This window comes from Neopsephotus bourkii, unplaced genomic scaffold (genome assembly GCF_033783945.1).
Source record: "Neopsephotus bourkii isolate Nb327-2 ecotype Australia unplaced genomic scaffold, CSIRO-AGI_Nbou_v1 NB_962, whole genome shotgun sequence".
In the NCBI taxonomy this organism is placed as follows: domain Eukaryota; kingdom Metazoa; phylum Chordata; class Aves; order Psittaciformes; family Psittacidae; genus Neopsephotus; species Neopsephotus bourkii.
Window position 1 is genome coordinate 10,797,953 of NW_026901456.1, and position 288,358 is coordinate 11,086,310.

Below are 288,358 nucleotides of genomic sequence, written 5' to 3' on the forward strand. Positions count from 1 at the left end.
CATTGAAAATCATTTCAAGAGTGAGGTGTATCCCCATTAAACTTTGAGCTGAAGAACGTACAGAGCTATGCTAGATCGGTTTCTGGTACAGCCTGGCAAAATACTTAAGATGCTACCTCATCCCAAATGATCCCCTAAAACCCACTGGTATCTGTGTAATCTCCTACCACCAAATCAGTATTAAATGTGTAGGTGAGGTTACTGTATTCTCAGTCTGATTTAATCTCTTTTCCATCAGGAGCTGGCAAAGCTGAGAAATACTTTATGGCTAAATTCAGCATATTTTATGTGTTTGTGATACTTGTAGTTTCTTATTTTGAATATAAAATATAACTAAAGAGAATCCCTATAAATAATAAAGTTGTCATGCATTTAGTATGGAATCATAATACTTACATTAATCAAAATATTTGTAACATTTGTCTATAACTTTGTTACTGCAGAGTGGGCTTTGAGCTGGTACAGAAGACAAGAAAGGACAAAATTCAACTCCAGCAACCAGTGAATGAAGAGTTCAGGTATTACAAATTGAAGGTTCTGCAAAACCAGAGTGAAATGCAGAGTTAAAAGCCTCTGGCAGTTCTGGAACAGAAATTTAGTCTGCTGCTACCACTAGGAAGCAATAGAATCTGGGGGAAAATGGGAAGGGATCAAGAAGTGGGGTGAGAGACAAAAGCTCTGAATGGTGAATTTGCTATCCAAGACGTCAAATGAAGGCTGCATGCCCTGTGAATTTCGACAGTCCATCATAGATTTTTAGGTCCAGCAGCGGGTCTTCTAGTCAGTTACACAGGAGGCCAAGCTAGACAATCTGGATGGTTTAGGATGTGCAGATGGAGTTTCAGCACTGTCTGATGCTTGCTTTCTAACAGTACTTGTAGCAGTATTGAATGGTAAATTGGCAACTGAATAGCAGCATGCTGGCAGCACAGCAGTTGTAGCAAGAGATATATGTGTATCTTGGTGGTGCAAACATGCCCCTTGTCAGCAGTGGATTCTAGAGTTGGTGTTAATAGTAGAAGTAACACAAGTGTGTCTGCTTGCCATGGGGGTGGCCAGCAGTCAGGCAGCCTGCGTTAATGGTAGTTGTGGGGGCACTGAAATGAGGAGCTGAAGGTATCATCTGAAAAGAAATCTCTGTGGAAAGGATAAAGGGAGATACCATTCTGCATGCCTGGGCTAGTGTGAATTCATCACGCTCCGTGTTTGAATGGGAGCCAGGTATATCATGCAAGTAACTCCTGTTTGCTGTGCCTGACCTAAATCCAAGTGTTGCTTTGTCAGGCTTTGTCCGACACGTGTTCTGTATCCCTACTATGTAGGAACACTGCTGGAGACTGGGTGTTAGCATTGGAAACATGATGATTCAAACACACAAGTATGAAGGCTGTGTTGCAGCAACAGGGAGGAAGTGGGGACATGTAACCTTGCCTTGTATTTTATGGAGGTCAGAGATTTCAGTTCATGTTAAAAGAATTCTTATTTGGGAAGTTTCAAAGCATTAAATATAGACCATGTTCACATGCTAGATGGCAGTGAGGCTCCGCAAGCAACCCGCTTCCCTGCTAACAATGCTTGTGGGGATATACTGTGTTGGTTGGTTGGTTGTTCATTAAATAGTAGTTTTTCAGGATTGACATCTCTCAGAGCCCAGCCATGCAACTCCATTGCCTCCCCATTCCTTGGCAACATTACCCCTAGCAAGAATGCACATCTGGTACAAGTCCTTGAGCTGCCCTGATTTGTTCCTTATCTTCAGTCTCACTGGTTTTGAGGAAGATAGGAGCATTACACAAGGGGCCTTAGGGTGATAAGCATCTGCTATTTGAGCCTCTGCCTTAAAACTATCGCATTGCCATAAATGAATAAGTTCCCAGTAGCAAGAAGACAGGAATTACACTTGATAGGAAGACTGCCAGCTGCCAGCTCTTCTGTGATGTCTTCTGTGATGAGATCCTGGTAGGATATCTGTGTGAATACTGAACCCTACTCACCGCTGATACTGATGACAAGGCTGAACAGAGCAAATGCACTCCACCCCCAGATGATGCCAAGGTCCTTTTCTCAGTAGAACAGTGGGTGAGCTTGGTGTTTAGGGCAGAGAGGGTGATGGTATCATCAGTGAGAAATAAGAAGACAACATCTTTCTATTTCAAATATCCATGTTTAAAGCCTACACAAACAAACATACATAAAAAATAAGCAGTAATTAAATGGAAAAGAGAATCCACAGGCCAAAAAAGGGATGCCAAGAATCAGCATGGGGAGGGAAAAAAACAACTTTTGGTCTAATCAGGTGAAAAATGCATAAAGTTGCTAAGAAGCAGTGGTTTTGGTGCAGCAAGAAACTCTGTCACAAGTTATGAAGTAGTGGAAGTGAACTCAGTTAGCTTGGTGCATATTCCCCCTCATGCTCTTTGCACCAAGCATGGGGTACCATGTATGTACAGTTAGCCAAGCTCACACACCCAGAGTGCATGTGTCACCACAGTACAGTGGTTACGAATGCTGTCACTCAAAGAAGAACACGGAAATATGCAAAATTACCTTTTTGGAGGAAGGAGGAGGGGTGAAGGAGGAGGCGAGAAGGAGGTGACTGTATCTTGAGAACCCCAGCTAAAACTGACCTACTGTTTGGACTATCAGCATGACTGTCTATTCTCTCACTTACAGAAGATTTCAAGACAACATGACAGATGTGAATTTGTGAGAATGTGGAATAGTCTAAACCAAGAAACAGTCTTTGGCTTTAATTAGGCCACTACTCTTGTCCTGCTGGGGGGTCATCAGGGCTCTGAGTGCACCAATAGCTCTGAGGCACCCTGAGAAGCCCAGACTGGGACCCCCACCCTGTCACTGCTTGCCTAAGAGCATCATGCCTGGGGCTACCTGTGGCTACCTGGGGCTCCCAGCTAGTCTTGCCATGTGGAACACCCTGCTCCTGCTGCTCCCTGACATATACCTGAAAGAAAAAAACAAAACCATCTCAAAAGCAGAGACTGTATTTATGAATGAACATCAGACTTGCGAAGCTAAATTAAAATCAGTGCTATTGCAGGATGACAGGAAAATACATGCTTACAGTACCTGAATCAAAATCTCAGTGTATAAGGTTACAGGAAGAGAGGCTGTACAAAATCTTTAGATATTTAATCACTTGTGTGTTTCCCTATAGAAAGGAAATAGATTAGTTCTCCTATGGAGAATTCATTAGTATTCTATCATTGAAGAGTCAGTATTTTTAGCTTAGTGAGTTTAAGATGTATTGTGGTTTGGGCCTCAGAAGTTACCGGCTCTGAGTAACAGAAGAAAAAAATAGAGTGTGTTAGGAACTGTACAGTGACTTTCTGAGATCTTTTGTGAACCATCCTCCTTGCTTGCTGGTTAGCATTAAGTGCCTCAACTCCATTTCAGGAAGGTGGTGATTAAACTGGGTCAAATGGAAGTGATTAGATTGGATTATCCGTGTCATGGAAAAAAACACTGGAAGATCTAAGAGGGAGGAAATTGCCACTCACATCCCAGCAAGTTCTGCTGGAAGGTGTATGAATTTACTTTTCCCCCTGCTGAAGAGCTTTGGCACACCCAGGATCCCTCTAAATGCCTCAGACTCAGTTTAATATAATTGTTTTCGTCTTGGAGATTCCTTAGGACTGGTAAAGAAAGCAGTTGCCCTAGCATCACTTCCACTTGTGTGGCTCACCCCAGGTCTACTTGTGCTAGGTTTTGGAAGTGTCCTTGAAGTTGCTTTTACTTAGGGGTTTTTAATGAATAAAACTCTTCTCATTTCTGGTGCTAAAAATTCCTATGGAAATGTTCAGGTGGACAAGGAAGAATAACACCATGCCTGCTGGGAGGGCAACCTCTGGAAGGCCAGCAAGGGGACCCAAGATGGAGAAAACAAATCTTGGACTTGAGACTGGGCTGAGAATTGTGAATGCACAGGCTGCTGTGGGTATGCACCAGCACATCTGCAACACCTCCAGTGCTTTGGATTTGCCCAGCACAAATGCCCATTGGCCATGAGATGGGTCTGTGTGTAGCCTGTGTAGCAAGGCCACATGCAGCAGCATGAACCTCAGATTCGCTGTGTGCTACAAACAGGTTCCTGAGGGCCCAGGTCAAGTACAGTACCAGGTGTTGTACTTGCAATCAGCCCTATAGAAGCATCTAACCTACACAGGCAACCTGCACATGATTTGTGCAGCACTCCTGAGGTCTGGGGTAGACCTCAGAGTACACACATCCCCTGGCAAGCCTCTCACTCAGCACAGCCCCAATTTAAGGCCACCCTCCATAATGTGATCCTGCCACAGAGAAGTAAATATTTGGTGACTGCTGTAATTACTAGGACGTAAGCAGTATTTTATTGCGGGGTTTCCTGTTGGCCAGCAGCCGAGCTGCTGCTTCCTCCTGGTGACATCTCTGACTGCTCTCTGCAGGCCTGGCTCCACCACTCTATTTCACTGAGATTTTCAGCAGCCGCCATGTCACCGAGCCCTCAGTCATAACCCTTCACCCCTCGTGCCACCAGAGAAATGATGGCCCTGGGGGAATGGGGCTGAGAGACGTGCATGTGTACGAGCATGTGCATGTGCATCCGCTTGTGCACACAGCTGTGTTTATTTGATGTTGCATATAGGAGAAAAAGAGGATTATTTATGTTCTAACCATGATGTGTTCCCAAGCAAAATATTTTCTGCTCTGATTTATTACTCTCTTTAGGCCTGCTCTCAAGCATTGTTCTTATAGTTGGAGCCAGTCACATTTTTTCCATTTGGAAATGGAAATCTTAAATGGAATGGCATATTTAGTGGAAAAACCACAATAGTTTCACTTCTCTGTTTTCCCATTTTATGTTTGCTTTCTTTCTCCCATCTTTCTTTTTACCCTTTCTCCTAATTTATCGCTGGAAAAAAGAAAGAGAAACAGTATCTGGAGAAAAGGCAGAAGCAATTTTTTTCCCCTCATTTTTGGCTAAGGAATTAGAACAGTTCAAAAGGTTTTACTAAGAAAAAGTCCACATGAAAAGTACCTGTCATTTTCTGATTAGCACTGTTGTACTGCTGATCAAAAGTACCCAGCCAACAAACCAAATTAAAAATGCTTATGCGCTATACAGGGCCAGCACTTCTTTACTTTATAGTGCTTCACAAAGCTTATGCAAATGGCCTTAGAGCTTGGTTTTCTTTTTATCTCACAAATATCAAAAAAGAGAGGTCCCCCCTACCCTCAGCCTTCTTTTGCTAGATGACTTCTCAGAGAACCAACAAAATCAAATTACTTTTGTAGGCTGCTCTTAGAAGATACAGGAGAAAGCAGATCTTTAACAAATTAAGCTTTTCTCCCATGTGTTGTTTCTCACTTTTGATTCAAACAATCTCAGAAGAGTTCTTACACAGACTGAATAAAAATTCTTTTAAAATCCTGTTTAAAATCTCCACTTTAATTACCCTCAGTAGCTTAGGATTCATTTCTGGTTTGAGGCATGAAATCCCTTCAGCTCCATTGCCTACACAGCAAAAAGAGCAAGAACAAAGCAGAGATTATGAAAAAAAAACCCAACAAACAAACCCAAGAAAATAATGACATTTTCTTTTTTAAAAAAAGCTCATCCATCATTATGCCATGAAAAAAACAAAAAATACCAAAATCATACACTTTTTTCCTCCCTTGTGCATCTCATCTATCAAGCAATAATAAATCCTGTGCTATTGTATTTGGTTTCTAAGCTGGATGCACAGACCATAGTGGCTGTAACCTCCAGGGATGTTGTCACCAAACAAATGTTGCCATTAAAGTGTTAGTAGGAGGTCCATTAGGAAATGCAAAGAGAAGAACAATTTTTTTTGTGGGGTTTGGTAGGAAAAGCAACTAAATCTGAAGTACATCTGGGTGCTCTTAAATTAGAAATCTTTAGGAGGTCTCCCACACATCCGTGTAAGATTGCAAGTTTGAGCTGTGCATTGCTGCAGATACACTTCACCTCCTCCAGCTTCTCTATCTATTTCTTGCTAAGCTTCTCTGTGGCTGTAAGCCTCTCTTGGTTAACTCCCCAGTGGCTTTCTGGGCAACGTCTCACTGCTCTTCCATCTCTCCTTCCAGTTCTCTTAGTTCCTCAGTATGGTTTCAATCCCATGCCTCAGCTGCTCAAGAGGAATGAAAATCAGCTCAGGAGATTCCTCCCCTACTACATTAGCTGCCCCTATTATTTATCTCATTAAGAAAAAAAGCTGGTCCAGATGTGTAACTGAAACAACACATTCTTTTTCTTTGACATTTCCTTGCATTGCTCTTCCCTCTGGGTAATTTTACTGTTTTACAATACAGGTGGAAGGTAGTTTTCCAACATAGAGTGTTGCTTGTCCCCAAATCTGGTGGGTTTGCTGTGAAAATTTTCAGAAACCACGGTCATAGTCCAGTTTGAGACACAGTATTTGAGCACTCCCTTGCAAGGGCTAGTCCACAAAGGCTGTGTTCTGCAAAGGCATCTTAATGCATGTGTAATGCCTGTATCTTAAGCACACGAAACTCACATACACATAAGCAACTGGATTATCTGACCAGATAGATGGGCATTTTTTCCAGATCCAATGGTTAGTTGGGTATATCATTTGAGATAATGAAGAAAGAGAAATAGTTCCTCTCTTATTTGACAATGGACAAAGCAAATATCTTGCATAATGGGAATCTTGGGAACAGCTACCACAATGACTGTGCAGACTTAGAGGTTGCTGCACAAAGAGAATTATTATTACAATGTTTAGTGGGAGGAAAAGAACACCCATCAATTACTATTCTCCAATGCCTTCCCCACTAAGGCTAAAATTAATCTTGATTTGAAACTAAAATATAGCAGAACTCTTGTGCTCGTTGTTGTGGAACAGGAAAGCTCTTCAGAAATCAGGTGCTTCGGGCTAGAGGCCTCTAGAGGTCACCAGAGCCTAATTAAAAATCATTGCTAAAGCCATCTGTGAAATGTAAATTGCTTTGTTTTGATTGGGACTTTCCCCCTCTGCAGCTCTGGGTCTCCCCTCTCGCAAGGAATCCAGATTGTCATTAGGTGGCGATTAACATAAAATGCTTGCAAACCCACACTGTCCTGGAAAAGGCCGGGCCATACAGGAATCCTCTCCTTTTTGAGTAAGAAAGCAGTCTCCTGACTGATATCTTTTCCTCTGCACACATTTCCAATCTTACCTTCGTGCTTCTGTGATAAAACCTGTTCTGGCACAGATAGAGCCCCTTGTGTCCCACAGGCAAGAGCTTTGCCACACCTTTGTAAGCCCAGAGAATGCCACGAGCATACCAAAGTGAGAGGGATGTCAGTTCTTTCTCTTGTGCTGAATTCAAATGGGAGCACAGGCCAAGCGTGCACATTAGGTAACTGGCAAGGATTTTTCTATGTACATTTTTGCCTTGCAGATTATGATCTGCAAACACAGGAAAGGCTGTAAATCATAAGGTATCCTTTCGGGTCACCCAGTGCTATGTCTACAGGGAAGGTTTACAGAAGAGCTGCAATTTAATTATGATTAAGGGGTTGTCATGAGGCCAGAGACCTCATCTGCTTCATGCAAAAGCAGAAGGGAAAGCTCAAGTAATTTTCCTGGAGCTCTTTCCAGTGTTTAGGAATGAGACAGGCTGGGGTGGGGGGGTGTGGGGGGGTGGTGTGTGTGTTTGGAGGGAGAAAGCTGAATACATTTGAGGGAAAATATTTACTTCAAGAAAGCAAACAGAAGCTGGTCCTTTCAGGAGAAATTCCTCTGAAGAGAGCAAAGGTATTTATTTCAGGAGCAGTCACTGGAATGCAGGTCTGTGGTGTCTCAGCCAAGTGATTTTTGTCTCTTCTGGAAAGCCAAAAGAGCTGAATACAGATTAATAGCCTGTGGCTTGCCAGGATGCTGAGGGTGGAATGGGGAGTGGGGGGAGAGCTAACATGGGGGGATCCTCATAAAGAGCTCCTTTGCTTTTATATACAGGATACTGCAGGCCCAAGATGTTTCCTCAGAGTGCAGGGGGTTTTTCTGGGTGCCCAGCAGGAGCCAAGGCTCTGCCCCTTCCAACAGTCTATGTAGTAGCTCCTTCCCGTGAAACTTCCATAGTGGCAGCTGATGGCCTGCACAACTTGTGCCCTTCCCTGGGAGCAGCAGCCCAGGGTGATGGGATCACCCCGAGTGTGTTTGCTGGGCATTAGCAGCTATGTTATTTTTGCAGACTGGAACTGTGACACTGCAACCTGGCTGGAGTCCACACGTGGGCTCCTAATCCCACACAAAGACCTAGAAAGGTCAGCAGACCACAAACACAGGTATGTGCCCACCTGAAAGGTCAGGCATTACTGTCATTGTAGCACACCACTCCCAGAAAGGAAACCCTCATATGAATCTTACTTTTAAATCTTTATTTCCTTTCCTTTCAAAAGATGCCTTGTAGATCTAGGGCCATCCCTTCTTGGTTCCCTTCTCAAGGCCAGATCCTAGAGAAACCTTGCTCCTTCTTCTTTCCCCTCTCCAAACAGCAATCTCATCAAAATTTCTAGGTGGCTGCCATCTGTCACAAGCAAAACACCACCCTTTTTGCTATTTACAGTGCAATTAACCTTTACCAACTTAGCCTCAGACTGTCATGAGAGGATTAATTAAGGCAACACACCCTTAACTAATTCCCACCATGGAAGCAGCGTGCTGTATTTGCAGCAGCTTACCCACGACACTGACAAAACTCTTCCAGAATTGCATCGTGGCAGGAGAGGGAAAGGTGGTTGTATCCTGTCTGCATCATCCCAGCAATTTTGCTAGCCCTGGGGAGATGTGCAAGGAATGGCTTCAACAGACACAGTGCTGTGGAGGTACCTATGGTGATGTGAGACCTGGCCTTCCCCAGAAGTGTGTGTGGGTGCTTCCCCACTGCTGAGCATTACTGCTCTGGTAGCCAGGATGTGGGACCCCACCGCAGGCGAGTGGTGTAGTTCAAGCTGCCAAAGAATGAAGTTACTGCCAAAATATTGGGCTGTGATGTGCAGCAGCTGTGCTTTGGAAACATACCCTGTTTTGCCTAGCACCATCAGACTTCCATCCAGACTTCTGTGCACATGTCTAAGAGGCGTAATTCAATACACAGTTCAAGGCTTCCTGAGAGCCTCAGACCTCTGGCCTTGTATAGTGGAGCTGATCTGTGCAGGGCGTGCTTGGGTTATGTGGACATCCCTGTGCTTGCTGCCAGGCCCTGGAGAACCCCAGGCAGATCAGCCAGTTCTCCCAGGCCCAGGACAACCTGAATCCTGGTGGACAAAGAGGTCTTAGCCAGGGAAATCCAGCATGCTGGCCCTGCCTCTGTTGCTCTTCCCACATGGCTGTAGCTCCTGGCAGAGAGGCAGCACAGCCAGTAAAGGCGGTGTTGTCTTAAGCCAAAGCAGCTGCGGTCACCAGAGAGGATACCCTGAAGGCCGAAATCTCAGGACTCAAAGCTGCAGCAGAGAACAGCTGCTGCACAGCAGCACTGTTGGTAAGCAACAGGGTTACAATGCAATACCTATATTGGTGGGCAATGCTTTTGTTGTGCTATCAGTAGTCCCATGTGTCACTCCGTGCTGTCCAGCACAGGCTTGTCCTGCTGCACCTATGCCACTGCCACCTTCTCGTCATGCAGTGAAATCCCCCATGGATGGGTTCGGGGGAGATTGTGTCATCCCAGGGAATGGGGGCTTAGTGAAGAAGAAAACAGCCCTGTTTCACACCATGGCACTGCCTAAAAAGTTTAACAGAGTAAATGATCATTGGTAGTGCCCAACACTTGCATTTATTCAGCACCAAGATTCAAAGGGTGTGACCCATACCACCACTGTTCTGACAGACCCAGGACAGTACTTATTAATTGCAGTCAGATGTAAACTATTTCCTTACGTTTATTTGGTTTTGTATCCATGTGTGTACCTAAGGAACTCATGGATGGGTAGAGAGTCAAGACCTAGATGCATAGTACTGCCATCCTCCTCCGGCTTTACTCTGATGGAAAAACACTTAAGAACCAGCTTGGATGATACCAGCACTGGAACCCTGAGCATGCAGCATGCTCTGATCCAGAAGTACATAAAAACACAGTCTGAGGTAGTGATTACTACCTACAAGTAGGTAATCACATTCAGCATCACCGGGAGGAAAGGCTGAAACAGCATCTGTTGTGATGGTGAACTCTGAACTCTTCACACTGTTACGGTATGGACATTTCTAACAACATTCATAACATCCTAAAAGCTGTCAGGGAGGAGCAAGGGATTATTTGGGTTCCAGCCTTACCCTCCATGTTGCAGCCATACCTCAGCAGCAAGGAGGCTGGCCAAGCCCATGATAGACCTGAAAGGCTGCAGCTTCACAGATGGTGACAGCAGTATGCAAGACTGCACCATGCATTAAATAAGAATAAAATTAATACAAAGTATAGCTGATACAGGATAATAAATGGCTGTACTAAATCATCAGACAACCACTTCTTATGTCCTTGCTGAGAACATGAAAGAGGAGTGACCAATGTAATCTGCTGATTAATGGGCATTATTTGGAAATTCAGATATTCTTGATACATCTGATTCTTGTCAGTTGTAGTAGTAAAACACTCCTGCCCCAACTGAAGCCAGTAGGAACTATAAATCAAAGATATTCAGTGTTTCACTGTAAAGTGAAGTAAGTGGCAGTCTATTGTAAGATGAGCTTTACCATGTCAAGCAGAGCTCAGGCTGAGGAGCTGACACAGCAGCTGTTTGTTGGTGTGACAGTGACCTCCAGCAGACAGGCAGACTGGGCAAATGGCTGTACTAACCTCTTTACCTGTGGCAGCTGATTCTCCCAGCCCTTAGCATGAGGACTTTTTGCCTGTACTGAGGGCATGACTCCCATTTGTCTCAGGAAGAACAGCATGGGATGGATTATCTATCAAGAAATGATGGATGCTTAGGTTCTTCTCAGTTCAAGGCAAGGAGAACCGCTGCATATACGGCCTACACCGATGAGCATGGCCTACTCCCATGAGTCAATCCAGTGAACTGGGTCACCAGCAGTGACCCACATCTTCCATAAGAAGAGCCTCTGATGCCGAAACCCCAGCGGGCTGTTAAAGAACTTAAAGCACTTTTCGTTTCCCCTTCCGGGGCGCAGACGGGTTCATCAGGAACACTAACACGATTACCTCCGCTTTGCGCTACTCAATTACGCCCTAATTAATACAGATAAAAACCGGACAAAAGCAGCTTAGAGCAGCGCCCTCCCACTTTAGGCCCTGCCAAACCGTCGTTGCGTGGCAGCGGCGCGGCGTGACGTCACGGCAGCGCGACAGCCGCCAGTCCTCCCCGCGCCGGAAGGGGCTTGTCGCGGGGGTGACGTGGGCTCTTCCTTTTCTCCGAGTGAGGCCGGAGCGGAGGTAGGAGCGCCCTGGCTGTGTCCCCCATCCGCCGCCATCCGCCCCGGTGCTGCCTCGGTCTGCCCCTCGTCTACCCTCGGCCTCTCCCCGGGGTTGGGGACGGGCCATGGCGCAGCTTACCGGGTGCGCGGGCCGCGGCCGGGTCGGGCGCTGACGGCTGTGGGGACTATGGGGCCTCAGGGGGAGGGAATGGGGAAAGGGGAAAGGGTGTCCCCGCTCAGGACGTGGCTGACGGTGGGTGCCGGCGCGCTGCTCTCTGCCTGCAGGGCACCATGGGACGTGTGATTCGGGGCCAGAGGAAGGGCGCGGGCTCCGTCTTCCGTGCGCACGTGAAACACAGGAAAGGCCCGGCCAAGCTCCGCGCTGTCGACTTCGCCGAGAGGCACGGGTACATCAAGGGCATCGTCAAGGTAGGGGCGGGGGCCTTTCCACGGGTGCTCTGGGCCCCGTGCGAGGAAGGGTGGGAGGCTGCAGGGGCTCTTAGCGGCCTTGTCATCAGGGGCATGGGATCCTGAGGTGCGCATCGTTCTGCCTTGCTTTTTGCAAGGTAGCTGAAGGCCTGTTAGCTGTGCTAAAAGCCGTTTGGCGGCTCCTCGTTGGGGCTTCTCTTGGGTTGTTAAATAAGTCACGTTTCTTGAAATGCCAAGTTACTTTGTGTTTATGACAGCATTTAAATAAACTGGCAGCACATAGATAGCAGCGTGATCTGATAAGAATTTTGCTAACTCAGGAATATCTACTTTTATAGGGTCTTAAGAATTCCCTGTACCTCCTGAAACATGAGGGGGAAGAGTTTTCCACATAGTTTCATCTTTAAAAAATAAATCAGCGTTCATTAACACTAAGTAGTATCCATCACCTTAGTCCTGAGCAGTGGGGGCAAGGCAGGACTGTTGTTTGGGGTACAGTGCAGTGTTTCAGGTGTGCAGTAGGTATTTTTCATGCATCAGTGACTTAGACTGGTACCTAGCTGGGTGCTCTGAGCATCAAGCTGTCTCTTCAGCCTGTCAGAGCAGGGTCATCTTCAGGCTGGAGAAAAAACTTTCTTCATGCTCACTGTAATTGAGTTTTGTGATAAAAAGTAGGTAGGTACATCTGTAGGTATGTAATGCACGGGGGGGAGGTTGGGTTGCCCAACAGGGTTTAAAACAGCAGAAAAAACCCGCTAATGTTGGGCATCAGTCACATCTGAGCTTTCCTAGAAAACACAAATACTGTGAAAAGCTTGAATCACTTGGCTGTGGTCTAAAGATGTGCTCGTGTGTTGGAATGTTGGTATAATTAAGGATTAGAATTGTCATATTTTTCCAAGAGAAAAAGAAACAGTAAGCCTGTGGTACCTCACTTTGCATTTGCATCCAGTGTACTTAATACCAGAAAGTGAGAAGCCCGGCCATTCTAAGAAAACACTTGGAGAAATTGCTGCTGGTGTCCAACTTTGTCTCTCCCCAAAGGTGGTTGGGCAACTAGTGGGTGGGAAGTTCAGGTTAGATATAAGGAAGAAGCTCTTTCCTGTGAGGGTGGTGGGCCACTGGTACAGGTTGCCAGAGAAGTGGTAAATGGTCCATCCCTGGCAATGCTCAAGGCCAAGTTGGACAGAGCCTTGGGTGACATGGTCTAGTGTGAGGTGTCCCTGCCTATGGCAGGGGGTTGATACTAGATGATTTTGAGGTCCTTTCCAACCCGAATCATTCTAAGATTCTAACTAGTGAAAGTGGATTTATTCTAAGGGGAGATCTGCTATCTGCACAGTGTCAGGAATAAGCCGCTTCAGACTCAATTAGTTTCAGGCAGCACACTGAACCACAGTGTGGTAGAGATACTTGTTGTATTCTTACAAATGTCAATCTTTTAACTCATTTACATCAGGAGAAATCAGGATTCCCTCTGAGAATTACCTCAGTAGTAATCATCTCCAGTTTTCCCAGTTCTTTGATTTGTGCAGAACACATGACAAATGCTGTCCACTTTCCTAAAGCACTCCTGTGTTCCAACAGGACATCATCCATGATCCTGGCCGAGGCGCTCCACTGGCCAAGATTGCCTTCCGTGATCCGTACCGGTTTAAGAAGAGGACAGAGCTGTTCATTGCTGCGGAGGGTATCCACACCGGGCAGTTTGTGTACTGTGGCAAGAAAGGTCAGTTAAGGTTGAAGGTGTGTGCTCGGTGTTGCCTGAGCAGTTTCAGAGTGCTGAAAGGGATGCTGCCTGAACTGGGATGACCGAGTGTGGTTGTGAGCTATGATACTGCAGCAGCTTCCACTAGCTTTAGGCAGACCTGGATATTCTTCTTGGAGAATGCCATCTCTTCATGCAGCCTGTTTTGACTCTAACAAGCCTAATTGCAGTCTTTTTGGCAAGTTTTGGGGTTGTTTTACCCATATACCCTGTTACCTGCCTTTCTGCTGCACCGAGGGTGGGGCTTGGGTTTCAGATCAGACAACAGAAAGTGCTTCTGCCTGTCTCTGCTGGTGTGTGTGTGTGTGGTACCCTTCTGTGTACGTTGCCCACGTTAAATAGAATTGTAATTCAAGTAGAGGAGCCTGAATGAGGCTGTGGATGCTCTGATTGCTCTTTGCAGCTCAGCTGAACATTGGCAATGTCCTACCTGTTGGCACCATGCCAGAAGGGACCATCGTGTGCTGCCTCGAGGAGAAACCGGGTGACCGTGGGAAGCTGGCCCGTGCTTCTGGAAACTATGCCACTGTCATCTCTCATAACCCAGAAACAAAGAAAACGAGGGTGAAGCTGCCTTCTGGCTCCAAGAAAGTGATCTCTTCTGCAAACAGAGCTGTTGTTGGTAATGAGTGACAACTATGAACTTCTCTTGTACCTGAGTTTGCATACTGCTAAGCAAGCTTTCAAAAAGGGCCCCAGATTCTAATCCTGTCTTAAAAGTAGCATTACTTACAGGCTGCACCAGGATTAGGCACCAGTACAGTCTGTGCACAGATGCCTGGCTTGTATCTTTTGCCTGCATTGCTTTTGGTTAATGATAACTTAACTCTAGAGATGGTTTGAGCAAGTGAGAGGACATAAAATTAGATTCCCATTGTCCTCAAGCTGTAATGGAGCTGCTCAGCCTGTAAAATCTGCAGTCCTTGGGGAAGAACTCTTAGAAAGTGTTGCTAACGGTTTCCTGCTTTTGGTACACTGAGCTTTTGTGGTAGTACTAGGGAGTGTTGTCAGTAGAACAGTGTTCTGGAAGGTCTGGCAAGGAAGTAAAATACCATTGTCGAGAAGCAGAGGTTTTACCAGGTTTGTTGTACCCTTGACTGACAGCTGAGATTGAGGCTGTGCTCAGCCAGCAAATGACATGTGCCTGCCTCTCAACAGAAGACACCAAATTTATGGCCTGTTACTCTAGTAAAATTGGCTAAGTAAATCATGAAATAACTAGATATTAAACCTTAAAGTTCTTGAAAGGCCCCTGAACTCTTTCAGTTCACATTTTCTTTAATTGAAAAACTGTTGTTTCCATTACCCAAGAAATTGCAGCAATAAAACTGATAAGGTCTCAATCCTGTATGTATGGATGGGGAAACGGAGATTAAGGTTCGTGTCCCCTTGCAGAGCAGTAGGTGTATGGCTGGTGGCTTGAGTCCCATCTCCCTGATAGTGTTGGCTGAAAATAGAAGTTTGAATACACACCTGGGATTGTTTGGTATTTACTACTTTGGGTTTATGACAGCATTTAAATAGACTGGCAGCACATAGATAGTAGTATGATCTGAGATGTAGAAGCTCATTCTTAGAACTTGAATATTATTAGGAGTTAGTCTTGTTCTTAAACACTCTTTTGCACTCCTGTCTTGTGTATTTGTGTGTTACTATTCCTGCATGCATTTTTTTTTTCCCCCAGGGATTGTTGCTGGTGGAGGTCGTATTGACAAGCCTATCCTGAAGGCTGGCCGTGCCTATCACAAATACAAGGCCAAGAGGAATTGCTGGCCACGTGTCCGTGGTGTGGCCATGAATGTGAGTCCATTCTTAATTAATTTTCACTTTTCTTTTTATGCTTTAAAAGGGATGTGTTTCCTGTGTGAAGCAGCCTGCCACATACCTGAAAGAAGGCTTTTTTGCTCCCTTAAATCAATTTATTGCTTGTAAGCATCATTACTAGTTTCTGTTATTTATATTGACTACTTGCTTTCCTTTTCCACAGCCTGTAGAACATCCCTTTGGTGGTGGTAACCATCAGCACATTGGCAAGCCTTCAACCATCAGGAGAGATGCTCCTGCTGGGCGCAAAGTTGGTCTCATTGCTGCCCGCCGTACCGGAAGGCTGCGTGGAACAAAGACTGTGCAGGAAAAGGAGAACTAAAGATCCACTGTGGAGTTTACAGAATAAATTCATAAAACATAGCTTGTGTGAAATTCAAGTTACCTGTTACTGAAGTATGGCTCAAATAGAGATAATACTCAGTAGGGGAAGTGGTGAGGGAAGGTAAGGTTGGGTTTGGGTTTGGTTTTTTTCCCCACCTTGAAGAGTAGGAGTTCTTTCAGCCAGCACTTCAGTCTGTGAGCTGATGCTATAAGCTGGAATAACACTGTAAATGCTCTTGTGCCCATGTGTGATGTAAACACTGGTCCGGTTATGTGGTTACTTAGGCCTGACAAAGCATTACAGACTGATCAAGTAATCCTTTGGTTACCAGGCTTATTGGTATCAAGTTTATTGGCTGAAATGGTTGAAGGGTGCTCAGTTTTTCCAGATTCCTAGACTCGTAATAGTTTTCCATTTTTTACCTGCTATGTTTTGGAGGAAAGGCTTGTGAGAGTTGTAGAACTTGCAGGAGATACGTTTCAGCTACTGTTAACTCTCAAGTTTGGGACTCTGCTTGGAACCATCCAGCTTCAACAGAATCAAAGGTGCTTCCCTGTAAACAAACTCAACCTGCCTTTACTCATTGGTATTTGGAATGCGGAAACAGCTTCAAAATCCTCTCCTTTGCAGGCCATTCTGCAGAGTGCGGTCAGCTTTTCCTGACTGGATACTCCTAGGTATTGTGATAACTGGTAATGGCAGTGCTGCTTCACACTAGGGAGCTGTATTCTTGATGGCTCAGCTGAGACTGGTGCTGCAGAAGTCTGGGTGTCTGCACGGGGTGATAGCACACTTTGTTGACGGGGGTTCCCAGGGGTAAACCTCCCTGCCTGTTGCAGCTTTAGCAGAGTGCTGAGCCCTAGCCTGTTGTCTTCATGCAGCACCATTCTTGTTGCAGGCCAGCAGCAGAAGCACGTGGTCAGGTCCAAGGTTTAAAGGTATCATTTCTTCTGTTGTGATTGACTCCTTCAGAACTGGAAGTGCTACAAGAAAATGTGGATTCCTCTACTGGCTAGGTATTCCCAAACAGTAAAGCAATGATCCTTTGGAATATGTGACAATGTATATGCAACACAAAAGCTTATTTGCTCTTTTGAGCAGACTATTCCCTTGAGGTGTAGGGTAGCTCATGTTCACATACCGAATCAAAATAATGCCTTTGATCCCAAAATGCTGGTGCCAAACCTCCGCATACGAGTACAAACTTGTAGTGACAGGAATCCAGTGGAATGAAAAGAAGCTACCTTTATCCACCCATTATAATGTAGCTGGCCACACATGCCTAGGGAGAAAAGGGATTAAAAAAATCAGAGCCACGTACCTTGGAGAAAGAAGGCACCATATCACAGTTGGGGAAAACCTAAAATGCAATGGCAAGCTCCTGTTTACCCCCAGTGCCACCAAGGTAAGTGAAAGCGATCTCGTGTTTTTGCCATGACGTCAGAACCTCTTGCTTATATGCCTGTATTTTCCTGACATGGATCTAAATATAACACTCCCAAACTATTGGAAGAACAGTTCCAACAGTACTTGATGTTCAAATTATTACCTTGAGGAGAGCCAGGTTAAGACAGATTCAACAATGCGTTTTCTCCCATGAGAGGCTGTCGGTACAAAGAACTTCCAGGATAATTTGCATTAAATACACCTAAAGGACCTGCTGAAACCATGGTTTCTAGTGGCTATTGGGTTTGACTCCATACACTTCCTAGAAACGGGGAGATCCTTGTTAACAGCACTTGCTTCCTTTGTTGCTGATCCCAAGCTCTGGCTGTGTTCACAGCCAACAGCTGTGAGTAAGTGTGCAATCTAGAGGTATGTAGTAATTGTACGGGTGAAGAGGTACCATCTAACAGTGCTGAGTGCAGCTACAACCACAATGTAAATACAGAGGATGCAAGATCTGAAGTGTTTAAATTCATACAGTAGTGAGGATTTTGAAGGTTTGAGTCCATTCACCAAACAGAGGTACAATTGCTTGTGTTGCAAGTAACAATCACTAAAGTACAGTCTCATTATGAAATTTACTACAAATTGGAGACTTACCTTTCACACTTGCATCCCATAGGCCTGGATGCACACTAAGTTCTAACCTCCCCTTTGGAAAGACTACTTGAAAAGTGAAAGCCAAGATTGTGAAAAAGCTGGGGCATGTTCTAAATGTCACCCCATAACTGCTGAGCAGGGGGTTCATGCCAGCCAGCTAAGGGTGCCCATCTGGCCACACACGAAAGATTTAAGGGCATGAATAGGTAATAATGTGCCTGGGGCAACACACATTCCATTTTAGAGCAGGACAGGACTATGCAAACTGAGTTGCAGGAACAGACAAAGCCAGAGGTGGAATTGTACATGAGGCTGTGTTTGGAAAAATTTCAGGGAGCCCAGGAGTGCATGTGTACAATTGCAAGCATCAGGCTGTAGGAACCCTCATGCTGATGGGATCACACCACAAGCATGCTGATGGTGGCACAAAGGCCACCAACATCCATGGAAGTCGTCAGCCTCGATGGTATTGAAACAAGTGAAACAGCCAGGCTGCCGAACAAGCTGATGGCAAAATACAGAACAGCAATATCACAACTTAATGATGAAACTAAATGTGAAGGGAGAGAGAATTAAATGAATTATTGAAAAAACAGCTCTAAAAGAAACCAATCTAAAATGAAAAATTGCAATTAACTGAAATCTGTTTTCCAAACAAGGCCTAATTTAAGACAAGCAGGTGACCTCCAGCAGATTACACAACAGGAGAAGTAACTGTTACTGTGTTACCTCTGTGTTAGAGAATTAATAATACAATAAGAATAATAAACAACCAACACCAAACATAAAAATCCATCACTGAGCATCAAGGAGCCAGTTTCAGCCTGGGAGGATCTGTGAGAGCACTGAATGGAAAATGAAAGTGCGATTGAAGTTAATGTCAGTCACTGGACTCTGCACGGGCCGAATGGAGCATCAATCAGCCACCTGCAGCAGGCAGGAGATTCAGCTGAACAGGGTGGTGGCTCCTTCTGGATTTACACTGTAGAAAGTGGAAATTAAAAGACAGGGATACTGCAAAGATGCCAGTGCCTTCCTTTACCACCTTGTCTGGCAAGATCCTCAATGCAGGCTCAACTGCTTTCACACAACAAAGATGCAGCGCAAACATGGCAATACTGAGTGGGACAGTGTTCGGACACTTGATAAATGAAGAGCATTAAATACACCAATATCTCCTGTATTTAACTATGATCTGTGGCTGGTCCTGGGATTCACAGGTGAGAGATTTACTGTAGAGTAAAGTAGCCCCCCTAATTTCTCGCCTAGGCTGTACACAGATGGCTGCTGCACTGTGTGTTACACAGCTTGGGTACCACTGAAGCCACAAGGTGCCAGCAGAAGAAATGAGAACTGCCTCCTCCCTCTGCCTCTGCACAAGGCACCAGCTGGCAGGGAGGTCCCTCCAGCCCAGGCTCCAAACACCCCTTTGTGGTGAGACCACAGACAGGAAAGAGGCCTGCTGACCTGGTGGTGAAGTGGATGGACATCTGAGCTCCCAAACACTTCCAACTGTAAGTTAACAAAATAAACCTAAACCACGGCTCAATAGAAAGCACATGGCATCCTTGCATGGTCCTGTGCTTCTCCTACCCCCATAACTCATCATATGCTTTTATATTCACCCCTAGTAATTATATTTTAAATGTGTGCCATATTCAAGGACCTCTTGCTCCAACCAGCTGTTGTTATCAGCATGACAGAACACAGTTGATGTGCTTATATAGTTTATATCAAGGGTACTTACTTCATGGATGGGTCTCAATTCTCAGCCCTTACGCTGCAGAGGACATGAGCTACTATATATACAGTCCAACTTCAAACATTATAGCCAGGCTTAGTATTAAAATAGTAATAAAAATCATCATCATCTCTGTGAAGATTAGCATTGTTACAGGGACATCAGAAACCTTGGAAGTGAAGCAAACTGTTGTTTTACAGAAAGATGTTAAGTGTTCTTTAAGGAATTTCAGTGGTTGCTTCCAGTGTAAAGATTTGGTTGCTAAAAGAAAAAAGAAGGATAAAAGACAACCCAGTGAAGCACTGAAGTGTTCCTTTAGAAGGGCTTCGATTTCCCCCCTACTGAAAGACCAACCATCATTTTCTTTAAGAGTGTACTGAGATCCATCAGGTGCTACCTAAGCATCAACACATATCACAAATTCTTCCATCATAACAGAATGCCTCATAAACATCATTATCCCTTTCCCACCTCCTGCTCCTCCAATACCTCAGCAGCCTGGCTGACATGTGCCCAGACACACAGGGCAGAAGCCAGACTGCACCCAGAGGTGGGCAGGGCCAAGGCTCACCCCTCCGGTGCCCTCCTCACTGCCACCCCAGCAGGTCACCCACAACCTGAGTGCCCACCCTGCCACGCACCGGAGCAGGGAGGGAGGAAATACGAAGGGAGACGTGAGGAAACCACATGAGGCAGAACAAGGTTGAAGCACACCCATACAGAGAGTTTTTGCAGAGAGGGAAACAAGCCTCAGCAACAGAACCACAACACGGACTCTTGTGTTGAGGTTACCAGGTACGCGAGTACCAAACCCAAGAGAAATGCTTTGGGTCGTGAAGTAAAACCCACAGGAGCCTACATTCTAAAAGGCTTCAGATGACTGCTGAATCATGGTGTGTTTCACAGTCACCGTGGAAATTAAATTAAATTGAAAATTGGGTTTATTTTTTAGTTTTTCTTTTATGCTGGGGCATTAATGAATTCTCAGAGAGAAATGTGAGGACAGAACACATCCCTGTGAGGCACTTTTTACCTTTTTACTGTCTTGACCAAAAGCTTTCTTCTCCCAGTTTGAAACAAACCTCCCAGCCTGTAATCATCCAGTGGGATGCGTCCAAAATTTTTCTTGATTTCTTATTTTTGCTAACACATTCACATGCACATCCATCTGTTCAGATGGGTGACATCAACTGAACAGACCTATAATAAACTCAGGTGTTACCTGCTTCCTTGGGTGTCTTAAGTAGGTTGTTATTTGATGTTAATAGTATAAATTCCCAGTAATTTGCATTGTTTTGTATTTTCCATTATGTCTTCAAAACCATGCTAAGAGCAGACAGTAAACCAGAGGCTTCCAGTAGTTCTCCATTACACTCACTTTGAAGTCCTTTTATCTGCTGGCCCTTGCTCTGCTGGAGCAGAGCAACGGGATCATTGGCACCTGGAGTGTGAAAGGGCACCTCTCCCTGGAATAACCACTTGCTACCAAGGAGAGGCAAATGCAGTTTACAGGAGCCACTGGCCCTCAGCAGGCACAAAGGTGGAATGACCCCTGGGAATATTCCCAACAGCCAAGTCTTCTCCAGCAGCTACAGTGCAGTCGAACCAGTCCTTATGTGCTATCACAGATTCAAAGGCAACAGTGAACCTGACTCCTTTCCCGAATTGAGGACACCCCAGCTTTATTTCCCTGTCTTCATCACAGCGAGTCTCTTCCATCCGTAACTTCATTACATGGTATTTTAATAAATTCAACACAAGAGGCCTCCACTGGCCCATTCTTCAGTTAAGTCCACATTTTATTTACGGTTTGCTGTTGGTACTTCAATCAGATTTGTATATACACATAATCTAAAGCCTACATCAAAAGTCATGTTGACTGCTCTGAAGACCGAGAGAAGTGACACGACTGAAGTTTTCTTCCACAGCTACATGGTAAGTCTGCATTCCCACCGCAGGTTTTTGGTTCAGGCTGCAGAAGTGTTCAGAAGGACAATGCCAGGTGTCGCTCAGCCTCGGCCTGGGAGGGTTAACACAATTCTCTTTCAGCATTTCAGTCTTACACACAACCACAGTAGCAATTGGAAACATTTATTTCTGGACGAACACCTGGGCTGATCTGCAGAATAGTGTCTTTTCACACTGACATCTCTCATTTCTAAACCCTCACTGTATCAACACAGCTACAAGCCGATACACCTCCCTGCGCTTGCACTGCTTGAACGGTATTAGTTGCAGACAGATTTCATGCTACTTCACATGGGTGAGGAGGTAGCAAGAGAGACTGAGCAGAAGTGTTTGTGAGTCCACGTGGTGCCACCTGAAAAACACCAGTCCCTTCGCTTGGATGCAAACCATCAGCACCTACTCTGAGTCACGCTCCAGACCATTGCACATGTCCCCAGGGAGGGCAGGGAGCCCTGTGCCAGCCTAACCAGCTATTCCTGCACCCGCACTGGCCTGACCCAGAAGCTGTCACACTGCTAAAGCCGCTTCCTGGCGCATCAGCCTGCAGCAGCTCGGCAAAGAACGTCAAGAGGTAGAAAGTATTAACAGAACAAGCTCGCAACGCCTCTTGCTCAGCTCACTCCTGTCTTTGTTTGCCCAGAGGATGCAGCTTGGTACAGATCTTAGAGCAGGATAAAAACTGCTTTATATGCTCCTTAATCAACTTCCTGCCAGAAACCAATTCTTCACTGCAGGGGGGAGGCCTGAGGTTCAGGAGGACTCACACTCAGTGGTGTGTGCGAGGCCAGGCAAAGCATGTTCAGTACTTCCAGTTCCCCAGGGGCTTCACTCAGTGTGACCTCCCTCCCTTCAATGAGACATCTCCATTTCTGCCATTCACCTGTCCCGAGTCACACCTCAGGACAGGTAGGTGGAATTTGCGAGTATCATTAAATCCTGAAGACCTGTCTTTGTGTTTCTAAGCTTCTGAATTGGCTTCCAGAAGAGTAAGGACTCTAAAGCACCTACCAATTTAAATACAATCAAGTGTATTAAGAAGTGTGCAAGTTTTCAATCAGCCTTATTTCCAAAGTAGATTCCAGTGAGACCTATTGGGTTTATTCACCTGTAGGAAGTAACTGTCCAAGACAGAAAATGAAGCAAAAAACCCCAAACCTAAACCCCAGTAAGCTACAAGCTGTTTGAATTCAACACTGCCACCCACAGCATAAAGCTTTCATATCCTACATATGTTCTGAGAAGATTTAAGAGATGACAAAGCTCACCTTGTCAAGGCTGTGACTGCTGCTGCTGCCCTGTAAAAGGCTCTGCTGCATGGTGAACATGGCTCTTCTGTAGCAGCCAACAGCAGAACAGCAGGTGTAGGCAGAAAGGAAGGTAAAAGCCATCATGGCAAGTGAAGGGATTTGATTCCAAGAAATACAAAAGTATTATATAGAACATGATCCTGGCAATCCAGAGTGAGAAATTTGGTAAGAAAGAACCCTAAGAAATGATTGACAGGAGTTTAGGAGTGAAGGACAAGAACTGAGCAGAATGTCAATAAAAGCTACAAAAAATGCAATCAATGCCTTCAAAAAGCTGCATCCACAGAGGTATCAGTACCAGAAAAAAGAATATTAACTGCTTGCTTAATGGCTCAGGTGAAATCACACTTCGACAGCATTCATCCAGCCCTGGTCATTGTATGAAAACAGGAACAGCGTGTCACTACAGTGACAACGGAAATGTGGAACGGAAATGCTCCGGTAAGGACCAGAGGGGACATAACTGCAAATGCATCATGAAGCTGCAAACTACACAGCTTGGGGCAACATAAACCAAGTTACTGGAATAGCAGCTGTAGGTTAAGAATAAAAATTATTAGACATTTAAGATAGTATAGATACAGAAAAGAAGGGAATGGTCTTGTTTTCCTGCACTAGATGTTCCTCTATAGTTAGATTTTGGCCAAATTCATAGAACCTGTTTTCTTTTTCCTCCTATTTCCATTATTCAAGGTTAGTTCATTGTTAAAAACCAGGAGGCATTCACACATTATTTTGACCATTGAAGAATGATGCTGTTGTTTCAGAATTGTGCTAATGTAATTAAGGCTATATGAAATTCTTCCATGGAAACAACCTGTAGGCCAGTTTTAGTATTAAAAAGCAGCTTTAAGGAATCATAAAGCGAAAAAATACAGAGTTGGGTATTTAAAATCTGATGAAAAATTAGCCCTTACTCAGGAGTGGTTTTCTCCTTCAGAAATAAGCTCTCCTGGGCTTGTTTTGATTTCACTGTCTGCAAACAACTGTAAACAAAGCCAAGTAAGACAGCCATCTTTTGTGCTACTTGCTGACTTATCTGTTCTGATCACTGCGAACATCACCAACTTCAGCTGTTAGGGTGCTGAAATCAACAGGACTCGTACAAACACAACTGAAATCCACAGCTCCACCACAGCTTGCATTGGAAAAATCAGATTACGGGAGTTCCTCTGAATTTAAGCACTGGAATCTGTGTCGACAGTTCTGAGAACAACCTATGGTGAAGACATGGCAGGGGCAGGACTGAACACTTCTCTTGTATAAAAAGACAGAAGTATTTGCCACTTTAAAAAGTTAGTCCCAGAGAAATTCTTACATCTTATAAATAAAAGGACATTTATAGTATGAACCTTAAGAAGTTGCACACTGTAAAAGCGACAGTGCTCAGACTGAGTTAAAGCCCTTCTAGTGTAGCAGAGCTGCCTGGTCTATGAGGGAGGGCAAGTCTCAGTGTAAATGAATCTGTCAAGGTAACAATCCCCACAGAGCAGTGGAAGGAAGGTAAGAGAACACCCTGGAACAGTATAGAGGGGGGCATGGAGGGTGTGTTGCCTGTGCTGCTGCTGCCCCAGGATCTTTACTGCACTACTAGAGATCAACTCTAGCTGTGAGGCAGAAATGTACATGCACTGCGCTTTGAAGAGCTGTTTGCTGTCATGTTCCTCAGGAGACCACTTGCAAGAGGAACAGAAATCACGCAGAAGGATGTAGCTGTGTTTGTTTCACTTGCTTTCTGCCTGTTGTAGTACCACTGTCCAGCATGCAGCATTTTTACAAGACAGTTCCTACTTCTCTCAGAAAGCCTCTCATGTCCTGCTCTAGAGAGAAGTCAGGTTTACTTTATTCCCAAGATCCCATGGCTGTGACAAAAGCGGTATCACGAACATGATGGAGAGCACAGGAGGCAAGAAGACAAGGAGCAACAATTAATTGTCTTAATTATGCTGTGCTAGAGCATGGCCACGAACAGGGAATTCCCACACCTGTCTTCAGAAATGTAAGGTCAGCATCAGCATGTCACCCTCCCAAAAACTGAGGTTTGTGTCCTTCATCACAGAGGTAAACTTGCTTTCAGTGTGGGTTTGCAAACGTGGACTAACAAGGTTTAACAAAGAAATTTAAACACTTAATTGGTTACTCTGCAGATCTCCAAACATGCCACTTCTTCCTCTAATTTATTTAGTTAGCCTTTAACTTCCATTTGAAGCTGAAGTCATTGCATGGAAAGCCTCACTGCAATCAATGCCTAGCAACTGAAACAGCCCAACAAAAATGCTGAGCCACTTTGCCTCGACACAGTTCACCAGCCTATTCATTTCTGGCAAAATACACGGAGGTAGACAAAACTGATTGAAACAAAAATGAAGTTCATTGCTACAGCAGCCAATTTTTGCCCTTTTTAGCTCTGGCAGAATGGCTGCTATCATTCTCTCCTGGAACTTAGGAAATATAAAGTAAGTTTTGGAACCCTAAGTGCTTTTTCATGAGACAAGCTAAACCCCACAGGCTAGGCACAACAAAGTGGCTGAAAAGGCATAACAGCAATGACTGTAACATAACTTTCTCATATCATCTACAAGTCTCACTCTGGAGAAAAAAAAAAAGGAACGTCATTGTGGAATTTCATTTCTTCCTGGCTCAATTTCAGCAAGAAGCACATAGCTTTAAAAACACAGAACTTCAATTTTCAGGGCTGGTAAATCAGCAGGGAAAATAATCTGAAAAAATTTAAGTCAAGCAGAGTCCTTTCCTGCTTGTGCATCACCACAGAAGTAGGTTCTGCAGGGCAAATAAGCTCTGACTGAACCCTGTGCAATCCCGTTGTTGTCAGTGGGGTAACACAGGTGTAGGTGACCAACACTGTGATCAGAACTTAGGTCAAGTACTGATGCACAAACAGTAAATGAATTCCTTTCATATATGGCTGTACTGATATTTTTTTTAACACTAACAGCAGCAAGCATTAAAAGCTCACTTCAGTCACTAAACAACCTAAATCCAAACGCAGTAGAGAGAGGAAGTCTGCTTAGTAAGGCTATGGTCAAACTACACATTAACCACCATACACCACCACCTATGAATTCTCAGTTTGTACGTATTTGATGTTAACATTGTCAGGAACTTGAGTAATCACTTTACTATTTATTGGCTCCTTTGGTGGAAGACCACAGATCCCCTAGTAACTGTTCTAAATAGAAGAGAGAACTGAAATTAGTGATGAGGAAATCAAATCTTTAGGCACTTTGAGGACTAGTATTTTAAAGTGTGCCATCAACAATGAGGTACTGTGTAGCGCCTGAAAATGCTGCCAAAATGCTGTGACAGTAACGTACATATGAAACTTTTGACTTGTATGGTATTCATCAAGTACAATTCAAACTTGTTTTGCCCAGGGTGAAGAGAACGTTGCACCCCTCACTGTAGCCAGCCTTTTAGAAGCAGCAGCTGCAACAAAGAATACAAGGCTTATCCTTCTTCAAAGTCACAAAGGTGCACAATATTCTCCATTAGCTGCCTCAAAACCAACTGCCACTGCAGTCATTCTCAACTCGGGGACGCGGGGGGTGTATGACTGAAGAGTCCCAGCCTTGAAGCGTCACAGGTTTGATGTGTCTCTACAATCATTGCACTATTAAAAGCAAACACATTTGGCAAGGCTGAACTAGCACTTTGTATGTTTTACCTATTAGTAAAAAATACAGAATAATTGCTTCTGAGATAGCTTGTTTTAACAATTACTGGTCCAAATAAATATGAACTCTTTCAGCTAGAGCACTTAGGGTAGAACTTTTGAGTTAAAACCTCCAGCAAGCATTCCCAAATGTAAGTGGGAGTGCTTTATCCAGATTTACTAAGCCCAGGTAAAATGGAATTAATAAAAAACTATGACAAAAAATCTGAATTAACTTGAGCACAAGGGAAACACAGAAGCATAAAAGAGATCACTGAAACACAGCGTATTAAAAAACCTTCTGTATCCCTTCCTTGTTACACTAAATGTGTAAGAACTCACTTGCAAGTGAATTTCCCTTTGTCCATTTCAAAACTATAGACCTTTAATTTGATAAGCAACTTTGTTTCTATCAACTTTTTTGTAAAAAACACCATCAAGCTTGTGCTCATTAAATATATATATATGTATATATAAAAACATACAAAAAGTACAAGATAAATCACATTAAGAAACTTTTACAGTGTAATTGTCCTGATTATTTTATTCTTAAGGGCCAATTTTTTTGTGTGCACAGAATCTCAATGTGACTGTTGTTCCAGAATTCAGCATAGTGCCACTGCACAGAATTCACGTTTCTGTGCAGTCCATTAAAAAAAAAAAGCCAAAAACAAAACAAAAAAAACCAACACACACCACAGGACAAAACATTCTTCTTAAATCAAATTCTATTTGTGAATTCAGCAAAATAATTTCTATAAAATAAAACAGCAAAATATTTAAATAGTATAGGGTGGGCTGTATCTGTTTTGCAGGGGTATTTGGTTTTTAGACAGGTTCCAAAAAAATTACACACATTCAAGTTACCAATTTTCATTTAAATACAGTATTTACTGATGCGGTTCTTGAAGTCTTTAAACAAATGTTTATTCTGGAACAGAGATACCTCAGAATTGTATTTGACTAACCAGTAGTTTCTTTTATAATTAAACCCTGCTTCTAATGTTAAGATTTCCTGTATAATGGATAAAGAGCTAAGACAATTCTCGCTTTCAAGTAGAACTGTGAACGAGCAGAAAACCAGCAAGTTAACTTGGTGCAGTGGCACTCACAAGTACTGTGTGATTTCGTTGACTTCCACTTCACTGGGATGCAGTAGAAGGAAAGTGTTAGAAGTTTATCTAATAAGCTCTACCAAAGAAACAAAACAAGCACACCAAATACAGTCTATTATGCTCCAGGCATCCTGGCATAGCAAATTTTTGCATATTTGTTTTAAATCTTTTAAATTCCTATTACTGAAAACTAAGTGTTCTTTATCCCACCCAGAGACAGAACTGTCAAACATCAGATGTGAGGAACATATGTGAAACTGAAAACCACTTGTTTGTCACATTTTCCCTCCCCATTTTATAGTCTAGGTGTAAGAAGAGAAAGTTCTGAGCAATGCAGTTGTCACATTGGGACAACTGCTGTCACCCACTTTTCCCCCCCCCTCATTGGCTACACTAACTTGGTGTGAAGCCATGCTAAATGTTACAGCATAACTATAGCTTCAAAGTGATTAACCTAATACCAGAATGAAAAAGGCAATGAAAAAAGATCTAGAAACAATGTTACATCACCAATTTTCCACATCAACCAAATAATTAAAAGGTTACCAGCCATTACGTTGCTCATAGTAAAATCGACTCCAGTGGCAAAGAATTAACATGAAACTATTCTTGTGGTTGACATGGATAGGCTTTTTCGTAAAGGAGTTGATCCGACTGCCATGAGGCAGGCAACACTGGTTGCAGAGCGCAGCAGATATATCAAGATTTTTTTTTGTTGCTTTTTTTTTTTTTGGTTTTTTTTTTGTAGATCTGTGAGTCTCATCAAGACAAAAAAAAATGTTTCTTGCTCAAGAATTAACAGTCAAACATTAATATACTATATACACCTTTGCCATTTACACATTAGCATCAGGCCATTTATTACAAAACACTATACACTTTCCACTGCAGGCGGGTTATATATTGACAGCAATTTTCTGCAGATAAGACAGTGAATAGACTCTCCACTCCATGTTGATTAGGAATAGTTTTTCTAGTTTTAAATATTAGCCAGACACAGAGAAAGGTTGGACTGTAAGGCCTGGGTGCACAGTCTTGATGGAGCAAGTTAATTGATTATGTGCATTTCACTAATCTTTTGTCTGAGGCGGGGAAACTTCTTCACTGCCTTCATAATTTTCTTGTGCTCGTTGGCCAGTTCGCTGAGGGTTGTTCATATGATGTGCTGCCGGGCCTGTATACGGCTGTCCATGCACATGGTTATTCTGCAATAAAGCATAAACATTTTAAAGGGACATTAAACTTACGGGCTGTTCCTGACTAACTGTTGTGTTTTCTCCTTTACATTCAGACCATTGAAAAGTATCTTCAAGCCCACTGAACTTCTCGTGTAGTAGTAATCTGTATGAACACACACTACAGTTCCTCCATTCCCTTGAATGACACTTTTCACTTACCTTTTTAATTTACACTGAAGGAAAACAAACTTTCAACTTGTAAAGATAAAAGGATTTACTTGAAATAATATTATCTGCTTTAGAAATAGCAATCTCAGCTTTCAAATAACAAACAGTTACATGCAAAGCAAAGGCAGCAAAAAAGAAAAAAAAAAGGAGATTGAAAGAGGCTGCCTATATGCTGTGGACATTAAACTGTGCACATCTATCAAAAGTTTCAACCAGCTTGAATTCTTTTCCTAGGTCAATGGAAAAAGCATACCTGTACCTATTTTTGAGAGGAAAACTTTAATACTACAGAATTGAATGAAATCTAGACCAAGTTTTCTGCAGATGTTCTGCCTCAATTTAAAAAGTCATATGCACATCTGGCAAAAGAAAACAACTCATTTATCTACCCCTTTGCAGAGTTTAACTAACTGTGGAGAAACAAGGAATATGAGGATTGTGTGTGTTAGTGAGAAATGCCATCTCTTGCAAGAAGGTGAACACATCAAACGGGTAATGGTGAGGTTACGGTATATGTCTGGATTCAGGAGCTCAGGAAGGAGTGGGAAAATCTGTATGACTTACCAACTGCTCTGCTGAGAACATCAAGTAGGGGAAGCAAGATGGAGGGGAATATGGGTTTGGGCAGGAAAGGAAATTAAATTAGCAGATTTGGAATATATAAAACGAATTGGAACAAAAAAAAAAATCACAACTAAGTGGGGGATCTACTATTTTAGTCAATTTGGTAAGAAAACTGGTTATGATTTTTTTCAGATCTGGCTTTCCACTGAAAGATACTAACAAAGCAGCCATTTCACATAAAACCAGATTTAGATTTTATACATACTTAAGATTAAGAAAACAGTGTTCATAGCACAAATCATATGTTAACAGCCATGTGGATTTTTCTGAAAGCCTTCCAATTACCCAAACTGAAATTCAGACCTTGAGGCTTGATATTGTATTTAAAAACAAGAAAGCAACTCTCAAAATATTATCAATAGCAACAAATATGACAGAATCAAATTCAGTCCACACTAGACTGCGACAGCATCTGTCCTTCTGCTCTTTCTATGGACAATTAATCCATGATCTGATAACATTAAAATTTTTACCTGAAGCTCTAATGGTGAAACTGTTGCTGGCAAAATGGAGGTGTATCTATATCTTTATCCCTCCAAGTGTGATAGTGGACAGTAACACGCTTCTGGCTAAATGCCAGTAATTTAATTTACCATAAATGCTAAAAAAAGCTAACCTGAAACTCTGAAGAAATGGTTCAAATGAGCTTTTACCTGTTGATACTGGGAACCAGGTGAATGGGGATACAGTGGGGCATCTTCAGGTGGAGAAGATTCATGTTCATCTGGTGCATCAGGATCGTCTGGTTCCTAAAGTTTGAAAAACCATTTTATTTACTTAGATAAGATGTACTGTGGTTATTCTATCCACAACCAATTCTGCATCCAAATGATCCTTTCGCTCATGCCTGAAAAATGGAAAAATCTCCACCCCACTGTGTCATCCACAGCTTGCACTGTACTACATAAAAATTCTCACTAGCAACGTTATTATTGGAAAAACAGACCCCTTCATAATCTACTTTAAATGGCCACTTTCAATTTTATACTGCTAATTCTTTAAGTGGTAGATGCCTACAGAAACAGTAATTAAAGTAAATGAACATAATGAAATTATGTAAATGAACCACAAAACCAGAAATCCAGATTTATAAAATTTGGTACTTCTATAATGACCAGTGATTGTTGCTAAGGTTCATGATTTATAGAAGTACTTTATTCAGATTTATTATTTTTTTTTTTACAAGTCAAATGAATTCCTTACCTCCTCTGGACAGAGTTCACAAGCTTTTGCAAGAGTCATTCTAGCACTGTGTGATCTCTCTAGGAAGTAGCCATTTGATGTTTCGTTGCTTTGTATTGGTGGAGACCAATTATTATAGGTGTATTGGGGATTGCCAGTGTATGGTCTACGCTCAAGCTCATCTCCAAGCCATTCTACTGCCCACGTCCATTTTCTCTTCAAGTCCCCATTGCTCTGCAGATGGAAAATTAACAATTCAGAATGGTTTTCTCTATTCTTCATAATAGAAGGATTTTCCTCTTCCTATACATCAGCTATCAGAGAACAGACCACTAATGCACATTTTGCTGTTTAAAAGACTCCCTGAAATATCCCTTTTTTGCACAAAAAAAACCTTCAAATTTGGAATGAAATCTATGGATTTGCAGCTGCATCACAGAATCATGAGTCTGAATTTAACTGAATTGCTCTCAGTCCTGTATACTGAGCTTCTGATATAGGAAGGTTCAACTGAGTTGTACTCAGAAGTCATAATTTCATCAAGGTGATGAAAACTTAAAAACGGTGGGTTTCTTTTGCAGGGCTTAGTTCATTGATTGATTGTTGTTTTTAACATAGAACTGGAAAAAAAAGCAGCAAGGAACAGAACAAAAGGTATCACCTGAAGGATCTGGTAGGCTACAGGACAGTTGCTAAAGAGAGCTACCATGCACTTTATGCACTGGTAAGCTCTTTTCTGATAATGGTTCTTAGAGCGCTGAATGGTGTCAAACAGCCCATCCCTGTCATCCGGGATTCCTTTAAGTGCATTGTGAATCCTACAAAAAAGAAAACCAAAATAAACACCCATAAATTCAAGAGTTAAAGAGTTTTACTATTTAAATTAGTATCTACAATAATAAAACCTTTTTAATCTCAACTTTCAAAAGCCTTATTCTGTAGACATACAAAAGTTAGGTTTGAAACCAGATGAATATTTAATAGATTTAATATACTAGAGTTAAAATTCTCTTGAAATGTGATCACACAGAGAATGTTTATGTATGATATACACTTTTCTCACCAAGTTCACACTTTTTGCATGTCTTGGTATCACTGCTATGACTGATATGCTGCTGAGTAAGACCAGGCTATCATGGGACTCTCTTGAATGAGATGTTTCTAAGAATCAATCCAAGCACCTCACAGTAAATAGCAATGAGTTTAGCCTAAATGGCACACTCTTGTATGTGAAAAATCTTGGGTTTATGGGACTAAGACGTAAATTTCCAACGACTAAGGAAGGTCAAGATGAAAAACTGTAGGTTTATCATAAAAATTGAGGTTTTTGAATTATCTCAAAAATTGAGATAAGAGTGAAAAAATGCTTTATTAATTTAATATAGATTTTAAACAATCCTCTTGAAAGGATGAGCACAAGAACCACTGGGGAAACAAACTGTACAAAACATAATAATGATGCATTATAAGAAAGACAGGTACATACTAACCTGTGAGTTTGCCAAGAGTCCTCAATTAAAAGGATTTGTAGAAGCAGATCCAAATAAGGACGAAGCTCATATGTATATGAATATGCAACCTTAAAAAGTAAAAATGCAGAGAACATAAGAAAGCATTCCTTGAAGCATGCAGATTACATGGTGCAATACAAGAATACAATTAATCTGAAGTGAACTTCACCGTAATTTAAATGATGTTTCAAGATACGATGCATACTTTTTTATTTTTTACATTGATTGTGTCAGTCTTTCCAGGGGTTGTGGTTTTGTTGGGTTTTATTTTTCAATACAGGAAGTTTTGCAAAGGACAAAATGTTTTCTTATGAATTTTTAATACAACTAAAATGAAGCCCCAAGCATGTCCACGTTGAAGAAGCTACCTTAAAAAGTATCTTTAGAAAAGCAAAATTACAAAACAGTATTTTTCCCTGATATTGCTACTTTCAGATATTAGGTTCAAAGGTTATCCTAAAATGTAAAACACACGGCTAGCAAAGTATCAATGGAGCGATTTTTATTCTGATTCTTTCAACTGCCAAACAAAAGGACATAGAAAAATGTCATGTTTACATGGGGTGGCGGGGAGGAAGGGTGAACATAAAGATGAGCAACAGCAAAGTTTTATTTGGTGTGGGAAAGTGTAAGTACTTTATAGAGATTTAAAAAGGGAAAAACAAGACAGTCCAAAAAGGCTTTCCTGAGTCTGAAGCATGTTCTGCAGACTTGTAACAAAGAGCCTTATGAATGTACTCAAACACAAAGGAGATCTTACAAAATAATTCTGATTTTCCACACCACGTAAGAAGCTCTTTTAGGGATAATGATGGAAAAGATTTAGGAAATGACACTTTCACAATATATAAAGACCACCTCAGGCTAGTTACTTTCCATCTTTAACATAGCGTTCCTAACTCAGAACAGGTTGACTGCTTTCCTAAACTTGTAAAAATGACTTTGCATACTACTCCGAGTACTTAGTTATAGACCTAAGAGTGTAAATACTGACAAAGGATGCCATCTTCTGAAAAGTTTATCAACCACCTGTTAATTATTTAATGCAACATTTCTATATCTAAATACAGAATCATGTGCCATACACATTTATATTCCAATCTTTCTCCTATTTTTTTTATTTTTACCTGCCAGAGAAGCTCACTGAGGACAGTTGAAGAGAACTGGGGATTCTCCCAACAGCAGAAACGAAGCAACTTGATGGTCTCTTCAGAGTTGCTGCAATCTTCAATAATTTTCTTCACGTAACTAGTTCTCACAAACAAAATGTCTGTTACGTTCTGCTGAAGTGCCATTATAGGCTGAGATAAATTAGGATCACCATAAGGGTTGGCAAGTGGCGGATTACCTAGAAGAAACAGTTATTACAGATGAAAAGGGTACTGAAGCACTTTCAATGTAGACACAACAAAATATAAACTAGTGTAACTCAACAAAAAACATGAGATAGAGGAAGAAAAACCAACCAACCACACAACCCACAGTTGATTTGCTCTGAAAGATACTGAAAGAGCAAAAAATAACTTTACTCTGCCAACAGCAATTATAATTAGCTACAATAATGTTCATACAAACTAAATATTTCAGTACGACATTATGAGTACAGTGAACATATTTTCATAGGTAGAATACCTTTCAAGTTAAGTCTCAAATAGTGCACTAGGAACAAAACCAAATCAAAATTGCCAAATGGTTCTGAAATTTACTATAACACAGTAAAATTTTCAGTTTGTTAATCTTACTATAACACATTCTAGCCCCTACTGACTTCATAGCCTGACACATCAAACTGTAATGAGCTTGCCATTAAATAGCTTCTCTACAGATTCCTAATTAGGTTTTCTAGAATATGCTTAACACAACATGTATATGCTAGCTATAAAGTCAATGTAGGCCAATATTCTGTCACTCTTCCTCAAAAATAATTGCACTACTGGACATATTAATGTTTCATACTCTGGTCGATCAATTTCTAGTGGATTCTTTACCTGTTTTAAGTTAAAGTGCTGGCATACTGGCTTCTGTTTGTTGTCTGGAGTGCAAACAGGCACCAAATAATTTCTGAGAGCTATCCACAACAATGCAAGGTCTCTTTACTGATAAGCAGTACTAGCTATTTCAGAGCCTGCTCTAGTGTTTCTCCTGTACAGATTACTTTTGTACTGGTAACGTGAAAGTGATATATTATTTCATTGCCTATTCAGAATCAACAGATTTTTACGCAGTTCTTTAAAATAACCTTAAACAATTCTAAAATCATTACTATTTTATAATCAACAAAATACTACTTTGCTACTTGGCTGTCTTCCTGTATCTTTAAGGAATAAGCCAAGAAGCATAAGCCACAGAACAGATTTCTGTCTTGTGTATTAGTATAACAAATCAGTTTTGCTAATGACAAAGCGTTTGGTCGTTAAACAGGAGGAGTTGCTGAACATAAAAGGCAAATATTTTTCCAGCTAATCCATTTTACACACAATAGCTAAATATGCACAAAGGACATTTACTAATATATTCAATTAATCTAAGGAAACCTTAACATTCACTATACCATTGATTGAAGACTGCATCCGCGATGACACATTGCAACAACGGATCAGTTGCGACACAACAGTGTACAGCTTCCCTAGTTCAGCATACTGGTATTTAATTGGAGGACCTGGACCTTCGTCCAGAGCCACAAGCATGAAGGTTGCAGGAACACTTAGTTTCAGAAGTTGTGTCTTCTCTGCTACACCTTTACAGGGGTAGGGAGAGAAAAGAAAAACAAGATGTATCTTATTTGTTTACATGATAAATTACTTTTCAGTTGCAGGGTTTTATCATAACCATCATTTATGTTTTCTGAGGAAAAAAAATACATCAGTAAAGATGCACAAGAAAATTATGTTCAGTTGAAATATCACACTGAAGGAGAGTTGTAAATGACTACAATTTATTAACTGTGCTCATTAGCACTTTAGTAACTAACATTTATATTAATAGCAAAGTCTCAGAGGAGTCTTTTGGACAAAGAATTAATCTTATCTTTGCAAGGCCCCAGACAAGATGAACACCCCCACAGTACCTTTTGTTATTTTTCCATCACGTCCTAGATACTTCAATTACAAATTTAAGATGTTTCCTCCTGTGCCATACTATGCAGTAAGTGTAAGGGTGACATATCAATTTAAGACAAGACAAAAAAGCAAATGAGAAAGCCTCCAAAACCAGCCAAAAACCTAACCGAAATATCCAAACCATACAGCTAGTTTCATTGCATTTCATTGCAAGAACACCTTTCATGTACTACATTAAGTACTTACTTAAATTTGGTATGTCCCTTCTGATCTTGTATTCTGTTTCTCAGTTGGTTAAAAGTAATGATTTTTCATACATATCCCAAGTTTTTTCTTATTCTGAAATAAACTGGGCCTTACTTACCACATCTCTCTGGTAAGGAGGAATCTAAGCACTCATTACATAGTTCTGTGGTTACATCCTTTGTAGAACTGATCTCTCACTTGCTCTGATATGAACAATATATTATTTAATTTCTCAAACTGTCAGACAACTTAATCTTTTTCACAGAACATGAGGTGGTGCAGGAATGATGCATTTGTTGATTTTGCTGAATCAACACCCTACATCCATAGAGAAGCCTTCAGGTAATAGTAAGACAAGCACAAGTGCTTAATAATTCCATGCTTTATCTTTGCAGGTAGATAATGATCTGACCCACAAATATAATTTAGTTTAGGCTTTTCCATCTGGCTTCTGAGTGCTTTCCTAGTCAGAGGCTTCAACTGCACTGACTGACTATGAAAAGCTAGTGAAAGAGAAAGGTAAGTTAGAAGATCTCTCTTCTCTGTAATTAAATCCATTATATCCACTTTGGGGGTCATAACAGACCTCTGCCTGACAGAGAATGCTTTGGTAGATGAAGTATATGAAAGCAACATGTATTATAAGTGAAATCATGTTAATTTCATAGATTAATTTTACAGATAGGAAATTAAATTACTTTGAAATTGTCTACCCACACAAAACGGCTTCCAGGAGTGAATGGGAGAGTGTGTGTGTCACTGAATTCTATGTGGAAATGCAGAAATAACTCCCATCTGGGCTAATGCATATGCTTAATACTTTAGCCACAAAGTAATATAACAGAAATTCACATTTATAACTTGTCTGTATGAGCTGATAACCAGTAATGTCTGAGCTGCTCAGTATTATGGGCATTCTGTAAAATTTCCAAGGGAACTGGATCTTCTAGTTTCATAATACTTTACATAAAAGGATTAAAATACCTTGTATTAGGATATGAGGGAGAGTGTAATAAACTACCACTATGGAAGAATATCATGTCTTGTTTAGAACTTGCTTAAGAGGAAGATGCTTTGTCACTTAAGCTACTATGTGTGAAAGAGAAATGGGCCTCCAATAGAAGACACTAATATCTAGGGGAAGTAAGAATGTAGAACTCTGTGACATATCACTAGATATGAACCTGTGACTAAACTCATCAACCTGAGAGAGCAAAAGCAACCCTTTATTCATTTGACATTTATCCATACGATGTCTATGGTAAAAGCATTCTGCAAGCAATGATGTCTAAGAACATACACAGATTGATCTATTTCCTCAGCCTCCCAGAGAGTCTTTAAGGGGAAAACAGATACAGAATCGGTGTTCTGTATTCATAGCTGAGCTTCAAAAGTGAACTGAAGAAATTAATATTGAAAGGACACAGTAGGAATATATAAAGTAGGAATATATAGGAAAAAGGAATATAAAGTAGGACTAAAGATAGAGGATAGAGTATATATAGATAAAGTAGGAATATATAGATAAACACTGGAACAGGCTGCCCAGGGAGGTTGTGGAATCTCCTTCTCTGGAGACATTCAAAACCCGCCTGGACACGTTCCTGTGTAACCTTATCTAGGTGTTCCTGCTCCGGCAGGGGGATTGGACTAGATGATCTTTTGAGGTCCCTTCCAATCTCTAACATACTGTGATACTGTGATAAAGCACAACCATCCCTATCAACATTTTTCATAAAGAAAAACCATGCATCTCTCTCTTTTTTTATCTTCACTGACTTCTTCAGGCTCAAGCCAGTTGAGAGCCCCATATGCTTCTGGGGTCTCATGACCCCCGTGTGAATGAGCCCTGAACAAAGCATCATCTCTCTCGCTATTTTTTCACCACCACACCCTCCCAGAAGGACACTGCCTTATTACTCCAACCTTACAGTGTTCATCTTCCAAGCATGTTAGGAAGACTCAAGCTCCAGACTCCAAACTGGAGGAACACAGATGCTCTGGTGACCATTTATATGACAATCACACCAACGTGCCTGAGGCTGAAAAACTGGATTCTCCTGCTGTTACTTGTGTAACTGGATTATTAATAAACACCAGTCTATTACAGCATCATCAGCAAAGATGTAATTTCCTTACCTAGATTGGCATACATCACAAACAGATTGAAATACTGTTGCAAATGGCGCCCATGTTCAGATACTTCCCTTCTTAGAAGATTTAGTACCGCTCTCAGCAAATGATCACTTAAACTTAAGTTATCATAAGCCTAAAAGAAAAATAAAAAAGGTTTTCATATTCACAGTTGAACCTACCAAATCTTTATTTTGTTTATACTTTTTACTATGGCAGAAAACAGAACTGGTTAAAAGGTATGGGATTCATACAAGCTCCAAAATACTAGCAGCTGGTTAGTCTTCTACATGTCACACAGGCAGACATACAGAGATGACTGCCATCACTAAATACCATGCAAGTCCAAAAAGTTATGCAAACATAGAAGCTTTTAATTGAGCTTTCTCTCCAATTGCAGCTAGGCTTAAATACTCCAAAAAGCATATGCAGTTCCACTGTGAACTTCACAGAGTAAGACAGACAACCAAATCACCTTTACAAGTGTATCTCAAATACCTTGTGAAACAAACACTGTCAAAGCATATGTAGCTTTAACTTAATACAAATTCTTTTGCTGCATACAATAGCAAAAAACATTCTGAGAAGGGGAACAGTACAAATGAAAAGCGTCTTGCTGTGGACATCAAAAACATGACAAAGCAAATGCCCCAAAAGGTTGATATTTTAAATTTTAATACAGTCCAAATCTCCCCCACACCCATTGTTATGACAAGTACTACCTTAAGGTTTCTGGGGATTTTGGTGTTGGTAGTTTGTTTTTTTTTTGTTTTGGGTTTTTTTTTGTCAGCTTTAAGTGTATAAAATTAGTCAAAGTTTTCAACAATTTCAATGTTGCAGGATACAGGGGAAGAAAACTCAGGGAACTCCTGCATGCTTTCATGGGTTTTGTTCGGGGTTTTTTTTTGTTTGCGGGGTTTTGGTTAGTTGGTTGTTTTTTGTTTTGTTTTGTTCGGCTTTAGGGTGTTTCCATTGGTTTGAATTCTAAATGAAAAACAAGGGTTCATTCCCTTCACATTATTTGATTATAAGCCACTGCTTTTGCAGATTTCGCATGTGCAACCCAACTCAAAGTTCTCACTACTTACTTTCCACAGAGATTTACAAATGAGGTGCAAAATGGACTGTACAGATTTCCTGTCAACACTGATGTATCTACTCCAGAATTTACATTGAATGCTTGTAACAAAGAGGAATAGTTTTTAATTAGAGAATTAAGTACCTGACTGGAAGGTCCAGGAGAGGCAAAAGGTGAAGGACATGGCCCATCTTGCAATGAAAAATGTGCAATAAATACTATAAGTTTTGCAAATGCACCCCTCACTTCTGCACTAGGGCATTCCAGAAGATACTCAGAGAAGCGGTTTGAAACATTAAAAAGGACGTTGTGTGCAAACCAAAAGCGTACATTCTTGCTGTGACGAAGAAGGATGCATAACGCATCATACCTGAAATAGAAGATGATGCAACTGAGAGATTATGACCACATGTAGACATTGATGAATTTTGGCAGATGTATTCTTTTGCAGAATTTGAAGAAAATACATATTAAGGGTGATCCCCAAACATATTTTATCTCAAAAACACAATCAGACAAACTATAGTTCCTATAGTGATATCACAAACTAAAAACATCCTTCAATTAAAAACCTAACGTTTAACTGTAGCACTTTACTTCTGTCACCCATATCACATAAGACAGGATGATGATCCCCTAACAGTAAAATAACTGTTCCAGAGAGGGTCTTGTGTGACTGTCCTCTTTCCTGCAGTAATATTTGAACTTCTCTTGACATCTTAAAATAACAGGAGTATCTTAGCTACTCTGAAAGTTTCTATTAGAGAAAAGCTCAAGGTATATATTTGCCATGTATTACACAACTGCTTATTAGTAGTTGGTAAACTACTGGTCATCATGAAGATCATGTAAAGACTAGGAAGCTACTGGTCATCATGAAGATGTGGTGCTATAAATAAGATTGTATTGTTTGTTGTATTACAGATTTGAATTACAGGCCCTGTAGCAATGTATATAAAGCACTCTGCTAACAGTCTAGATGACTATTATATACATGTTTCAGAAACAGAATATAAATAACAAGCTACAAAAATGGGTTGAAAAGAGCTTTGTTTAAAACTTCCCAAACCATGAACAAACCACTCTGATCTAGTCAGAACATATAACCTATTAGTTCTGCACTAGTAATAGACTCTACTCCTTTATTCTTAAAAAACAGATAAAAGGTAGATTTAGGCTCTGAAAATGAATTTTGAAGCTGTTCAGCTCAGCAGCTTATTTTAAAACTCAGTTTCTCCCCTATATTTTCCGTTCCCATTTCCCCCACTTTTCATATGCACCCTGACCACGCATCTGGAGGAAGAGGGGAAAATGAGACAGACCACTAACACCTTTTATTGTCAAATGCATATAACTGGGATCTTTTAACAGGCATCCAACTTTCAAAACTAATTGCTATTAAAAGACAAAATACCAATCACTCGCAGGGCCACGGACTATTTTCTTCGTATGAAATCCTGTGGTAAAGAGAAATCTAGCAGCGAGCTGAATACTAATCATAGTTATTTCTTCTGCTTCAGGCAACAGATGATCTTGTCCTAAAGAAAAATCAAAATATTGACATGTAGACAAAGTAAAAGCAGTTTACTTTTACAATTTAGTTGATTCCAGATTGCTGTTTTGTCTTGACATTATCTTCCAACTTTAACCAGAAACTTGGATCAAAACAGCCTCTAACTTCTAGAATGTATCATTTGAAAATGTAAGCTTTAAGACAGGCACCTGGGAGGCTAACCAGTGTCTGGTTTTTAGAAATTCAGCATCTCACCTTAGAGAACTGTCTTCAGCAGAACAGCGCATAAACTGAAATATTTTAATATGACTTAGTGCATTAACTGAGTCACAACTGATAGTTTATCAAAGTATTTGCTTAATATTCTGGGATGTATCACTGACGAACAACTTGGCAACAGATGTTTAACTGCAGAAGTCTGGATAGACAGAGTATTCAAAGCAGATCACTCAAATTTTTCACTGGCAGATAAAATTGTTGACAACACAAATAAAAAGTTTCCTTCAAGAAATTAATCCATAATCACCACACTAACATACTCACCTGGAGGAGGATTTAAATAGACACTATTACAAGTAAGCAACTTCTTTATGAACTGGAAATATTCTAGGCTGTACTGCATGCGATTATGCATGAACTGCACGTTCTGCTTCCGTACGCTTCGTTCAATGGCTGATGGCATTTTAATCTGATGGGGTTTAATGGTGATAGAGAGTTCTGAAATATATTTTATTAGTTCATTATCTTTGTCTATTGTGTCCATACGTTCATAAAAAAGAATGTAAGCATTCCACCACCTCTTCTGGCGTCGGTAGGACATACGCTTCATCATGTGATCGAATACTTCTCCCATGTATTCTCCACCAAAACACTGATTTTTCATTTCTTCATCATCATCCATTTTACACTCTGTCACATCCCCATCATCAAATTTATACCACCGATTCTTCTCACCATCTCCACCATTCCTCTGGATAATGTAGGAGTAATAATGTCCACCACTGGCCTGGCCACTGTGTACAAGTACACCAACAAGCCTGTATTTTGTGCTCCCAGAGTGCTCATTTTCAGACTGCTCATTTTGTATTATCTGATTTTCAGGATTTACATCATCTCCTTCCAATTTAGCTACACCTGCCACCGTGTAAGGCTCCATGTCCAGCTCTCGTGGAAATTCAAAATAGTCATTGAACTTAATTGCACATTCCCTTTCCCAGTCATAATCAAATCTTTTCAACTGGATTGCAAGAACTGGAGGCAACTTCTTAATCAACAAGCGTTTCACTGTATCAACCTAGAAAAAGACATGAACAGTTATCAGCTCTTAAGTTTCCATTCACATATTCCTACCAACAACTGAATTCAGCAATTAAAGGATTTTTTTCTTCCCTGAACATGAACTAAGACTAAACTTAGTACAGCTGTAACATCACAGTTGTATGCAACTGTAATATGTAAGGAATCATTACCTTTTTGTTGCATTTTTCACAATGATATGCATTCGCTCCTTCCAATAAATCTCCTTTGACGTACTGTTCCAAAGAATCAAGAAGGTTTTGGTGATTTCTTATATCTACATTCAGAGTTGTGAAGGATTCCTCGCATTCGTACCTACCAATGAACAGACAAGTGTAAAAGAAACGTAGTAACATGCTCAACTTTTATGTTTTACAGTTCCTACACAGCATCTTACTGCAAAAGTTTTATTCAGCACTTGATGTTAACTTCTCGCAAAAGTAGTTAAGAAGTAAAAAAAGAACTTTTATTGCAGTCTTCCTACAATTACCTTACAGTATCTGCACACTGTATTTTTTGATCTGTGTTAATTATAGTTATTTTATGAACATCATAGAAATCACTTGTATGCCTCAAATTCACTGAAAAGATCATGGAAATGAAATCTTCTGGCACATCTTGTTTTTAACACAGTTTAAGTAGCACAACAGACTCTTGGCTAACTTAAGCTAGCAGAAAAGCACAGACAGCAAAGTAGAGTATTTTTTCCAATCACTCTGCACATTCTTGATTGACTGAATCTAATTTATTGTGTTACGACACAACCTTTAAACAATTTCCTAGCAATGAAACAGCAATGCTTGAGACACAACCAGTTAAAACATCTTGGAACCTTTTTTTGGTTGGTTGTTTTTTGTGTTTTGGTGGGTTTTGTTTTTTTGGGGGGGTTTGTGTTGGTTGTTTTTTTTGGAGGGGGGGGGTTTAGGATAAAGAAGTGATAAATAAACTTTAAAAGTTGCATCTATTCCAACATAACCCTGCAGGGCTTGTTTCTCAGATATGCAATCACACATATAAAGGGTTCTGTAACAGTGAATAAATTAATATTTAGAAACACTTCAACCAAAACAGCATTATTCATCTATGAAATAACTTACAAATTCACAAAGGTTTTGTCATATCCCAAATCCAATGGTTTAGTTTGTCGTCAGTTTTGTCCTCCCTAAACTATCAGGGTAAAATTTTTATTAAGAAATACACAAATCCAGCAGAATTCTGTAATGATAGCTAACACTTGCCTATCATGTAAGAATCACAGAGGATCTGAAAGTTGTCGTGAACAGTAAGAAGGCCAACTGTTAGTGATACAAAACTTAACACGATTATAAAAGAAGTCAACTGCTGAAAAAGAACAAGTCCACCATTAGGCCATCTTGAACCTTGCACATAATTTTAATCATCCACTTCAAGACGGACAGAAGAAAGTCTAGAAGTACAACTGTACAATGCCTAGTTCTATTCCTCCAGAAAGCATTTGTCACTGCTCACCATCATCAAGATGGTGCACCAAAGAATTTCAGTCTAATTTGATACATGTTTTTTTTTACATACCCCACATGAAGCTGAACTACAATATTCGCATTTTAAGTTACTTAAACATACAGCAAAAATCTTAAGATAAACTTTTTTTACACCATTATCCCTAGTTACAGCTTATATAGAGAGTATGAACAGGGTTTCACTCATTGGAATTAAAGATTCATACTTGGGTCAGCACTATCCACACACTGTGGAAGACAGAAGCCAGCAACAGCTGTTTCCTATGTCTTAATTATACATTGCATGCTCCCTAAGTTGTTTTCACTCTTAACAGGGAAAAGTTGTATCTTTGCCTCTGCTGATCAATACACAATGCTTCACATACACCTGTTAAGTAGAAGCAATAATCAAGTACTTCAAGGCACCTGAAGCCAAATCAATGTAGAAAAATCAACACTGTAGAAAAAACAATGTACCAAATTCTATTAGCTTAAAAAATCCCCAACAAAACAACAAACCAAACCAACACCAAAACCACACAAAGAACCTACTGACTATTCACTTTCATAAGGAATAAAAACACAGGTTGCTTTTCCTTTAAGAAGAATCTTAAACACTTACCTATGTGGGCATCCTTGACAAATCTTCTGATCAGCAAAGGACCCTCCTAGAACTTTACTTAACATTGCTGGATGGCCCAAAGCTTTTAAAGCTTCATCTAAACTGTCCACTAAGGAATTAAAAAATTCTAAAGCATCATGTTGTTCACGTAGATTTACAGGTTCACCCCAAAGTCTGAAAACAAAAGCACATTCTTGTCAAATATTTTTGGTTTTGTTCCCCAACGATTTATTAAAAAAAAAAAAATCCAAACACTATTCACGCTGTTCATCTCTCTTTCTTACTGACCAAGACTATTTGCTGGTTTGTGATGTAGGATACCACCTGTTACACTGTCCCTGACACTTACTGATAAGTAAAAGCAAACTTTCATGTAAAACATTATAGTTAATTCACTCTCAATATCAAGCTCAAGAACTACTAGAATTCCATCTTGCTGTAAGCTTTAGTTTTCCAAGAGACTTCTACAGAATGGTTAAAGGTAGGATAATAGATGCAAGGCTGAACAAGTTATGATAATTTACACTTAACATCACTGTAATTTCTTCTATTACAGTTAGTTTTGTGGCATTTCAGTCGTTCAGTGAACAGACATCAATACTAAATTTTCTATTTACCTAAATTGTTTCCAAAACCCTCTTGGTACATAGTATTGTAGCCTGGAAGCCGCTAAATGACCAAAAATTACTTGGAGATGCCTCAGAACTCCAATATTGTACTCTTTCCTATCTTCTGTTTTACTCAGTGCTGGTTTGTCTTCATACTGATGTGGATAACCAAACACATCATCTCTTGGGTCAACATTGCTCTGAAAAGCAGAAGAAAATTTGTGCAATTAATTTTGATACATAGCTGTCTTATAGCCAGTTGTATCCCTTGTTTAAATTAACAATCTAAAGTGCTTCATATTCTCATCTGAAGAAACAAGTGTCTTTGTATGCATTAACAGAGTACTGTTGGCAGAATTAGCGTATGATGTTTTCAAGTGAAAATCCATGAGGAGGAAGTCTGCCAACCCTGCTACCTGGATCTTCTAAACTGCCTCTCTGGCAGTGAGCCTATTCAAATAAGAAACATTACGCCACTGCCTCCACTGCCAGCAGTGGAAAGAAAAGTGATAAGCAACCTGAATTTGTTATAACCTTCTCCTAAAAAAGAATTCTATTTCAAAGATAAGCAAGTTCTGAATAATTAAATTTACCTCATTGTCCTGCTTTTCATCCCCAGACATGTCATCATCTACATCACTGCCTGTGCCTTCAATTGCAAGAATCCCATTCCTGATGGCTGGAATCATGTACAGCTGCTGAATGACAGAATTCATGTAACAAGTGGCACCAGCATTTTTTAGCCCTACAAATCCCTTTGGTGGTCGAGGCCCAACAGGTGGTAGATATTCCCATTCTGTGAGTGCTTCACAAGCTAGAAGAAAATAGCAGAATGTGATCAGAAAACAATTTTATTATAAAATAATCAGAATATCAATGCAATACAAAGGGCAGTTGCACAATATTAGCACTAGTCTGTATCACTCTGCAATTCAGTAAAGCACGTTTCATTGGAAAACTTAACTGCTAAAATAAACACAACTTCTATGATCAGTATTTCTATCTGTAATCCTACCACTAAACTATTTTACCAATTGCATAACTAAAAAGGTGGCCAGACAAAAATTCAGTCTATTTATGTATCAAGCAGAAGTCTTCTCTCAATACCAGCAAGTTTCTTAGCTGAAGAACTCAGCTGAATGAATCTAGAGTACATAGCCAATTTATAATGCCTTTCACAAATGTGTAATGTTTTTTAAATTGGAAAATTTCATGCATGCATCACTTTCCCTTGCCAGGATAGGAAGCAGTGTTAGATAATGCTATTTATATGACCTTGTGACAGATTTTTTTTTCCTCCCGCTGCTTCTCCCTCAGACCTCTCACATCTCTTCACAGTACATTTACAATCACAGGTTTACTACATTAACCTGTTGTTCTGTGGTTTTAACACAAAAATAATATGAGATCATGCATGTTTCCAAGCAAGCTATACTTGGTATATGACACACACAGCATGCACAGTTCATACATGTGTTCCCTCTTCTGTCTCATACCACAGAGAACTGGTGTTCTACTGTGCTTACCAAATAATTTGAGTGCAATGAAATGCTATAAAATCTTTCTAATTGTGAGGTGATAGGAAACACTTCCCAAGAGAAAAGGATGAAGAAAAAAGGACGAGGCAGGGGGATAAACCATAAAGCTGCCCTTTTCGTTTAGTTATTTGAGATAGGACTGAACAGGGAAATTGAAAAAACCTCAAATGACTCAGTGATACCACCAATCGGACAAGTAGCACTGCCATTCTGAGAGGCAGTGGCCAATTCCCACTATGTGAAACTATTTCTAGTTGCTTATAGTTTTTCTAAACTCTAAAAGTTTAAATATTTTTTAATCATAGAATGGCTTGGAAGGGACTTTCAAGATCACGCAGTTCCAACCCCCTGCCATGGGCAGGGACATCTTCCACCAGACCAGGTTGCTCAAAGTCCTGTCCAACCTGGCCTTGAACACTTCCAGGGATGGAGTAGTCACAAATCCTCTGGGCAACCTGTTCCAGCACCTCATCACCCTCACAGTAAAGAACATCGTTCCTATCTAAATCTACCCTCTTTCAGTTTAAAATCACTGGCCCCTATACTGTCAACTACAGAACTTGATAAAACGTCTCTTTCCATCTTCCTTATAAACTCCCCAAGTACCGAAAAGTTGCAATAAGATCTCCTCAGAGCCTTCTCTTTCCCAGTTGAACAACCCCAACACTCCAAGCCTTGGTTTTGCTCATTTTCTGTTGTTCCACTCACCTCTTCCCTGCCCCCCCATATTTCTTTCTCCTTTTCCTGTCAATATTACAGCCAAAATAGTTGTTTAATTATCCCATTTAGGGCTGCAGAAAATACGCTTTTCATTCATTTTTTTAAGAAGCAAGTCTTACATGCTTTTTAACGGTAAGAAAAATCTATGTTAAGTATGAGCCTTTTGTCACCCTTCTATTAGCCTGCTTCATTTGAATACCAGCTTTTGAAACACTTAACATTTGCAAGTTTCTGTACATACTGCAATTGCTATAATCTTTCGCCAGTGAGGAGAAAGTTCTTTGAGTGCAGAGCTGTGGTGAGACAAGGCCAAAACTGAGAGTGCAAACATCTGAGGAAGGACCACAACAAGCACAGAGTAAGTACAGAACTAAACAGGATAGCGGACCTGTGTCTGTGTCTGGACAACGATGACAAATTAAGTGAGCAACCAAGAGACTGGCACTAAAACTAAGCAAAGATACCTGATGAGTTTCTGGGATTGGTTAGGCAGAGCCTGAAATAATGAGACAAAAGTAGAAGATACAGACAAAATGAGGTTCCTGGGAGCTGGCACGGACAAAGGGGAGTAGCCAGGTCGGGGTGGGGGGGTGGGGTCTGACTGTGTAAGTGCCTGGGTCTGGAACTTGGATGCAACTGTGTAATGCAAGTCAGTACATTTACCACATAAAGAAGAACAGAGGAAGGCTACACTGACAAACTTTTCTAGATTTTTGACAGCTTGATGTTGCAACATTAAAGCAGCCACAAAACATACCACAAGCTAAAACATTTAGCATCTAGTTCAGTTGACAATATAAACAAAACCTAGGCATAATATATACATTAAAAAGTAGAAAACAGATAATTAAAAATATTACATACTAGTGATTGCTGTACCTATGTAATACATTTCAGTCAACGTGTCTACTATTTGTTTGAGATTTCGTACACATCCAACTGCTAGTGCAACTAGTAGCTCAAACCCAGCGTTAATAGTAGCTGGTGAACTACAGACTGGTATAGCCTGCTCAGCAGGCAATTCTCCATTTCTCATGTACTGTAGATAAACATTTGATGCTGGAAAGATGAAATCATCTATCAACTCCTGCAGGGAGAAAAAGACAAAAACAAAACAAGGAAAATAAATCACCTGTTACTTTATAAATTTGTATTAGTAACAGAGTAAGTATTATTACGTAAATGAATGTCTGAGAAACAGAGTAGTACTTAAAACACTCGAGTTAAAATTGAGACCAACACCATCATAAGCTTTTAAAGTTAGAACAGTATAACTCCATTTTAATGTGGTTCCCTGCAAACCCAACCCCCACTACAAGTTAAAAATACATGTTATTTTTCTTGATTGGTAAAATTTTTGTTTTGTCCAACCAGTATTATCTACAAAGCTCTTTATCAATTAGTGTTGGAAAAAACAACATTCCTGCTGTGTAATATCAGAGGTACAAAGAAGGCATGACTGATGAAAGAGACACTCAGACATCATGCATTTGCTCAAACCTGCCATAAACATTAACAGCACTAATTAGGAACATGTGAAGAAAAGACAATACGGGGTAATGAAAGAAACAGTCCTATACAGGACAATCCTGTATCTAGCTCACTATCCTTGTGTGATGCTTGCTCTTGGGTAACAGCTCACAAGGTCACAGCAACTCTGTATGCCATGGTTCCGAAGAATGAGAGTGCTAAGTGCTCTTATGAATGAAACATGTATTTTAAAAAAAATTTTAAACCCCGACTGGAAGCCCTTTTCAAATAATTAAACTGAGATCTTTTATGGTTACAGACCACAAGATGCAAGGATTGTTTTAACCTTTTTGTATTTAACACCCTCCCTAAATATAATCAAAAAACTCCATACATCAAAAAACTTGAACCTACTTTAATGAGATTAGCACCTCCTTTTTCACAACCAATATGGTATTTCTTTTCAGGTGTCTGGAATGCTAACAACTCTTTTGTTACTCCAAGGTGACCCTCTAAGATAGTTTCTTCGACACCTGTTTCCCCTGTTCTTTTTACTTCATCCTGTAATTCAAGCAAAAGTTAGCATAATATAAATACTATACACTTAACAAGCGTTAAAACTTATTTTGCATCAAAGTAGTAAAAAAATGATTATTAGAAATAAATTGATCCTGAAACTTACCCTAATCCTCTTAAGCCAGTCAATTTCATTATTGAGAAGAACTTCAGCATTGGGTACATTAATACTACTGTTGTACGCATAGTTAAGAAGATGTCTTAAGAGAGTGAAGTAGTCTCCAGAATGCTTAGCTCGCTCTCTTGCAGTACTCTATGTAAATGAAAAACAAATAACATGCAATTCAAACATGCTTCTACTTAAGAGTTAAACCCTAACAGAAGCCTAACTCTACTGAAGCCTTTACCTCTGAATACTTACCCCTAGGACAGTAAACAGCAGGGTAATGAAGAAAAGGAGAGGTCTCTGCCCCATGCAACACCTGGTAGCCATTAAAAAGAATTGTTCCTGTGCCATCTGACGAACAGTTCTGAAAAATCATTTAACAGAAACATTAAACTCAACCTTCTGATCCAAACAGGATAGTAAAAAAAATAAAAAAAATTGGGCTTATCTGCTCGATGCCATTCTCTAAAACTGCACCTAATGTAAGAAATGGGAATGCTTTAATTATTGTCCATTCATCATATTGTTCTGCCTTGCAGTGGAATTCTATATAATATGAATTACTATTACAAAACCTGTTCCACCAATCAAGTATTTAAAGGTTAAAAGACATTTATCAACAGCTAACCACTAAACCTTCACAACTGCCACCAAATACTGCATAACACAACAAGCAATATGCAACCCTAAATAATTATTTTCTGTGCTATTTTTTTTTTAATTTTCAAGCACCAGCTGCGCTTGAAAGACACACTAGAACTGCCCTAGTAAAACTGCTCTTACTTATCACTTTGGCAGCCTGCTGAGCATCTGTGAAGTGATCAAAATTTATCATTAGTAAGAAATGAGAAAAGATGACCCCCTGAAAATTCAAGAGGCTAGAATTAAAAGACATTTTCCATCTATAGACTTAATCTAAGCACTGGCATAATATAGGAACAGATAAGCTTGAGGCAAAAAAGTAAGGCAAACCCTTTTCCTTCCAGTTGCAAGACTGACTCTGCATTGTACCTTGTAAAAATTTAGAAACAACTCTGCTTGTGTAGGGAGAGAACACAAATTAATGCTGTGTTTTATGAAGTATCTCAACATAAGAAATTGAATTTTACAGTGTATTTCTGGTTGTGGCTGTCATTGTTTTCTACTCATGAGGTCACTATGGCAAGCACACAAAGAATCCTGTTTCCCTCAGAGTTCCTTCACCTGCAGTTAACTGTGCTTCTGAAGACATGCAAGCACCATCAAAGGTGCAAAGATGCAGGTAGCTAAGCACTCTGCCTCTGGTATACACCTAGGAAAGTGCACAAGAACAGGGAAGCATGCAGTGACAGTTCTCCAGAATGTTCTCTTGGCTTCTAATAATCAGTGGTTCAGGAAGACTAACCAAAGCAGTATTTCATAGCCCTCACTGGACAAATTAATGAACAACCCCTCGAGCTATTTCCAAACTAAAGGTTTACACTGCTTACATGTTATGTTCATGAAGTTCTCATACACAGAAACAATGTTCTCTTTCTTCTCTCTGCTACATCTGATTTTAAAAGTCTCTGTGGTATTCTCCTCCCACCATGGATCTCTTCACCAATACCAAGTGCCTCAAGCTATTTAGCTGTTCCTCAGATTGAAATAATTTCAGAGTTTTGATCTCCCTTGTCACCCTTGCCTGATCATTGCAAGTTCTACTATATTGCTTTGAGTTGCAGAAGACCATGGGATGTATGGGGTCTGTTTTGTTCTTAACAATAATTGACATTTTATCTGATCTGATTGCTGAGCTGATGTTTCCATAAAACTCACAGAAATTTCTTTTCAGATGTAACCCTTCAATTGCTTGGGACACATCACACAGACACTCCTAAGGTTCATGCATTTCAAGGCAGAATGAAATAGATGAAGGTGGTATTTTCCTAAAGCAGAGATGTGACCAATGAAACACAGACTTCACACTGTTGTGTCTCTAAGGAGCATCTGAACACAAGTATACTTTCATGAGGCTGTAACAATCTAAGTGCTCTTAAGGAGCCATGGGATGGATACAGCTGCCTTAATATAGGCATTTTGTGCCACGTTAAGACACCATGACAACAGCACAGAACTGGCAGATAGGACAGTTGCATGGTGAACTTACACTCATCCAGCAAAACAGCTGAAGGCCAAACGCCTCCATCAAAGCAGCAGGCAATCTGAATCGCATCCCACTGGTAGTCCCAGGATAGAGACTTCTGCCTAGTTAGCAGAAGCCAGCCTCTTCAATGGATATAGGTGCCACTGCTTTCCACAGGCAGTAAGAATTTTTATTTATGCAGGCCACATATGTATGACCACCGAACAGTTTGCAGCCATCAGCTGGAACACTTCTGGGTTTCAGGGTCATTTAGGACTAACTGTTCAGCTGCCTAAGTCATTCTTATATTCAGGGATTACCACTATAAAATCAATTACCTTGGACTGCAAGAACTGCTCTAGTATTCAGTATTAAGCATTTTGCATTCTGTTTCTCAATTTATAGGTAGCATGGTTATGCTATGAGGAAACAGCATTAGGCCCGTACAATCTCAAAGTCTGAAATAAACAAACAAAACCCACCAATCCATCCAAATCTTTTCCAGAAAGATCGTATTTGTGAGATCTGAACTTGATCATCTTGTCTTTTATGGTGCACCAAAAACATTTTCTCTTACACTGTTCTCCAATTGAGGATATGAGATTAGAGAAGAGTAGTTGAAAGGCTATTCAGAATTCTGCCCAGTATTTGCTAAACTTTCTCTATACTGCAAACACTGATTTGTTCCACATTAAGTCAGAAGAGCATTTTTTATTTATTACTTCACTGTCTTTATTTTCAAAGCAGTCTTCTGTTTCTACTCATATTTAATGACGTTCTATCATGTAATAATGAACAGCTACATTCAAAGTGAAATTATCAGATGTATCAGAAGTTTTACAAGCATATGAGAGAAGAGAGCTCAAAGGTTAGCTTCTACTGACAATATGAACCATTTTTCCATACAATAAATGCAGCTCATTTCCCGTTCTGGTAGAGGGGAAAAAAAGCAGAGATAAGGAGCTGAGCAGCAGTTCCCTTGGAGAAGACCTTAAAAATTTTATCCCCTCTGACAACACAAACAAACCACATCTATTAATGCTACTCTTATTATTAAAGGGCAAGAAGCTAACATATCCGGCGAATTAAACCACAGCTGTTCAGACTTGGGCTGACATGCCAACAAACATGTGGAAAGAGAAGCCCACACAGCTTGTTTCTTCCAGTATTTTAGGAAGTACAACAATTAACTATTCAGTAGGCATAATATCACCATACAGCTGGGGTTCAAATTCAGTCAACAAAGCTCAAACCTGCAACAGTAATCAGAACAGACTGGCAAAACCATGACAGATATTCCAATCTTTAAATCAAGACTGGGTTTTGCTAAGATGCCATTCTATCTCCATCACAAGCTGTGTTAAATGTAATCTGCAAAATGAAATTCAGACACTAAACTGTTTTAAGACTTATAGAAGTTCTGATTAGAGCCAACAGTCCACTTCCTTAAAGAAATAGGACCAGAACAGAAAAGTCCTCATGAAGAGCATCTGCAGTTTCAAAGACAGAGTGATAAGTGTTGATACCAAACACTAACTGAAATATAAATAAATGCTGGTGAACACTTGAGAAATGTCACCTTAACTCCAAATATAATGCACAAACTCAAATAACCACAGTGACATTTATTATAAAAATTATCACTCATTACTTGTATTTTCACAGTTAAGATTATGTTAAAAAGCCACAGATCTTATAAATCTTCAGACAGATACTAAAAATTAAAAAAAAAAATATAAAAATCAACGGATTGGGCACTGACACTTGCCCATGTCATTCGGCTGTACTGGTGCTCCAAATGTGACATGTGGCCAACATACACTTACTGTCAAAACAGTAACTTTGTATCAACTGTTGATGTTTTTAAAAATAAAATGTAGTGATTTCTTAGTCATCAGCCTTGAAAGTTACCAAAAATAGTGAACGACAGCTTGTTCCATTTAATGTGTAAAGTTACAACATACATTTGCCAGCATGTTTTGTTAAACTTGTCTAACTTCAATGATAATAACAAGCTTCAGTGAAGCCGAAAATTCAACATCCCATGACACAGGTTGCAAACTAGTAAAGCTTGTGAGATTCCAGTAACAACACCCCATGGTTTCACCAGAATGTGCAAATAGTCCATTATAAAGAGATATTCTGATGATACCAATGATTATTTTTTTTATGGTGAATATTCCTGAACGTAAGACTTACCAACCTATTTTACCTAGAAAAACAAAAACTGCGAAACACGTTTCTTAATATTGCTAGAATTTATTCAGCACTTCACTATATTTTCAGAAACACAAAGTAGCTTCAACAATTTTCAAACATAGTTGCTGCGGTGATTTTTGAAATAGGAAAGAACAGTATTTCTAATTGGTACATGGGTTACTCTGTCAATTACACACTTGACTCAAGTGTCAAAATACTTGAGAATAAAAGCAAGGCTTTTCCTCCATCTAAGCCAAAATTAATTTAATAGAAGTTCTGAAAAAAACTGAATGTGAATATTCCTGAACGTAAGACTTATGTACCTGTATTATCTAGAAAAGGAGAAACAAGAAAACATGGTGCTGAAATTCTGACCCTGTTCACCTGAGAGCATCACAATCTGACTCCATTTAAAATGTACTGAAAAGGCCACTGATTTCTGATCTCTGTCATTTCTCAATGAAAAGTTAACATATTCATACAGTAACAATAGAGACATCTGACAAAACTAGAATTAGATCTTTAGTAACAATTCAAAGCACCAGTAATGAAGTTTAATAGCAACATATCAAAACTTTCCACCTGAATAGCTTTGAAAAACACCCCCCACGCAATACTCCACAATTTCAGATGGGCTAAAATTCACAAGATGCACATTGCACAGATGCTGTATTGTGCAGATGCTGTCTGAGCATATGTGTAAGAAAAGCTTGGAGATAACAAGAGATCCACGAACTCTAAGAGGCAAGACTGCAGGGCAACTGACACACATAGCTCTTGGCAGCTCCTGATAGTTTTTCCTGTCTCTCCCCAATGTGACAGCAATATGTAAAACATGTGTCATGTGAGAACTCAAAAGTGTGCCACTCTAGTACAAGAAAAATCAGAGGATTAATCTTAAATTCCACCTCTCCTCAAACTGCTAGTACTTAGTACTGTGTTTTGCCTTTACTTAGCAGAAGTATAAGAAAGTTCTTCTATACCTAAGTCACTTAAATGTTCTAATGTAGCGAGTACTCACACAACTTGTGAAAAACAAAGTACCTACGATTTTATTCTAAAGTTGTTCTAAAGCCATCAGTAGTACATTATCAGGCATCCATCTGGCTTCATAATATCCTCCTTATGAGCACAAAGAAGATGGAGCTGATACAGCTGCTGCTTTAGGATAGGTATCCAAATTACAGATTTATATTGCTAAACGATAAATTAAGACAACTGCAGAGAAAAATCACTTAAATAAGAAGTCACTGCTCTGTGTTTAGGCTTTATATTAATTTTGAATTGTAAAATAATTGCTCCTCATCCAGCAAGAGGACAAGGAGAGTTGTGCATAAACTAAAACACAAGATGTTATGCCTCAACATGAGGAAGAACTTCTTTACATTGAGGGTGGCAGAGCACTGGAACAGGCTGCCCAGGAGGGATCATGGAGTCTGCCTCTCTGAAGACATTTAACCCCACCTGGACATGCTCCTGTGTAACCTGCTCCAGGTGGCCCTGCCTTGACAGGGGGGTTGGGCTAGATGATCTCCAGAGGTCCCTTCCAACCCTAATGACTCTGTGATTTTGTGATTAAAGAAAACAACCAAAACACCAAAACTTACTTGCTGTGACAGTGCAATAGCAGATCAATGATAAATGTCTGCCATGCCTTTTCTTTACTGAGTGCATCCAGTGCTGTTGGAATCAAAGCAAAACAGAGGGTCATCACCTCCAGTGCTTCACAGCAAACCTGTTCATCTTCTATGTCTGGTTCATTTCCTGCATTTGTCTGTGAATATAAAAAAGAGAACGCAAAGTGGGTATAGAAAAAAAATATCCAAAGAAACCCAACTGGCTCCAAGGTACACACTCTTAATACAAACACAAACCACAAATCTGTATACTAAGTGATTATCAGTGCCAAGTATTCTATGCACTCCACTCATGTGATTCAGAGCACTCTGTGGAATGACCTGAACTTCCAGTACCATGCTTCTCAGAGGAAGATTCCAAGCATGAACTTAAGGAGCCAGAAATTAAATAGGAAGCTTGTAGGCAAAAGTTACAACAGTTAATGACGTTAGGGGTTGGGGTTTTTTTGTTTGTACTTGAGTTAATTCTTAAATAAGATGTTTTTCTTTACTACTCAGAACCTGAAGTTTAAAGCTTTGGAAACAGTTACTACTTAAACACAGGAAGGCAACAATGCTGTAAAATTCTTCAGGAAGTTCAGTTTTACAAAGCTTTGACACTCACAACTTATTTAACAAAGGTTTCTTAATACTGCTGGAATTTATTCAGCACTTCACTGTTGTTCAGAAACACAAAGCATCTGAAACAAGTTTCAAACAGGTTCTACGGTGATTTTTGAAATAGGAAAGAACAATATTTTAAATAGGTACATAGGTTACTCTTTCAATTAAAAATCTGAATCTAGCAAGTTGATTTGGGTACATTTCTCGAAAATAATACTTGAAAATAAAAAGCAAGCCCTCTCCTCCATCTAAGCCAAAATTAATTAGCTTGAAGAAGCTCTGAAGAAACTGAATGTGAGTAGGTTTCAATCTTAACTCACCAGTAATCCTGGCTGCAGGTTAGCAACATTAGCTACAGACGTGTTTTATACATGGAAAGGTATCAAGAATAAGTAGGCAGAAAGAGGTGATTACAATGTAGAAGAGTTAACTAATTGTAAACAGCAGTAGAAGAGGATGAAGTATGTCTCAGTCTGGCAATAGACAGTGTTTTGTCTTTGTGCAACAGATAAAAATCAGGGACAGTCACTACCACTGCAGCAAGAGGACATCGTAATTCTGACATATCTCAAGTCAGGAAAGTAAAAGCAAAATGTTTTCAAAAAGTTCAGGACTGCACCTGCTTCTGTACTGAAGCTCTATTTAAAAAGAAAATAATTTTTGCATGGGTGCAGAGATCTAGTAGAAAGGAAAACTGCATTTTCTACTCAATGAAATACTTCCCTATACACAGGCACCAAGAGCTCATGAGTTTGTACCAGCAGCATAGTTGTAGTATTTCAGGTGGGTATGAGCCTTCTCTGAGATAACAGAAAATGGCAGTCTGACACCGCTGAAAGGCACACACAGCCTTTTTCAGTCACTGAGAGGACTCCCATACCAGAATTCTCAGGCAGGAGGCAAAAGAGACTCCATAAAAGTTATGCTCTCAGAATAATTTAGCTTGGCTTTAAAGTCTAATTGAATTCACCAGTTAAGTTCAGAAGCTTCTTAAAGCGCTCACAACACTGTTGCATAAGTCATACTTAATGAGACTACTCTGAAGTGCTTCATAACAAAAAAGAGTTTACCATAGTTGCCTTTGATGTTTTTAGGAATCTTGACATGACATTCCTGACTTCACAAAGATCAGTCTGCTTTTGTTCTTAAACTAACATTTAATGATAAATTTCTACACCATAGACTTAGCAAAATACTCCTATGACCTATGAGCTAAAAGTCTAAGATTTAGTGGTAAACTCAGGAAACTGAAAGCATTTTTCTTGAAACACTTTTTCCTCTAAGCCAGTGTTTGTCAGTCACTGGTTTATTCAATCTTTATAAAGTACCACAGGAGATATTTTCTCTCATCTACAACCAAACACAGTTCTCTCATACCAAAAGGGTGTATTTTCTTGCCTTATATGCCTTTTCTTCTACAATAGATACTTTCTATGTTATTTTAACATCGCGTTCTTTATCCCCCCCTTATTATTTCTGCAATTTCTTTCTCTTTTTATATTTTTCACTACCATTTTTATTTCCTTTTGCCTAGCATAAATCAAACGCAGCTGCCATTTATTACAAACGTCAAGTGTCAGTAACAATCATAATCATAAAAAATAATCATAATCATAAAAAAGTCATTTGAAGGATGACTGAACATGCACAGCTTAAATTTCAACTATTTTAAAACTTCAATTGTTTGAAAGTATTCTTATAGAACTTAACTGCAAAATTTTCAACCAGAAAAATACCTGAAGAGGACATTTAGGTGTATTTTCCTTTAGGTGTATTTTTTCTAGACCAATATTGCTGAAAACACTGGGGCTGTTCAGCCTGGAGAAGGCTGCATGGAGACCTGAGAGCAGCCTTCCAGTATCTGAAGGGGGCCTACAGGGATACTGGGGGAGGGACTCTTCATTAGGGACTGTAGTGATAGGACAAGGGGTAAGGGGTTAAAACTGAAAACAGGGGAAGTTCAGGTCAGATACAAGGAGGAAGTTCTTTACTGTTATGGTGGTGAGGCACTGGAATGGGTTACCCAAAGAAGCTGTGAATGCTCCATCCCTGGCAGTGTCAAGGGCCAAGCTGGACAGAGCCTTGGTTGACATGGCTTAGAGCGAGGTGTCCCTGCCCCTGGCAGGGGGTTGGAACTTGATGATCTTAAGGTCCTTTCCAACCTTAACTATTCTATGATTCTATGAATGTATAGATGTAGGAGCACATCTTCATATGCCTGGACTGTCATGCTAACTAAACCACATTTTGTATGCAAGTTAATCACCTCAATTAAAAAACAAAACCAACTCACAAAAACACAACCACCCCACTCCAACTTATCTCATGAGGTTGTCATTTCCACAGCAATCAAAACAGATACCATTATATCCCTGTATAAGCTAAATGAGAAGGTGTTGCAATTTGCTGAAGTAAATATTCTTCCTCTAACTGATCATTTAAGCACAACCCTATATATTTCTTTCCCTTTAGCTCTGGAGCATTACTTGATTTTATAAGACAAACGAGAAGATACTTAAAAAATTTATTTCTTAAATCAGTTTCAGAAGACAGATTACTATTTCCTATAACTGTTAAGCAACATTCATTAAACACGAGGTATGTCATAACATACACATAACCCCCAACTCCAAATGATCTGCATAAACCACATGTGAAACCATGAATATGTTTTACACATCTACATAATAAAAGAAAAAAAACCCATAAAGGATTAGCACTGAAGTTTCATTTTACCAGTGTTTCAGTGCTAATTTCAAATCAAATACTTTGTTTCTTGTTCCAGAATGCACACACATTTTACATCAGCTTTTGAGGAATATACCTTTTAAGTTTGAAGACCAGAAAACATTTGCATTGCAAGAAATGCTTATTCCTTATTTAGACACAGAATCTAACTGGGCTGAAAATATGTTAGCAGCTTACAGAACTGGTGCATTTTTGAACTGACATCAGACTCAAGTTACAATTAAATAGTTACTGAGAAAAGTAATTTCAAACAGAGAATTAAACTGTGGTATGACAAATGACATGTACTAGACTACAAGTACCAATTACTAGACTCCATCACCAAGACATCCACTTAAAAGCTCATCACACTAAATCTGACCTGGTTGATACCATCTCTTCTGTAAACAAAACACCAGTTAGAAAAGAAGTTGCTTGGGAGTTCTTACCTTTTCATAGATTTTACTAATTTCCTCATTTGAGCTGAAAACCAGTTGGACTGACCCACAACCTGATGCCCAAACAATTTTTTGTACTGCCCTAATAACACAGATATCAGGGATGTATTTTGAAGCCTGAAAAAAAGAGAAATAAACCAAAGCAACATTAAAATGCAGTCCCAAATAACATTACAATGGATTCGAAACTCTTACAAACATATTTTATAGAAAGTTTAAAATTTTAAAATTTAACATAGATTTTTTCTTTAAATAGAAAAAAGATGATGCATCTTGAAAAGCATTTGTACATCACATTATATTTTATTAATAGAAGTAGCATGTAAACTAACACGTGAACTTAAAATCTGCAGCAGTTTTCATAATTTCAGAAACTTACAGACACAGTGATACTGTCAAAGAAATTCAGATTTTGTTTGCTTTGACATGCCTGGTGAAAGCAGAAACTTATTTAAAAGGACAAAGGCACAATTAAACCCTTTTTTCATACTTTACTTCAAAGACATTTCTTCTGCATAAGGAATTTAGTTAAATCAGAGTTCAACTGTCTGATTTTACAGATACAATTCACTAACCTCATCAGATATTTGTTGTGCAAGACGTATTGCTACATTTCTTAGCATGCATTCTGAAGTTGGATTAGGAATGTTTTGTAGGGCATTTTGTAGCACCACTGCCTGGTCATGCGTAGCCTGATTTATCTGGAAGAAAGTATTTCTTATTTATACATAGAAAAAAGAAAACAAGAAGATATGAAAAGCTAATGTTACTTGGAAAGGTTTGGTAGAATTAAGAAGTATCTTGGAAGGACAGAAAATGTAAACATCAAGAAAAATAAGCCCCCTCATTTTCAAATAGATACCATCACATCTGAAGACACTGCATGCTATCCTGGACAATCACAGAACACAAGCAGTTGAGAGGCACTTGCTCAAAACTATGTAGGTTTGGGGGTTTCTCTACTGGTCAGATTATTTCAAGTTAACATTAATATAATGTTTAGATGCCTTCTTCCCTTCCTGATGATGCAGGAAAAAAAGGGTTTGCTAAAACAATGAGTCACCCTTTGGATTCGCTACTAGTGTCCAGGAAGAACACCGCTGTAATTTCCATCATAGTTAAGTACATTTTAAGCATTTGAGTTAAAGCCCCGTTGAAGAATTCTGTTTTGAATTATCCCTCCCATTCTTTATCACACTTTCACAACAGGAACAACAGCAAGACAACTTTTTTTTGGTACTGGTTTGAGCATGGAGTTTGTTCTTATGAAGTTCCTTTGTCTGACAGAGCTTCACAGTTTTAACAGGTCAAATCCAGTATGGTTGTTTCCTCCTAGACAAACTTACTTGAAAGGACTGTGTGCCATGGTCTTGCACAAAACAGTTTCTTCATTTTCTATTACCATTTCAACCAAAACCCCCGTCTCAAATGCTGCTGAAAAGGTACTCCATGAAGTTTTCTGTAACACCTGTCATATCCCTTTGCTTTGACGGGTTCATTAAAGACACTTGATTTAGGGAGCAAAATTACGGAACTCCCACTGACAACTGACAGAGCTTACAGAGCTAATTTAGCTATTGGAGGCAGGCTGTAAATAATCAAAAAATATATATGGGGGCAAACCAGGATCTGTGAACCAGAATACATTAACATTACTGCTTCAACTTCCTATGAAAGCAAAAAAAAATAAAAATCTAAAAGGTCCTAGTGACAGCAGCAGACTGGTAACAGGAAGACTGCAGACATGTAATAATAGTTATCTTGTTATCTTAAGTACAGATGGAAAGCTAAGACAAAGTTATGCTGTGGTACTTATGTTTTAGACAAGAAGGATGCAAAGTGTTTACAAATCTCACCTCCAACCCAATGTATAAGCTCACTGGTGATACAGCAATAAAAAGTATCAAGACCAAAGTCCTTCAAACAGGATGACGATGACAGCAAGAATAACAGGGTTTTTTCCAACAAAGCAGTTAATAAACTGGGTGTTTGAAACCTTAAACACTGAATGTCAGTAGTCATGGACAAATGCTGCTTCCTCCTAAGTGGGCAGCATTAATCTGTTTCAAACAGTACTTCAAGACTGTTGTTTTAAACAGTACTTCAAGAATCAACTGTTACCTGTGTTCCAAACCACCTTTTGAATAATCTTAAGAAAATAGGGCAGTAACATTTACTCATTTTAAATAGATGAAGGACAGGATAGCAAACATGTTTGCTTGAAGATGTTTTTTATTATATTCTAACATGAGACATAAAGAGGGATAATTCACCTTTTTGCAATCAGGACTTCTGACTTCCTTGAAGAAGAATGAATTAGGTATCTTCTAATAGATGCTGCTAACCAGAATAGATACTTATTTTTCAGACTTAATAGAAATGTACTTCTCTGATTCAGAGATGGATGTTAGTACAGATACTGGAAAAAAGTGCTTTGAAGTGGGGCCCTGTATGTATTCTTGAGCATAAGTTGACAGCTCAAGAAACTATACGGGACAAAATCTCACAAAAAAAAGAAAAAAACAACCCCCAAAATAAATAACTGGAACACCTGGAAGTAAATGTCCAAGAAGGAAAGCAGCATTTTTTTCTTTTTGGGTCTACACTGTACGCCTTCTTTAAGAGGGCAGAAATAAAATCTTGACCCCCAACATATTTGTCCAGATGCAAACAAGCTAGCCAGCCATATTAAACATCAAAAAACCTATTACTAGACATATGAGATCACAATTCAAAATTTCCCTTTCCAACTCTGAGAAATTTTAGGGTAGAACACTTTTCAACTATCAACACTCAACTTTGCAGTGTACCTGGCTGCTCTCCACAAGAACTTTCTACCAGCAATGGACAGAATTAAGAATCTAGCAAGCCAAGAACTTATTTTTGTGTACAAAAAGGGCTAGCAAGACTCAATGTCAGTTCTGTTGTTTTATGCTCTAAATAGAAAATAGAAGAAATTCAGAGGCACATCCAATGTAGACTCCACAGCTCAAAAAAAATAAAATATCAGAATTCACATTTATGGGATAGATGTACTTGCATAGTAAGTACATACATATGTACATATATAAAGCAAGTGGATCTCACACCTAGCTTTTCTACAGTCAGAAAGAAACAGAATTTGTTTAGTAAGTTGATTTCTCTTTTAGAATTACAAGACAACGTTATCTGGAAGTACCAAGAGTTCTTGATATGCAACCCAAAGTGTTTGTCAATAGAGAGTACACAAATGTTGCTGCAGACAATATAAAACCAAAGTAAGCTGCTATTTGCAGCAAGGAACATTTATATTACCGGTGAAATTGTACTTGTGCCTTCCACAACTGGCTGACAAGCTTCTGCCACAGCTCGAACATGGCCATATCCAATTGCTGTTAGCAATAATTTGGCTATTTTTAGAGCGTTAAGGTAGGCACCCCTTCGAGTTTCCATATCTGCATTTGGCAGGAAGTTATTTCTAGTCAGCATGCTCAATACAAGAGGCAAGCCACCACTTTTTAAGAAGTTGTATTGAAAGTCGCTGGCATCTTCTCCCAGAGGTGCACTGGCAGGCATTAACAAGGCATAAACTACCTGTAGAACAAAATACAGAGTTAACAGAAATGCACTAACTTGAATACAGATGACTGAACATGAGTCTATGTTGGAATATTACTTAGGCAATGCTTTGACAGCATTTGTCATACACCAATTTATTTCAGTAAATTGTTAGGTATCTTCAATTGTTAATTTCAAACCAGGATTTGATCTTAGGCTTCCATAATGTTACAAAAAGGATTTCCAAAGACAGAGTTGAAAACTTTTACATAACAGCAAGGCATCACAAACCTCTGTTAGATACAGCACTTGTGAGGCAGAAGGACCAAAGAATAGAGAATCAAGGGATGGACTAAGGCTGCTTTCCCCAAGCTTTGCATGATCTAAACAAATAGCTCTTAGTTTCTCAACGGTAGTGTTATCTGCAATAAAAACACAACTTATAAATATTTTGCAACAAACCTAGAACAAGACAGTAATAATATTTACAATTATTTACAATTGATTAAAATCTGAAAAAATTTAAGTGTAAAGTTGCACAAAGTGTAACTGATAGAAGATCCGACTATGAAGCGTTCTGCAATTTTTTCTGCCAGTACATATGTGATCCTATTAAAACAGTGTTACAGAAACATTTCTAAGATACAATGCTTCTCCCCATTTTCACTACACCAAACCCTACCAAAACCAAACTTTAAATACAAGAAATAACTATTTGGGAAATACATTTATAATCCCAATTAGGGTAACAGTCATGAATTGTATTATCAAAAAATTACCAAGAACTGGAACATACTACTCTCTCCTCATTTTTATACAACAGGTGAGAAATTATTACACAGGATTTTACAAGATAAAACAGGATAAAATTAGGTTTTACCTGGCGGCATGAGCTTCATAAGTACACGTGCTCCATCTCTAAGAGGTGGCATATTTAGGCTACTGCCCAGGTCTGCAACTTGCCAAAGAAAAGAGATGTATCGAGGATGCAGGGACATGATCTTAAAATAAGCAAATAAAAACCCCCATAAAATAACTGAAGACAAAGTACAGGGAAAAAATGCTTTTAACTGTTCATTTCAGAATATGCGTACCACTCCAGGCAAACAGCTTTCAACTTCTGGATTTGGACCATCACTGTAGTGATTGCCATGGTTGCCCGGAGAACCAGTTGAAGAGTCCGAAGAACTATCTGGACTTGAGGGCATATTAGAATTTATCTGTGTAAGCTTCGCTGTAATTAGCTGAAAAACACAATCATAGCTTTAATACTACTGAAAAATGAAGACTCTGTCCTAAATAAGCACTTGCTACAATGTTGATGGCATAATACAAGGAGGAGGAATGGAACTATTTCACGTAAGTAAGCGATCCCATGCATGGTATTTTTCAAACATTTACAAAAGGGAAGATGTAAACAATCAAGCTGCAGCACTTACCGTTTTATCTTTGAGATTCAACTGCCCAATTAATTTTCTATCATCTGCAGGGTCCACCAGCTCACCACCAATGAACAGTTCTACTTTTGTGTGTGCGCTATTGGCTTTAATACGATTGAGGATACAGCGTCGTACTTGGCCAATTGTGTCATTTGTATGAGACCAAATATCCAAATCTTCCACTTGTCGGCCTTGGTTTGGAAAACGAACCACTAGTGTGATATGTTTACCACGGAAAGCTCTGCAAACACACAAATCAGATAAAGTCATTTTCGTCTTCACAAAAGAGATTATTTTTCCTGCTGAATTCTGTGTTGTGGATATTTCAACATTAAATCTTTACACATGGTGATATACTCCAGTATGAGATTTTGTGCAAGCACCAGGAACTATGCAGACATAACACACAGAGAAACTCTGAAGAAGCCACACTCCACACAACTGCATTAAGAATATGGTCAACTTTACAGACAGATTAGGAACTTTAAGAGAATTCTGGAAAGTCTCTTACAGAGTTTTAGACCTTTTCTCTGGCTTGCAATTTCCTTATGAAAACACATAAATAAAGCCCAATCAGAGTGGCAACTATGTTTTGCTCTTTTAGCAAAACAACTCAGTTTAAAATACACCCAGATCAGAAGAAGCCATCAGGACACCAATTCTTAATGCCTTCTGTCAAAAGCTGTCAGAAGTTTTATATTAGAATTTTATTCTTTTTAAATCAGAGTCCTTTTAAAAAATTTAAAGAGGTCAAAAAAAGAAGAAATGCTTTCACACTTAGCAGTGATCATGCTCTGCACAATGGTAGAGAATTCATTAGGAAAAATGTGCCCAGAGAAGCCTAACAAACTACTCCCACGCAAAAGAAGAAGGAAAAAATTCCTCATAAAAAGCTCCTTGCTAACAAGACCTGTGAAAAAGTTAGACTAATCAAATAAACAGCCTATATAAAAGAGATGCTCCTGTAATCAACAAGAGAAGTTCATGAGGACTAATCAATTATATAAACAATAAAAATGCTGTAGGAGTGCTGCAAATTACTGACACATCATGAAGAAATAGCCATCTCTTCAATGTTCTTGACAAAAAGGGCATTTAAAATAAGGGGACAACAAACCCCCATCATGTCTAAGAATATGTCAGATGCATCATAAACCCATAGCAATCTCAGTGTATTCGTCATGTATCTTTGAGACTTGCTTCCCACAGAAATCAGCTACCATCACTGGAATATTTAAGCAGTTTTCTGTTCTGTTTTTCTCCCTCAGGAAATAAAGTATTTTGTTTGTGAAGACAACTACACAACACTGGATTTAAGTGTTTCCTTTTCCTTTGTACCAGAGACAGTTTCAAAGAAGGAGCAGGTAGGATTTAAACTGTTTTTACTCAAGGATGTATTTAAAAAGAGTGAAGATATACAGAAAATAAATACACCTCAAAGAGCTATTCTCATCTTTCTCTTTTTAAGATCAACTTACACAGAACATTTCACTTAGAAGTAATCCTAAATTTTAGCTTGCAAAGTAAGATTAGCATCTCTGTGAACAAATATGGAGGTTGAAGATACACGTTACCACCACCTTTTTTTGTGGTTGGCATGACAGGAGTATGAAAAATAAAGAAGCTTTGCCCGTGGTAACTTAGAGAATGGTATTTCTTTTAAATAATTATCAGGAGTGGGGGGGAAAGCAAACTTTAAAAAAAACAGCCCATCTAAAACTATGTAGCCACAAGGTACACAGGTGCTAGCTATAGAATAAAACATCAGAAACAACTTTATTGTCAGGTCTGCTGTCCCTCTCATATATGCCTGTATTTGCCTGATTTTCTGGATTTATTATTTTTTTAAACTACAGACCAGTTTCATATGTTAGTGAAGGAAACAAGATCCTGAAACTCTATATGTTTATTCCCTGAACAGATGCCCTTTAGAACACAGAAATCACAAAGAGATCAGTAATATTTTGGTTAACAGAAATCAAGATCACAGTAGTGCATTTTCACACATACCTTGACATAGGTAGAATAGTTCTCTCTTCATGGTAATCACTGTCACATTCATTTATATACTCTCTTAAAACAGTCAACACTCTCACCATTCGTATGGCTTCTTGTCTTGCACAATTGATACTGTCTTTATCTCCATCCAACACACATAATGTATCATAGGAGGCTTTTAGACGATCAAAACAGGACTGAATGAAGTCTTCATGAATCACTACCTAATTACATTGAAAAATGGTCCAATTACAAGAAATATTAAAAAACATCTTTTCAGCTGGATAAACCAATGGCAGATGGAAAGATAAAAAGCAACAACCAAACAAAGCCAGGTAAATCACTATTTTTATTCCACTTTAGAATAAACTGCTGTTGATAAATAGCTCTAACTTCGTGTGTGCTTCAAAAATCTTGCATGCCATCAGCAGCTGTAACTGTACAGAGAAAAACCTGCATTTACACAGAAAAAGTGAAAATCTGAACAGAAAACACTAGAATTTATTCTCTCTTACTTCCTCAGATGATGTTAAAGAACCTGTAGCTGACAATCTAGTGTACAGGTTAATTTAAGGAGTGAACACAGAACACTTACAGACCACTACATCCTCCCCTCCAAATCACATAACCCAGCTGCAGATACACTCTATGCATTCTTCTCCTGAATTAACTCAGAAGTGAATTTTGAGCTAGATTCAGTATAGTGGCAGCTGCAGCTAATCTTTTCCTTCTGTCTGATATCTAACATCTTGATCCTGACCTAGACTGACAGATGACCTGTACTTTCGCTGTAAAAAGTTTGCAGTGTCTCCAGGTAGTAGTCTGCAATAAAACATCATAGCTATGGCAGTAAACCATAGTCCAGTATGCAGTTTTCTTAGAGGCAACTCAGGAGCAGAGGAATTACCATCACACTGAAACAAAATACCTGTGTGCATGTTATATAAATCCAACACCTCCTGTATGTCAGATCTATCAATGTGCAGATGGACAGATCTATACATGCTTAGTAAGCACAGACCTATAGCAAGAAGAACAAAGCCCATCTGCCACTACACTTAAGTTATAGCTTGAATGGCTGTAAATGCACTACCTAGAACAGCTGTGCTGTATCTAGCAGACTGACAGCTCTGAAGCCTGTGTTTTTGAGGACAGTATGAAAATTGGGAGTTTAAAGACATATAAAAAGCTACCAATTGAAGACTGCTTGAAGGAGAATATCCCCCCTAAAATTTGTGAAATCCCAATAGTTCACCTCCTCTGACCTTTCAGTAACTCAGCATCACTCTTCCCTGTCCACTGGAACATATCTCCCAGAAAATATTAATGCAGGGAGGTAATGCCGTTTGCTAGAGCTCAGCTTGATCATTATATGAAAACTCTGTGACCCTTTGTAAGGGACATAACATAAAGATTAGGTGAACTTATGACAACATCCAACAGACAACATCCAACAGACCCACCATCATACTGCAAATTCAACAGAAGTCTTATTAAGTATACTTATGCATATGATACCAACTTTTTCTGAGTAGAAAGAGCACATATGACAGATTAATTAAATGTTAAAAGATTATCAGAATTCAGTCTGAAAGTATCAGAAAAAACTCTCAGTTCTGCATCTGACCAGAACCTGATGGCTAGACTCAGACACATACTCTCCAAAACATGAAAACTCTCCTGTTTTCAAAGCTTTCAAATATGCAAATATCACCAAACTGAATTTTGTCACTATTTTTCTATCTCATTATATCCCAGTTTTCTTGTTGCTTGCCTTTTTTTTTTTTTTTTACCTGATTAACTTGTAACCTTGGGCCAAGATTAGTATAGATCTCTTTAAGAAGATCTATTGCTCTGTTTGCGATGTCATCATTTCCCTGAATCACAACCTATCACAATTAAAAAAAACAAACAAAAAAGAAGTATTAGAACATCTTAAAAATTTCTGGTGTAAAATTTAAAACCAAAACAATTATGTAACTATCCTGACATAACAGTACCTCTATTTATTTTATGAGACAAAAGGGACCAAAATGCTAGGTTGCAAAATATAATCAATACAACCTACACAGAAGTTAACTATGCAAGAGTCAAAATTAAGAATTAACTAGTTTAAAGGAGTTCAGAGGTAGCAAAAAAAGTTGATGCTTTATAAACTGAATAAAAGTAGTGTTTATATATTAATATTCACATTACGTTTCCATTTTCACTGGTTTCAGAGAGTAAGACAACTATTTTTTCAGATGCTTGAACATTCTACATCACCAAAGACTTAAACCCAGAATTTTAAAGTATTTAAACGGCTGTGAGTGGGGAGCAGGTGAACAGGCAAATGAGTTCTGTTTCTAACCTGATAATCTAAATTTTATTTACTAGCCACCAGGTCTGAAAGCAGCCTTTACAGAAAAGCCCTGCAGGATAATGAGCAGAAGTTTCGCAAGTTCTGTCATGCTGCCAGTGGCAGGGCAGATCTAAGTAAGTTGATTCCCACAACTAAAACATGCTAGCATTATGCGTGCACTTTGTAAACAAACACTATGTGAAAACTTGCATGAAAGCTGTGATCTTCTTTGGTTTACCTGTTATCACCAGCATTAAAATACCTAACCCTTCAACAAGCCACAACCAAAATTAGTGAAGACCGCTGCTTTATATACAGCACGTTTTACAAAACACAGCCATGATAACCATACCACAGTGTGCTACTGTGGGTTCCAATGCAGCTCCTGAAAACTAGAAATATTCTGAAAAAAATTAAGTATCAAATTAGATATTGATGTTTTTCACTGATATATTTGGCAAGCTACAAAATGCTACAATCTTCCTACTGAAAACCTATGACGATGTTTAGGTGAAAAGTTGTGGATATTATGAGAAAGAATCAGACCAGTCATCACTTGGTCTAATCTAGAATCATTTCAGTTTACCATACTAGAATGAATGACATGAATTAGCTTATGAAGTACACAAAATAGAATTTATTTCTAACACGCATGAGAAGGAGAAAGGAAAACCTACAGATAATGCAAAGGGAACAATCCTTTCTTCTTGAAAAGTATAGGTAAATTTTCAATCTCATGCGCACACACAAATATACTTGATGTTTCAAATAACTTTCCATTAAACATCAGTCTGCAAACGTACCAGCTTGCATACTTGCTGGAAAGACACTGGAGTCAATATCCATGCATTTAGGAGCTTTTTTACCAAGCAACGTAGCTTTTTTTGATTTCAGTCACAGTAACATTTTATCAATAAAGTTATCAATATACTTATTAATTTAAAGTATTATTTAAATATTATAAACTTATTAATTAAATCACACATTCCCCAAAACACAAAAAGAGACTGAGAAAGACTTAGGAGTTAACCTTTCACATGTTTCCTCCAGTTAACTCACCCTCCAAAGGTAGTCTAATCCTATTAATTCCAGATCATCCATCATATAGGCTCGCCTTTTTGCTACTAGCTTTCCTTCTCGACAGTTCACAGCTTTGAAGAAACGTTCAAAACATTTCATTCCATTTTCTGTTAATAGGGAAGGATCCAGCTGAAGCACATTATTTTCAAAGAAGTCCTTATTAATGTCAGGGTCTAAGTCTGGTTCATCCCCCATTAGTTTGGAATACCATTTAAAACAGGCTTCACGATCACAAAGATAAACTGCATTTTCAGCTAAACACTTCCATATTTGCTTCGCCTGCGGGGCACAGAGCCACAGCTGACCATCCTTCAATAAAAATCTTGAGCAAAACAAAGAGACAATTAATAGCACTGTCTAACAGACATCTAGAGTTACAATTCAGTAAAAAGTACAGGCAAAAAGGTGAATATGCACATTATACACATATATATCACAAGTATGACCAAATAATAAAATGCTAAGAGAGACACAGCTTAAAGAAAACACCAACATAGTGCAGCTCTGTGATGAGCATAAGTCCTTTGTTTTCTTGCTTTACTCAAAGAGCAGCTGGTCAAAAGTCATTACAGTAATTTTTTTTTACTTCAACCTCTTTTTAACACTCAGTTTCTCACAACCTAACGTCAGTGTCTGACAAGAGTATATGTCAGTTTATGATCCTGAAATTAAATCTGACGTGGTAGAACACATGGACATATCCCCACATAAATACTTTTAATTTTCAGCTAAGTTACAGCAATATGTATGTAACTGTATCCACATGCTAACGGTGTTCAAGTCAGTAGGGTTCTGAACACTGACAGACAAAGCCTATACAAATCTTAATGCATAATCACTAGCATGGATTGCAGAGATCCTAGTAAATTTTATTTGAATATTCCAATACTAGCATAGAAGACCTTGGGAGAGGCGGCGGGGATGACAACAACAAACTAAACCAAAAACATTCGATGCATTTTTGCATCTGCGTTTTGGAAGAAGTTAACACAGGAACATAAAGCTAGGTAAAGATACAGAGTTTAGGGTTTTGCTTCTCTTTAAAGTTAACAGAAGTTAAACAAATGGTAAGTTAAAACTAACCGTAAGAAGTTAAGTCGCTCCTGTACTTCCTGTACGTGACTGTATCTGCTTCCTGGTCTTACAGTTTGAGGATCATATTCACCATGCTCTGCAAATATAAAAAGTTTTATTAGACAATACATTCAGAAAAAGACATGCTGATCTTAACAGACATGTTTGAAGACTTGTTAGTCTTATAATTAAAACCACTCAAAACCCAATAAATTTTCAGTAAGGTTTATGAAAATAGTTTTCAATAGCCTGCTACCAGTTGATATTTAATCCTAAACTAAAGGCAACCCTAAACGCGGGCAAAGACTAGGAAGGTCTATAATCAAATCAACAAACAATTATGGGCAAATACATGTGCTTATCATTAAGTACAATTGAAGTATTAAAGAACAATTAAGAACCCGCATTCTACCTATTCAGATCAATTCTCCCTGATTTCAAATAGTCAGTTTGAAGTCAGAAGTCAGTTAAAACAAAAGTGTACCAAGCATATAATTCATATTATCCAATGCTTTTTTTCCAGAGGATGCTTTAGTTTCATTACAGAGCATCTTTTCCAAATTTCAGTCTTCCCTCTTTAGGGTTTTTCCTCTCCAAATGAAATAAATCATGACTCCAGTTCTTTAACACCTTTTAAGTAGCTATGTATGCAATATCACATAGAGGACAAAAGTATATGCCAACTTTATTTACTGCAAGTTTCCAAGTACAAAAAACCCAAATGCCTTTAATATTGACAAGCTTTAAACAGAAGAAGCCGAGTAATTTGAATGCAAGGCTAAAAGTAAAACTTTTACCTGCATGTTATCAATTCTCAGCATAGTATTTTATTTAATAAACAGCTGCTTGTTTCATAGGAACTTTGTTTCGATGTTGTTTTGCTTGGTGTTCATTTTGCTTCCTGTTGTTGTTTTTTTTTAATTAGAGATACAAGCTAGATCTGTACTTGCACTACCTTGACCTGTACTAGTAATATTTCACCATGACACATTCATTATGCCAGTTGTGTTAAACTAATTAATGCTGTATTTCTTATTTGCAAATATATTATCTGTACCATGATGACATCCAGACTCAGTAAAAATTATCATCAGAACTGAAAAATCAGTATCTCCTTTGATATCAAGGAACAAGGAAAACAAAACAATCAAATCTAACAGCTGATCTATCATCATCAATGTTTCAAAATTAGGAGAAAAATAGTTGTCATAAATGCTGCTCTCTACATTAGTGCAAAAGCTACATTAGCTTAAAAATCAAGTAAAAGGAAAAACAGAACGCTAGTAGTTAATTGATGTCTACAACACTGAAATTAGGTTCACCAGAATTCCTTCCCAAATTTAAATAATGAACCTCATGAAGTAAGCATAAATGGGCAATTATAAAAAGAAGACAAGAAAGAAATTCTGAAGAAAGACTATAAAAGTAATAGCTAAAAAATTATTTAAATATTAGAAGCAGAAAAATCTGAAAAATATGCTGAGGGTCTAGAAGAAACAATTGCAGTACATATGCAATTACAGTGCTGCACAGAAATGAAAACTGTTCACTTCAAATGTTGGGTGCTTTTGTGTTTAAATTTGTTTTGGTGGGGGGAGGTGGTGGTGGTGTTCATTTCTTTTCACTATGGGAACTACCTGGGCTTTTTTTTTTTTCCCTTAGTAGAGATTAATTCAATAGTGGCACAAGTGTCAATAGTGGCAACAAGAGAAGAACTCAAGTATTAAAGGTCAGTCAGTTGTTCAAAGGAAGTGTGTATTTTAGAACTCTGAAAAATTCTGAACTACAAAAAAAAAAAACAGTTTCCCTAAATATTCTCCATCTCAGCTCTTTTCTACATTTGCCCGACTTATTTTCTACACTGTGCATCCCACAGCAAGTTCAAATGTGATCTCCTTAAAAATTCTTTCTACATACAGAAGCAGAAGAATGAAGAAATTATATGTCAGAAAAGGACACGTTGAAAATTCAAGTGTAACTAGTGATAAACACATATGGCCCAATTTCTACAAATAATTATACTTCATTAACACTTTAAATTTTATTTCTTCAGAAAAAGATAAGAACTGGCTAGCAATCTTTTAAGATTTCAAAAGGCTTTGATGAGTAACCAAGCAGATGAACCATGACCTCCTCCTTCAGGACTACACAATGCAGTAGGTAGTTGCCTCATCTCTCTGACAACTTTGCAGATTTGGAGGAAAGGGTAAGTTCAGTAGAAAAGAAAGTCACAGAAAAGTATGAATTATTACAGATTAGGCTTTTCTTCAACTGTAAAAGGGCAAACATATAAAAGGTATTGATAGAGAAGAATATGCATTAGCAAGTAACAGGAGCACAGGAACAGTCTTCTCTGTCACAGGGCACAACTATGGAAGCCTTCAAGGAAAACGAAAACATGGCAAAACTAAAATTAAAAATGTTAACTGTAAATAAGAATGATGCCAAGTCAATTCTTGGATTTGGGTTGGTGGTTTTTTTTGTATGTGGCATTTTTTTGACTTGTGCTGTTTGGACCTTCGCCTTGAATTTTCTCCTTCTGTCTCATTCACCTTCTCTAACTAAGCTTAATTCTACACATGTCCAGGTTCTTTCTTCTGGCCTCACAATCACTATCTTCCTTCTCCTTTCATTATTCCCTTCCCCACTTCTGGAATCTTTTCTCCAGGAAGGCATGGAAGGCAATCTTCACAGTGCTGTCTCTGTTCTGCTCTACTTAATATATAAAACTGAAAAAGAAACAGAAGTTGCGCAGAAACTGTATTCCAGTCTAACTACCTATCTGAAACATTAGGAGATATTTTCTGACTGCCTTTAATTATGTAATAAACTATCTAATTAAAAAAATCCACAGTATTGTTTATCTGTTTTTGTACTTTTATGCAAACAACTAGAAGTTGTGTAGCAACTCTGCCTCAAGAAAGCACAACATAACTGCTTTGTAATTAGATTCCATTAAACTCTACACACTTGTAATTCGTACTGCACTGAAGATGTTTATACTACTGCTTTTACTGAGCCCTAATAGTTGGGGAGGGGCTGGGAATGGGATGTGTCTTTTGGCACAAAAGAATCATGCAAAACATCAGCCTAATTCTTCTGCTAAAGTCATCAATAATTTGATAGGTACACAATATTATAAAAAATGACCTTTTGGCTTCAGAATTCAAAATTACTGAAATTAATGACTAATAGTTCATACATTAATAGTACATACAGGCTACTTTTGGATGAAGAAACACTGCATTAGAATACAGTTGCTGATTATGTTTCCTTCCTAACCCTAAGGCCAAAACCTGGATTTCGTATCTGGCCAAAGTCCAAAAGAAGAACCACAGATTCTAGCTCATCCATTTAGTTAAGATGCAAACTTTGTTACAAATGAAAGAGCATTTCTGCATCACTTCTGTAAAGTTAGAGAGCACTCCAACAGCTTACAGAACTTGTAAGAAATTGTACTTGTTTTATTCTACCTTTCTGAACAAGATTAAGCCTAAGACTGTATGGCTTCAGAACAGACCAAAGCACTGAGTATTATTTTAACATTAATTAGTGCAATGCTGTGATTAATTAAGGAATTTAAGGTAACCCCCCTCATGTATTCCTGAAGAGAGAAATATAGCTGCAGCATACAGATTTAGCTTAAATGTCATTCTCATTGACCTACACCTGGCTGAAGCTATCATCTTCAAACAGCACCACTATTCAAACAAGTCTTCAAGGATGTATTTTGGATACCTGTTATCAAATACTCCAAAATTAAATGAACTCCAAAATTAAAGATGTCTAGGCAACTTACACAAGCATTGCACGACATGCACATGTGCTTTACAATGTGCAAGCATCTTGTCCTCTGAACAATCTACACTGAATTCCTGCATAACCTACTGGGTCATTTTTGAGATGTAACTGGGAAGCCGGCAGGATATTAAAATGCCAGAGCAGTACTGTGGTGTGGGGGTGCGTGTGTGTGTGTGTGAATCTCCTCATCTCACTTCTGTTGACTTAATTCAGTGTATAAAGCACTGCAGTCTAGTGTAAGAAGTTTCCTGGATGACCATTCGTCTTCACTTCCCTACTCTCATCTCAGTAGCTAGAGAGCTAATCCAGAGTAAGAGTACAAACTCATCAGCAAAGGGTTGACTTTAGCCTGAAATACATAAATACTAACATGATGTGCTGCAGAAGTGTTGCTGATAATAAATGCAGTGAGAAAGCAACTGAACAGAAATGAGAGTTGCATGGCAAAAGGAAACGGTATCCCTGTGATTTAGAGTTCTTCTCCCTGACAAATTCCAAGCACTGGCTTCAAATTGAGTTGATTAAAAAACTTCTCGAATGAGCCTACAAAAGTTCAAAATTGAAGTGTGACAAAATCCAAGATGATTATTAGGACTTTCCACAAAAGTAGAGCAAGATGATGTTTACCAATCCACAGATAAACAAGAGCTGCCACTTCCCCATATTCTGCTGCTAAACACAAATAAACTTGACAAATGAAAGTTATTTCATTATCAGAATTTGCTTTTAACTCAGTTTTCAACTGGAGTTTACATGCAATCTATTTATGAGGCAATTCTTATTTTAAAAACTTACCTTTAGCATACTGCCTCATGCTTTCCATATAGGCAGAGAGATTTTCTGCAACCAATGTAACTAGGGCGTGATTGTGCTGAAGTTGATTGATTAAGTCATGTCGGTAAAACACGTGGGGACTTCGCTGGGTCTGACTGAAAGTAAAACACAAATATTATAAGATATGTGGAGAAGCCTTGCACCTAACAGTTCAGACATCAGTTTAAGAAACTCATCTTTGATTCAAGTTCCAAATTTTCCTAGATCTCTAACAGAAAGCATATTAAGTCTCCTACAATATTTTTTTTTATTCTGACACATCAACAGTTCTTACAAGTTATTAAAAGTAGTTAATTTATGAGGATTATACAGTTACAGTATGGATGGAAAATATCAAAGCAATTCGAGTAGTTCAGTAGGCCGGAGGGAGAATTATCTGCAACAAGACAGGAATAGAAATACTGGCCCACAAACTTGATAACAAACATAGAGAACATAAACTGTAGTATATCTACACTATGCTTAATCACAGTTTCTTCCTCATCACCTGATTTTGTTTTCAAAATTTAATACGGAAACACTAAATAAAACTAGGTCAATTTTCAAATCAAAAGCCTGTGGTCTTAAAACTATAGTGAAAGAATACTAGCTAATAATCACATCATTTTTCTCAGTATTTCAAAAAACTGCACAGCTCTGCATTAGGTTTTTTCCTTTTTAATAATATCTATACGAAAAGATGTTGTTACAAACATGAAAAAAAAACCAATACTGTTATGCAGAGCTTACAGCCTAAGAAAAACCACAGAAGTTGAATAAAATAATTATTCCAAATAATCAATCATAATTTTAGCCTATTAAGCAAGATCTGAAAAAATGCTGTTCTTAAACAATACTAGATATATTTAGATTACAGAAGTAAACTCCACAAGAAAATACAGTGCTTCGGTCCAAAACCCACATGCCATGAACGCTATCAGATTCTACTAATGACTTCTCCACAACAGTCTCAAAATGCTTCAACTTGTGTAGATCAGAGCACTGATCCCAGCTGCATAAACAATGCAAACTTGCACTGTTCTTCCACCTTTAACAAAGGAAAAAGAAGGGGGGGGGGGGCAGACGAGAGGATAGAGCAGCATTCCTCAGTTTGCCACTCAGATGATGCTGTAAGCCTGCCCTGAAGATTTCAGGACTGTTCTCCTTTCCTTCAACACTTCAGAAAGCAGACTCCACACTTGGCTGAATGGTTACAGGTAGGAGTTCTCACCCTTCTTAGGAAACATGGTGTCCGTACTATAGGACCTAGAGCACTCTACAGTATCTCTGCACATTTTGAGAACAGTAGGGAAGGCAAGAAATCCCAATTCCAGCACCAGCTGATAACTATCTTGCTACAGCTGATAACCACATTTCACTGGAGATGTTAACAGGAACTGATAAACCAAATCATTGGGCCAAAAAGCACTGTCAATTTGAGTTTAAAAGACAGAAGCCATCAACACCCTGCCAGTAATTTTATAATCTGCAACCAACAGAATTTGGCCTGCTAAGCGCAGAGGTGTTCAAAAGACTGAATTTCATAACATGCAGAGCTTTCCAAAACAGCTTAGAAGAGACACCTAAAGCACAAATTGTGTTTAAAAAGAAAAGACCCAGACATCTGTTGGGAAGAACACAAAATGGATAGAAACATGAAAGAAGAAAATATACAGGACTTCAGAAAGAATACCCTTCAGTTTTGCTTTCAGAAACTTTCTAATTACACTTTATTCCATCTCTGCCAACCGTCGTTGCTCAGCACAAACCAGCAACAAAACCAGCAAAAGACTGGATGTGTCTCTTTTAATGGCTAACTCTAGATAAGAGAGATGCATTTACAGAACATAACAATAAATAAGAACACTGACTATTCAGGAAAAACAAATGACAGAACAACTAAAGGAACCAACAGAAGCAAGACAGAATACTTTGCAAAATCAAGTTATTGCAGTGTGTATTTATACATACATAATATTATACACTTGTATCAGTCTTACAAAGCATAGCAAAAAGCTTTATTGGCAGAAAACTAACATCTTCTGTGCTGGACATTTTTTACTTCTTTCTCAACAATGCACACAAACAGTAGATTTGGACGTGGATTTATCTTGGTTAGCAACTACTTCTAAAAGTTGAATAACTGTAATTACTGGAGTTATCAGCTGTGAGTTGTTATACAGTATTTCTGAGCAAAATTTCAGATGTTATTTTGATCCTTTGCTAGGATGAAATCAAAGGCAAGAGGATTGTCTTTAAGCACAGAAAAAAGCCTGTCTGACAAGACTTTCTAGCATGCTTTCTAGAATTAAATCAAACTCCATACTCAACTAAAGAATTATTCCTTAAGGATCTGAGGTTAAGCTATATGATGATGTTGCCACTGGAACATACTGCTTTAGTAGTAACTGAGGAACATGAAAAATTTAAGTTAACAGCAAAACTCATCTTTTCATCATGTTTCTACTAAATGGATATCAAAAGCCACTGTATAAGAAAGTGTTTTGAGATGGATGACAAAGTACTTTGGAAATACTAAAAAAGACACTTCATAGTTAGAATGCATGCTTATTTACTAGGAAAAAACTGGCAAAGTGACAAAAGCAAAATTCCAAACTACTTCATTTACATGAATTTTAAAATAATTGTGTCTGCACATACAATTTGCTCAACACAGTACTGCACATGTAACTCAAGTTTTGAAGTCAGGAGTTCTACTACATAAACAAATGTTATATACCATGAAAGCAGACATTAAAGATCCAAACAGCAAGTGAGCAAACCCAGCAAATTCTACTAATTGGGCTAAAATGTGACATGAAGCTAGCACCACGGCTGCTTTCAAGAACTAATGAAACCCCTAAACACTTAGAGAAGGTACTCTCAATGCTCAGTTGATTCTTCTTGGCAAGTAATTTAGAAAACCAATCTTACACTGCTTGAGTAGATACAGGTCAAACTAAATGCTTGAAATTAGTATGAAGGAGGCTCTACCTCCATCAGCTGACAGAGAAAATTAAGATGATTAATTATCTGTACATTAAGGGTCATAAAGTTGACTATTCCCTACAAGTGTCCTCGCACCTACAGAGGAACTGTTTTTCTATGCAGTTATAATTGTGGTTAAGTTAAACTTCCTGAAATATGCTGCATTTCTTTGTGGCCAGGGAGTTAAGTTTTGCCAAAACATTTGTATAACCTGTCACTTTGCTCAACTGCATGAATAACCAGCAACAATTAAATCCTCTTCCTCCTCTCAAAAGAATCTCTACAGTGCCAATGGCAGAAGATAATTTATACTTATTTCTGCCAAGAATAAGCCACCTTAGTTGTTCTGAACTTTTAATTGCCAGTGACAATCAACTGAATCACCCCAAAAGAGTCATACACAGATTACCGTATTAATGTTGCACACAGAAAGCTCTGTGAAACGTTTTTGAGGCAGTTGTCAAAAAACATCTGGTTTGATCTACTTTCAATCCAAATTCTAGAAGGATGTTAGAGATTAAATTTTAAGTCAAATAAGTAAGCTAGATGGATGCGTTACAATTTCCAAGCTGCATCAAAGTTGTAAGAAAACGTCACTTTTTACTTCAAAATGTTGTTTTCACTTACTAGGTTTCCCAGTCAACTGGGAAACCTGACTACGTGACTAAAATAACTCCCTCACCAATATCTTGCTAATAAAGACTTCTCCACGGGAAGCGGTCTTTATAAGACTCTTGAGTAAAACCTTTAAATCACTGTTTACTTTCCTGACTACGTATTTTAAAATTCTGCATTAAAAAAGAGGTATTATCACACACTGCAACACAGACTTCCTTGAAATGTGAGCAATGGAAGAGATGATCTGACAAAGATATATTCAAGTCATCTTGTATTGTATATATACCATACTGGGAACGTACATTTCCATGATCAGAAGTAGTCAGGTTCCTCCCAAGATTAACTCAAGAGCAGAAAAATAATGAAGTGCCTTGAATGAGCTCTACTTCAGTAATTACTTAAAGCAAAGCCTTTTGTTAAGGCACTGTTCTAAGAAGCATTCAACTTAACAAGTACCATGAATAACCAGGTAGCTACAATCACCTAGAGCTTACAGCATGTAAATGGCTATGGAGTCCAATACACACAAGAGACCCATCTGCTAAAAAGCAAGTACTTTTGTGACCTTACTGGAAAAGCCTCAAACAATAATTAATGTGAACCTGTAAAGGATTAAAATATCATGAAACATTAAAAAGGTGTTACAAACTACATTAATAAAGAAACCTCCAAAAGCCAAGAATGCAGTATTATCACTGCTCCTTAAAACCGCTTTTTATCATTAAGAAGATAGCATTGAGTAAACTGAAGGCTTATTTTGCCCATCTTTTCCTGCCTTGATCCTTCCTGTAAGCAGCCTGTACTAGCAACATTGATCCGACTAGTTTAACTCCTTACAAGAAATACAACAAACCAGTTATGCAACACTGATAAGCAAACAATATTTTTATAGCATTTATAAAAATTCTAATGCAATATAATAACTGTCAGGGCACAGAATCTCATGTTTCTGTTGTGAGACGACATTTAAAATAATGAAAACAAGCACACGTATTTTAACAAATCCAAACAGACAATGGCTTTTTTTCCTCTTCCTTTTAAAAATAAACAAACAAAACAAACCGCCATAAACCCAGAAAAACATACCCAACACATTCCTAATCTCATTCATTCAGGAGAGAATCAGTTATTTTTCCCCCAGACAAAAAAAGAAGTCACCTTTGATTTCAAGTATATAAACTGGATGAGATATATAAATTTATCATCAAAGAATAGGGATGGGTGGGTATGTTTGTGTGTCTGTGTCTACATACATACATGCATGTAAGATATATTTGTACTTCATAAGTGTCCTGGGTTCAGCAGTAGCAGTCATTTTTCTCCTTAGTAGCTGGTGCAGTGCTGTGGTTTTGACTTTCAGCCTGGGAACAGCACTGATCACACCGATGTTTTTAGTGGCTGCTCAGTACTGTTTACTCTGACCAAGGACTTCCCGAGTCTCATGCTCTGACAGGGAGGAGGGGAAGCCGGGAGGAAACAGAGACAGGACACCTGACCCAAACTAACCAAAGAGGTATTCCATACCACAGCACGTCATGCCCACTATATATACTGAGGGCAGTTACGTGGGAGGGCTAGATCACTGCTCGGTCGGGCTGGGTATCAGTCGGCGGGTGGTGAGCGGTTGTATTCTCTCACCTTGTTATTTCCCTTATTATTGGTGGTAGCAGCAGTGATTTGTGTTATAACTTAGTTACCGGACTGTTCTTATCTCAACCTGTGGGAGTTGTATTCTTTCAATTCTCCTCCCCATCCCTCCGGGAGCGGTGGGAGGAAGGGGGAGAGAGAGAGCTGCGTGGCTGACTGGGCTTAAACCACGACAATAAGCCAATTCCATTCGTAGGCAGGGAAGTCCATAGATAACAGAAAAACAAACCTGGATTTTTTCACAAATTGGACTACTGTTCTAAAAATGAATAAAAGCATGTTTGAGGAAACAATTAAAACTTTAACTGTTCAGTTCTCTTACTGATCCTGGGTGTCTCAATTTTTAGTCTATCTACATTAAATTCAAGAACATCTTTAAACATAGGTTATGATTTTAATTAAACCTTCCCTGCCTCATGTAAAAAAGATTTGAAAATTTGCCTCATTCCAACACATTCAACTTTTAACAGACAAAATTTTATTTGCATTTCATTCTTACCTCAAGTTTTGTGGCGCTTCACCAAATAAACTACAAATTTCTCTAATTTGTTTCAGTGCAGGAATGACCCATTTGTCATTTGTGCGAAGCTCTTCTATAAAACGATCTATCCACTGGATCTTTTGTGTATCTCGATCCTTAAAGAACAAAAATTTGTAATCAGAATCAAGTATATTGCAGAAACTATCATTATTCCCTTGCTTGAGTTCTGAGACAGGACAGAAAGTACAAAGCCACACAAATACTAGATCAACTGAGTTCTGAAACATACAAGCATAAGAAACGTATCTGAGCAGCACTACATGTTGGCAGAAGCCATCAGTGTGTTACAAACTCTCTGCCTTCAAGCACTCAAGAAAATCTGTAATTAGACAGAATCATCAGTGTTTAAATAATCCACTCTTTCCCCTGTTTCATTTAATTCTACTCACTGGTTCTCAGAGTAAAGTGCTATCAAGTATATATTAAAAAAAAAAAAAAAAAAGAGAGAAACTGTTTCTTAACAACTAAGAAACAAAACCTGACAGTGGCTACCAAGACAGATAATGAACTATTCTGAACAATGAATTATTATTCTGGCAGACTTCTACAGAATTTTGGGTGGGGAAGGAGAGCATATCATAGTTTTCACTGTTCTTTGCTAGGTCCTTTCTAATATTATACAAGACATATAAGGATTTATTGAAAAAAAAACCAACCCCTACCCAAACAAATCAGATTGAGTTCAGAAAACAGACAGAAGGGAGACGCTGCTTTTCCCTTCTATTTACTTTGGTACGGGTTCTTTTCCAGTGCCTTCAATATGGTCATTACAGGATGTCACCAATTGCAAGAAGACAGGAAAACTGATGTATTTTTCTCCAATAAAAGTGCAAACTGTGTTATTTAAAATATATCCCGTAACATTTTAAAAGTACCAGAATGTTTGTAAAGTAATACAAATCTATAAGGAACACTTCTGCTACATTACCAAATCTGTTGAAATTTTTATGGGGGGTGTAACAAACAGTGACTGATTTCACAACAGAACATACCAGAATACTCACCTGTGAACAGCTGTAATCTAAGATTTTAATATGGGCGCTAAGAGCCTGGTCCATGATATCAACTGGTACGTCATCACTATGAGCCAAATTCCACAAAAGGTTCAGCACTTTGTGTGCCATCACACCATCCTTGTCATCCTCTGCAAGACGACGAATTAACTCAAGAAGCTTCTCACGCTGTTTCTTGCTTGCATTTGTCCAACTTGCCTGAGAAAATATTTTATTTGATATGAAAGTCAGTCTTGTTTTTTTTTTTTTTAATTCCACACATAACCTGCACCATTAACAAATGAAGCAAGAATAAAGTGATACAACTATGTAAAGAATGTTTAATTTGATTAAAAATGAGCAGTACATTAGATCAATACTTAAGTCAGACACAACTGAGTGGCTCTTTTAGTTTTTGTAACTGAAGTATATTCAACTTGGGCCTTGAAAAAAAAAAAAGGATCTTTAAATAAAGATCACAGATGTGCTTGTAAAAGTTAACATTACTCCTGCCAAGTTCGTCAACAGGCAAAAGTAAGAATGGCTTCAGCTGTTTCTTGGAAAAGCTATGTCAAAACACCTGTGCTTACACTTAGACAACTTCTTAAATAACTTACAATCACTAAATGAGTAAAACTTTAGTATCACTTGTGCCTCTGAAACTGACTGCAACAAATGTCCTCTGCAATAAGGTTAACCTTTTTCTAAGTTTTGAATTAACATTACTTCATAACCATCTCATAATTTCAGACACAAATCATGACAGTTTACACATAGAATTTCTGAGCATTTAGTTCAGTATCTGGATTACAGAACATTAGACATTCACCAAACTAGAGGACTCCCATTAATCAGAGCATGAATTGCATGTAAGCCAAAACACGACTATAATATATTCATCCAAAACCAGAAAACACAAGTCTACAAAGCCAGTTTGCAATTTCTAGTACAGCAGCTTATCTGCTAAAGGTGAAACAATAAGACAAGCTCAATCACACCACTACTGGCATCTATAAATGTCTGTATCCATTTCGTATCCATGTTAACTGAAGAAAAATTATTATAAAATAAAGAGGAACTTTGGGAAGAGGGTCACAAAAGTCCTTGATCTCCTCTATTTAAAGAGGAAAAGTAGCAATGCCTGATAAACTTGAAACCTACTCTAATGCCAGAAGGAAAACATTATTCACTGAATCACCAACACTTAGTAACTTGACACAAATGCAAAAAAGTATAGGACAAATTACCTATTTTATTCAAAAAATCAAATATCCCTAGGATTGCTAAGTGTCACTTTAATACTAGGGGCCTTCACAGACATGCATTATTACTCAAAAGTTGTTAAACCAGAAAACAAAGCTGGTGATTAAGCTAGCAATACTAACTACTCTTTGCTTTAAACAGGACATAAATAAGAAAATCTCTCAATGCATGCTCATTAAAGAATAGCACTATCTAGCACTTCTAATATTAAATATTACAGACAGTTGCTACACATTAAGAACACAAGGAAGCTACCCGTATCTAAAAGAAGTGGAAACTAGATGCTGGTAGAGTAACAAATTGTATCCAACTTCACAATCCATTTCCTGAATACAATCAAAATATCCACAGTTACCTTAAAACAATCAAACAGGTGATCAAGCTGTTCAGGAGAGAAATCCCAAGCTAATTTTGCAAGGAGATCATGTACATTTTTTACAATGGCTTCATGTTTTCCTGCCTGTCAAAAAGACAAAAAGAATCCACCAACATTTGTAATAATCCATATTGAGTTAAGCAACAAGACATCCCACATAATTTTTAGAAGAAGACTGTTCGAGGTGGCCAGCAAGAAAAGCTGATGCTGTGGGAACAGCATGGCAAACTGAGTATTTCACTGGGAAGTCACAATATTTAGATTCCTCTTGTATGCTTTATTTTTTTGTTCTTTAAACAAAATCAAGCTGTGATAAAAGACAATAAAGTCTAAAGGTTTATTTTAAATTGCAGATAAGTTTTAATCTAATGTTGCTGTGGTTCTGTGGTTTTGCTTGTTTTGTCTTTTTTAAGAAAAACCTCAAAATCTACCACCTCAATGAATTTCACTGGGGCGTCTTAAGCTGTAAAATGATTTTTAGTACTTCCACATAGTTTATCAGGTTGCAGTACTTCCTTCATGCAAGTCGATTAACAGGAAACTAAAGCTTTCTATTACAAACAACTTATTGGCAGACAACATTTTAAAGTCCAGTAGTTTATAAACTTATGAATTCTAACAGTCAAACAACTAATGGCAAGCTCCTGAGTCATATACTAGCCACAGTTTTAAGAGAGTCTGGTGCATATCACAATTTTGACATTTAAGGAAGAAGAGAGTAAAAAAATACCAGCGAGCTCAATTTTAACTATGAGTGAGAAGAAAATTTCCTTCCTACATGCCCAGGTGGGAAAATGCGTCCCATACTTTAAATCTGCACTTGAAACCAACAATTTTGGACTATGTGAATCAATAGCTGGTCTGCTGCAAAAAAAGTTCCCTGTAAGTGTAGAATAAAAAATGCAAAACAAACACATAGAAAACAAACTGATGTAATCTCATACAGTATTAAAAATACACACACACGAGCAGTTTTGAAATTAATTTCCTTCTAAAAGCTTCCATCAGTAGTTCACTTAAAAACAAGAGACTAATAGCTTTGTTACATGCTCTTAAAAACAAGAGACTAATAGCTTTGTTACATGCTGTGCTGTAAATTCTTTACACTGTGCCATAAATCCTTCTTTAAGAAGAATTTAAGCAGTTACATTCATTTTCATGTTATGTGTCAGATTATGAGAGGGGGAATTACTAAACCACTTACTTCACTTGATTTTGCAAAACGTAACATAATTTTTTCCTCTGACCTGACCATTTCCTGGATAGCAAGAAAAACAGAGCGTACAGGGCAAGAAAGAGCATCTACAATACAACAAATGAAAGAAGCATGCAGAGCTGCTGGTGGGGTGGGGTAAGAAGAGTAATAAAAAGGCATATAATAGCACAAGATAGTAGGGGAAGGTAAGGAAACCTGGTTTGTGAACTGTCATCTTGCTGTGCAGAAACACAGAAGGGCCTGTGAAGTTCTAGTTAAATACTCCAGAATGTAAGTAATAAGACTACAACACTAATCTCTGCAATTTTATTTCTTGTCCAGCTGGATCTTTCCCTGCACTTCAACAGGCTGCAACCTAATGCTTGTCTTTAGAGATTTCCAACATTATTCCCTCAATCAAATATAATTCTACATTGTGAACACTGGCTAAGACATGAAAACACATCAAATAAAACTTAAAATATATGTTGCCTTCTGAAGGCAAAAGCAGTATGGTTATATTACTTTCTATAAACTACTTTATTGTAGCTGTATACTGGGATTCTCACGGCACTTCTATACTGTCAACTGTAAATTTGCTCATGCTTACCCTCTAAACCCAGGCAGCAACATAACAGCTCTAGCCTGAAAGCAAAACCACACCATTGCTGCACGGAGCCAGAGCTAAAATAGCCTGCCTGTTATATAAAGCCACACAGTAAATCAACTCTTCACAACTGAACTTCATGCTCCAGCTGCTCTTAGAAGCAGTCATTTAATAAGAACTTCTAAAAACTACTAAACATAGGGAGTAGCAAAGTTGGTAAAAATCGCTCTGTATTAGCAGATTTTGGTATTCTTTTAGTCTACCTTAATTTCAACAGTTTGGCTTAAGTGGACTTGCCCAGGTCCCTATTTTCAGGCATGCTGTTTTCAGGCTGGCCAAAGCCACAGTGAAGTGATGTCTTAAGACTTAATGAATTCAACTTTCACACAAGAAATTAAAAAAATACAGGGTAAAACTACAGCAGGTGCAGTGTGGCAACTGCCTAACTGAAAGAGTAAGAAGGGAGCAGAATAAGCTGGGTATCTGAGCGCATGGGAGACTTACTCCTCAGTTCTTGTTTGCAACTAGACCACCCCTATCTTTAAAGGCTGTACCACTTCGAACACTTTTCTTGGAAGGGTAAAAGGTTTGGCCTAAAGTAGTTTATTCACATGTTCCAGTTCCAGGCACTAGGGGTAATATAATTGCTTGGAAGACTTCTTTTTTTTCCTGATTTCAAGATGCCCCCCCCCCTTCCTTATAAAAGGTGAGGCTCTAATACTAATATAGTAATACAAGCCTACTAACAGCAAACTAACTCCTCAAAGTCTTTTTTATCTGCACAGACTTCTTACAGTTTGGAAAGATTTACAGACCAGAAGCTGAAAAATAACAGCATGACCACAGCTCTTAATTCAAGTAGTCTGTGCACTGCTGTCACATGTAACTTTCTAAACAGGACGCAGAGGTAATGAGAAAATAAAGGCTTTCTTGAGTTTCAGCCTGTACAGTTACTATTGTGCCAGAATTGAAGTCTAGAGATTATAATGTTAGTTGAAATATTGGAGATCTTAAGTCAACCTTCCACTGCATCACCTGTAGTCTCAAGTGTTTTAAATGCAACCTGAGACCAGCATGCCTGAAAATAAGAACCGCTGGGTAAGTCCACTTAAGCCAAACTGTTAGCTTCAGAACAGCATGAACACACATAAGATAGGGTTATAATACTACCCAAACCCTGTATTAGCCCTTGTTGTAGTATAACCCCAGCTGGCAATTAAGCAGCACAGAGCTACTCACTCACTAACTTGAAAGTGGGATGAAAGAGTAAATCAGAATGGAACAAATGAGAAAATTCATGGGTTTGAGATAGAGAGTTTACAGGTAAATCTTCTGCCTTACCTACACAGAACTATGTAAGCTCCTATGAAGAAATTTATCTCTGCCAAAACGAGTACACAGTTTATTTTGGAAACCACATTTAGTCTTCTCACACTTGAGGCCTGAGGGCTTACTTTTACAATTAAGTTAGACTTTCACTACCCATTACTGATGAACAAAGATATATGTTCTCATGCTTGTTTCTACCCTAAAATGACCTTTTATTTTCTGTCTACTCGTTAATTAATGATGATTTTGTTTCTTCAGCTGCCCATTATGTGTGCTAAACTCATGCAGCCCACAGCTAGGAAGTCCAGCTTCACCAATCATTTAAGTAAACAAGCCAGTATTGCAAAATGCATAATTTAAAAAAAAAATCATTACAACACTAAGGAAAGAATTTGCTGTTAAACAACTTCTAGAACAGTCATTATTATTAACCTTATTAACAGAGCTCTGCCCAGGAAAAATATACAACTGTGATGAACTCTGAGATTAGCAATACATATTCTAAGGCATTCTCTGACACATTAACTCATCATGTAGCATGTTCTTTCATAATCCAGACTTTGTTCAACATTGAGGGTTCCTTAGTACTTAAAACAGATAATCTTCACACCATGTTCTGAACTGTTCCTTCAGACTTCACACATAAACATGTAGTTGACCCCATTTCCACTAGAGACACCCAAAAAGACAATTTGGAGATCCAGGACCCCCAGAAAGAACACCATTTGATTTCAAATTTTTCTTTAGTGTTATCTAACACCAAGCAAAAGGACAAGTCATCTTCTCAGTATATGACATACAACAAGATCCCTCCTGCACAGCAGCAGAGAAGCAGTTCAATCCTTTACCTGTGCAGCCCAAATGTTGTCAAGATCCTGCAAAGTGAGGGCTTTCTCTTTGATGACAAAACGGAGGATTTTCTCTAACTTCTCTACATATTGAGGTTGATGAAGACTATCTCTCAACACAATTGATAAAATATTATTCTGCTGGATCCATTCCTGAATATAAAAAGAAAGTAGTGCCATCTCAAATTACTGAAGTGCTATCACCGCTATTTAAGCTAAAAAGGAAGATATCAACCTGTTACAGATTTTATATGCAATATTCTAACTGAGAGAAGTGAGGAAGATGCAGCATAACAGGAAAGTATTTACCTCATTTATATTTCACCTTAGAAAAAACCCGGCACTTTAAATAATCTAATATGCTAGTCATTGTGGTATCTTAATGGGAAGTATTTTTTCAGGCATATTAAAACCATGAACTGCAAGCATAAAAATGTTCAAGCAACTTCAAACCTAAAAAGCCAGTGGAAAGAACATTTAACTCTCCTATTCAAGGAATAAAAAAAAATTTCTCTTCCAGTTCACAGTCATTAAGTATCAAAACTAAATTGTTGAAGTCACTTCTAGCTTTACTGGTACGCCTACAGCACATCACATAAAAAAGGGCATAAGCAAGGACTGAAATACAAAAGGGTTAGATTATTCAAGTACTGCCACTTACCAGTTTTTTTAAAAAATGCTTCCAACTAATTAGAGGCACATATTCAAGCCATAATTAACTAGACGCAATTTTTTCAGTGGTGTCATTGACACAGTCAATTAGTGTACTGTATTTTCTTCTTTTGACCGAAGCAAAGCAGCATGTGCTTTGAGCAGTGAAAATCAAATGTGCATAGTATCATACCTTCCAACAGAGTCCTTGATTACAGACTTAAAATATTACAGCTAGTCTCATGAAATACTCAAATCTAGAAGTTTTCATCTAAAAAACAGAGGTCTTGTCCAAGATGCCAAACTACAGAGAATATGTAAAGACCTATTTCCTCCTATTGTTTTAAAAAGTCAAACTGCAGTTACTCTATTTTGTCAGCAATCCTTTTGCATATTATAAACCTTACATCAGGTAGCCAGTCACAAAAGCTAAATGCTCCTTTTAATAGTTCCCTACATATGCACTCAAGCATGTGACAGTATCACAGAATGGTGAGGGTTGGAAAGTACCTTAAGATCATCTAGTTCCAACACCCCTGCCATGGGCACACACCTCACACTAGACCAGGTTGTTCAAGGCCCTGTCCAACCTGGCCTTTAACAGTGCCAGGGATAGGGCATTTACCACTCCTCTAAGCAACTAGTTCCAGTGTCTCACCACCCTCACAGTAAAGAACTTCTTCCTTACACATAACCTGAACTTCTCCTGTTTAAGTTTAAACCCATTACCCCTTGTCCTATCACTGCAGTCCCTGATGAACAGTCCCTCTCCAGCGTCCTTATAGGCCCCCTTCAGATACTGGAAGGCTGCTGTGAGGTCTCCACACAGCCTTCTCTTCTCCAGGCTGAACAGCTCCAGCTTTTTCAGCCTGCCTTCATGTGGGAGGTGCTGAGAAAGCATGTTCATATGGGAGGTGCTCCAGCCCCCTTATCCTCTGCACTTACGCTAAGAGCTCTATGTCCTCCTTATGTTGAGGAAACAAGAACTGTACAAAGTACTAGAAGTGGGGGACTCACGAGATCAAAGTAGAGGGATAAAAATCGCTATTCAAAGTATGTAAATGTTAAATAAAACAGAAATATGATAACTAGAATTTTCTGTACCAAAGAATCCAGCTTTTTAAATGTGAAAATCAGAGTAGTCACTTAAGAACTCTGAGAAAAAAATACCTGAAGCACAAAATCTACACTACATCCTTATTTAAATGAACATTACAGTATTTAGATAAACTGGCATGAAAGTTTCAAATGAATCACACACATTTTATCTATATTTGGTGGTGGTTTGGGGCTTTTTGGGGGGTAGGGTTGGGAGGAACACTGTTCAGAAACCTATCCAAGGATTCCTTTTTTGAGGAATCGTTTCAGCAGAACTGAAAATAATTCTAAACAGCAACTTTGAAACACATGCAGCCTTTTCTTTTTTTTTCCCCACAGAAAGACTATTATTAAAATTACCTACTACCATGACATGATACCTACTAGATATAACACTAGATATGAAAACAGCAGTGCATGCAAGATGCATAATACATAACAACTCCTACAATTAAAGTAATAAGGAAGAGGAAAATCTAGTCAATGTATTTCAGTGAGGAAGAGAACTTACTGCCATTCTTTCAGCTGTAAGCCATTCTTCCTCTTCAGGATTACCATGCCGATGAGTATAATATGACACACTGGATATTACTTTGTTAACTTCATTTAGTGCATTCATTTTACCATTGAAAGAAGAAATTTGTAACAACCTGTAAGACAAATTAAATGTAAGAAGTGTGAAAAAACATGTCAGCAGCAGCATATCCCATTAGGCATATCTTACCTAAGTATCATTTTTAACCTAAATATTTCTAAGTTTTTTACAGTTTCTTCTTGTCCAGGTACTCTTGAAGCTAAGTTCTTTAGAGATTTGATTATCATTGACAGAGCATCATTTTTGGCTTCATTCTTTGCTTCTTTTTTCAGTTCATCATCTGTTAAATTTTCTAAAAATTGTGGAACCATTTCTATAATTGGAAGGAAGTATTTCTTCACTGTATGTAATGTTAGAAATTCGTAACATTGTCCAAATGGCCTAAAAGGAAACAAGAAAAGGGATCAAAGTGCCGTAACTGCTAGTTGTGTAGTATTATGATAGTAAGCAGCAATTAATTCAAGAATCTAAAGTTCATTTACAAGTACATGAAATGCTTAAGGTAAACACGTGATAAAACTAATTAAGAGATGGAGTGAGAGGAACTGCCTCAAGAAAAGACTAAGCTTTGCACTCACATATTTTATACTTAGTCCAACTATTCCGAATATATAAATTAATATGAAAAAACCTACTTGATGAGAGCTGCAATTATCTGGACATTCAATGCTGATCCACTCATGAAGCGATCATGCAAGATCTGAAATCCATTTAATGTGCCAAACTTGTTGATAAGATCTACTAGCCAACCCTGCAATACAATAAACAGTTACTTTCTGGCATCTACAATATCCATTCAGAAACACTTTCAAGTACCTGATAGTAACAAAGTTTGTCTTAAAAAAGTCCTTACACAATTAACTATTAGGTAGTAACAGAACTGACAGTGGGCTTGCCTTTATAGTTTAAATATTCAATTTTAAGGAAATGCTCAGAAATGAGCAACAAGATCTTTCCTGTTATCACGTCAAAGAAAAGATGCTGTATATTAGTCATTCAGAGAAATTTATCAAATATATAGAAATAAGAATGATTCTACTTCAGGCTCAGCTTTGACTGCTAAGTTAACTACAGAAAGTATGATTCTGGGTTCTTTTGTTCCTGGTCCTGATGTGATAATGCTGCATATAAAAGCAGTCAGAATGTAAAACAACATTCTTCTAAGTGCAGAAAGTAGTGCAGGGAAGTCCAAGGACACTGGAATTCTTTATCTGTGGTTCTTATGCATCAATAGCTAGCACTTCTACTAAAAAAGGAGGAGGGGATTAAAAAGAAAGATAGCAAAAATAATATAATTCAATTACATCCTGAAGTTGTACCAATGCCATTTGGGCACAATTCTGAAAAATTCAGACCCAAGAACAAAGAACAGATTACTAGTCTGCACTGCTGGTTCAAAAACCCAAACAAAATAAACCCCACAAAATAAAAAACAAAATAACCCAAACCCCTAAACCACACTGACTGTAACATTCCATGTCCAATTAAAAACATTTCTCCCAATATTGGGAGCTCCAAGAAAGGGGAGAGAAAATTCCTACGTTATCACATAATCTCTCCTCAAAATGTGCCACCTACAAAATCATGTTGAGTAAGAAGGTAAATCCATAAACTAGCAAATACAAGCAAGCCAGTTAGTGCTGTAGGAATGGCATTCCAATAGAGTTGTGCCAGCTTACCACAGAAACATGTGACAGTTTGACTGTGGACCAAAGACTGAATGGGTTAGAAGGAGAAATGCGCATTATATCATTACTGGTTAAGCGTCAAAAGCAGCAGAACATCTTAGCGATAAATTGAAGGTTTTTTTCCCCTCCTCTAAAACGACCTCTCTACAGCTACTATGTTAATTACCTAACACTGCATAAAATACAGGTCTGAAAATGGTCTCACACCTTTGGCGATCGTGGGTCAGGAGGACGGGCATAAAGTTCATCTTCAGCAAGCTGGACTCCTGCAGGAACTGTTTCTGAGGGCCGAGTACCGTTGTATAGATGGAATTTGCAGTGAGGATTTAAGGCCATTGCAAGAAGTTCAAGAAGGGGAAACCAATCCTGGGACAGCTTGGCCACACATAGTTCCACTAGTCGATGAGTGTTGTTAATAATACATCTCTATTAAGAAAAAAAACAGCAACCAAGAATGTGTTGATCGTACAACGAATATGAAGTAGAAACTTTGAACCATTTGTACTCAGTACGCAGAGTTGCATAAGAGTTTTTACAGCGCTGTATTTTAATTTGTACTCCTCCTTAAACAAGCTTTAAAAAAATCTGTTTTCAGCTAAAAATTAAATTTAGGAAAGAGACACAAATATTTTTGGTGGAGACATTCATGACTCTCCACTGAACTATTAACTTTTCCTTCTTTCACCTATTTTTCCCCAGATACTGATTTTCTTATCAAGAACTTTACAGTTTCTCACTTGGCACGTAACTAGCTGTCCAACAGGCAGTTTTTGTATTCAAAGGAGCTGCTACAAACATTCAGAAGTTAGCAGAGTGCTAAAAGCTTTTACTAACAAAAGCAAGTTTTCATGTCCTAGCATGCAGATAAAAATAAGCAGGTCTCTATAGACATCTGACCAAAGACAGCCTGCCTAACAAGAGCTGCACTACTGAACATACAAAGTTCTGGTCCTCCCCAGACCATCTCTGATGTTTTCCTTCCTTCCAAAAGCACCAGAGACAGTAAGATGAAACAATAGAAGGATGACTCCCCTACCACCCAACCAGAGTCATGTGTAAGAGTTCTCCCAGTTCTCTGGTGAGATGAGTTTCAAAATTGAGATCCAGTCTCTGCAGCCTCTTCATAGTCACAAAGGCAGTCTCCTTCCTCATTTAAATCACTATGCTTCTCAGAAACACAACTTTAAAAACTCACATGTATCTCAAACTTCCAGCCGCTGACTGCCTCATCTGTAAGGATTTTTGTGAAAGATATTGTCAACCCATCTCGAAAAAATCGCTGGCATGCTTCACTTTTGACATCAAGGCCTATTTTAAAACAGAAAAGAGAGGAACAAACTATTAGATATGCAATTTCATTTAGTTGGTACATGAACTTTTAAATATTGAAAACAGTGATTTGGTGTGCTGGTTTGGGCTGGGATAGAGTTAATTTTCCCCTGGTATGAGGCCATGTTTTAGATTTGTGCTGGAAACAGTGTTGATAATGCAGGGATGTTTTTGTTATTGCTGAGCAATGCTTACACAGAGCTGAGGCCTTTTCTGCTTCTCACACAACCCTACCAGTGAGCAGGCTGGGGGTGCACAAGGAGTTGGGAGGGGACACAGCTGGGACAGCTGACCCCAACTGACCAAAGGAGTATCCCAGACCATATGGGATCATACTCAGCATAGAAAGCTGGGGGAAGAAAAAAAAGGGAGGGGTGTTTAGAGTGATGGCATTTGTCTTCCCAGCTAACCATGATGTGTGATGGAGCCCTGCCTTCCCTGGAGATGGCTGAATACCTGCCAGCCTATGGGATGCAGTGAATGAATTCCTTGTTTTGCTTTGCTTGTGTGTGTAGCTTTTGCTTTACCCTTTTGTCTTTATCTCAACACACAACATTTCTCACTTTTACCCTTCCAGTTCTCTCCCCCATCCCACCAGAGGAGTGGCTCTGTGGTGCTTAGTTTCTAGCTGGGTTCAAACAACAACATTTGGACTTCAAAGGTTTGGTGTTTACAGTTTCAGAATTACTTTAAAATAACAAGCCTTGGACAAAGACAAACTTAACGTACTCTTGAATGGACAAAACCCTGATGGATTAATGTTCTAGGAAAGCTACCTCCTTGCACTCCTTAGATAATTTTAGAAGTATTTTTAAAACACGTGACAGGATTGAGAGAAGTTGGAGAAATGGATTATGCAGTAAGAAAAAAGTGAACAGGAAAGGAGAAGGTGATGTGCAATATAAAGTATATGGGAGCTCCAATTAGGGGACTGAAGAAAGAACAGACGACCACTTCATTTCTGTACCTAGGCTTAAAAGTGGTCAATCTGCCAGATAATTCTGTGTGGTTTAACCCTGCCTCAAGAGCAGAAACACCCTGGGTCCATAAAACTTGTCAGTCTAGATACAAATGTTTATGAACAGACACTGATGCATCTGAGTATTCAACAGTATATAGTTGTAACACTAGGGCCCCACGCAAAATCACCCACCTCCTCTTCTTCATGACTTTGGACTACACAGCTTCATAGCTGCAACCCCAGAGCTGAGCTGGCTCCACGCACTGGTCATAGAGCTGTGCCATTGATCCCACCCCTACCCAAGACCTGGAGCCTCAACAAGGGCAATGCAGAAACCTTATGATGGGTTAGCAAGGGCTGCCTCAGACCCTGTAGAACTGACAGTGACCTGGGGCTAATATTCTCTGGTGAAACCAGAGACGCTTGTCCATGGGCACAGTGGCTACACATGGCACTCACAGATTCTGGCAGGCTTTCAATAACTCTTACTGATCAAATCATCAGGTGTTTAATAGTTCTTCTACAACAAGACACTGCACTGACCTTACTGTTTTTCACTGCATTGATTCTAGCCCAAATGGCTAAGGAACTTTGGGACACAAGGACAAATATACTGTCCTTGCTTTAGATACATGACAAAACCCAATCATTTCAAGAAAATGCATAAGATACTTTTCAGTAAGGAACTCAAGAGTGGTCACACAGAAATGCAGACAGATCATTCAGAGAGAAATGGTCTTTAAAGGATACTGGAAACAATTCCCATTACAGGGCTGCCTAGCTTTTGAAAGCACATGTGCTCATGCACACAAACTTTGTGTTTTTAAGACTCTAGAGCCTGCCTCTTCTGCTCTGTAAGCTTTTCAATTCATCAAAAATAAAGACTTGGGATCAAGGCTGATCAAGGGTTTGGGTTGGAAGAGACCTTAAAGATCATCTAGTTCCAATCCCACTGCCATAGGCAGGCACACCTTCCACTAGACCAGGTTGCTCCAAGCCCCATCCCAGCTGGCCTTGAACACTTCCAGAGATGAGGCAGCTACAACTTCTCTGGGCAACCTCTTCCAGTGTCTCGCCACCCTCACTAAACTTCTTCCCAATAGTTAATTTAGACCTTCTATCATTCAGTTTAAAGCCATTCCCCCCTGTCCTATCACTGCATGACCCCATAAAAAGCCCCTCTCCAGACTTCTTATAGCCCCCTTTAGGTACATGGAGGCCTCCCTGAAGCCTTCTTTTCTCCAGGCTGAACAAGCCCAAGTCTCTCAGCCTGTCTTCACAGGAGAGGTTCTCCAGACCCCTGATCATCTTTGTGGCCTCCTCTAGACATGCTCAAGCAAGTCCACATCCCTCTTGTGTTGGGTGCCCCAGGGCTGAATACAGTACTACAGGTGGGGTCTCACAAAAGCAGAGTAGAGGGGCAGGATCATCTCCCTTGACATGCTGGTCACGCTCATTTTGATGCAGCCAAACATACGGTTGGCTTCCTGGGCTGCAAGTGTACACTGCAGCTGGCTCATGTTCAGCTTCTTGTTGACCAACACTCCCATTTTCTTCTCTGCAGGGCTGGTCTCAATCCATTCTCTGCACAGCCTGTAGTTGTGCTTGGTACTGTTGCACAGTGAAATCACATTTCAGTTTAAATAAGCTACGAATTGTAAAAGTTGCCTTGCATCTTGCTTGTGTGTATGTCACACTGGAAAGTTTCAGCAGCATATTAAAAATTGAATGAAAACATCAGAAGCAATAACATCCACAATAAAGATGGAGCAATGCAGAGCTGTTCAGGGAAATTTGAAAGAAAGAGCAGAGAATATTCTTGCTTATAAAAGAACTAAAACTAAAACAAACAGCTTTTTTTTTAACTTTTAAATTTACAGCATCCAGCATCCAACTCACTACATTTCTTTCTGGAGCAAATCTCACTACTCAAAACAATTCGTAAGTATTGCAGAATTATACTGTGAATATAAACATCAGTCTTACTATTAAACACTATTTTTCAAGTAGGTTTTCTTCTATTAGCAAGTAACTCCAGCCTACGGTTTGATACCCTCACAACTTGTTTAATGAAGAATAATACATCTATGCCTACACATAAAAGATAATCTTCCATAAATAAAGGCATCTGCCAAGAATAATGAAAGTCACAGTCTAGATAAGATTCATACTACTCTGTCCTATTTGCTCCTTGCACTTGAAGGTGGTAATGATGACATTTAATTCTGATGACTGCTTTCAATTCAGTGATGTCCCTTTCAATTTCAGTTGCTGAAAAGATTTATAGAGGATGCAAATACCACTTATTTTACAGACAGGGTCACAAAGACAGCAGCTACACTGAAGTCACTCCAGAATGATGATGGCCACTGGCAATGGTAGGAATAGAAGCTATTTAAAAAACCCAAACACTGGGAAACTGTGCTTGGGAAACGTTTTTCTTAGGTTTTGTTGCTTCATAATACAGATGAGTTACAGACTACACTACAAAATTTAAGTAATTCAACAGGTGGTTATTTTTCTATTTCTGCTTTAAATTCTTCCCTTTTGAAAAAGAACTCCGCAGATTAAGAAAAATGCCCATAGACAGGTAGCAAGGTGTCCTATTTTAGATCCTGCTGAGATAATGGAACACATATTTTTCAATCTATTAACAATGGAATACTTCATATTACTTCCCTATATATAAACAACTCTGAAACAGGGTCTGCCAAGTTCTGAGCCACCAAAATGGTGTCAGTTACACTGTTGAGCACCCTGTCATTTCCTTGAGCAATGAAAGGTATTTAAAGAAACCCATCTTTTTATACAGAAGACCTCAGGCCACTGTAGAAGACCAGGTTCAAAACTGATCTTAGGAACCAGAAAGTGCGCAAGAGTCCATGGGACCTTATGAAATCCATCTGCAGGTCCTGAGGGAGCTGATGGATGAAGTTAAGACAAAGTTTTGTTTGGGAACTTTTAACTAAGTCTGATGCTTTGGAGATGTACATTGATGTTAGAAGCAGCTGAAAATCTTGTTGTGCTCTTATTACTTCATTCCATTGATCACTTTTTGGCTTTTTTGTTGTTTTTTTTTTTAAGGATGACTTAACAGCTGGCAGTACATACATCTCTCACAAATCACAAGCAGAGAATTTCTTTTTACTGCACTGTTTCAACAGCCCAGACATAGATGGCTGCATTCTTCTTTCATAAGTTGACTTTTTTTTTTGCTCCTGAACAGATGCACTCACTTGCAAATTCTACAGTCACCTTAGGACTCCTGCCAGACCTAGCTACATGCAAAGAAGCAAATTCCAAACACAAATACCAATAAATCAGTGTTGACAACATCATGTTATTATCCTATCCTGGATCACAGGGATGCACCCTAACTTTAGTTTCTCCAGAGAGTGCTCTGAAGCAAAAACAACTTACAGAAAACATTCAAGATAATCCAGAATATTACGATCACAACCAACTTTTTATTCTTAGAACTCCCTAAGAATAACCTTTATTAACATGAAATTGAAGTTGTCCTTGTACAGCTATGCAAAAGTAAGGAAAGGGTACTCTGTATGTCACTGTATTTAAAACATAACTACCTGGTAAGTGTAGATCCCCTATAAGAATATTTTGATCTGACTTCTGCTGTTACTGAAATACTAGGGCAATAAATACTGACTGGAATAGGAGACCAAAGCAACTTTCAGGAGAACAGAACTTTCCAGAACACACAGGAGTGAGACCAGCAGGTCGAAGGAGGTGATCCTGCCCCTTTATACTGCTCTCGTGAGACCTCACTTGGAGTATTGTGTGCAGTTCTGGTGTCCTCAACATAAAAAGGACATGGATCTGTTGGAACAAGTCCAGAGGAAGGCCACGAGAATGATCGGGGGACTGGAGCACCTCCCATATGAAGACAGGATGAGAAAGTTGGGACTGTTCAGCCTGGAGAAGAGAAGGCTGCGTGGAGACCTCATAGCAGCCTTCCAGGATCTCAAGGGGGCCTATAGGGATGCTGGGGAGGGACTCTTCATTAGGGACTGTAGTGATAGGACAAGGGGTAATGGGTTAAAACTTAAACAGGGGAAGCTTAGATTGGATATAAGGAGGAAATTATTTCCTGTTAGGGTGGTGAGGCACTGAATAGGTTGCCCAAGAAGGTTGTGAATGCTCCATCCCTGGCAGTGTTCAAGGCCAGGGTGGATGAGGCCTTGGGTAATATGGTTTAGAGCGAGGTGTCCCTGCCCATGGCAGCTGGGTTGGAACTTGATGATCTTAAGGTCCTTTCCAACCCTAACTATTCTATGAAACAAGAAACTTGTCAATCTGACTAGTTTAACAAACACATACACAATACTGATACAAAACCTTCCTACTTCCAAGCAAGTCAGACACAGTAAGCAATATAGCAGAATTATTAGTCTAAGTCATGTTGTTTAAAATTCTACCTTTTCTCTAATCTCAAAAGTATGTGTGTGCAAAATTTGAACAAAAATTTATGGCAAGACATTTGGAAAACTGTATCAGTATCTTACTTTTAAAAACCTAGAATTCTTTGAGTTCTAGTATCTATTAAAAAGACCAAACCCACTGGATCTGATATCAAAGAGAATATAGAAAACAGGTAGGGCAGGAATGACAAGATTTTTATTGCTGTGAGCTTATTCAACTTCCCCACTCATGCTAAGGCACCTAATTTCTAACTACATTAATGGCTTTCTAAAATTTCTAATCTGTGAGGGTTCTGCACACCATTCTGACAAAATACGCAGGACCAGGGTTATAAGAAATAATTAAGAATTTTTAAGCCTCCTCCAGGGATTCAACAGAACAGGAAAAGACTTTACACACTGGCCCAATAATCATTAATTGTCTTTTCAGCTTACCTTTTTTACTTAGTTCAATAGCAGCTTCTAGAAGAACTTCTAATTCCCCTTTCGGCAATACAGGAACCACCCATCGGGGCCTATATTCAAAAACAAAACAGCTCCTTTGTTGATGCTTGTAATATAGGGCAAGAAAATAAATTTTTAAAAGCCCTGATGAGCACTCCATTTAAAAAAAAAAAAAAAAAAAGGAATAAAAAAACCTCCCTACAACAACCAACCCACCAAAGCCAAAATAAACACCCGATTTGAGCTTCTTTTTACAGTTCTAACCCAATAAAAAAAAGTATTTAATGAAATCCAGCAAAAAAAAGTTGCCAAGAACCCTAATTCCACTATCAAGATATTCTGCACAAATAACCTACACCCTCTGAAAGAAAGTGTGAAAATACCTGTTGATCATGTCATCCAATTTTGCCAGGTCTGTGTGTGGAAATGCAGGCTCCTCATCTTCAAGCTGGGGTGGAGCATCTGCTTGGCCCTGCTCCTCAGGCGGGGTAGCTGGGGAGTTCTCATTGGAAGAATCAGGAGAAGAAGTCTAAAATTGGTATGGAAAATACTTTAAATACTGCCGTTTGGCATTTTTCCTTCACACTGTGTTTCAAAGAATCACTTGAAGTAAGTACCTGTCATCATAAAATATATAAAATCATTTGATTTCAGATTAAAGAAAAACAGAGCATTAAACATGCTATTTGTGTTCTATCTTGACAGTTTAAGAATTACGCTACTTTGCCTGAAAGCGTGGGGTTTTTTTGCAACAGTCTTCTATTTCAGCAGGCCACCTATACAGAAAGTGAAAATAAATCCAATATCGATGTGCCAGTTTTTACAAATCTTCTCCAGGAAAAAATGACTGTTTTTAGGGAGAAAGACAAACTGCAGCAACAGCACATAAGAAAACAATCATGAAGAACATCTTCTAAAGAAGTGTGCTAAAAATGAGTAACAACAATTACAGCTGGTTATTCACCAACCTCCAAGAACATGATTAGTTAAAGCCCATTTTGATGGGCCATGCAAAATACAATGAATTCTATAGATACAGGCTTATCCGTATACAGAAATAGTATGAAATGACAATAATAGATTCAAATCAGAACAGCAAGATTTAGGAGGACAAGGAAGGACCAAAACCTCAAGAATATTTTTCAGATGTCACACCATGTCTGGTTGACATGGAGTTTTCTTCACTGCACCCTGTGTGGTGCTGGGTTTTGAATTTCTGACCAAAACAGTACTGGTGACACACCAGGGTTTTGAGTGCTAAGTAGTGGGTGCACAAATTCAAGGCCTTGTGTTTTCTCACTCTGCACCCCAGCCATAAGTAGGCTGGGGGTGACCAAGAGGCTAGGAGGGGATTCAGCAAGACAGCTGGCCGAAACTTACCAAAATGATATTCCATATCAGATAGTGTCACATTCGGCAATAAAAGGGGGGGGGGGGGGGGGTTTTTTTCCCAAGGTAGATGTTGCTTGGGGACTAGCTAGGCATCCACCAGTTGCTGCTGAGTCACTACATTTGCAGTACTTGTTTCTCTCCCATACCCCTTCGCTTATTAAACTGCCTTTATCTCACCCATACAATATTTTACTTTCCCCTTCCTATTCTCTCCCCCACCCCACTGAGGCGGAGGGAGTAAGTGACAGGGTGGAGACTTACCTGGCAGTCAGAGTCAACCCACCACATGTGTTCCAAAGAAAATTAATTCTCAGGAAGTAACAACCACTAAAACCTTATGGTATTTAACAACTGTCACCTTCATACTGAACTGATTGACAAAGTGTAATTTTTCTTCCAAATGGGTTTGGCTGCACTGTTTAAAAGCATCTTTTTTGGTATTTAATCAATAAAAAGAATCATAACATTATAATAGTTGAAAATTTTTGCTTGTCTTCTGAAAGCAGGACAACCTGTTCAACAAACATTTTCAGGCAGTCTAGTACAATGTACCTACATGAAGCTAGTCTTAAAGATCTGATACCAACATCTAAGATGCTTCATCTGAAAAGTGCTTTTGAAGAACTAAGCATAAACTGAACTTGGAGAGTAGTTTTATCAGTTGGTGGCAGATAATTCTACAACACAGTTCTGAGGAAGCTCCTAATATTACTCCAAGAAAGGTTCTTATCCAAAGTACATACACCTTAAAAGGGAGCATCTTTTTTCAATGCAGAGCTCCCCAACTGTATTTACTTTGCCAACAGCATTGCCTTCATCCCTCAGAATCTTTTTGGATTTTCAGACACACATAAAAGTATCAAACTTAACTAGACATCTCTAGAAACATACAAACACAAACAACTCAGAAACACTACTCCAGAAGAACCCCTTTTATTTTTATACAACCTGTTAATATCATACCTGATTCTGCTGGAGGGGAGGCTGTGACTGTCCATCAGGAGCCTGGCCCTGGCTATCATTCCCTCCTACCGGAGAGCCACGAGTCGTGGCTGTCATACTCGACACAGGGCAGATCTTTGCAATTTTGTCTGCTTATGTAGTTGTTGTGAGAGAAGAAATTATAGTCCACTTAGTAAAGTTGAAGTACCAGCATATGCTTGCCTTAAAAAGCTCCAACTCAAGAACATGCCATCTTGCAGAGACCATTGCATAACCTGAAAGAAAAAGGACAATATGCTATATTGACACATGCATATGAAAGTAATCCACACCTGAAAAAGAGCACTACAAAACCAAACACCACTGCTACAAAGAATCCTTTATTTTAGACTTATTATTTCTTTTTATTGATTACAACTGACATCAGAAGGTTACATTTGAAATATTTAAGATGATTTTAAATATTCTAAGTAAAAATTACACTGATATTTACCCCTATACCACCGAGAAACTGACAGATATCCAAAATTCACAACTCTCTCTCTGTTGTGTTCAAACTGCTACGGTAGATTTTAGATTTTAATTCAAGGTACTGATTTAGGTCTATACAGAAATTATCTAGTTAAGAGTATGAACAGCCAAATTCATAACCTTTTCCAATACTATTCCCTTGACACTGTCTAGCTGCAGATGCCTGAGAGGGAGTTAGAGATTGATTCTACCTCAGCCAAGACTAATAGAGGCCCTGCAGTCAAACCTCTTCTATTAGCACATCTGTTTTTACCCAGGGCATTTGTCCTGTATTCCCTTCTTCTAGCACGTCTGGGTCCATTGGCCTTTCAGGCCTACTGCAAAGCCCATCACATCCCCCCAAAGTACTTCAGTAGATTACATTAAGAAAATTCTGACATCAGGTTTACTTGTTGATCTTGTAACCATGATACACAAACAGTTCAATAGTCACTGTGTTTCAACTTAACTGTGTTATATACAGAAATAAAAATTGTATTACAACAGCAATTCTACTCTATGCCACAGGGCACTGTGTAACCACAGAAGACACAACGTAAATTTTCCAGAACAACTCAGGCTTCCAAGCACCACATAAAACACCAAGCTTTTTGAACTCAGGAAGTTCAAAAGCCTGGTATAGTGGTAGACTGTATGAGCTTTGAGCAAGATTCACTTGGCAGTGCCAAGTTTCTGATTCAATCAGCAAAAGCTTCAAATTATCAAGTTAGATTGAAGTTTCTACTGTAATACTTGCACATTTTTAAGTGTTTAATTATGACATCTCATCTCATCTTTCTTCTCCAAGAGACTTAAAAATCCTTTCCTAAATAATACAGATTTGCAAACCATTACATATACAATAAAAATTTTGACTGAATACAACACTATCCCTCCTCTGTGCAGTCTCCAATATTAACAGCACCAACAAACTCTGAGATCTCCACTAAAACAATGCTCACTTTTCAACAAAACCCTATTCTGTGAACACAGTCAACTGTAATCCACCCCTGTCCTTCAGAATTCATATTCACAGTGAGCCTCCTAAGTCCAGAACAAAGACATAATAAACTCAAACTTTCTTTTGGGGGGAAAACAAAACAAAACAAAAAAATTAAATGCAAATTTGTAAACAAATATATTTTAATGGGTACTCCTTTTTAAATGCCCTCCTGAGTATTTAATAATAGTTTTCTATTGATGTTTAGAAAGATCACTAGTTAGAAAGTATTAGCAAGATTAAGTTTCCTGTCGTGTGTGTATATATATATATATATATATATATATATAAAAACCACACACACTGCAATCTAGCAATCTACTGCAGTTCAATGCAGTCAGTTCCCCTGCACTACTCAACTGAGGTTTCCAGGTACTTGCATAAACCAATGAAATCGAGCTTCTGCCAACTTACATCATATTTTTCAACAGCCCTAAACCAACTAATACCAGAATAAACCTTCCTTAAGCATAATAATTTTTCCTGAGCAAGGAAACAATGTAGCAGCAAGGCCAGAAAAGGGTGAAACTGCTCCTTTCAGCAGCAATCCTAGTCTAGGTTTGTTTCCATTGCAGAAAGAAACAATCACTGGCAGTTAAGGTTTCACAAAATCTTACATCAAGTGCAAGCAGCTTCAATTTAATGTCCTTCTTATTCTGATGCTTTTGGCTGAACTATCATGAAGTGAGCCAGTCCACAGTACTAAAGCAAACAACACCACAGAAAACTCCAAAAGACTGTGATGATTTTTCATTTTTTTAATTACCTGAGCTGGTGTACTACAAGGCAAGAGAGTTCTCATCCTAATGCCAGCTAGGGAGCCAGGACAAAACTGCAGCTCTCCTGTCAGACAGACTTACACTAGTGTGAATTTACCTTTCAGGTATTGTCTGTGTTTAGCTGAAGGGTCTGGGCAAAGCATTCTTGTAAACTCATTTCTGCTCAAGGTGACATAATTTAACTAGGACGTACAAGAAAACTACTACTGAAATAACCTATTTATTCAAAATCTTGTAAATTCAGAGAGTAAAACAAAATCTGTATTAAAAAATATGCAGAATTTTGTAGATGCTAGTAAATACAGAACATCTATAGGCGAACTTCTTAAATGAGTTCATCACTTTTCCTCTGCCAATTTGTGTGACATCTTTAGAGATACAAAAGTAACTTCAGGTTATGCTGCAAACTAAAAACACCCTAGTAAATGGTCTCACTGCTTCTTGTAGTATCCATATATTCTAAATTGCAAGGATATCCTTTTCATCAGATATTTCCCTTCTAATTACAGAGTACACAAACACATTATTGTGACAAATTATATTCCAATTTATGGTTTTAAACAGCATTAGAAGGGAGTAGTTCACTAGTCCTGTTTTCAGGCACTGATTTAACCATTTATGTTTCAGAGAAAATGCCAAACTGCACGCCCACAGAGAACACACTACCGCTTTATTGACTTCAGAACTAATTAACCATGGAATTTCAAATTCCCATCACTTCGCTAATTCAGACTAATCAACCTTTTAGTTAAAACTCACCATGCCACAGTTTGGTTCAGCTCAAGAATAGCCTTTATACCCGTTTAAACATTGATTATTTCTAGACAAATGTGAACTGATACATTGACACCTTGCTTTTAAGCATACAGAACGGACAACAGAAAATTCAAACTGCATATCCAGCTGAATTCTAAAGGAGATATGGATCATCTCTACTATATTTGATTTTGCATTCAGCACGCTAAGACATGTTAAAAAAAACAACCCTATCTTCTTTACCCAAAGCTTTGAATGGATGTTTCGATACAGTGTCAAGATGGAGACAGGTGCCTGTTAAATGACAAACTACTCCATTGTTCAACAAGCGATGTTATGAGGCTACAAAGACTGAGCCAAACGAACCTCACTGACATATGCTTTCTATTACCAGCCAAGCAAATTCCAATTTGCCACGCTTCTTGTATCTCCTTATGTCACCCTGATCCACCACTAAATTACAAGCAAAACTCAGCTTTTGCTTCACCTGACTCCTTTTAACTTTAGTAACATCAGGCAGACAGCTATGGGTTTTTTGATTTTGCGTGCTCCCCATTTAGAAGACACCACTCACTGCAAGTAGCATTCCAACACCACCAGCACACCATCCAGAGGATGCTGGACATGGCACTGCCCTCCGGGAAGGGCTTCTCCTTCCAGGCTCAAGCATTTTGTACAGCTGCACATCTGAGCATCACCTCAGCTTCCAATACCAGCAACCTCCTGCCTATGTGGCACATAGATTAATTTTGTTTGGGTAAGGAAAGCAATCAAGCACTCTCTCAAAAGCCAGGAAAAAAAACCCATCAGACATAGGTTCCCGGCTAAGTGCTAGATAGGAAACAAGTATGTACATATTGCTCTGTTACAGGATTAACATGTAACAGCAAATACAAGGGACGGCATTTAAGCATGTAACGATCAAGAAACACACTTCTCTAACACAGCTTGGTCCTCACACAGCTTTCATCTGAGTCTCAACGTCATCTCCTCAAAAGTAAATGGAACACCCCAACACACACACAGCCTTTCTCCTAAATTAGCTACTTAGAATCATAGAATAGTTAGGGTTGGAAAGGACCTTAAGTTCATCAAGTTCCAATCCCCCTGCCATGGGCAGGGACACCTCACACTAAACCATGTCACCCAAGGCTCTGTCCAACCTGGCCTTGAACACTGCCAGGGATGGAGCATTCATGACTTCCTTGGGCAACCCATTCCAGTGCCTCACCACCCTTACAGTAAAGAACTTCTTCCTGTTTAAGTTTGAACCTGGTACCCATTGTCCTACCATTACAGTCCCTAATGAAGAGTCCCTCCCTGGCATCCTTATAAGCCCCCTTCAGATACGGGAAGGCTGCTATGAGGTCTCCATGCAGCCTTCTCCAGGCTGAACAGCCCCAAATTTATCAGCCTGTCTTCATATGGGAGGTGCTCCAGCCCCCTGATCATCCTCGTGGCCCTCCTCTGGACTTGTTCCAGTTCCATGTCCTTTTTATGTTGACACCAGAACTGTACACAATTCCACGCGAGGTCTCACAAGAGCAGAGGGGCAGGATCACCTCCTTCGACCTGCTGGTCACGTTCCTTTTAATGCAGCCAAGCATATGGTTGTCTTTCTGGGCTGCAAGCGCACACTGAAGCCAGCTCATGTTCATTTTATCATCGACCAACACCCCTAAGTCCTTCTCTGCAGGGCTGCTCTGAATCTCTCCTCTGCCCAGCCTGTAGCTGTGCCTCGGATTGCTCTGACCCAGGTGTACTTAAAGGATCAGGTCTCAGAAAAAAGCAAATCCAAGGCAACAGGTGACAGCAGCAGACCTCAAAAGACATATTCCTGTGCATTACGTAAGCCCTATGTAGGGACACAAACCTATCTACCCTTTATTTCAAGTTTTCTGGATATTTACAGGAGAAGATATGTGCCACAACATCTATTTTGAAGTGTGGTAACAATGTATGCCGGGATACTAGTCTACTCAACATGTAACAATAGAGCTTTCTAAAAAATCACAGAATCATAGAACAGTTAGGGTTAGAAATGACCTTAAGATCATACAGTTCCAACCCCTCTGTCTTAGGCAGGGACACCTCACACTAAACCATGTCACCCAAGGCTCTCTTCAACTTGGCCTTGAACACTGCCAGGGATGGAGCATTCACAACTTCCTTAGGCAACCCATTCCAGTACTTCACCAACCTCACAATAAAGGACTTCCTTCTTATAAGAAACCTAAACTCCTGTTTAAGTCTGAAGCCATTACCCCTTGTCCTATCACTACAGTCACTAATGAAGAGCCCCTCCCCAGCATCCTTGCAGGCCCCCTTCAGATACTGGAAGGCTGCTGTGAGGTCTCCACACAGCCTTCTCTTCTCCAGACTGAACAGCCCCAACTTTCTCAGCCTGTCTTCATGTGGGAAGTGCTGAGAAAGTTGGGGCTGTTCAGCCTGGAGAAGAGAAGGCTGCACGGAGACCTCATAGCAGCCTTCCGGTATCTGAAGGGATCTATAGGGATGCTGGGGAGGGACTCTTCATTAAGGACTGTAGTGGTAGGATCATACAACTGTGCTAAGAAAAAATAATTACTAAGCACTGTTTACAGAAGAACATTCATATCTTGATGGGATCTCACAGAAGATGTGATTTTTCATCCTAATTGATGTACTGCAAAAAAGTTTAACTGCAGCAACACAAATTTTAAGTTGAAAGGTATCAAAGACCTGTTTCACGCAGGATTCGGGGAACTGCATTCTTAAAATCCAAATAAATACTGACTCATCGCAGTGGTTATGACTTGATTTTAGTCTAAAAATTCTAGACTTGGGAATCTAACCTTCTACCCTATTCCTTTATTTTAACCAAAACGCCTTCTTATCTAGAAATACCTCCCCCAAAACTGTAACACTGACCTAATTCAGTAGCTACATCTATGCACACCCCCCACGCATTTATCATTTCCTTTCTTCTCTGTGCCTTATGTCTTTCAGGAAAAGAAAATTACTTATATAATTGGAATAGAAAACCGGTGGCCTCAATAATTTGCTCATTAACACTGGCATGCACTGAAACCAAAATGTATTCAATGATTAATGAAAAACTTGTCATTAAGCTATTATTCAGTAGAGCAAGAAGTGTCTAACTTTCAATGTTTAGAAAATACCTGATAAGCAGCAGTCAGAGAAAACATTAGTTCAAATAGTTTATATTACAAAGACAAGTCATTTAGGTTCCTTCTCCTAGTAAAGAAGTGAATGTAATGTGACTTAACTGCATCAGGCTCCAACACATTATTTCGAAGTAAGAAATTTCTAAATGATAATAGCAAAAGACATATTCTGAGTAACTGCAATTGCTGCTGTTCTGACTGAACAGAACTAAAACTGTTATGACTGAAAAACAGGTTACTTCAAGCAACCTTTTTGGTTTATCTTTCCACATCATACATCTGAAGTTAACACACTTGGCAGCATAAGCTTCTGGAGCACTTGAAACATCCATGAAAACATACAGTTTATTTGCCCCCAGTATCATATAACACAATAGAGGGATGTCCTGCAACACACTTGAGGTCTTTCAAGGTTATTTTTTAACTTCAAAGCTTAGTGTTGAGACTTAGTTTAGCTAAGATACATCTTCTTAACAGTATGTGACTTCATTTTGTACAAGATGCTCCTACACCTACCATTCATGTGAATTCTACTGCATGTTCTGTGCAATAAAAGCACAGAAAGTGAACTTCCAAGAGAAAATATCACCACATGTTGTCAGGTCAAAGACAAAGCAGAAAGACCACAACTATCAACCCCATAAATTTGGTCTCAAATGAGTCATCTGCATGCATTCAGTATCTTCAAGTACCAGCTACACAGCATTCTATGCTGAAGTCTGTAGAGAAATGCTGCAGAAAATGGTAGCTTTATGCAATGATGCTTCCTCCTCCTTGAGCAACAAATTATGGATATTACCTGATTACAGACTTACAGTCTTACTTCAAGGCAATAATCAATGAAGGTCAGCCCTTGAAAGGGAACTGGACAGCAGCAACAAGTGTCTTTCTCTAAAAGACATTCACTTGCCAACAACTGTTGAGGCATGTGATGGTTATAGTGTACCATTGACTACTTAAGGTACATGATGTTTTTTCACAGATAATGTAACAACAGGCCCGGTCTTCAGATCATACACTTAGTTTCGGCTACCAAACAGGAAAGTCAACTGCGGGTCCTATTTTGAAGACAAAGTGCTTTGCTTACGTGACAGAGAACATCAAAGATACAGCACCAAGAAACCAAGCAGTCAATGCCTTACATACAAAAGCAGCAAATATTAAGTCCATTAATGGTGCTCCCTCAAGCTGCCATGCTTTTCCCTAGGCATACGTTCCAGGTCACTGTCATGGACAAAGCACTGAGCAAGACTGAGAGTCTCATCCAGTACGACCAATCCTTCACTCCCAGGAGCCTTAAGTGGGAGTTACACTGGCATGAAACTGTATCCTCAATGATACTCAATATATCTCAATGACAGGAGGAGAAGGGACATAGAATTTACAGCCCCAGCAATCGTATTAGTTAAATTCTCGTTTCCAAGCGGGTAAGAAAATACATTCAAAGATAATGTGAGGTTTTATGCTAGGAAATCAGAATTCAGGTCACAACAGTAAAACAAACCAGGCTTTCCAAGAGCGAGAATGAAGTACCTGTATCAGAAATAATGTGGCCAGCAGGAGCAAGAAAGTGACCATGTCCACTGATGAGGCTGCACCTCAAATACTGTGTTCAGTTCTGGGCCCCTCAATACAAGAGAGATATTGAGGTGTTGGAGTGGGTCCAGAGAAGGGCAACAAAGCTGGTGAAGGGTCTAGAGAATAAGTCTTCCAAGGAACAGCTGAGGGAACTGGGGTTGTTTAGCCCTGAGAAGGGTCGGGGGGGACCTTATCACTCTCTACAACTACCTGAAAGGAAGCTGCAGTGAGGTGAGGGTTGCTCTCTTCTCCCAAGTAACAAGTGAAAGGACAAGAGGAAATAGCCTCAAGCTGTGCCAGGGGAGGTTTAGACTGGATATTAGGAAAAATTTATTCACAGAGCAAGTAGTCGGCTATTGAAACAGGTTGCCCAGGGAAGTGGTGGAATCATTGCACAGATGAGGCCCTTGGTGATATAGTTCAGTGGTGCTCTTGGCAGTCCTGGGGTAATGGTTATACTTCATGATCTTGAATGTCTTTCTCAACGTACTTATTCAATGACTTTAAGTCAAGTGAATGAAAAAAAAAACCATCAGTAAATGCATGCACTAAACTAAGAAAAGCAAACTCAGTAAGTCATTTCTATCTGGAAAATGCTGAAATCTATTTTAAAAATTGCTTCAATGTTTTGAACTATAACTTTCACTTACTATGCAGCTTTTTTCTTGAATTCACAATGAACATGCAAAGAAGAGGGCAAGACTTTCTTTCACCATGGATTAAAAGAAAAAGCTACAAGAAACAATCTCAAAACTAAAATAAAAATCAGATCTAAGAACTTTAGTATGCACATGTTTCAGACAGAGATTCAATCTCATGCTGCTAAGCAACACAATGCTATATATTTTTCCAATTATGCTACAGTTCATTTATGCAGGAGACTGCCATTGTGCAACCCAAACTCCATGTTGCTGGTAATATAGCAAATCAGGATTTTGGTATTGAAGGTCCAACTGCAACCACAGTCCTTTACAGGCAGCCACAGAACACTAGAAGCAAGGACAAAGCATAGTTTAATGTTTAAATTTAAATAATGTTCTAAATTAAAACTAATGCACACATTTTTAGTCGATCCTCTTATCTGTGGAGTAATTATTATTGTATCTTGTCTACTTTTCATTACTTCAAGAAAATAGCATGTCTAAAGTTTGTACCGAAGACTGACTAAAATGCTCTAAATCTAGTTTGGTCCTGGCTATATTAAACACTTAAAGCTGTTCATTCCTTTCTAAAATGGATGTAATACTTACACCTCTCCAACCTGTACAGAAAAGTCTACTGTCCAGAACACTTTAAGAACCCTGTTTCGTCCTTAAAGCATTAATCCAAATGCCAAAAACTGAAATACGTGACACTATAAAGACTTTAAAAACATTCATTCTTACTTCATTTTAAAAAGGGATAATTAACTTTTAATGTTACCTCATGTTCAACTTGACTGCTCTGCTTTTTCTGCTAGAAGGAGCATTACTGTATGCTGAAAAGTCAATGGGGAAAATCAAAATACATTCTCAGTATTATCGGTAGCAAAAAAATACAGGCTTAGTTTCACCTAAGTAATAAAGGCTTTTCTCAGCAAGACATGCATTTTTACAGCAAAGCAATAAGGAATAGAGGTAATTAAAAAAAAAATTCTGAGCACTGAGGTATCAACAGCTTCCTACTAGTTGCCAAAGCATACTATAAAAGTGGAATGAAAAGCTTTGGGAATGTACAGAATGGGATGAATTACAAAGTCTGAAAGAGACAACAGACCGGACACCTAAATTTACACAGTAGTACTCATTTTCCCTGCATGAGGATGCATACAGTTCTTTCCAATTCACATTCCCCATATGAGCAGACAAAAACTACACTGTTGTACCGAAACTGAAAATTTTCTCTTTTGTTTAATTATAATAGCAGTAGTTCAGAAAGTAACTAGACAATGATAGCAAGAGGTTCAGTTTCCTGGTGGAGTTACATCTTTATAACTGTTTCAGACTAATGCAGGTAGAAAGCAACACCTCATTTTTTTGTACTTACAATCTAGCTTTGGATAAACATATACTAACAAAACAAAATGATGTATCCCAGAGGAATCTTTTCTTCAGGCAATTAATTTAATACACAGCCTTCAAATTTATTCTAATTGATTAACCCTATATTTTTATTTTTTACCTAATATGGATTTCTTAATACACACATGATTAACATTCATAATACATTAAAAATATCCAAGCAACCCCCATATAAATCACTGAATAAATGTTAAACATCTTAATCTCTTCTACCATGTTATTAAGAAATATTTCTGCTCTGATTCTAAACACAAAAGATGCATCAGTGTCATAACAAAAACCCTCAGTTCCCAATATTTATAATGTAATACACTAAAAAAAAATTAAGTATTTTAAAATGAGAAACCCAGGGAAGCTACACTCAAGTTTTACGATATAATAAAGAATCAAGAGAAATCTACAGACGTAACCTCTACTAGATCTTGAAAAACAGGATATAGTCCAAAATAGTGCAGAAAGGAAGGGGGGGAGGAGTAGGAGGAATGGAGAGAAGAAATGAAACCACCATCTCTGGACAAAAACCTCTTTAGTGAAACTCACAGCCACTTGTGCAACTTCTTACAGTCATAAATAACATTAAATGAATACTTTGTCATCAATGTGAAAGATTTTACAAGACCACCTGAATTTCTGTACTGCAATTTTTACACATTTGTCAAATGGAAGTAAATAGGTGTAAAAAACAAAAACAACAACAACAACAACAACAACAAAAAAACAAACCCACAAGCCTCCACTGATCGAAACCAGAATTATTAACAGAATTTCAACAAACAGGACAATATTCCTAGCCAAACCCTTCACTTATCAATTCTCAATCCCATACTATTCAATTTTACCAATTACACAAGCAAACCGGTACAATTGCTAACAAATTTTGCACACAGCACACAAACAAGTGTGATGATAAACAATGAGAACATGCCACAGAGTAATGTGGGTCATTTTATAAGTTTGGAACAATAAAATTTGCACTTGACATAACCAAACATGAGGTTAATCCCCCCCCAAAAAGGACACACAGAAAGCTTCCAATATATTGGCAAACAAGTCTAGAAGCATGGTTATTCTAGGAAATCAACTGCATGTGAACACCACAAAGGCATGTTTGTACGGATAAATCTCAGAACTGTTGTCTTTTTAACAGAGGCACATAATTTTGGTCGCAGAACTGATAAGAAACTTGTGAATTACAGTCTTTTACATCTAGAAAAAGTAAGTAGCAACAAAGATACCCTACACACCAATTAGCTGCCCCAGCAAGAAGAGAGTACAACATGCTGAATCCAATACCTGAACCCATTACAAGACTGGAAACATGACAGAACACCAGAAATTATCTACTTCCAAAGCAGCCTAATTCTGGCATTTCCTACTGCTATTTTATTCCCTTGCAGTAAAGGAATAAATATGTCTTTTTAAGAGCGCTATTTCTACCCTCTTCAACTTTGTGGTCTATCAAGGAAGAAAAAGAACTGAGAAGCCAGTACTATACAAACTGTATGTGTAACCAACTTTTTAAAAAAGCAGCAATTGCCAATGACACACATATACAAAATCTGAAAAAGTAGCGAGGATCTGCCTTTTCCCTACAGCTTTTCAAAGAGGTACACGCATGACATAATATTTCCTTTTCAGTTCTGAAGCCTGAAGTCATAAATACAGTAAGGTATTATTTCATGCTAAGAACTTTCAATTTGTAGACTTCCAAGAACAGAACCAATACATATAAAATGTGTGTTTTGCAAATCTTTGGCTAGTCAAGCAAGAAAACATTTACTGGCTGTTTGAAATAACCCTCAGTGCTAAGAAAACCAGCTGATACTACTACAAACTATACATACCTACCCTTCCAATTGAAAATAATGCCCATGCACATGAACCATCTTTAAACTTAACTTTTAAAGTGTAAATGATAAAGATTAATATATTCAGTAACACTAATCTTCATACCAAGTACTTCCATCTACTGCAATTCTCTCACTGAAAGGGTTAGGAACTGTATCTTACAACACATTGAGGAACTAAGTACCATGACATCGTGGTTTTTGCACTGGAAATTAAAGCAGACAGAAGATGAAGACAGGCAAAATACAGAACTAAATGGGAAGGAAGGTCTAGGTTTTTAACAGGTTAGAAACAAAATCCGTAATAGAAGGGTGTTAAAAAAAAATTATTACCAGCTACACACAAGAAAGAATAGTAAGTCTTCAGCATTAAAAAACAAAGCCAAAAAAGCACTTCATCAGAAGGCTCTTAAAAGGAGTTTAATCATGCCAGAGAAAGAGCAATAAATACCATTTTTACCAAAGTCCAGGTTTTTTAAAAGCAATAACTCAGCAAGAAAATCAATTAATACAACCCAAGAAGCGTAACGTCACCTTGTAGAAGTCAGTAAAAAAATCACATCTGATTTTGTTAACATGTAACCTTCCATGTAATCCCACTAACCTAAGAAAATGGTCTATTACATTTATGTCTTTCTGTTGAGCACTACTTTTTAAAGTATTAAAGCAAATTAAAACAAGGCCAAAAATTTGGTTTGTAAAAAGCTCTGTCACTTTTGTTTCATTTTTCAGAGATTAATATCATCAATATTCTGTTTCGCAGTAGCTTAAGCCTACTTGATTTTGTTTGTGCTTGGGCATCACATCATTTAACAGCAAAGCATTTTTTTCCCCCCATTTTGCTTAGATTTGCCACAAGAAGTCTGCAATATTCACATTTGGATTGACAAAAATAAACAAAATATTGATGTGATGCATCTACACACTTTTTTTCCTCCAAACTGAAACCTCCAGTTCCTCAACCACTTCAGAAGATTCTTCAAAATTCCATCTTCAGGAATGAATGTTCCTTTCTTCTTTCATGATCAAAGCTTTGAGTTTTGCACCTGATATTGTGAGGGTAGCTGTAAAACCTTGATACACATCAAGAACTTTCATTCTAAGACTTACGAAGAAAGTTTTTATTGTTATTTTAGGTTGCATTATATTCTCTCTAAATAGGGTCCTAAGGTTAACAGGAGAAGAACATGAGTTTTGCAAATTCCAAAAAGCTTCCACAAAGTATCTCACTTCTCTTTGGGAGGTGGGCTCAAACCTTAAGTAATTATTAAGAACCTTCATCCTCCAGCTCCACTGACCTTTGCAACTTCCCTGAAGTTAGGTTCTTTTGCTGCAGGGCTCAGAAAGAAGGGGGCATATAGGGATGCTGGGGATGGACTCTTCATTAGCGACTGTAGTGGTAGGACAAGGGGTAATGGGTTAAAACTTAAACAGGGGAAGTTTAGATTGGATATAAGGAGGAAATTCTTTCCTGTTAGGGTAGTGAGGCACTGGAATAGGTTGTCCAGGGAGGTTGTGAATGCTTCATCCCTGGCAGTGTTCAAGGCCAGGCTGGACGAGGCCTTGGGTAATATGGTTTAGAGCCAGGTGTTCCTGCCCATGGCAGGGGGGTTGGAACTTGATGATCTTAAGGTCCTTTCCAACCCTAACTATTCTATGATTCTATGATTCTAAGTATCTGCCTCCTCCTCCAATGAATATTTAAATGGAATTATTTTTCAGCTGGAAGGGACCTACAATGACCATCTAGTCCAACTGCCTAAGGATTACAGAGAACATTAACTGCTGACAAAAATTCAAGAAATTCATGAAAAAAGTTTAAATCAAAACACTCCCTTTGATCCACTACACTAGAGCAATTTAATACTACTCGCTTCAACTCTTCCTGGGGAACGAAGCAAAAAACAGAAATAACACTTCACTGTTCCATCCCTGGAAGTTCCCACCAAACCATACATATGTCCAAATCACAACTTCTCATGTTCAGTGGCATCCCTAGTCTTGTTTTTCCCCTGAGATACATAAATACATTGCGGCTTCTGTTCTGAGGAGGTTCATGGATGCTACCAGGCTACTGGTAGGTGCTGAATGGCTTTTGCTACCTTCATTCTTTCTCTAACATCTAAAGGAGAGCATCATGCCATCTTCCAGGTTCATTCCACTTGTGGCTTTAAAACACAGAATTATTTATAGTACACTGCACTTAAGGTTTTGCAAAACTCAGCACTATAAATTTTTGAAATACTGTATAAACCCATTCAGTCAATGAATTATGGATAACACTAGAATGTTATAGCTATATTTTCCTTGTGTGTTACTCTGTTAAATCATGTTTAGACACAGCACCTGATGCATACTGGAGCATGCAGTACCCAATGCCACCACCACAATTATACTATAAAGCACCTGTTAGAAAACTGAACTTGAAAGTTAGCCTGCAAAAATTAGCCTAGCCCCTTCTGATTCCAGTCATGTTTGCTATGGAGAATTTAAACACTTCTCTAAACTATACTAAACACTGCACTAAAGAAAATTATTTAACTAATTAATTAATAATTATTGCTATTAGTCTGAACTCCAAATTCGCTGTAACATTATCACACATTACAGAAGTTTTCCCTCAAAATATAAAATTAACACAACTTATTGCTTGGTTAGCTGCAAATAAATAAAGCATGGTATAGCATCTAACCCAGATATTAAGTTGGAAGCATTTTACATTCTTGGAACATGACAAAAGTAACTTTGTGAAATTCCAAGATATTTGGAAGTGCTTTAAATCCAAATAATCTAAGCATTTCCATTACTGTACTAGCTTTAATTTAATCTTTTTTTTTTTTTTTTCCCCAACTCTGCTTTTCATGTAATCTTCAATCAGAAAGCACAGGAACTCAAACACTACCATCACCATCAAGCATAATTTAAAATACCTCAAATAAACAAGAAAGTGATGTCAGCATTGAAATTCATGTTTCAATAAGCTTCTGCTAAGTGCTTAGCAAACTTCCACAAACTTCCAACTAGTTTTCAGCGTACCAACTGCTTAACACAGCCTGGACATTTGCGTACAGTTCCATACTAGCTAACTGCAAGTAAACATTTTGTCATTTCCTGTTGCCTTACAATCATTTCAGTCAGAAGATACTTGCTCTGAAAAAAATCAAGCTTGCACAAGCTCATCAGAAATGTTATAAGCTGATAGCTAGTTTTCTTTTAAGACTCTGCCTTAAACATGCTCCATTCCAACTAAGCTCATACAAGCCATTTGCCTAAGCAGAATGAATGTTCAAGAAATCACTGAAAATTATCTGTCTGTTCCAGAGAACTTGCCTAACAACTCCCCTTAAAAATCCCGGCCTCTCTGCAGAGAAATAAGAAGCGGCAACAGGAATGGCAATTTTGTCTTCTGCCTTAATGCTCCTCTGCAAACACAATGAAGACTGCATATAAATGCAAAAAGGTAAATAGCAGAGGAAATTTAATAGGAGTAAGTATGGAAGACCCTAGAAAAAAAGCAGAGTTAGAAACACGGTAATTATTTCTACTACATTACTACTCCCCCAGCAGAACCAAAAAGTGACTCCCTTGCCCCAGAAACTCAATACTTCTGTACCTACAGAACCTATCAGAAAGCATTTCATAACCCTCTTTATTAAGAAACACAGGTGACAATGATCAGTTATTACCACATCCTAAGGACTAAGGATGAGTTTAAAAACTCTGTTGCAGCTCTGCCTGAAATAAAAAAAAAAAAGTCAACCAACATTAAAAAACTACAACCCACCACAAAAATGTTCTTGCTAAAGAGCACCTCCTTCCAGTATACAAACTAGACCATAAAAATACCACTGAACCCACCAACAGGCCAAGAGAGACATGACAAACGTTGGAATTGTTCCTTTTAGGGACAGTGCTTAAACTAGCACAAAGTCACAGTCACAGAACACTCAGAAGGTAGTTTTGCCATCACAGTGTGTACGTGGATCTCTTCTGCTTCCATTACTGGAATGTCAGTGAGAAATAGCAACCTTATACCCCAGTAAGAGTATTATACCCTGATAAATTTGGGGACAGAAGTTTCATTGTAGTTCTGCACATGGACAAGCCTCAGCTGAAGATACAGCTTCATGGTCTGTTCAAAACCAGGTCCCCACTGTCACAAGAAGAGGAGGAGGGCAATCTTGCTTGCTTTCATCCTAACCACCTTCTTACCACTAATATTAGCCATTGCGTCACCACATAGTTAGCCAGATCAAGAAGCCAATCTGGCTAAAAGGTAACTGGGGGAAAGGAATGAAAATCATTTTAGTTTTCAGCTGTATCACATGCCATATGAACACTAACAATGGTATGAGAAACAGGAAGAATATATAAGCATGGATAAAAACAACTTTTAGCACCAGTGCAAATATATAATGAAATACACCCTGAAAGAATAAAAACGAAACAGAATATAGCCAGTTACAGTTATATAGCACATATTTAGCTATAATAGCAACCAAGGTTCACATACATTAGACTAGAGATGAGTCCTGATGACACAGAATTGTCATAAAGACTGAAATTCTCCTCAAGCATAATGGATATCACAGGAAAATGCACACAGAGAAAGCTGTTTAAGAGTTGATAAAATTCCAGGAATGTCAATTCATTAATATCTAAAGTCAGTCATTGAAAGAAATATTAAGCAGCCAGAGCAAACAAGACTGAGAAGTCTAAGAAAGCAAAAAACTTGTCTTTACCCTGGAAATTATGACAAAGCCACTGGAATACTTAACTGATCTCAGTAAGTTGAAAAAATTAGTTTAACAGTAACTTGGAATAATCTGACCACAAGCACATAAATCAATAACAAAACTAAAGCAGGCAATGCAGATGTAGAAAACAGAAGCTGGCAAAAATTTCACTCTGGCTAACCATAAAAGAAAAACCAAACCAACCCCAAACAAAAAAACAACAAACAAAAAAAAAAAAACCAACCCAAACAAAACCCAACCAACCAAACACACCCCCCCCAAAACAAAGAAACAAACAACAAACAAACAAACAGGCCACAGTTATGGAACTGCACACAGGACTGCTTTATTATCTGGAGATCCAGGTCAGAACACTGGAATAAGAGATGAGACAGTATGTGCACCTGAGTGCACATCCACTGTGATAGTCAATGTCTTACTATTTCTTAGCAAAATAAATTTTCATGTAACAAAATTTTGTGCCTGTGTGAGAGACAGAGACAGAACTTGCTCACTAAATTTGTCAAAGGCTGAATTTGTCATATTTCTCCTACATAATTTCAGATTTTCAGAATAATCTGGTTTCCACTGTAATTTCATTTCCACCAAATGAAAGTTCGTTTCCATCAAACTAAGTCCCTTGGGCAAACAGTAATCAACTGAGGCACCAGGATGAAAAACTGTCCATACCTTATTTGTTGCAGAAGTTAAATGATGTTTTACTAGAAAAGAAACAGAACTGCGGAAGTCAAAGGGAAATCTGCAGGTTATAAGACAGCAATATATGACCCCTGAGAAGTTAATTCTGTCTGTTTCTTTTTCATATACAGTGCTGGAGAAATCACAGATTTCTCAGATGAACCTCTTCAGCCTCCTCTCATTCTTCTGGGTAGTAAGATCAAGGTAAAACTGAGGAAGAGCGAGGGAGCACAAGAGCAACTTAAGCCAACATACACTCTATCTAATACCTTAAACATCTAACACAAATCCATTGAGAAGGTACCACAGGAGGCACTTTTGAAGTTTACAGCCTCTGTGCCCCAATTCTTCATCAGTAAAACAAAAGACAATACAAGTGTTTTAATTTGCGAAGTGGTGTGAGAAACAATACATTAATGTTTGTGAAATGCACAAGCTGGGAGTGAAAAGCACCTCTCAAGTTTATTAACAGAGTAGTAATTCCACTCAGTATGATATTCAGACCAATGTAACACATGCATTTACAGCATGAATTCTAAAGATAAAATACTGAATGACAATCCAATTTAATCCATCGTCTAGGCTGAATGAGTCAAGGATCCGATGAGAGGAAAAGTTCATAATTAAGGGGTGAAGGGGAACCTCACTGGTTTAGTGACTAGTTTCAGTCTTGTATTTCCCCCTTTTCTGCTTTTATGTAAGCTTAAAGGAATCTTAAGTTACCCAAGTGAAAATATCCCCTTTTACGTGGTAGAATGCCTGAATAGATCATGACTTGTGCATTTTTTCCATGTCTCTTTACAGCATTTGCTTTCCACCACACACGTTTTAAGTAACTTCACTGAGCCATCTGATAATTCAACTGAAAAATGAATAATGGAGGCATTTTTAAAAAAATGAAGCTTTCAGTTCTGCTGAGGAATCCACTCAAATACTACAACCCCCAAGTCCTGATGAAACAGTATGTACTATAGGTGGGAAAACCAATTTTTGTTATTTTATTTGTCAAGGATCTGAGCAAAAATAAGGCATCTCAAACATGAACCTCATATTCACAAATTCAGCACAGAAAAAGAACCAAATGATTATATACCCTGTGGCAAGTTTTGTCTGTAAAGATGTTTTAGTCTGTAAAGAAGACATTTTCTTCCAGCAAGAAAGTCTTTGCAAAGTATACAACTAACCTCACCAATTTTGGTGAAACAAAACATTAGTTGTTCAGAAGCATTAATTATCTAGAAGTATGAGAGAGGAAAGAAAAAGGAAGTACAAAGGAAGATATCCACTAAATCAACTGGGCACTCTTGAATTTGTAACACTTTCAACCAAGAACAGCACGATAAATCACAGACTGAATTAAGCAGAAGATACTCAGGAAGTAAAAGAAAAAAGGTAAATGCATAGACAATCATTTCATCAGATCAGTAAAATCTCACCACAGCATTTCTTTAAAGCAGACTAACACCACCAGATCAAGCATGCAAGTAGGAACAAACTACAAAAAAAAAAGTTCATTTCTTATTAAGAGAAAGTTTCTTAATAAAAAAATAAGAAACTATCTTAAGAGCTTGTGAAAGAAGCAAAAAGGGGGTTTATAGCTACAGAAAAGTACCCCAATAATGTCTTCATAATTCCTATAGATGAAAAAAAAACATTGCAGCTGAACTGCTTAAACATCAACATTATTGTTAAGGTTTCTTCCTCCCATCCCTCATCTCCAGCACACAAGTTCTGAGAACTTTGTCAAACACACTAGAGAATCTTATTATATTTAAAAGATATGGAATAAGGAATTCTAGTGGACAACTGTCATTTAGAATAAACTCCCATATAAAGCAAAATTTTGCTGTTGGAATAATCAAAAGTAAAACTGAAGGGTTTGTCTGCATTTTAAGTGTGAACTACTGTGAAGAACCACAGTGGGTCAACAACACTGAAAATCACCCAAAATGTAGGTGTAGCATAGTCTAAGCACATACTTAAAAGCATGAAGCAGCTCTCATAAGAGATTCCGATTCTCTGCTTTGAAATGTTAGTTACTTTCTGCTGGTCTAGGTAACATATTTAACTGCTAAATCTTCCTGTGTGATACTCACATCTAACTAAATATAAGCATATAAACAAACAGCATACCAAGTATCAAGTACAATTTAAATGTTAGAAAAAGATGATCTTCTGAAGCACCAACTAAGGATCAAACAGCACAGAGCATGTGAATCTCCAAATCAAACTCTCATTCTGACTCCTGCTTGCCAGCAACAAAACTAAACTAACAACATTCCTATCCTCATCTAGCTGCCTCCAGGCACCAAATTTGCTACTGGTTCTAGATATTCGTTTCAGTATCATGGAAATGATATGAAGAAAAAGGGAAATTCATTAAGGAGGGTTTGGTAATGCATCCTGACATCTGATGAAAAATCTTAGCAGATTTGAGAAATGAAAACCTTTTTTCTTACACCTGCTAACCAGAGGCTGATACTGATCACATGGGGTTTTTCCATGGCTGAAGACACATTATCTTACAAGGTTTCACTACCACTAACACAGCATAGCAGCGCTACCTTTCTGCATCCACTGCCACTGACAAAAACGAAGCTTTTCATTTCACTCTAAAGCTTTTAATTTAATATAAAATTAAAAAACTAAAAAAAAAAACCAAAAAAACATGTTTTCCCAGTCCTAAAACATGGGAGTGAAAGGAATTAATGGTTTCTCAAATGCCATAAGGAGAATTCACGTTTTAAGTTACATCTTCACTAAACACATTACAAACTGTCAACCACAGCAATCTGGCCAAACTGCTACAAGAAAAAGAACATCAGAAATTTTCAGGCAACCTGTAGGTTATCTAATTACCAGAACTATCATGAAGAAACTCTGACACAGCAAGAGAGCTACAAAGCACTTCAGAAATTTGACATTACTACCTCACCTAGGGGAAAAAAAGTCAGTACATCAACTGAAGAAAATGTTCCATTGCCTGAATGTGTGTTCTCATATGTCTCTGTGTGTGTGTTCATATACACACAGAATTAAAAACAGTCAGAAAAAGCACCTGGGATTTTAAGGTCCCACTGTGATTAATAAAGTGCTGTCTGAAAGACAGGTCAAGGCATATGGAGGGCTATGCAAAACTGGAGTCTGAAACTGCAGAACAAGTTACTGGAGCTTCCACCTTCACAGTCCAGAGAATTTACGTAACAATTTACAAAAATAAAAAGAAAATCTAAAGGATTCAGGAAAATTCATTAAAAGGGAACATCAGAAATACACAAAAAAAACGTTTTGTTTCTAAATTAGAAACATACAAATTCTAATACATAATATAGTTTACACTACAGTTTAAGCTTTTGGTTTATCAAAATTTTTGTCTTTCACCAACCTACTTACCTAAAAATTAAACTAAGCAGATCACCTTTCTTATTTAACCTTCAAATTCATGGACTTTTCAGTTGAAACATATTCAGAAACACACTGAAGCACTCAATTGCCAAGACAGCAGAAAATTCGAACACCAAAGATGCAAAGCTCATTTACTGAGATGATGGTAGATTTTGATAACAATATTCATTCTCATCTTGTATTAGAAAAGTAAGAGATTTCTTTTCCTCACTATCAATTTTCATTTCTGGACAGTAAAACTGAAAGTCCACCCACAACTAATACAGGCCTGTCATCACTATCCCCACACCACAGTGCTAGCAAGGACACCTCCCTCTAACCAAAGAAGCCTGTCTGGCAACAGAGGGATCCTACCTGACACACATCATTTTTTCCTTACTGAGCACGTTTCTAAACAATCTCCTTTTTTCATCATTTCAGAGCATGATAGCTAAGACCACACAAACACAAAACACTACTTTTTCCTCTTCCCACACCTCGTCCCGCTGAAGCTACAGAAAAGGTTAAGCAGCATTAAAGTGACCTAAGGATTGAAGTCTATGGTATGCATAATGCACATTTTAGTGTCACTCCATGTTACCATTCAGCTGCTACAAAAAAACTCCAACATTACTTGTCTTAAGCAAAGGCTCTTCTAGGCACGATTTTCTATTACTTGAGTTTTGGATAGTTTACATGAAACCTAAATGAAACATTAGTCTTGAAATTCCCTCCAAGTACTTATTATTTTGAAGCACTCATTCGAACACTTCTGCTAAATAAAAATACTGGAAAAGTCTTCTACAATTTATAGCAGGAAGGGGAACATGAGCAAACATTAAGGAGTCAGTCACATGCTTGTGTCTTGCCTTCTACCAGAAAAAAATTGGAAAAAAGGTTTCTTCTGTGAGTTTTCCATTCACAAATGTACAACTTAAGGGAATACCACATTGCATCATTCCTTACTGTGAAGAGTGAATTCATGATTAAACACTAACTACCAAACAATATGATTTGCTAAGATGCCCATGCAAAGATCTATATGCAAGAAAAACACATTTTTCTGTTGCCAGTTACATGTGTAACTGAATCACAAAAAAGGGCTACATAATGGTTTTATAAGCAGATCAAGGATGCTACAGATAAGTTTCCCACAATAATATTCCTGATAGCTATCCACTACTTCTAAAGCAGGCGGCTTCATTTTAACTTCATAAAAAAAACTTGAATATACTAGCATTCAAAACATAACCGGATTTTAAATCTACATCCCATGGACCTCTTTTGAAGCTGTACTAGCACAAAGATGTTAAACAAAAGCAAGTAATCATTCTCTCACGGTTAATACTAACTAATCCTTTAAGAAAACCATACATCAGTAAAGTTTACATTAGAAAGCCGCCTGTGAACACACCTGTATCCGAATGGCCTTTATTCGCACCATTTTAATTTTTATTTGAAAACATGTCAACAGCTGGCAACCAGAAAGCGTTGATACCAAGCAGACTGAACTTAACAGCCAAAATAAAATTAGTAACTAATGGCTTCTTATAAAATGGAGTATCAGAAAATTCACAACAGAAAATGCAAAAGGAACAGGCTGTGCTATTAAGCTCCTTTAATAAAGAAAAAACCAGCAAAAAGATTTTGCATTAAGTCACAAGTGGCCACTTTAGGACCTTTTCTCTCTTACTCCTCTCCTCTACTGTGAGGAAAGTTCTTAACAGCTCCCCTGTAACCTTACCAACACTCAATATTTTAAATGATTTTACCAAATCAGATCTACAGAAAGTGCTCAAAGCACCAATGGGCTCAAGGGGACACTGTAATGTCTCAGAAATGCAGGAGCTGACATTTTGAGGATGTCAAGTCACAACAGAATGGCTTTCTGCCACTGTCTATCTATTCAAGACTCTGAACAAGAAGATCTAAGTCAAAATATGGTTCTGTCATAAGTACAAACAGAACCTCTTTCAACAACATTCTCAAATCACGCTACAACCTTAAGCGGAACAGAGACAGCCAATACACCATAACTTTCAAAAAGATACCTCAACTCATTATAAAACCAATTCTTTGTAAGAGTGGGAGAACTTTATCATCACTGCCTTTTTCTAACACACAAATCCAAAACAGCTCAAACTTTACAAGCAGAAAAAAACACCCAAGTCTTACTGCACACAATCATATGTTTATGAAAGACGCCCTCTGCATCCCTCAACTCTGCCACGGAAAGACTGTTTAACTACCATTCTGCAATACAAAGGTTTACCAAACTGCTCTTCCTAAACATAACCAACTGCTTGGCAAGACAGCTAGGCAACTGACATGCATCACTACTCGATATTGCAGAGTTAAGAACCTCTTAAGAAAAATGGAGTAACAAGACTGTGGTATAGCAGGGCAAGTACAGCAGTACAGTATAGTTTACTTTTTCGTTTTTTTTTTTCTCATTGGGTTTGTGTCAAGGAGATAGTATGCATAACAAAGCTCAGTTATGTAAAAAAAACCCCAAAAAGTGTATTTATATACAATAAGCACCTTTTATGACATAAGACAAGGCTACAGCAAGTGCACAAACCATTGCTAGCTTTGCAAAGGCAAGGTACTACAACAAAGAACAGGCATTATCAAGCTGTGTTCTCAAAACTTACCCTTGACTACTGCTTGAGACTTTTTAAAAAGGGTGATATGGATAATAAAACTGGATGCAACTACAAATCAAGAGGAGATATATCCATGTCACAAGAAAAACTTAAGAGACCAGGAACAAAAGAAATCATGTCCCCACATTCAGATTAATACTAATGATAACATCCAGAAAACAGTTTTCTAAAGGACACAAAAGCCTTCACATGTATAGCTTTTCAACTGAACAGAAAAAACAGCAATGTTTCTTACAGCTTCAGACAATCACCTGACACTGGTCTCTGCAAGTGCTGGATAAGCAGGACTACTGGTCCAATTAAACAATACTTATGATTGTAACTTAAAAAAAAGTTTAAGAGTTTTGGGGCTTTGGCTTGCTGTGTTTTTGTTGGGGTTTGGGTTGTTTTTTTTTTTGAGAAAAAGAAAATAATCATGCTTTAAGTGAAAAACAGTAAGGGACACTTGATTCATTTACTTCAGAAACGAGGCTATCGTGTTCAGGATGTTTTCAAAACATACCTACAGCTTTTAGATCTTTAAGGATACATAAAACAGTATTTCTGGGATAAATAAACATATATACATATATACACATATACACACACACTTGGAGAACTGCCTAACACAAAACTGCTTGCCATTCAAATACCTGAAATACGTTCTGAACTTGAGCAGGAGGGACAGAAATATTTCCCATGGAACTTTATGTATCTTCAGTACACATCTGGCAGAAACATAACTTTAAAGCCATTTAAAAGTTATGTGTTCAAACTAGTGAGTAACTGAATTTCTATCCTTTTTACCCAAAGTTGTATTTATACTGTGAAACCTAAACTAATTTCAATTTTAAATACAAAATGTCTTAGAACAAAGGTATTACACATACCATTACTTTCTTAAAAGTCTGATTTTTGTTGAACAGACACTAATCCACTATTTTTGCTTACCCCATGTCTCACTTGTAAGAATTCCAGAATATTAATAAAACCCATAAACCTCAAAGTGTGTGTTTAGAACAGAGAGTATCTGCAGTTGTCTATTCCTGAGTACAAATGCACCACAATGTGGGAAATGTTTATCTAAGTTTATGTAAGACAATATTCCACAGATACAGAAGGAGTAAACAGTTTTGATGCCACTATCCTCATGATTACCACCTCCAGATGTAGTCTTCCTGTCATTTCAATGGGCAGAATTATTGCCACAAGGGCAAATTCTGCAAGACATGAAGCAGCAGCCTGGAAAGATTAAGAGAGGAGCTACCCAAAAGAAATACCATTAAAAAAACCTACATGCAAGAAAAGTACAAAATATATTGGAGAGAAGGAAATAGCTACTGTGATACAATCTTACATTTATATTTTTGCTAAATCCCTCTCCCCATCTCCTCACCCCCAGAAAAAAACCCTCATGCTGATACTTCAGTTTCTTCCACTGCAGCTTTATGATTGTTTATGCTTTTAACTCAAAGCTATCACTAAGCACCTCCATTGTCCACAGTACTGCAACAGAATAATCAATACATGTATTTTACATGCTTCCCCAAAATTCTTAATTTTAGCCACTGTACTTTGTTGGCTCAAAGAATAAACATCACTTAAACTCAAAGAATCAAAAGCACTGTAAAAAAACAAAACAAAAATAAACATGCCAACATACTCACATATGACTTAGGTTTTGCTGAAATAAATGTTACTTGCTCAGGAACATTTATAGTGAGAAGTTCTGCCAATACTTCAAAGTAAAACTAAAATATCAAACATAAAGTTAGCTATCTACAGATTTTAGCCACCCCTAAATCCTTCCTACTAGAGATACCCTTTCGATTCCATTATCAATAAAGGCCAACCTTCCAAATACCCTTCCTAAACATAGTAATTTTAATATCTATTTGTCAGGCATTTGAGAAGCCTCATGAAAAAACACATCTTACCTAGTCCTTCTGTCATAACAAGTGTTGCCACCAGTATACTTAACACTGCATATTAACATCTAAATTCAACAACTTTTTAAGAATACAGGTCCCAGTTCTGCAACTAGGTCAGCAAAAGTGGGCCTTGTGCTAGCTCTGGGCCTGTGCCTTCAGACGGTCTCCTCTGGGCTGATACAAACGCCCAGTGACTTGAATACAACTGCAGAATTGTGAATATAAATCAAGTTGTACAGACAACATGAAGACAGCCGAGACAGACACTGTATGTCTACAGTGAGACAGGGAGTCTTCTGAACATTTAAACAGAACAATTCCTTTCTGAAAGATTCCCCCCTCCCCCCCCCCCGGATAGCTGTGTGTTGTGTGTTATTGTACATCTTCAAAATACTTGACTTCAATGGAGAAACTTGAAAATAAAATATGGCATCTTAAAAACCTCAGCAACATTTTCAGATGCTTGAGTATAAAATCGCTTAAGAACAGAATAATTTTCAAATGCTACTTTCTCTGCATACAAACAATACCACACTAAGTGGGCTAGCACACATCAATAGCGATTTCCAGCACACAAAAAAAAAAAAACCCAACAACCCATCCAACTGGTGAAATCGCTCAGTTTTCTTGAAGACAGTTAACAGAATAATTGTGGCCGAACTGCATGCAACTACTCCTCTCTCCCTGTCGCACACCTCGGACAAGTGGAGGGGGCTACACTGCCTAAAATAATCACAACAAGCTCCAAGACACAACTTCGAGGAAATACATCAGGGCAAACTAGAGGAAGAAGATGCAAAAAGCCACAAATGCTTTTTGTGCATCGAAATAGGGCTGCTGGAAGCCGAGACGAGAGGAGTGGCCTACGCGTTAATAATGTTTACAGCGGGCGTGAACGAGCTGGTGCTGGTGGTTTTCATTGAGACTGTAGGAAAAGCGTCTCGGCAGGGCCTTATTTCCAGGCGTCGCCCAGGCCTACATTGCTCCAATCACTCCACCTCAGTAATGGCGTTCGGTGCGAAGGGAAAGGAGAACCAGAGGAGGCAAAGCTGGGTGCAGTGCTGCGGGCAGCCACCGGGCCCTCCTCGCCCGGCCGCACAAGGGTGGACGGCGGGAGGAGCCGCCCGGCGCCTGGCAGAGCCCCCCGAGGGGCGGCGGAGCACTTCCACCCCGCCGGCAGCCAGGAGAGGATGAGGAGCCGTCAGCCATTTTCCCTTGCCCTCCAAAACACCAGCGATGCAGGGCCACATGCCTGGGGCTGCGAGGGAGGCGCTGCCGCCACCACCCTCCGCTCGTTGCCCTCACACCCCCCAAGCCCCCGCTCCCCGCCCCGCGGGGCCCGACTCGGCCCTTCCTCCCCGCCGCACCCCGCCGTCCAGCACCCCGACCCGGGGAGCCCCATCCCCGGGGAGCGCCTCCGTCCGTTCCGTTCGGCGGCGGCCGCCGGCTGCAGCACCAACAGCTACCCCCACGCAGCCGCTTCGCTTCGCCGCGTCCCGGCCTCAGCCCCGACTCCGGCCCCCGGCCCCGCCCGGGCACGGCGCTCCGCCACTCACCCCCACACGGCTTCCTCTTGTCCCGCGGCTGCTGCTGCGACGGCCCGGTGCCCTCCTTGGTGCTGCCGAAGGAGCGCGGCCGAGGACTGCCTCATCCCAGGCGGCCAGCAGGGCAGAGTCTCATGCCAGGCCCCGCGATCCCGGACGTGCAGCCGGCTGCCTGAGGGGGCGGCTCCGGTTCCCCAGTTCCCCCCACACACACACCCCAGGCGGACGCCGTATACTGCGAAGGGAAGCGAGAGGGCGAAGCTTCCAACGCTGTCCGCGCTTCAGCTCCCGGACCCGGCCGCTTCGCTTTCTCCGGCGCCGGCGGCACCGCCGGGGCGTTTTTCCTGCGTCACCAGCTCCTGCCCGGCGGCCCTGGGCTTCGGCTCCGGTTGGGGCTTGGCAGGGGCCTGTGCGCTCCGCCCCGTCCAGGGATCGGGGCGCACGCGGGGGAGGGGGAGCACCCGCACCGCACTCCTATCGCCAGGACCCGAGGCCCGGCTGGGCGGCAACGTCCACGGCGCGCGGGGGCAGGCAGGCAGGCAGGAAGGAAGGTGGCAGCGGAGGGGCCGGGCCGGGCGGCTGAAGCGCTCTGCTCTTACGGCTCCGTGCGTGCGGGAGGGGGAGGGAAAGGTGGAGGTGGAGAGAAGAAGGGAGGGAGCGAGGCGAGACGCGGCGGCAGCTCCTTGCGCTCCCGGCGGCGGCACCGCACCTCTGTCTGGCGGGGCCCTGGGCAAGATGGCGGCCCCGACAGAGCCTTCCGCGTCCGGCTCGCGCTGCAAGGCCCCGGCCTAACGCGGCGGCAGCGGATCCGCCACCCGAACGGCGTGACGCGCTCCCCGCCCCCGTGCCCCCCCACCCCTCAGGGCTGTCACTCACGCCGCAGCGGCGAAGCCCAGGCCGCGGCTCGCCGGCCCCCCACCCCTACGTGTGCGGCGAGGGAGGGAGGGCGCACGAGGAAGGCGGCGGGGGGAGAGTGAGGGGGGGGAAGGGGAACAGGTAACGACAACGGTGGCTCGTATGAGCGCGCGCGGCCGTTTCATGCCGGTTGGGCTCGAGCGGGCTCCATTGTGACCCGCCGGGCGAACCGCGCGGAGGGCCCGGATAATGACGTCAGCGCGGCCGCTGCCGTCTAAGGCCCAGCCTTCCTGTTCGCTGCTGCCTGCTGGGCCCCTCCGGGGACGGAGATGGCAACTCGGGCTACCCTGCTAGTGCGTCCCCTTCGGCCTGGCAGCAGCGGCAAATACCGCTCCGCTCTTGGGTCACTGTCCGGCACGACGGGCGGGCGGACGGACAAAGCTGGGGTGAAGGGGCAGAGGCGCACTGGCTGCTGGTCACGTTGTGGCGTGGCGGTGCGGGCTGCTTCCTCATCGCCCCGGGCCAGGAGCACCCTGGAGAAGCAGCTGGAAAGGTGTTGTTTCCCGGTGCCCGCACCAGTCACCTCTACGGCTGGGCCTTCCCTAGGGCTTCATCTCTCTCCAGGCCGCGGGCCCAGTTTGGCAACGGGCTTTGGGCAGAGCCTCGGGGCTCATACAGGTGCAGGCAGGGATGTCTTCAATCCCCACCAAAACACTGCCTCCTCCCTACCTGCTTAGGGGGGACCAGTATTATAAAAACCAGGCGGATCGTTTCTTGCTCTTTTTTCTTGCCTTTGATATGTAGGTGACTGCTTTAGTGTGTGATGTATCTGAAGTATCTTGAAGGGGGGTTACAAGGATGCTGGAGAGGGCTTGTTCAGCAGGGACTGTAGTGATAGGACAAGGAGTAATGTGTTTAAACTGAAAGGGGAAATTTAGGTTGGATATAAGGAAGAAGTTCTTTACTGTGAGAGTGGTGAGACACTGACACAGGTTGCCCAGAGAAGTTGTGAAAGCCCCATCCCTGGCAGTGCTCAAAACCAGGTAGGACAGGGCCTTGAGCAAGCTGGTCTAGTGGCAGGTGGGTTTGAACTGTGTGATATCTAAGGTCCCTTCCAACCCAAACCATTCTGTGAAGTCAGTGTAACCCCAGTGAATGTAGATGCTTTATGCAGCAATCCAGGAGACTTTAAACCTGGCTTTCAAACTGGGGTGGGGGCGAACAGGGAGGGAAATGGGAAAGCATGCCTTGTGGAAGGACAGAAGTTTGGCAGGTGTTGGGGACTTGGTGTAGGAGATTACCTGAAATGGTGCTTAACGTTTTGTTTGCCTTACTGCAAGGTCAAAGTCTCATTTTAATAGCATCATTGAAGAATTTCAAGCAGGAAATGAAAAATACAGTATCCAGGCAAGAGCACAGGAGGGATTTAGGTTGCATGGGTTTGAATTTGCTCAAGAGGCTGGGGCTAACAGCCTTAGCTCTTGTGCAAAATGTTTTATCTTTTGGATGCAGTGACAAAGACTAAAATACCGGTTGCTCATTGCAAGAGCTGTGGGTGGGTGTTTTTCTGTAAAAAGCTGGAAGTCCAAACCAAGTGGTGATATCTGCCATTATTTCCTATTTTAACAAAGTTAGAGTTAGTCCTTTTTCTGCTGATAACTAGGTTGTATTATTTGGGAAGGGCATTTGAAGTACATCTCAATTGCATTAACCACTCAGTAAACAAAGGATGCAGCTGCTTTGTTACTGTACCAATGCAACAGTTTGTTTACTGAAAGAATAGTTTTACATGCATTGTCTTCACCAACAATAAAAACAAGCCATAACCATGGTGAAAATCTGTGTAAGTCTGTTCATGTTTGGGTTAGAAGTCTGTAAGAGAAAGAACAGCCCTGTTATCTCAGTGATTTTCATGACTCCAAGCATGTTATTATGGCCTCCTTTTTCCTTTTTTGCCCATTATCAATTACTTTGGGTTTTTCCTCCTACTTCAAATTTGTCCCATTTGGTCCTTGTGGGAAATCATTTAAAATCACTGCACCTGTAACGTGTTTAACTTTTCTTGCCTGCCACAGTATTCTCCTTCAAACTCATCACTCTTTATGGTGGCTTACAGGGGCACGGCAGCAGCTCAGACTATTGTAGTTGTGTACTTTTTGACACTTCTTGCCCTTAAAAATAAACTGCTGTGTTTATTGATGGTCATTTCTTTTATTGTTCAGTAGACCCCTCTTTAATGACAGGCCAAATACTGTGTTCCTTCTAACTGCAGTGGCTTTTTTGGCAGAGCTGAACAGTGACGCTTCAGTGCGTTTTTATAATGTGGGCAATTGTCCACCAAGAAACTCGCTGCCAGTTCACATAAAAATCAACAACAAAAAAAAAGATACGAGTAATACTTGTGGAAACAGTACTGGTACAACTTGTAGCAAGTTTTCCCTCTTGTGAAGAAGGGTTCCTTCAGCCAAGAGAGCGTAGAAACTGAGTAATTTAATTGAAACCTTAGGTTTGGAACAAGCTAAGAAGTGATTCCTCCTCAGCTTTCCAGCACCTTTGGTAGTACTCTTGTGATTTTAGATTGTACTTCATGTTACGTTTGCAGAAGCACAAGATAAATTTTGCAATTGGGTAGGGAAAATAAATACATTACTTCGTGTTTGTTCTCTGACTTTTGTGTTCAACCTCTTTTCCGTTTTAAAAGTATAATCTGAAGTGCTTTGACAGACCTGCAGTTGCTCCTGGCCATGCTAATCAAAGGTCACGATAGGCTGAAGTCGACAGCTATTTATGGCACCAAATAAGATATTGGGACAGTAGTGGCACTTTGTGGTTACTGAACAAGCAAACTGCACACCACACTTCCGACTGCAGAATTCTTCCTGCTCCCCAAACAAAAAAGTATGCCTCTTTGGCTTCCAGAGTTTTCTAGGGACATTGCTGTGGTTCATCTTGGATGACACTGCTTTGCCTTTGGAAAAGATTGACACTTCCCCCCCCACCCTGATACAAGTTTATTTATCTTCTTGTAGCAGCTATGGAAACAAAAGGATGTGATTGAGATAAACTGCTGATTAAAAGTATCCATAGTATGAAGACAGAAGTCAGTAGGCACTCAAAAAACTCATTAGTTGGTCCAAAATAAGTGTCCACATAGAGAGCTATGACAGACTAATTTGTTCCTCAGTAGTCCTTCCAGCTAATTCCCCTCTGTACACAACTGTTGGTATGATTAGAAATGCTTTTGCAACATTTTTAATTCAGTGCAAAAACATGGGAAATGGAAGCATTTTTCCTGCAGGCAGTCAGCCTGTCAAACAAAAAGTGAAACCAGCTGCAACCTGGCTGGTTGTGGTGTTCATTGACTAATCCAAAAGAAATCAAAAATGAATCATTTTGGTGAGGGAATGATTCAGAATTTAGAAAATCTCTTGCATTAATAGATGTGTTTATCCCCGGTTCTTCAAGTCTGATTGACGTCACACTGTTCCATAGACAGAAATGAAACTTAGAATGTTGCTGAAGCAGAGTAATGCTGTGGAGCTTTGCAATTGGGTAGTATAAAAGAGCAGCAACAGAAGAGAGAAAGCAGAATTTTACCACAGACCCGAGAAAGATCATTTTTTTCCCCTTCCTGTTCAGCCCATTGTACACGGCATTAGGTGGTATCCATCAACTCTCAGAAAACAAAATAGGCAGCTTAACAGATCAGCAAAGTATCTTTTAGAAAGAAAATGAAATGCTGCTTGAAGATCAAACAAGCTACTGCCTGAACATTTGTTCTAAGAGATCACATCAAGGAGCACTGTTGCAACATTTGCAGTATTTTTGGGCCCACTCCAGTAAAACACTTAAGCACATGAGTAGTAGTGCTCTTGGTTTACATAATCTTTCATTGACTTATTTAAGCCTGCATGTGAGCACCAGTAAGGAAAAGAGTACTTTACACTTGCTCAAGTCTTTAGTTTATGCAGCGCATATTTTGCATAGTATTTTGGCAATAATGGTGAGTGGTATATGTCTCTTCGTACAACATCGAATCATAGGATGTCATCCCTTTCAGAAAAGACTATCTTTCATAGTTGTCATTTCTAATGTAAAGTATAATTATATCATTGCAGTCACAGAACACTACATTGATGATTAAATGGTATTTTCATACTGGGAATAATAAAAAGTCCCGAATACAACACACAGTGTCTGATACTGTCACACTCCTGCTCAGTGCACATGGTGGTGTTTACTATTGGCTGGGTAAGGCATGACAAAAATGAAAAACGATTCCAGAGATGTGCAGATGTGTTCCCCACAGGAAATTGGTTTCATCAGGGCACCCCAGAAATCGGTGTTTCCCCCGGGCTCAGGTGCACTGGGGACTCCCTAGGGCATCCAAGCAGGACCTGGCAGCTCTGGCCCTTCCCACTGCCTCAGCCAGAAGCAGCCGGGGCAACAGGGGCAGCACCAGCCCTAGACACTGGGCACCTCTTATAGTTGGCTAGGCTGAAATGGGGTCTTGGGCAGGGGTGTGGGGAGGCCCCATGGGAGGCTGCTGAGGGGCCCTGTTAGTGCTCTCAGAGCCCTGTTTCATATGTATTTTCTAAGCAATATGACAGGTGATTAGTGTATCTGATGAGAAAATACCAAGCAGGTCAGTGAGAACTTTGTTCTCTGTATCTCTAAATCAGTAAACAAAGCACAATAAAGTTATTACAATAACAAATAATTAAGATGGATTTAAAATGTTTAGCATATAATATTATACCTAGACACCATATATTTAGGCTTTTCTATATGGAACAAAACCAGAATCCAAATTTAAGAAATTAGCTGTTGTGTATGTATTCCAAAACTCAGATTCTACCTTCCATACTATACAGAGTTTAATAAAGTTGGGGTAGAGGGGAGGATGATGTCACCTGAGGTATCAGACAGTACTTACCGTGCATCTAAATTAAGTTTCAAAATTAGGAATAAAACCCACATAGAAGTAATGTATCAGAAAGTTGGAGTGATGCTACATCTCTCATTTGTTACAAATAAAGGTAGACATTCCATTTTATCTTCTCTTGAGATGGCTGCTTCAATTACCATTCCTCACATCAATATAAGGCATCTTTTCATAGTCATAACTTTCCATTTTTCATCTTTTGATTTCTGGTTGTATGAAATGTTAACAGTGATGTTGGAGTAATCATGATGTCACTCTTGAAAGATTCATAGATGCAGTTAAACCTAATTTGTGCTCCATACTTAAGAGGTACAAAAGAATGCAAGCTTGGGTAGAAATCATAGGAAGTTGGTAAGAAAAAGATTTTGTAGGGACCTATGTCTCTTACGTAGAAGAAAGAATGGTATCTGAGCAGGAACAATTCTTAGGATAAGAAAAATATGGTACAGCATTTTCCTGTTATTAATTTAGTTGCTCAAGTAAGGGTTAAATGATTGGCAAAACAAGAAATTCTTTATATGTCTACCAAATGCTTAGAAGATATTGCAAAGACTGGTTGTGAAAATGTATATTTACAGGCCCAAAAGTGCATCTTTTCCATCTTTTGGAGAGGGAGCAATTCAGAATACTTCATCTTTTCTATCTAGTTTGTTCCTAGCTGAACTGTCCTCAGATAAACCATGCACTGTCCATGTGAAAAGCATCAGTCTCATAGGATTTGGTCTGAGTTCAACAGATTGATTTGACAACCATATGGTCCTCTTCATCCACGTGAACCTTGAAGAAGTCTGACTTCCTTCCAGCCTTAGGAGCAGAGTGAGGGAAGAAGGAAACTGTTCTTAAAACTTGTCAATGTTATTCCCAAGTGTGCTAGATGAAGATGTCGTAACAAAAAAAAACAAAAAAAAAAAGGCAGGAAATTCTGTAGATTTGTGAACTACTGCTATTTCCTCAGTTTTTCTGAATGCATCTCTGCACACAGAGCATTTGTCATTGCACCAGTATAAACTTGGAGACTGTTGCTCACAGGATTATATCTATTACATATTATGCGATGGTCATGTTCACTTACGCAGTGTTACTAAACACAAGAGTTGCTATGCGCAAAGCATAACTGAAGCAATTTGTTTTTCCAAGGCTGAGCATCTTACACCCCTCCAACCCTGATCCCCTTCCAACCTTAAATTACTTCCCTCACATGCCAAAGTGTCTGGTTTATGTTAAATGTGCTGGACTAGTCAGGAGCTTAAGTAACTATTAGCAAGCAGGAGGTATAACAACTGAATTGTACTTCTTTCCAACAGCGGGCATTACTTTGGTGTTTCTTCTTCCAAAACTCTGTAGGAATGAAAACTCTTTGAAAGCCCTTTTCCCTCATTCAGAGTTTATCGAAATTAGTTGAAAGGCTCAAAGGGAACTGATAGGCAGATGGACAGTTAGAGAACAGGATCACGTGAAACCAGTATCATTAAGAAACCATGAAAAGCTTCAAAACAGGGTAGTCTGATAGGAGAAAGGTTACTACTGCAGTTTCAGAGTTGGGGGGGGGGAAAGGTGATCCCAGAGAAAGAAACAACAGAAAAGATTATTTAAGAGCAAACATGATTTGAACCGAAGTGCAGGTCCATTTCAGATTTTGTATCAATGGTTTTATCCGAGCTTTATAAAATAGCTTGTCAGAAAGCCTTAAATCTAAAAAGATGTACAGGGAAGATATTTGTTATTTTGTAAAGCCAGTTTTCTTTTTCTTTCTTGGGATTGAAGATTTTTAATTTTTAATTTTTTATTTTTTTTCCCAGTCTGAAGAGGATTTAACAGTGTAGCATGCAGTGTAGTAGGATTTTGGAACCTTTAGTAATGTGTTTGTCACTCCACTCTCTTTTTTGCCTGAAGTTTTTCTTAGCTGTCTGCATTTTATTGCCAGTTCCCTGCAAAAATAAGTCCCATTGTCAGAAACTTCTATAAAAAATCCTTTTTTCTCTTTTCGTGAAACAGTGTAGTAAGCAAATGTCAGATTACATTGCTGATTTGTAAAGACTGAATTTTGGTAACTGCTATTATATTGCTGTTTCCATTATCTCATGGTGACAGGTCACTTCAGAATACAATACAGATTAACTGTATGCCATGTTGTATTTTATGTAGCCCTGTAGCCTTTTGGGGAGATTACAGACACTAAAAATATGCTTAATAAATATGAAGTAGCTCATACTAGGACTCTTGAGGCAGTAGTGTTGTTATTTTAGCTGGGAGGTTAGTAGTTGTAATAGTGTTTGAACAATGGCACTGTCTTTGAAGCCAGAATAGTATAAGGCAATAAACAAGCCAGAACTTGTAAGAAGAGGTAATATCTTTTATTAGATCTAAAAACAGGCTTGTATGCATCAAAGTCTGTATGTTTCTACTAGACATATCAGTTGGTCTTTTGAAACAATATATAAATAGATCCTTTATCATCCAAAGGCAATCTGCTTTTTCTCAGCACACTAATTCTTTTCCATTAATTTTATTCCATTAGTTTGGGAAGGTAAACATAATTCAGGATCTGAATGTATAGAAATAGGGTTAACATGTAAAGTTTATGCTGCAAACAAAAGTTTATTTCTGTGTTTTTGCTTTTTCTGAATATTAACCAAAACACACTTTAAAAGTCCAATTGACTTGTCAGTACTTCTATCTTTTTCACTGCTCTCAGTTTTACAAATTGAGACCAAATGGGCAAATCTGATACCAACAAGTTACTTTTCTTTTTGAAAGCTACTAAAATTTTGTAGTTCTTCTGCTTTTAAACTTATTACTGGTTATTTTCTAAGTTAAAATGAGAGTCAAGTTTCAGATCATAATGACCCTTTAATTATTTGCCTTGTGTTTGTACTTTTTTATGCATGTGTAGTAATACTGTATGTATTTAGGTGTATGTCTGTATTTTTGTATCTTTAACAGAAAATACAAAACAAAATTGATCAAAATAATGTATTTTAACTTCCCAGAGACGAAGTAGCTCCTTCCAAAACAAAGGAAAAAATAATAAATCATCAATGTTTGCACTGTTGTTCTTGGGGTTTTTTTTCTTTTCTCTGAATAAGGTTTTTAGTAGATGAACCAAAATGCCATCAAATCTTGAGGGTTTTATTTTGTGACTATACATCATTACAAAAGACTAATTCCTTACTCTGCTCAGGTGGAGAGTCCGACTGAAGTGCATGGATTAATGCCATTAGTAGTATTCATTTCACTGAGCAATAGGAGAGTTTGAAGTTTTCCTTGAACCTTATTTCAAGGAATGTTACAAGTATCAAAAACATATGGCTGAAAGACTGCAGCTGAGTGCAGTTTAGCACAGACCTAGCCCCTACTTAGGCTAAATCCATCCTAAGTCTGTCTCTATTTCAAAGGGGAATGAGGCTCCTAATGTCACAGAACAGTCGTTTCAGCTGGATACATTTCACCGGGTTGTAACCACCTACAAATGGGGAACCTTGTCGGATGTGGCTGCCTGGTGTCCCTGAGCAGTCCATGGGGAAAGGCAGGCGCTCCCTAAGCATGACTCATCCTGCTCCACCACTGCCCTCCGGAGCTGCTTTCCTTTCTCCCATAGCTGTGGAGAAAGTGTGAGTGGCTACATAACTTTCAGCCTGCTAATGCTGGGTGATTTCAACAAGTTAGGTGATTTCATGTGCCCAGAAGCAAGTTCTGCAGTTGCAACCAGGCTGAGCAAGGAGCCCAATAACATGCTAGCACCTGTGGTCAGGTTAAGGAGGAACCGGATACTGGGTTTGCATGGCAATGTTTTGGTAGCGGTGGGGACTATTTTGTAAGAAGCTGTTGGAAGCTTCCCCTGTATCTGACAGAGCCAATGCCAGCTGGCTCCAAGGTTGATCTGCCACTGGCCAAGGCCTAGCCCATCAGTGATGGTTGTAGTGCCTCTGTGATAACATAGCTAAGAAGTGGGGGAAATACAACTGCACAAGAGCGACTGCAGCTGGAGAGGACTGAGAATATGTGATAGCAACAGCCCTGCAGACACCAAGGTCGGTGAGGAAGGAGGGGAGGATGTGCTCCAGATCTGGAGCAGATTCCCTTGCAGCCCATGGTGCAGCCCATAGTGAGGCAGGCTGTGCCCCTGCAGCCCATGGAGGATCCACAGTGGAGGATGCCCAAAGGAGCCTGTGACCCCACAGGAAGACAATGCTGGAGCAGGCTCCTGGCAAGAGCTGTGGACTTGGGAGAGGAGCCCACTCTGGAGCAGGTTTGCTGCAGGACTTGAGACCCCACGGGGACACAGGCTGGAGCAGCTCATGAAGGACTGCACCCCATGGAAGGGGGACTCACACTAGAGCAGTCTGTTCCTGAAGGAATGCACCCCATGGAGGGGATGGATCCACACTGGAGCAGTTCATGGAGGGATGTCTCCTGCAGGAGGGACCCCAAACTGGAGCAGGGGAAGAGTGTGAGGAGTCCTTCCCTGAGGAGGAAGGAGTGGCAGAGACAAGATGTGATGAACTGACCTCAACCTGTGCTACAGGGGAGGAGGAGGAATTCAGGAGTTAAGCGAAGACTGGGAAGGAGAGAGGGATGGGGGGAAGGTGTTTTTGAGATTCGGTTTATTTCTCATTACCCTACTCTTATTTGATTGGCAATAAATTAAACTAATTTCCCCAAGTCAAGTCTATTTTGCCTGTGACGGTAATTGCTGAATGATGTCTCCTTGTCTTTATCTTGACCCACAAGCCTTTTGTTATATTTTCTCTCCCATGTGCAGTTCAGGAAGAGAGAGTGATAGAGTGGCTTTTGGGGGGGGGCAATGACTGAGCAGCTTTTGGTGTGCACCTGGAGTACAGCCAGGGTCAACCCACCACATTTTCCCTTAGTCAGCATGCAGACAGCAAGTGGATTCCAAACTGCCCAGACCAGAGGAAGAGAAATGTGCTACTCAGAGCATCTGAAGTATTCAGAGAGCAGATATAATGAGTAATTCATGTAGTGGGGTTGATGACAACCACTTATCTGTTTTACCAAACGTAGATGAAGTGCCACAGCAGCCAATGAGAGAGAAAGATAGGGTGAGAAAAGAGATGTGATAATGGCAGTCTGAGCAGAAGCAATTATTTCCAGAGAACGGTTTCTTTAACTTACTCTAAACAACGGGATACACAGTCGAAATATTACCCATGTAGTACTTGAGAACACTCATTCTAATAGCAAACAGCTGTTTAATTCAACCACTTTTATGCCCTGTGCTTAGTGTTTATGGACATTTGTACGACTCGAGTTTTGGTCAGCTGTTCAGGAAATGGCTGACCTTCTCAGAAAGTATCTGTCCTGTGTAGGAAGATACTCACTGCTTGACTTCAGTCAAGCATTATTGCTCATTTTCCTCCTTGAAAGGAAAGGCTTAATTCATTATACCAGGGAGCACAAATTGCAAGATGACCATTGTTTCATGTGTGGATTGAAAATTTGGGGTCCAAATTGTTCTTAGGAGCCAGACGTACATTTATTCTTTGAAGAATTGTTTTAAAAGTGCAGCCTGGACTCAAAGAATGTGGGGCTCATGACGCTGCACACATTTTTCAGGTGCAGCATCTTGAAGTTGCCTTAAGGATGCTGAATTTAGATTGCTGATGGTGCTTGCAAGAAGCAACACATGGCAGGCTAGCTCAGTCTCATGCACGTGAAGAATTCACCATGATTATATTTTGAGGGGGTTCAGTTTCTATGTGTGGCTAATACTTTTTTGTTCACTTACATTTAATGGTGAGCAAAGGCCATCCTTGAAAGTTATATAGATGCCCTCAATGGCAAAATTTGGTATCAAGTAATTTTAGTCATGTTAATATATGTTACTGTCTTGGATAAATACCAGATTAGGTCGCAACCATTCGGATAATAGCTTTCTGAAAATGTTTCTTCATTTTCTGGAAAGAATATTGGTAATCTCTAACTACATAATCTCCTAGTTAAAGACCAAGATGGAAGTCAGAAATTGAGGATTACTGTTGCAACTCTGTTTAACTTGGAACACATATACAGACTTAAGATTGCCTTCATATTACACAGAAAAATAGCAACAGAAGCAGAGAAACAACAAGAATTGCATTGTTACCTTCCTCATCTTTTATGTGTTCGTGAAAGACCATCTAAACTTCTGATTGATAATATTCACTTTCATATTGGCTGCTACAAAAAATACAAAGTAAGGATAAGTTCTTTTCAGTGAATATTGCTTGGATTCTCTCATCCCATGTTCCAATTTGGTGCACCAGAACACAACATGCTGAATTTTGAGCATGCTAGAAAGCTGTGTTGTTCTTGCTAAATCCCTTATTTCTTTATCTAATTAAAGAAAAATACAAGCTAAAACTTTTAGCCTTTATGAAAGCTTAAGCTTAATAAATATTACAATTGCCTATCTAACTTAGCTGTAGTAGCTGTACAGCTAACGTAGCTGTAGTACACCAGTGTATTTTCCTCTCTTCTGGTGTATATCTCTTAAGGAAGTTTCTCCCACTCAAACATTCTGTAGATTACAAGGGCAAAAATGACTTACTGCTTGTTGAATGCATTACATAGCTTCTATAGACATAAAACTTTAAACCTACTGATCTGTAAGTGAGAAAAGGTATTATTTCCACCTAAGTAAGCGTGACACATTCACTTGGGAAACTACTGCACATTAGTGTGGCACTATTATTTAGAGCAAATTAAAAATGTGTATGATCAGCCTTGCAGCTTGTCACAAACCAGTTATTGCTTGATCAGCTTACCCAGGATGTGGAAAATTTCAAAGACAGGAAGCCAATTCTGCTTCCAGATTCTCACCGCACTAATTAACTTCGACTTGCTGTTCCTTTTCTGTATTTAGGGAACCTTCTTTGACTTCATAGCTATCCCTAGCACTGTACGATGTAACAATCTATACACTCTGCTATTTTGTATAGTTAAAAATGTGTTATGTGTTTAACACAGGCAAAGTATAGTGAAAATATGTATCCCATGGTAATCAAAATATGAGCTATCTGTCAATTTCATTAGAAGCATTAAATAAATACATACAAGTATATAAAGTGATGGTAAAACTACACAGCTGTTCACATAGGAGTAAATGTGAAAAAAAAAAATACACATCCTTAAGTAGCCCCCTGTCAAAGACATGTATGTAGTGTATCATTAAATGATTACACACTGTGCATGCTTAATTACAAGCTAAGAAATAATTAGAAAGCATGGCTTTTCTAGCACTTTAACAATGCATAAATAGATTGATTGTGGAATCTCAGATAGAGATGATAGTATATTTCACTGCAGCTATGAGGCTTGTAGGAAAGGGAAATACTTTTTGAACATGCCAACTGTCACTGCTGAAGGATTCAGACAACCTTTCACACATACAAAGCCATTCTTCAGGTCTGAAATAAAAACAACAGGTTTCAAAGATGTGGGGGTTAAAGTGGATGATCTTTAAAGGTCCCTTCTAACCCAAACTATTCCATGATTCTAGGAGTCTATAAAATAAATACAAATTCAGGATGATTGCTCAGAGTTTAGCTGGTTATGTATTGATTAGATCATTGCTTTGAAATAAGAGTGATTGGTGCCTGTGAAGTATGGGGCATATACTGCAGGAGTGGGGAAAATGTGTGCAAGACAGAAATATCAGGCTTGCTACCTCCCAGGGTTAAGAAGAGAGACTCATACTTTATACCCTGTAGAGCACAGAGAGGTTAGCGGTGGAGAAAAGAGTTTATAAAGTGTCAAAAATATATCTCTGTTAAGCCTCTGGCTTCTGGGATTGTGCAGTTATAAATGAGCCCGTAGTTCCCAGGTTCATTTTCAGGAGGTTTCTCCTGAGGGTCAGACTGACGGAGTAGGCTGAAATGACCCTTTTGCAAGAAACAGTCACCCACTGGCAAGTAGGTACTTCCTCTATAGAATTCCTCATAGAATTCCTGTATGTGTGAATTCTTCCTGGGGCACAATGATGATTCACTTTACTTTGCTTGCTATCGGGTACTGGATGAAGTCTGTTACATTCCTGGACACTCAGGATAGGATCCAGGATTATTCTTCTGTAGGTGGTATTTCCTCTGCAATTGTGATGGACAAGAGTCGCTGAGTTTTACGTTGTTTGATTAGATGCAGTCTAGAAGTGATTATTATACTTTAGACAAGGAGTTTGCTTCTGATCACATGCTTGGTGGGACTGGAGAATGGATTGAAGTCTAGGATGGACACCTCTGTCCATTTTTACCAGTAAAATCTTCTGTGTGGAATGCAAGGACTTAATGATTTTCTGAGTAGATTACAAGGCAGAATGGTATGCAACAGAAACGTATCACCAAAGGGAACTCCCCACTTAATGCTTGAGTGTCTCTTCAAATAATGTTTATTACTTTAAAGATCTATTTCTGCATAAGGATAAAAGAAAAACAAAGGGTTTGCTTAAAAGACCCTGAACTCCACTAGCTACACTCTTGCTGTATTTTTGACAGTGATATAACACGGTGATGAGAAACAGTATCTAAGATGAAAAAAAGAGTGCATTTCTAGTAAGAAATGAGATAATGCAGGAGAAAAGGTTATAATAAATGACAAATGCAAAGGGTAAATCCTGCTAATGCAACCAGCAAGAAGGTCTGTTGTTGTTTCCTTGGGGTTTTTTAATCCTGGATAATTCACTCAACCTGGAAGTGCATCAGGTTTTGCCTTTTATTAATGAAAGCATTAGTGTGTGATGAACTTGCAGATGACAAAATTACCCCACTTAAGTTATAAAAGCTCAAAATGTAGGGTACTAGAAATGAACAGAATAACAAGCAAGCAAATGGAAGAAATTTGTTCTAAAAACCTCCTTGACTCTCACTAACACAGGGAAAGCTAAAAGAAAGAAATGCATGAGTTATAAAGATTTTCATTAAGTTGGTATTTTGTGGGAACGGGCACTTGTATTTTTCTTTTTTATGACATAAGGGTGACAAAACTAATTTCCATCCTGTTTGGCTTAATTTTTTTTTTACTTCTCTAAGGAACTCAAATAATGTGCAATCTCTCTGTTAGTCCCCAGCTCCCTCAGATGTGTTTGAAACCCATGGCCCAAAGAGGTCAGGAAGATACCTTGTTCCTGCAGATATCATGAATGACTGGGACAATAGCCGGGGTGATAGCTGGTGGTGGCTTGCATGCAGGCCCACTGCAGGCTTCCTTGTGCTCAGCCAGCAAGGCCGGGAGGATGGCAGGGTTTTTAGGGTGAAGTAATGAGGTGTCAGTGGTGGAGAAAGCTGAGCATGTGATGGTGAGGACCACAGGCTACATTTGCATTATCCAGTCACACAGCTGTCCATCAAGACAGGCACATGGCCCCATCAGGCCTGCAGCCCATCAGGCAGTTCTAGGGAGTCCCTTTACAAGAGGATGTATAGATCAGAGGACTACCTGCACATAAAAACATGGTGATGACTGCTCATTACCTCTACATGCTGGGGCAGGGCTAGCAACTTCCTGAGATCCTGATTTGAAAGTGGAGGTGCATTACAATGATCTAAAAATTTGTCTTAACAGATGGGAATCTAGGTTGGAAAGGGGAATCATATTACATTATGAAAACATAAACATGTTTAATATTTAATGCCATGTTAGGAGTGCCTTCCAGCTTAAACAATAATTGAAATAGTCCTCAACAAATATGCGACAAAAAGATAATGAAAATCAAAATAAAATAATAAGTAAATTAAGGAAATTACATGCTGGATTAATTAATTGTCTCTAAGATGGAAGTTATGTACATGCAGCTATTTCTCATCCTTAACTTAAAGGCCATTTTAAAATATAACTCTGGGAAAAGCAGCAAAATAAAGAAAAACTATTGGAAAATAAAGGGCTTGCTTTTTTCTTCTGTGTTGACAAGGAGGATCCCCTATCAAGAGCATAGACTGTGACTTAAAAAATTAAGTTTCTGAGAATCTTAAGTGCTAAGATCAGTCACTCCCCAAAGCCCGTGCTAAGATTCTTCAGCCATGAGTAGACTGTGCAACTGATACAGTCATATTTCGCTATCTTATCTGTGAGGAGCTAGCTCGACTAATGAGCAATTGAAGTAACTGGAATGTGGGATGGCGATGCCAGCATGACTCTTGGGTCTGCAACAGTACTGCCACTGTGCCTCTCAGGCTTCTATTGTCAGAGAAAATGTGGAGCTTTTCTGTGATTCTGTGATGGCCTAAGGAATATATCATGTTGGTAATATTTTGCCTCCTTTTTCATGTAACCTACAAACTGTATGATTAGATGACAAGTGGTGAATGATACCTAAACTGTTGTTAATCTAATGCAATTTAAAAGAGTGATAAAAATAGTGTGATGGTGTTTCTTTACAGGTGCTCGTTTATGGTAGTAAATTTTGCCCAGTGCACATAAATCAGGGTGGACAGTTTCAGGCTTGTATCTCTTACATCCCAATTCTTAGAATTGATGTCTTTAAAAATAAAATATTAAGATGGTGTGATTCTATAGGCATGTCTTATTTAGTGGTTCTACTGAATCATTGCAGTAAATATTGATTTAGGTGACTAAGTCTCCTGAGATAAAATTAGGCACTGGCTACCAAAAACCTAAGACATATTTAAAAGTTTAATAGTGCTTGTATTAAGGACTTGGTTTGGTTTTCTGCTGCTTCACTATTTCTTGGTTTATTCTGTGGGGCAGCTGGATGTTTTGGAAATCTTTGCTGGAAGTTTAGCACTGCAGCGGTGACTGAGGTAGGTTACTGGCTCTCCAGGAGTTCTTTTCAATTCCTCCGATCTGTCATGCCCTACAGATGTGAATTCTTGGGCGCAATCTTGAGGATGAAGATTTGGGATCTGCATTAGGATCACGCTGCCCATCACATTTACCAACCACATCCAGAACACACCTGAGAACACCTCTACACAAACATGGGAAAAGACTGTTAGAATGTAATTCTGGTGTGGTTATTTTTCATTGACTAATATTTTAAATTTTCATAGGCAAGCACTTAAATGCATTACTTAGCTTTGTTGAACAATTTTATTAGTGATATTTGGTATTCTTGTTTACAAGCAATATAAATACAATCTTTTTTTGCATATCAGAAAGGTATTTTCTTAAAGAATAACAGTCCTTAGCATATGTTAGAAATGGGGTGACAAGTTAGGAAAAGAACTAGCAATGCTTAATTTCTGTATTGTTGCTGAAATAACTCCTAACAGGTGTCTGCTTTTAGCCTACTTTTGCCTGCTTACAAAGAATTTCTCAGGAATTCTAGGTACCTACTCTTTGAGTGGAAAGAATAGATGGCCTCCAGTCTCTCAAAGGGACAGCTGAGAATTAAAAAGATCTTTTAGAGAACCTAGGAATGGCTTTAGCTCCTTCAATGGCTGAACAAGGATTTGTAATAAAAGCGCGAATGCATGTGCTACAACTGTCAGTGAAAAGCAGTCATGATACTGCAGTATTTGCAATCTAAAAAGCAGCTTTTCCAGGCACCCTCCTGCACTTTATAAATGCTTTTGATGTAGAAATAAGGTCTGGCATAGCTCTCGATAATTCTTGACAAAAAAATTAAGATTATAATCTCCCATTATAAATGTGAATTAAATGTATGTCCTGGAAGCTTTCTTTTCAGCACATAGCATCAAGCAGTATGGGCAGGGGCTGTCTCAAATGAGCTAAGGAATTGTTAGAAATTAATATTACATGCCATAAGCAGGTTTGCGCTGGGCTGCCTTGACTCTGTCAACTTCCTTGTGTGCTCCGGTACTGTTGGTGATGGGGACCTTTATAAGTGCAGATGATACAACTACTGCCAGTATCAAATTCCTCAGCATGAACACTAAGAACTTCTGAGATTCTTTATTGTGCAGAAGAAATAATTGCTACTTGGTAGACATAGGTTTGTACTTCTAAGGCAGTGTCCATCATCAGAAAATGCAAGTTGTAGAGCTGTAAATCAAACTTTCCTGCCCAGAGTGCTGTGAAAGGCAGCACCGCAACACCATTCATCTTTCCAAGGAGATATCATTGCCCAATTCTTCCTGCATGTTCTCCCGCTCCTGATGTCCTCTTGGCTTCTTTTTGCACTTGCCCTTTTCTTCACTGGCCTTCAATGACACACTGAAGGTCAGGATCCTAATCATCGTAACTTTATCTCCCTTTCTCCCCCCTGCCCCATCCTTTGTGCCCTTCTGCCTCCCCTACATGTGGTTCGTTGAGGAGATCCTTTTTCTCTCTTTGGTTTCCCTTTCTTCATGCCAGCTGCCCTGGACCTTTAGTTTCTCATGTCCTTCTGGCCCCTCTTGCTGAGGAGAGGGACTTTGCTGAAAAGGTCTGCCTGTTTGAAAGGACAAGGGATAGTAGCTGTTCTGACTCCTAGATTATAGCATGCATTAAGAATGCTATATTCTTAGGACTGAGGTGTTTAAAACATACATATTGTATATTGTTAGGAGTATGTCTAAGCACATTACTTGTTCATACCTTGACTTCTGTCCTGGCAGCTTGAACCGGGCAAAATTTCCATTTATCTACATTGCATCATCCCATATGTTCTCTGCCTGGTCTAGCTGCAGCCTCTCCCTGGGTTTCTTCACATACAGCTAGAAGATGTGGGAGCATAACCCAGTTTCCTGCTGTCCACCCCAGGGAGAAGAAAGGCAAAGCTGTGACCAGAGTGACTGCACAGAGGATTCAGTGAATTCCCAGCCTCACACCTTCCCACTCCTCCCCTGTTCCAAGGGCTCTCCAACTGTCTCTGTGTTTACTTCTTCCTTTCCTGAAGAATCTTCTTATAGTCTCTGTTCCTCTTTTGCATGCCAGAGAGCATGTTATATGCAGCCTTCTTGTTTTCTCTTTCATTGCACTGAACATGCCTAGGCTCCTTCACAGCTCTTGTCCTGCCAAGACTATGAAAGACGGTGCATTCATTGCTTCTCCTTGTCCACGCAGTCCTTAACAACAACAAAATCCCCTCCTCTGTGCAGTTTTCAGCTTATATTTACTAGGCTTGTGTTTGTAATCTGTGAGATCAGCTGCGCAAAAAGTGGTGTAAATTTAGTAAAATGACATCCGTAAACATTACTGCATTCAGCAGTATGATTATTTTTAAATGTAGAGTAACAATTGCTGTCTGTATCACAGGTGGTACTAAGCAAGGCTTTAATTTTAAGGTTAAGATCCTAGATCTTCTTCCAGGTGAGACACTAAAGACAAATACCCATGAAGTTTCTGAAAGGAAGAGGCATCTCAGACTGGTGTGCAGTCCCACTACTCACACAGGATTTTTCAGAGCCAGATGAAAGCATGACAGATTGGTGAGAAGGGTCAGTCAGCTGCAGGGCAAAAAACCCCACAAAGTTTGCCCTCCCAGATACCTTCGTGGACTGGCTGACATTCCTGCTGCATGACAAGTGTGCCAGCATCATCTTCCCAAGCTGGGAGGAGAAACAGCAAGAATGTGGGAGAAAGGTGATGAAGCCAAGAGCATGATGGAGGGATTTAGGAAATAAACCTCTCATTTATGGAAGGATCCGGGCTATTGGTAGATTTCCATAACGGAAGTAGTGGTAAGGGAACAAAAGACATTACACTAGATGGGAAATATGTCAGGCATGGAGAGAGGAGGCAGGACAGCAAGACATGGGATACAGGCTCCATAAAAAAACCCTGCTTTATAGACACTGCTTGTCTATAAAGGCTTACATGACCTTTTATGATTCTTCCCCATAAACATTGCTGCATCATCATTGATGAAGTCTCCATACTCTTGTATTTGTCCTCTTTCTATATTTTCTGGACTATCTGTGATGCTTTGGTGTTAAGAGAAGGAAAGCAGCCCAGTTTATGGCTTCCACCTTGCAGTATTGCTGCTCAGCATATTTAATCTGCTACCAGTGCTGACAGTTAATCCTATCAATAGCCAGGGGTCCCAGAAATGTCACAATAATGGTGAACAACTGTGGTGGTGTGGCAAAAAATTAGGTTCCTTGAGTCTTGTTCTATGCACTCTTGAGAATCTTTGCACGGTCTCCTGGCCTGTGCATACCTGCATGTGCTTGACAGAGCACAGATCATTGTGGGGAACAATGGCCAGGATTTAAGACCACATATGGTAAAATAACATATCTCACCTCCCAAGAAATACAGGCTAGGAGGAATGTACAGTAGACAGACAGCTGTGCTGAAGAAGGTTCAGCTGCATTTGAGTCTATCCTACTTTCACAAATAGAAAGAAATCTTAGACATTAGGAAGAAATTCTTTACTATGAAGGTGATGAGGCACTGGAACAGGTTGCCCAGAGAAATATGGTTGCCCCATCCCTGGCAGTGTTCAAGGCCAGGTTAGATGGGGCTTTGAGCAAACTGGTCTAGTGGAAGGTGTCCCTGTCCATGGCAAGGGGGTTGGAACTGGGTGATCTTTCAGATCCCTTCCAACCCAAAACACTGTATGCTAAGGGGAAGGCAGGTTACAGTGGATATGCAGTCACTATTAAAGGAAGGCTTGCAAGTTAAGCTTGTGTTCATCTTTAAAAAAGGGAGGCCAGTTACTTTTTAATAGTTGGGGTTGACTGTCTCACACATCTCTGTCTCCCCCCTCCTGCCACACCTGTGTCCTGAGAAACACACAGCTGTGCATGTCCAGAGAAAGCTGGGAAAGGAGAGAGGTTGATCATTAGGCTTTCTACATCCCTTATTGCCAGGCCCTCAAGAATCTGCCTTGACAGTCCCTCCTGGGCAGCCTTCTGAAAGATGGCAGTGGAAAGCTTTAGGTATGGATGGCAAACAGCTATGGGCATGCAAGCAAAAGCACCCCGTTAAGCCTACACTGCAAGCTGAGCTAAAAGATCCTTCAGGTTGCAAATGCAGATACCCAGGGGTTTTGAAACACCAGAATCATGGTTTTTCTTGGCAAGGCAAGTATCGAAGAATATCATCAATTTTGTGTGTGTCTTCCCTGAGAAGCTCAGTTCTTTAAGGCAGATCCAGTGTGTGATGCTCCTTTTGACTCTGAATAAGTCCCTCATGCACATGCAAAAGAATTATCAAAGACTTACGAGTCTGTCAAGTCTATCAATGGGCTTTCTTAAAAATATATTTTGTTAAGTTCACAGTTGCTTTTTCTCAATTAGAAATGCTTAAGCAAAATAAAGAGGGAAATGGTTAGTACTAGTTATGCTGCTTGTGTTTCAGTATTTTGAAATGGTTGAGCTGTTTGTGGATTTTTTGTTTGGTTTTGCTGGGGTTGTGGTTTTGCCTTGAAAATGGACTCTACTTGTGATCTCATGTAAAAACTGGGAAACATTTACCCAAGACACAGCAACTAAGAATTGTTATAATGAACAATTTTAGGAAATTGTAATATAAATGCTTATGCTACTTGGCATATATCTGCAAATATATTTATTTACACTGTAGGCTAAATGAATCAAAATGCCTACTGTAAGAGAGCTCGTAAACATGCCAGTAGCCCGTGAGATCTGCAGCAAGGTAAAGCAGTGGAACAGCAGAAGGTTTTCTTAAACTTACTAGCAATTGGCCCTGAAATAAGAAGCGACAATCAATAGATTTTAACAGTTTACATATCATGATACTAAAATAAACAAAGCTCTGCATGGCTGTGTGCTTGATTTCCTTGTTTACTGCAAGGCTGTATCATGAACAGTCACATTTCAGCTCTATTTTTAGACAACATTTATGGAGAGGAACTGTGATACCCAGAGCTCCTACAGGCTGTGCGTTTCCCAGGGAGACCTCAGGGAGCAGCTGATGTCTTGTTTGTTCTTCCAAAGAGGGTAGCTCCGAGCCCCCTCTTTCTGCAATGTCCTCCTGAGAACGCAAAGGGGGACGTTTCTACCTCGTGATGTGGCAGGGTCATCCTTGCTAGTGGGCAGCCCTGCCAGCATTGACTCTGTGCCACACAACACTATAAATGAGTCACTGAGAGCTACTGGATAAAGCAAAAATTGGATTTTGCAAAATAAGCCTGAAGTTTAATCATTCTTGAGGTAATGTGCATGAGAAGGAAATGAAACTCCTCTCTAGAAGAGTGATCCATTTGCTTGTTACCTGAGGAGCCAAATATTGTGGAAAGGAAAATGGGGTCTATAACATATTGTATCCATTTTTTGTGCAGCTCAGAGGGTAAATTTGCCTTTTACTGACTATAGATGTAGGGGTAGAAACAACCCCTTGTTGCAACACTTGAAACCAAATTTAAAGTGAAAGAGTTGATGTGATTATACGATAAGTTTCAGTCATACTGAAAATGAAAGCAAAACCCATGAAGGATTCACATGAATCCCTCAAGTGACATTAACCCTATGAAAAAAATCTGCTCTGCTATCACCTGTAAGCATTTCACAAGCAGGAGGATTCAGTGCTAAGGAAGTACACAGTTTATTTAAACTTCCCCTCCAGCAGCTGTCAGTGGGTTTGAAACTTCCCCATGTCCCCTCAGGGACTCCTGGGTGAAGGTGATGATTTTGGTTCAGGACCTCAGAGGATGTGCACTCCCACGGCTCTGTTAAGAGAGGTAATCTGACTGCCAGGCCTTTTATATGGCACAGCTAGCACAAATAAATCAATTTAAGAAACACTGCTTTTCCCCTTCCCTCTAAATGTGTTCACAGATGCCTGTGGCAGCACTTACAGAGGTCAGGCCAAGCAGCTGTTGCCATCATAATTTTGTATTTTCAGTCACACTTGACAAAACTGTGGTTTTCTCTCCTCTTGGAAAGACCAATGTCTGATCTCTGCTCAAATTTACCAAGTCAATAAAACATTGGGTGATGTCCCTGGGGACATTTAGGAGTGTAAAAAGTGGCAAAGCAGGTTCATTTGAACAGCTCTAAACTGAGGGCAATCACTCCCATGGCACCATCTCTGCGCTCCCTTATATCAGTATCTGCAGTGATGGACATTATTCTGTCCCATATAGATGAAGCAGAATACCCCACAGTAAAATAAAGCAATTATTCTGCTACTAGAAAAATGCTGTCTATTACAATTAAATGTAGTATACTGTATGTAGTGGCAATTTCTGCAAAAATATGGGCCTCTCCGTTCTATTTTTATACCTGTTTGGTTATAACAATATCTTATAACTGCTGTGGAGTCACAGTGCATTTTTCCTTTTCTTGGTGGCAGTGGTTTTGCACCTGACAAGCCAAAGGCATATACATTCTAATCATGTCCAGAAAGAAGATTGTACCAATTTATCTTAATCTTCTCTAAACTGAAGCAGTTAAATTGATACATGTGTGTGTGCAGCTGATGGTGCTCATCTACACTTCTCTTTCAATTAATCTCTCTGGCAGTTGCAGCACATCCTGCCTAACAACCAGTCCTTGTGTGGGCTTGAGAGAGGTTCAAAGACCCTAACAAGAAAAGGACTGCGCTGCAAACAAGACAAAGCAGAACTGAAACTGAAGTCTCAAAGTGTTTTGCTTATTGCTCAGACCTCCCTTACAGTATGAAGTCTCACTGTGCCCCAGATTAGGAGGCTTGCCAACAGGCACTGTTTGAAGCCTGTTTGATAGACCACATTTTCTAATGCTGTTCAAATACATTGCCCTTTCTAGGGCTGCAGTGCAGAAATAATTAACATTTACTAAGTTATAGCAACAATTTGTCCTTATTTCAACTGAAGCTTTAAAGTTCTGCTGACAGTTATTCTTACCTTTCTCCTTAGGATTCAACTTGACCAACATTTAAGCACACAGATGCTGGTACTCTAGGTGACACTGCTCACTGCCCGCATCTTGTCCCTGGGCTCCCCTGTTTCTTCATGCTACTGTAAATATTTGTGCAGTTCTTCATAGAATTGGTATAGCTGGGGAAAATAAAAAAAGAGAAGTTTGCTCTCAACCCTATCAGTCTAGTGATACATCCACTTTGCCTTGTGGACATAGAAACAGTTTTGCCAGCAGAGGGGAGGAGGTAGTGTGGCTGAGTAGGATGGTTGGAGGCAAGGGGAGAGGAGGACAACATTTTTTCAGTGGCTGTGCTGACTTACGATGTTTGTCAAACAGTACAGCCTTCAGTTCAGCCTTTGACTTCACACTGACGCCTCCTCCTAAGGAATTCTTCACAATAACTGATATTTGCCATGTTGACAAAGTACATCTAGTGGCATCTCACTCTGAGAGCTGAGCATGTGTGGGGCTGACTCTCACTGCCTGGGATGCCACATAGGAGTCCTGGCCACTGGGGTTCAACCCATGGTTAGCATCAAATATTCAACAATAGCAAATGGGCAGCAACACTTTGCCATGGCCTATCTGAAAGACAGGAGTAAACCAAGAGCTTGTTTGTACTTACATGTGCCTGTAATTAAACCACTAGGGTGCTAAAGTCCTAATCCAATTGAAAGTTCTTTGATTACAGCATTTTAAAGTGTGCCTTTATTACAAACTCAGTAGGCCCACTTAATTTGTAATTATAAACATTAATAAGTGGTATAGAAAAATCGGGGCAGCCTGGAGGATTTGGAGATGGGAACTTCTCCTGAGAAAGATATGAATGCCAGAGAACCAAGTGTTGGTAAATGACTTCACGGCAAATTTGGCTGCAAGTCTTTCATGCTGGCTTTATCACACACATGGATACAGGAGAAATTGGGCCATCTCATTTAACAAGAAAAGGCCCCAGCCTCTGGCTTTGTGTTGGTGCCCTTTGGATAGGGCAGAGAAGTCCTGATGGGCATGAAAATGACCATGACAACAGAAGCCTGTCTGATTCAGCATGGTCTTTGTTCCCGTACCTGCTTTTTTGTTGAAGCCTTATTTGAGGTCCCTGGGATAGGACTTAGGCTTGACTCAACTAAGCCTTGGGTCTTGCATACAGTTTTCTCACCAGCTACTTTTCTGGTCTATTATTGGTTCCAAATGCCAAAGTAAAAGGTCAGAAAAATGGACCACAGTCTGGTGACCATGTCAAATAACACAGAGTAATCAAATCAATCTCCTTTTATTAGGCCCAGAATGAAAAAGCGGTGATAAAGCAACTCGAAAAGATTATGGATTAATCATAAATTAGTATTAAGGGCACTTAGGAAACCACAACTCGTTTTGGTAGAAGAAAGGTCTAGCGATCACTGTTGTTTCATGGCTCACATGCTGGCTCTACTATATTGCCATCTTGAAGTGGGCTTTGAGCTGGTGGCCTAGGCAGGGTTTGTAGGCCTCTCCTGTCAGTGCAAGCTCTGAAGTAGAAAAGGCAGCCGATGAGCATGTAATAGTCTCAGAGTTTTGAACTCTACCTGTTCTTTCTGTCTTAGAGAAGAAAGCCATGCTCAGTGGGAACATGTCTAGCACATTAAAGGGCAGTACTAGCCTCCTTCAGAGGGAGTGTTCTAATATTTTAGGATGCTGGGAAGAAGTTCAAGGTAAGTGACAAAGTTACTGTAGTTGAACACGTTACTTCCCATCATCTGAGGTAAGGTAACTTGTTCTGAACATGCTTCAGCTGAAGGGTATCATGCCTCAATGACAAACCTCTCCCCAGAGGTTCAGCCAGGGCACCCCCTGCCCTTTTCCGTCCTTCCAGCCTCATCTATGCTGCCCTCTCCATCAGCACTCCTTTGGCACTGGTGTGAGCCAGACCAGGGAGACAAAATGGCAGAAAAAAATATCCCATCTTCCTAAGGATGAGTTTTGACAAATTCCCAGCAGGTTGGAGGAGCCCCAGCATTAGCAAGGAGGAGGAGGAAGGGTAGGAGTGGGAGCTGGGCACAGCAGAGGGGAGCAGGACTGCCTTTTCACCTGCTCCCGAGTTGTTAGACAGGCTTTGCTGTAATGTCAAACCACACCTTGAGTTACATCACACCTCCCTTGAGTCTGGCTGTGTGTGTGGGGTGGGTTACCAGCAGCTACCTGATGGGTGGTACATGGCCTTCTGCCATTGCTCCATTATCGACATACTGTTAGTGCAATTGCCTTCTCATTCAAGGCTAGCATTACCTGCAGCCTTAAAGGAAGTGTTCCCATTACCTGGTGACTCACATTAGCTGCAGGTGTAGACCTAAGAGCTTAGACATTTGTGTAGACTCTTTGTGTAGGCCAGCCTGCAGCTGGGTTCTTGTCAAATGCAGCCAGGGATGTTAAACAAGAATTACAGAAATGAAGCACATGCTAAGTATGTATGTCTGTGCACCAGTGTTACAGAACAGGATGAGGTAGAAGGATATTTTGGGGCAAGAGTGGCCTCTTCTAAGTTTAGACCTCTATAAATGTAAAGAGCTACACTGAGTTACCTGGAAAAGCTCTCTTTGGAGTCACCTTGAGAGAAGCAAGCCCTTTCAGGATGCTGTGCATCCCATCATGGTGTAGATACGCACATCAAAAGGTGGTAAATACTCCTCTGAAATTTTAAAGGGGCTAAATTCTCCATAGGCAACTATTTTCAATGAGGGTGTCATGCACTGGGAGTGACTTTTTTGTTCAGGTGACAGTGTGGAGTGCCTTGCTGGAGTGTGCACTTGGCCAGAGGAATCCCACCATTTCTCTCCCAGGACCTGAGAGATGAGGAAAAGTGAGCAACATATTTCTCCATGTTTGCAGAATCATAAGCACATTCTATTGCAAAGCAGTAACTAAAAATTGCATCACACTTGGAGGGAAAGGTAATGATGAAAGAAGGAACTGCATTCCATTCTCCAAAGGACAAAGAACAAAAAGCTTTTGAAAGAAGAAGAAAATAGCCACAAATTCAGCTTTGTTCTGGACTGACGCAGATACTTCTGTGCAGTGTGACACTGACCACACAGCTGCTTCTTTAAAGCTAAGCCTTGACACCTGTAATGAAGTTTGCTTTGGCTTGTTTTGCTGTTACCGTCTTAAGGTACTTTTTTATTTACAAAAGTTTTATTTGGCTCTCTTTAAAACCAAAGGCAGATGCTACTTGATTTTTATTCTGAACATTAGTCTATGTTTAGGGCTGTGTAAACTCTCAAGGTGATAACTGTTCAGAAACAGCACTGTACTGTTCAGTGTGGAAGCCCAGACCTCTGTTAGCATGATAACACACCTACATCTCCTGAGGGTATAAAGAGGCAAAGTATTTTTTCCTGCCAGAAGAAAACCCTTGTGCAGACACAACTACACTAGCGACATAACCCTTTCATTGATCACACTCATTTCCTCCAAGGGGTGGTGGGTTTGCTATGGCAGTGAGAAACAAAGGTTTGTCAGTTTAGCAGTATCTGCAGTAGGGATGTTTTGTCAACAGAGTACACAGGTTAGAATTCTATACAGCTGCAGTACCAGAAGTGGTACCTACTGTGCTAGACCTTGATGTCTGTACATTTTATTTCTTTGAGCAAAGGTTTTCACTGCTGATTTGCACTCACTCTTTCTGGGGCTGCTGGCGATGGGCTATATAGCATATTAAATGGCAAAAAACACTCATCAGAGAGTTTTTTAAACAGTTACACTTCATCACAGATTGCAAAACTTCCCTTGCATTATTTTATGAAATAATACACAGTCTATTCAAATTATGTTTATTCTTAATATGTCTGAGATGCTTATATAAGTGTAAAACACATTTCAGTTATTCTCCTGCCTTAAATTTGGGCTTTATTCATTGTTTTATTTAAATGAGGGGCCACAACTGTATACGGCATGATAACATTTACCTGGTTTTGTGAAAATAAACATGCATTTCTGGAACATGTTTGAAAGGAGGTAGGCATACACTCTGATAGCTTCTTTCTCCTTAAGAAGAATGCATATCCGCTTGCATCTGCTTCTGCTTGGAATGAGAAAGCATGCCAAAAATGCTGTCATTTAAGCTAGGCTGCTAATATCTGGTTCTCCAAGGGTTAAATGGTGTCATTGCATAGTTTCACTTCCTCTCCGTCACAGACAGAACTACACAGTATGAAATAATGTGTTTATATTCCTCTCCTATTCCAGGCAGACTTACGGAGCACATTAATGTGACTGATGCGTCAAACATCCTTGCATTCCTTTAGCACAGAGCAATTGAAAATTAATTTTTTTAGAGGGATTTTTTATTTTTTTTTTTCTCTAAATGGAAGGGATGCTCAGGAAATTTTGCATTAGGTAAGTAATTGGCTTGGATATAAGCTTTTGCCCTGTAGAAGCATTTTCAAGTGTTTGGAGTGATAAACTGTGTCTCTGGAGACCAGTAATCCAGCAAACTGCTATGATTCTGTCTGTGGCAGATGTGATAGATGCGTAAGTTGGGGTATGCATTTCAAGTAAGTAAATTTAGGCTACTATTAAACAATCACTTTGGATAATGTAAAGGAAAATCCTTTTAAAGGAGTTCTATGAAGTCTATATGCCTGCTGGATCATAGATAAATGACTGCTAGAAGTAAAACTTGACAGCTCTCAGCCGCAAAGTGTGAAACCATGCTATTGATAGATTCAATCTGAAGGACCTGAAGGGGTCAAGGTGGGGACAAGAGGGTAAATGAGTGATGTACAAGTTTAGTTCCAGCCTGTGCTGTAAGATGCTCAGCATTCATGCTCAGGCTGTGCTGTCTGCTTGGTTGCACAGGAAATAGCAACAAGATTGGTGACAAACTACAGGAACTTTTTGAAATTCCTATAAGGAATGGAAGGAGGAGAGCAGAGCCAGGGGAAAGGTATGGGAAGGGAAAAGAGATGCTGGGGGAAAGGGAGAATGAAAGAATTTCTTCTGTTAGACTAGCCTTCCTCTCCTCTATAGTCTTCTTTGGGCAGCCTAGTCTTGCTCTAGGGACAGCTGTACAAGCTGTAATTTGACACAGATCCTTTGCCTGACCCTTTTGTATTCCCTGCTACCTTATTTCCTTTAGCCCAAATAAGCAGGAAACATGCCTGCAAGGACTTCATACGTATTTAAATGGTGCAGACAATGATCCTGTGAAGAGAATGGCCTCACTTCTTGACTCCACCACTCCTTTGCCACAGTAGGTCATTTACATTTGTCATTTCAATACCGCACCTCTCCCACAGTATGAATTGGCTTCCCTCTGCCTACCTTGCATTGAAGCGGGGCACTGCCCCAGCCCAGGATGGCAGGCTGACACTCGGGTTGTGCTAGCAGCAATTTTAAAGGGAGGTGGGCACTTTGTTGTGTGGCAGGACTGGGAAAGGCTCTGCAGTTAGAACAGACGTGCTGCAGTAAATATTTCTTGCAGTAGGAAAATACTTGAATGTTCTTAATTTCAAGGAAACTGCTGGTAGTTTTTGTGGGTTGTTTGCCAGAGACTATTATTATGCATGTGTATTAAAATAAAGGCCATGATATTTGCTTAGCAGCAGGACAGCATTAGCGTGTCACAATGCTCTTTTGCACCATTCCCTAGTATCTGGCCACAGCAACCTTTCCATGCACTGTATAAGTCCCTTGAGCTAACTTCTCTTAAAGATGACAATTCAGACCTTTCTTCTGCAGTTTCCTCTAATGCTCTTGCTTACCTTCATGCTTATTTTCTTAAGTCATCTGTTACAATCTGCCTTTCATGTACGTGATTTTAGATTCTAAGTGGTGCAGCTTTTACAGCCAGGTAGAAATGAAGACACTATCACATGGCATTAGCTTGGTTCCTCCACCCCAGAAATATGCTTCCAATCCAGGCCATGATCAATAGGCACAGATTAAAACTACTGAAGAAAGGAAAGTTTTGCTTAATGCTGAATGGGGAGTAAATAATAAAGTCCGTATCACACAATGATTCAATGGATGAGAGAAACCCCAAAAGATTATAGAGACCCTGTGGAGGAAAAAGCAGACATGAAAGACTGATGATTGATGCTTAGTACTTGAAAGACATATAAACAAATCCTAGTTAAGTCTCTCTACTAGGTGAATCACTGCCACCAGTATTAAAATGTCAAAAGATCCTAATGTTCAAAATGATTGCTGAGATGGCAGTTCTTTTCTAAATCCCTGTTTTCAGTTGCTCTTTCCTTTGGAAGTGAAATTTCTCCATCAGCCTTGACTTGGAAATGAAAAATTGGAGACTTTCGAAACTCAATTTTAAACAATGCTGCCCAGCGTAAAATAGAATCTGCTGTTCTTCTGAAAAATGTGTGGCTGCCTGACATTTTCTAGCAAAGCTGCTGGCTTTATAATTTTCAGTCTTATGATTTTGACAGCTTGGGAAAAATGTGCAAGGAGAAATACTATATAGATATTCGGCTTGGGGAAAAGCTGCTCTGTATTTGGAAAAAGTTGAATTTTGGTTTTTATATTCAGAAGAAAAAGAATGGTGACACAGATACTCTTAAAAAGAGTTTCAAAACTATTCTTTCATCTGCAAATAATTATCTGATTTTATTAAAAGTGTTATTTGGAAGCATCACAGAGCTCCTGTATAGGCATGATAATACAAGTCATATTCTGAGTGAGTGCTGCTCAGATGTGCTTCCTGTGAAGCTCAAAGCCCAACCATCAGTGTGGCTGGGTTTGTACCACTAGAGCCAGGGGGAAGCTTGGCATGTGGTGGAGACAGGACCACAGCCTGAGCAGAACTAATTGCAGGCATTGTGGTGATGGGGGCTTCAGAGAAGGTGCTCAGTGTAGCCCAGAATAAATGGCTCCAAATGGAACTTTAAAAAATAAGGCTTTTTAAGGTCCATGAATGTTTAGGTGGCATAGAGAAGGCATAGCTGTGGTTTTGTGCCTTTGAATGGGAAATGGATGTTTGCTCATGATGACTCCACCCACTGAAAGGTCAGTACCTGAACTGTTATTAACAGAAAAGCAGAACTTTTGTAACAAAGCAGATACCTCACTTCTGGCCACAGGGGTTTACTACCCGTGACCCGCAGGCTCACTGAGCCCTGTAAGGTGAGGGTGAGTGATCACTCCCTGCTCTGCTGAACCCGATCAAAGTGTTTTCAGTTAACAGCGGGATAGTAATGTGGGGGCTGCCAGAAACTGTAAAGACTGACAGCAGTCCGCTTTTCCAGTCTTTAGGAATGACTGCTTTCACAGCAGAGGTGTATCTTTTAATTATGTTTTAAATTAAACCCTTTTATAAACAGTGAAGGACACACAGTTAGGCAGCCGACCAGTTCTCCACCTAGGCAGTAACCTCTGGCTGGCACAGACCCATTTTGTTTCAGTAAAGTACTTAAGTACATGCTTAACTTTAACCACCTGAACTGTCCCGCTGGAGCCACGGAGATGACTCATCAACTAAAGTTAGGCCCCTGCTTGCGTATCTTGCTGACTGTGGGCTTCTGCAGCATCTACTGCCAGATGTTTGGGAGAGGAAATGAAAGGAACTCTGTAGTGGACAGTTAAAGGAGTAATTTATTAACAGAGAAAACTTTGTATTGCTTCCAAATATATGAAAAGTGATCTAACGTGACTGTAGATATTTTGGTAGTCCAGACATAGGTTTAAACCATTTTTAGTCCAACCCAGGCCTTGATCTCTTATGTTTATTAGCATGTTTCTTCTTTAGTGCTCCAGTCTGTCTTCATTGGGTTTTATCAACTTTGCGGGTTTGTCCTAACTTATGTATGTGTTCTTCACGCACTTACCATTAAATACAAAATTGCTGTATAAGAATATATAATAGAAGATAGGAAAATGCTATGCTCAGAGAACCCAACCCTGCATTGTAGAATGGCTAGAGTAAAAGATGGTGTGGTCCCCAGTATAACTCTACTTTTGCAATGCATACACTGGTTTTCTTTTCTTTTTTCCTTTCCAGCATACTCATCTTCCATTTGGATTGTAACTTCCAAAAGCTCCTTAAGGGGAAAGCACAATTTTTGCACAAATAGCATAGTGTTGGGATGGTGTTAACAGGAGTCTTCAGACTGAAAATCTCCCAACAATTTTCTGTGCTGTAAGCAGCACTGATTACAATAAGGTCTTTCATTCAGATTATACAACCCCACACAATGCCCCACACCAGTCAGTTAATACAGTCAGAGCCCAGTTTTAAACACCACCCTTCCCACAAACCAACACACAGGCAGGATACCTCCGATGTATCCTCTATACATCTCTGTACATGTATATATATATACATGTATATATATACACGCATATGGTGAACAAGACAATTGCTACTTGCCCTCATGCATTCTGTAGACATGCTGTTTGTTTAGCTCTGAGTTATGTGAAGTTTAGAGAAAGGTACTGCAGACTTGCAGCAGCCTGACACAATCTCAGAGACAGCAAGTGAAAGATTTATTAGGGGAATCTCCTTCTCCTTGAACATAGATTTCTCTGAGGGCTGACATTTCATTTCTTCCTGGTGCCACCTCCAAGGGCTTTAATTCCCCAAGTGACGGTAACAGAATAAAACTTGCCATCTCCTGTCTTTGTCACCAGTGTGGACATAGCCCAGTGCCTCCTGAAATCGCCCTGGACTGTTCATACACAGATGACCATCCCAGATCTTAGCTGGATTACTTCCACTGGGCCAGATTGTCCAAGTTGCTGTTGCATTTGCTGGTTATTTCTGCGGAGAGGTCAATCACTGGCTAGGTCTGATGCTTGCTGTAAAAGCAGGTTGCTTCAGCAAGGCCTTTGACAGGCTAGAATGGGATTTCATAGGAAGCCTTGTCTGGTTAATGCATGGCCAGAGGGTTTCCTGCGGGGGAATGGGGGCCTGCTAGACAGGCCTTTCTGTGAGTACCAGCTTCATTTTGAAAAGCACTGGAGAAATAGTACACAAGAGGCCACACTCAAAATATATCTGACTGCTTTAAATTCTTTCTGTATGAATTCTGCCTTTCCTTAATATCTATGGGAATTTGGCCAGTAATCATCTTTCTGCTATGGTTTCTCCCTTTGTATTAGTGTCCAGCAAAAACTGATCTCCACATTAACTCAGAAGATGGCACAGCACTAATTTCTAGTCTGAACCAGAAAACGAATTGTGAATATGTACTTTATTCTTGACCTGTCATCCTGTATGACAGGTACTTTTAGCACATCCTATATGACAGGTATGTCACATCCTACATGGCAGACCTCTCTTCATTGCTAACACTAGAAGGAAAACAAAGGCTTCTTGTTTCTCTGAAGAACTAGAGTTACTCTTAGTTTCCACCCAGAAAATCCCTTCCCCACCATTTAGTATGTCGAGAGAAAAATCATAGATAGCAGTGGATGAAACATTGACTGATAACATTAGGAAGTTCCTCCACTACTGTTTGGGCAGAGGAGACAGGAAGGCAATAAATAGCTACAATTCTCCAGTCCAACCAGGTATCCCTAATTCCCTAAAAAGTCCTTAGGTTGTATCTTTTTTGAGTTGTTACTTAGCTTGCAGTCTACTTATATGCCTATACGAGATGCACACCCACCATCAGTGTCATTCCATACTGAGCCTAGACTATGAGATACTCAGCTGGGCAAGGGCATTCAGAAAGGTCATATGCTGTTTTTCTCTGGTGGAGAAGGAGAGTTCTGTGGTTGGTAGTTCCTCTCCTTCATGGCTTTGAGTGAGGTTTGAGCGAGGAGCTGTCCCTCTGAGGAATTCTCGCTATTGATACTGAGCTATTGACCTGCTTGCCCGAAGAGCAGATGAGTCAATAACACTAAGAACTTAACGAAAAAAAAAGACCTAGGTTCAGCAATATAGGCCAGTATAAAACTGTTTCAGGGCACACGACCTTTCATAATGTATTACCTTGCATTCAGGACTGCCTTAGCTTCCAGGATACTAAAGTATCTACATAACGTGCAAAGCCACCATCTATGTTGCTTACACTGGACCAGCAGCCTCTCACCCTGTTATGAAGGTGAAATAATGAAAGGGAAAGGACACACAATCTCCTTTGCTCCTTGTGCAAAGAGCAGCTGCAGTCAAGCTCCGGGCACTCAGGACTGGGTCTGTGGGTCTCCCCTGATGGGCCTTCCATTAGGGTATACTGTGTATTGCAGCAGGAAACTTCTTACTCTGAGCTGTTAAGAGATAAGAATAAAAGGCTTGTTCAGAATCAGGAATACCTCCATACAGAAAAGCTGCAGGTTTCTAAATAATGTTACAGCACCTATCCTGGACTGCATCCTAAACCTTGCTGGGAAATGGGGCCAGGGCAGCTGCTGCCCCTGTACCAGGTCCCGATGCCAGCTGTATCCTTGGCACTGAGGTCTTAAGGCACCTACCTGGCCTTGGGACATCCTATGCCTAGGGAGTAGGTGATATCATTTCCAAGAGAGCTCCCCTTTAGCTCAACTCAGCTGATGTTAGAAAAAGGGCTTTGTCCCTCCAGGGAGTTGAATGTTTTGCCTACTGTGCTTTATCTGACAAACTAGAATGATTCAAGTGGCCCCTCCCCTGTAAGGAGAACTGAAAGAGTGATGTACGGAGTTTGGGCTGCAGTGAGCCCCTTCAGCCCTGTTCAGTGAGGGCGGAACACACCTTAAAAAGCTAAAGGTGATTCTGGATTTGGTTGTGGGTAGGTTTTAACCCCAGTAGCTTCCCAACTCCATGTTCTTTGCTGTAGGCATTGGATATATGACTTTGCTACTCTTTACAGGCTTGCTCTGTGTAGTTTTGTTTTGTTTTAATATTACTGTATACCTTTATGGGTGAATTGTTTCATATATATTTCTGAGAAGAAAATTAGTTTTTATAAATACATGTATGCATGTAACAATTTAAACTGGCATACCAAAAATAGCAACATCAAAAGGGCTCTTATCCAAGTAAAGAGACTACACTACAAAATGGGTTTATTGAAAAAGTGTCTTGTAATGCTCATTTCATTCTTGTAAACAATGCATCTTTTTAAATGTGGACTGCAAAAATTACACACAATGCTTCAGTTCAGGAATCTGCTAGCTGATTTTCTGAATCACTGGTTTTAATATAGGCACTGTGGGTGTCTAAAAAAGGTTCTATATATAATTCTGAAGAGCCATCTCATTCATTTGCTGCAACTTACTTTACCAGTTTCTCCTGATTCATTATTTTCCTGAATGCTGAGCATTTTAAGAGTACAGACTGAGCAAAATGCTCTATATAGATCATTATGGTTTGCAGCTCCATGACTTCCCAAGAGATTATTACATCTCAAGCAGTCAGAAACAACTCTCACCACGTAAGAAATTATTCCATTGTGCAGTATTATTCAAGCAATTAGAAATCATACTGTGTACAAAACATCGTATCTCTAGGTAGCAGTTTCTGGTGTTGTATCATGCCTGCTTATGTGTGTAGCTGCAGCAAAAGAAGCACTATGTTAACAATACAACCATTTTTAAACCAATAGACCAGCAGATTCAAAATCCAACAATATACTGTAATTGCAATGCACCTGTCCATTGCTTTTAGACATCTCAGTTCCCCATTCCAGAATCTCCAGGATTCATAATTTCCCTGCCATTCATAAACTCCATTAGGGCAAGGAGAATGATGTGTATTTCTTTGAAACCCACCACAGCAATATTCCATAGCATGGAGAAGTCCGCAGGAAGCAAAAGGCAATGTGCACTTTCCTTCCACAGCACTCCTGACTCTAACTGTTCCAAAATGCCAAAAACATGGTCTTGTGGTTTCTTCCCTTGGCTAGTGCATTAAACTGCCATAAAACTAGGCAGAGCATTTCTAAATATTTCCTTCTGAAGACCTGTAGTCAGCTTGTATCTTCAGAAAATTAGGTTGCAATAGCATATTAACTTGAAGCATCTTGTTAAACCTAGCTTTGCAAATTATACAGATGTGGGTTAAAAGGGCCAAAGCTTAACACCCAGCTCTTAGGGAGGATCTTGTCTGTAGGCAGAAGCAGAAATAGACTAATCTGGTTTTAAAGTCAGTTAGGACAATTTTATTGTTATCAGATTCAGCTGTTTAAATAGAAAATGTTTCCTCTGAAGAAGTGGGAGATCCATGGTCCATGCTGGTCCAGAGTCTGAAAAATATGCTCAGCTGTGTAGGGTGAGTGCGTCCATGCAGTAATAGATGCACTCAGCATTAAGGCCCAGAGAGCATCATGGCATTATGTCAGTTTTCCTCAGGGTAAGAGTGAGGACATGACTCTTGTACCCACCCCTTCACAACTGCTCAATACATCTGGCAGATAGCCAATCACCAAACTCTGAGGTCGGTGCATCCTGCCCTATGGCTGCTGTGTCCCATGTCCCTGGGGAGGCAGCAGATGCACACCAAGTTAAGTCTTTGTGATCCTTCTCCATAGTTATGCCCTTTCAGTATTGTTGAGGGACACTGAAATCACCAGGCACACTCAAGGGGCTCAGGAGCACCTGTGATGGGTAGATGGATGCAGGACTGGAGAATCCAGTGCTAAAGGGCAAAGTCCAGGGCACACATAATCAGTCTGGCCTAGGAGTTCCAAGGTTTTGGGAATAAGTGCAGGTCACTATCTGATTCTGGGCCTCCTCACTATAAAAGCATCCATGAAAGCTCCAGTGCTGGAGGGGAGGGAAAGAGCAAGTGTGAGAGAGGCAGGAAAGCACAAACACTTCTGCATGTAATGTCTACATTTCATAAGGCTGTTACCATGGCAATGAGCATGGTATAAATACCTAGACAGATCTCCCTTGTGGCAGTCCATTCTGCTGCTCCTGTGCTGCAGGGCCAGTCTGTGTGCAGACATTTTGACAGGTACAACCATCCATGATTTTGTTCAATCTCAAGCCAATAGTCCAGTGGGCAAAAGTGCTCTGTCCACTTTATTCACTAGAACTTGCATTCTGGCCCTTCTGAATAAGGAAATAAATTCTTTTTAATCATGGAGGATTACGTCCTTATTAATTGGTATTCAGGCTAAATAATCAATAGGAAGAGCTACATTCTGGTCGCATTAGTTATATTTGAAGTCAGACTCAGCACAAGCATTTCCAATGAAAATTTAGCACAATCAAACCTGCTAATACTGTTGAATTCTGAGTTGTAAAGGAGTTTAAACAGATCCAGGTTAGCCAGTCACGGAGAAGCATAGCCTTAAGCTAAGTGCAATAATGAAAAAGAAAGTGCCTATGTTTCATAACACAGAAACCCTTCAATTGATTTTTTCCAGGATGTGTATAGTCTTGCATGAGATGCAGACAGCAAGAGGTGGATTTTGGTTTAAAATATCAAGCATGCTCCTTATTTTAAAAGGCTCACTGCCTCTGTATTCTTTGGCAGGTATGATAACAGCAATGACCACATTTCCCAGGATATCTCTTTTCCATTCACGCCCTGGTTTTGAGTGTACAACTGAAAAGGGGAAAATGAAACATCAGAAAGATATCTATGTTCTCATACGTTACATCTATGAAGGAAGACAGATCACTTCAGATGGGGAAAAAGCATCTCCACTTTGAAATGAGGTTTGCTTTTACACTGAGATAGCTAATTACAACTCAAAGCTGGGCTAGGAGACAGGAATTGATATTCTGCACATAAATTAGCAATAAGTTAACCCACAGAGTTAACCAAACCTGTTGTGTGGAAAACACAATAAAAATGTCAAGGTGCCTGATTTTATTGTATGACTGTTAACAGAAGATCAAGACAAAATAGGAGTGAGCGAAACATGTCTTGAAAGAAATCCATACTAGGGGGAATTTCTTCCCATACTCTTCCAGTCCCTGGTAACAAGCATGTAATATGGAAACAGATGGGGCTTGGAGAAGGAGGAGAGTCATGGAAAAGCCAGGCAGGCAATGGGATGAAAGATGTTTTCCTAATGCCAACACCACATAACTTCTGACAAGTTGAAGTTTTCCAGAACAGCACTTACTTTCCCTTTAACTTCTGAATGATACAGGGAAGAGGTCAGTACAACTCAAATGTGAAGGAGAAGCAAAAAAAGTGAATGCCCCTCTTAGCCTAATTGGGATGGGTTTGCAGCCGATTATCATGAGCAGTAATAATTTATTCATTGCAATTGGTTTGTCCTCTTGTCTGAACCTCTTCCTCCAGCAAGAATGTTGTTTTCTCTGTCTCCTCAGTCTTCATTTCTAAGACAAACAAGTTACAGTAGCAAGGCAGACTAAGAGAAATCACCAAGAGTTTGGAAGAGGAAAATCTGCGTTGGCAGAGAGTGAGAGCTAGTCAAGATGTATGCCTATAACACTAAATGTATTTGAGACAGAGTTCTAACAGAATTGTACTGTAATCACATGCTAAAGCTGAATAAGAGCTTGAACAACTCTCCACACTAAACAATGTCCTGATCCTGCAGTACTTCTAAACTGAAAACTCATCCAAGAACTGAGAAACTGCATTGCCTTTTCCTTGGACACAGGTGAGATGATTTGTGTAGTGACTGGAGGGGGAAGGGGATATTGCATGAGTCACTTCTGTTTGTTATATGACAAGAACCTTCTCCTAATTGGTTGCTCAACCAACTTTCATTTCTATCTACTGTCCTTTGACCATGATAGAGAATGTAATCCACAGTATGTGATTTACACGTGCTTCTTAACAGTGAAATAGATTATGGAGTTTATTCAGTGGACTCAACCAACTTGAAAAAGGAGAACAGAAAATAGTTGTTTGTGCTGACAAAACTCTTCTCAGCCATTGGCTTGATTCTGATCTGAGGCCTATTATCTCAGCTGAAGCCAATGGAGATAAATAATGCACACCAAAAAAAAGGTTTCCTCATCACCTGTTTTCTTCAGGCATTAACCGCTTCTAATAACAACAAATGTCCCACTCAGACATACAGTCTATCTAGCCCAGCATCCATTTCTCTGATAAAGTCCAAACCTGGATGCCTAGAAAAAAATAGAAAAAGAGAGCAAGCATATTCCTAACATTTCCCCGTCTCTATCAGTCTATAGTTCAAGGATTTGCCTGTTCTTATATTCCTGGGACAGATTTCCCATACCATGGGGATATTCTTTTTACAGGGACAAGTATCTGCAAACTACAAGGACTACCATTGCACGTTGCTTCTCCCTGTATGCACTTTCACATGCTATACTGAAGATCAGAGACAGCTTTTGCCAAAGAATGTGAATGCTGCTCTGTAACTCTCAGTGTTCAAGGAATGCTCCAAAGAGACTTACTGGCTGCAAGGATCTTCCCTAGCCATTTGTCTAATGGCAGAAGAAGGGCTGTCCCTGAGAGCTGAGACTGCTGCTTTCATGCATAAAGTATGTATATGTTTATGTATTCATAATGGCTCCATCATCCCAGGTGATGCCCACTGAATTTGGGCATAGTCCACCAGAATGAAACAAAGTTTGTTTGCAAATTAGGATATGCTAATGGGAAAAAAACCCTTTAAAACAATCTAAAAACCATACTACACTTACTTAGGCAAGTGTTACAATTTACGAAGTGTACCTTCGATGAATGATAAATAAATACTAGGAATGACTCAAAGGGTTTTTTTTAACATTTCCCTTCCACAGAAGCAGAATGTTAATTGTGTCCCTGATGTGCCAGTATCAGTTATACACTGACAGGAACCTAAGAAGTGTTTTTTTGAGGCAGAACACATGCACCAAGGTGAACATGCTGTCAATATAGGAACACCATCACTTTCCTAAGAGTGACAGTATCACCACTGTGTATCAGTGACACACTCTGTAAAAAGATGTATTCTTCCACAAGGCCTTTGGGAAGCTGCAGGCAGGATATCCTCTGATGTCACGTACTTTGATGTGCCAATATCAAGGGCATAAAACCCAGGATGTACCAGATATGGTCCTGCGTTAGCTTGGAAGCTGGACAAAGCTACCTTTCGCAGGCTTTTGCATTTCTATCAGGAATGGAACATATAGCCCTGGAGTGTGTTTGAGACAGTCTCACAAACAGCAAGAATGGGAAACAAATGTCTTTCCTCTTCTTCATTCGATTTCAGGACTGTGGGTGAGTTGGGTAGGCATTGCCATGATCTTTACAGCACATAAAGACATTTTTTCTCTGCTATTATCACCAAAAGGTGATATCCATGTGACTCTGCATTCAGCTGGCACCTCTGACAGTCTTGCCTGCACTGTGTCCACCAGCACTTGAAAGTGGCCTGTAACCTCAGATTAAAGGGATGACTCTAAAGCGTCTGTGCATGCTCCCGCCTGACAGCTAGCTGCTCAATTGAGCCTTGCCTACAGCAAGGTTGTGGTAGCCTTGAAGAGTACTACTATAGGTATATAAACACAACCAGAATAAGAGTTTGTCATTTTGGGAGAAAGTCAGGACACCTAGCAACGAATTCGCAGCAAACCAGGACAATACCCTTGGGGGTTGGTAAGGGAAATGTTTTGCTTAATGCCAGAGGAGATTTTAAAATGGACAGAGAAAGAAGAAATACTTTTGCAACATACTAAAACCTAAAAAAAAATATAATAACAAAGTAATGATCCTTTTGCAACAGGATCTATAAAAATATACTCCATAATCCATGGAAATTTGGTATAGTTCTGTGCTTCCTGTGCTGTTACATCCCCTGATATTAACTATAAACGCAGCAGCATATGTGCGCATATGAGCAAGTGTGGCAGCACCTAGGATAATGAGAATGGAGCTTCTTTCTTTCTGTCTGCCCTTTAATGAATGAAAAATGAAAATTCAAAGCCTTGCTGTGTGATACTGATATCCACATTTGGCATCTGGGATTGATTCTGCAGGCCTGCTGTGTGCGGAATCCCCTCCACATGCCTGACAGAGGCACAGGCACTGGGAGGGCAGCATCCAGCTCCGGGTGCTGCTGTGTTCCTGCTTCCTAGAGATATTGTCTCATGATAGCCAGGAGGGAAAACGAAACAAAAATCCAACCAGGCAGCTGAGAAATTGCCTTACAGAGTTAAAATTTGGTATAGATTGCAGCAATGCCTGACTACCAACCTATTGCATTTGCTAAATATTTAAGCCAATAATAGCAGCTAAAACCAATTATTTCTTAAAAAGACTGGAGCAACAGGACAGGACACTATTTGGATTATGTTAGGCATATGAAATGAATCTTAGCTGGTGTTGATAAGTCTGTCAATTCACATGAGGGAAAGAAATGCCTTAAAGGAAATAGCAGGAAAGTAAAAAGTTCTGTGTCTACATGACTTTTATTATTTCTATTGTTTTCAGCCACCTGAAAAAGAGATCAAGCTGAAGATAACACACATAATCTTTAACAGTCCAGCATTTTTACTGCTGTTTGTATCAGCCTATGGTCAAGACTTACTTCCTCTACCAGGTAACCTTGGGCTGCACACACATGTGCAATCAGCTCTAGACTCAGTCACTGGACTGGCTGTCAGTAACAGTCAGATGATGGCCAGGCTTACTTTACATGTTAACAGTAGCTCACAGCTGAATAAAAAGGTTGATTAAGAGCAATCACTGTAGAGCAATCTGTAGAGACTGTTCTGACTGTGACTGATAGGCAGATGTGTTCCTCTCTTAGCATCTGAGGGATTTGCACTTGACCAGAGTTATAAGTGTATTTATGAATTCCAGGCTTTATTATTGTAATTCCCTATTCCTGTATATACAATTGTGAAGTGTAAAGTGAAAATCAATTCAGAACATCACATCTTCTCAAAGGCATACCCTGCAACCAACAATACCTCATCCTTTCTATCCTATTCTCTACTCTGCTGCTACCCTGGATACTGCAAAAAGTTGAAAAATCCTATTTTCCTTTTCAGTGCTCTCCAGGGGAGCGGATAATCTACCCAAGAGCTGACTAAATACCATGTCACTTGGATCTCCCACAACAGCTCCAATGGACAACTGTAAAGAGCAAGTTCATGTCAGGGCAACATCTGGATCTTTTAGAAGTGATCAGGAACAAGCTACACTTGTTTTGAAGGGAAATTCGAGACAATTTCTTCAGCTCTAGTCCTACTATTTACCATTTGTGATGGATACCTAGACTCCTATGAAGAGTAAAATAGAGCAACATACTTGAACGCATACAAACCACACAAATATGGACACGCACCTCCAAGCAGTCTTTAAAAAGTTGCTCAATCTACCAGGTACAATAATACAATCTTATAGTTTGGAAATATCATACAAAGGTTTGAACTCTTTCAGAAAAAAAAGAGAGGACTGCTGCACTGTCAGGATTATTACTGATTATTATTATTATTATCACAGGATTATTTATACTTAAAACACAATTGATAATTCCATTGATAATTAAACCACTTTTTCCCTATCCATTTATTATGCAAATGCCTTTCTGCATCCAGCTGAATTCCAGCTGTATATGCCCCATCTTGAAGGGCAAAGCTGTCAGCACTCATGGCTCTACAACACAGCGCATGGGCACATTTCATCTCTGGGGCAAGGTGTGGTAAATCTCAAGGGAACATCGCATCCCTCCTGTACTGTGGAGTTCACCTCATGCTCTCATATAGAACGTGTCCCAGGGTTCGGTGGTATGTCAAGGGGCCAGTGGCTCAGCTATTGGATTAACTTAGTGGCTAGGGTCTTCCTTGGCGAAAAGGTTGTACCTGAGAGGGTACAACCCATATCAACTCTGAAATTACGCCTTCATCCTTGCTTTTGCAAGAGGGAAGTTTCTCCTGTGTTGCAGTATCTGAAAGTCAGTAACTCAGCTGCTCTTGAGGGTCCATTATTTTAAAAAGCTCCATGAAAGATAATTATGAAAAAAATCGTTACAGGGGAGAAATCCTCAGGGACCTGTAAACTAAAAAGAAAAAAGGCTGAAAATCACAGGTTTAGGTTGCTGCCCTCTTCTTCCTTCCTTGAGGCCCCTACTGGCAAGGTGTGGAAATGCTTTCAATCATCTTCCAAAAGGACACAACACGAAGACACTCGGTACCTTCCACAATCAGGTAGTTAACGTCCTCACCCTCCCCGGGGCTCTGCTGCTGATAGCAAATGAACTGATAACTCCTGCTGCTCCTACCAGCCTGGTTCTCTGTGTCATCCACCTACACAGAGTCACACATTCATTCTCTCCCTCATGATTTATTCATTCCATTTATTTATTTATGTAGGTTATTTTCAGTAGTAGTTTTACAAACAATGGCAGAAGTGAAAAGATCAAGAGAGAAAGTTAGGAAGAGAGCTAGTGGCACACAGGGAATAGCAAGGGAATCTCTACTGAAAACAAGATGTTAAACAGAGGATTATGCCTTATTTCCTCCTCGGGCAGAACCTGATCAAATTCCAAGTGACATCAGCTTCACTAGCCTTTGCTCAATACTGACTTCACACAGCTGATTCACCTGATACTCACGTTCCGGTCTCTGGACTTACATGGTCTTTCAAATGGTACTTGAGGCTTTTTAGAGCTCTCCAAAGACTAATTCTGCATCTAGAAACCATTATTTTGGTTTTCCATGCATTTAGGCATTAACCATGTTTTAAAACTTTAATCCACAGGTGCGGATTAAAGAATATAAAGAGTGGAGTAAAGAATATAAAGAAATACTTATGTTGCCTAACCTAATTTAGATTTTTGTTTCCTTTTCAGCCACCCTCTACAGAAACTCCCTTCTCTACATTGGCTCCACAGAAACTCTAAAGAAATTATCTTCCTAAAGATGTAATCAGACAAGGTGAAAACAGTTGATCTTAAGGCTATCTGTCATTGAAAGAAGCAATCTTGGTCCTTCACCTTGCATGCTTTCCCCCATCTTTTTCCTCTTCCTTCCCCTAATTCCACCCCTATGTTACCCACCCATGCTTCCTTACAGAAGCATTGACACCCACCTGACCCTTCACTGAGCTGACTCAGTTCACTGGACTGGCAGAAGATAAATCCAGAGAAGTAGAAAAGGACAGTTTTCTAATGGGTTAATGAGCTGAATCAGCTCGGTGAATATGAAAGTCAGCTCGAGGGTGAGTCAGGATCACGTAGGAGGGAGTGTGAAGAGCAAGGAGGACTGACCCTTTTCACAGCAGAAAGTGATCAAAGGAGCTCAGTTTGTCTCCACTAATGGTATCCCTAGTTGGGCATATAGATGCCTGGAGATAGAGAGAATTTATCCTCACTGTTCTAGCTATGCAATAATGAATTTATATTTCATTTTCTTTCCATTCTATGCTTAGCTGGTATGTTCTACCACAATTCATAGCATGAGAGACCTCTTTCAAGCACAGCATCTCTATAAATCTCGTAAGTGGAGCCAAGAGCAACACAGTTTTCAACGTGTGAAAGTGATTCCTCTCTGAAACAAAACCATGGCTGCTCCATCTTTTGATATATTCTGACTGAGACTGGACACTTTCTTGAAGATATGCTTTGTCAAAGACAAGGTATACTTCATCGAACATGTTATTCTCAGTAAAAGGGTTAGTTCAGTGAAAACAAGGGGATGTGATATATAGGAGGTTAAAGGAGCTAATCTTACACTCCATAGATCTGTAAAGTACAGATTACACGATTACACAGAGGAAAAAAGGAGACTGAAGCAAATCTTTCGAGGTAATGAGCACAACCAATTCCCACTGTTCTTCCAAAACAAAGGGGACTTCTGCCTATGCCCTTCAGTTTGGATTAGTAGTTTGTCCCTACTGATACTGACATCCTTTCTTACCTAAACCAAGAGCTCCCTTTCTTTTCATCTATGGATGAAGATGCACCAAAGCAGCAATTATGGAAACTGCAGGTTCTCTCTCTGTTTAGAAGAGTAATTTTTGAATGCACATGCAGCATCTCAGCATTCACCTAACAATGTATCAGAAATGCTTTTGTCATTTCTGCTTCTTCCATGGCAGTAGGAAATTATGTGCTCTGCCCCAGCGTTTGATGCTCAGTATGTGATGGAAGCACATTCAGAGTTCACACTCCAAAGGGTGCAAGATTACATACTGAGTGGAGACCTTTGAATCCCTCAGAATGTAATCTTTATTCTGATTATAAAGCTTGTGGAAGATACTTCATTTCAGCAAGGCTCTCAGCCTCTCTTCATTTGCAAGCAGAAATACATTAATTTAGTATCTTCATTACAACCTTTTACATTCAGAATGCATGCAGAAATATATAGGCTGAACTACAGATATTAAAGCCGTAGGTGCCTGCCCTAGCAAAAGGTTTGATAAAAAGCACCTTCTTGTAAGACTCCTTAAACCAGAGACTTCCAGTGGCCTAATCACTATTCTAGTAAGCTCACATTCCCATCATCCATGACAAGATATGGATCACATGTCCCCTGCCTCGATTTAAAAGCAGTCTGGCTGCCTCTGGCTTCCTACACTTGCTTCACTTCTCTAACTTCCTCCCATTTTTCTATGACTAACATTTTATTTTTTTTTCTGAGTCAAAATTTGTCACGTTTCTACCCATGGTCCTTGACTACTGTAAATAGTTTTCTGTAGCAAGTCTGTTTCCTGTTGCAGCATCACACATGTTAAGGCAAACCACATGTGCTCAGAGATGGATCCAATTTAAGAACAGTTATTTGTAGGTTGTAGATTATCAGTCATTGACAGAAAGGGCTTTGATGACTCCTTAAAAAATTAGGGAAGGCCTTTTTACATACTGAGACACTGGAATCAGATGGGAGAAATACCATTTGCAGGTTGCCTCTGCTTAGGAGAGTTAACTTCAATATAATCAGTAACTTCAAGGTAGTTCAAGAGTTTTGTGCTTGAAAATGAAATGATGTTGTGAAAGGGAGGACTAAACAGATTAGTGAATGAAATTTCTCCGGGATAGAAGGCAGGCTTTCCTACTTTGAGGGTGGAAGGGAAGGAAGGATGACTGCCCCCATCTTCAGCGTTCTTTACTACTTCTACGTGTCTTTTATTTTTCTGAACTAATTAATTAAATTAATTAAAGTATTAAAGAATTCTTTACTACTTTCTGAGTATTTAAGAGCAAATAATGGCCCTGGTGAGGTTCAGCTCTCATGCTGCTAAGTACTGTGTACACAGTCACACACCTCCGCTACCTGTGCCTGTGCACGTGCACAAGAGCTCTAGTCACACCACCTCCTTTGGGCATCAAGATTAAACACAGTTCAGAGTATGTAAAAAGTCTAAGTTCCCCCATGCAGGAGTTGTCCCAGGCAAGAGTTTATCAACTCTAAGTATTTTACAGGCACCCATGTGCAATGCTAAGAGTTGATAAACACTTGCCATGTCATTTACTTGTCCTTTTGCCTCCCTCTCCAAGAGGTGCATATACAAGTTCCCAGCACAGTGAAGTCCTAGAAAGAATTTCCTCATGTCACATAATGTTACAACCAAAGCAATGATATAATACAAACATAAGTTGTGAATCTCTTCAACAAACTTTGGGGTAAAAACGAAGGGAGAGCTCCAGATGAGGGAACTCAGCATTGTCTGGGGAAGTTTTCCTTGTTTTCTTGTCGTATTTTAGACCTTTTATGAATAGAGATTTGTTGCTCTTTTCTGACTCAATTAACTGCAATTAAGTTAGCATTTAATTCCATAGACAGATGGGTCTGACCAGCTATCCTGCAGCAGATATTCTGCACTACGGGATCCTGTGGTCTCTTCACCTTTTAGAAACAGATTAAGCTAAACTGCAAAAGGACATTCAGTACAGAATGAAAGGAACTATGCAGAGAAAGGTGCAGAATGATCATGTTTTAAGTACATATGTTGGCTGATTACCCATCAGATTTCTCATTTACACAAACCCATTCCTAGAAAGATTGGTTTTCTTTTCATTTACATTCCATCAAGCTGAAGGAAGAGGAATTGGTTTTGGTTTGTTTCCCTCCAGAAAATGTTCAGTGGGGCATTAGTTGTGCTAAATTCTTACCTCTCGCTATACCGGTATTTTCTGTACTGTACCTCTGACTAGCGTTCTACAAGACGATGAAGAGAGAAAAAGGTTGTTTTGTGTAAGTCTCTAAGTAAGCACATTATACATTTGGGGAAAAAAAAATAAATCATTAAAAAGACGTCTGTAAGTCTCTCTCTGCTTCAGAGCAGCCTTAACACAAACTGTCTGATAAGTCCAGTTTGTATGCTTGTGCAGAGAACAGGTTTCCAAAGGCCTGTTCTGGGCAGCCCTGATTAGATAATACATAACAGAGAGAGACCATGGTTTAGAGGACTTTGTTTTCATTTGCAGTTCATTATAGGCAGCCCAAAGCTAACTGAAGCCTCCTGGCTGGAAAATACTGGATCAAGATAAAATCAGGCACAGACAAAATAGGACTGTTTAACCTTGATACAGCTGTATCCTGTTCCCACGTGATCAAGAAATAATTACCACTGAAGGAAGAGGCATTATCTTCAAGAGCCTCAAACCCTATACAAATAGCTGTGATCCCATACTTGCAGGGGTACTTTGCACTACAAAACTAGTAGCCCTCTAGCAAAGCGCCCTAAATCTGTGAAGGTGACTTTACCCTCCTACAGTTTCCAATTGCAAGAGGTTCAACCAGACCAAACTCTCCTCCAGCTGAGAAGGATCAGACAGGCAAGTGGTGAAGGCAGGGCTTTACCAGTTCCAGAGATTGCAGTAAAGGACACTTTTTAGCCAAATTTAGAAGGCCACATTAGGGGGAGGAGAAGGAAGAGCATGCATGTTTAACTAATTCCATTTATAAATCAATTTAGTTATATCAGTGTAACTTTTGTGTGTGAGCAAGCCTTATTGTTGGAAAACTAATTCTAAATTGAAAAGAGAAATAGAGCAGTGTCAACCATTACAAAGGAGCCATGGGTTGAAAGTACTGCTGAATTGCATGCTGGCTTCTAAAAATACCAGAATGCAAGGATTAAGTACAAGTGAGTTAATAAGGTGTTACACTGCATTCTGAAGGCTGCTTAAAATTAGCTGTGAATGTGCTTCTGCTTGTCCTAAATACACAGCGGAAAGATGGCCTTTTTTTTATCTCTTCTAGTCTTCCTTTGAGCTGTCATACTCTGAAAAGTCTGGCTCTGTAGGCACTAGAGGGAGAGAGATAGCTTTGCTGCTGCTCTTCCTTCTGATCATGCTCTCAAGCCTGAAGGAACCAATTTTAATACATGACGTACAGGGCTGAAGCTCAGTCATTTCCCCATGCGATTTACTCACTGTGCATACGGCGCCATTGTACAGTGCTGTACTTGCTGGTGTGAAAAGGCATTTTCACAAAAAATACCCATTTTCAGGATCAGATCATTTGCTCAAACAAACAAACGGAAGACAGAAGAGAAGGGGCTACGGCTTTGCTGGCTGATCCTCCAAATAAAATGTTGCTGGGGTTTACTGAGATTCTACTATGTCTTCTGCATGCTACATCTGTGCAGGATAGTAACAATTTTTAGCATTCTGCAGATTCCTACAGCATTGCAACAAGCTACAGTCTGCCAGTAACCTTTGCTGGGTACCAGTGGCGCTGGGAACCTTCTCCTTTTAAGCTAAAATGTTGAGTTGTATGAATTGTGGGCTATATGCAGATCTCAGTATGTGGTCAGTACTCCACAAAAACCTCTAAACAACTGCTCATCCAGGTGCTGCCTGACCCCACACAAAGCACTGCATATCCTTCTTGCCCAACAGGCTGTATTTAGTTAGGAGTAAGAAGGTCGTGCTTCCAGGAGAACTAGGACCCTTGCACAGAGGTAATTCCACCCTTAACCTACATTGTCTGATCTTCCCAAACTGGCACTGATGGAATTGCTGCCTGTGTGCATGCCTCTATGACATCTGAGAGCAATCTGCTCCTCTTGCCCATATTTTATAATCCATCAGAGGACCAGTATTCCTGCATTGCTACAGATGTAACATCCTGCCTTTTCACTGTACTTTCCATTTTAATGGACAGTGGATAGTCACTGGATTTAAATAAGCCAATCCAGTTTGCAATCACACATGAAATCATGTAATCAGCTCTTCAGTTGCTGGAGCCAAACCTATTCTGGCATCCTCTTATGTCAAAGCTGACATCTCGGAGCTTCGTGACATAGGTAGGGTTTAGAAAAGGTTCTCCTAACTGCTACAAAAAGTGCTGTTTTATCCTTTCTGGGGGGAAGATAAATAAATAAACATATAAAAATACCATTCCAGAAGCTCTCAAGAAGGAAACTTCTTAGAAATCATCTTAGCCCAGAAACTTCCTTCACACCCAAAGTGCAGGTGGAGAATGGCAGCACAGGAGGAATCCTGTGCGAGCTTACCTCTGAGAGCGAGGGTTGGCATTTAAATGTCCTCTGACCACAGCTGCAGATCTACAGTGTCTGCAATTAAGCATGTTCTGGTACCCACCCTTGTCTTTCAAAGAGCGTGAGAGTTTGCACTGTCTGAATTTATTAGTCAGGAGCAGTTAAATACAATCGAGCTGTCCACTTCTAAGTTTAGGACAGAATACTTCACAGCTGCAGTCCCTTCTCCCACTGGGTATGACTAATCAGATCTACTTCCCTGATACTCTCTCTGCCTCTTAGGTGTTTGCACAGATAAATCCTTCTGGCCAAAAGTACTTTCATGTTTTAGTAAGTGCTCACTGTATTTTTCCAGCGTATGTGTATTTTTTCAGATTCTGAGTAACACTCAGGGACTGTTAGACAGGGAGAAATCACAGGTTAGGGTTGGTGTTGTCAAGTTGTTCAAGTCACTGACTGAACAGTGTCATTCATCACTGCCATACGTTAGATCAGGGGTTCTTTTTCCTTTGTTAGCTTTTCAAAGATGTGGGGTACATAAAGGATGTTACTGTTTTGCTCCTACTTCAGAATTACTTGTGAACAATGCATGGGGTTTTTTTACTCACAGAAAAAAAAAAATGCAGCCTGTATGGTTGAAATAGTAAATTGAGTTGTAATTAACTGAATCACATTAACAATGAAAGCTCTTTTGATGATAGCAAGGCCTTTAGCTAGCTTTAGTTCCAGTCTGACAGAGACAAACCACTTCAAAATTTACAGTAGATATCAACACAGTTAGTAAAGAAGCCCCAGAGTAACTTCAGACTAATACGGCTATAAACCATTTTGCATTATTATAAGAAAAGGGACTTTTGTAAATTCAAATAAAATCAAAGATTCTATTTTATGACTTGGAGAATGTTTCTTTTCTTAAGTTGTTCACAACATATAATTAGAACTGTAGTGTCCTTTGATACACGCTGCACAAGAGATTCGCTGTCTCACAGTAGCACGCTGTCTCACACACCATGAGTGACTGACAGAGAACTCTCAATCTGTTACTGTATGTTTTCCACCACTCCAAAAAACAGTTGCCAAACTTAATACTGTGAAGAAAGTAGATCAAAAAAGGGATTTAATGTATCATGCAATGTATCATTTTAAAACTTTTAGGTTGGTTTTTTTTTTAATTGGTTCCCTTTGTAGCCTTTTTAATAAATAGGAAAAAAAGCCAGAACACTTGTGCAGTAACCAGGTACAAACCCCCTTCCTCTAACACACACGTATACACTTTTGCAAAGAATGCTCTACTGTAGGTACAACAGCCCTGTACAATTCACAAACCTGTGATTTGTGTAATGAAACACAAACAAAAAATAATCACTAATAAAGATACAGGCCACAAAACCATTTGTGATGAGAAGATCAGTGGTATTTTTCAACTGGGCTTGCATCATAACATCGTAGAAAAAGTCTTATGTTCATGCAATTGCTACAATGGAAAACTAAATATTTTTTTGCTATTGGTATGTGTTTGATGTACAGTGATGCATGGTATCCCATTAGAATTTAAATATATACCTTAACTTTCATTGTATACAAGCTTGAAGCTTCCTAAGTTCATAATGTGCAGCACTGCAATAACTGATATTGTGTAGGAGCTCTCCCCCACCATATCTGATTCTCTGATGCCTTCTGAAAAGCGTGAAAGATATAAAACTTTTATTACTCATAATTTATATAGGCACTTGGATATAACATTGCAAAGTGTTGCAACACTTCATGGATCAAGTGATTGATAAGGAATCTATACACTATATTTTATATTGTTAACTTTTATTATTAAAAGAATGCTTAAATCCCACGTCCAGGAGATGCCTGTGTTTTTAAACTGTTCTCTGATAAAAAAAAATTGACAGAGAAATGGAAAAAGCATGTTCTAAAACACACTAACAGAAGAGAGCTAGCAGGCTGTCTTGCAGAGTGCGATATGGTCTACCTCCCTCCCACTGAACATTTGTCCCACGGTTCCAAAGAACAGTAAATGTTTAACTTCTCTGGAAATAGAAAGTCATCTGCTGTCCTTCCCATTAGCTCTATTACACTATTAGCTCCATGGCTAAATATCAACAGGTTTTGATTGACCAACAAATTCCTACCTGAAAGTAGGCTTCTAGGCTCCCCACTACGGTAACAAAGAGGAGCCAGTTTAAAATACTTGGCTTATTGGTAAGTACTCATACATATATGGAGGGGTGCAGTCACTAATGTAGCTATTTCACAAGTCAGGAAGCTGAGGCATGTGCCTGGAGTCACAAAGTATATTAACAATGTTAGAAGGAGAAGCTGATGTTCTAATCCTCAGTGCCATCTGCACTGGAAAAATGCAGCCAGTACTCCCAGGCTGGGAATGACCAAGCCTTTCTTGATCCAAACCCTCCTTTAAGCCATACTAAGTAGCACATTACAACAGCACAGTCCTAACGTAGCAGAATACCATGCTGCTCATGCAAGCTGACAGGCACATACCATACGGCAGAGGACATGATGCATATGATGTGGAAACATAAGTATTTCCTTTTACACAAGTATTACATAGGCCAGTCACCTGATTTTTGAACTCATAATACCCATCTCCAGCTTACTGTTAAAACAACTAATCTTGCCAAGTCTCCCAGCAGCATGTTTGTTGTGTGCACACAAGCATAAGTCTTGAGCTTCTGAAACTTCCCTGTGGCTGCTCCTGCTTTATTTGAAAACAGTATCAAGCACTTCTTCCCTATACAGCCATGTGAGACGAGAGCTCAGTACGACCCCTAACATGACTCCAATTAACCTCTCCTCTCCCAGAGAAGTGGAGAAAAGCAGCCAAGCTGAGGACATCGCTCCTCCCCAGCCAAGGCTAAAAAATTCACCAAGACCAGAGCTTCTCCAACAAAAGACAACTCTAAGAGGAAAAAAGTCACATTCCACCACTATTTCCCACCTGCCTTTTCACCAACAAAACCTAAGCCTGTGCCATTAAAATCAATAGGAATTATTATAGAATAGTTAGGGTTGGAACGGACCTTAAGATCATCTTAGTTCCAACCCCCCTGCCATAGGCAGGAACACCACACACTAAACCACGGATGAGCTAAGAAATGAAGGGTAAACATGTACTGGTAAGTTCTCAGAATGTTTTCAGTGACTAAATTATGGGCTAGATTGGAAGAGATAGGAAGAAGGGAAAAGCACAATAAAAAAGTCTGCATTCTAAGTTAATAGTTCTCATAGATAGCCTAACCACATTCCTGTGCATGTAAGTCACTATTTCTTCAACAATGCAACTAGTTGGCCACAAAATGAGTACACTGCATTTATTCATGTGGGGGGGGGGGAGAAGGGGGAAGAGATTTTCATACATTTGGAAAAACCCATTTTTGCAATGGGGAGGCAAGAACTTACAGTACACTAAGCGAGTAACTTTTATTCACCTGTTTTAACAAAAACTCCAGTAATCAAACAAAAAGAGCAAAAATTAGGTCTACAGGTGGTTTCTAGTCTCTTCTCTCCTCAGAGGTGAGGCAGTGGCTGGCAGCCCATACAGTAATGTGGGAGCAGCTGTGCCAATGCAGAGTTAAAAATCCATCTTGCTCAATGCACTGTTTTATGCTCCACGGAGGGTACGGAAGAGCCTGCCTGCCCGGGTAGCTGCTCCTTGCCGGTCAGCTCATAGCCTGGGGCAAGAAACATGCTCCCCGTAGGAATACAACTGACTATTCTTGTTGCTGGCAGAGATGCCATTATTATCATTCTACTACTATTATCATCGTTAAATTGTTGATTCCACACTTCTCAGGTTGAAAAATTTACTTTCCCCTTAGAAAGAGCTAAGAGGTTTTAAGCATTTAATACAAAACAAGTTAGACCTTTTCTTCTTTTTATTAAGCTTTGAGGAGTTTGGATATTTATTGTCTACAATATGCTTATTTCCGGGATTCCTTTGTAATCATATGGCAAGTATTTATGATTTAACACTCAAGTGAATCATGATAAAATACCCAAGGCTTATATTGCTCCTTTCCTTACACAATCCACTTTGCTAACCAGTACACACAAAAATCCATCTTCAGTTATTTACAGACCTCTTCTCGTCAGAAGACAGAATATGCACAAGTTCCCATGGTTTTGTGTTTAACACCAGATCCCACCGGTCGCTCTCCTGCCCACTGCTCCTTTCCCTTGCTTTACCAGAGACTTTAAAAGAGGCTGCACAGAAAGCTACCCCTAACCTCGACTGCCCGGCATCGCTCTGCACCCTTCCCACAAGGCCCGCCCAGCGCCTAACACAGACCGTCGTTCCCTTGCAGCTTGAAGAACTACATCAAAGCCTCTTTGAGACGCTAAACCAGTCATCTGGTTCTCCTTCGCCCTGTATTTCACCACAACGGGAGAGCTATCCCTGCTGTGTGTCTCCTCCGTTATCAATTACTGACACTTCAATCGGGAAGCACTCCAGGAAAGGCACCTTCCAGCCCTTGTCCCGACAGCTCGCTCCCGAGCACGGCGCCATCTCCCCTTCCCGCCGTGCCCTATGAGGAGGCAGCCAGCCTCAGCCCCTGCAGCCTCCCCGCCGCCAGACCGCCACAGGCCGCGCAAACCCGGCCACCTTCCCGCCCCTCAACCCGCCCGCCGCCTCAGGCCAGCTCTGCCGCGCCAAGCGCCCCGCGCGCGCCCTCAGCCGCCGGCGGCAGCAACGACAAACCCCGCCCCCACAGCTCCACCACCGCCCCCTCCCCCCGAGTTAGGCTTTTCCGGAAAGGTTCTCTTTCCGGTCCGCTACAGCTGTTCGCTTCCGGTTCCGTGCCCCCAACATGGCGGCGGCCCCTGCACCAAGCAGAGGGGTTTGAGTGTTGCGGTTCTCCTCCAGTGCCGCCGTTGCCCGCCCTCGCCGCTGGCCGCCCCGCTCCCTCCGTCCGGGGTGAGTCGGGCTGCGGGCCAGTGCCTCCGGGAGCGCCAGCCGCGCTCCCTCCCCCGCCCCCCGGGCTGTCGAGCGGTTCCTGCCCGGGGTTGAGGCGCTGCCGCTGCCGCCGCCATGGCGCCGGTGCAGCTGGAGAGCAACCAGCTGGTGCCGGCCGGCGGGGGCCCCGCGTCAGCCCCGGCCCCGCCGGCCCCCGGGGCTGTGACAGCCGCCGCCAGTCCCGGCTACCGGCTCAGTACCCTCATCGACTTCTTGCTGCACCGGACCTACGCCGAGCTCACCGTCCTGGCTGACCTGTGAGTGCCCTAAACTACTTCGGCCGGCTCCCGCGCCTCTCCCTGCCCAGCTGCTAGGACTTACCTTTGCCCACTTCCCAGCATCCCAGGGGATGGGAGGCCTCGCAGGGGATCTGTTACAGTGATGAGGAGTTGGTTGCTCCTTCTCCTTCTCCCACCCCATGGAAATGCCCTGTTTGTGCAGACTTGTATCTGTGTTGGGCCATACTCGGGGGCTTAGTGAAAGTTGCTGAGTGGGCTCTCATAAAGAGGGAAAATTCTTCACTGTGAGGATGGTGAAGTACTGGAACATGTTATGCGGAGAAGTGGTACATGCCCCATCCCCTGGCAGTGTGCAAGGCCAGGCTGGATGGGACTTTCAGCAGCTTGGTCTAGTATGAGGTGTCCCTGCCCATGGCAGGGGGGTTGGAACCTGGTGATCTCTAAGGTCCTTTCCAACCCAAACTAAGAAAATGGTGACAGGGAGTGGAAGGCAGCCTGATGCAGGTTGTTGTCTTAATAGCTTAAGTTTGTCTCCAAGTTACTGTCAGAAAACCCAGCAGTGGTGTTTGTACCGATACTAGAACCCACAAAACTGAAACAAGTGAAACTGAGATATTTTCAAATGCTGCAACTCCTTGAGTTACTTGTGTACTTTTGAAAATATCATCTGATTGTTTCGGGGAAATAAGTAAGTTATTTACATTTACTTTGTGATCTACTATGCTGATGTTGTTGTGTTTGAAGTGGCAAAACAAAGGAATGTGTTTGGGCCAAGAAAAACTTTCCTGAAAGCATCTGTACTTTGAATAAACCTGTTTCCCTTTTACTTTGTTTAACCTTAGAGGTTCCTGTGGGGAACCTGTATGTTTTAAGAAGTGACATAGAGAACAAATAGGATAAAATAGGTATAGTTACTGTAAAATACTGTATTTGGTAAGAAGGCAAACACAGTTTTGCTTGACATGGGGTTGAGAGTGTTCAAACTCTGGAAAGGATGAGGAGTTTTAGAATTTTAGAATTTTGCTTTGGAAGAACTTCCGAAATGCCGTTCATGAAGCATCCTGTGTGCTTGTGGTATGTGCAGACAGTAATTGGTACTGTATGCATTCTTCTAGGAGCGTGTGCCTGTGATGTCTTTTATTCTTGTCTTAAGGTGTAGAGGAGGTCCTTTTGACTTCAGTGCATAATTAAGGTACAAAATAAAATGGGTGGTGTGAACAACATAGGAATGCTTTGGGCACTTTGATTCAGCAAGTAGTTTATAAGCTATGTGATGGTTCCTCCAAAGGCAGAGTCAGCTAGATTTTTCCCATAAAGCATGGACTTGGCTAGTAGAAAGCCCAGCTGCAAAGTCTTCTCCTTATCTCCAACAAAATGATTTATCATTCTTTTACCAGCACCAGCTTAGTGCTATTTTAGTCCTAGAGTAAAAAAAATAACTTTTTTGATGAGATGCCAGTGGTACCTGTGGAACATTTCAGAAATACAGTACGCTCTCTGCTGTAGAATCAGTCACACAGGTCATTGATATTTCTGAAGTATGGCATTTCTCCACTTCTAGATTGATGCAAAAGAAAAGAGAAATTCATTTCAGACAACTCAGGAAACAGCATATTTTGACACTTGCTGCAGATGTTCTGGGATTACTACCATGAATTAGTCATGGATGCTTAGTGAAAGTCATCAGTTACAAAGCACAGGCAGGGATACTGTGTGGCTCAGTAGATTAGTACAGCTCTTGTGATTTCAGCACACTTCATCAAGCTTTAAAATTAATTTGACCAGTTCCAGCTTACCTGGCACATAGTAGTGGCAGGTGCCCTGTGGTGCTGTTCTACACTTGATTTTATTTATTTTCCTCCCCCTTTAATGAGGCTGCTTCTAGAGCTGCCAAGCTACTTCCTTTATCGAACGTGTAATTTTACTGCATTTAGGCAACATTTTCAATCATAGAAATTTTGACATGCTCTTTATAAGTATGTGGAATTTCTTCTTGTACTTAGTTGAAGGGTACTAGCGAGATTTCTAGTAGTCTGAAACGTAATAAACAATTTATAATATGGTTTTTGTTTTTTTTTTTCCTTATACAGATTACCAAGAAAGACTGACATGGAGAGGTGAGTTACAAAAAGACAATTTGTAATGCATCTTAAAATATAGAACTTTCAGGATATTAAGATTAATATAGAACTGTTTAAATAGAATATTTTTCTCCTACTTTTAGACTTTATGCAAGAAAATAAGCCTTGTATCTCTTGCTGTCACTACGCAGGTTCAAGAGTTTTCTCAGCATCAATGCCAGTATTAGTTTTTGTTGGGTTATGATTTTGTTGTTGTTTGGCTTTTTGTTTCTGTTGCACTCTTCAGTAACATACTGTCACTGTTATAGTAGGTGAGCTCTGTTACAGGCATTTTTCTCTTAATGACTCTTGAAGCAATGAAGTGACAGTGAAGTTGATGTGAAAGGGAACTGGAGAACCTGAATAGATATTAGTGTGATAAAGAAACTTTTTGTTTGGAGGAAGCAGTTCAACAATGAAGACAAGTTAAAAACCTCTCTTCTGCTTTTTTCCATGTTACCTGATCTTTCTTACCATGAGCACTGTTTTCTACTTCTATGTGTTTTTAGAGTGTGAACATTATTAGAGAACAAATGCAGGAGACCCAAACAGGCCTTTCCCTCACCCCCAAGATGAAGTATCCTGATTTCCTTTTTTGTTTATTTGAATAAATGTTATGGAGCTTGTCAGAAAATTGTTTATTTATTTTGACATGCCAATTGACCTAGCGTTCTTTGGAGATGTGCAGCAGCTATGATATTCTGAGGAATGCTAATAAAGAATATAAAGAATTCTGTGTAGCATAATGATCATTACTAGGGTTATCTCAAATCTTCCAGAACTCTTCTAACATGTTGTGGAATTATTCCCATTTTCAGGGAATCATAACCTGGGATTCCTTGTGCCCCTTTTCTTTATGTATCTTATTTTACGAAGAGAAACAATGTGTGTGGTGTTGTTTGTTTGTTTTTAATTATCACACTATTTGCTGAGGAAATAACATTCAATTTGGGTCTAGAGCTCCCTCGTACTGGTGGGGAAGCTTCTCCCATTTAGATGTTTAGCATTTCTTGGTAAAGCTGGAATCAACTTTGTGAGTCACACAGGTCTGAAGCAACAATGTATTACAGGTAAAGGAAAACAAGACAACTTTCAGTAATTACGAAGAATGTTCTGCAGTTGAGATTGTCTTGAAATTAAATATTCATATGCATGTTAGCTTTCACTTGCAATTCTTCTTCGTGAAGTGGCTTTCCAGCTCTTGGAGGAAATCTGAAAGGAATGTAGTTCAATTATCCAGATTATTCTGGTTTTCCTAGGTTTTAGAGCTGTAATGGCAGCAGTAGTTCGAGCTCTGTTTCTTCAGGCTAGCCTGGTGACATGGCATACATACTTTGGTGAAGCTATGGTGATACTATCCTCTAATAAAGTTCACATAAAATCTAAGTTCATTACTACAGTGCCTAGCTAAATACTGTGGTGAGAAAAACTGACAGGAAATTATGCATCATAGTATATTTTTGCTCGTCTTTCTAAAGGCTCATTTATTGGTTATCAATGTTAGGAATAAATAACTCTTGCAATAAGAAGGAAGTGGTCGGGTTAAAAAAAAACATCAGTGCCATTGTGTAAAATCAATAATGCTGAGTCCTGAAGTAAATCCAGAGACTTTTTGATAAAGAAGACCTCTTTCTGCTCTGTATTCTTTCTTTCCTTTTTTATTCTCCAATAAAATGTAATATGTGGGAGACGCATATAAATACAGTAATGGCTGTATAATATATATGTGGTTGGACTTGATCTTAAAAGGCTTTTCCAATCTAGTTGATTCTGTAATTAACTAAGATTTAACTGGAACTTGGATTATAATGACTTTGCAAGGCCCTGTCTTCTATTATAGGGAAATATAAGGTAAAACTTTCCACCTGTGTTCCTGAATGAACAGTTCCTGATGAGAAGTATTTAAAAGAGAACTGTTGTTAAAGTACTTCCAAGAACTATATAAGCATACTGTTTTCCTAAAACCAGACAGTTTCCCTGCTGGTTTTGCAGTAGTTAGTTACTTCTTAAACTCACAGTAAGGACTCTATCACCTATGCAAGATTAAAAAGAAAAAAAAAAAAAGGCATTCAGAGCTGTTATAAAAACATGTTGTACATGACTTCAGTAACCATGCAATTACAGAGACAATTTTTGGGAAACATCGAGTTCTGTTCTTTTCTAATGACAAAATGACTGTTATTTCACTCCTTCATAGACATGGATAATAATTTTGGTTCAAATAGTACTTTGGAGGTGCCTAGTCCAACCCTCTGCTTAAAGTAAAAGACACTTTCAAAGTCAGGGTTGCATCCAGTTGAGTTTTAAATATCTTCAAGGATGGAAATCATGCAACCTTTCTAGCCAACCTGCTTGAGTCTTTTACTGCATCACTCTGTGTTTCTTTATTTTCCTCATGTCTAACTGGTTTATTACTGTTTTAGTTTGTGGCTACTGTCCCTCAGCTCTTTGCACTTTTGAGAAGAGTCTGGTTCTGTCTTCTTTATAATGCCCCTTTTCATATTTGAAGATGGCAGTAACATCTCACAGTAGCCTTCTCAAGCAGAAGCAAACACAATTTCCTCAGCCCTATCTTGTGTATCATGTGTTCCAGCCCCTGACACACTTCCATAGGGCAGTATTTTTTTTTGGCTAGGGAGTATAAAACCAGATATTGTGCTTCAGATGTAGTCTCACAAATGCTGACTCAAGGCAAATGATTGCCTTCCTTGACCTAGGCTGCACTGGTGCTAATGCAGCCTGTCATTGTTGCAAGGGCACATTGCTGATGCCTGTTCACCTATCCACCAGGATCCCCAGGTCCACTTCTGCAGAGCTGTTGCCCAGCTGCACCTTAGTACCCACCCTGTGCTGTTACGTGAGGTTTGTTTCCAGATGCAGGACTTTACATGTGGTTTTGCTGAACATCATGAGGTTCCTGTCAGCCAGTTCCTCCAATCAGCTGAGGGCCCTCTGCTCCTACCTGCACACTTCCAAGGGGTGCATTCCTTTACGTCATGGAGGTTGTTGATGGAGGTGTAAAATTGTATTGGTCCCAGTATTGACCCTCAAGGAACACCGCTAGTAACCAGCATTAACGAAACCCAAGTGGTAGCCAGCCACAGCCTTTCATTTGTGGCAATCCACCCAGCTTTTTACTTACCTTGCAGTCTACTTACCCATACCATATCTCACCAGCTTGGCTTGAAGGATGCTATGCAAGGTCTGGTCAAAAACTCTGCGGCAGTCAATATAAATGTGTTTTCTGTTCTCCCCTTGATCATCCTGTTGAAGGCAATTGTGTTGATCAAGGATGGTTTGCCATTGGCAAATCTGTGCTGGCTGTTCCCAGGCTCCTTTAATGTCCATTATTTATGTGGACATAGCTTCTAGAAGGATTTGTTCTATAAATCTGATTAACTGAACTTAGGCCACCTGGCCCGTAGGTCCCTAGATCCTTCTTGAAGAAGGACATGGTGTTTGCTTTGTTTGCCTTTTTCCAGTCATCAAGAACTTAGATCACTGCTGCCTTTTCAAAATGATAGGGAGCAACTTTACAGTGGCATGGGTCAGCTGCCTCAGTACCCTTGGATGCATTCCACCCAGTCTAATGGCCTTTTGTATGTCAAGCTTGCTTAGGTGGTCCTCAACTTGTTATTCTTCTACTGTAGCTAATACTTCTCTCCCCTTGTTTCGTCTTCCTTGAATAAAATCTTTTGTGCAGTCCAGCATAATGTCCTGTATCTGTAATGAAGGACAAAGGAAGGCAGTAAAATTGATTCTGCAAAGTAGAGGTAACAAGTGTTCTATAATTTCAAACATGTGGTATTAACAGAACAGTTACTGAAAGGCCATACAGCAGGTGAAAACTGGCAAGGCAGCTGGGGTTGACGGAGTCCCACCTGAAATATGGAAGCATGGAGGCCAAGCACTCCACGCTAAATTTCATGAGCTAGTTGTGTGCTGTTGGGAACAAGGCAAAATACCGTCAGACTTCCGTGACGCAACCATTGTCACTCTGTATAAGAAAAAAGGTGCCAAGTCAGACTGCTCAAGTTACCGTGGTATAACTCTGCTCTCCATTGCTGGTAAAATTCTTGCAAGAATACTATTGAACAGACTAGTACCTGCTATCGCAGAAGAACTTCTACCTGAAAGTCAGTGTGGTTTCAGGGCTAATAGAAGTACCACAGACATGGTATTTGTTCTCAGACAATTGCAAGAAAAGTGTAGAGAACAGAATAAGGGGTTATACGTAACTTTCGTTGACCTCACCAAAGCTTTTGACACTGTGAGCAGGAAAGGCTTGTGGCTGATCTTAGAACGATTAGGTTGTCCCCCCAAGTTCCTGAAAATGATTATTCTGTTACATGAGGATCAGCAAGGCCAAGTCAGGTATGGCGATGCACTCTCTGAGCCTTTCCCAATAACCAATGGTGTGAAACAAGGTTGCGTTCTCGCACCGACCTTATTCACAATCTTCTTCAGCATGATGCTCCAAAGGGCTACAGCAGACCTCGACGAACAAGACGGCATTTATATTCGATATCGTACCGATGGTAGCCTATTCAATCTAAGGCGACTGAAGGCCCCCACTAAGACCCTAAACCATCTTGTCCGTGAACTGCTCTTTGCTGATGATGCCGCCCTTGTTGCCCACACAGAAGCAGCTCTGCAGCGTTTAACATCTTGCTTTGCGGAGGCGGCTGAGGTTTTTGGGCTGGAAGTCAGCTTGAATAAGACAGTAGTCCTCTACCAACCTGCACCGCAAGAAGATTATCGCCATCCCCATATTACCATCTGCGAGTCAGAGCTTAAGACAGTTCAGCAGTTCAGCTATCTGGGAAGCATCATTTCCTCGGATGCCACGATCGACAAAGAGATAGACAACAGAATAGCAAAGGCATATAGAGCCTTTGGAAAACTCCATAAAAGAGTCTGGTGTAATAAACACCTGAAGAAAAGTACAAAGATCAGTGTCTACAGAGCCATTGTATTGTCTACTCTTTTATATGGGTCTGAATCATGGGTCATCTACCGTCATCACCTGCGACTCCTGGAATGCTTTCATCAGCGCTGCCTCCGTACAATTCTAAACATCCATTGGACTGACTATGTGTCTAATGTCACTGTCCTCGAACAGGCAGGGGTCACCAGCATCAAGGCCATATTGCTGAAATTGCAGCTGCGCTGGGCAGGGCACATCTCTAGAATGAAGGATCACTGCCTCCCCAAGATCGTGTTTTACGGTGAACTTGCCACTGGTAGCCGCAAGAGAGGTGCCCCAAAGAAGAGATACAAGGACTCCCTGAAACAATACCTTAGCCTTGGCCATATTGACTACCATCAGTGGTCCACCTTGGCCTCCAATCGGGAGACGTGGAGGCACACCATACATAATGCCGCTGACTCCTTTGAGAGCTCACGAAGAACTAGTCTCGAGGAGAAAAGACAACGCAGGAAGAATCGTGTCCCACCTGTTCCACCCAAGGAGACCTTCTGCTGTGCTTTTTGTAGCCGGATTTGCCTATCCCACATTGGCCTTCTTAGTCATCAGCGCGCTTGTAGTAAGCGTGGGTAAATGCCCTTCCCAAATCTTCGTTCGCGAAGTCAAGCCATGATGACTGAAATACTGTGTATAGTTTTATCTGTCATTTTCATTATTAAATTGCTGTGCTTTTTTTCTGTTGGTTTTGGTTTTTTTTTTCGTGGGGGAGGAAGGAAGATACACTTTTGATTTCTGGTTACAGAACAGCAGTTTGAATTTTTCTTGCTGTTGTGCTGTTTTCACCACATTGATGTAACTCCTATATTTTAGCAACTTCTATATGGAGTTTGTCTGAGAAATTACTGGCTTTCTTAAGTCTTACTGTAGAAATCTTTCAAATCTCATAACGTCTTTCTGAATCTGTCACAGTTCTCAGCATCTTGTTTTCATAGCTGGTCTAGCAGTATGTACATACAGCCGTGTGTCCACCACTTGAAAATTTAGTATTGGGCTGAATGCCATTTTAAAACTCATGTTGTAGAAAACAGAGAAGTTAATGGCTTAATGCCCAAGTTCTTGGATGATGTTTGTAGTATGTAATACACTAAACTGGACCAGATGGTATCAGTTATGCTTCTGGCCTAAATGTTCATATGCTACAAACAGATGATAGAGCAGAAACAGGCTCTATCTATGTTATGAATATGTGTTTTCCACATCAGATCAGAAAGTGTGACTTCTGTTTGGTAGATGCCAATATTTGTTGCAGTGATTAGTAGTATTTTTGTCCACATTTTTGTTAGTCCAGAAAACCCCATCAGGAAAAAAGCTTTGGTTTGGGGTTTTTTCAAAGTAACTAGAAAACCATGGTGATATTAGTAAATTGAACATGTAGAAAGGGGGGAAAACTTCTATAAACAGTAGATAAAATTGTATTTCAGAGTGTATGGTATTACAGATCTACATTGTAGATGTGCATGTCTTGTCTAATGCATCTACAATATAGATCTGTAATGAAGGGGAAAAATCTGGGTGTGCTTCCTTCATGTTCTCTTTTATAAAAACTAACTCCTAAGACATGCAAACATACATTGCCTCATTTTGACTGCCTCATAAACAGCAGGTGGGAGGAATATTGACTTTAAGTGATTCATTCTTATCCAAATTTCTTTGCAAGGTAGGAATGGAAAGAAATATGGTGGAGGTTTTTTGTGTTCTTCCCTGCCCCCCCCCCCCCCCCCCATTTCCTGACAAAATGGTAGTATATTGTAACATACTGCCTAACATCCTAAAATTACTAGAGTGATATTTTGTACAGTATCTGATTTATTTCTGAGGTTTTTTTGTGTCACTGTAATGTCACTACCAGGTCCTTTAACCCTTAGGTATATTGCCTTGTCTGCTTTAAACTCAAACATAAGGCCTGGTGAAATCCTGTAAAAGGTATAAAAATAATTCAGTTGAGTTCACTGTGGAATTGTTTCTCTTAAAATTAGTAATTAATTCATGTGAATATGCTTTTTTGTTTCCCCAGACTGTCTTGGTTGGTTAGAATCTATGTATGTTGTTAGCATTTAGATATTCAGAACACTGAGCTTTTTTTTCATGTTCTAATCAAACAAACCATATATTAGTGATGCCTTCATTAACACAATTGGAAGTTATCATTGCAGCTTTTTCTTTCATTGGCATAGTTTTAGTGCAGCTTTCCGTATAAATTGAGCACTGATTTTACATGTGCTTTTTTTCCAGAAAAATAGAAATAGTGCAGTTTGCAAGTCGCACTCGTCAACTGTTTGTTCGTTTGTTAGCCTTGGTCAAATGGGCTAATAATGCTGGAAAGGTGGAAAAATGTGCGGTAAGTTTGCAACAGAGTTTGATATGAAATATTCTCTAAATCACATGGGATTTTGGTACACCCTAACTTCTGCTCACTATAGAAGTTAAAAATGAAAAAAAGATGATTTCATAGGCAAGCAAATATTAAGTTATAACCAGTTTCTTCCTATTTAAAGCTGTATAATCTTTTTAACAGTTTGTGTTCCTAAAAACTCGTGAGTGGCAAAAAATGAAATGCTTGTCTAGACAGATTCAACAGTGCTTTGGAGTTAGGTAATAGCACAGGGAAGATGGTGATCAGTGTGTTAGTCACTTTCATCCTGTTCTTGGTTAAATAAGAATAAAGTCCAGAATGTTGCAAAAAACAAGCCCATAGTGCTTACAAACAAGTATGGTTGCATTCCAGTAGCAATCATCAGATGAAGAGCTGTGAGGCTTTACAGATCCTCCACAGCATCAATAATGGCGTGCAGATTTAAAGTGTCCTTGTATATGAATGTAAGAAATGGCCAGAATGTTAATTCCATATTTTAAAGGTCCGATTACTTGAATTGGAAGTGACAGATAAAATCATCTTCGTTACGTGCACTAGATGAACTGAATATAAAGGGGCATTGATTCCTGCATTCTTTTTTGCCCACCTTTTTTTTTTTTTCTTTTCTTAATTTCTTTTCCCTCCTTGCCCTTGATAGATGATATCAAGTTTTTTAGATCAGCAAGCTATTCTGTTTGTGGACACTGCTGATCGTCTGGCATCGTTAGCTAGAGATGCTTTGGTTCATGCTCGTCTACCTAGTTTTGCTATCCCGTATGCTATTGACGTTCTGACGACTGGATCATACCCACGTCTGCCTACCTGCATTAGGGTAAATAATGCTACCATACATTGCTGGTGGGGTGGGGAAGTTCCTTGTACAGTATCAAATGCATGTTAGTGAAACTGATTATCTATGTGCAAATGAAACTATAGTTTAATACAGGCCTAGTGCCAAGTCTCTGTAGAGACAGTTTTCTCATGCAGAGCACTTCTTATTTGAACAAGTTATGCTTTCCCAGTAAAACATTCTCTCCATTTAAACTAGTTCTGCTCTAGGATGAGCAGCAACTTTTCTTCCTTGGTTCTTTAAATATTTGCATATGCTAAGCCACCATCCTTGAAAAATGAAGTGTGAAAAGGAGATATGGACATCTGTTGTTCTTAGAGGTTTTGCCTGTATTTAGAGATGTACTGAAATACTTGAAAGTTCTCTTTAATGCTTCTGTCTTTTGTTACTGTTAAAATGCAGGATGACAAGATTTTGTGAAGTAATATAAATAGTTGTGCCTGTGACTTAGATCTATAGTTACAGATAAGGATTGACTTTCAAATCTTAGTATTTAAAAAAAGTTTAGCCTGATGTAAGGCCCTGAATTTATTTAGTTGACCCAAGTTGATCAATTTTATTCAGTGGTCAGTCTCAGGTAAAATGTAATCAACTAGAAAACAAATCTGAGTGTAAGATACAAAACATCACTCTGTGTGTAACAGCCTGTAGTATTTATATTTTCAGGCTTCTAGTCTGTTTAGTTTTCACCATTACTATTGTTGATGTATTGCACATGTCTGAGATATGCAGACTTATTCGTGTTTATTTTAACAGGATAAAATAATCCCTCCTGACCCAATAACAAAGAGTGAGAAACAAACCACACTTCATCAGCTAAACCAGATACTTCGACATCGACTAGTGACTACAGATCTTCCTCCACAGCTGGCAAATCTTACAGTTGGTAAGAACTGGAATTACTTCTTGAAGAACACATTATTGCAGGGTTATTTAAAATCGTTGCTTTTGTGATAAAACAAATAAAGCTTCACTGAGACCATTAGGCATGCTCATCTATTAAGGCTTCAAGCCTGTTTCTATATGACATCAAAATATGTTTTCCTCTTGTGAAAAATCAGAGCACTGATAATACTGCTGAAATATTATTTACTTTCAGGAAGAAATCCTGTGCAGGTAATGGCAAAAGGTTGTAGACATGTTCTTGCTCTTTCAGCAGATGTGTTATGGAAGAGTCTTAGGCTTAACAATGTAACTGCTTTATCTTATTTTAAAATACAATTTAATTAAACTGTTAAGTCTTTATTTGAACTTTATCTTAAACAAGTCACTCTAGTGTTGCTTTTTAAATCTCTTTCAATATTCATCTTCATGCATGGAATTGTTGGTATTTATGCATGCCTTTTGTTCTGTGCCTCCCTACAGTGCCACATCTCTTAGTCTGTTTTCAGATCTCTATTTTCATTTAGCCCAAGTAGTGGTAGACATTATGATGGCCCTTTTTACAGGAAGGATGGCTATGAACTGGACTAGGTTACTGCAGAATCACAGAGAATAGGGCAGAAATGGACCTAGTCCACTGAACTAAGAAAAGGTTAGCCATGTGTAAACTGTATCTCACAGACTTAAATTGATGAGTATAGTTTTCATTGGTCCCTATGTGAACGTTTGCAGTACCAGCATTAGAGCCATTTTTGTCTAACAAAACCGTAAATAGATATATGTCTGAGCTCTTCAGATTTTTCGGTTGACTAAGTATTTCAGTGACTATTAGTTTTTTGTTTGGGCTTTAATTTGTTTTAAAAGCATACCTGGAATGCTTTTGAAAATGAAACTGTGAGTTAAAATGGTTAAAGTTTCTATAGGAAGATTTCTATATGTCTGTAATTGCAGATGTATATGGCATGTTTTGTTAAGTGACTGAGAAGAAGGCTGGTCCATAGGTTATAATAAGGACTTTTACTAACTAGTTTGCTCTGCCACTCATTCTCTTTATGACCATGCTTATGTAAATTGGACAAACTTTGTTCCCAGGTCTTGAAACTGATAGCACTGTCCACAGAGGTGTGAGGATGTATATATTGATTAGATAGCGTGCATAATCTTTGCTTGTGTGCACATATATATGAATTATGCAAAATATTACCTTCCTCACATGAAAATTGAGTTATAAGATTGTAATGTTGAGTAAATGGTTTGCAATGTGATGTGCTTCTGGGGCTAGATTTCAGCCTAGGCTGAGATCAGGTTCTGAACCTCTTTTGAATAGTGTTTAAAGTATTCATTATTGATGTAGCAAAGAATTGGAAAAATTAAGCCAGACATTTTGTTCGTGTAACTTGTCAGGCTGGTACTCAGCTCAGTGTTACTCTGTCTTATAGTAGCACAAGTGTTAACAAGTTATTGTGACTAAAGTACTGCTGTTCAGGATCATTTGGTACATGTGTCTGCTTACTGACACTGATTCTGATGCAGAAGCAACTGTGAAATCTTCAGAGCTGCACAGAAACAGGTGCAACAGAGCAGAAACCATAGGGCAGTAATCCATTGTGAGTGAAACTACCACAGTGATGTTTTGAGGCATCTCAAGGCCAGGTTGGACAGGGTTTTGAGCAACCTGGGCTAGTGGAAGGCGTTCCTGCCCATGGCAGGGGGTTGGAACTAGATGATCTTTAAGGTCCCTTCCAACCCAAACCATTCTATGATTCTGTGATCTTAAGAGGCTGAGTGAAATGAAGCATTGTTTTCTTCCTTAGCCAATGGCCGTGTGAAGTTCCGAGTTGAGGGTGAGTTTGAGGCCACCTTGACAGTGATGGGTGATGACCCTGACATCCCCTGGCGCCTTCTCAAACTGGAAATCCTGGTTGAAGACAAGGAAACTGGTGGTAAAAAAAAAAAATTAATCAATTGTTAACGCTTCCTTTTCAACATGATGTTCATCTCTGATGTTGTATAAGTCTTGCTTATACTGGGTCTTCTGCATATCACAACTTGGATAATAAGGCTGTATATACTATTCTTGTTTTAACCTTGCTCTATATGCTTTTAATACCTTAACAAAGGTAGACTGTGTTAGTGTTGTAGTCTGAAATTTCTAGAGTAAACCGAGGATTTTTTTATTTTATTAGAAATTCTGGTATGGAAATTGTTGGGTTTTTTTCTTTTCAATTTATTACTTCATTTAATTATTTAAAAGCCTAGTTTCCTGATGTCTAATGGTTTGGGGTTTTGTTGTTTGTTGTTTTTTTTTAATTCATGAAAGATGGTCGAGCCTTGGTTCACAGCATGCAGATCAACTTCATCCATCAGTTGGTCCAGTCAAGGCTGTTTGCTGATGAAAAGCCACTTCAGGACATGTACAACTGTCTGCGTATCCTTCTGAAAGTTGCTTCTGAATGAGCTTTTTAATGTAGCCTTGCTCTTCCTAGTAGCTGGAAGGCAAGAAAGATGGATTCCCTATTAAGCTAGGGGGAAACATCTGGATGTGGAGTAAAAATGATAGCCTTGGAAACAGTTATGCTTAGATGCCAGCATGTAAAATTTGATTTCACACACTTAACAAAGGTAGAGGTTTGGTATTCAGGACAGCAGGTTGTGGTAAGTCAGTGCAGCAGCTGCTGGCTGGCTGCATGTGCTTATTTCAGAGACAGAGTACAGTACTGACTTGGAGGGCATGGGAGCTGACAGTTCTTGCTGCCAAGAACTGCACTGAAGTGATGATGATGTGCTGTGTTGCACCTGTGTGAAAAATAAGGTGAGATGCAGCGTGTGCAGGAAGTTATTTGCTACGTGCAAAGGACATATTTTTTGGCAATGAGAAACAGTTTTCAGTGAAACAGTTTCTGCAGAAACAAAACAATCGTGTTATTCTAGGGTGACCATGGGAGATGGGGTTAGTGTTAACTATAGGGTGAATTAAATTTCTTTGTTAGTAATCTTTTCCCTAAAAGATTATCAGAGCTAAAATCTATGAATCAAAACTATTGTGACACTCTTGTCTAACATCCTGCCTTAGATAAGAAATTTGATGTTTGCACATCTTTATCTGGATTTGTATCTCTGGATAAGTACTTCAGTGTGTTTTCAAACAGCATCCTGTTTGATTTTTATGGAATGGCTGGGGTTGGAAAGGACCTAAAGATAATCTATTTCCAAGCCCCCAGCCATGAGCAGGGACACCTCACACAAGACTGTCACGTGAGGCTGTGTCCAGCCTTGCCTTGAACACTGCCCCGGGTGGAGCATTTTCCACTTCTTTGGGCAACCTGTTCCAGTGCCTCACCACCCTCACAGTAAAGAACTTCTTCCTTATATCTAACCTGAACTTCCCCTGTTTAAGTTTAAACCCATTCCGCTTTGTCCTGTCGCTGCAGTCCCTAGTGGAGAGTCTTTCTCCAGTGTTCTTCTAGGCCCCCTTCAGGTATTGGAAGGCTGCTGTGAGTTCTCCATACCGCATGCTCCAGGCTGAACAGCCCCAACTCCCTCAGCCTGTCTTCATACAGGAGGTGCTTCAGCCCTTCTCTGGACTTGTTCTGGCAGCTCCATGGCCTTCTTATTTTGGGACACCATAACCGTGCACAGTACTCCCAAGTGAGGTCTCACAAGAGCAGAGCAGAGGGGCAAGATGACCTCCTTTGACCTGCTGGTCACGCTCCTTTTGATACAGCCCAGTGTACAGTTGGCTTTCTGAGCTGTGAGCACACACTGCTGCCTTGTGTTGAGCTTCTTGTCAGCCAACACCCCCAAGTCCGTCTCCACAATGGCTGCTGTCCATTTTTGTGGCAAATTGATTTATGTAGTGTACAGACCTTTGGGAAGTCTTACTTTCTTAACACAGTTCATTAGACTCTTTCTGCTTAGCACTTCAGTTGGAAGTCTTGCATTCACAAACACTAATGCTGATTCGGGAGCGCTGGGGTGACCTTGTGCAAGTGGAGCGGTATCATGCAGGGAAATGTCTCTCGCTCTCTGTTTGGAAGTAAGTTGATTTTAAAAGGGCTGTTAGCAAACAATAAATTAAATAAAAGGAGGGTTTTCATTTACTAAACTTGAGCCATAATTTTCAGAAATGTACTTTCTTTTTGATGTGAGACTCCTAAATTTTGTAATTAAGTGCCTAAAAGTGTTGCTTGACTTGCAGAGAAGTGAGTGATGTACATTAATGTACAGGAGAAAAAATGATACAGTTACAACTCAGCTTGTATTTACATGAACGTCTAAATCAATTAGTTCTTTGTCAGTCTTTTACTATTGCTTGACTTCCACTTGATAAAATTAAAAAAAAACACAATCCAAATGCTCTTCTGACTGGTTAATTTGCAGCCATCTTAAAACTGTTTTATGTAGCTATAGTTTACCATCAGTTCCGCGTTAAAATGTAAAATTAAACAAGTTTGGGATTTTTTTCAGTTCAGTCTTATTTTTAACCAGAATTCTCAAAATCAAGTATCAGCTACTGAAAAACATATTTTCTGCTGTTTCAGTTACATGGTTTAATTATTCTCTTTAATTAAAGTCAACAGGTGCTTGGAAGGAAAACAGGGACTGCATCTGTTCATAAGGTCACTATTAAGATTGATGAAACTGATGTCTCAAAACCCTTACAAATATCTCATGAGCCTCCACTGCCAGCCTGTGATTCCAAACTGATGGAAAGAGCCATGAAGGTAAAGCTTTGTTTTGCAGTAGGCATCTAGTTTTGTAAATCAAAACCGTAAAAATCCTTTGCACTGTCAGATTGTTTCTCTTTGATTCTGTTTAAAGAGGTGTTTCTAAGAGTTCTAGTGAACAGTTCAACTAGGTTGTGTTGGTTAGTATTTATATTGGGACCTAAAATTGCTGTTGCAAATTAATTGGCCTTTATTTAATCTTAAAAATTACACGTACTTCACAGTGCATTATATACCAGTTACGAGACAGAATGCTGAGGCTGGGGGGAAACAGCAACAAAATTTCACTTATGGTTAGTTTCTGGCTTGAAGTGCTTTATAGACAGAAAAGGGAAGAACTGGCTCTAATCTCCGTCTTCCTGGAGATGCTGCATAAACTTCCTCTGAAAGTCAGCTTCCCCATGTCGCTAGAGTTGGCAAGCCAGCAGTGCTATTCGCTTTCAAAAATCTTGCATTATGATTTGGAAATCTTGTGCGGAAAAGTTTAACGTAGTTTGCTTGTTACAAGTGTTAGGTGAAGGTTGGGTTTACACTACTACTAACTAGATTACATCATGTGGCCTGTCTTACAGAACTTTCTACTGACAATAGCCTTTACCTGCTGTACATACTTTGTATTTGAGCCTCTCGGCCCATCCTGTTTACCAAGTCTGACAGACAAATCTCTATATGGTGAATGCAAAAACTTCATATGCTGGGGCTGCAGAGGCATGTGGGAAACTTAGTGGAGCATAGTAGCTTTTTACTATACTTGTAGACTAGAAATTCTACTATTACTATAGTAAACGTACATTAAATTTACTCATTTAATAACCTAAATTAGCACATTTAGGCTACTAAATACACAGTTAATTTAGTGAAGATGCTGTATTTATGCCTACATCTAGGAAAATATGCTTTATCTAGAATATCTGCTGAAGTTCTACTGGAGCTGATGCGATCTAAGTCACTGAATCAGGCCTACAGTCTGTAGTTTAAGATATGAAGCTATTGTAAATTTGAGATTTGTCAAAGTTAATGCTGACTCCCTTTATAACTATTTACTCTGAGCTTAAAAAAATACCAGTTATGGTATTTACACTTCTGTTCTAGTGTTTTAAATATCTCAGCTGTGATGATGTAGATAGCACACCGTTTCTATTTATTTAAGATACTGTATAAAACAGTGGCACGAATAAATGTGTTTGTGTAAGGAGGTTATTATACATTAACCTACTGAAAATTGTATATAGCTATAGAACCTGTAGTTGATAGTGAGGAAGATTTAAGTCATAGCAGCTGCTGAGTTGAAATGCTCTTGTGGGTGTAAAAACAATTTTTAGGGCCTTGCTTTGGAAAGCTAATCTTTAGGGGAAGATCATTCTGCTATATGCAAAAGTATGTACTAAAATTCCGTATGATTCTGTTGTGGTGTAAACTCCTTCGGCATTTATCTCATGCTAGAATAAAATTCAAGTTTAATTCACCTTAAAAAGTTTCCAAAGCAGTGTGATACTAACTATAAAAGTTTTACAGTAATCTGTAGCTTTGTTTATTCAAAATGTGTAAATAATATGACTGTCATATGAATGGATTTAAATGCAAATGCTTTAATTTAGGTTGCACAAGTAAGCTACAGTGAATATAAGTGGTGGCATAAGCTTCAGCACTGGCAGGGCAACAGCCTCTAGATGCAAGCCTTTAGATATTTCTGGGTTTAGTAGTGGCTGCTGCTGCATTTTTGCTGCATCACTACCTTGTTAGCAGGACTAAGACTAGTGTGTTGTATTTCATGCTACAGCTACATATTTGTTTGTGTAGAGGCAACCATATTCTAATAGAGTGTTGGTTTTGGGGGGTGTGGTTGCTTGGTTCTTTTTTCTTATCTTGTAACTGGATAAACAGATGCATGCTAAATTGGAAAATACTCCAGCCTTAATCCAGAACAAGTATTTCTACACATGCAGTTGTAATACCATAAGTTAAATGTCTTCTTTTGCATTTTCTTCTAGTCTACTGTAAAAAAACCTCCCACTGCCTGCTGCACAGACACAATCTTATGTTAGTTTGTTGTATTTTTACAGTAATCCAAATACTCAAGCTAGTAGTTCACTTGGTTCACCACAGTTCTAAGCAAATTCTTTCTGAAGTGATTCTGAAGTAGCTTTGTTCCAGCATGCTAGTGCATAAAGTCTACACATCAAATTTGAACTTGCTCAAGTGCACTCCTTTTTTACAGATTGACCACCTATCAATAGAAAAACTCCTAATAGACAGTGTCCATGCAAGATCTCATCAAAAACTCCAGGAGCTGAAAGCCATTCTTAAGAGCTACAATATTAATGACAACTGTATGTGCTTTCTACTGAAGTTGTTTCAAGTGTATTTCTATTTGTGCCTAGGAATGGTTTCCTTTTTTCTTACTGTTTCTTGTTTTCAGAATTTTTTCATGTTTCTTATTTAAATTAAAGGGAGATGTGTTCAGAATTAACAGGACAGCTTTAAATTATTCTGTATTGATAACTGTAAAATAATTATACCTCTAAATGCAATATAATAGATGAACCTGGTAGAACATTATAGTCTGAGTTGAAGGGTTAAATGTTGTCTACTGTAAAACTTGTACATGTTCAGAATTGAAAGCAAATCATGCACTGTCTTCAGCTAGCTTTGGATGAGACTTTGCTTAAACTGTTGTTGGAACTGTTGGGATTTGGATTGATCTTATATCTTTAGTGTCTTTTAACTCTGAGTTAGAAGATATTAAAGGATTAATAACCTCCTTCAAATTTTGTCTGTCTTTTGTTGGTTTGGTACTAGCACTGTTTTCACAGAGAAATTCTTGTATTATTTATGCTAACAGTATAATAATGTGCAAGTGAAGGTTGCTTCTATAAAAACAAACTGGTTTTGTGATTATAGTGGACTAATTTTTAATATGATGAGCTTGAATCCTGTGTAACCTTATTGACATAAATTTTTGTTCAGCATTCATTGAGACGGCTCTTCCAACTCTTGTAATTCCGATTCTGGAACCTTGTGGTCGATCAGAGTGCCTGCATGTGTTTGTTGATCTCCACTCTGGAATGTTTCAACTAATGCTGTATGGTGTTGGTAAGTAGGTGTAAAGCAGGATGTATTTAATATCTCACAAAAATCTTTCGTTCTGAAGTAATTTTGTGTAAACAATTCTGTTAATCTGCAAAGTTCTGTAAGTAAATAACAGTAATGCAAATGAACATCCCATTGGGGTCATCATCTAGCTATTTGAGTTTAAGGAACCGAGAAGTGAATCTTTATGCTGAAGAGTCCTGGTTCAGTTAGGTATGTTTTATGAGAACAACCGACTAAATATTGTTAGGCATCATTGCAATGCATATTCTTTATCACTTGGGGTTCCTGGGTTGTGCTGTTAATGAATGCAGTCATTTCATATGGGCCTGATAAAGGATTGTATTATGTGACCTTACACATCTTGACTTAACTGTTGAAGTCTTAACTTCAGGTTTCATGTTACTTAAAGAAAGGAGGAAAGTCAGTTCTTTCAGTTTATTTGCCTAATAACATACTGCTGTGGTTTTGCAAGCGTTATGGGTCATTTGTTTTGTATGAATCTCTCTTCACAATGAGCCACACAGAGAAGAGGCAACAATTACAAGTTGCACCAGGAGAGGTTTCATCTCAATATAAAAAAATTTTTACAGTGAAAATAATCATTCACTGGAACAGCCTCCCCAGGGGATTGTGGAGTTCCCATCACTGGAGATTGTCAAGGTGTTAGATAATCTCTCATCTAGGCTCGCTTTCCTATGGAAGGTTGGACTACATGATCTTTCAAGGACTCTTCCAGCCTGAGCTGTTCTATGATTCTATGATTAATTGTTAAATTAGATAAGACACATTAAAAAAAAGGTCAAGATTTCTTTTACCTGTGTATGTTAAGAGCATTCACTTACCTGATGTTCTTGCAGATCAACTGACACTTGATGACATAGAGAAGTCTGTTAATGATGATATGAAACGTATCATTCCTTGTCTCCAGCAGCTCAAGTAAGTGATTTGAATAATTTGCTTCGTTTTCATAAAGTGAGCTACCATATTTGTATTTTGGATGATCATGCTTCCATGGCTTTGTGTTTTACACAGTAGGGCATATACTTTCTCACTGTTCTAAGCAACCTTAAGTGTTTTCCATCTCTTCTAAGTAGGTGGTGGAAATTCTGTTTTTGCTTGTAGTTGATTCCATAGCCCTCCTTTAGCCCCCTTACGCATAGCCTCATGCATTGGTATGCACATACTCTGCATGAAGTCTTTTCCTTCAAGTCAGTAGCAGATGACTTGCTTTTTGAGGTTCTCATTTTGTGTTCATGTTTATTTTCTGTCTCCTTTATTCCACCCTGTTTCTACCACTGAACTGCTTGTTTCTCAGCAAGGACATCTCCCTTCTCATAATGTAGTGGAAAAACCTGGAATTGGCCTAGGATGATTTAAATATTATCTGTTTATCTGCTAATACTTCAGCCCTTGCTGGTTTAAAGCTCTAATCTTCCTTCTATACAGCCCTGAGATTTAAGTACAAGATACATTTGGCTACCAAAAGAGGTTGTAGCAAGTAATACAAATGCAATTTGCATCTGCATGAAAACTTAAGTTCCACCTGCTCCGTCATTTTGGAAATTCCCAGTACTCTGAGTTAATTGCAGGGTGAAACCTCTATTTGAAGAATTTTGCTTCTAAAAGAAGCATGATGACGCATGAAGTGCTGGCACCCTGGAGAAACTAATCAACCTCCCTTTGTTATAAATTATGTACTTGAGATAATTGCTTGGGTAGTGCTGCAGTTTTTGAGGAAGCTAGACAGATCCAGGAAATGTCTTTTAGGACAGCTATAACGTGTCTACAAGAATAAACATGGTGTATCATGATGGAGGGATGCTCGGCACCCACACTTTCCACTGCTGTCTTCAGTGGAAGGTTAACTGGAAAACCAAGCCACACATTTCTGTGTGCCTTTCAAGCTTAGCTAGGCTTTCTGGCCTTTCATTGTAGCCAAAATCCATTAGAATAGAACAAAATTTAGTTCCAAACATTAGAATAATTTGTTTTACATGTGGTTCTTCATGTCCAGACTTACTCAGGTGAATGAGTTTGCTGATAACATAATGCAAAATGACGTCCAGCTTTAGTTTTTACTGTATTGTTTACCAGCATATGGGGGCAAAGATTTTCCTTTCCATATCAAAAAATAATTGAAGATCTCCAATTGTAAAATAACTGTAATCTGTATGGGTTTTAATTTGTCCCTTTGTTTTCTGTATTGCAATTACACATTATAGTGTATAAAAATTTATGCATTCTTTCAGCAAAAAATTTCAGGGCTTTTCTTCTTATATTAACAGCTATCTTTTACTCAAACTGAAGACAAAATAAGGACATAGTAATCAAAAAATACAAACTCTTCTCACAAATAACCTGTGTGATTTTTCTGTGTATAACTTGTGCAGCAATGACAGATGTTGACTTAGAATATGACTGACTTAATTTGACACTAATGCTCTAAACAGCAGTATACTAGAATAATTTAAGACAGCCTCAGGGTACTAATGCCTTTCTTTCAATGCAAGGTTCTGGCTTGGACAGCAACGTTGCAAACAGTCTATAAAGCATCTGCCTACAGTGAGCAATGAAACTCTTCAACTAGCTAATTATGCTAGCCATCCAGTGGGAAACCTTTCCAAACACAAACTGTTTATCAAACTCACTCGCCTTCCACAGTACTACATTGTAAGTAGCTGAAAAATGCTTCTGTCTTTTACTTCCAGTCATGGATATGCCAGACAGTTTGTCTGTTACACTGTTAACTCTGTCATTAGGAACCAAGTCACCAATGTAATCCTCAACTCTCCTCTCTCCCTCCCTTCTCTCATTCAGTGGTTTTTTTAAGGAGTCAGGCTTATAGAGAGGGGGGGGCGTAAAGTTTAATTACTCAGCAACCATTCTCTTTATGTTTCCTGAAAGTTTATCATCTTTCTCTTCTTGGATCCCTTTCCTAGCCACAGTACTAATATCTTGAAAAAAACTTGTGTCTTCTCTTTGACAGGGAGAGGATAGGAACCGATGTAGACATATACTGAGCTTGAGGGTCTTTTGAATTTGTTGTTTTGTTTTAATATAGGTTGTAGAGATGTTTGATGTTCCTGGCAACCCCACAGAACTAGAGTACAAGTACTATTTTCTCTCTGTGAGCTATGCTGAAGGAGATGACAGCCCTGCTACTGCACTTTTACTACAGCAGTTCAAGCCAAACATTGAAGAGTTGGTACTAGACACAAAAAGTGGGAAACAAATGAAAAGTGGTGTCAAGCGCAAGGTATGTGGTTCAAAAGCCATTGATCTAGTTGTAGAGTGTGAAAGCTAAACGCATGTTCTGAGCATCAGTACCAGCTTTAGTAGTGGTGTTTCAAAAGTTTGTGTGGCTTACGTCCTGCTTGTGTTACAGCTTGGTTCTCTGGGCTGCTTCCCTAGGGAGATGTTGGGAAACTACTTTGAAACAGTTGTCTTTTAATTCATGCCAAGTCTTGTCAGCTGTTGTAAAGAACCAAGGCAGAGCACTATACAGAGGTAGCAAGAGTAGCTTGCATACACAGAGTGCTGGTATCTGCGTCATACGCTTTGTGCCATGTAGGTGTAGTCTTTGAAAGACTTGCAAGGGCTGATAAGTGTTAACTTCTGGGGTCAGCCTGACATGGGTTAGTGATATGTAAATACTGTTTTAAGGAAGGATGTAATTTTAAAATTACTTCAACTGAATTGTTTCTATCCTGAGGTACCAGATCCTTCCAGTAGACTGTGTTAACTTGGATGAGTGAGTTTATTCTCTGGTAACTTTTCTGAATGTGCAAGTACCTTTGTCTTTATTTTAATTCTAGCTATCTGGTGATCCATGTTCCATAGAACCCAAGAAACCAAAACGGTCGGGAGAAATGTGTGCCTTCAATAAAGTGCTAGCTCATATTGTAGCCATGTGTGATACAAATATGCCATTTATAGGGCTACGTATGGAGGTATGTGTTAAAAGATACGTTTCCTTCTTCCTCTCTACTGCTCCTGATTCTCTTGTCTAGATGCCACTGTTCAGCAAACTTGTTCATTTTGGAGTTCCCCCGCCAGCTGAGCCTGGTTCCTCTGGTCTTGTTAGAGCTAGTTCTCTAATACCAAGCGCCATAAAAAGCTTGAAAAACTTAGAGAAAAGGGAAAATGAGAATGAAAGACAGTCGTGGGAGGGGTTGGGATACAGCTTTATACCGGATTTGCACAGACTCTCTTTTGGGTTTCTAATGCTTGAAGACGTGAAACATCTGTCACCCTTGATGGTGGTGGTGGTGGTAGGGGAATCCTTGAAAAGTTAATTTGTTTGACTTTTTGCTTGGGATAACATTTTTCTTGTTCATTCCTAGTTATCTAATATGGACATTCCTCACCAGGGAGTACAAGTAGAAGGGGATGGCTTCAGCCATGCAATACGTTTACTAAAGTAAGAGGATATGCTTCTGCATGTTCATTTTATTACTGTAAATATGCTTGAGAGAAGGAAAAGATTGTTTGGAGAGTAACATTAAAAAAAATCAGGCAGGATTTTGGTTTGGGATTTTTTGTTGGTTTTGGGGGGTTTTGTTTTGTGGGTCTTTTTTAATTGTGTGTCTTGCACTCTCATATGAAGCAGTTTTGGAGAAAAGAAAATAAGAGTAGACACAGAGACAACTGTAATTTCTTTTCCTTCATTAGCTTAAACTGGAAAGGTCTAAAAACAGTCTGACAGTCCTCAATCCTAAAATCAAGGCAGTGCTTAGGAAGATATGGTGATGATTCTTCAACATGTAATTGCAATTTTAGATCAGATCAGAGGCCTACATACTCTGTGTTATTTGACAACTACCAGTATGTGATGCTGCCAATGAAAATTCAAGGAATCCCAAAAAAGACATCATCTGGACTAACTTCCTGCTCAAAGTAGGATTGATCAGCTGTGTTTTCCAATCTTCAAGGGTGTTTGTACCCTCCCTGGGCACAGCAATCTCAAATGCTTACTAGAGGAGAGTTAGTCACTTGGTTGCCTAGCTAATACAGCCCAGGATGTATTGGTCTGTTGCAGCTGCAAGGGCATGCTGGAGACTCCTGTTCAGTCTGTATGCCAGGGCCCCAAGTTCCTTTTCTGCAGAGCTGCTGCCCAGCCAGTCAGTCCCCACACTGCTATTGCTCAAGGTTATTTGGGCCCAAGTGCAGGACTTTGCATTATTTTTGCTGAACTTCATGAGATTCCTCTTAACTTCTTCTTCCACCCATTTGAGGTCTCTTTGAATGGAAGTCTTCTTCTTCAGCATGTGAAGTGCTCCCTTCAGTTTGGCATCATCTACAAACTTGCTGTTCTTTTGCATTGTCTAGGTTATTGAAATAGTTAAGTATGGGCTTCTGGTAAACCTGAGGAATGCTAGCCACAGACAACCACTAATTGCATCTACAACTGTTGACCGCAGTGCAGTGGACCTTGCAGCCCAGCCAGTTTTTCACACTTCTGTGAGCCTGCATCAAGCCTCACCACTTAAACTTTGGATTATGTTATGAAGTAAAACAGACTATATCAGTTTAAAACATGTTTAAAAAAAAAACAAAACAACAAACAACGTCACTTCAAAGACAGCTTCTAGAGTAAAAACTTCTTAAATCCTTTCATGCTATAGAAATGTATAGTGATATAAAGGCATCAGTCTCTAAATGCACCAGGCCCTACCTTTTTAATTTTGCATATGAACAGAATAGTACAGAGAATTGTGAGCTGAAGTTAAGAGTAGTATATGAAGTTTCTGAATAGATTCTCAAGGGACTTGAAAATGTGTGGGATGTTTTTATTTAAGCTTTATTTAGTCTGTTCACTGAGTTTGAGTCTCACACTGGGATATGAATAAATTAGTGGGTGCTAAGATAACTGCTAGGTCATTCATTGCACTTAGAGCAAGCTTGTTCTAGAAGGCAAACATTCATGAATTCAGGTTGCCATAGAACTTAGTTATTTTAGAATCATAGAATAGTTAGGGTTGAAAAGGACATTAAGATCATCAAGTTCCAACCCCGCTGCCATGAGCAGGGACACCTCACACTAAACCATGTCACCCAAGGCTCTGTCCAGCCCAGCCTTGAACACCGCCAGGGATGGAGCATTCACAGCTTCCCTGGGCAACCCGTTCCAGTGCCTCACCACCTTTACAGTAAAAAACTTCTTCCTTATATCCAGTCTGAACTTCCCCTGTTTAAGTTTTAACCCATTACCCCTTGTCCTATCACTGCAGTCCCTAATGAAGAGTCCCTCCCCAGCATCCCTATAGGCCTCCTTCAGGTACTGGAAGGCTGCTATGAGGTCTCTACACAGCCTTCTCTTCTCCAGGCTGAACAGCCCCAACTTTCTCAGCCTGTCTTCATACGGGAGGTGCTCCAGTCCCCTGATCATCGTCGTGGCCCTTCTCTGGACTTGTTCGAACAGTTCCATGTCCTTTTTATGGTAAGGACACCAGAATTGCACACAATACTCCAAGTGAGGTCTCACAAGAGCAGAGTAGAGTAGAGGGGCAGGATCACCTCCTTCGACCTGCTGGTCACGCTCCTTTTGATGCAGCCCAGGATATGGTTGGCTTTCTGTGCTGCAAGTGCACACTGAAGCCGGCTCATGTTAAGTTTTTCATTGACCAACACCTTGAAGCCCTTCTGCGCAGGGCTGGTCTGAATTTCTTGTCTGCCCAGCCTGTAGCTGTGCCTGGGATTGCTCTGACCCAGGCGTAGGACCTTGCACTTGGTGTGGTTAAACTTCCTAAGGCTGGCATCAGCCCACCTCACAAGCATGTCAAGAATGGATGGCATTTCTTCCCAACAGCATATTGAATGAACCACACAGCTTGGTGTCATCGGCAAACTTTCTGAGGGTGTACTTTTCATCATTTTGTTTTGTTTCTCTGTTTAAAAGCTTTATATTGTTGTGCTTTTACTTCACCAGGAGATAAGGGCAATTCAAGAGCTCCATATAAAAACTGGTCTTAACTCAGAGTGTTTTCCTACCACACTTATTACAGTCCTTGGAGAAAAATAGGATATCTCACTATGCAGTCTAGCCGTCTTTGCTGTTGATTTGTTCATTCTCTCATGTCCAGACTATAAGTCCTTCAGGAAATGTTGGAAGGTAATATTATTAGTTTTGGAACCGTACTGTGTCTAATTGCTGCCTTTTTTTTTTTTTAATCATAAATAGAATTCCTCCCTGTAAAGGTGTAAACGAGGAAACACAGAAGGCTCTCGACCGATCTCTTCTTGATTGCACTTTCCGATTGCAAGGTAGAAATAATCGCACATGGGTGGCTGAGCTGGTGTTTGCAAACTGTCCACTTAATAGCACTTCATCTCGGGAGCAAGGTGAGTTTTATTTAGGAAAACTGGTACATTTTGCTTCTTTGTAGTTTACATTGTCTGTTCCAGTAATGTTTTGGAGTTACTGGACAACTGTCTGCTCCTAAGATTTCTAATAAACCACAGTGTACCTGAAAAAAAAAAATTTGACTGCTGAGTTGATGCACTTTTATTATTTAAATATACTTCTTGGTCACTTGCTGCAGTTCACTCATAGACTATAAACCGCAGTTCAGCAACCTCTAGTTTAATCAGTATTTACCATCTCCTCACGCTGCAGGACCAACTCGTCATGTTTACCTGACGTATGAAAACCAGTTGTCTGAACCAGTTGGAGGTCGCAAAGTTGTTGAGACATTCCTTAATGACTGGAACAGTATTGCTCGGCTGTATGAGTGTGTCCTGGAGTTTGCACGGTCCCTACCAGGTACAGAAATTGCATCCTCTTTATGAAAATTATGTGTTTACGGTTTACTGTGGTTTTCTCACTGTCTTTTGCCTCCTTTCTTCAAAGACATACCCAACCACTTAAACCTGTTTTCAGAAGTTCGTATCTACAATTACCGAAAACTTATCCTTTGTTATGGAACTACCAAGGGGAGCTCAGTAAGTAACTCTTAAGTGCACTTAAAATGTATGTTTGAAAACACAATGGGTAGGGCTAGAGTTCTCAGAATTCTGCTGTAAAATATGTCTTTGTAATATGTGATTGTGGAATTAATATCGATGAATGTAGAAGAGAGCAGGAGAGGGTGCCAGCTTGCTAATTTGCTAGGTTACTACATGTTCAGAAGTTTTGAGGATTTGTGTAAGATGCTTTAAATTGTGGGAAGGACAGTTGTGTGCCTCCAACTGATGAAAGCTGGTGTGGCAGCCCTTTTCTGATAAACTTATGGTAAGTGTTGCTGCTGGTCACTGCTGTACTGGGATATATGTATATATATATAAGCTGAGTGCCTAATTCTGCCTTAGAAGAAAGGACTTTTAATGTAGTATTTTGCTTTCAAAAGAGAAGATCCTTCATTATTTTGTAGTGGTGCTGTTCCCTTGTTTAGAACTCTAGCTTACTCTGTAGTATTTGAATTTACAGCTTATTAATTACTTTGTAATTAACTGACTACTTGCTCACACCCTTGCATTGAGTGCAAGGAAGAGGAGGAAGTAAATGCCGATGTGTTAGACTAAGAATATATTTTTGTGTGCAACTGATGCAAAGTAGCTGATGCATCTGAAATTTGCTTCCTGGAGGGTTTTTGTGTTCACATTCTAAGCTGAATTTTTAAGAGTATTTCTGTGTGCATTTTACTGGTACAGTTAATAAGTAACTAGAGTAGCAGTGTGGATTCTGCGTGTGACTTCCTTACGTGTTAGCGTGTCTAGTTCTGATTTTTGTGTGATATGACTGAGAAAACCTGTCCACCTCCAGCAGCTCATTAATCAGTTCTCTGCAGCATGAATCTCCCAAGTTTAATTTTCTGTATCTTGCCTGTAGCAGAAAAAGCTTTTTTTCTTTCTGTTTGACTTGCTAAAATAGTTCCTCAGTTTTGTTCTAGTTTCCAAGACCATTTTATGTTCTTAATATTACAGATCAGCATTCAGTGGAATTTCATACTCCAGAAATTCCACATTTCACTGGGAACTGTTGGCCCAAACTCAGGTTGCAGTAACTGCCACAACACAATTCTGCACCAGCTCCAGGAGATGTTTAATAAAACACCAAATGTGATGCAGTTGTTACAGGTAAGGTTTTAAAACTTGTCTCAATCAAAGTGCAATATAGTTCAGAGCTGAATTCGGATTAAACTGTTCTCTTTGAAATAACTTGAGTGTGTTATTGTTTATGGATCTCATTTGCAGAAGGTGGCTTGGGGAAGATTGTATCACCGCCGGCACATCTCCCTTTTCCCTGACCTTTACTCAGAAGTAAGCTACTTGATCTCTCAATATCTGTTCTCTCTCAGGTTTTGTTTGACACTCAGGCTCCATTAAACGCCATCAACAAACTTCCAACTGTGCCCATGCTGGGTCTGACTCAGCGCACCAACACTGCCTATCAGTGTTTCTCCATTCTGCCACAGTCACCCACGCATATCAGGCTGGCGTTTAGGAATATGTACTGCATCGACATCTACTGCCGGAGCCGTGGTGTTGTGGCGATACGTGATGGGGCATACAGTCTCTTTGACAACAGCAAAATAGTTGAAGGATTTTACCCTGCGCCTGGATTAAAGGTGACCTTTTCTGTATTTTCTGGCATATTATAAGCAAATGAGCTTCCAACAGGAAGTATGGGTCTGATGTGAAGAGCTTTGTGGAACTTTTTTTGGTGAAGAGCTGCAGTTCTAGACAGAAACTTCTCTTTTAAAATAGCTTCTGTCATTGTGTGGCAGGAGCCTGTGGCTTTTCCTCTGAATACACTACTGGTTTGTTTGCTTCTCCTGAAAAAATGCCCATTGACAGAATACCTTAACTGGGGGCAGCTTGTAACAGTGCTTGTTTTACAGGACTATTGAAAGTGGCACCCATTGTGAAACCGTATAGTTTGCTAATTATTTTTTTTTCTGACAGTTGCAACTGAATATTCATTCTCTGATAATGTATGTAGCCGCTCATAAACAGCTTTTTTATGAATTCCAAATGGAAGGTTAATGGGAAGAGGAGGGGGATTGTAGATACCAGTGGAAAGCATAAGTGAACGAAATTGGGAAAGTAAAGGAGGAAATGTTTCAAGAGGATGGGGAAATTCCTCTGGCTACAACAGAACACTATGGAGGAGGCGCCCTGGACGTTCTTACCCAAACAGGGCAGTTGTAGGTCTGATACAAAAGCTCAGTAGGTTCTGGATTACTGCTGAGTTGTTCTGGAACAGCTATTTTGGGGGGCAGGCTTTTCCTTACTTTTCAGGAAAAAATAAAAATGTTGGTATATGACTAGAGATAATTCATATTGATGAACAAAGTGTCTTGGTTGGTGGTGATGCAAGACGCCCCTTTTTTAAAAGATTAAGGGAATTAAGTTTAAGTATCCACTGAGAAGCTCTGTTTATGAACTGATCTATTTTGTAAACTATTCATGCTGCATATAATGAATGCCCCCTAGTAGTTAGTTCTAGAGACCTGCCTGTTTCTTACATGCTGTAGCTGATAAAGATAGTATTAAAGCTCATCAAATACTTTGCTCATTTATGTAATAAAATTTAAATGGGGAGTTGCTAACAAAAGTGATTTTTCTTGCAGACATTCCTGAACATGTTTGTTGACAGCAATCAGGATGCACGAAGACGATCTGTAAATGAAGACGATAACCCACCTTCTCCTATTGGAGGAGACATGATGGATTCTTTGATATCGCAGCTTCAACCCCAGCAGCCGCTGCAGCAACCACAACAACAGGTACCCTCCAGGCAAAATAAGCAATGTTTATTGTCTTCCAGAACTGCAGGTTTCTAAGAGCTTAAGTTCTAAAAAGATTATCAGTAAAATACAGAAAGGGAGACTATAAAACTGCGCTGCTGTGGAATTCCCCCTGGGGCAAAACGTATTAATTTATTTTGCTATTTTTCATTCCAGTGTAAATAGCCCATAGCATATGAGCAGCAGTTTTGGAAGGCCACATGAGACTTGTTGCTTTAGAAGAAAAGGACTGAGGGAGGGAAAATGACTGTTTAAAATAAAAGGTGGGAGGGGGAGTCAGGAGGCTTTGCTGTTAATGGGGTGGCAGATAAAAGAAGTGAGGTGTAGAGATGTTATGGCTTGAGGAGAAACTGCAAAAATTCACTGGCAAAAATAGTGAGCACTGAACAAGGTGGTGTAGAGCATAAAGCTACTATGTTGATGGACCTGTAAGATTTCATATGTGGGGACCAAACTCTCATTAGCATTCTTGTGCACATTCTTAACTTTAGTTGTAGTACAAAATGGTCAAAATTTTTTGTTGTTCTGTGTTGACAATTTCAGCCATTTGCAAAACAGGCAGGAGCATCAGGAGCATACCCTCTTACTTCACCTCCCACCTCCTATCACAACACAGTAACGCCATCTCCATCTATGATGCACACACAGTCACCAGGTAAGGTGGCTGAGAGTTTATATGCTAATCAGGTGCTGGAAACGTAAATGCAGCTCTTTGTGCATGCCTTTTTTGTTACTTGAGCTGTGTTTGGCTTCAAGTTAGCCAAGAGAATGTACCTTATATTGTGGAAAAATAGCAAAGTCTTGCCATACATGTTTTGGAAAGTTACATTTTTAAGCTAACGCAAACAAAAAAAAATCCATGAAACTGTCATCTTTAAATGTGTCATATTTGGGACTGTTTCATTCTTACAGCTTACAACTTGCTCAGATCAAAACCTGTTAATTTTAAATACGTGCTTCTCCAGAAAAGCTTTTCAACACCAAAGCTTTTTGCTCCCAGCTGTTACACACAACAGCTGAAAATACTTAAATTTGGGGAATGGCTGGGCAGGGGGAAATGCCATTCTTCAAGCCAAGTATCTTGGAAGATTTCCTTTGAGCAGTGAATCAGTCTGGACAATATAACGCTTATGCACATACAAACTAAAGCCTTTGAGTGCAAACCAAATTCTTGTGAATCATGTTTGCTGTCTCCCAAAAAAAAGGAGATAACTGTGGCAATTGATATAAAAAAAATTATGCATTTCCCATTTTTCTGTTCTAATTTGAGTGATATGATGTCTTGATTAGGAAATTTGCATGCTGCAAGTTCACCTAGTGGAGCTTTAAGAGCACCATCACCAGCATCCTTTGGTCCAACTCCTTCACCTTCCTCTCTTGGAATCACAATGGGACAGACAGCTAACTTTGCCAGCCCACATGGTGAGTTTTTTACTGGCACGTGTATATATTAGTGACAGGGAGCAGATTTGCTTCTTGAAATTAAGTCCTTAAGAGCAGACTTTGGTTTTGTAATTAGCTTAGGTAGTTATTTTCATATGTGTGGGTGTAAGCCTTAGCAGTAATCAAAAGTGGCTGCATGGCACATTAAAAAGTGTTCCTAACGTTTTAAAAATTGACTATCAGTCACGCTTTCCTGCTTACTAACGTGGGGAAATTCCATGTGGTCTTGTAGCAGAACAACGGCTGCAGCTTTTAATCAGCGTTGTCTCTTGTTAGATTAGTTAATGTGTTTTCACTGCTTTACATTTCCTGGAAAAGTTACTGGAACAGGTTAGAAATTCAAACGCCTTTTGAAAACATTGTCAGAGTGCTGCTGCTTTGACTGTATGTGAATAACATGCTTTTTGGTTGTCACCTTTAAGTTTTTTTGGAAAGTTGCCAAAACAATTGTTTGTTATAATCACAGTGCATTGGAAACCGTTCCATAGATCACAATAAATGAACAATTCAGACTGTAATTTTAGAACACCAGTTTAACTGTCAAGATGAAGAAAGTGAGATAGATGTACAACAGGCTGTTTAAGAAGCTTGTTCTGATCAGTCTGTGTAGCAGAGTACAAAACCAAAGCTACTTCTGAAGAGATAACTGCAAGATACTGAATAGATAAGGAATGGTCTCGCTGAGGCTTTCATTTGCCTAAGCAGCAGTTGAAGTTAAGGTCTATAGGCAAGAGCTCTTTTTAGTTTAGAACCTGTTACATGTTGAGCAGGCCCGTTCGCTGTAACATTCAATTATATTTTACTTTTTAAAAAATACAACCAGAAAAACCTTCACTCTGTATCTTGTGGTTCTTTTAATATAACTTTTTTTTCTATATATCACTTCCATGCTTTACAGATTTTGATAAGCCTTTTTTAGATTTCTACATTACAAAACCCTGTAATTTGTTAAAAAATAGTAACAGTTTTGTAACATCTGTAGGTACCATAGACCCAAGCTCGCCATACACTATGATGTCGCCCAGTCAGCGTGCAGGGAACTGGCCAGGATCTCCTCAGGTCTCTGGTCCATCACCAGCAGCACGGATGCCTGGAATGTCACCAGCCAACCCTTCCCTTCATTCGCCTGTCCCAGATGCCTCTCATTCCCCACGAGCTGGAACAAGTAAGCTTTTCTATTAGTGTTAAGACTGTGAAACACTAATGTTTAACATTTCTAGTTCTGTTCTTTTCGGTAGTTTTGTGCATCAGCCTAATGGCCCTTACTGCCTTGTGCAGTTAAATATCTAATGAAATGAAGCCTTTATTCTGTCCTAGTTCAAACTGGAAAATTAATTAAATCATACAGTAGGATTGATACCTCTTGGTGCACTGCAGAAGTAAGTCTTAAAATACTGAGCTCTGTGATTAAGAGAAAATTCTTTGGAATACAAACAATGATAAGGTTATTTGCTTACCCCAATACTGACTTTTCACATCACAGAGTTGTTATGCTGCTTTTGCACGACTGATTTAGCCATCTTTGCATCTCATTGAGTTTGTTGTACAAGCCTGCTATCTGCTGGCACTTTGCAGAAAGAGGAAAAAGGAGTGGGATTTTTATGTTACTGAGATTCTCTCTGTGGGTGGAGGCTCAAAACACTCATTCTTTGTCTATCTGTTGGATATCACTGGGCAGCCAAATTCTTAAATAGGAAGGATTAAGCTTTGGCCGAGAGAACTCATTGCTTGTATAGCGATGGCAAATAAAACGAACACTTACCTTATGCTACGGCTGAAATACTTCCTTACTACAAGTACTTTTTCCCTGTCAATAGGTTCCCAAGGAATGCCAACCAGCATGCCTCCACCTCGTAAACTACCTCAGCGCTCTTGGGCTGCATCCATACCTACCATCCTCACCCACAGTGCCTTGAATATTCTGCTATTGCCCTCTCCTACCCCTGGGCTTGTACCGGGACTAGCTGGCAGCTATCTCTGCTCCCCTCTTGAGCGATTCCTTGGATCAGTTATTATGAGGAGGCATCTTCAGAGGATCATACAACAGGAAACGGTATGATTTAGGTTGTTTTAATATTGACCTGTGGGTATGATTTCACAGCTGTTCTTCATGCTTCTGTACTCTGTATCTTTCAAATGAAGCACAAACTGGAATGCTTCATAGAATCATAGAATAGTTAGGGTTGGAAAGGACCTTAAGATCATCAAGTTCCAACTCCCCTGCCATGGGCAGGGACATCTCGCTCTAAACCATATTACCCAAGGCCTCGTCCAACCTGGCCTTGAACACTGCCAGGGCTGGAGCATTCACAACCTCCCTGGGCAACCTATTCCAGTGCCTCATGTATAATAAGTATTTGCTGTATGTCCATTGAGAGTTAACTAGAGCAGCCACAGGGTTACTGTGGATGCCATCACTTAGCAGGAGTGTCAGTAAAATTAGCCACTAGTTGACAGTAACTGAACTACTCAGTCATGAATGTTGCTTTAGGATTTGGGACAGACAGTGTGAACCTCTTCACTTCTTTGGCATTGATTCAGTGACAGAAAAGGAAGCCAAATCTTGCATAAGCTTTGTTCTCAAGGCAGTTTTACCTGTATACAACTATTGCCTGTTTCTCTCAGTAAAGAGAGCAGATTGATCACTACAGTCTTGGACATGAATGTGTGCATGTACATGCTATTTACGAATGACTGATAAAATGTGATGCTTCCTTTTATGCAGCTACAGTTAATAAACTCCAATGAACCAGGTGTAATTATGTTTAAGACGGAGGCACTGAAGTGCAGGGTTGCTCTCAATCCCAAAACCAACCAGACCTTGCAACTGAAAGTAACACCTGAAAACACGGGACAGTGGAAATCTGAGGAGTTACAAGTTTTGGAGAAGTTCTTTGAAACAAGGGTATGTACTCAAATCATAACTGTTTCAATTTATGTGCATTACTTTTAATCTCTGGTGCCATTTTGAGTGGTACTGTTGACTTTCATTGGCCATGTTTAAGGCCTGCAGAATATAAAATGAACAGCTGTGCATGCTGGTTACCATATTAAATGATACAGCTGTTATCTGGTGGCAGTACTAAATAGTGTCTTTCTTTAGGTTGCAGGACCACCTTTTAAAGCAAACACTCTAATAGCCTTCACAAAATTACTAGGGGCTCCAACGCATATCCTCAGGGACTGCGTACACATAATGAAACTTGAGCTGGTAAGTTAACTCCTTTATTGAGTTCACCCAACTTTGGTTAATATATTTTAAAATAAAAGGTGCAGTATCTTTATCTATAAACACGTACATTACTCTAAATTTATATATATGTTACTTGGTGTTAATAAAGAAGTTTCAATTTCACTATTAGCCTTCCTGGAAACTCTCAGAATTTCTCCTTTAAACTGATGATTTTGAGAAACCTCAGGCACATGACTGCGTAATAGGCACATACATAAGCTGTCTGGAATCTTTCTGATTGTATTCTTGTTTACCCTATGCTCAGTTCTTTCCGAGTCATTCTGAAACCTGGCAGCATTAGCAAGTTTAGCTAGAGAGACACATTCTACTTTCTAACACTCCTCTAGTTCATCGCCATGTATGTCACTGATGTGAGACCTTTGCTGGTCTTTCTCTGTGCTGCTGTTTCTTAACAGTTCCCTGACCAGGCGAGTCAGCTGAAATGGAATGTGCAGTTTTGTTTAACAATTCCTCCCAGTGCACCGCCAATTGCGCCTCCAGGAACACCTGCTGTTGTGCTGAAATCCAAAATGTTGTTTTTTGTAAGTAGAGCTATGTGTTTTAAAATTCTGTGGGCTGCGTGTCTTTGAAATCATCCTGGGTTAGTAGCCAAACATAAGCATGCTATATCTGAAAACTGTAATAGCTAAATATGGTTTGCCATTTGGAAGCATCTCTTTTTTGAGTTCAGTTAGTATTCCTATTCTCCCTCCTATAAAAGCACAACAACTCTTCATGTTTTGTATTCTTGGAGAGATGTTGACAGTATATAAACTTCAGTTCCCTCTGGGCTGCGGGTACCTTCAAATGTTCAGCTGCTGGGTATGTTTTTCCTTCTTGGAGGCTCTAACCACACAGATTAAGTGATGCACAGATCTGCAGCGATAGGAAAAGACAGGAGGAACGAGATGTTTAGAACAGATCTACCTTTCGTGCCATCTCTGAGGCAGTACTCACTGTAGGATGCTTTTGAGAAGAAAATATCCTACACCTGATTGATAACTTCCCTGTTACAGAATCGATGTCTGAAAACTGAGGGGGTGGAAGTGCATGTTGTCTGTAGGCCTAGAGTGTTTAGCTGTATCAGAAGTTGCACTGGAGTATGTGGTCATTCAGATTAACACACTTTTTGATTCTTTCCCACAGCTACAGCTAACACAGAAAACAACAGTCCCACAGGAAGCTGTTAGTATTATTGTCCCAATTATTTATGATATGGCTTCGGGTACAACGCAACAGGCTGACATTCCGAGGCAGCAGAACTCTTCTGTTGCTGCTCCAATGATGGTTAGCAATATTCTAAAGAGGTTTGCTGAACTGAATTCACCACGAGCAGGTACTGTACATGTCCAGTAGATACATTCTCTTCACCCAGACATCTGTGACAAATCTCCAGTGTCAAACTAAACCTCTCTTAAGTCTGAATTCTTCTTGGTTTCTATCATATTTCTTTAGTGATTATAAACTCCTGATGTGACAGGCAATATGTAACTTAATAGCAAGTGCTGGCAACACATCAGAAGGTTACACTGATGATGTAGGCTGAGTGCTGTTCTGCCTGAGTGATAAAATGCATCTCTTCTTGGCCCAACTCTTGCTGCACAGCAGGAGTCACACTTTTTAACAAATGGGCCCAGAATGAGTCACAAGAAATATACTATGGTCAAGTATTAGTTTTCATGGCCAACTCTGAAGTTACTGAGCTTAACAGTAGAATATAAAGGGATGTTAAAGAAGTTACTGGAACTTGTCCATGTGCTGTGAATGATTAAAAAGTAAATGGAGTGATTGTATATGCCTTTGTCAGTGTGTGCACTAACAGAGGCGCATACAGTTCTGTCCACCAAACGTGCTGTGAAGTGTTTGAGCTAAATAGGTTGTTCTGAATGTTCATTGGCCCCTAGGTAGTGCACTGTGAGCAATGTTGTGCTTTGATTTCCCTCTTGTTTGTCATGCTTTTTGGGGTTTTTTGTAGTATCTGAAACACTGAAAACAGTAACAGGTTCTTTGGGCAGCATGTTGTCTGTAAGCAGTGGCTTGGGGTCTGTTTATACACAGATGGCTCATAAAAACAGTAACTTTCAGTTCTGCTGTAGTTACATGCTGAAGAACAAAGTCTTTTTCCAATAACCCAGTGAACAGATTGAAGTTGCGAATCCAGAGGTTGAATTTTACTTCTGTATAAATACTCATCTCGTTGTTATGCAGTAATTTTAACTATGCTTGATGGTTTATTTTGATTGCTAGAACGTGAGCAATGTTCATCTCAAGTTGGTGTGGATATGCGTACATTTCTTAAAATTGTGAAAAGATTTAAATTAACACACATTCTCTGTTTAACATACAGTAGTGTGGGTAAATAGGAGAGAAAGTAGACTTGAGAACGTGTGAGCTCACCTGTAGGAGTTCTGTATGTGGTACGGAACTGCTGTTTTTGTAGCACTTTTGTGTTGAGATGAGTTAACTAAACTTCAGGTGTTTCATTTGGAAGGTGCTTCCCCACTGAGTTCCCCTGCCGTGGGGAAGGGTAGATACTGGATTTGCTGTTTGTTATTGCACTAAGTTCTGTTTTAAGGTAAATCCTCCACAAAATGCTGCAGCATAGGGAGTAATTGCCAAAGCTGCTTTTGAGTAACCCTAGTGAGATGTAATCTGATGATTGTTATAGAGATCAGGACAGACAATTTTTGTTTGTTTGTCACATGTTTTAAAGTAGTTTGGGATTGTGGTACAGGGAGCAGAGAACAGACAGGGAAAGAAAAGTGTATCTAAAGAGCTTGTGGCCACAAGTGGGCCCTTATCCAGGCAAAGAAGAATGTAGCTAACTGAACAGAGGACTTTTCTAGTAGTCATTCCTCTGACTTCTAAAAGAAAGAACTAGTCTGTATGGATTTTTTTATTTGTTTATTTCCAGCACCACCACTCAGCCAAAAGAGTATCTTCCCTGAGGACACTTGAAATGCATTTTCCTGTGTTCTTACTGTCAAAACTGGTATTATTATATCAGCTAAAAGAGAACAAGATACCTTCTTTGCCATTGAAAGAGGATTGGAGACAGCAGATGAATGTAGATAGCTGGGAGACTTCTGTACATGGGAGATCCCAGATGCATATTCTTTCTCTTCTGATGCTATTGTGCTGTACCCAGGATTTTCCTACCTGTGTTAGCTCTTCTGTTGCACTCATTGCATTTTGCTTGGTTAAGTGAACTTTGCACTGTTTGAGTCAGAAAGGACCAGGGCTTCCCATCATGCACGTATATTACTGGCACTTTCATTGTAACCCGTAATCAGTGTTGCCTCGTTTTGGCTGTATCCTTTTTACCTTTCTCTCTTTGTGAGAAAGTATTTTGTATTCAGCTTAATTTTCCTCTTAATAAAATGGTAGTGCCTGAAAAGTAAGTTCTTCTGGAAGAGTTTTCTTTTCAGATCTGTGGGCAAACACATTCTGCTGTGTTTAACAGTAAAACATTGACTCATTGTGAGTGCACTGGCTTTCTGAGATCACTTTACCTATGGCTCCATGGGAAAAAATATTTTATTTGGGGGAAATAATGGTATGAACTGAGATGGAATCAATGTTCTGAAATAATAGGGTTAAACTTGAGCTGTAAGTCTACAAGCTGTGTTACGCAGTGGACGTCAATCTGGTAAGGAAATGAAAGTCCCTGCAGATGCTGAAGGTGACCCTTTAGGGAGGAGCTCAAGGGTCTTGTGATGTTTCTTAAAGCACTTCATGACTAAGCATTTTTCATTGTCCGATTTTCAGTGATGCAGTGGATGGTATTTAGCCCAGATGTGTAGCTTGGGTATCATAATGACTTGTCCAAAATTATCTTGGGAATCCCTAGTTTGGCAGTGAGGATTAATACATCCCAGCAGGCTCTGCTCCTATCTCTTTGCTCACACTGTTGCTCCTTCAGCAATAAAATCCAATACCTTCTCATTGCTGTTTCTTGACATGTTCAGGAAAAACTCAGCCCACAGTGACCAGGGTATGATAGAAGTTATTAATTGTATTCTCTTACCAGGAAACAGTAGATGAAAGTCACGCCTGTCTAATACTTCACCTTTTATTGTTCTAATTAAACCCTCTTGATTCTATTGGTTTTAACTTTTTTAAGCTATTTCAGAATGTGTGTTTTTGTCGAAAAAAAATACTGGTATTCAAAACTTGAGACAGCTGTGGCTGGGTTTTCCTCTCTGTATTGGATCTCAGCTGTTGGAAACAAAAGTCCATTTGTTTTTTATTTTGCATTTGGATGTCAAGGGCAGAGCCAGAATAATTTGCTTGAAAGAAACAGTCTTCTGACTTTTGCCCAGTCTTGGAATTAGAAATGTTTCCAAAACTAGGCTTAGGACAGAAACATCTTCCAGCTGTTTCAGACTTGAGTCATTTGAAATGTTTACTTTCTGCTCTTAATCAATACGAATAGGACTTGGAAAAGTGTTTCTTATTCTTTAGAAGATGTAGTGCTTTTAATTAATAGCATGCAGAAAAATGCGGATTGCAGTGCCACGTACGATAAATCCCAGTATAGACTCAATCTGACATTCAAAAGTGATTAAAAGTTAAAAAGCTTCTTGCAATTTCATGACCAACAAGAGCTGTCCTGCTGGGAAAGCCGAAGCTACTTCCCTTAAAATCATTACAGATCCTGCTTGTTGGGGTGAAGGCCTGTGTGTGGAGTGATGCTAACCTGTTTCTTTTCCCTGTTCCAGGTGAATGCACAATATTTGCGGCCGTTCGTGATTTGATGGTTAATCTTACGCTGCCCCCTGGTGGGCGTCCGTAGACACTTTTAAAAGAAGGCTGAGAGACAAAACCGCAAAAAATAATAAAAAATAAAAAATAAAGCCTTCAGTTAAAAGAGGACGTTTTATTTTTTTTTTTTTAAGAGCTAACTATAATAAACTGGCAAACTTTCAGGGATGCACTTTCATCAAATGAGTATCACCACGACTTTTGTATAGTGCTGTTGTATAGTGTGTTTTAATGGGAGACACTTCAGACTAGGTAATAGATTGAAGTATCAGCTTGCTGGTAATAGATTTAATATTCTGTTTTATACTATAAAGAATATGAAAATGCCAAACTTGTTTGTTTTTCTGTTTTTTCTTATGTTTTGGTGTAATAGTCTTTTTTTAAGGCAGGTCTGTCATTTTTGAATACTGTAAAACTGTGACAAACTTTATATTGAAGCTGTATTTTAATATGACTGCTTTGAATCCTTAAACAATTTATTTGGGCTTGTTGTAAACATGTCCCCAAAAAGCAATATTTAATAAACTGGATTAAAAAATCTTAAACTGGATGTTGTATAATCTTAAACTTTATTCCTCGCTACTGTAGCTACTGGCCAGACCGTCTGTATTCACAATTACCTAGCTATCTCTGTAGGTGTTTCCAAACTCGTGTGCTGCTAACTTAAACCACAAAACAAAACCTTATTTATTCTGTGGGTTTGATTTGTTCCAAGTCATAGGATGCAGAGTTTGTTCATTTTCCTGATTGTATAAATAACCAGTAATTACTTAAAACAGTGCTTTGTTTCTTACAGTCATAAGGAGCTACATACGTTCTGTCCCAAAAGGAAAGGTTAGTGGAAGAAAGGACCTTCTTTCCTCTGTCACGGAGTTTGTAGCTGTAGACATCTCTGTATATATTCTGATTTGTTTTATTGTAAAAACAGGTAAGGTAAGGTAGTGGCTTGAACTGTATACTATGAAATGGAGGCTGATCCAAAAAAAGCTGATCCAGAGAAGAAACAGCCTCACATACAACTTTTTGAATTGGATGTGTGTAGAGAACTTTGTCAGGGATGAATGAAGGCTCTTGTAATTGAGTAAAATCTCCATCCTTAGGAATTACTTGGTCATTTAACCATTTGTCCTCATGGATCAGTATTCTCAACTTTTTTTATTGTGTTCAAGTTGGTTTCCTGACTTCCTGCAAGAGCAGCTTTCTGCTGTGCTGCCTCACTCCATTTACAGGGCTCTGTCAGGTCCCTGCTCAGCTGAAGGATGCTTTAAACTAATTTTAGAAGCCTTTTGGTGGATGTATCCTAGCCTGCCTTGCCGGCATTAAGGCTGCCCATTGCCCCTACAGCTGTTGCAGCTCTTCCCTCCTGGTGAATGAACGAACCTCTTTCAAAGCTCTTGCCATTAGAAAGAATCTTTTAGTTGGTGTCCACTGCACATTTCAGCCTTGAACCTGTGAGTTTGGGTATTGGTACTATATCACTGCTTCTTTGACCTGTGTGTATCTAACAGGTGGTTATGCAGTTTCTGCTTATGATATACAAAACTTATCCACTGGAGAGATAACCCTAGCACTCTTTTAAATGTTTAATCTTCAACTGCTGCTACTCAGTTGGAAAGATTCTTTATTTCAGAATTTATTTCAGAACTAAACTGATGTTTTAACATCGAAAGCTGATGTGAGTATATCTGAAAACGTACACCACATCCTAAATAAGTTCCTAAGGAAAATGCTACTGGTAAAACGAAGCATTTCCCACTGACACTTTCTCCTTTCAAAGAAACGACTGTATGTCATACAAGTGCAGTTTTAAGTTTCATTTTTCATGTGTTCAGGGTAGTTTTCTGGTAGCCAAATGTTATATCCATCTGCTGCGTTGGGACTGTTTTGTAGATTTTCATAATTACAGATTTGGTTCTCCATTTATTTCACTAAGAGTGCCATAGTGATTCTACATCCTCTGGTACCTGTAGATTGCTTCTGATAAACCCACCTGTGAGACAGGAAACATTTAATTACACGGAGGAATATAGCAGTTCTGAACTGATCCATGTATCTGGCATGGCAATATTAGCCAGTGTCAAATGGGAACACAACTCTCTCACTCTCCAAAAAGCTCCCCCACATGACAGGAGGGGAGTGATGCATACTGCATTGAAAGAGACAGAAAAGCACTCCAATCCTCTGAAGCTGATTTTGCAGCAGAGTGAGGGATGGAGGGGGCACCTGGGGGGCTGCAGGCCAGCGTGGGCCCTGCTGTGCTTTCAACACACACCTGTGTGGTGTCGATCCCACAAAGCAGGGATGGAGCCAGCTTCGCTTGGGGTTGGAGCTAATGGTGGTGTCTCTGATGCTGCTCTGCATGGGAGCTTCTACCTTGCTTTTCAAGGTAGAATAGATTAGATTGGACTAGATTAGTCTACGATGTTTCAGTTGGAAGTGACCTACAACAATCATCTACTCCAACCACTTGACCAGGGCTGACTGAAAGTTAAGGGCATTGTCCAAGTGCTTCTTAAACACTGATGGGCTTGGGGTATCGAGGACCTCTCTAGGAAGCCTATTCCAGTGTTTGACCATGCTGTTAGTGAAGGAATGCTTCCTAATGTCCAGTCTGAACCTCTGCTGGTGTGGCTTTGAACCATTCCCATGCATCTTGTCACTGGATAACAAGGAGAAGAGCTCAGCACCTCCATCTCTCATGTACCCTCCTCAGGGAGCTATAGAGAGCGATGAGGTTGCCCCTCAGCCTCCTTTTCTCCAACTAGAGAAGACTGAAGTTCTCAGCCACTCCTCACAGGACATTCCTTCCAGCTCTGTTGCTGGCTTTGTTGCCCTTCTCTGCATTCAAGAACCTTCACAGCCGTACACTGTGGGGCCCGGGACTGCACAAACTGCTCCAGGTGAGGCCGCATAAGTGCTCGATACAGCGGGATAGTCACCTCTCTTGGCTGGTGGGTGATACTGTGTTTGATGCACTACAGGATGCGTTCACCCTCCCGGTCGCCAGGGCACACTGCTGACTCCTTTTGAGACTGCTACCGACCAGCATCCGCTGATCCCTTCCTGCAGGGCTCCTCTCCCAGTTCGTACTTGTTGTCAGGCCTCTGCTCGTGAAGTGCTGCAATGTTGTAGGAATGCACCATGATTTTCATACACAGCTGAGAAGCTGTGGTGTTCATTGTGTACCCCCACAGAAGCAATTCGACAGTACTCAACGACGTTGCACTTGCCACACCCTTGTCCTGTTAAATAAGACCTAATGCTTTAACTTGCTGATCTGTTAAAACACCAGCTAGCAGGACAGACTAGATCATCTACCTTTCGTCCTTCTTCCATCAAAAGCTGCAAAGAAAATAAGTGTTTGTATACATGTAGAATCAGTGAGCATGTAAAACAAAAGGGGTAAAATGGATGTATGCCTGAAGTATTTGGACAGCCTGCAAAACTGACTGTTTCCTAGAGATTTAGCTATGTTAAAATAGCTATTTTAGTAACATTACTACGTGAGAACTGAAGTGTAACTTCAAATACTACTGAGACAATGCCTCCCTTTCCCACCCTCCCGAAGTGCTTGTTGAGCCCATCTTAGCCACAAGTCCTGCTTAGCTGTCACCTTCAGTGCCCAGAGGAGAGCTGCCAGCTACCAGCTGAGACCTAACCTCTATTTGAACCTAGCTTTACCCTATCCCACCTACTCTGCACTCTTGGGTTCAAGCTTTCCAGTTCAGCTCTTGGTTAGCATGTCAGGTTAAGAAGCTGCTCTCCCAGCAGCACACTCCTGGTGGCTGCTGCCATGGAAAAACATCTCTTGTGTACACTGTGTTGCACTGCACCAGCAGCGATGCAGGAGTCAGCTGGGAAGACTGAACCTCAGAGCTTGGCTTTTGCTAAGCAGCTTTTGAGACCCTGCAGCGTCCCGCTGTTGGATTTGCTGCTCAGCAGGGATCTCCAGAGGGTGGACTCTCTTTGAGCGTGTTTTCCCCTGCTGAATAGAAGTGGACCCAACTCGGGCTTGCTGTGCTGACCTGCAGAGCTGGCAGGCTCACAAGCTTCCCAGCCCTGCGTGGGACCGCTCTGGCTAGCTCTCAGCAAGCTGAATTTGCTCAGGGTCAGTATGCATATATATGGGGGGGGAGCCAGTCAGGGCTGTTTGTCCTAGGGGCCAAGGCCAGGTTCTGCCTTGTTTGTGTAGCAGCGTAAATGGAATGTCTCACCTTCATGGCACTCCATGTTGAATGGACAAGCATAACGTGCCTTTGTGACAGCTCTGGATGCTTGGAAACATCAAATTCCTTTTGATTTTTGTGGGCTGGAATTCACCTTGCTGTTGTGCTGGGTAGTGCCTTTCCTTTCATGGTATCTTACAAATGGGGACCAGGGCAAGCTTTAGAAATAAATTCATTCTTTTCTATGCTCCACGTGCCTGGGTCTGTACATAGTTGGTCACAGTCAACTTGAATTCAACTTAGATTTGAAAGCACACTCACTGGTCCTGAAGTCAGGTTTGTAAGTTGCTTTCCTCTATACATTTCTGCATTTATTTCTCTGTGTTTGTTTTGTTGCAGAAAGGTGTTTTGAAAGAGAAAATATTGCCTATGCACACCCTGCCTCTTGCTCACTGCACGGTTTGGCACAGTGTGGTACCATCCACGTTCAACTCTTACTGAAGAGTCAGCTGCTCAAACAGGGAAAGATTTAAGTCTGAAGGAATCAGCCTCCAAACACACCATTTTCTAGGAAACAGCACATTATGGGCATCCTGGGAGAGTTTTATTCCAGTTTGTTTCATTCACTTCAGATGACATGACCTTGAAACATCAGTGACATTCATCAGTAGTTGTCTTGGGTTAAACCACGACAGTAGTGAAGCTGGACAGAGTGTGCAGCTGAAGCTGAAGGTCACCCATCAGCCCTGTGTGTTTTGTTCTGCAGGTTTACTCAGCTCATGGACAGATGAAGGTTTCTGGACCAGCTTGGTGGCACAGACCCTTTTATCTTTAACAGCTGCCTCGGAGACAGCCACCAGCAGAAAGTCACAGAGGTCATCCTCCTGAGCAGAGCATTTGCAGTCCTCTTCCATAGCATGTAGTGCCATACAGCCCTATAGGGGCAGGGTATTTGTAGGCAGCACCACTGCTGGGCCCAGAGCGGCTGTGGCCCTGCACTGACGCTGCTTCTGCTCTTCACCTTCTCCTTGGGGGACTGGAGCCCTCAATGAACTGATGCTTTCTGCAGAAAGGAGAGTTTCTTCTTCCTGCTGCCTGAAGGCGTTTGGAAGGGAGACACGAGATTCACTGTGCGCGTTGCAGAGGTGCCAGAGGTCTGACTGCTTGTACAGCTATAAAAAAGGTAAAACAAGGGGTTCTGCTTTGCATTTAATGAGAAATATAGGGCTGGGCTTCCCGTGTCTCCAAACTGAGATCCGCTGCAGGCAGACACGCCGTAAAATGCTGTTTGTAAACTTAGCAGGCTCCATTTTAAAGTTATGTGCTCTTGCCTAAACTTACAAGTCCTCTCAGTATCCTCTGAGACTGAAGCTCTTGGAGATCCTCACTGCTCTGAGCTTTGTGGTGCACTACAGAGATTATGTCAGCCACAAAAAGCTGTGAGCATGAGGTGATATTTGTAAGCATCCAAGGAAGAAACTGCCCTTTTTCCATCTCGTTTCTGTGCTCCAGTCCCTTTGGGCACAGTTATGACTGCGGTCAGGCAGCAGCTGTTGAGTCATGATTTTAGAAGCATCTTGATTCATTCTCCTGCAAAACCAACCAAATCCACCTGGTGACAGCTCTCATTCAAAACCCTATATTTAAATACTGGGAGGAGTGGAGGGAGCCGGAGGAAGGAGTGCAGCACACACTGGCCCAGAGGTGCTCAGCATCCTGTGGAGAACCCGCCACAGGCTGGTTAGAGGGACTGTCCCTTGCTTCTTTCCTCCTTCCCTGTGGCTGCTCTCCCAGCTGGAACCTTTCTCAGTGCTGGACCTGGGAATGCACAGAGCCTTTTTGAGCTCCATAAACACTTTGACTGTGGGAAGGACTTCTTCTTTTCTCTCTTTTCCTTTTCTTCTTCTTTTCTTCCTTTCATAAAAACACGGCTTTGAACACAGGAGGGAAGGAAGATGTGTTTAACCCTTAAGTTTCCAGCTGTTGCAGAGTGCTTATGATACATGTATGTACACACACACTTTTTACCTTAGGTGAACCCAGCTGCTGGACTTCACAGCGTTGTTCCAAATGTGGCTGGTTTTGAGTACTTTGATAATGTTTTGCCCACAGAAATGGGTTCCTTTGTTCCCCCCAACTCTTCCATTTCATTTTTTCACCCTGAAGTCTTTGGGCAGAAGCTGACATGGAAACCTGGGGAAGAAAAAAGGCCGGGGTTCAGTTGTGAACCACTGCCCACACTGGTAATTTCTGAGCTTTAATTCTGGATATGCACTTATAAGACCTGTGCTGTCAGAACCCCATTTTTCTGCTCTAAATAAGGCTCTGGTTTTGACAGTCCCTGCTATTGTCTGGCTAACAGCTTCCTCCAGCCCTCCTCCCTGCACAGCTCTTGGCTGTTTTCTTCCATAGATCAGGAGTTAAAATAAAGCTTTTAGCAAATCTGGCATTTCTTCCTCCTCCTCCACTCTCCTATTGTCACAGATTACTTGATAGAACAAATCTAATTTTACCTTTTGCAAGCGGGTTTTTGTTGTTGTTGGGTTTTTTCTTGTTTTAAACAGTTCTCATAAAGACAGTGGAAATGTTCTTTTAAATGAAGTGTTGATATTTTCTAGGGAAAAATATCCTCCAGACTAGTTCTGTCTGTGTTCCGCATATTCCCCTACAATTTGTAGTAGGCTTTCAATTTCCGTGAGTACTTTTAACCTCATGGCTATTTGGACATACCTGGATCCATAAGAAAATGAAAATGAACGTTTTCCCCTTTCTCTGTTTAATATATCACAGTTACTTGCTATCTGACTCTGCTGTGTACTCAGTAGGAATATTTTTGCTGTTCCACAGAATCACACAGAATCGCAGTGGTTTGGGTTGAAAGCGACCTTAAAGATCATCTAGTTCAAACCCAAGATTTAGTACTGGAAGCGTTTTCTGCTTCTGTTCTCATTGTCCACTTTAAGGAAGGTTGCCCAGCCTGTTTGCAGTTCCCTTTCTCCATCCCTCAAAATCCTGACCTTCGGTGCTCCATCACCAAAATGTGGTATTTCATAGACTATAACATGAGAACCTTTATTCTAGCATACATTTGCTTCTGACATGGAAACTTAGTGCTCTCAGCACCAAAAAATCCTTCTGGTGTTTCGGTGTTGGACATGGCAGAAATTTCATCGATTCCCTGTTCAAACTCCCATGGAGCATGGAGGTCTGGTCCAGCACATGTGCTTTGCACAAGCTCCCAGGAATTGCCCTGGTAGTGGGAGTTACCAAGTAGTTAATTTAGGCTATAGCAACCAGTGACTCCTGCGCAGTGCTGGCTATGATAGCAACTGGGACTTGTTTTACTGCTGCCAACAATCTGAGTACCTCAGCAGCTGTGGAATTTGTTAAGAATAAGGTCTGTGGTGTGAAAGTAGCTAAACACAGGGTGGAAAGAAGAAATGAAGGTGATCCCGGTGTGGATGAACTGCTGGGAACTGCTGGGATAACAGGAAAAAGAAAAAAGGAAAAGTTAAAAATAAACAGGAGCAGAGGAGGAACTGAAATGCAGAATGGTCGTTTGGGATGTTTAAATCTGGACTGTCTGACGCCCTTGCCTTGACAAGGAAGCTGGTCTCATGACAATGATCTCTGCTGCTATTGCAACATGTCCAAGGCTGCTTTCCCAAGTGAGATTCCTGGGATGGAGGGGTTTGTCTGGCAGCTAGCGCCTTGCCAGGAGCACAGGAGGCTTTGGCTTTACCCTGAGATGTCAGGGAAGACAGGCTTCAAGAAGTGCTCCCTAAAATGACTTTCTAAAGCTTCAGTCTTTCAGCTGGAAGTTTGGGCAAGTTGCTTCTCGGCTAGGTGGTGCAGAAGGCAGAGGGCTGTGCTCCCCCGGGCTCCTTAAATCAGGAAAGGTGACTTTGTTCCTTTTGTTCCTTAACTACTGCTTTTTATCCAAGGGAATGGAAGTCTGTACTAAAGGGACTGGCAGCCACAGGCTTGGCACACATCCTGTGGCATCAGCAGCTACCTGCAGGAGATACTGTTTCTTTCAGTTCTGTGCCTGGCCCTGTAACTCCCCCTGTATTCCTTTAAATACAGACTCCTCCATTCCCTTGGATAAAAAACAGTAGTTAAGGGACACAGGCAAAATTGAAGTGTGCTGCAAAATTAAATCTGTGCTGCAGTTGCCACTGAGGCCATTATGCTTTGGTGATGCTATTTGTGCCCCAGCATGATTATGTTCCTGATTTGCTTGTGCTTAGTTTTGAGATGCTTATTTCGTTTTTCTGCAAAGGTACCATACATGAAAGCCAGTTTCTGGTAGTCAGCATCACCTTTGCGATGTTAGTCGTGTGGGCACCATTTTCCTGCAGATGTTTTACTGGACATCTTTTTGAGTCAATTGAAAACAATCGGTACAGCTGGGCTTATGTATTTTTTCCTCTGTTGTTTTGCTGCAGCAGAGACTTAAGAGTGACAGCAATAGGAGCTGAGAGCTGTTTTCTCTTTGCAAGCTGATGCTGTACATTAGTCAAGATTTTGATTGATGACCTACTGTAGGATGCAGTTAGAGCTCCCATTTAGCTCTGCTGTGTTCCAAATGCTGTAATTGATTACACAGGTATTGTAACAGACTTCTTTTTTATCAATTCCTTGGGTACTTTGACCATGGCATTTTAAGGAAGTACTTCAGATAAGGGGCTTGATCAAGTAGGTAGGCAGCGCTGAAGTCTTTGAAGTCACTGACCTTACAGCTACCAGTTAAATTACTATGAATTCCTCTGAGCCATACTGCTTCTATCCCCATTGCCTCATGAAAAGCATATGCTTGCTAGATTAAGGACATGTAAATTTGTCATCATAAATTCATGCACTCGAGCATAATTAAAGTGTAATTTGACTGCCTTTATAAAAACATTTGGGGCAGCCATGAATTTTGTTTCCCTTATGAAGCATTCTAAATATTTTATGATGTGTATTCATGCCAAGAACTTAGCTATGTATTTTTGGTGATGCTGAATGACATCAATGTCACTTTGATTTAGGATTGATTGCCAGAGTCCTTTAGTGTGAATCTGCTCTTCAGCAATAGAAGAATCTCTTTAAACTCTTGAAAGCATGCTGGTGGGGTAAGTCCCTGTTTAAGGATGGGATTAATATTCTAAAACCTGTCCTCAACCACTCCTGCATACTGATGGGGTCTGCATGCCTTGTTGACCTATTCTAGAAAAGAACTGCTGATAATTTTGTTATCACAGAATGGTTTGCATTGGAAGGGACCTTAAAGCTCACATAGTTCCAATCCCACTGCTACAGGCAGGAACACCTTCCACTAGAGCAGGTTTCTCAAGACCCCATCCAACCTGGTCTTGAACATTTCCAGGGATGGGGCAGCCACAACTTCCCTGGGCAACCTGTGCCAGTGCCTCACCACCCTCATAGTGAAGGGTTTTTTTCCCTAATTTAAATCTACTTTTTTTTCATTTAAAGCCATTCCCCATCTATTGTCACTTGTTACAGACATCTATCAGAATCTCTACAGTTTCAGAGCACCACCTATCCAATCCTGGGTTTAGACAGCCTTTCAGCAGATCCATCTCCTGACTGTTCCTAGGCAGACACCATCTGTAGTGGCTGATTTTCCAGCAGCTTAGGTAGGTCAGAGCACTGGAGCAGGGTATTTGGATGCATGGCTTCATGCCATCCATCAGTTTCTGCTCCATTTATTTGAGAGGAATGTGGTCACCTGGGCTTTCTGTACCCTGAACCTCATCACTGGTCAGGCAGGACATGCTGTACACAAGTCTGAGTAGAAAGAACAGGGCAGCAGTTTCACTACAGTTGCATTTTGCCAGAGCACAGGTCTCTCAGAAGTATGGGAAATGTTGCATTATCTGCTAGCACTCCACATCTCCTGAGATGCTTCCCCCCAAAAACAGAGGGACCTGAATTGTCACTGGACCAGGAGATTGCAGTCATTTACAGCACAACCAAAGAATTGCCTGGGTCTGAGATCAGAGACCTGCTTTCACCTGTGCTTACAAGCTGTGCCTGGAGAGGGTTTGGCAGCAGCGGTGCCTGCATCTGGGCTAGCACTTTACAAAGGGAGTTGTTGGGGTCTTCACTCTCTGATCCAGTTACACACCACACACCAGCCCTGCTCCTGCAGGGAAACCATTTCTGTGTACAGTGGCTAGCTTTCACTCAGTTCCACCCTTCACACCGTGAGCTGTAGAAGCCCGTTATAGTTCGGTGCCTTGCAAATGCAGCTCCTCCATAGCAACACTTTGTGCTAGTGGCAGAAAAGGAGAGGAAATAAACTTCTGGGTTTCCTTCTTATTCCAGTGTCTTTTGTTCTGAGAGATTTGAAATCCTATAGCTCCTCTTCCGCCTTCTTTGACCTGACTCCGTTTCTGTCCTGCAGTGCTTCTGTGGATCCCCTCACCCTCTTCTACAAAGGTGAAAACTCATGATAATATGGTTTAGTGCCTGCAGTAGAGAAAATGAATAACACAGGACAGTGCTCAACCCTTTCTTGAGCACAAAATTTCATTTTTTTCTAGAGAATATTTGTAAATTTTAGCTCAAATCCCAGCACTCACTTGCAAGGTTGCTCAACATTTGCTTTTCGACAGTTTCTTCATTCCCACTTCCTTACACTTGAATGTAACACACATTTCAGATCTGCTTTAGACTTATCTTGCCTGTTGCAACAACAGTGCACTGGCCAGAAGAACTCTGAAAGTTGACATGCCTGCAGCATGCCGAAGTCTGGACAGTTGACTAAGCCTGGATTACGCCTCCTTTCTGCCAAGTTTGGACTTGGGGGGGATTACCTAGAAAGACCAGCACACTGACTCTTTTAAAAGCCCTTTATTGTATATCTTATTTCCTCTTTTCAATCTAAGTATCAAAATGCAATGCTCAGGCTTCAATTCTGACTCAGAATTCTCTCCCTTTTCACAAATACCAGCACTTCATGAGAACAGCTACCTGGGTTCCAGGTATTCCCCAGTACAAATACCAGACAATACAGGACTATGGTCTGAAGCAGACCCAACCAAATACTTCTCACCCTTTTTGCCAAGGCCAAGCTCCCCAAGGAAAAACTCTTCCTGGTGACCAGATCACCACTCCCTGCAGCACTTACATGGCAGATCCTACCTACCCACAGCACTGTATCAAGCCTTTCCCAGCCTGGCTGAAAATTACTTCCTGCTAGATACTAGAAGCATAGAATAGTTAGGGTTGGAAAGGACCCTAAGATCATCTCATTCCAGCCCTCCTGCTATGGGCATAATGACTGTCCTACACTTCCCACTTCAAGCAGACAGGATCCTAGTATAGGCTCAGTTTTCCTCACATCCCTCTCCCTTTCTCAGCCTTGCAGGAATGCCTCGAAAGGTGGTGACTTCCCTCTGGAAAACGTTGTGCGTTTCTGCCCTCACTCTTGTCTTCCTTCACAAAGCAAACACGACAGTTTCACTGCTTTCCTGGCAGCACCGTCCAAAAAACCTGCAATTTCTGTCATATCACAAATCTTTTCACAATTTCTGTTCTTGGGATGATTACATTTAAAGATCAATAGCAGGTCTAATGGTGGTGATAGCACTTTCAAATTAACTGAAGTCTAAGTACAAAAACGCTATTCCTGGCACACAGATCAGTATTGTAATTGCCTGTTTGATTAGCAGTTAAGGACCAGTACTGTTGTACAGTGTAATGAGTCTTACTTACCTAGCTCAAACTAAAGCATAGTGGCTTTACAGTGGTTAAAAAAAAAAAACAGCTTGTGCTGCATAAAGCAGCTCATATTTAAGCAACAGCACACATCAGAGTGCTCAAAAGCCCCTTCAGTAGGAGCTGGATGTTTACAGCCATGAGAATTAACAAATATGGTACTAACATGAGAGGCAGGAATTCAAATGTGCCCTTCAAAGTACTTAAGACTAGCTTTAAAAAGTAAAACTAGAGCCTACCTACAGCAGCAGCCAGCAGCTGGAAGGGAGCCTATAGGGATGACCATCTCAGTGCCAGGTCTTGGATTTAAACAAACTTTCTGGATAGTGGGGTGGAAAGAACTACAGAAGTCCCATCTGCCCTAAAGTACAGGTGTTTTAATTGGATGGGGCCTTGAGATCAACCTGGTCAAGTAGAAGGTGTCCCTGCCTTGTGGCAGAGCTGTATTTTAACTGGTTTCATAGCAGTCCATCAGATGGATCTGATTCTCAAATCAGTGCAGGTGTGTTACAGGATGTTCAATAATTAGAGAAACTGGCACAGCAACTCTTCTTATCTATTGAACTTACTCAGATTAAATGCCATTCAAATTAATTTCAAATTATTGTAATAGACAATAAACTGGGTTTCCTAGACTTGGGTAAAGCTGGAGCACGTTAATCAATTCAACATGAAGCAGTACCCAGGATCACTACAACACAAACAACTTCAATCCCTCCAAACCTGACATTCCCAGTAATCAAGGCAAATTAATTCAATGAGCAGATCTTCGCTGGTAGTGGAACAAATATCTCCCAACAGTAAGGAGAGTTAAGCACATTAAAGGACAACAAGATGAAAAAAGCAGTTACCATTCACATTGCTGTAGTCCAGAAGAATTCCTTTTACCACAAGAGCAAATGAGTTTCTAAAAACGTAGGTAGTTCTAAAAAAAGATTCAGGACAGAGATTAACTTGGTTTAACTATACTCATTATTTGGTTTAGGAAAATTAGTCCATACAAGGTGCTCTTTCAACATTTGCTTCTGAAAGACAATTAAAACTAAACTGTTACAGACTTTGGCCCAGTGTCACATACAGGAGGCTGCCAGCACAAACTATTCAGCTGAGCTAATACTAAATACAAGTAGCTACACCTATGAAGCCACAAAGAATAAATGCATTCAGGAACAACTGTTCTTTGTTTTATTGACTGGTTGAAGCAGGACTATAAGCCAGGTGTATTTCACTCAAGTGTTGGTCCACTCTTATCTTCAAAAAGAATTATTTTTTTATAGTAACATCAACACAAATGGAAGGAATATGAAGCGTCATAACAGGAACTTTCAACTGTACATGACATGAGACCATGATCAGACTGGTGCTACTTCAATATCTATAGACTCTTCACTGTACAGTCCAGCCACACTAGTGTTATTTACCTCCAAATCATTCAAGTTCTAGGTAAAGGATCCTTCTGACTACAGCTCACATCTGAGCCATCAACATGAAATCAAAATGCCATTTGTGCCACTAGGATTGTAGTCTTGTAGAAATATTTCTATATTTAGTGTATTACTAAAGAATAATTACTATCCTCTCTGAAGTTACATATAGCCATTATAAATATTTACATCAAACATTTACAACTGGTTCATAATATACAACACAACAATTTCATTATAACTTCTAATCTTCCAGTGTAAAAGTTTCAAACAACATGTTGCTATCATAATTTCATCTGGTTTCCACACAGTCACAGGCAGTACAGGGTATTTCAAAAACTCATGTTATATGATTAAAAAAAATGGAATGATGTTACTTTAATAACAATTACCTTGGGGATTGTTTGTTGTTGGTTTGTTGGGGTTTTTTAACAAGCAGTTTTCAATTTCTAAGCCCCATCTGGTGCTACACTAACATTTAAAATAAGCTTAAGAGGAAAAAAAAATACTTAGAAATAAATACACCTTTAAAAAATTCCACAAGTAACCATCTCAGAATATGTTTTCCAGACAGTTTAAAGGAGACCTTACTCTTCATCATTTCCTTGCACTGAAATAGAGTGCAGTTCAATCCATTCTTATCTTCTGATTTGTCATCCTATAAATAATGCTGTCGTAGCCAGGATCCATGTTCCAGAGGTTGTAGGAGATAACTATCACAGCTAAAGCAAGACCTATCATCATCCACAAAATAATGTTGAAGATTACAGAGTAGTTGTAGTTATATGGGTAGGCAAGGTTATATGGATTGTCTGGTTCGCTCTGCAATAAAGAGAAGGTATATTACTTTAAAGTTAGCTTGCATACAAAACACATTCTCACTACATCAAAGATCTGAGCAATCTGAATATGTGAGATGCAGTTTTGTCTACACAATCCTGATGCTAGGGCACAAAATGCAAAAGTGATTACGGGTGACCAACATTAATGGAATCCAAAACAGGCTGACAGAAGCCTCATGAAATTTTGTTAGGACAGAGTCCTGCACCTGGGACAGGCTGCTGGGGACTGACCACTGGGCAGCAGTTCTGCAGAGAGGGACCTGGAGGTCCTGGTGGACAAGGTGCACAGGAATCAGCAGTGTGCCCCTGTGATGATGCCAGGCAACTGCACCCTGGACTGCATCTGAAACTTAGGCAGCAAGTCCAGGAAAACAATTGTCTCCCTACCTGGGAGACAGGTCTTACATGCACTACAGCACTGGGGAGAAAAGAGCAGACATGTAAATTCTAACAAGACATAACAGAAAATATGTTGGCAGTGACAATGGGTAAAGCTTTGGAACAAGCTGTCCAGAGAGGCTCTGGGATTGCCAGCCATGGACTTTTCAAGAACTTGGCTGGACAAGGACCTGAGCAGCCCAATCTAACTCCTAAATTAATCCTGCTTTGAGCAGTTGGTTGGACTAGATGATCTCCAGAGGCCCTTCTTCAACCTAAATTAGTATCTGATTAAGTGAAGATCAAGACAGGGAAGCTGACCTCTTCACACCCATGCCTAAACCGGTTAGTAGTCTAGTCCTTACAAAAAAAAGTCATGCTCAAGTGAAGTAGTGATGCAGTTTGGATCACTTCTAATAAATGAGATACAGAAAAATGTGCATCTACTACCTGTGAAGACTGGAGAATTGAGCGAGTCTTCCTTATGTTGGGAGAATTAAACGCCTTTACAGCTACCACTTCTACTACTGCATTCCCACTGTACAGATTAAACATCTCATCTGCAAACTGGAAAAGCAAGAGTGATTTAATTTGAAACCTGCACCGTAGCCAGGAATTAAGCAGAGTTTTGTTAGCAAGATGCCTTATGGATTAGTACATCAGCTTTAGGAATAATGCTGGAAAGTTGTAAAAATTTACACCATTTCAGAATTACACTCAGGAAGTGCTGACTCACCTGGTTTACAGCATCTCTTTAAACTACCTCAAACACTGTCCAGGAAACTGGAGCTTATGACTGCTTTCTGGGCTGAACTCATTCTTTCATCCCTTTCACAAAAGGCCCATCAGCACACAGCTTCCCCATTGTATGTCTATCCATTTCAACAAAATATTTCAGTTCTCAATCTTCCACTGGGAAATTATAAACCTGAATAATTCAGTGTGTTCTGAAGACTAATACGTCTAGTATTTAAATACATCTGCTTAACTGCAAAGAGGACAAAGAGCAGTGTTTAGAGAAAACAGTTATTTGACTTATTGGCCAAACTTATTTGTCATTTTTCATACTTTCCCATCGTGCTTTTGAAAATCCCAAGATTGACTGGTCATAATAAAGATTTTATCTAACAATTACCTGACAAAAAATTACTTTGAGCACATTGATAGATGAGAGCAGTTATTTTACAGGCTTGGAAATACAGATTTGTACAGCTTTGTGGGCAAGGGGAAACTAACCACTGTACCCTGAGATAAAGAGATTCCCACATTTCTCAGAGCAGGTTTTTGCAAGACCTACTGCTGGGTTTAAATGCATGATATTTATTTAGGAAAAACAAATATACCAAGTCATGTTTCAATATAACCCTACTCATTTACACAAAACATCTAACACATTGTAAAATCATGTCAACAATTTCCAGAGTGACAAGTTGCAACATTCAGTTTTGTAACTGATCATCAGCATTTTTGAAAACCAAACAAAAACAAGCATCAGGCAAGCCAACACTAATGAAGTAACATTTCAAAGCAGAAAATAGTCAATAAACTAACTCCCTTGTAGTTAATACCAAAAAATATCTCCTTAGTATTCATGCGAGTTTTGCTCATTAGGTAGAAAGCATACCTTTTGCAAAGAGTCTACAAGAATTTGAGAAGCATCCTTGAACTGCTGAGAGTCTTCCCCATATCGTTTTCCAACCTCTTCCAAACCAGACAGTTCCAGAGAATACAGGTCTGGAGAGTGATCTTTGGCTAAGTGCTTGTGTCGAGACAGCTTTGGCACACCATTGAGGGCAGAAAGAAATTAAATCATACACAGGTTACTTTAAAAACCTATTTCGCAAAAGTCAGCTTGCTGCTGGGACTAATCCAGCCTCACTTTCCACAGTCACATTCCATACTGATAAGGAAGTGGAATTTTTTGCCAACTTAACTAGAAGTCCACAATTTTTGGACTTCTAGAAGCAAGAAGATGATCATCACGCAGCATCTATTCCTAACATGAGGTTATATACATGTAATATAGAGCTCTACTAAAAAGAAACATTATACTTATTCACATCAAATTCCTTGTTCCGTAATTGTTGTAAAAATAAAATCTGGAGAAAAAACTTAAAATACATAACTATAATACTTAGACATTAATAATCCCTCTGCTGAAGCCAGCCCTTGCAAAACTGAGTCGGTTGCAACTTCTACCTTGCTGTAACCCATGTACAAAAGTATTTTACTTAACAAGTATTATCCCATTGTCGTAAACCCCCAACCGACAGATATAGTCCAAATTATCTCAAAGGACAGGAGTGAAGTCCTTGCACTTCTACAGGTGTGAAGCTGCAGCACTGCCATTTGCCTGCATAAGAGAGCAGTCTCTGAAAGCAAGGCATTGAATCTGCTCATTATCTTCCCATCTACTTTAACTACACGATTTCTAGTTTGCAAGACACCCCATTGTCCTGCCTCATTTTCTCAAGAGCTCTATTCTCTCCATCAGACCTTCAGCTAAAGTGAACTTTCAGCTCTTAATGCCTCTTTCATTTTAAGTAGCTGAGGACTGCAGCATAAAGAAAGAAAAGAAACAACCAACCCCCACAACCAACCTCAAAACAAACCCCAAACCACAGCGACAAGACAGTAGCTTCTTAGTAAAAAGACTGTAAGAATTACAAGTTTGCCTGCCCATGGGAACACTTCTATCACCATCACTATTCATGCTGCAAAAGCTACCCCAGTCTTTTCAGATAAAATGTTACGGTGATCTTCTGAAGTAAAACTGTGGCTAGGGCAAAGAACATGTTCTTAACTACCACTATACTTATCAACTAAGAAAAGAAGAAAAGCCCTAGCAAATTCTTCATTAATTACTTTCTATGTCTTTGGGTATGGAGAAATACCAGCTCAGAATTCCCACTGTTCTCACTAAACACAATACAAAAGAAATTACAAATGATTAAGGGTCTCATTTTCTTCCACCAGTGAAAGGGCTGATGAAAACAGCTTCAGAATGCATTATTTAAACTGATACAGCCAAATGATGACAAACTGGAATATATACCACTGGTCACCAAGTATCCTGGCTACAGCTTCTATATCTTTAAAGGCGATCTCTGAAGTTTTTGACAAAAGACAGGGAAAGTGTTTCAAAAAACCTTACCAGGCTTGCAATATCATGTAGGACTTGTAGTTCTGACAGAAAAAGCAAGTCAACCTGGGGGAAGAGGCAGAAAGAAAGAGACAGGTATTTCCTTTGGAGAGACCAAAGTTCAGGAAGTCTCATTTTGTTGCAAGGCTCAGTATTTTACAACAGGTTAAGTCCGTTATAGCATCAAAATATGCTAGAAGGAAATTACTCTTCCAATAAACTTACTTACAAAAACAAAGCCCCCAAACCTAAAAGCTTAGTTCCTTTGTTCTTAGTTCCCACTGATTTAAAAAATAAATAAATTTACCTCATTATTTCTGCTGAGGGAGTTGAGAGGAAGGGAGCCGAGAATGGAGTTGTCCTGGAATAAGCGGTTTCGCAGTTGGCGCAGCGTGACAGAGAGATCTTCAAATACGGAGTTTGCCTTACCCACCATGTACACCCTCTGCAGGAACAGCACCGGAGTAGTTTTCAGTTTTTCCAGTCATTCATTAATAACCAATCACACTTGCAATCCCTCTCCAATGCAAAATATTTCATAAAATCAACTGGTTTTGCTCCAGCCACACAAGTGGAAAGCGGTTTATTATTTAGAACATCTGGAATCAGAAGTGAAGCAATACTCACTTCCTCACTGGGGGCCAGCTGCAAGACCACAGGAGTTTCCTCAGAGAACAAAGTATGAATGGCATTTGCAACACTGTCAAGACTGAAAGGAACGGCCTGGAAGACAATATCTAGTTAGATTTTTGATAAAACAGGGCCTAATGATATAAAAAGAGATAATTTGCTTAAGTACAGGAGCCTGGAAAAATAAGATAACCTCTTTTTGAGCAAATGTGGATACTCACATTCTCAATAGGGTAAGAAACCCCTTTCACAGGCAGTGCCAGCTTGTCCACTCCCTTCACAGTTACCAGCACAGTAGCTCGTGGTCTGTGAAACAGATCACCCACTGCAAGGCCAGGCCAGGAAAGGTCCTATTAGAATACAGTAAAAAACTGCTTGTATTTCTAAGGGAGAAAGCGAGGACCCCTCCCCAACAATTACAGCAAAATATCTTGTTAATATCTCTGTGCAAGACAGGCTGTTGGAAATTTCATGGGGGAGCAAGTTAATACTAGAACTCCTCTAAAAAAATGCTGCCTCAAGTTAACAATGAAGAAACTGCTGGTTTAAAAGGTACCAGTAACTTAATAACAAAGTCTACACTGAGAAAGCATTACATATACTGGATAGGAGTTATTTCCCATAATTAAATTAAATATATCATAGTCTGTATTTAATAAATGAAAGCTCAATTAAAAAACAACCACACATCCCCCACCTTTTCCAAAACATCATAGAAAAGAATTTAGGCACATTAAAACACTAACGACTTCATATTTTCAGTACTAGAAAGAAATGAGACACACACACACACACACACACACAAAGGGTATTAATCATAACAGCAACATACTAATCTAAAACATACAAATTTGCACAGAAAACAGAAAAAAAGATTCCTTAGTAGCTTTCTGCAGTTATGTATTGGTAAGAGCACAGTGAAGGCTACGTGGCTGGTTTATTCAGGCACAAAATACAAATTCATCCATTTAGACTGATTTCAGATTTCTTCATCTGTGTAAAAGACATACCTGCTTGTTTAAGTTTTATGAAACTGTTTTATTTGGATATATTTGGATTTCAGAACTACATGTCATTGACATCTTGATCTGTACCACCTCAAAGAAACAAAAGAAAAATCTTTTAAAGAACCATCAGGGACAAAAAAGAGGTTCCATTTTATCTTGCTTTAGCAAGAAAACCATTTTAGGACTGTTGCTCAGAATCCCCAATGTAATGCAGCAAGAATTCTCAATTATATATAGTGCACCTACTGCACTGCCAATTTATGTTCCTAGACTACAGCCTTGATGTAAACCTGAGTGTTTGGGCCCTTTGGTATCCTCCATACCAAGGTATGCTGCCTAGACAGTGATCAATGCCTTAGTGACAATGCTGGTAACTTTCAGTTTCAGAGCTTCACTGAACAGAGAAATTAAAACACTTCCTTTCCTGCCTGCTTCTAGGATTTGAAATAATACTAGTAGAGAACTACTTCTAAAGGATGCTATGGACCCATCACAGCAAATGAATCCTATGCTTTGTCAAAAGCACAGAGTGAGTACTGAAACGCTTTTTTCCGTAAACATACCATACCTCTGGATGACCAGTATGCCAGAAGTCAGGTGTTCAAAATGGGACAAACCTCACTGTTTTCCTGGGTGTCTTTACATGTAATGCACAAAATACCATCTGATGTACTGTTTTTTTCTTTATAAAATAATCAAAATAGACTTCTTGGGAATACTACTCATAAGAGTGTGTTACTAGTTTAATGACAAAAAAGCATAATTAATTGGCAACAAGGTATTTTCAGACAAATTCCAAAAACAGGTTAAACAGACCTGCATTCAAACCAGACTTAAAGGACCTTTTGCCTAGCTGCAGTATAGAAAAAATGAGAACCCGCCTTCACCACCCCCAGCATTGTGAGCACACCCCAGCTTGTAGCTTTGAGTATCTAGAGACACCTGGGTATCACACTTTAAGATTCTGCTTCAACAGCTGGTAATCTCTGCTGAAGCCCAGCAAGAAATGCAGTAGCCAAGAGAGAATCAATCCAAGGGCTCCTACTCATATGCCCCACTTTAAATATCACTACAGCTATATTCAAAAACCTGATTTGGGAAAACACTACCCCAAGTTTTCAAGTCTCTGGGTTACTTCCTAAATACCCAGTCTACTTGGTTCTTATTATCTATGCTCAGCACACAAGCTTGCTGAACTGACAAAATGCCTGCCCAGCCAAGCCATTTCGTACCATCTTCAGTGTACCCAGGCGCACAGCCCTATGGATAGCTTGTAGGCAAGAAGTGACTAGTTTCAGCAGATTCCCAGTACGTGACCATGGGTGGGGGGATACAGCATGTGGGTGGCTCTCAGAGGAAATTAACAACAGCACAGTAAAGACTCACAGGCATGCTTCCTTCTATAGCTGATGATTCAAATTAGCTGGCTAGCACAGCCTTTTGCTGCTCATATGACTTGGAAACCACACTCTGACAAGTCACACATTCCTCAAGACAAACACGATGATATTTTATATATTCCAGCACATGACAGAAGATCTGCATTTTAAGTGAGCAGGTCTGTTGTTTTAGAGGCATTTCAAAAATCAAGAACTGAAACATACCTCTTCAACAGAAAAGCCCATGGACAACGCAGCTACATCTGGGATCCGCTCGCCAGGAATGGGCCAACTTCCATCTCGAAAAACAACCGACTGAGGTAATCGTAAGACACTAAATTCATCTCCACTTACACCTGAAAAACAAACATAAAAAGCCATCAGAGTTCTTGAAATCTTATGCAACACAGAAAAAAACAGTTTTCATTCTTTCTTCTTCCCTCTCACACCTACCAGTTTATGTAATGCAAACCAATCATTTTAATGCTCTAGCATACAAAATAAGATTTCTATACAGCAATAACTAAGGACATACAAATCCACATTAACAAAAGCAGGACAATTACTCAAGCAACAGCACAGTACACTTCTGCATACTTACTAGTGGCTTGCAAGCAGTGTTACAGTTCACACCTGGTAGAACTAACACTCAGCAGAGCCAGGCAGACTCCAACATCCTCTTAGCTCACAAGCAGCATCAATACAGCTGTTTGCTTCCAGGACTGCTTGGTTTACCACCTCTTTTCATGCAAACAGCCTGAGCCACTGAACCCAGAGCCAGGAGGATCAAGCATTTTGTCAAGGCTGGCTTGAACAGAGCACTGCCAGGAACAATCTGGCATCTGCAGCACAGCTCCGGTGTCTCTGCTCTGCCTTCTCAACCACATGACGTTGTGAGACATTCTTCTTCCTTGGATGCAGTACTAGACCTAAGCTAAACTTGTGAAGCCACAGCCTGCAACACTTCTCTTGCTGGGTTTTCACTTTCAGAAAAATCAAGAAAACAATAAATATTTGCAGGCTGTTGAAGTTCTAATTATACAATCAGTCTGACTGCACACTTCAAAAAAGATATATATAACAGTATACAGAAAATAAAGGTACTTACTCATACAATCACTGAAAACCAGTTACCAATATAAGCAGCTACATATCATAGTTTTCCAGGCCATCTGCAAATCTAAAGGCTGTTTATAAAAATAATGCAATAATAGAATAATAGATAGTAAACTGATGTGTTGTGCAGTTATAACCTTCCCTAAACAATAATTTAACCAATGTGACCTTGAAGATGCTGTTTTAAAGCCTCGCTCAAGATCATGCATGCAAATGTTGACAGTAAATCTGAGCTATGTTATGATAAACATACTAAAGGAACAAAGTACTGCAAGGCGAGTCAGGGAAGTGTGGCAAAAGGAAACAGAAACAGGCCAAAACACTAGATGCATACGGAGCAGATTCAAGCATTCTTTGGTTTAAACCGATGTGTTTACTGGATCAGCTGCTGTTAACTTCAGCAGTGCATCAACCCCCATTTTGAAGGGCAGAAATGTTTGCAAACCAATTTGTCTAAGAAGGAATTTATGAAATTGCTACAAATATTTTTGCTAAGCCTGTAGGATTTCAGTCCACTCCCCACAGGGCTGTAAGAGAGTCCCACGTTACTTAGGACAAGTTGGCTTAACTTAGGACAAAATTGCTTAGGTGGATGGGTAAAATTAGAGCATTACTTTTCTCAACGAAATTTGCCTTGCTCGACTTGCTCAAGATCTCAGTGATCAAAACTGAATTTTAACTTGAGAACACAAGCCTTTTCTTCAGGTACATTATAAGTGCTTGACCACAATAGGCCACAGAAGTGGTTAAGTCTAGAGAGTAAATGCTGAGATGCATTTAATCCTGTACACTGTTACACACACACACACAGAGGACACATAATCAGACTTTCACCTTGCCATAGTTGTACTTCTAGAGAACTTCACCTCTCAAAAGCCTTTGTGAGCTTGGACTGAAGAACTAAGGCAAACTGACTGAAAACTATTTGTGGGGCCTGGAAGCCTTAAGACAAGTCCAACTCAAAACAAGTAACAGAAAGTCTCCAGATCAGCAAAACATGAAAAGTTGTACAAAGTAACGTAACGATGTCTTCACAAACCATGTAGATAAGGCCCTTAAGTGACATGGTTTAGTGGTGGCTTGGCAGTCCTGGGGTAATGGTTGGACTTGATAAATTTAAAGGTCTTTTCCAACATCAATGATTCTATGCTTCCATAACATGTTCCATAAAGCACTATGCTACAAAGATGATACCGGAATAGAGTACATTTTGTCTAACCCCCTTGTACAACCCCCCTGTACACAATAGGCCACATCAGTTTGAAAAGGGAGTGCGAAGTCTTCAAGCACAGTACCTAGAAGGAGCCGGGGTGGGTGTGGAGATAGGGGGCAGGGAGATGCAGCAGAAGACTGCCCTCCGCTCCCACATCTCAGTCCTGAAGCTGGCAGACAGACAGGCAGACACATACGCGTGGGATAAATCCCGGGTCTTTTCCCACCTATAGCGGCCGGCCGGGGCCCTCCGTCCGTACTCCTTCCCCTTCCTTCACCCACATCGCTCCCGCACCCCTTTCCCACGGCTGCGGTCGGTCTCGCTAAGGCGCGCAGCCGCCCCTTTCCCCGCAGCGGCCAGGCAGCCCTTCCCGTTTCCCTGACCCCCACCCCCAACAGAAAGCTAGGCCAGCACTCCCCCACAACGGCCGAACGCCGCTCACTCACCAGCAAGAGAAGCTGATGTGACCAGTACCGCCACCTCCAGGGCCCAGAGCACGCCCCCGCACCACCCCATGTCCGCCGCAGTGCCGGCCACCGCCGGGCTACGAAACGCCGCTGAGAAGACGCCGGGCTGCACAGCCTTATCGAGAACCCCCAAGCCCCAAGGCCCCACCCCCTGGGGAGCGCTGACAGACAAGCACTGCAGCCAATTAGCAGAGAGAGTGACGGCGGCGAGGCGGAACTTTGCAGGAGTGACAGGGAGAACTGACCAATCAGCAATGCAACCCACCCCCTCCTTGTCACGGGGTGATCAGTCAGCTGAGCCGCTGTCCCGCCCAGACAGGGGGCGGAGTCCTAACTTGAATGACGCTTACTCTTGGCCAATCAGATAGTGAGAGATCTCTGCACCATTTTCCTCTCCGCGCTGTGGATTCAGAGCTGAGCGGTGAGAGGCGGAGCCTCGCCGGGGTGAGCGGACAGCAGATTCGGCCAATCGGAGCGCGAGGGATCGGGGCCGCGCCCCTCCCACCGCTCGTCAGTTTGGCGGAGGCGTGGTTCGATAGGGCAGCCTGAGCGCGGGGGACGGGAAGAGTCTCTGATTGACAGGGTAGTCACCATTCAGAGAGCGAGAGCTCCGCCTACTTCGCACCTGTGTAGTGCGGGGTGCTGAGAGGTTTTGACAGTGAGGGGAGGTTCGGGTTCTCGGTGGCGGTGGCGGTGACTGTGACTGTGACTGTGGCTGTGGCTGTGGCTGTGGCTCCGGCTCTGCCTCCGCCTCCGCCTCCAGTTCTGTGCTCTTCAGGTGGTGTACCTGAGAAGGCACAGATGGGAGGAGAAAAATCCATGTTTAAAGGGGGTTAGTACCGCTAGTGAGAGCACTTGTTTCAGGAGGATGGCAGGGGTTTCCGTTGGTTTGCTTTTTTGTTTGTCTCTTCAATGAGGTTTAAATAAAAAGCAGCCATGTGTTTATGGCTGTCATCTGCTTCAGCACTTCACCCATGAAAGGAATTGAAGCAGTGAGTTTGGCACCTCTGTGAAGCTGCAGGTCTGGATGTTTGCAGGTGAAGTAGCCTTCAGGGGCTTGATTGCGTCCATTAAGCTAGTGAGGGTTTATTAAGGTGAAGGAGAGGGGCCAAGATGGGGTGTTCAGCTGGAAAATCCCTGCCCCCTTTCCGGAAAGCAGTTACAGTGATAGACGTGCTTGCTGGCCAGACCCTGCTCATCTCACTTCAGCTGTTCTTGCTTGTAATAGAAGCAGGTGGGTGTGTGTTATTCACTGTATATGTCGTACAATGCAATAATCAAGTTGTGAGTAGTTCTTGGGGTCTTTGTACGTTTTTAGGCTCAGGAATCTTGATGAGTTCTATGATTCTCCTTTATAGGCTTTCCCGGAACACAGCAACTGTGTCACGTCCAGATGGCAAGACTATGTGCTGCACATGTCAGAGATCACTAGCCATAAGGTTGTCTGGACAGAGCTATTCTGCTGTGTGTTTAGAAAACCCAGTCAACTATAGGAGTACTTTTGAAAATTGCCTGAGCAACATTTCTGTACCGAAAGAGGGGCTTTGTCTAGGAGAATCAGTGAATGAGTTGTGGAGCGGCAGGTAGTAAAATGAAAAGCCATTGTAGAGCAACTGAGCAGTATATAAGAGAGTAAAGTTATATCCCTGTATCTGCCACATGATAGTGAGTGAATATAGGCAAATCACCTAAACCCAGCTTTTCTTAGGTGGAAATAATAGCCTATTCCTTGTCTGTGAAACGATTTCTGTAAGTGAAGAGGGGCTGCTGCTCCTAGTGTTGTCAGGTGGAAACTATACTTTAAATATGAGAACCATGCATGATGTGTAGAGTACTCCAAAATTTAACAGCCGTGCAAGTTAGGAGCACTTCAAATTAATACTTACGCTTTACTCTGAATTGTGCATCACCAGCACAACATCTTTTGTAGAATGAATGCAAATAAATGTTTGTGAGATTAGCTGGATACTGTAGCAAAGAGTATGATCAAAACAGTTGTTTCCTTATAGGCTTTTCTGCCTTTAGAGGGGGATTAGACGAGCATACAGGAGACAAGGCCTGGATCACTGAACAATGAAGATATTGAATGATTGTTTTTTCAATGAACTCAGACTGTGCACTGAGAAAGGCAGGATGATATTTGAAAAAAAAATATCCTATGTTTTTAAGATGAAAATGATACCACAACCTATATGCCCATGGGTTCTGTATTAAGTTTACGTGGGTTAACTTATTTTTGGCATTTACTAGCTCTTGGATGCTTGACTTTGCAAGTGCAGTATCCTATTTACTGTGTATATTTCAATGTCATTTCACAAAGTTTTACCTATCTTTGAAAATATATTTCCTGCGCAAAGGTGCTTGTAGTCTGAATTAAGTGACCATAGGATATCAAATATGGGTATAACGTGAGTTGTTTTGTCACAGCAGCAGCTGTAGTGCTGTTTCATCCCACTTACCCTTTCCCCTCCCCCCCTTCAGATGTGGTCTACACCCAAAGTCTGCATAGGAATAAGGCAAAAAGGGTGGCTCAAAGCAGTAGGTTTGGAAAGCTACTAGAGGGCATTAAGTGAATGTGATGGTGTTTCAGATGGGAATGTAGTGGGAAGTGCAGAGCAGGGAAAGGAGCATGGGAGGGAAGATGTTTGATCTAAATCAAGGATTTCTTACAAACAGGATGTGTAAAAAAAGGGGGCAGGGTGAATAAGACTGTTTCGAAGAAGTTGTTTCTTTTGTATCTGTTACTATATCTGTGTTTCATATCTATGCAAGTTAGCAATCATTTCAAATTTTGTTATGATTACCTTGACAGTATTTTCCATAAAGTGTTCATTCTGGAAGTCATGCTACCACTGAAGACTGTCATCTTATTTTTTCATGTTTGGAGAAGGAATTGTATGTTTGAGATTTTAGGGTTCACATTCCCCCTTTTTTCTGAACTTTTGGTGCTGGCAGTACTATAATTTAATTCTAGAAATAAAAGAGAAATCAGTCCTGCATTTGGATCTTATTATATGTCTTCTCTGCTACTTGAATTGCTTTTCTTCTGGAAATCACAGTAGAAACATGGTTTGTGGAGAATTCTCGATTCTTCTGTCTTATGTTTGCCTCTTTGAAAAAATAATAAATAGAAGCAATAAATTTTATTATGAAATAGTCAAGTCTCACTAACTCTCTACACTGTTTTTTGGTGCCCATTGGGTATATCTGTATGTCAGTGAAGCCCATATATACTTATACTAAAGTACAAGAGAATGACACCATTGCTTTACAGGCTGGCAGAGTTCTAGCTATTTTCTCTAGGCTTAATTTAGATCCCAGCTGTGCTTTGAAGTGAGCGAGTTTTGTAATCGTGTAAGCAATACTTGTGACAAAATCTACATGCAGTAAAGTTATTCTGTTAAACTGATTTCATTCTGAGCTTCCACTCAGGGCAAGTGAAAAATGAGACAACATGCATATGAGGTCAGAAGTAATTTTCATAAAGCCGTATACTGCTAGCAGCAGTCACAAAATCAGAGTACCAGCTATAGGCAAAATACCCACATTCACTGACTGGTTTGATAGCACGCTGTGCAAAAATATCTTCAGCAGGAATTGCTAGAGCCCTGTCTGAACTAACAGCGTTACAGGTGGAATGATTGTAGGAGAGGAAATGTGAGAAATAGGCTAAATCAAAGAGCCAGCCATTTGTATTAGACTACTATGTTATCTATTTGGTTTCATTGTGTCACTATTAAATCTAGTGTAGTTACTAGCAGAAGTAATTGTCTCAACTGTCATTTCCAAAACAGTGCTTTAATTGAAGAGTTTTTGCCTGGCTGCTGCTAACACCAGGCCAGTCACAGCCTATGGGAAAAAAATGAGTTTCCAGTGCCAGGTACCATTTGCAGTTAGCAGGTCCAGAAGAACACGGGGTGAGCAATATTCCTTTTGGTACTGGGATTTACAGTCTCACAGAAAATATATGCACAGAAGCAAAGCATAAACTTTTAAAATAGAACTGAGAAGATAAACCACTGTTTTCTGTGATGCTTTCTGATCTTGATATGCTAACAGAGCATGTGCTTAACACAGTATGACTAGTCAGACACCCTATGACCTGGTGTGGTGGGGGAATGGGATGACTTTGAAAGACTCTCTGTTGGGCAGTTGGTTTTGGGCCTGCTGACATACTGGGAGACTGGGATGTGAGAGACAAGGCGATTGTGCCTTGGCAATTTATACTGGCTGCAGCTGACAGACAGGTCTCATGACAAGTTGTTAGTCCTTGCTGCTGAATTGCTTTGTGGTCTCCTGTCCCTATTTGCAGACTCCATCTGTGTAAGCAGAAACAGTTGTAGTTCCTGCAAACGTGGACACCAAGGCTAAACAAATCAAAGGCAACTTAAGTAATTTCTAAAGGACTTGAAAAGAAAACCCCCAAAACAAATTAAAAAAACCAAACTTATTTTTGCTGAGCTAAGTCTTAGGCTGTGTGGAGCTGATTTTTAGGAAGCCTCAAATCATAAGCAAAATGTTAGTGCTGCCCTTTCTAAAAGGTGGAGATGTCTTCTATACTTCTTTGTTAAAGGAGAAGTGACTTTCTCTTTTACTTCTGTCAGTCAATAGTTGACTTATTTTGTCTTAAAGAGGGTTGCTAGCTTTCTTATCTGTGGGACTGAACTATAGTTGAAGTCTCCAAATAAGCATGAGAAACCCATTTGAGGGCTCTTTTTGCTAGGTTCTATACGCATGTCATATAAAGAGAACTCTACATCTTTTTTTGTCTGTCAGTACAAATGTTGCAATGTCAAAATTGTGATCTCGAAATGTAGTTCCTGTAGACTCTCGACACTTTCTGACAGTTCCCTCCATGGCTTTGTCTATGACTTTGCCAGCAGCTACGGGGTTACTGGAGGTGAGAGTGCTGCTGTACGTGTGTTTTGTTAAAGGCAGTCCCCATCCTACAGAGTTTGCAGTCCAGGTAGCTGTAGTGGTGGAACAGAGCATCATGAGGTGACTGGCTTGCCTGAGCTCCTACAGTAGATCAGCAGAAAGACAAGCAAGGACCTTGTGTCTCTTGCCCGTACTTCAGCCCATGCTGCCCTCAGTCCCTGAGGGATCTGTCTGCCTTCAGTGATCATAGTTGTTTGTAAAATACATTTCTAAAAATCATTTTGTTCCAGTACATAACACTGCAGGCTGCTAAAAGCATAATTTTGATGTAACAGTTCTGAACAAGGTGGTCGTCTGTAATCCACATTTTAGTAGTTCCAAAGTCACATTAATCACTATCTTTTAATTAAGTCACCTTAATCAAAACACATTTTTAATGTGCTATCTTAAGGGCATTGAAGGCAGGGGGAGAGTATGGTTTTAAGGATATTTGATATAATTAAAGGTACATAGCTTCTCTATGTTGAGGTTGTAGCACTAATGAAGAAAGAAGCCTGGGAGAAAGAAACTCAGCCTTTTCCTGAAATCTTGAAGAAGAATTGAAGGGGGGGGAGTGATGCATATGAATCATAGCTGCTTTCTTCATTACGTTTTCCTTCAACTTCTCTTCATCATTTTAATAGTAAGGACTTGAGCAAAGCAGATTTGGCGGCGGCCTTTCGAGGGTGTTCTGGATGAGCATCCCTAGATCGCAAACACTTTCGGCACCATCTGGTGGTCGAAAAATACGACTGCAGCCTCGCTGGGTTGGTATCCCCATGCTCGCACCGAAAGTTAAATGAAACGCAGTCTCTCGGGGATACTTCATGTAGTGTTCCCTCTGTACGTTCCTGTTCTGTGACGCTGCTCAGCCCTTTTAACAAATTTGTGATGCTAAGAGCATCACTGAAGTAGGTGAGAGAAATTGAGTCAGAGCAAAGAAACAAAACACATTTGGTGGGGCCCGGGGTGAAATCACCATTCACTGTTTCCTTCCAGGTCAGTGGAGAATTTAAGTTATTCTCTCCCACTTCTTTGAGCTTACATGGTAAGAGGTAAGAAGGTCATTCACAACAGTTTACTACCTTGTTAGGAGGAACTTGCCTTCAGTGGTGACAGGCTAAATTTTACAAACAATCTGCAAAATCTCATAAGCTGCACCATGGGGAGATTAGCACATTTTAGCCGACAATACTTAAAGCATCTCTGTTCTCAATTCCTATTAAAGACTAAAGCTGGTACCTTAGTCATCCAAAAGCTAAAAGAAAAGGTTAGACTGTGTTTTTATTTGACATAAAGCCATTCTTAGAGGTTCTGATCACCTTCTAGAAAGGTCTTACATCCTTTCAGTCATGGCTTTGAGCTCTGGAGAGAAAAACCCATAAGGCAGGAATGAGACCTTGGTCATATGCAGTAGGGAAATACTGCTAATCCTCTTCTCCCCCAAAACCTCTCTTCTACTCCAGTTCTTTCTCTACTTGGTTTCCCACCTACAACTTTGATATTTGGGTTTGTTTCTACATTTTCCCCCAATTTTCAAGAAGCCCTAGAACCTAACTAGCTAGAGAGAGCACACTGGCACATTGGGTGACTGGTTTAGTACTGGCATTCCTCCATCCTGTCCTAAATGCAGAATATACACAGTGTACCAAGAGCATTCTATCTTCTCTGTCACAGCTCCTAATACATCAAAACCCAAGCGGAGCTTGTAGGTGTCGGCTTGCAGGTGTCACACAGTAAGTTGGGCAGTGGTTCTCCAGCAGCTCAGCAGTAGCTGCCTGTGTGCGTACTCATACACAGCTGTGACAGCAGGGCAGGGTGCTTTGGCTCCATTTCAGTGAAGGGTAAAGTTAATTCACACTTTCTTCAGAGGTAGAGCTGGCTTCTGAAACATGCCTGTGTCACTTCCCCAACTGAGGACAAATGTGGTCTTTTATACTTTTGGTTAATGAGGCCTTTATGGTCTGACCTCTCATGTATTGCACTCAAAATTAATATGCTGTTGGGACTACTCATCCTTTCTGGAAATGCACCTTTTCTTCCAGTTTGAGAAGATTTAGGATGTGGTGAGAGAGAGAGTTAAATCTGACATTTTTCCCCCTATGCTTGAAGAGATTTAGTGGAAGATCACCCAGGGGAGGAGTCATTACCAGCAGATAAACAGCTTAGCTTGCTATTTCTACCAAAATGGTTAACAGTGGAGTAGTTAAGACTTAAAATATAATTTGTTGTCATTAAGCTTTTATGTTATCTCTGTCCTGAGCTCAATAGAAGCTCCTGTTGAAGAGTCCAGGTGCTTTAGATATGCCCTATATTTTGATGGTAATCATTGCAATCATTAGTGTGAAGGTTGCTGAGCTAAGCTTATAGCTTCTTTCTTTTGAAAGGGGTGATGATGTTTCTATTCTCCCTCAAATTTTGTTATCCACCCCTCTGTATCGTATTGGCTGTGTGTCTCCTCTAAGTTTACTATGTGATTCTTCTGACCCAGCTCTTTTGTGGAGTTGTTTTTCTTAAGTTTCAGGAACCTGAATTGGCTTACTGAGAGGCCAGGTGAGCATCAAAGCTAGGGCAAGGGAAGAGGCAGGAGTGTGTGGATGGGAGCAGGGGGAGTGGGATCCTCCCTGTTTCAGTGTCCTGATAGCATTAAGTACCCAGATTAGCACAGGCTGCATCATGCCTCTTGGCCTTAAATTTAAGGTCAGGAGCCATGATTGAACAGTCATTTTAATCCAGTTGTTTCTCTTGACACAAATTTTCCTGATTCTTTCCCCTTGTTTATGCTGTCTCTGTCATGCTAAAGCTCAAGTGAAGGGAGTTTTACTTCCTCTGGGGTAGGCACTCTCAGTCATATCAGATCTGTGACCATATGAACATTGATATTGCGGCAAGTAGTGAGGCAGGAGTCACTGGCTGGAGAAGGGACCATCTCAGCACCAGTGTGGATTCATATTGGAGTTAAGTGAATATGTATCCATGGCTTTAAGCCAGATTTTTCTTTTCTGTGCCCTTCAAATTAGGCTTCCAAATGAGATGCCTAAACACAAACATGCTGACCATTCTCCTGTTAATCTTGCTTTCTTTAGTAGTGACTTAATGTTTAGGAAAATCAGGCCAGTTCTACTCATACACAGTTGTGCTGCAACGTGGGTCTTGTTTATTACTGATACTTGTTGTGGGAGGAGAGAGCATGCTTGAGAGCCGAAAGAACAGCAGCATAATAGTTAAGATCTGTAGGGCAGAACAGTGAACTTAAAGGAGATAACAAGAATGTTTTTCATAATATACCATATGAGACAATGACCCCTTTCGCTTTGCATTTTACCACATAGAATTTGAAACCAAAGTGTAGCTACATACACGTTTAGGAAGGTAAAGGAGGATTTGGCATTTCAGCCATAGAAAGGCTTTGCAAGCTTGCAATATCTTTGTCTTATTCAATGATTTCTGTGAGTAAGTTTTGATGCTTGCTTTGGGTACTTTCCCTGGTGGTCTCCCAAACTGATTACAGATGTGTTTGGCTGATTTCCATCTCATGGTTTTCTGTCTGTCATTGGGTTATTGGAGAGCTGTTGTCAGATTTAAAATAACCATTGTGTGTTTAAAAAAGAAAAAGTATCTATTCATAAAGTGAAAGAGAGAAACTGTTCAAGAGGAGTCTGAGCTGTGGGTGAGGAAGCAGCTTTAGCAATGCAAAATGCAGGGCTTTGCCTGAGCAGTTGCACAAAAGAGCTCTCCTAGCCAGTGTGGACTTGGGATAAGAGACAACCTCAATGGGGTTGAATGAATTTCACCTTTTAGTGGCTTGAAATGAAATACAAAGGTGATGTGTGAAGTGTATTATTTTCATAAGCCACTATGAAATGTCAAACAAACATGTCTTTTGTATAATAGCGCAACAGAAGCTGAGCATCATGCAGGAATAAATAGAGCCTTGACGTAAACAATTTGGTTACTGGAACTGTTGGAATGGAAAAGAAAAAGTTGTAACCTGGAATAGTGGAAGAAGGGATTTAAACCAAAACAAAACACAAAACAAAAACAAAAAAACGAACACCCCCAAAACGTACAGCCTATTTTGGGGGTGGGAAAAAGATGTTTTAAACTGACTCATCTGATTAAATTTTGCCTAGTTTATTTCTTAACAAAGTAAAAAATACAGTGAGACCTATAAAAACAAGGACCTTTCTAATGGGAAGTTACTTTTTTGGGAGACACTGCTACATAGTCACTGTATACTATTTTTGTGTATACTAATCATGTAACAGAGAATGTCTGTTGTACACTTGCAGAATTCAGTGTCTTCTTTTTTTTTCTTCAGCCTCTATACTCTCTGTTCTTGGAGCACATTACAAATACTTACCTCCTTATAAATAATTCAAAACATGAATGAAGGCCAGAGAACAAATACATCCATAAGGAACAGGGTAGAAATGTCAGCAGCAACGTTAAGGTTGACAGTCTATGATGCCATAGACACCTGCCTGAAAGGAGTGAGGTCAGAACAGAGGGTCTAGAGTACATCACAGCAATTCTGGTGCTGAAAGTTTAATAATTACCTGCTTAAGTTGCAGAACTATTCAAGTAACAAATTTCTGGCTGAAATTAACATATGGGTAGAGACAGTGTTGTGAGGGGTGGCTGGGGGACTGCAGCTTTAGTACATAAAGCAAAGTAGCTCTGCTGTGTTTCTCTGCCACCATGCAAGAACTCTGGATTTTCAACCTATTTCTATTTCTTTCTCCTATGTAAGGTTGCAAGGGCTTGGTCTTACGTCATCTCTGGCGATTCTGTTGCAGACATCTTAATGTGGTCCTGCTGATGCCTGCCCAGCAGGTTGGTAGTAGTCAGCATGAGCTTTGCAGTATTTCCCTGAAGCAGCTCAGCTTGCCACTGCTGCTTGCTCCAGCCTATTTTACTGTCAACAGTCTCTTCATCAGAAAAAGTCACTTTCTGTTGACACTGAACAAGGAACTTTGTTCAAGTAAAGGTTGCTCCCAAAGCTACACTGTCTTTTTCATTGGAAAAAATCTGCAATAAACATGGCATTCCAGTGTAGTCATGCTGTTGTGACACTGCATTGCACTGTACTGCATTTGGCTGTTAAAAAGAGACATTGTAGTGCAGATAAATCACAGTACTAGTCCCAGACACAAGAGCTCATAAAATTCTTGCAATGATGTCTTAGGCCAATGCTGTGGAACACTGCAATGATTTTTGAAAGCTGTTGTGGTATTAGCTAATCTATAAATTACTTGTTCTGAGATGGCATTTTTGTAGAACTTATGTAATCAAAATTAAATAATGATAATGTTTTTTAAAAGAGAGGTATTAAAAATGCCCTATTCTACATACCAAAGCAATAATACATTGGTCAGCATGAAAGCATTAAACAAGATGGTTTGCATCATTAACACTAAATGAAATGGCTTAACACACCAATAAGTGATGAGAATAAAACAAAGTTATACAATACAGCTTTGGAAAGTGCCAGAAAGAAATTTTCTGAAGCAAATAATTTTCCAATAAAAGTAGATGGAGTTTAAAGGAATGTGTTTTTCTGATTACTGAATGCAAAATCAAATATCACAGCTAAATACTATTTTGTTTATTCAGTGTGCTGTATGCATGGTCTTTGTATTGTATACATGGTCTTCAGCGCAGCCTAGTGAAATAGAAAGGAAGAAAGCATTATATTTCTTATTTTGTTTTGGTTTAAATCTCTTCTTCCACTATTCCAGGTTACAACTTTTTCTTTTCCATTCCAATAGTTCCAGTAACCAAGGCAAATCTAGGAACTGCATCAGGAAGACTGGAAAAATACTTGCCTCATTCTGAAAACCATATGGTAGTTAAATCTGAAAGTTAGGAACTTTTTTTTTTTTGCCCTTTTTTTTTTTTCCAAAGTCTGCAGAAAGTCTTACACATTACATTCCAAAAACAAGGCTATGCATGCAACATACAGAAGTGTGGGCCATTTCAGAACCTATAGTATTACACTATGAAGACTGCAGGTATTTTACAATGTGATTATATGTGTGCATTAGGTTTTGCAGTTACAGACAAGAAGATAAGGTTCATGCTCCACAAGCTTCATCTAGGGCAAGGATGGGAAATACTGGCCTTTGGCTGGCTGTCACCTGTGACTTAATTTCACATTGTGGGATTCTTTTCATTTTTAGATAAGGTGAATGGTAATGGGGCTAGATGGGTCTCTCTGAACCTCATCAAGGGAAAGATTTCCCACCCTTGAGCTAACATGAAATTGGTCATATTAACATGCTTCTATAGTTCTGCTTCATATCTGTATGCATGTCTACTGTTCTGGGGGCTAAACATTTTTCACATACAAAATTTATTACTCTTTCTTTGGAAGATATTTTTCTCTGTGCCTCTAAAAAGTACAGGCTGGCACACATGAACCTGAGAGATTTTATCAAACTCACTACTGCAGAACCTGTGCACAGTGATGAAAATGTATGGAAGTATACTAATTCTGTCCTTTTGACATTCCGAATCTTGTGCTTTTTAAACAAACCCTTGACAGGTGCATGTGCTGAACCAAATTCAGCCATGGTAGGTATATAATGTGCTATATACCATTTTTTCTTCCAAACTTTGATTCGGGAAAATGTTTGTGTAATTATGAGCGTCTGTTGAAGTCCATAGTATAAGCCCACAACATATTCTCCCTAAGCAGGAGGGTGGGGAATATTTCTTTATTTACTAAAATAATTTTCTGGGAAAGAAAAAAAAGATTTTGGCCCATTCTTAGAAGAGAAAACTGGGAATAGATTAAGAACAGTGGTTTCATGAGTCAAATAAACAATAAATCCATACGAAGAAGTAGCTGAAAAGACTCATGGAAAGTTTGTGGATTATACTTGCCTTCAGTTAATTTTTAATATATATTTAACTTGACATTAAGTACCCGCTTAATATTTTGCTGAACTGGTGTTTCCATCAGCTATTATCTCAACACATTGCATTGAAGGGAATTTTGATAGAAACCCTTCATAATTCCCCAAACGCCTCCAAACACTGTTTTTATGTGATTTGACTGATTTAGATTGCTTCCAAGCCCCACCCTCCTTTACTGATGGCCCATAGAATGCTCCAGAGCCCTTTCCCCTGACAGAAACAGACCTTAGAAAATAATGAGTGAAAATTCTTTCTCTCACTCTAGCTGGTATTGAGTGGGCAGCCTGCAGCCATGTTGCTCCAGTGGGAGATGGCTTTAAGAGAAGTGCAGTCTCACTGGGGAGAGTCTGGTTATTTCTCTTGCTGCAGGGGAAATTCCCATGGTGTTGATGACTTTCCCTGTGGAGAAGCCCCAGTAGAAACTGCCAGTTCCCCATGGATGAGTTCAGGCAACATTCTTTTTCCTCCTTGCACCTTGCTCTAAGCTGTTATCATGTTGGCAAGCACTTTTTACCTCTTTACTTATGAGGATTAGGCTGCAGTCTTTCTCTGAGGGGCCTAAAATACAAAGAGTTGGATTTGGGCAAGGCTGGGGGCTTGTCTGTGGTGGATATTCCTTGCAGCTGAGCATAATAATGCTCCATTGTGTAAGGTCTAGGTCATGGGTACAAGCAGCAGAATTTCAAATAGAAAGAGCCACAAGCAAAATTAAAAGTAATATGAAAAATTAAGCTTTAGAAAACAGTTATCCACACAAAATTTTGCAATTTATTGTGTTTAATTGATGTTTTCTCAAAGATACATCACGGACCTACACCACCAAGCCCTACAGCAATGGCATTTTCTTTTTGATTACAGGGAGCTTTGAGTCAGGCCCTAAATGCTTTGAACCTGTTCTTGCCTGTCTTTAAATAATGGATTGGTTGTCAAGATGAAGAATAAAACAACTGGGACTTTTGGAGGTCCATTTCCACCCTAAGCTAATTGTCCAGAGGTGCTCAGATCCTGTTGGTGCCTGCTCATTGTGGTCATTGTTTTCATTGCAATGTCCTCACTCTCATCACATTTCAGAGTGATTTCTCTGTTGATGAGTGCAGTTGAGCTTGATTTTGTAAATGCTTTTAGGAACTTGGAGCATTGTTGGACAGCCTTCAATGGTATGTATGTGACAGCATGAGCATCTGGAAGGTTTGTGTGCAGATAAAGCATCTGTGATGTTGGGAAATCACTGTAGTGTTTTTGCCAAACTGAAGTTGAAGTGTCCATATCTAATTGAATGGCAGCTTTTGAATCGCAAACTGGAACTTTCCATGCTACGACTTTCCAAACCAACACAGGGAAATTATGCAGCTAACTCCCTAGCACAATTAGAGAGTACTAAGGCCATGTGAAAACAAAAGTAATTTTTAAACCTAACAAAATAATCACAGGTTGAGGTTTTCCGCAGCTTTATAAAATGAAGCCAAGGATCGTTTCAGTGCCAGGTAAGTTTCAGTCCATAAAGAGCAGCTGTGTTGTGCTACTTTACGCAAAATAAGCCAGTAAGGTTTTACAGGACATGGGTATACTAGACTCAACATGCCTAACAAAGAGGCCCTACTAAAGAAAAAACAGAACTTCTGTGCTTCTGTGCTTTACAGAAGATGATTTAAGGGCTGATGTCTTCTTGGTTATGCGACAAGTTCAATGCTTTGAGAGACAATCTAGCTGGAGAGACTGCATGTCAGCTGATGGATGAAGCTGATGTAATTAAATCCAGATCATCATAATGTAGAAAGGGTTTCATTTAGATAAATAGTGTCTGCATACCTCAGCCTTGCTGATTGTTGATCGCACATCCCCTAAAGTGCTAATCACACTTGTTCTATCTGGAGCTGTGTGGAATGCCTGAAAAGGCAGTCATACTTAAAAATCTGACATCCTTTGTGAATTAGTAATGGTTTGGCCATAAATCATCCATAGGAGCTTTCTGCAAAATTCCTGGCCCTTTCCAGCTTTCATCTACAAAATACTTAAGTTTTAACCTGTTTGGGAGAAATGGGATATATGGAGAAGAACTGAAAGGGCTGCAGTTAAATCTGAGTTTTCCTTAACTTTAGCATTTGCAATACTCCTGTGTTTAGAATGGAAAAAAATGGAAAACTCCAAACTGTATCTGGCTGTTGTGAGATCTAAACAACAGTCAAGGCTCATTCTCAAACACTTTGGGGCTGGTGGTCTGGCAGTGGGGAATTCTCAACACACCAAGGGAAATGAAGCTGGAGAGGGGGAGAAACTCTACTCTCTTGGCACTTATCTGGCTCCAGCCCTGCAGGGACCCTGTCCAGTTCTCGCAGACTTAAGCACCTTGTAATGAGAGAGCCTGGGTGAGGGCCAGCATCGTCCAAGAATCAGCATGGGCTCCCTAACATCCCATCCCTTCTCCTGGGCTCAGCGTATCTTGGCACAGGGAACAATCTGGGCCCCTCCATAGAAAGCTCATGTCACTTCTCGCATGTCCTGGGTTAGTTGAGTCCCTCCCAAGTGAGCAGGCGGGTCAGCTTCTCGCAGTGCAAGCCATTTTCACTTGGTTTTGCAGAGAGAGACTGTGTTTCAGCTGGATTCAAAGCAGCTGGATAGTCAGGAAAAAACATTTCTTCTTGTCCCTTGTGTCTGTCTAGCTCTGGCAGTCAGTGTTTTAGCACATTATTATCTTTTAATTCCCATAGTTATTGGGCATTGTCCAATTCATAAAATGAAGGCCTGCTTGGATCTGGGTAAGTGTGGTGGAAATACAAAGGGAAAGGTTCTCGGTTTTGCTAAATTGTAGGCAATTATTTCAGGTTTGTAATAAAAGCTTTGGTTATTTCTTTTGTTATCCAAGTGTTGTGGACAAAATCAGTCTTGAGTTGGGGAATTTCACAGAATTTAGTTTATTGCAATTAATATAAACTTCTAATTCTTTATTCCAGTATTGAAGCATAAAGAAGACAAACACTTAGGGAAAATACCACTTCCCTCTGAGAAGCCTGTCCTCCCCTTCTCCATCACCAGTCCCCTCATGTCATGCTTTTGATGAGACAAAGGGTATCACAGGAGAAGGTGGTCAGTGCATAGTTTTTCCTTTCATTGATCCTTGTTTCTTACTCAAATGCTCTGACGAGGTTCCTCTACGGGCTGCTGTCCCCTCAAAGACATACCTGTTCCAGAGACTCCTCTTGTGCCTGCTTTATCCCAGATCAGGCTCCTCTTGTCCCTCCTTTTCCTCCAGTGTCTCCACTGCTCTGGTGTCTCTCTTGCCCCTGCTTGGGCACCTCCTCTCGGTCTGTGCCTGCTCTGGCATCCCTCCTTCTTTGGCATCTCTTCTTATTGAGTGGTAACCACCTTTCTTAAATATGTATTTGCAGAGGCACCATATGTTTCTCTTATTGGTTTGGTCTTGGTACACAAGTGGGTCAGTGTTGTCCATTGCGGAGCAAGCTGGAAATGGCTGTGACCAACATAGGACAGCTCCTCATCTCCTCCTACGTGATTCACCTCTGTAGCCCCTTCGCCTACCAAAAGTTTGCAATTATGCCCAATATTGCAAGTCATTCAAATTATCTCTGTCTTTAATGTATATTACACTGATCTCTGTGAACACATCCATTCACCTGACTTCAAGTGCATCTGGCTGCAGTGTTCAGCACCATTCCAAGATGAGCCCTGAGTTAACATTATAATTGTAGCAATTTGGTCTAATAAATTATCTTGCATGTACACGTCCCTGTATGCTTTATTTGCTGGCAAAGAAGCCTTAGAACTACCCATAGATAAGACCAAATAAATTAGAATATGTAAAATGGTTTAACACAATTGCTCATATTTTTTTCAGATTTGGAGAAACCCAGCTGATTTTCAACATAAATTTTTTTACAATCCTCTAGTTTTTATGTCTGGACATGGATTTAGAAGACACTTCTAATTTAAACAACGAGAAATATATGGGTATATGTATTAATACACACATATAAAATACCAACTTATAAGGTGAAACTCTGGGATATTTGATCAAATCAAACTTGAATGTCTATGCTGAATGCAAACCAGATTGCTAGGTCCATATCTAAATAAATACCTAAACTATTTATGGAGGACAAGGTACCTGGGTGCCAGACATACATTCAACAACCCTTGCTCTCATCTCCAGTTGCTAAAAGTCTACCAGTTCTAGTCATCCTGTCTGGTGGCCTTTTTTCTCACTGGTTATGGCACAGTCTGAGGAATGGCTGTATCTGACAAGGAAAAGCGAGTTTGTGCAGACATTAATTATGGCAAACAGCCAAATGCTCTCTATTTTATAGCTATATATTTCAAAGCTTTTACCTTTTATCATTCAAAAGTAGGTATAAAAAGTTAGACCTGCAGGGGAGCATAAGCCACCACTTAGTGATTAAGTCTGCTATTTAGAGCCTCAACCAGAAACTCACTAAAATGAGACAGCATTACTACCATCATTGCTTCTTCACCATACCACTCTGGTCCTACACATGGCACTGGTGTTCACCTCACTGTCCCTGCATGTGTGGGTGCCTAGGGTACACCAGCCACCCCAGGTAGTCAGCAAACCACTGTTCTTTTCCGTCAACATCACCCTTAATGCCATAACACTTGAGCTACATGACACTAGCTCGTAGCGTTACCTACGCCATTTAAAAGTGGAGGTCAGTAACTGCCATAATTTCTTAATGCTGTTATCTGAGTGGTCTAAAACCCAAAACTATTTACTTTAGAACATAACCTACAAGCCTATACTTGTTGTTTTGTTTTGTTTTGTTTTTTGTTAACTCCTATAGATTTCATTTCTGCTATGGTGGAGGCAATTGCATGCAAAGCTAGCACAGATCTATTGTCCCAGAATAGCCCTATCCATGCTGTTACTTATTTTGGGAACACATATGGCCTCTCTTTCTTTAGCATCTGAGCATCTCGCAGTCCCTGTGAGACTTCTTTGCTATTGTCTCCCATTATACACATGGGGGACTGAGATGCAGAGATGGAGTGACTTAAAATAGTGTGAGGTACTTTGCATTCCCAGTGAGGAGTTCTGCAGAAAATACAAGTACCGCTCTCATGCCTCCGGTAACATAAGGCATGGTCTCTGGACTCCCGAGTCTGAACTTGCTGCTTAACCACTTGACCATGTTTTTTCCATAACAAACCATTCTTTCATTTTAAAGAAACATCACAGCTAGCCAGAAGCCACCTTCTGATTAATTTTCACCATAATAATGTGTAGGAGCAAAACCAGCTTTAACGGATGTATTGCAGGAAAAGCATCCTAGTTGCCCTGGTTACTTTCAGTTTAGAGAGTAATAGACCCTTCCTGACTAAGAAGTAATAGGCCAATAATTCTTGTTCCTTCCCTTCTCCACACACATTTGCAGCTGAATGCATATAAACACTTCAATCCTAGTTGAAAAACCTTGGTCCCACCTTGGGCTTCCCATCTTTGGCCTTGCAGTGGAGTCTCAGCTCCAAAAATCATGTTCTGTGTTAAGCCGTCTGATTTGCGGAGCTGTAGTCCTAATGAAGTACAAGACCAGCCAGAGTTTTTGACCTCTGCTTCCCCTTCCTTCAAGGTACAAGGGGCCCCTGAGCTCCTGTACAATTCACTGCCCCTGTGTCACGTTTCTTTCCTAGCAGGACAGCTGCAGAGCTCTCAGTTGAGCAAGACCCATTGGCTTGCACATGTATTTTCCCATTTGCTTTCTGTGAGAGAAGTGCAGCTTTGGTTGGCAAGTGCTGGCCAGAGGCCTGCTGCTCCAATTCCCTCCCTCTGTGCACAAGAAGCCTGGCATGCCGCCACATTCTCACATTCCCCCAGCAAGGGAGGACTACTGACCTGGGAGCAAATGCTGGCTGCAGACCTGGCCTCCAATGCCTTTTCCATGAGAGAAGATCGCTTGAGGCTCGGTTGTTCCTATTCTGTATTAAAAATAAGACCTAGAAAGTACAGTTTTATTTACTTACAAATGGTCTAAAATAGAATCCTTTGGATATGTGTAGCACTTCCATCTCTGGATCAGAAAGCAGTTTATAAAGCATTGAATTAATTAAGCTTAAGAAACACTCAAGGGATACAGAAGTCTTATTACCCATATTTTAAAGATGAGGAAATGGAGACAGAAAGAGGATAAGGGACTGGTGTGAGAATGCAGGCTGAGTCACTTATAAACTCAGAAATCAAACTTAAATTCAAGTTTTTATATTCTTTCCTGCTTGCAACTAGAATTGGCTAGAAAATGGTGATTTTCATCTGTGAAAGCATGCGCCCTTTTCTATTCTAAATAAAGAAAACCCATTTTTAATCTAAACATTTCCCAGGCTGGATTATACCTAAAAAGTTTTATAATGGTCCTCATAAATATCATTCAGTTGTTTAGTATCCATAAATCTGAAATGTGTGTTCTTGGCTAAGTGCTGAGAGGAGAGTTGGAGGTAAAACTTCCGCAGTTCTAAATAATAGGACCGTGTTCCTAGTAATGAAACCAAACCAGATAAAAGTTTATGTAGGCCCAGAAAATTCAATTAAGATCTGTCAGTGGTGAATATGAGAACAGTGATGCTTATTTTCACTTATACCTTTGAATTCTAACTTGCTTACTTCCCAGGAAGTACCTTCTCCTAATGACTTTCCTTCTTTGCTCCTGCTGGTTTTGAGAATTAAATTAAGCTCTTTTTGGCTTGCTTATCATTGCTCATGGTAAAAAATCCCCAGGGGCATATAAATTAAAGCTAGAAAATAGAAGTAGGTTTCCAGTCATGTAAATAGAGAGGTTCTGGAAAAGTGTCCCAGGAAGAGTGGTGGTGGCAAAAAATATTATTAGACTATGCTTGGTTAATTTTATGAAAGCGATTTTGTGTTGTAGTTTCTATGAAAAAGGACCTCAAATTCAATGACCCATGAGATCTTTTCTGCTCCAATGTACTAACAGAAAATGTTACTGATTGATAATGCAAAACTTGAAGTTAGCTCTTTTCTCAGAGCTTTCTCAGTGCGTTGGGGGTGCAGTGGCAAGCAGCAGTTCTTGTCTATAAAGTGGATAGATACAGGCTACATCTAAACCAAGAGCAAATCCTAAATTCTGCCTCTGAATGACCAACTTGACAATGCCTTGACTACATGTGAAATAGAATCATAGAATAGATAGGGTTGGAAAGGCCCTTGAGATCATCAAGTTCCAACCTCCCTGCCATGGACAGGGACACCTCCCACTAAACCATGTCACCCAGGGCTCTGTCCAACCTGGCCTTGAACACCACCTGAGATGGAGCATTCACAACTTCCCTCAGCAACGCATTCCAGTGCCTCACCACTCTCATAGTACAGAACTTTCTCCCTCTATCCAATCTAAACTTCCCCTGTTTAAGTTTTAACCCATTACCCCTTGTCCTATGACTACAGTCCATAGTGAAGAGTCTCCAGCATCCTTGTAGGCCCCCTTCACATACTGGAAGACTGCTATGAGGTCTCCACGCAGCCTTCTCCAGGCTGAACAGCCCCAACTTTCTCAGCCTATCTTCATATGGGAGGTGCTCCAGTCCCCTGATCATTCTCGTGGCCTTCCTCTGGACTTCTTCCAACAGTTCCATGTCCTTTGTATCTTGAGGACATCAGAACTGCACACAATGCTTCAAGTGAGGTCTCACAAGAGCATAGTAGAGGGGCAGGATCACCTCCTTCGACCTGCTGGTCACACTCCTTTTGATGCAGCCCAGGATACGGTTGGCTTTCTGGGCTGCGAGCTCACACTGAAGCCAGCTCATGTTCATTTTCTCATCGACCAGCACCCCCAAGTCCTTCTCTGCAGGGCTGCTCTGAATCTCTTCTCTGCCAAGCCTGTAGCTGTGCCTGGGACTGCTCCGACCCAGGTGTAGGACCTTGCACTTGGCATGGTTAAACTTCATGAGGTTGGCATTGGCCCACCTCACAAGCATGTCAAGGTCCCTCTGGATGGCATTCCTTCCCTCCAGCATATCAACTGAACCACACAGCTTGGTGTCATCGGCAAACTTGCTGAGGGCGCACTCAATCCCACTGTCCATGTCACCGACAAAGATGTTGAACAAGACCGGTCCCAACACCGATCCCTGAGGGACACCACTCGTTACTGGTCTCCAGCTGGACATTGAGCCATTGACCACAACTCTTTGCATGCGGCCATCCAGCCAGTTCTTTATCCACCAGGCGGTCCACCTATCAAATTGATGTCTCTCCAATTTAGAAACAAGGATGTTGTGTGGGACAGTGTCACCTCCTTCCCTGCATGGCTTCCATGGGAATAGGGCAGGGAGGGATTAATTTATGGTGCTCTGCAAGAGGTCTCTGCAAGAGGGAGCAACTGGAGAATCACAGTGTGCACTTCAGCCATGAAGCTTCCCTTGCCCTGCTGGTTCAGTGTGTGAGGAATGAGAAAGTAACATTTTTGCATAGTCACTTTTCTGTACTGCTTTCTATACTTCTCAACTTTTGGACACCCATATAGAACAGTAGTCAGATTAGCATCAGGGGGCCCTGAGCAATATATGCATTGGAGAAGTTAGGTTTGATTTCCAAAAACAAAATTTAAGATTAAAGAAAACAGCATAAGAAACAATGATGTTTGAATTTTTAAATATTCATATTGCCTTAGACATCTTTCTTTTGATTTACTAATTAATTGATGTTCCTGCCACTAATGTGTCTATGGAAATCAAGCACATATCAAAGTAAAGATTAGGAGATTATTACCCGTTTTAACATACCGTGATGAAAGAATTAATTTCAGCTAAAAACACTGCTACTCTTCTCACCTTCATTAGATCTGTTCGTTTGACTTAGCCTAACGTTAAAATGAAGTTAGTCCATGCAAACGACATCATTCTGTAATCAGACTTTTACTCCTTTAAAATTAATTTCAATTAACTGTTGGAAAAAGGCTTTTTATCTTGTATTCTTTAACTGCGGAAGTATTTCATTAGCTCTGAACTCTGTATCTCTACTAGAAGAAAAAGTGTTGCCAAATGAGTTGGACTGTGGGCTAGACTCAACCTGTAAAATATGAATTTGAATCCAGATTTCTGAACACTATAAAGTGTCACATTCCTGTCTCTCTTCATAAAAATTCTCTTAGTTTGGGTCTCTTCAGTGGAAAAAATTATACACATTGTGAAAGGTATCAGAATCTGGCCTGAGTGGTTAGGCTTCAGAATTTGATCCAATGCGTAAGAAAAATAAGTACCATGCAAAACACAGAGCTAGGTTTAAATATGCCAGAGGTTTGAGAGCTTTAGTGCAATGTTTGGGGGTTGAATCTAACCCTACGGGTCCATTAGTAAATGGGTTTACTTTTCAGTTTCAGGACCATCTGTGTTGTGGTGAAGGATAGGTGAAGGTAAAAATGACCTGTATTAATCTAAAGTTCAAAGCCTGAAATTCGCAAGTAGGGCAGAGCAGACATGTATTTTTCTCCATGGTAACATGGATGTGTACACACCTTTTCTTCTATGAAATAGAAAATGGCTTTAAGTGCTTTGGAGAATCCTCCCTACTTTGGGAATATTTGGGCTTTCTTTTTGGAACAGTGGGCACATTTGGGCTTTCTTTTTGGAACAGTGGGCAGAGATCAGTTGATTGAACTGTCCTCCACCATTTCTCATTGTTAACCCTTCATAGCTTCAATCCACACTGGGGGTGTAGAAGCATCTCCCTCTGAGTCACTCCACACTTTTTTCCCAGCTGGTAGCTTATGTAGCTCAATGCTCCAAAAGTAAATATAATTTCTCTACCTAGCTGACCTTTCCGTGAGCAAGATCAGAAGAGAGACCGTGCTGTTACTCTGCATCCTGAAGCTCAGTTAAATATCCTTTTATCATATGCTGAGAACACAATCATCAACTCTTTGTCTCATTTTGCAAATAATTTCACCTCTTATTTGCAACTTTCTCTGAAACTAAAGCAATTGTTGATGTGCAACTTGGCAATTTGCATGATGGAAAGCAATGAAGATTTATTGCTAAATCTGGATGGAAAGTTGGTGTAATATATACTATACAGTGAAACAAACATACTGTTCTTTAAGTGGTTTCAGGGTTTTTTTTTTGTTCTGTAAGGTCTTGGGCCACAGTACTGCATGCTAAAGAACTCAGAGAGTTTGTGTGTAAGATGTGTTTGTTACAAGTTTATTTATATGACGTAAAAGTGTCAGTGCTTTTGCAGTTACCTATAGTTGCTTCATTTTTCTGCAAATCAAGAAAACTGTGAATATAGCAGCTCACCTAAACCAGGCAGACTGGTTAAAAGCAAGATGATTTTCCATTCAGATGCCTTTTTTGCTCAAGTAGCCCTTCAGTCTACTGGAATGTAAGCTTGGCTGGTACTCATGCTTATTCCCAGCAGAGGAGATGCTATTGCAAGAGCTTTGTTTCTAGCAAAGTTAGTTACCAGTGCTGCCTTGTAGTCTCACCCCTGAGGCTGAGGCTTCCTTTCATTGTGCCCCACCAGGTACCTTCTTGAAAATCCTGGCTGTACTGCTGTTGACTCCTTACTCTGAATGAGACTAACTGAAGCCGCTGGCCAAGAGGAAGCCTGTATTCCTGGAGTCAGGGGTCCCAAGACTAAAAATCCCAGCAGCGCTGCCAGTTCATGACAAGAGGCCTGGCATGGACACTGCTTTGGATTATTCCTCATTTATGCCAAATCTGTTCCAAGAGATGTCTGGCTACCCCACCACACTCTAGGAGCCAGCCACTTCTTGGAGAGTCATTTCAATAGAGCCACCATCATCTCTTTCGAGGGGAATATTCCAGCTCATTGGTTTTTTGATTTGAGAATTCAGCTGTTACTTCTGGATTCTCTGCCTTCAAAGAGCTATGGGAGAGGGGCTGGTACATCACATATAGAGACAAAAAGGGGGCATTCATATTCTTCAGCTGTAAGTCTTTTAATAAACCAGCATCATGTGGTTTCCTATTACTTTGCCTTTTTTGTTCTATTTTCTGTTTCTTATGTATGTAGCCCAGAAAAAGCCCTAGAAAAATTAGTTCACTTATATCAAAGCTGATCCTCCCATGTGCTGAGCACTTATTAGCTTACAGGATTTTTTCCAGTATCACCAAAAGATTAATATAGGGATATTAGTCTGAGGTGGTTCAGGAGCAACACTCAGGCCCCAGTAACGAAGACATTACAGGTGAAGCAGGTAATAACTCTTTCACTTAAGGTTACCTGACACTTCCCACTGTAATTCTTTTTTCAGACCTTTACCCAACTTTAACTGTTGAGGTTGAAATTTTCAGTTCTACATATCCTAAGTTGATTGTAATTTTGGTGGGAGGGAGACAGGGATGATGAGGATTCATATCACTTAGTTTTCCAAATGAGGCTGGCTATAAAACTTTTCCTTTTTCCATGTCAAATGTCTAATGTTCAGTTTATATAAGGAATTCAGTACATCCATAGCAAGGACACAGTACTAAATGGGGGTAAGCTTTTTTATTTTGATGTAACAAAAAGTCATATTTGGCCAATTTATGAGCCCCTAAGTATTTTGTATTTCTGATCTGGGGTGTTCTGGAGCGTGAAAGAAGATACAAAGCTGAATTTCTCATGTAAAATGTTCTGTGAAATTACTTTGCTTTTTCTATGGTTGGGAAAGGTAAAAGGCTTTCTTCTTCCTGCTGAAAACTCGTGCCTCTGATGTCCAGAAGGCAGGTGAGAATTAGAGGGGAATGTAGAATATGGAAATGTCAATTTTTTCACTTAATCAAGGTTCAATACTTGCAATCAGTGTTTGAATATATAAGTGTTGTATTTGTATTTTCAAATATCGTAATATTTGAGAATAAGACGTCATTTAATATTTCTTGATTAAAAATATGAAAGATTTTACTGCTTTTCCAGGATGGAACATACCCACTGAATTAGTGATAAATCTGAAAAAATAAACCCAAATTAGTTTATCAAATACCTAGGAAGAAAATGTTCAGGAGACCCATTCTTGACTGATCACCTAGAAGGATGACTGTGGCTGAATGTTTATAGGGCTGTCTGGGGAGAAAGGAAAAGGGAAGAGTAGAAGTGATTAAAAGTCCTCTAAACTATAGTTCCTTCATTTGCAAATATGAGCAAAACCCTAGGTTGTGTCTGTCTTGCCGTTGTCCCATCCACCCCCTTACCAAAGGGGAATTGTGTTACGTGGAGGGACTCCTCTTGCGCACTGTAGCCAAAAAGAGATTTCTGTCTCAATACATCATCTCTCACTGCTTCTTCTACTGCTTTCCATCTCCACTGGCATTCACATATCCAAAAGAAAGCTCAGAACCTCAGCTTCCCAGGTAGGACAGCTTCTTCACTGTCATACAAGCTCCCATCAGAGACCAGGACCTCCTGCTTCAGTTGTTGCCTGCCATCTTCTGCGTGCAGAATGTGAGTCCATGCAGGGCCATCCAGCTGAAATCTGCTTAATGACTCAATCTGTGCATGAATGTTTCTGGTGCAGTTGTAAAGGACATCTTTGCAAATGTGCTGTATGTATTTGTTTACTTGGCATAACTCTAGGCTGCACAGAGACACACAAAGTGGTTTCCAGTGAGGCTAATGGACCCAGGTGGAGCTTTGCAATACTGCAGCTACACTGCTCATACTACTGTGCTAGCTCTTTTAAAACTAGTCTGGTGTGATGCAGGGCATCATGTTGCGTGGCACACTCAGACCCTTCATGTCTAGATTGACATTCTGGATGTCAGAGTGACTGGATTAGCAAAAAAGGGACCTTTAAAAGACTCATGACCTCCTGTACGTGGTGGGAAGCATGAGGGGTACCTCCTTCTGTTAAAATGTTTTGTTCTTATGGAGAGCAAATTCAGTGGATTTCAGCACATTCTGTGCAAGGCCACTCGTTAACGCACACAGATGTTGCAGCGGGCAGAGCTGGAAAATAATCTGCCTATCAGTCTGCTGCATGCTTTCACTGTGCTGTCTGAGGTCTGAGACAACTAGTAGACAAGATCCCCATTTCACATGGGGATTACTCTTTTATTCTGGGTCAGTTTTCTGGCAATCAGATGCAGTCTGACATTCTTACTTCCTCTTTTACTGCTTTTTTTGCAAGAAGAGATCATTCTGGCTTTCAGAGCTGAAGGCTACAGCATCAAAGAATGTGAGTTGCATTCTCCCCAGTTTTGCAGCCTAACAGTTAAAAGTGAGTTACAGTTCTTTTTAAAATAAAACAGATGCTGCTATAAGGTTGAAAACAGAAGCTGATTTAGGTGCATGCTTCCCCATAAAATGAACTGCTCCTCCGTAGTTGTCTGTCTCTGGTAACTGAAGCTGGGACTCAGAAAACGCATGCATTGGAAACTTAGCAAGTTAAAAGTAATGCTTCTCCTGGACTCTATATTCACGAATGGTACTTTTAGTGCATTGTAGCTTTATTATTTCAATGTTTTTAAAACTGATATGTTCATAATATTTTGTGTGTCTTAAGCTATTTCTCCTCCCTTTAATTCTACATGCATTGCTCCCCTGAAAATAAAAACATGTAAAAGTCGGTGCTGTGCTATATAGAGAAGTGTTAACTGAGTGTTAATGAGCTGCCTCATCAGCTCCAAGCCGTTTCTGTAAGCCAGCACAGTAAAACAGAATTCAAAGGCCATCAAGTCCATTTCATGGCTATGAGTCCTGACCATGTTTTGCAGTGAAATATATGTCATTATCTAGTTGCCAGATAAATGCTGCCAGCTTAATGTGTGCATGGGAGAAGTTGCTTTTCTGTGTCTGAGGTGATTATTCTACTGTACAGACCTCAGTTAGGCACTGGCTCCTGTGTGGACCACATCTGCAAACTGGAGAAGAGTAAAAGCTTTTGGTTCAAGAGAAGATAGCAGCAAGTGCAGAGACTACTGGGTGCTTAACGTGAAGTAGCTACGTAACACAAAGAGAAAATAGCTGGCATGTGATGGTGGCTAACAGCCTTCAAACACATCTAAAAGTCTCTTTTAGCTCAGTGTGGCAGAAACATCTCTTCAACTAAAAGTGAGCCATGGAAATTCTGGAAATGATGATAGTGAAATTAAAAAGAAGCTCCATTTACAAGCAGTGCCCCCTCCACATTATGCTACTGACTGCCATGTTCACAATGCTGCCATTCTGCAAAGCACTATTGAAGGCAACCATGTCTATATTCTTGTGAATATCTTTTCACATTTTTAATCAAAGTTGGCAAGATGGTAGTAATAACTGCACCAGACAGTAGAAAGATAAGGGAAGGTAAGGCAGTATAAGAAACTAAGGCAAAACAAGTTCCTGTTCCTGGCAGCAGGTATTAGGTCATTGAGCAAGATGTAGTAACTGCACTTGGATTTCCTTGCAATATCTCCTCTTCATCTTTCTGGACAGTGCTCAGCTAACATAGTGATAAGCATGTTTGAAGAACCTACATAGGACACAATTCTCTCTCTTTCACTACAAGAATTAGAAAAATATGAAGAAGTCATCTTTTTGGACTCTTCTCCTTGGGGAAGATTATCCAAAATACAGACACTTGGTGAATCTGATGTACAGAGCTGACTTGGTGAATCTGATGTACAGAGCTGTCAGACCATAGTTTTGTTGTGGCCATCAGGTGGACATCACTCATAACTGCATCACTGCATTGGGTGGACTGTAAGTATGTGGTGGTGCAGACATAATCTATTTCTACCCATAGCCATTCTAGTAGAGGAAGATCAGGTGAAGATGCATGAGTCAGCCATATCCATGCAGCTTGTGTTCAAATCTGTACTGTCTTGCTGAGAGGTGAAGAGTATTTACCTGGGCTCAGTGCCATGAAAATGCAGCTGTACTGGTTCTCTATTCTAGGATACAGCACATCTTATACGCATCATAACATCTCAGTTCTTTAGCATCTTGGACATTGCTGTCCCATGTTCTGTTGTGCTGTGTAAATATGGCTGTTCAAATACCAGGGGGAGCTGAAGGAATTTGTATTTGGACAATGAGTTGGATGGATCAGGAGCTGAGTTGTATCGCTCGTGAGCTGACTTTTCCAACCCACTCTGAGTAAGTAGACGTGGGATGTCTGCCTAGGCTCCATGACTCTGTAAACAGCCTTACTGGATCCATGCCTAATTTAGTTGGCTAATTTTATCCTGGAGGAGGTGTTTCTTCCTTAGTTCACTTTAGGTAGCCAGCAGACAGCTTGCCACTTAATATGCCTTTGATGCTACATTGCTAGTGATGATAATGTTGTATAGTTTTACCTCTCTGCAGTGAAGTAGTTAAGCACATAAGTAACTAAGATTGAATATTTTAACTTAAATATGAAGTAGATTACTTACTAAGACCTTGTTATAAAGCTTGGGGTTTTTCTCAGTTCCTTGCTGCATATTGAGCAAGAAAATAATCTAGATTCAAACGCTTTGAGTACACTTCGAAGGAAGGGAGCTTTCAAAGAAAACTTGAAAACTCTGAGATGTAAAGTACCAGATAAATGCAGTTGCTGAAATTCATCTTTTCAATTGGGAATGGATAGGGTGCTGGTTTGGGTTAAGAAAACAGCATTCCATTATGAAGTCTTCCCAGAAAATGAAGGGTTAATTTTCTTTTCACCTTTTAAGTTACAAATAATTCCAACCTGAAGAACCAGTTTTTAATTCTGTGTCAATCAGAGATTTTCTACAGAAAACAGTGATTGGGGATTTCTTGTACACACACTGGAGAAGTTGGTATCATCTGGAGGACAGTAAATGAAATATATTTATCTGCCTTGCAGCCCTTTGGGCTATGATTTTTCCTTACCACCAAACTGTAATTCTCAAATGGTTTAAGAATATAAAATAGTTAAGAGTGTGATTTGGGAAAGTGTGTAAGTACCTATATGCATTTTATTGAAAACAGCTGATTTCGAAGATATGCTTTTCTGAATTGGGATAGTTTTACACCAGTGCTTGGACACAATTTTGAATTAGGGCCTCAGGCTCATCAACACAGGACATTCAACTTAATTAGTCCAAATTCACTTAAAGGATTAATTGAAAATGGATTAAACTTTATACAGAGCTGAATTAAGACTACTTAAATTTTGAAAAGTCTTTACAGGGTTAAATGCATTTTAACTAATCTGCTTTAAATTAAGCCTTTAGTTAATTTGGATTAATTTTCCTGAATACTTTTGTGAAGACCAGCTCAGAGTTAGGATTCAGTCTGCAAATATTCACAGAAATACTTCATATTAAAGGAATTATTCCCATGCTTAAAGTTAAGAATGTGCATAATGTTAGGTCTGCAGTAAGGTCAACATGTATTTAAGAGCCATGCACAGGTCTGCAGCATGCACTGACTTGAGACCAACTCAAATGTTTGATTATTAATGAGTTTTCACCATGATTGATCAATTTGTGTAGGATCAGCAAAGAATATATAGTCAGATTGCTTGCTTGCTTGCTTGCTTTACCATTTGAACCTGGGGGGCACAGCCCATTTATTATTGTCTCCAACCTCATTCAAACTGGACCTGGAAAGCTGTACCAGAATATTTACTGTACTTTAATTTTGTATTTCCCTCTGAAGTTCTGATATTTGTGGTAATACAACATCTTGTTTCCACATCTTTGCTAGTGATAAGTTTATTTTAAATACTTAAAAAAAAAAAACAAAACCAACCTTATGCCCATGCTGTTGATATGATTGATATATTACGGGCCTGTTTAATTAGTTGGATGGAATGGATGAGGTCTGCTTCATTCAAATCTAATAGTCAAATATAAAGTGTTGCTATTGAAAGTGTCCCAACAGAAGGTTTCCTGTGAATAATGCTTGGTTCACAGTTTGTCACTGAGGAGCTGACGTCAAAGTATTTGCTGCTGGTTAGTTTTGCTTTGAACATCAACACATTTTCTTGCTTAGGCTTAAAAGGGATACAAGTTCTGCAGTCAAGTGTCTTAAGCAAATAATTATTTCCAAATTCCAACAGATGACATAGGAGTTCAGTAAATGAGTTTGTTTGCTGGAATGGGGGAAAGCTTTCCTTTCCCTTCTTTGGGAACATTAGAGGATGAGGACTCATTCTCTGCACCCGTCTGAGGAGCCCCGTGCCCTGAAAAGGGAGAATGTGTACCTGTTCTCAGCAATACATCTCCCTGACTTGGAGGTTTGAGCTTGTCAATGTTCTCCACACATACGTTCCTCACATACTCTGTGAAAGTGCAAAGCTCATGGCCATCTTTAGGAAATCATCTCCCCTGCTCTCCAAGTGGCAGAGAACTGCTGCACTAACCCGACAGTAGGGAAGTTTGCCGTTCTATGCTTTTGACTGCTCTTGATCTTTGTGTCAAAGTATACTCCAGCTCTCTTGCTTGAGGCCACGCAGCCTTGCAGTACACATGCTGCAAAACAGTTAGTGCCTGCAAATAGAGGTGGAAAGGGATCTGAGGGAAGGACATGGCAGGCCAGGGAAAGAGAGCCCCAGTGTCTCCCAGCAGTGAGCTCACTGCCAGACTGGGAAAGGTGCACACCGCATAGGCTCTGGACTTACTGAGTATATCTTTGCTTATCTCTTGAAAGGGACCCTGTGCAGGCTCATCACATGGTCAGATTTACCTGTTAGTGCTGAGGGTGAAGCTGGAAGCATAACCTCTGTCAGGGTAGGAGGGTGCCCTGCTGCACTGTATTTCCAGGGGTTGGAAGCCTGTTATCCAGCGGACACCCCTGAACAGGCTGCACATCTTCCTCTGACAGTGATACTGTCTCAGTCTGCATTCAGCTTATAGGTTTTAAGTTATCCTCACAGTGAAAAGACTAGAAAGCACAATTAAAAGCTAAATGGAGATGCCAGAGCACAGTTGCATAGGAATGATTTTCACAACCATGGGACTGCAGAATATATATATAACACTCATTATAGTGAAATTGTAGCTAGCTGTAGTTCTCAGTTAAGCTGTCTGGGGGTATTTAAAGTCCTGTTCTGGCTGACAAACTCAGTGCAACACTGGCTCTCAGACACTTGATGCACTTGAAGTGCTGCATGGGAGAGACGACCATTTGATTGTTTGGATACTTCTTTGCTTTTCTGCCTGCAGTTTTAGTGAGCTCAACACAGAAGTCCTATGCAAAGAAACCTGTGCAGGGCAGCCAGGAGCAAACAGGAACAGAGAGAAGGAAAAGTCTTTACCAACTGTTTGACGTAAAAGAGAAGAGGATCTGTGGAACCTCATTGTCTGGTAAGAGACAAGATTTGGCTCTGATTGATCTTCGTTGTGTGGCTGCCAATGTTACACCAACTGTAACAGGAAAGATCTTGCCTTGTTCCTGCAATGAAGAGGCAGGCCTGCTCCTGATTCAGTAAAGCTCAGTATTTTCTCTCTGGGGTGAGGAGGGAATGAGGACAGCAAAAGGCAGTTTGCCACAGCGTGCCTCATTTTTGGCCTACCTGTTGAGAACTAGTATTGCCAGCACCTCCTTCTGTAACTGCTTACAGCTGCAGAGGCAAGCAACCCCAACTGTTATTTCTAATACCCAACAGATCTCAGACCTACCCAAATTTCCACAATCTTTTAGCCAGATATTGGCAAGAAAGGTATTATGGGATGCTTCAGATTATGCTTTCTGGACAAAAACATATATATATTTGTATCTATAGATATGGTGATGGCTGATAAACAGCATGCATTGTTTCAAAGTGAGGGTTTTCAGGGTGTGTAACAAAATCTGAAGCTCTTCTTTGACAGTCCATATTGATAAGCCACTTAGTGTTGACAGAATATGGAGATATCCCACTTAGAGGTGATAGTAAGGATATTATGATGTTTCTGAATTTCTAGACCCGACCAAATTCCCACCCCACAACCTTGTAGGCCCTACGTTTTTGACTTGGCTTACTTAAAGGCTACAATTTTGCTACATTACTTCCTTTAAAAAGACTGAAGTGTTCACACACTGCTTTTTTTTCTCTAAGTGAGAAACATTTTTACTCTTGTGGTTTTGGAAGGCCTTTTATGAAATTGATAATATAGGAGAAAATATTATTTTCATAAAGACAGGGTCCCTTGTGTTGCTCTGGTTTTGATTAGTCTGTGTACTTGGAGACAGGCTTCATGGTGAGTGACTCGTTTAAATGCTACTTAGTTTTTAGGATTTCATTTGTTGCCTTTAGAGAAAGTGAGATGTCCACCTCATTGAGTAGGAAGTACCATTAACATCCTTTACTGTGTTCCCAAAGGTTGCCTTCTGTAAGAGAGATTATTGATTGTGACTCTTTGAAGGAGAATTGGCCAAAAATAATCCTTCTTGACAGGATTTCTTCTTGGGATAGGATCTGAGGGGGGAAGTTTAACAAAAATAGTAAACACAGTTACAAAAGAAACAGAATTTATTTCAATCTCATGAAGGAATTTTGTGGGTTTCGCTGTTTCTAACAATACATCACTTTGCTGTGCAAAATCTGCTTCTCACAATAGAGCAGTAGAGGAAAAACTGCTTTTTTCATACCAGAAGCTTTTTACATCAGCAAACGGACACTATTACATTCCTTAACAATTAGTGTTTCAGTGTGTTGATGCAGGAGAGAGGCAAATTAGATAATGATAATAATAAAGGCCTACTTTCATGAATCACAAATTGTGGTAGATTGGTAGAATTGGCCTATGAAGCAGAGACACAATGTTCAGAGCATTACGTTCATTTTCATATGTCATTATGTGCCTGCACTGGAGATTGTCTTCAAGCATCTGTTCAATGTAGACAGAGTTCTTCCTTCAAAAACATGCACTAAAAATAGTGGCAGGTACGAGCGGGGTTTTTTCTTCAAAGGACACGGAGGACTGCCAGAATGGTGAACAAAGCCAAATCCCTTGAGACAAAAGGAGACACGGCTTCCTAATTTCTGTGCATTTCTAAAAGAGCACAATCAGAGGAATTAGAATCTGACCTCTGGGTCCAGTAGGTGGCTGATCCTGAACTAGGTTAGCACCATTATAATGATTTTCCTATGCTTATAAATTCTGCCTCTGATCTTTACCTCCCTGCCTCTACCCTTTTCAAATATTTGCAATACGTACTACTAGAAAAGTGCTGCAAGTCACAGGCTATTTTAAGCCTTTTGTGACACCCACAAAAGGGAGGAAGAGAGGAGGAAATCCAAGCAAATGTGGAGGTGTAGTTGCCTCAAGTTCAGTTTGTATAGCTTCTGTAACTTCTGTGAAGAGAGGAACAGACAACTCAAAATATCAGTCTTGGGCCCAGGGCAGAGTTTGGTTCTCTGCATTTGACTCCACAGTCCCTGTATATGCGTGAACTTGGGCATCACCGGAGTTGCGCTGCAGGAACCACAGTTTTCTCAGAGTAGATCATAGAAAGATGGTAATAACAGTCAAACTGCTGATTGTAGGGTCTCAGCTTCACAGTCTGCAAGGATCAGCCTCACAATGCAAAATACTCTGAGTGAAAAAGCTGTGCCATGTGGGTTCCTCACATTGTCCTTCCTGTGCAAGGATCAGTTTCCAGGAGTTCCCTGAAAATTACAAACAAATCCATAATTCTGAGAGCTTGAGAGATAAAATGTGTGGCATCTTCTTCATAAGCCAATATTTATTACTGGGACTGTATACAATTAACTTAGATTATTGCAGTCCTGCCTATTGCAGGCACTGCTAAAGCAGGTTTTTTTATTTAAAAGCATTTTTCTGAACACGTTTTTGGTAAGAAATTGTCCTATGACCATCACCGAGTAGTTACCATAAAAATGAGTCATTACCACAGATCTAGTAAATGCAGAGATTTCCAAACTCGGGCCTGCAGACATTTTGGGGTTTTAAGGCAAATGCTTGCCTCTCATTTGCATCAAATTTGATTAATATTTACTCTCCCTTAGCATCTGAACACAATGGGGGGAAGCAGATCCCGTGCCTGTATCCAAGGTCATTTTATTCCAGGCACACCAAAGGGGAAAAAAATCACTAATGTTAAAAAAGGACAGCTCACTTTCAGCAAAGGCTTCATCATGCCATCATGTCTCTGTTCTTGCTCAGGAAGAAGTACTTGCTTCACCTGTCCTCACATACTGCATTTTTAAATTGTTTCATGGAATCTCAGATCTCATTTCTTTCTCATTTTTTTGTGATTTCTCCCCCTCATTCCTTCAGTGATTCACAGAGCTTTTAATCCAAGGTAATTTTGCTTATTTTGGATAAATAACATTCAGCTGTTCTGCCCCCAGAGTCCTGTCCCATTTAACCTTTTACCTCAACACGATGACTTCCTTCTTTTCCACTTCAGATCACTCTCTGAATCCTATGGAAAAATCTGCTGCAAAGAGAAAAAGGAATAGTTCATTCACCAAATCTGGGCTGGGGTGGGCAGGATGTAAGGGCTTGAGATTTTAGCAGCAAAGACTTCCTCCCAGCCTTGTGGTCAGAGATCAGAACAGCAAGCATTACAGGAGATTACTTAGGGAGGTAGTTCTTAAAACAGAAACTAAAAAAAAACACGTCAGAAATGTTTGTAATTTTGCCTCCTGGTCCAAGTATAGATCTCTTGTAGTCTTTTCCTCAGCCCTATTTTCTGTAAATCCATAATTCATCCAGAAATTCTTCTCAGCTTCTTCTTACCTGCTGTATCTTGGTTTTTTTAGGTTTTCCCCAATACCTTTTTGACTTTTCAGTGCATGTTTACATCATAGTAATTATATCTATATAGTCGCATGGATTCATTATTAGAAATCATTGTATAGAACTAATACTTGTGAAACAAAGCATTTGTAGCTGTGAGTAGTAAATCTTTGACTGATCGACAAAATGGCAAGGTAAGTTACAGAAAGAAGAAAGCCTTTCTTTTGGTGGAGATATTTCTGAGGGTTTTTTTTAAATATTTGAGACTTTCTCTCATTGGCAGTAAAATTCTAATCTACTTGTCTGCTAAAAAAAAGCATTTTTAAGTGATAAAATTAACAAAATCCTCTTTTACCTTTCACTGACGACACTTTTCTTGAAATTAAGTAATTGCTTCAACATTTCTCATATACTGGAGTCTTCACCTAAAGATACTTTGGAGTATTTATGATTAAAATAATACTAGAATTATACCAAAGTATCAGAGGAGCAATTTTATATGTGTTTTGTGTGTGTATATATGTGATTATTTTATATGCATTTGTGCAATTTTTAAATAGTTATGTGTAGACTGTATGACACTATTGTATGACAACATGACATGATGATATACCGTATAGCAATTGTGTAATGTATTATATTTAGCTATATTTATTATATTTACCTATTTGATTTTGGGGGTTTCATCCTTTGTGCATCATATATTGTGCAAATACCACTTGTCCCTGTTGTCATTTATACTTGCTATAAATATAAGCCTTACTTCACTGAAAAGAAGAATTTTCACTCAATTTTGTTCAGATGTATAAAATCTGTTTTCACTTGGACTCAGGATGAAAACTGAACTAAAATTAATTTCTCAGTGGGACGGAATATCCTAAAATATTTCAATTTAAAGTGTTTAATTTTAAAAAGTCCTCTCAAAAAGTTTTGATATTCCTGGTCTGAAATGGTTGGTTTGAGACCTCAGATGAAGACACATCAACGGAGCAGTTTGCCTTAGTTGATGAGGAATGGGTTAGAGACCAGTTGAGCAATCTGGACATCCATAAATCCATGGGTCCAGATGGGATGCACCCGCGGGTGCTGAGGGAACTGGCAGAGGTCATTGCTAGACCGCTCTCCATCATCTTTACCAAGTCTTGGGAAACGGGAGAGGTGCCTGAGGACTGGAGGAAAGCAAATGTCACTCCCGTCTTCAAAAAGGGCAAGAAGGAGGACCCGGGTAACTATAGACCAGTCAGCCTCACCTCCATCCCTGGGAAAGTGATGGAACACCTTATCCTTGGTGCCATCTTAAGGCATATCAAGGATAAGAGGGTTATGAGGGGCAGTCAACATGGCTTCACCAAGGGGAAGTCATGCTTGACCAATCTCATAGCCTTTTATGAGGAAATAACACAGTGGATGGATGATGGCAGAGCGGTGGATGTGGTCTACCTTGACTTCAGCAAAGCGTTTGACACAGTCTCCCACAGCATCCTTGCAGCTAAATTGAGGAAGTGTGGTCTGGATGATCGGGTAGTGAGGTGGACTGTGAACTGGCTGAAGGAGAGAAGCCAGAGAGTTGTAGTCTATGGGGCAGAGTCTAGTTGGAGGCCTGTATCTAGTGGAGTGCCTCAAGGGTCGGTACTGGGACCAGTATTATTTAATACATTCATCAATGATTTAGATGAGGGAATTGAGTGTACTATCAGCAAGTTTGCTGATGACACTAAGCTGGGAGGGGTGGCCGACACACCAAAAGGCTGTGCTGCCATCCAGCGAGACCTGGACAGGCTGGAGAGTTGGGCAGGGAATAACTTGATGAAATATAACAAGGGAAAGTGTAGAGTCCTGCATCTGGGCAGGAACAACCCCAGGTTCCAGTATAGGTTGGGGAACGACCTGTTAGAGAGCAGTGTAGGGGAGAGGGACCTGGGGGTCCTAGTGGACGACAGGGTGACCATGAGCCAACACTGTGCCCTTGTGGCCAAGAAGGCCAATGGCATCCTGGGGTGTATTAGAAGGGGGGTGGTTAGTAGGTCGAGAGAGGTCCTCCTTCCCCTCTACTCTGCCCTGGTGAGACCTCATCTGGAATATTGTGTCCAGTTCTGGGCCCCTCAGTTCAAGAAGGACAGGGACCTGCTGGAGAGAGTCCAGCGCAGGGCAACTAAGATGATTAAGGGAGTGGAGCATCTCCCTTATGAGGAAAGACTGAGGGAGCTGGGTCTCCATAGTTTGGAGAAGAGGAGATTGAGGGGTGACCTTATTAGTGTATATAAATATATAAAGGGGGAGTGTCACGAGGATGGAGCCAGGCTCTTCTCAGTGGCAAACAATGATAGGACAAGGGGCAATGGGTACAAACTGGAACACAAGAGGTTCCACTTAAACTTGAGAAGAAACTTCTTCTCAGTGAGGGTGACAGAACACTGGAACAGGCTGCCCAGGGAGGTTGTGGAGTCTCCCTCTCTGGAGACATTCAAAACCCGCCTGGACATGTTCTTGTGTAACCTTATCTAGGTGTTCCTGCTCCGGCAGGGGGATTGGACTAGATGATCTTTTGAGGTCCCTTCCAATCTCTAACATACTGTGATACTGTGATACTGTGGTTTGCACTTGATGAAGGGAGAGGACCCATTGCCCCTAAGTTCACTGTGACATTAACCTCAGCCTGTCTGGCAAACGGTGGCACCCCATGGGACATGTATCAGGTATCGGATGATTAAATTCTCTGTTACCTGTTTGGCTCTTGGCAGCTCCTAGCAGTGCATTGGTCTCTGAGACAGTGCAAAATGAGCATCACATTTCACACTGCCATGCGGAAGGTGTAGCCTAGCCAAGCTGTAACAGGTTGATGTGTGGTGGCCTGGGTCAGGGAACCATTCCACGTTCAAAAATACTCCTTTTTTGTAGCTTTGGCTATTTTTAACTCACAGCAGTTTTCCTGTCTGGTTCACAGCATCCCCCATAAGCAGGCCTTCTAGCACAATCAAGATGTGGCATGGTGTAGGAGCAAGCAGCAAAGTGGGGGAGTTACCTTTGTTGGCATTGAGGCTGAAGGAATGGTCATCAAACTATGGCAAGGGTTTTATTTTCTCCCTGACTTTGCTGCCAGGCAGGAGGGAATTGGGTCAAAGGATGACTTTAGCAGTCTGCTGCTAAACTTATGCCTAAAACCATGTCCAGATACCAAGAATAAGTACTGACACTATAATGGCAGTGTAAGTTTACAGTAAGTTATTTGTATAATATGTAGGGGGATGAAGAAAGGTTAACTTGAACTTCAATAAAGGCTAGAGTAAGCTCTAAAAGATGACAAAAAATAAATAAATGACAACTTCTGTGGCATGCATAATCCCAACCCATGTCTTGACTGGATCTAGGAGCTAAGAGCAGTGGTGGGGGTGTTCTTTGTTTCATCACATTTTTGCATTCTTGAAACCTTGCAAAACACAATCCCTCTCACCAAGTAAGAGGGTGTGGTGTGCCAGGCACAGAAAAGCATAGATATAGTATCAGCAAGCTTCCTGATCCTGTGGTAAGTGTTATAAGATCAGTGTTTCTTTGAGGTCTGTGTAGTAAACCATGAGAACAATGCAAGCCAACTCTAAACCATCTGCAGAAGATGATATTTTTCTCATCTTGCTTTCTTTTTGCTTCTCAGTGTTGCCTGACAGCTGTGGAGCCAAGATGATCATCCCACAGGATCAGAGGGAACCAAAGATAAAGTCTGTACTCCTAGTCCTTACCTATGTTCTTCCCAAAAGGTGGGAAGCAGAGAAAGGGGAAAGCTTCCCAGGGAAGCAGCAGTAAGGAATTGCCTTAGAAAAGATAACTCTCTGAAGTCTGGGAGTTCAGCAAATATTTGGGTTTGTACCTTGAGGCCAGCAACGTTTAAAATGCTTTTTTACTCAGAGGCAAAAGAAGTTTGTGCTTTAATTTAAGCATCCATTCTGGCCTGTATTTAAGCTACCACAGAGTAAGCTATCATACAAGTAGGGCTTTCGAGAATGCTCATTGTGCATCCACCCTCTGGCTTCTATGTTATCACAAGCGATGAAGGATTAAAATTTAATAACAGATGAGCTGTAGAGCTGGCCCAGAGGGTTAGTACTGTCATCTGGGCTCTGAGTATCTGGTAAAGGACTTTTGCCTAGCATGTTTCTTGAAGGATTGGAAAGCCTACTTCACTGTGCAGCACTCAAGAAGCAGCACAGATAAGCTCCAGAGGGAGCCTCCTCCAAACCTTCACAGCCAAGGCAGGTCGCTGTAAAGAGAAGCCTTTGGGAAAAGGAAGTCTTTTCCAGCCAAAGGGATTTCACCAAATAGTAATGTGTTTGGCTATTCCACAGTGTCCTTCTGGAATGTTTGAAGTGAGAAGATTATTTCCCATGCACAGCCCATCTGCCTTTCAGAGGAGCTCAAGAGCAATGAATGTGGGCTGCAGCCTATGGGATGCTCTGGGGTTTAGAGACCTTAAAGAAGTCACATGGACTTCAGCTGTGATGTCAAATGAGTGCTGTATCTTCAAAACCCTTTGAAAATGTACCTTTGCATTCGTAAGGTGGTAGCCTTGTCTAACGGTTATAATAAAATCCGTGTGTAAAAAAGGAATTGTTTTATAGGTCATCTATCACCAGCTCCCATGTGACTGAGTCTCTTCCTGTATCCCAGCATGCCCATTTGTAAAATAGATCATACTTAGTTACATCAGAGAACGGGTTTGTGGGACTGATAAAATGCCTGCAAGCACTGCAGAATCTTTAAAAGGAGATATTGCTCTTTTCTTGGTTAAGCTGTGTATCAACAATTATTCCAACTCTTTGCGCAAAAAAAAAAACCCTATCACTTCTGTACCGCAGTTGTCAAAGCTTTATTGCAAAGGCAAGGTTGAAAAAGTTTGTCTCTCCTTCCATGGTGAATGGAGCAATACAAACACTACTATATACCTGGCTTTCAGTCTAACCACACTCAGATTGCCAGCTGATTTTGAAAAAAGCAGATTTAGTTTTGAGAGGCAGAGTGCTCTCTGGCAGATGCCACATTCCCTGGTTGGTTTTGACCATTTGCTCACAAATGGAGCTTCAGGCATCACACAAAACTCTTTATTTTGATCAGAAGGTTATCAGAGCTGGTAAGGGTTGTTTCTTTGAAGAACTTTGCTCAAAAGTGCCCAAATCTTTCTGTCCCTTTCCCCCTGATATCACTGATTTATTTAACTTTTTAGTTTTGATTAGGGTTTACAGGTCATTCTTTGCCCTCATCAGAGCTGAAAATTTGCACACAACTATGTCAGTTGTAAGAGTGATTTTTTTGCCACTGCTGTCATATTTATAAAAGATACACCTGTAGATGTTGTTATATGTAAATAATCAGTGACATAGTTGTTCCTTGTCCCCTAAGGGAGGTCTCTATCAAAACAAACCATGTCTGAACACCAACACAACTATTCCTCCAGTAAGGAATTCTTTGCAGGTCTCTTATATCAACTGGGGGAAACAGGGAAGCAAGGGAAAGCTTTGTGGAGATGATGAAGCCTTTCACCATTGCAAGACTGAGATTAAACACTACACAGGGTGGTATTGATGTTGTATCCCTTATAAACCCATGCAACTGGTAAATCACACCTGGTCTTACACCACTTGAAAATAAGTGCAGGAGAACCCTTAAATTGTTTTTAAAGCCTTTCATAGTAACAATTTTTTTAATCTAAGTGATTCCTGGCTTAAGTTAAATGAATACCAACCATTCCTGAATTGTATTTGAAAATGCCTGTCCTGGATAGAAAAGCCAATGTTTGGCTTTTTTAGACCACTAAAAAGATTTGTTTGAGACTCACAGTAAGACATGATGCTTTTAAAAAGCAGAAAAATACAGTTGTAGTGTGTAGCACCAACCAGCTAAGGCATTCAGGCTAATCACTCAAGCAACTGGATGAACTGAGAAGCTATTTCTGAGCATATACACGAGCTGTAGGCATGTTGCTGTGTGTGTGGATTCAAGACTGCTGACATAGCCAAGATACAAGAAAATACAGTTCTTTGGAGTCAGCTCACAAGGAACTGAAGAAAATGGAAAGGCAGAGACTACAACACCTTACAGATTTCAGTCTTTATACGTAGGTATGCCTTATGAACTGTCATTTTGCAGGTTTCTCCAGCTGCCTCTGCCTGTAGCCATTATGTTTTTAAATGGTATGTGGTTCTGCTTCTTTTCTTCTTGCTGTGCTGCAGCAATTCTAATGTGTGCTGAAACCATGATTTGGAGATTATATCTGCTGCCCGTGAACCTTGTGGATCACAGGATCTGCCCTATACTGAAAGACTGGCCAACAGATTGATTGTTAAACAGTATTCAAACGCTGTACACGCCATTTTACATCAATGTTTAAAATAGCCAAGTACCAGTTGCTGTGGCTTTCCTTAGCCACAGCCACCTATTTTAGTGCAATTCAGAGTCATACCCGGTCTTCTAACGTAGATAACCCAGGGGTTCCGAGTGTAAAGTCATCACTGCAGACTCAGATACCTGCAAATATTTATAGCATGTGCCTCAGCAGTTTCCTTTCTTCCCTACAATTATTTGAGGGCTGTAAGCCAACTCCAACACCCACAGTGAACACATTTAAATCAAGATTTAAATCACCAAGCAGGAAATCTTGGTTTAAATAATGGATTTTATCTCTTTTTGCAGTAGTAACTTATGCTAGTTCTTTTTTGAAAGAAAAGCTCTCTTTCATGGGTTCATAGCCATTAGTACACCTTGATTTATAACAAGAGATAGTACTTAGTGAGGTCTTTCTTCTTGTTAACCAAAAGTATTTATCTATGCACATTTATTATGATGATAAATTAAGAATCACTTTATCAGTTTCTTAATGTTGTCATATTTTTAATTGGAAAATGAAGGATGGTTCATTTATTTCCAGATTCTTTTCTTGGTTTTATGAATCTATGAATGAAAACTAGAATTCAATCAGAATTTCTTAAAATAGACTAATCTTCTCTATTACTACAATATACCACCTCAAGTGGCAAAAAACAAACAAACAAAAAAACAGAACACCAAAACCCAAAACCCCATACTTTTTTGTAAGTTTAGAAGTAACTGGTTTTTCACTATTAATAATTAGTGATCAGGCACTGAAGGAACTTGTAGCTGAGAAATTGCTGGACTCGTATCCATTTTTGTTCATCGATTGCAGAAGGAAAAGCAACTCCTCCCCCTTTTTTTAACTTCTCTATGGTTTCTCAACTCAAAATGAACTTACTGAATAAAACTAACTGAATAAAATTAAGTGATTAAATGTTCTGTATGATCAGAGAGGCTACTGCTTCCAAACCTGGTTTTCTACTTCAGCAAATGCTTTACACAGGGAACCCACCTAATTCACCGGACTAGAACTTCAGCAGTAAAAATCTGTTGCTGAATGTTGCTTAAAAAAATGATATCATCTTAGGCCCTGATATTAATTGGTTTCATTTTATATTTCATTTAAATAAGTCTATTTTTTGAAGTGTTTATTTCATGTAGTGTTGTTTAGGTTTGAGTGATTTTCTTTTTGTCTGCTATATCGGCTACCAGGGAGGGTAGAAGAGGCAGTGGCTTGTGCTCCGCATAGCTCTGTTAATTTAATTCAGGTTACACACGTTGTGAATTGACACAAAGTTTGTGCTGTCAGAAACCACAAACTGCATTAAAATGACCTGGAAACCTCTTTCTCCAGATGGAAGAGAATATTTTTGAGCTCCAGCTCTTACAGGTGAAGGGAACCAGCCACAGGTGCTCTGAAAGATTTTGACCTAAGGATCTTGCTCTTCCAGGGTGGTGTCCCAGGAGGAGGATGGGGCTTAAAGTAGAGGGCAGAAACTGCTCTGCTCTGAATGAACCCAGTGTGCATCAGGTTACTGTAAGAGCCACAGAATGTCATGCCTATAGGAGCAGTTGTCTTCCAGCTTTTTTCTTGCATGGCACATACTCTGTATCATGCAGCAGGGAAGATGCTATGTATCTCTTCCATTACCAGTGCTGTTGCATTCAGCTTTGGAGCAGGAAGATTTCCTTGCTCTTTCTGAGACCCCAAACATGGGACGTATACACAGCACCTCCAAAAAGGGGAAACAAGAACTAATACTAAGAGCATTCTTCTGTCCTCTTCATTGTTGCATTTTGATGTAGTGGTTCTCTGGTCCTTGCCCAGTCCTTAGGGCACTGACTGTTGCACTCCTTGTGGCTCATAAGCTTATTCTTCAGAACAGAATAATTTACTTTGTTGTTATCTCTGCATTTTGGACAGAAACACACTTTTTCAGCAAAGCTCTAGAGAAATATTTCTGGCAGTGTTAAAGGCCAGGCTGTATGGGGCTTTGAGCAACCTTGTCTAGTAGGTGTCCATGCCCTTTGTGGGGGCTTGGAACTACATGATCTTTAGTATCCAGCCCAAACTATCCTGTGATGAGCAGTTGCAGCACATGAACACAAAGTGTCAGTAGTATCTCCTGGCCTAGCCAGGAATTCCCTAGGCTAAGAAATACCCATCTCTGGCAGTAGCAGCATCTAGCACCATCCCTCCTCAAGATCTTTTTTCCTCTGTATATAAAAGTTACATCAGGGATTAATTTCTGTAGCTCAGATTGTCTTCTGCTATGAGTGTTTTGTAGCTTCTCTTTCATTTTCATAACCTGAATCCATATTATCCATCAGTACAACGAAGGGGATGGAGGTCATAGCAGCAAATGACAGTTGAGGCGTAGAGCATTTCCCAGGGAATTAGTGGCTAGCGGGGGTTAATGGCCCTTCAGTTTGCTTTGGGCTATCAACTCTCTCAGCTATTCATTAGTCCCTAGGAAATGCCCTGTGACTCACTTGTTATTGCTTAAGTGGGTTGTATGAATCAACAATATTCTGCATCTGCTCAAGGTATTTAAGACAAGAATGGAGGGTAATAAATGTGCTTTTTCTATGAAAACATGCTGTATTTGCATTCAGAAACCTTTAGTTCTCCCTCTTAACATTGATCAAATGTACCGAGAAAGGATTCCTCATCAGTAAAATTATGCTAGAGGCTAGCAGGATACAGATGAAATGTCTTACCTCTTCAAGGTCTTTTTGCTATATATTTTCCGTCCCCAGCATCCCATTTGCAGGTTGTTTTATACCTTTCACTTAGTAGACTTTAGAACATGGACAGCTCTTCATGTTAACTTGTATGAAGTCACTTACCAGGTAGCTGCGTATTAAATTCTGGGCTGGGGTTACTGAGTAAGAGTCACACTTACACCGCCTCTCTGCTTTGCTGCTGGAAAGGCCTGGAAATGCTACAACATTAGCAGAAAACTCCTCTGAGACAAGTCAAAAGGAAGGCAAAGAGTGACGTGCCTTTCTATTGCAAGAAAGGAAATTATCTGAATAGGTATAATCAAAACTCTGAGTTGTTTATAGAGCAGCTAATATATAGGTAGAAGGACTTGATACATCTTTGTTGGGAAAAACACTTTTTATTTTGGCTTTTCACTTGTCATACATTTATCACAGTTTTGAGATATGCATTGCAGGTGATGGACACGTAACACCCTCATCTCCACTGTAACATGCAGTCTCTTCTGACTGAGCTAATCTGAACCTTATATGTGCATATTCTAATTTTGGCATGCACTGATTCTGCACAAAATTTACCATGATAAGAAATTCCATAACATTGCTATGGAAGGGCTGATTTTTTATTAGTTGCACACACTGCAAAAATCAAATTTTTTTCCCATAGCTTTTACTTATAAGAAGCTGGGTTCTACCTGAATCTGTACCCATCCTTGTATGGGTGGATCCTTAAAAGTTCTGTGGCTTTGCTCCGAGACTGTGTGTTTTATTTTAGGTGTGGTGTCTGCAGGCATCCCTTGTCCCTGAGCTGAATAGCGGTGCAACTCAAAGGAACAAAACATTGGAGTGGACTCACTTCCAGACCAGAGAATAACTGGCTTGGTCTGAATGCATGTCAAAAAGAATTCAGAAGAGGCTAGTTACACACAGATGGCTGCTGGAAAAAGTATTTACAGACATGCTCTGAACTACCTCCATGCTGGGATAGAAGACTGAGTGTTGTAAATACCTGCTAAGTAAGAATGAAAAGCAGATGCCAGGTCTATCTCCTTTTGAACAGGATTTCATTCTTGTTCCCAGCACACTGGCACTGGTTGCCCAGTGTTGTTCTGTCAGGCCTCAGATCAAATCTGATTTATTTTTTATTTCCATTTGTAAGCTGATCTAGGAGAACAGCATGGCTCACTGTCTTTTTTGGCAGAGGTTCCAAGCCAGAATCTGACAGCCCAGTTCTGGCTCACTGTTGGGTGTTGTATATTGCAGATCCTAAGATAAAGCGCTCCCCATTCTGTGCCTTGTGTCACTCTGTAGAGGGGCTGCAAGCCATTAGGCCTCCAGGAACACTATTCTTCAGGAGCTGCCTGCACTTTGTTACCTACATCATGATCCTGTTTCCCACCTGTACTAGCCCAGTGCATTTAAAAACTCTTGTGGGTTTCAAAAGCCTCGTAAGACGTCTCTGATAGTTCTACAACATACAGTCGATGAGGGAGCTGGGAAAGGAGGAAAGTGAAGCCACAGAAGTTACATACACAAGAAGAAAGCTGAATTCTTATGGAAGAGATATTTGATGTACATCTTACACAAATTTGTCTCAAATACCAGCAGTTTTAATATAAGTTCATGGACCCCAAACTGAGCTAGACAGACTACTGGTGTTTATGAGGCCACGTATGACCACATCCCAGTTACCATGATGTTACATAGAGTGTCTTAAAAAGCAGTGTCTGGTGGATTCCGAGAAAATGAGAAATTTGGTACCAGCCTATAGTCAACATTTTCTTCAAGCACAGGGATATGGTACCCATCACCCTGTTGGGAGTCCTGTAGTATCTTGTTTAATTTTTTGATGTCACACATTCACAGTGGGCCCGTATGCAGAGGAGATCATCTTGCGGTAAAGAAAAACTTTTCATTTTAAAAACTAAACCCAAAACAACCAACATTATTATCCCCAGTGGTTTCCACGTGCTCAGTGGTGGACTCACCTTGAGTTCTGTGAAATCAGATGTTGTGCTGGCAACAT

General features: G+C 40.2%; 4 protein-coding genes and 1 long non-coding RNA gene across 7 annotated transcripts; 2 read left to right on the plus strand and 3 right to left on the minus strand.

Annotated features, from left to right (window-relative positions):
* Positions 1–780: 780 nt before the first annotated feature.
* On the minus strand, positions 781–11,240 carry LOC133215331 (uncharacterized). Of its 2 annotated transcripts, none has more exons than XR_009726387.1 (4): positions 10,819–11,240; positions 3,088–3,169; positions 1,995–2,173; positions 781–1,097 (listed from the first exon to the last, which is right to left on the minus strand). It is a non-coding gene; the product is annotated as an uncharacterized LOC133215331 (long non-coding RNA). The 2 variants fall into 2 exon arrangements; XR_009726386.1 differs by lacking the exon at positions 10,819–11,240 and adding an exon at positions 7,201–7,634.
* Positions 11,241–11,280: 40 nt separating this feature from the next.
* Positions 11,281–15,780, plus strand: RPL8 (ribosomal protein L8). Its single transcript, XM_061359321.1, has 6 exons — positions 11,281–11,415; positions 11,682–11,825; positions 13,413–13,554; positions 13,997–14,215; positions 15,278–15,393; positions 15,581–15,780. Exons 2-6 carry the CDS (start codon positions 11,688–11,690, stop codon positions 15,737–15,739), a joined length of 774 nt encoding a protein of 257 aa, XP_061215305.1. The 5' UTR covers positions 11,281–11,415; positions 11,682–11,687; the 3' UTR covers positions 15,740–15,780.
* Positions 15,781–27,968: 12,188 nt separating this feature from the next.
* Positions 27,969–128,023, minus strand: USP9X (ubiquitin specific peptidase 9 X-linked). Of its 2 annotated transcripts, none has more exons than XM_061359323.1 (45): positions 127,161–128,023; positions 100,534–100,787; positions 98,562–98,707; positions 98,170–98,249; positions 92,201–92,313; positions 91,213–91,431; positions 89,953–90,068; positions 89,447–89,698; positions 89,234–89,372; positions 86,974–87,126; positions 82,974–83,078; positions 81,368–81,574; positions 80,322–80,458; positions 74,552–74,685; positions 69,965–70,052; positions 68,861–69,203; positions 67,254–67,349; positions 65,473–65,684; positions 63,463–63,703; positions 63,118–63,267; positions 62,904–63,024; positions 62,315–62,445; positions 61,781–62,059; positions 59,062–59,187; positions 58,478–58,603; positions 54,669–54,835; positions 49,014–49,122; positions 48,759–48,905; positions 48,491–48,637; positions 47,486–47,693; positions 44,942–45,162; positions 44,358–44,548; positions 43,741–43,914; positions 41,814–41,955; positions 40,888–41,638; positions 40,246–40,369; positions 38,976–39,201; positions 37,760–37,889; positions 34,867–35,052; positions 33,443–33,663; positions 32,295–32,383; positions 31,466–31,622; positions 30,826–31,038; positions 30,276–30,371; positions 27,969–28,797 (listed from the first exon to the last, which is right to left on the minus strand). In XM_061359323.1, exons 2-45 carry the CDS (start codon positions 100,627–100,629, stop codon positions 28,663–28,665), a joined length of 7,644 nt encoding a protein of 2,547 aa, XP_061215307.1. In that variant the 5' UTR covers positions 100,630–100,787; positions 127,161–128,023; the 3' UTR covers positions 27,969–28,662. The 2 variants fall into 2 exon arrangements, with proteins under 2 accessions (XP_061215307.1, XP_061215306.1); XM_061359322.1 differs by having other exon boundaries at positions 47,471–47,693.
* Positions 128,024–180,807: 52,784 nt separating this feature from the next.
* MED14 (mediator complex subunit 14) lies at positions 180,808–220,424 on the plus strand. The gene is made up of 31 exons (XM_061359342.1): positions 180,808–181,137; positions 183,210–183,236; positions 190,459–190,564; positions 191,238–191,411; positions 192,186–192,315; positions 194,126–194,254; positions 194,632–194,739; positions 196,215–196,347; positions 196,885–197,035; positions 199,257–199,368; positions 200,006–200,131; positions 200,989–201,067; positions 202,642–202,801; positions 203,193–203,387; positions 203,947–204,081; positions 204,475–204,551; positions 207,312–207,472; positions 207,747–207,893; positions 207,981–208,072; positions 209,054–209,206; positions 209,428–209,697; positions 210,703–210,858; positions 211,423–211,534; positions 212,170–212,301; positions 213,305–213,487; positions 214,140–214,375; positions 215,048–215,227; positions 215,426–215,533; positions 215,971–216,096; positions 216,701–216,890; positions 220,276–220,424. The coding sequence occupies exons 1-31, from the start codon at positions 180,956–180,958 to the stop codon at positions 220,347–220,349; spliced, it is 4,344 nt and encodes a 1,447-aa protein (XP_061215326.1). The 5' UTR covers positions 180,808–180,955; the 3' UTR covers positions 220,350–220,424.
* Positions 220,425–233,370: 12,946 nt separating this feature from the next.
* Positions 233,371–243,916, minus strand: ATP6AP2 (ATPase H+ transporting accessory protein 2). The gene is made up of 9 exons (XM_061359350.1): positions 243,790–243,916; positions 241,240–241,370; positions 238,850–238,978; positions 238,626–238,721; positions 238,306–238,443; positions 238,011–238,064; positions 236,481–236,630; positions 235,307–235,423; positions 233,371–234,458 (listed from the first exon to the last, which is right to left on the minus strand). Exons 1-9 carry the CDS (start codon positions 243,857–243,859, stop codon positions 234,264–234,266), a joined length of 1,080 nt encoding a protein of 359 aa, XP_061215334.1. The 5' UTR covers positions 243,860–243,916; the 3' UTR covers positions 233,371–234,263.
* Positions 243,917–288,358: the final 44,442 nt, after the last annotated feature.

What these genes read in the sequence shown, in the direction of transcription:
- MED14 (XM_061359342.1), top strand. Translation starts at nt 180,956, where the DNA reads ATGGCGCCGGTGCAGCTGGAGAGCAACCAGCTGGTGCCGGCCGGCGGG. An exon ending in CTCACCGTCCTGGCTGACCT is followed by an intron (nt 181,138 to 183,209) that starts GTGAGTGCCCTA and finishes TTCCTTATACAG; the next exon opens with ATTACCAAGAAAGACTGACA. An exon ending in GAAAGGTGGAAAAATGTGCG is followed by an intron (nt 190,565 to 191,237) that starts GTAAGTTTGCAA and finishes TGCCCTTGATAG; the next exon opens with ATGATATCAAGTTTTTTAGA.
- USP9X (XM_061359322.1), bottom strand. Translation starts at nt 100,629, where the DNA reads ATGACAGCCACGACTCGTGGCTCTCCGGTAGGAGGGAATGATAGCCAG. An exon ending in CAAGGTTACAAGTTAATCAG is followed by an intron (nt 65,685 to 67,253) that starts GTAAAAAAAAAA and finishes CAATGTAATTAG; the next exon opens with GTAGTGATTCATGAAGACTT. An exon ending in GTGAAAAATGCAACAAAAAG is followed by an intron (nt 41,639 to 41,813) that starts GTAATGATTCCT and finishes GTCTTTTTCTAG; the next exon opens with GTTGATACAGTGAAACGCTT.
- RPL8 (XM_061359321.1), top strand. Translation starts at nt 11,688, where the DNA reads ATGGGACGTGTGATTCGGGGCCAGAGGAAGGGCGCGGGCTCCGTCTTC. An exon ending in TGCAAACAGAGCTGTTGTTG is followed by an intron (nt 14,216 to 15,277) that starts GTAATGAGTGAC and finishes TTTTTCCCCCAG; the next exon opens with GGATTGTTGCTGGTGGAGGT. An exon ending in TCCGTGGTGTGGCCATGAAT is followed by an intron (nt 15,394 to 15,580) that starts GTGAGTCCATTC and finishes CCTTTTCCACAG; the next exon opens with CCTGTAGAACATCCCTTTGG.
- ATP6AP2 (XM_061359350.1), bottom strand. Translation starts at nt 243,859, where the DNA reads ATGGGGTGGTGCGGGGGCGTGCTCTGGGCCCTGGAGGTGGCGGTACTG. An exon ending in TTTCTTACCCTATTGAGAAT is followed by an intron (nt 238,722 to 238,849) that starts GTGAGTATCCAC and finishes ATTGTCTTCCAG; the next exon opens with GCCGTTCCTTTCAGTCTTGA. An exon ending in CAATTCTCCAGTCTTCACAG is followed by an intron (nt 234,459 to 235,306) that starts GTAGTAGATGCA and finishes TCTTTATTGCAG; the next exon opens with AGCGAACCAGACAATCCATA.